This window comes from Pezoporus occidentalis, unplaced genomic scaffold, assembly GCF_034315485.1.
Source record: "Pezoporus occidentalis ecotype Australia unplaced genomic scaffold, CSIRO_AGI_Poc_V1 ctg56, whole genome shotgun sequence".
Classification (NCBI taxonomy): domain Eukaryota; kingdom Metazoa; phylum Chordata; class Aves; order Psittaciformes; family Psittacidae; genus Pezoporus; species Pezoporus occidentalis.
This window is the reverse complement of record NW_026915899.1, coordinates 2,578,297-2,866,654: the sequence shown is the minus strand read 5'-3', so window position 1 is coordinate 2,866,654 and position 288,358 is coordinate 2,578,297. Positions and strand designations below refer to the sequence as shown.

The window sequence follows — 288,358 nt, the reverse complement described above, 5'->3', positions numbered from 1 at the left end:
TCCGGCTAACTCCCAGTTACATCCTGGGCATGACGTGCTGTGGTATGGAATACCTCTTTGGTCAGTTTGGGTCAGGTGTCCTGTCTCTGCTTCCTCCCGGCTTCCCCTCCTCCCTGGCAGAGCATGAGGCTCACAAAGTCCTTGGCCAAACCAAAACATCCTTGTTATCAGCTCTGTTCCCGAGCTGAAAGTCAAAGCATTGCACTGCACCAGCTACCAAGAAGGGAAAAAATGACTGCTACTGCTGAACCCAGGACAAATAACTAGTTCAGTTCCTGGTAGTCACACTATCAACTCAGACAGTTATTAAGGACCAATTTGTTGCAATGTAGTTCTGAAAGAAGTTCTTCAAAACACATACATGAATAGAACTTAAATTCTACCAGTAATAAGCAGAAAGAATTTTATATAGTAACCATGATTCTATTTTTAGAAATTTATGTAAAACATGCTTGTCCTTGAATCTGACAGGTTTGAACAACATATGTATGAAAATCACATTTTAATTCAGCAACCAAGGAACAGCACTCAAGATTAATGCAATAACTCAGAAATATACATGATTATCCTCAGTAATCATCAAAATCAATACCTTAGTGCATGAGCTACAGTATCTGTTCCTGGGAGAATAATAAATTAAATCTACTTGGAAACAGTGGTGAATAGCACCCTAAACTTTCCTAGAACTCCATTTGTCATGTATGATTTACCACTATCTTTTCATTTCATGGTGCAAACACCACTTGTTAGTCTCATCTTCCTGTAAAAAGCAAACTGTTTTGATGAAGGTCAACTGTTTAAGTTGGGAAAAAAAGGCAAACTGATCATGATATTTCAATTAAATTGAAAATAATCCTACATAAATGTCACAAACAGTATCTTTCTGTTCACAGAGTATATTAATGCAGTGACCCCAGAAGGGATTTCTAATCTCTTTTACCTTAGAGATATTAAAATGTAAGTCAGAGTGGAGAACACTGAATAGAAAGCATGTTTCAGCTCTCCTTGCACGGACAAATAGACTTTAAAGAAGACAGCTTTTTATTTATATTGCTAATTACATTACTACGATAACACCTAGAATTTTCCTTTATCCTTACCCCTGTCTTACCCCATTAAGAACTCATTGTGTTAAATGCTGGAGAAATCAAAAGGAAACAGCCCCCATGACTTACAGCTCCATTGAAACAAAATGCAAACAGTAACAAGGAATGGAGTAAGAAGGCTGGAAAAAAATCCCGCAGTTATTGTTTTAAGACTACAAGCATTACAGAATTTGTTGTTTGTAAAAAAAGGTAAGGAAAGGGCAATGTATAAATGACCTAGCTTTGGGAACTTGTTCTATATAGAATTGATGACATGGGAAAAAGAGCACCATTGTCTGCAGAAGGCTTAGGCAAGTAGTGGAAATTGATGCTGTTGTCAGGAATGAGTAGCATTCACAAGAGAAATTATGAAGGAGAGGCTATGACATCTCTTGAGGACACGAACCTGTGATGTATCTTGAGCAGGGTTTAAGATTTAGTTTTCTGGGTGCTGAAATGACAAGCTCCTTTAAAAGGAACAAACATACAACCTCCTCACCAAATTTCTAGATTTTGTAGTAGGAAAAATAAAAGTAAATGTTTCCTAAAAAAATAATGCTGTGGAATCTGTTTGCTTCATGGACAGCTCAGAGAGATTTGAACTCCACCACAAGTATCACACGCTCCCTCAAAATCCCATTGGGTAACACCAGCTTCTGTAAATACAGTGTTCTGGGTGAGCCTAGCAGGGATCTGTATTATTCACATATGTCTGGTGTGTAGAGCTGCCACATGTGATGTAAATCATCACATTTAATAAGAAGTCTAACAAACCCTGCTCCCCCTCAACCCCAAAATTCTCTTGAATAGAAAAATTAGATGTGCTCTAAAATGTCAACCTGTTGTGATAGTATGGTGTTAAATCAGTATCTCTAACGCCTTATGATACTCAGTTTGTTTAGGGCTTGTTGTTTTCCCCCCGTTTTCCTATACAAGTTAATATTTTATTAAAATGGTTTGATCACACTATAACAATCTCTGTCTGAAGTTGAACCACTACCAATTCAACCACAGATCTCTAGTCCTTTCATGTCCTTTAAAAGTGAGCTAAGGTGTCTCATCAGGGCACACAGAATTTTCAAGATAAATTTGAGTGTCCATGTAAAAAAAAGGTAGCAGTAAAATGGACAGCTGATGCATTTAAAAAAAAGATTGAAGCAGCTACTGGTTTGGTTTTTACTTCAATACTTAAATCTCTTCTGTACTGAAAAAAATGCTATATCTTTTCCTTAGATCTTAAATTGTGAACATTTCACTTATAAATTGCATAGGTATTTTTAAGAGTTCCAGAGAAAACAGAATTGCCCTTATGCTATGGTCACGCTGCAGTCTTTTGAGCTGCAATTTATTTTCTTTATATTCATGATATCCTTCTGTGTAACTGTCAGGAAGAAACGAGGGCTGGGGGCTCAGTTATGAGCTTGAATGCATCCCTAGGTCTCTAGGCAAGGTGTTCAGGTGAGGTCCTCTGTGAGGTCACTGGTACTTGGGGCCCTCATACTAATAATTTCAAAGGCTTTTCTCCCCTCAGGAGTAGGATATTATCTGTCACAAGAATGCAGGTGAAACTTGCTTTGTGTCCCTGAGTCATCTTTCATCCTAAAGGACATTGTCTCCTGGTCACTCCCTGGGAAAATTAAAATTCATGAAGCTATCTAAGGCGTTCTGTTAATGGATTTTGTATTTCTCTTTTTCTGTCTCATTTCTTTCCTCTTGTTTTCCTCCCAGCACACATTTCCTAGACATACAGTATTCAGACGAGCTTGGTAGAAGCTGAAATATTAAATTAGCTTTGAACTATTGAAAGAAACAGGAAAGATTAAAACCACTTACACCTCCAGGTCAACTGCTCAACTGCTTAACTTGTGCTTGAAAAAGGGAAGAGCAGACAGTTCTGTGAGAACCAAAATGGTGCATGGAGACACAGTGACCCATTTCAGCTTTCAGGCAACCACTTGGGCTCTGGTTTCAGTGATGGTTGCTGTGGGGAAGACAGGAGAGGAGCATCACAGCATAATTGCTGACGCAATGTGACAAACCTGTTAGGAAACAAACAGTGACTGGCTGGCAGAATTAGCTTGAATCAATCACACAGTAAGTTCGTTGAAAAAAGAAAATTAGAGTAACAAGGGATGAGCTAAACAGTAACTAAATAATGTGGAAAGGAGGAGTCTCAACAGGCTGGTGAGAAGCGGTTGATGGAGGCAACTTGTCACTCTTCAAGGCAATCGGGTCTGGTGCAGGCACTTTCCACAGTGGAGCAGGTCATCGTGGCATATGGCAGGTTCCTGGGCAGTGGAAAGCCCAAGGGAGCATCCAGACCTACCAGGATTTGTCAGCTCTTGCTCGAGTGGGTAATGCGATGTGGGAAGTGCCAGGAGCTACCTAGAGAACCATGAACAGAGTGGGCAAACAGGGTGTGGAGAAATTTGCATGGTAGTTCATGCAGGGAAGGCACCTCTTCAAAGGAGGGAGATTCCACTGAACAAATGGAGACTTGAAGTACACATAACCCACCAAACAGGCACCACTCTGTGATCCTCTGCGCAGGTCAAGGGCACTCATCCTACCTGACCCTCAAGGCAGGATGTGGGTGCTTGTTTGAGAGTAAAGGCTGCAGCTCTGCCTGGCACAGTCTGCACCACCTGAGGTCAAAGCCTCCACCCAGGCAGAGCTGCTGAAGGGAGAGGCTGCAGTGCAGACCTGGGGCTGCAGGAAGTGCCCAGATATTTCTCCCAGGGCAGGGACAGGCAGCAGCCCTACCTGCAGACTTCGTGCCCAGGTACATCCAGATTAGATATTAGGAAGACCTTCTTTACTATGAGGGTGGTGATGCACTGGAACAGGTTGCCCAAAGAAGCTGTGGTTGCCCCATCCCTGGCAGTGTTTAAGGCCAGGCTAGATGGGACTTTGAGCAACATGGCCTAGTGGAAGCTGTCTCTGCCCATGGCAGCAGGGTTGGAACATGATAACCTTTAAGGTTCTTTCCAAATCAAACCATTCTATGAAGCTATGATTCTATTATGATCTTATAGCCTCTGAGGCAAAATTATAGCAAGTTTAAGCATACATGCATCTTCAAAAGGAGGGAAAACACTGCTTCTTGAGCAGCTCTGGTCAGTGCTTGTTCCAGTGCAGATCAGCAAGGGCTTGGTCATAGCTGTCTGGGTGCAAGAAAAAAATCTGATTAACCCCTGGATGGATAGATTAATATTTTTTAGCTACTGTGTCATATACACACCCACTGCCTTGCAATAAAACATAGGTCAATAGAGCTTACAACCTTCAAGGGTAGAAGGACTTTCATATCTGTATTTCTGTGGCTTGACATGAAAACTTATTACTACCTGCTTTATACAACATAGTTGCGCCATCTGTTGTGATGTTTATCCCAGTTATTTCACCCACAATATTCTCACCTGGTTTGAGTGACAGTAATCATGAAATTCTTAAAAGTATATATCCTAAGGATAACTTAGCCCATTTATTAGTAAGTAAACAAAGGAAAGACAACATATAACCTAATGACAAAACACAGACTGCAAGTTCTGTTCACTTGCATTAAAAATGTTTAATCGTTCTAATAACAGGCTCACTAGCAAACTTCTCATTTGGATCCATTATCTCTCTCATTAGAATTCTAGTGGCAGGGTGACCATACAGGCTGCTTATTATACAGGAGTTCATTATCAAAATCTACCATAGATTGATTATCAATAAAGTGTTTTTCATTTCCTTAGAATCCTCATCAGAGGGCTCCTTTATTTATTATCCTTCTACTCTTTTTTATCTAATAAGCCTGTGTTGAATAAGCTTCTAAGCATTCAAGAGCAAATGCTTTATTCAGCCTTGTAACTGTTAAAAGTCCATAGGAGCTATCATTAAGACCAAATGTGTTATTGTTTGGCTAAAGATCCAGCTCTTTTTTCATTTTTAAATACCTGGCATCAAGAGTGTAACAATACCAAATGAGGACCAATACGTTTTCAGACAGTGATAGAAAACGTGCTTCAAATACAGAGTTTATGCTACTGACCTAGGAAGTTGGAATGTATACATGCACATTAGAACCCTCCTCCTCACTAGCCCTGGAAAGCAAGTATTGCTCATGCTGAATTTCTGTTGGGAGAAAACAGGGCTTGAGAAGCAACACAAGCAAGCTGAAAACACTAACTAGATGGCTCAGGTTCAGTTGCATGCAGCTGGTCTCTCTGGGTGCCCCTCTGATTAACAAGGGTGTGTTAGAAAACAACACATGACACCTGAAGCTCGGGCTCATTTGCAATCAGTGAAACTGAATTACTCAAACCTCCTCCAGGGCTGTGGTTGATAGAAAACAAGTGAAAAACATGGGTAATGTTTAAACACCACCTTTTGTACATGAAAATTGTCAAAGTTCATATAAATAAACTGTAGAAAGAGGCAGCTCTGGGCACTCTTTTCAGTGGAAAAGAAGGAATATAATTCTGGAGGTTTAAAGGAAGACCGCAGAGCATCCTGTTATACTAATCATAGTAAACACTATGTGCATCGCCTATTTGGGTTGAACATACCAGAGGGAAGAGATGACTGAAAACTTTTACTAGATCTGACAAAGTTCATTTATATGACAAGCTGGTTAGATCCTTTGAGTCTTAGTTCTAGTAGGTGGAGTTAGGATAGAAAATACCTACCTCCCTCTACAAGCTAAAGAGATAAAAAAAAAATAATTTCTGGTCTATGATTTACATCCCAGCTATTTTTATTTGCCTAAAGTGTAGTACAGCATGCAGTACAATGTTACTTGGAGCTTTTGTATTTTGCTTTCACAACTGATGAGAGTTTAATAACTCAACTGATTTAACTGAGCATGGTGCATAAACTGGTCAAAGCACACCACGGTAAAAGTCAGAAACTGACTGTGGGTCCTCAACCATTTTGGGAAGATTTCAAAGGGGTCTGAGATGAACTCTCTGAAGTTCCCAACTGGTTCATATACAGAGAAGTCTCCCCTGTGCCTTAGTCTCCAGCCAGCAGAGCCGTATGCTTCCACCAGCCAAGGATGGCCCACACAGCACAGCACGGTGCCAGAAAACCAGCCATCACAGCACCCTGTGGGGCAGCTGATGTTGTTCAATTTCAACTCATAAGTGAAGTTTCAAAGTGGATTGAACAGCAGTACAATCAGACAGCAGAGCTCTGGCTCCAAATAGGACAGCCACCTCACCACTGAAACAGCATGGCCATACATCTGATGCCCTGCTGAAGTTTTACTCATCTGTTTGAAAACAATAGTTTATGTGTTCTACTCCCCAAAAATGCATCTAAATATCAAATTCTGAAACATTTTTAATGACTGGCACACAGAAAAACATCTAAAAATTATAGAGTACCTAAAAATGTGAGAGAAATATGTTTGGAAGTAGTACTGTATCTATTGATGATATTTATTTAAAAAAAAGAGTGCCCTGGAAAGAGGTATCTTGCTGATTCACACACTCTAAAGGCAGGAAATTTAAGGAAACAAAACTACTGTCTGAGTCTGACTAAAATATGTCTGTAACTTTTCTATGTCTCCTGAAGGCTGTCTTTCTAAAGGGACTTTCTCAGTCCCTGCCTTACAATTGAGTTTTGCTGGAATTGACCCTTTCAATGCTGTCTTGTGTGTTTTCCTGCTGTAGATCTAAAGAAATAACTTTCCTATCCATCTGGGAAGCTGTTTTTGTTTTTCTTTTATCTTGGACCACAAATCCAGACAGAGTGGGTGAGAGCCTCAAATTATTTAATGTTCTTAAGAAAAATGTGAGAGTCACATATAAAAATAAACAACAGAGAGGAAATGTCCTGTTTCAGAGAAGGCGTATAAAATGAAATGCTTTTATTTTTCAGTGTTTTGTTTATATTTAAGTAAGCCAGGGAGGTTTTTTGCAGATATTTTCTCAGCATTGAAAAAGTCTTCTCATAGAACACACATATAATCTACACAATATTTTTTAGCAAAAACATTAGTAAAATTTCACCAGCATTAAATATACCTGCACAAAAAGATCCTGTTTATACGAGTTGAAATAGGAACTGTATATAAACTATATATAGAACTGTATATAAATATAAATATATATATATATAAACTGTATATAATAACTATACATAAACTAAAGCCAGAGGGCTCACTCAAACTGATCAATGCTGGAAGCCAAGGGAAGGATTTATATCCCCTTATATAATACAGTTTTCTTGCCTAGGTATCTTGTGAGCTTTTCTACCCTCTTTGACAAGCTAGTAAGCTTGACGAATCATTGTTTTCTGACTTGGCAATTTCCATTTTCTTATAAAGAAAATAGCATATGACAAGGTCAAGAATATGAACGCAATTATAAAGAAGCTTGACAGATCAGATGAAACTTCTTGGGTATAAAGGGAGAAAAGTAAATAAGGAGTTTGAGAATGGACATTAGTATGGAAAGTAGGAAAGCAAGCAGAAATTGACAGCTCCAACCCTGGAAAAGCACAGCAGTCATTTATTTGTCAACAATGGAAAAAAAAAAGGAAAAAAAAAGAGAGAAGTAGGTATTGTTACCTAGTAGCAACCTAAGCCATGAATGGGAAGGCATAAGATGTTTTCTTCAAAAAAGACTAAATTTAAATGAAATTAAGAAAAAGGACCCAAATTCTGAGCTGGCATTGGTGAAAAGAAAGCAGCATTGCTATCAGCCCACCTACAGAGTGTGCCCCCTGCAAGGATCTTCTCTGGATACACCTCAATTGGTGTTCAAAACTGTGTTCAAGTTCAGGTCAAAGGGCTCATCAGAAAGAGGAAAACTGGGATGACTGAGAAGAATAGTCAGAAACAGCATATCAGGTTTCAGGTAAACAGAGAAAAGTAAGTAAGTCTCCTTAAATGAAAATCACATTACAAGTGAGCGAAAATATAAAGATGTTCTAAGGAACATCAAGTCGCTGGAAGAAGAGGGAAAAAATTAAATAAAAATTAAACACTTTTGATATAGATTACAAAAACTATGAAAGCATTTGGGCTGACAGTGAGAGATGGGCATACAGGAACAAGATGTAGAAGAGAGAGAAGAGCTGAAGTAAAAAGAGATGGTATTGCAGTCCAGGTGCCGGGGTGGGACTGTGATGAATAACATCTGTTTAATTTTTTTCTGGTTTACAGTTAGTGTTTTTTTTATGTTCCTTTGAAAAACCAGTGGCTGGGCAGCAGGTAGGAAAACTGCTTCTTTGTCCTGCCTTGACCACTGGGCTTTGGCAAAAAAGCAGTGTTTTACAGATGGGGCATGTCCTGGGTTCAGCAGTAGCAGTCATTTTTCCCCTTCTTGGTAGCTGGTGCAGTGCAGTGTTTTGACTTTCAGCTCGGGAACAGAGCTGATAACAAGCGATGTTTTGGTTTGGCCAAGGACTTTGTGAGCCTCATGCTCTGCCAGGGAGGAGGGGGAGCCAGGAGGAAGCAGAGACAGGACACCTGACCCAAGTTAGCCAAAGAGGTATTCCATACCACAGCACGTCATGCCCAGGATGTGACTGGGAGTTAGCCGGAAGGGCTGGGAGACGGCAGGGTTGGAGGAGGTATCGGTCGGAGCTTGGTCGGGCTTGGGGGGCGAGTTATCGGTCGGCTGGTGGTGAGATGATGTATTCTCTTCCCTTGTTATTTCCTTTATCATTATTATCATTGGTGGTAGCAGTAGTGATCTGTGTTATACCTTAGTTACTAAACTGTTCTTATCTCAACCTGTGGGAGTTGCATTCTTTTCGATTCTCCTCTCCGTCCCTCCGAGAGCAGGGGGAGGGCAAGAAAAGGGGGGGAAGTGAGTGAACGAGTTACCTGACTGGGTTTAAACCACGACAGGGCAATTGCTCCTTTTCTGACAGCAACTGAACTTGTTCAGTGGGAAGAAGGTGCAGAAGGACAGAGCTGGGTAGTGGGAAGGGACAGGCTTGGTGGGCAGGGAGCTGCTAAGGCACAGAAACTGGCAGAGGGGAGCAGAAAACAGCCGTGTAGTCCAGAGCTAAAGAAAAGAGAAATTTCCAAGGTAGCTGGTGGGATGGTGGAAGCTGGAAACTGATCCAAACCAGAAAGTTACTGAAATTTGCTAGACTGAGAACAAGGTTGCAGAGAGAAAACAGCCCAGCCTTTCATTTCACTTCACTTTCACAGGAAGTGAAAGGTTTACAGTCTCATTTTCAGGAGTTTTTTGAGTTGCACACTTAAAAAAAAACACAACAAAACAAAACATCTAATTTGTGCTAATAAAAAATAGTGTTAGAAGTTCAATGTACTCTGGTAATTTTTGCAGTAGCTGCTTTAAAAAACAGAGGTAGACAGCAGTTTCTCTTATTTCTGGATACTGTTCTCCTAGAGTGAGGACATTTTCAGTTTGACTTCTAAATTAAGCACAGACTTTTTAGGTGATCTTGCAGAATGGCTTTTGAATTTCTGCTTCTGTCCCAAGTTTCTGATATATAGATGACATGTAGTTAGTTTATTATAATAAAACTTTGCTTAAATCTGGAAGTTGTACATATCCAGATAAGTAATAAGAAACCACCCTGCATGTCCCTGAAGAATTTGTCCAGTTTGTCTCATTTGACACTGCTGGACAATGCTAGGAAAGATGTCCTAACATTAGGTAGTATATGTATATTGTGTATTGCAGCATAGTACAATATTAGGACTAGTTTAAAGTATGCAATAGAGAACAGATTCAAGAAATTTTAAAAAAGAAAGGAAGATATCAGGGGTTTAGTAAACCTAATAGTTTAGTCAGATGTAGTTATGTATGTTTATACCCTACAGCAACAGTGTGAAAAACACCAAGAGGCTGCAACTCTTTAGTCAGGCAGTTTTGAATTCAGTCCAAAATACAGCAATAAGTGTTTGTAACACACCACCACCAGAAACCTAGAAATCTTCAGGGAGGTTTTCAGATCAGCCAGAAGAGTTTGTCCTCAAGCGGAACTGGGTTCTAAACTTTAGCTAGGTGATCTACACTGACTTTTACCTCAGCTACTGCAGAGCAGCTTTGCAGCATTGCCTTTATCTATGTTTTCTCTAAAAAATAACAGCCTAATTTTCCACAGTAGATTCAGATGAGTAGTCCCACTCATCCACTCAGTCCACTTTCAGCAGGAATGCATGGGAAAATGAAGTGCCTCAGATACTAGGATTAAATTTTAGGAAGGCAAAGGGAGGACTGGAGATGGAGAAGCAGAGCAAAGTAATGCACTTCCTCAAAAAACATATGCACTCATGAGCTAGTGATCACAATGATACCTACAGTATCTACAGATAACTAATACTGAGGTGAGCAAAATCACAGGATGCTGACATGTTGTGGTGTGACTTAGCCAGCCATAGAGATGAAACAGCAAGAGGTTCTTTCATGTGTTGAAACACATGGACACTTCTTAATCTATATCCTTGCAGTGGAGTTCAACCTGTTCAGTAACAAAACCATTTACAGAAGGAAAGCTGATATTTATTTCATGAGATCCTCAATTATATGTCATTGCTTGGATGTCTCCAGATGTTTTGATGTGGATGTTGTTTAGGAAAGAATTCTGATAGGTAGGCAGAAGAAATACAGGATATTAGCATGTTAAGAAAAGTGGTATATTAAATTACATGTATATTGCTTTAGCAGACAGTCTTAATATTACCAGGTAGTTCCATGTCTGCTTAATGATTTTGTTAGTTGAGTAGTTATAAACACAGGGAGTAAAATTTTTAAAAGGCACACCTGTATTCCCCCAATAAAAGAAGCAATTTTGTGCCTAACAGGCCATACAAATGGCCTCTCATGTTCTTGAGGATTTTCTGAGCTCAAACATTATTATGGCCCTAACCAGGACTGAAGTAACAAATGGCACAGCCTGAAGCCACGTTTATCTATTTATACTAATAATCTTTTTTCTCTTGAAAGCTATGTCCAACCTGTAACGTGATTTCAAGGTAAAATTAAAGAAATGTGTTTCTTCAAATGGAGTTTGGGTTGATGCAGTCAGAGTAAGCTGGATGAAGGCTAGTCTACATCCTTTACTGAAGCCTGAATTTCCGAGGAAACACTGTCCTTTGAATCCCAGACCTGTGTGACTGGGTAATGGAATAAAGAGGCTATAATTAAAACTCTATTACAAGCCAAAAATCTATCAAGAAGATGCAGTAAGAGTCTTACTTTTAAATTATGTAAGATACCATCTTCAAACATAGAGAAAAACTTTGCCTTTGACTTGTCTTTCTGCCATAAAAATGTGCAGTACTGCTGGAATTCTGTGGCACATCGTTCTTTATGACCCATTTCAGGCCACAAGTTCACAAGTGTTTTAAGATGGCATTTGCCAATATTGCTACCAACAAAAAAGTCCTGCTGGCTTCCTCCACTTCTCCTGCCTGCTGTTGAGCTTCTCTACTCTGGCACAAAGCTACATGCAGTTGAGTGGCAGACTGAGACAGGGAGCTAATACAAGCTAAATCTGAACTGGGAGTGGGAGAGGGGACAAAAAGCTCACTGCACTACTGCAGAAGAACTTTAAGCACAAGGGTGAAGGCAATGAACCAGCAAGGTCAGGTAGAAGCTTCTGGTGAAGAATGTACTGCAAGGCTGCTGCTTTGAACACCAATGCCAACTCATGGCATCATAGCATGCAATTATACTGTTCTCCCCAAGAGACACTCAGCACCCTCCTCCTTTCCTTCACCTCCAAGAAATCTTCAAAAGCTGAGAGGAGCAGGCTGGCCACAGCCTTAACTATGTAAATGTATGCCTCAAGCATTTCTTAAATCACTTATGGATACTTCCAAAGCTACAGAGAAACTGCAACATCCATCCTCCAAAGTTTTCTTTTGCACATTGGAAATGAGCTTATTTCTTTTAGAGCTGTCCAAGAAAAATGTCAGTTGTTTGGTGTTAGATTCATGTTAACACTGTTCTGGGAACTTATTTTCTGTTCCCCTGCAAGGGCAATTGGGAAATGATGAAGAACTTTGGTCTAGTCTATGAGCTGAGTGCAGTGTGGTCATGGCCTATGTTGCATCCTATGCTTCCATACTGAAGGTGATTCTGTATCCTGAATTATCTGCTCAGCATTCTGAACAAACTGTTCAGAAAAGGTATCACGTGAATGCTCTGCGGGCAATATTCATCACTCTGTTTCCCGATAGCTCTGCTAAGGACTTGTGTATCTGTGGAGGCAAAGCAGTATATCTGTTTACTGTTTTGATACATGTTCTGTTTTACATTATTTTTTTAATGGAGATGAGTTCAGAAAAGAGCGTCTCATTCTTCTATGAGATGAAATAAGAGTGGGTGGAAATATCCATTAAAAGCTGATAGGTGATGACATGCCTGTTTTGTAGTGGGCATTACTTAAGGAGAAAGGCCTTTGTTTCTCTGGGAGGCAAGGGGAAAAAATGTTCAGTGAAATAGAAAACCTGCACGATGATTTCATTATGTCAGGTCAGTGATCCAGTTAGAGGGACTAGGACAGTTAGTGCCAGCAAATCTTCTGGCTAACAATGTAAAGGAGGAGGTTACTCACCCTTCCAGACCTTTTAAAACATGACTACAGGCATCATGGATCCTTTTAGGCACAGTTTAAAGATGGCATATGTCCTTGCTGGTCACATCATCTTGTTGGTTTAAGCCTCTTGTTGCCTGGAAACACATCCCAGTGGTTTTAGCACTCTAAAGAGTCAATTAAAAAGCTGTCTTTGTTCCAAATTTGAAGTATTCTCCTGTTTTCAGCTTTTCCCTTCTTTAAGACAACTGTTCTATATTTTGTAAATTAGCCATAATAGGCATTGAACTGATGAAATCCCTTAATGCTTCCCTCAGTAAAGGTAAACAACTTTAGGAATGGGTACTTGAAACAGGGCAGCTAACTCAGCAGAGGTGTAAATGAGTGAGCATCCTTTTGTCCATTCCTTCCTGATTGACTGACTAGCAGAAAGATGTGAAATAAAGGAAAGATCACTTTAAAGTGCCCGAGAGGTAAAAGTGAGGAAAATAAAATAGCAGTGGAAAGCTGTTAAGGGATCTGGCTGCATGCATCTCACTTGTGTTTGCATAAGGGCTGTCCTTCAGACACTATCGTCAGCATGCTTGGCCCTTTATAGAACATCAGAGACTCCGAGGCTCAATTTAAAATAAAACCTGATCAAACACTGTATGTAATCTATGCCTACCCTGAAGTGAAGGGAAATACTCCTGAGGAATGAGCTATATGTTGCTTCTGGATTACAAACACCTCAGCCCAGATCACAAAAAGGCAACATGCTCAGTCTCACAGCCCCATTTTTAAGAACTTGGCTCCCTGTCTGAAGAGATGCCTCAGGAAAGGATCACAAAAAAAAGCCTGCTGAAGGGGAAGCTGCTTATCTAGCCAAGAGGAGACAGAACAGGTTTTTCCTTTGCTCACCCTCTTCCCCCTCCTTTCTATCTCCTCCCATCTGGAGGAGCCTGCATGAGATATGCTCTGCCCAGGGATAAATCTTACTTCCCTGAAAGCGACTAACTTCATCCAGCCCTTTCATGCAGTTGCTCAGTGTTTAACTCGCCTAGGATGCAGACAGTTTTATTACCTTCATTGCTGCATATTTTGAAACACTGCAATTTCAGAACTATCTCCCTAGAGAAGCCTAAACTGCTGGACAGGATGAGCAGAGTCTGTCGCCCTTGTTGAAGATGGGTCATGGTGCTGCCATGGTTGCAAAGCAAACCAAGGCACAAAGAAACCTCAAAGCAGTGAACCTGGATTGCTAAACTGCAAGGGAATATGTTGGGGGGGGGGGGGGGGGGGGGGGGGCAAACGGCATTTCAGATCCCACTGTAAGTATTTTACAGCCCAGTTAGCATTTTATTCAGACACTGCATAATATATCAATAGTCCTCGGAAAAGGACTGAAACTCAGGATTTTCTTTTCCCCTTTTTCAAATGAGGATCCCAATTTCTGATCCAGGAATGAGGCTGAAAGCATATCTAATGCAGCAAATATCCGTGCTGAGACAGGTGGCACAGCATCTACTTTGTGAAACCTGAAAGCACTCAGGTGTAACACAGATGCCAAAATGCTCAATATTGTCGAATATAAGGCATCTGTGAGCATGCACAGAGGCAAAGTTTCATGTTCCTACAGTATATAGGTTATGCAGCAGCTGAACAAAATGCTTTGGAGTTTTCCATCTAATTGTGCTTGTATCCTTTGGAGGGATATGGAATTTGATCTTCAAACCCATCAGTGGGATTATTGTTTGATACTTTGTCACTGCCCCATCTGGAGCCTGCCATTATAGCTCCCTCTGGGAATTCCCATTTTTAACATGTGGAATCTGCCACTATAAAGGAATTAAACCGATCTAATTTTCAGGATTAGAGATCAGTCACACAGGACAGTAGATTGTGGGGAACAGGTAGGTCTAGTACAGCTTCCAAAGTATCAGAAAAGCCTACAGACCAGTTGCAATATAGAGAAATTAATTAGTAGCTATTAGCTTATTATCTGGCTTATTACACACTCCACACTGGAGTCCCGAAAGGATTTGGGTATTCTCTCACTCATTAGTGCCACATTTTATGCCCCAGACATGGATTCCCTCTTCTGCACACAGGAAGAAATGGGTACTCAGGCTGGAACTGCTGCAGCAATACTGGGAGTGCTGAGGACAGGTCAGCTAGTGAGCAAAAAGGAGATGTTGAAGTGAAGCCTGTACCTGAAATATTTCATGCTGTTAAAGGGGGCTCCAATGTCTGACAATTTAGGGTTAGGTACTTACATCAGCCTTGACATACAGACAATTGTTTCATCTGTGTTTTTTATTTATGTGTATTTAATAAGACAAATTCAGGTGGGAAGCCACCTCTAGACCAACCTCCTTCTCAAAGAAAGATCAGCTCTTAGGTCAGACCAGGTTACTCAGGGCTTTATCTAGTTAAGTCTTGAAAACCTAGAAGGATGAAGACTGCACAAACTGCTTGGGCAACCCACCCCGCTGCTTCACTGTCCTTGTGGAGAGAAAGGTTTTCCTTATATCCCATCCAAATGTTGCTTATTTCAGCTCATGCCTGTTTTTCACCCTCCTTCCATACTGCACTGTTCAGAGCCTGGCTCCACCTCCCCAGTGCCTCCCTGTAGGCACCTGGGGTGGCTGTTCAGCATATCAGAAGCTGTCCCTGCTCCAGGCTGGATGTCCCCAGCTCCCTCTGCCTCTCCTCACAGGGCAAGTGCTCCAGCTCCCCAACATTGTGATAGACTTTAGCTGAAGTCATTCACAATTATGAGTACCTGACTGGGACTGGAGACCCAAAACCATTTCCCCTCTTTTCTACAATACCCCCACTGGACAATGCAAATGAATGGGAAATGGAATATGCTTCAGTGCCGCCTTGCCTTTGTGGAGTCCGAAGCCACATCTCAGTGTTCCTAAAAGGGTTCCTAGGTAGCCAGTGCAGTAGGATGGGAAGGTGTGTGCTCTGCAGTTACACTTGGCCCATACAGCTCTGGATGGAAGGACAATTGAGCAGCTGTGACTGATTTCTATCTCCCAATTTTTTTTGAAAGAAGGAAAAAGGGTGATTTTTTTCTTGCTGTATTTCTTTGTTTCAGTTCAAATACCTGCTTCATCCAGTTGAGCTTTTTAGCATTTCTCATCCAGTATGATTTTGAAAGTCACAGCTTCTCAGCTGTTTTGCATGGCTCTGAGCCATGAGTTTTCTTGTTAAGATGAATTTCATTTTTCCAGCTATTGATATTACCTTCTAAATTTTTCATTCCCTCTTTGAAGTTGCAGCCAAATAGAAATGTTCCTGCCACTGACTGATTTTCTCACATGAAAATTAAGTTCAGTGTATACCGGTATGTAAAGGTAGTGAAATCAGATCATCGTCTGAGAAAAATCAAAGCCTTTACCAAGTAACTTTTATGAAATTATTCTCTGCTTTCCTGTACAATGGAGGGCCATAATCTCTATTCCTGGCCTAGGTATGGCACTACCCAGTTGATAAAGATATTCAGATTTCATATCGCTTCTCAGTGATTCTGTTTAGTCTCACAGATTCATTTTCAGCACATTAATGTTTCCTTTCTAGAGAAGATAATTCAGTCATAATCCTTTTGGATCAAAAAGAAAAACTTACCAGATAGAATTGCTAATGTTTAGATGAAATATTGCACAGCTCAAAATTATAAATTAATGCCACATATCTGAAATACCTAAAATTCAGCTGAGAGAGTTGTTTGTACATTTATTCTGCTGTGAAGATGGAGAAAGTGTTTAAAGTCAGGTGATGATCATTAGTCAGCTATTAGATTAAGAGGTAGGAAATGTTGACTTCATGGACCTGCAGGACATTGTAATTAAGTTTTCTCTTATTTTCAATCAGTGTAACCCTAATTACAGATTTGAGAACAAGCTTGCTGACCAAACTACTCCAGACAAGTCGGTTCTGTGCATTTGTGCCTCAGTTGCAGGGTAGTTGTTTGTCATAGAACTGAAGGGATGAGCAAGAGTAAAAACATTTTTTTAGAAAATATTTTTTTCAGAGTTCCAACTTGCTGTAGTTAGGACAATTCTTACTCATTGAAGGAAAGCTGTAGTCAGCCAGACTTTCTAGGCTGTCTTCAGAGCTAGCCTAAGCTCTGACGCCCAATCCAGTACACCCTGGATCCATCCTGATGTGGGTAATTTAGTCTCTACGTAGTTAGTGGGGAGCCCAAGAGATCCCAATGCCCTTCCCAGGGAGCAGCTCAGGCCAAGAGTAGCCCAAAGGTAGTGAATGGACTAGGCACAGTAAATGGGATGCCACTTGGAGCCTGCCAATATCAAATCACGGGCATTGTGATATCTAGAGAGTATGTGGCTAGAGGATACACTCAGAACTTGCCAGATCTGGTCCATTTTGTGGATGGATGTGCAGTCACCTCATGTTTCCAGAGCTTGGGAAGCAGGATTAGTGGCTGCCAGTGAAGCCAAGTGTCAGAGGCGTGACAGTTCTGCTCCAACTCCCCCGATAGGTGTCCCCACAAGTACAGGGCAAGGAAGAGACAGGCTGTCATGCGACTGCACAGTGAGACCATGAAGCTCCTGTGATTGGGGGGGAGATAAATCAGGCTCTGGTCCCCAAAGTCAGACGGGTGCAGGAGCCATATGGATGGCAGCAGATAAAATTTCTCTGTGTACTCCCAACTAGCAGGACTTTGTATGAGGAATGCTGGCTATCCATTAGCACTCACCAAATTTCAGTTTTCAGGTATCAGTTTTATATGGAAGTCACTCAGATTCCCCAGCGATGAAAAACAGTATAAACCAAACAAATAATTATACATCCTCTTCACCTGCTCCTAAGCATGCTAATCACTGTAAATGTTAATACAGCCGTTAATCCTCCATTTAATAATGAAAATTCCCGTCTCAAAACCTGTCTGAATTTTATCTGTAAGCTATGATACTACAATGCTCTGGCTATCCTTTGATCTTAGACACAATGGGACTTTGAAAAGCAGCAGACTGTCCATTTGAGCCTTGGAAATCTCTTCTCTAATCACAGTGTTTCTGTCTGAACAACCCCACTTTTATGCTGCACTTGCAAACAGAGGTCCTGCCTTCTTCCCTCACCTCTTCACATCTTTCGTGACCTGTTTCCCACCAAAACTTTGTTCTTTTCAGAAAGGTAACTAAGAAAAATTTGCAATATTCCTTCTTTTCCCTTTTTTTTTCTTTCCCTTTTGATGCCATTGTGGTGCCATGCTGAACTCGGGACTCTGCTCTCAGCACTTCCTTTCTCCCTTCAGCTCAGTTCGTGCCACCCCTCCCCACCTTCCTGTGTTCCCTCATCTTTATGCTATTTGGTTTATGATTTCAATGAATATAACTGTTCTGTTTAGGAAAAAAAGATCACTTTTTCTTTTGATCTACTTCCAGTACTCATTGTACTACCTCTTATTTCATTCCTTCTATAAAAGCCATTGTTAAACCCTTTTTCTTCAAAGTATATGCTTTTTTTTGATTCAAAATCACTACTTCAGTGCCTTTTGAGAACTCTTTTATCAGTGCTGGTATCTTTTGTCAACTCCCACCACATTTTCAATCTTCCTTGCCCTCAGTATGATCCTTGAAGAGGTATGTTTTATTTTTCTTACTTGTCTTCTCAGTGGTCACTTCAGCCAGGTTCCCATGTTACAAACAGAGCAGTTGCTGTAATCCTTCATATTTTTGGACAAAATACACATTTTCTGAATGTTAGTACATTGAAATTTGTGTCATGTCTCCTGTTCCAGTTCATAAATGTCATGATTTTTCACTCTGCAGAAATGAGCGATCCAGCAGGTAGCTGAATTCATTCGCAACTTACCTTTAGACACAGTTTACAGTTTTCCCCTCTTAAAAAATGACCATGTTGTGTTTTTTCTTATATTTGCAAGGTATTTATTCTCCAGACTGAAGATTCAGCAACTTTCTGACCCATAACTTATATTTGTACCATTTAGAGCCATTTAGAGCTCAGCTCTGCAGGATACTAAACATAATGGTGCATTGGAGCACTTCAACTTATTGTTCAGCACATGTGCAGTCCACTCCAGCTGTAAACACCTGCTCACATATTTAAATTTAAGTATGAAATTAAGCCCTCAGGTGGATCAGGGTACATGGGCTCAGATGCAGAGTCCAGAGGTACTGCTTGGTGCAGAACTGCATCCATATGGCATTGAGCTCTCCAGAGCAGGATCTGAAACACAGAATTCAGTTAACACCAGTGCGTGGGTATTCTGTGCCCTCAAGTTCTGACATTTCATTCCAGTAAAACTGAAGATAATACTGACAGAAATACCCATCCACCAATCAGCACATTAAAAAGTAGCTGTCTGTAGATATATCGTCACTTTAGCTTTCTTCTGTTGAAAAATTTCACCATGCTATTCAGCCACCAACCCAGACACTCCCCAAATTAAACCAGATTTCTTACACTACTGTTGCAATAATTTTCACATACATCTAAGACTACTTTTCAGTACAATGGTCTGTTCTTTGTAATACAGGAGGAAATACAGCCTGAAATATAAATTTGGAAATTAATATAGTCCAAGTAATTATAAAACCTGATATTGGAATATATTATAGTTATGAAAAGCATGCCAGAGAAATTGGAATAAATTGAAAACTGGAAGGAGAGAGGATATTAAAAGCACAAAGTACAGAGCAGGAATCAAATTTACTGATGTGAATATCTGAACAAACTCAAAAGTGATATTGCTACACATACTAAATGGTTAAAAGAATTTTAACAGGAAATAAATATAATGTGTCTCTTCTACAAAGCTGTTTCATTTTCTTTTTACAAAAGAAAATGATTAGGGTCCCTTGAATATCAACTCTTTGAGATGCGAATTTGACAAGGATTGATTGAGTTTCAGTAAGTTATCCTTAAACCAGGCTTTCTTGCACATTTATCTTATCTAGTTGCATTTCCTAGCTAGACTATTTCTGCAAATTTCATGTGGACTGTATATTTTTACTCTGGGTCAAGTTATTAATTTAAGCCTTCTGAAGTACCATCCCTTACTGAAAATATAAAATGAAAAAGAGAAACTCACAAATTCTAAAAGCATTCTCTCTGTCTTTTAAATAATCCACTGTCTCACAAAGAATAAGCACCAAAAGCTAAACGTAATCTTTAGAAATATAGTCTCTGTTTTACAGCACTTCCAAAATTCCAAAGCAACTGAAGATTGACTAATACATTCAAAAAAAAAAAAAACAAACAAATAAATTCTGGAAACTGACTGCTCTTGTACAATCAGTTTTGTCTAGCATTAGCTTTAATTCTTTTTACATTTCTAAAGGGAATGGAAACTGAAGCATATATTGCACATTTAAATAATTAAGGTACAGACAGGCTAAGGGGCTGGATTACTAACCACTGGTGCTCGAGACACCCAAGTTAATGTAAACCTGATAGCCATGCACAGTTGCCCCTGATCCTGGAGCTGCTGAAGTTACACAGGTTTCCAGCAGTAAAATATCCCAGGCATCTGGTGGGTTCATACATTGGCAAGTTAGAAGCTTGGCTTCAGCATCTGACTCCCAAAAACCAAGGAACAACTTCAGTGTTGCAAGAGTCTGTGTTGGCTTTCCCAGGGTCAGCTCCCAAGCAGCAGAAAGAGTGGCTGTGGCTGAGAGCTACTTTATTGGTTCCTTAAAATTCAGCTGAGAGCTTGGGCACAGAGCTCACAGCCGAGTTAGGAGTGATAAGGCCCTGGAAGTCTCTTTTGAGGTCTTTTTGGACATGCTCCAATGGCATGTGGCTTCAGTAAGGCTCACAAGTTTAAAGCTAAACAGCTGCTGAGAAATCTGTGGGCCCAGGGCCTGCAACAGTTTAGGAAAGAGCTGTGGATGTTTAATCAAATAGCAGCAGTGGCCCTGCCTGCCGGGCTGCAGAGATTGCAAGGCAAGCTGAAGCAGCTTGTTAATAAATGCTTCAAGCAAAACTAAACAGAGAAAATCATTGTAAGGAGAAAAGGGGAACACTTCAAACACAGCCTAAATTGATTATTCTGCAAATAAGTGCTGCTTTCAGACTCAGTAAAAATACGTGTTTGCATAAAGCCAGATGCCGAAAAAAAGCAGTGCATACTTTAACATGTAAAGCACATTTTTGCCACACACCAGAGAAGCACAGCCAGGGAGGAACCTGCTTCCCTGCTCCATGTCCCTTGTGCTGTCCCCATGAACGTCATTCTCTGCAGTTTCAGGCGACAGCTCAGCCTCGCCGGAGCTCACTGTGGAGAGAAGGATGCTCAATCTGCTCCTGGGGGCTTTCCTCTGCCGTCACCCCCAAGTTGCTGCCTTGTGAGGCAGCCACTACCACAGCTGCAGCAACGCATGAGGTGCAGGCACAGGACCCCCTGCCTGACATCCCTCCCTGGCCACGGTCACCTTCTTCAGCACACAGTTCCAGCAATAAAGCTGGGAACTCAGCTCTTCCCAATTGAGAGAAGTTTAGAGAACATTTTGTCAAGTTTCTTCTAAAACAAAACTGAGCTGAAATAATGATGTAAACGTCCACCAGCCAGCCGGTATAACCGATGCCTCCTTCCCCTACAGACACTTTCATTCCTCAATTCAGGATGAAAACAGCCAGTGGTCCTCTAAAAGGAGCAAGGCTTTGAGTTCTGCAGTATCTTTGAACACCGTGTTATTTCCAGCTTCTCCCCTCTGGAAACCCAGGAGTGGTAGAGGCAATGGTCCTGCCCTGGCTTGCAGGCAATATTACCAAGGAGTGTTGCAGGGCTAGAGCCCCCCAAATCTGGGCTATGTAACCCCCTCTGGTCTGTCCAAAGGAAGGGGGCTTAGGCTTGTCAGCCTTCCCACAGAGGCTGTGGTGCTTCACCACTGCCATCACAAAGGCTCTTTCTTCTCCTGAGTACTGCCCACCAAGGGAAGAGCTTTAGTGCTACTCACCACTCTTTTATGAGACTGGGATTGCATCTATGTCATATTTCCTCTCCTTGAATGTTTTTCTTTGTGAAACTGCCAGGAATAGAGGCTGAACATTGTTCAGAGTTACTGAATCCTGTAGCCTGGTAAGGGTTCCCTGTTCTTAGGATCATCCCGAAGGGACCCAAGGGTCAATTCTGCATATTGGGGGAAACATGGGGCTCCAGGAGCCATTTACAGCAGACCTTCTGCCCATCTCAAGAGGGGAGGAGGCTGCTTCTTTGACTAGGTTACTGGGGCTCCTCTTCCTGAATTCCCTTGTGCACCCATGTTCATTCATGTGTGTGTGGAGATGGGATTTAATGCCCATAATTTAAAAACTTGAGTTAGTATCTGCACTTTGTGCTGAAATGAGAATTTTGACTATGGAAACTATAATATTGGTGGGTATTTAAATTTTGCTGTTATTCATGTGATCAGTAAAAATATGTATCTTTTAGGAATATCTTCATATTTCCACATTGTAATCATAACTTGCTTCACATGGGCTGAGATTCATCAGAAAAGATTAAGGAAAAGATCATGCTGGTTCTACAGCTGCTGCCTTATGTCTCTGTTTTCTCTGATGCCTGGCCATGTATCCCCGAACTAGAAAGAGCTTCTCTTGTAGAAAAACTGAAAATATTGGAAGTGAGATATATAAGACACAGTGCACTGAGGTTTATATCTGAGACATGTCTAGATGGTTTTTCTATATCCATTTAGTAAGTCACTTACAAAGAAAAGAACATAAATTATTAATGGAAAACAATAGGGTTTTTGTGGTTTGGGTTTCTTTTAGAATCATTCCCTCTGGTCTGTGATCAGTGAAGATACACCAGAGATGAACTGTACCACAAGCAGGTTTTTTTACAATCTACTTAGTACTAATCAAAATGCATAAACAAAACGTTAATCAAATTATTTCAGAAGTTGTATCCTAGTGTTCAGTGGCTGTTTTAACTCATTACTGCAAGACCAGAATCTACTTTCAGGCTCTTGTTTTACTTGTTAGTCCAAAAGCATATGTACTTCTAAAATATGAGGGGAAAAAAATAACATTCATGTATTCGTAATAGAGATTTTGTGTCATCAGGTGTAACTTGTTCACAATGACACGTAATTGTCCTTAAGGAGTCATATCTTCAATTGTATTGGTTAAAGCTATCATGATTGTTGGGGAAACATTTTTTGGAGCTAAAAACTACCTATTGTAGCTGTCATCTTACTGAACTCAATGGGGCTTAACATAGGTCAAGAAAAGCAGCAACAAAATTTCTGGCAAATTCAGGGGAAAGAGGGTCTGTCTTTTTGAAATTACACATTTCCTTTTCTCTCTCATCTGTACAGTTGAAAATACTAAGTTTGCTTCCAGTTAGCTTTTATTAAGCTTATATAATAAATTGGGCTTTTTAATTACAGAAATAGAAATATGAAAATCAATTTCAAACACAGAATGATTCTTTCTGCCATAGAGGTGGAAGATAATTATTACCAAAGTATTGTTGTAAGAGATGCCAGGAGATAAAGAGCTTTCCAGAGTCACGAGTGGCAATTACACACAAATCTCGCCAGGAATCTCCATTGCCACTGAATGCTATCAATGTTCAAATGAAAAATCTCCTGTTAAGGTATATTAGCATCTGCCGTTCACACTACAGTAGGTAGTTTGGGGTTTTTTTTCCTGCAAAATAAAACACTAGAACACTGGCAAATACATAGGTTTGTGAAAGTTTAATGACTAAAAAACACCACCACTGTACCACAGTAATTTAAAGCGTATCCTTGGACTCCTGTCTACTGCCTTTTGTAGAAGAAGATGATACTTGCAATGTGAAGTGGCATTAAAAACTACTCTGGTGTAGACACAGATTTTAGATGCTACCCAGTGAGAAGACATGTGTGGTTCAGAAGTGCAGGGATATATTAGATTACAAGAGTTAGTGCAGGCTAAGTAATGAAAAACATGCAGAAGCACATTCTGCAGTTATGAATCATTTTTTGATCACAACTATAATTTTTATTAGCTACAATACTAATTGAGTTTCTTTGCAGTTACTTCAGTTCATCTCATTATTAGCAGAAAATATATTAAATTGTGAATCAGAGCCTGTGGTGATCTCATGGAGGTAGGTTCATATTGAAACACTAAAAGCACCCATTTCTGCAGCTGTTTCATGCATAGAAAATTTACTGGTATCTTGCTACATCTTCAGCAGGTTTGCCAATGGCACCAAGCTGTGTGGTTCAGTTGATACACTGGAGGGAAAGAATGCCATCCAGAGGGACCTTGACATGCTTGTGAGGTGGGCTGATGCCAACCTTATGAAGTTTAACCATGCCAAGTGCAAGGTCCTACACCTGGGTGGGAGCAATCCCAGGCACAGCTACAGGGTGGGCAAAGAAGAGATTCAGAGCAGCCCTGCAGAGAAGGACTTGGGGGTGCTGGTCGATGAGAAAATGAACATGAGCCGGCTTCAGTGTGTGCTTGCAGCCCAGAAAGCCAACTGTATCCTGGGCTGCATCAAAAGGAGCGTGACCAGCAGGTCGAAGGAGGTGATCCTGCCCCTTTACTCTGCTCTTGTGAGACCACATCCTGAGTATTGTGTGCAGTTCTGGTGTCCTCAGCATAAAAAGGACATGGAACTGTTGGAACAAGTCCAGAGAAGGGCCACAAGGATGATCAGGGGACTGGAGCACCTCCCGTATGAAGACAGGCTGAGAAAGTTGGGGCTGTTCAGCCTGGAGAAGAGAAGGCTGCGTGGAGACCTCATAGCAGCCTTCCAGTATCTGAAGGGGGCCTATAGGGATGCTGGGGAGGGACTCTTCATTAGGGACTGCAGTGATAGGACAAGGGGAAACAGGTTCAAACTTAAACAGAGGAAGTTTAGATTGGATATAAGGAAGGGTGGTGAGGCACTGGAATGGGTTGCCCAGGGAAGTTGTGAATGCTCCATCCCTGGCAGTGTTCAAGGCCAGGTTGGACAGAGCCTTGGGTGAGATGGTTTAGTGTGAGGTGTCCCTGCCCATGGCAGGGGGGTTGGAACTTGATGATCTTAAGGTCCTTTCCAACCTGAACCATTCTGTGGTTCTATGATTCTATGATTCTGTGATTCTGAAGCTGACAGGTAAATTTTTACATGCCACAGTAAAATGGGAACCAGTGATGGTTCCCATACTGCCATAAGCTTTATAGACATTTCTTAGGCAGGAGCAGTGCTACAGCCCACTCACCTGTCTTTTGTGACTTACAGTCATGCTAGCTGATTGCATCCTCTGACTGCAGCGCTTATGAGCGGAGTTCCCTCCAAACCTGCTGTCATCCCACAAAGGTGGCTCAGATCCTGAGCTTAGTCAGAATAATAGGTCAGCATTAGTTTTTCTTTTCCATGTAACACAGGGGTAAAGCTGTGCATGAATTCTGAGCAAAACAGTCTCCAAATTGTGGGGTTTTTCATAGAACCATAGAATGGTTTAGTTTTTAAGGGACAGTAAAGATCACCTAGATCTAACACCCACACCATGGGCAGGGACACCTTCCACTAGTCCAGGCTGCTCAAAGCCCCATTCAACCTTGAACCTTCCAGGGATGGGGTAGCCTTATGAAAACCACACAAAAACCAGTCCAGCAAATTTGACTTGTGCCAAGTCACACAGTAATTCAATTGCCTGTCAAATTGATCAGTTTTCAAATAAAAAGTTCTGTAATAAAGATCTGGATTATATTTTTTTCTTTTTACTGGAAAATATATTCTATGCATTTGGGTATATTTAGTTATTATATTTCTAATTCAGAAAGGTTGCCAGGAAATGCTGTTAGTAACTGACTTTGGGGCAAGGAAGAGGGACAAGACATACAATGTTAACACTGGGATATCCCCTGCTATCTGGAAGGACTTTGCATGCAGTGAGATAGATGTACTGCTTGGTGTGTCTGATCTCCAGACTCAAGATTACGTGCTTGTAGGTCTTTCCATCATGGTCACAGCCAAGGTGTTCACAAACTTGGTTCATGCTGGTGAGGAGGAAAAGGGATTATAAACTCCAGTAACACAAAGTGGTGAAGGAACCAAAGAAGGTGACTTAGAGCTGTAAAAAGGGACAGATTGGGCACTAACAATTTTGTAAGCAGCAGGATAGTGAAAGCCTGGCAATGAGTTAGCTCAGGAACAGGAAAGTCTCTATGGGTGAAGCAAACAGCCAGAATCGATAAACTAAATGTATTCAGAAGAAGAGGAGAAAGTCTATATGTAAGCCTTTGATTTTCTCACCCGCGTTTTTCTCCCTGCAGAGCCATATGTTCTGTGTTTTGCTGTAGGATATGTTCTCAGACCTCAAAGTCACAACAGACCTTAACTTTCATTCTGTGCAATCTCATTTAACGTCCATTTCTTTGGGGCAATAACTGTTTTGGGCTAAATCTGTGTCTTCCAGATAAATATCGGGAGCTGAACCATTCAGCACTCTGATAGTTTGCTCTAGGAGAGAAACCCTGAAGACTTGAGATCTGTTTCTTGTCTAAACTTCTCCAGCTTTGATTCAAGGTTACTCACCATTTTTCTGTGATACTTGAGAGAGCTCTTAGGTACCGAATCAATTTTTCCTGGGAGGTGCTTACACACCTTGCTGAGCACAAGGCATCTCTCCGTCCTTTTTGATAAAGCTAACTTCAGCTATCTCTCTAAACTTGAAATTATTAGACCTGTTCTCCAACCTTTAATCATATTTGAAGTTCTTTTTGGCAGGCATTTCAATGTTTGTGATTTGTTCAACGTTTACCCTAGGACTATTCATATGTACTTGATGAATCTACAGAGAGAAAAACCCTTCTCATCTCCCCTTCTCCTAGGTTAAAGAAGCCAAGCTCTCGTCTTCTAAAGCAGACTTTTCACTCCTCCATCCTACTAGCCTTTTCCTGCACACAGCCAACACAAGATCCTGTTTCTTGAACAGGGCTAGAAATACACACTCACAGTTTATTCATCACCTTTCTCCCATGACAGTGATTTTTCTTACTGCTGCTTCGGAAGTCTCTGGTTTTGCTTTGTTTTGTTTTGCAGGAGCTGTTAAATATTAACATTTGTGCCTCTGAGCCACGTAATTTTCTCGCAGTCTGAACTTTATAGTGTTCCCTCTGTCTCTGGCAGTAAATAAGTTCTGGCATATTCAAGGAAGGTTTTTTCAGTCGTTCCCTTGTTGTTCATACCTACTACCTGGTATCCACTGATAACCAGCAATCCAAACGTGCTGCCTCTGGCAGCAAGACCTGCTGGCACTTCAGATGGCTGTGCTCTAGAATGAAACAGACAGAACAGAGCTCTGCAGGGACTTCAGAAACCCCACTTCAGTTGTCATTTGTAACTAAATAGAAACACATGCCTGCCTCTGAAAGAATACCTGATAGTCAGACTCATTCTCTCTCTTAGTAATCATAAACTAATTCTTGCTGTTTAACTCTGGTTATTCACAGAAAGAGGGATCATTTGCTCAGGGACTGAAAACCTTGAGTCACCTCAGAAGTCTAAAGATCTGAGCCTCATGCTCCTCATGGACACAAACAAACTTCTGTTAGGAATCAACAATGGCACCTAAAGACTGAAAAATAACAGACGTTTACTCCTTGCAGTAGCTTTTTTCCAGCCATCTGCATTCAAAGGTGGTCAGTTTGCTATGCAGGGAATTGGTGCCATGGGATGTGGCTGTTAGATGGTCAAAGCCATTTTTTGAAATGCATTTGTCCCCAGTAGCGGGCATTCTAACATCCGTGGTGCAAAGTTGAGATCGTTTAGTGTGACTTCCCAGAGTACACAAAGGGATTAGTTTGGCTTTGGGACTCCCTTCTTTTAACTGACTGGTAGGTATGTACACAAAATATAAGAGCATCAGGCATCAAAAAGATTTCATTGGACTGAAATTGAAAATCTTGCTAAAGAAAAGAGAGACAAGATCTTGTTTTACCATTTCTGTTGTCCTCTTCTAAACAAAGAGAATAAAACATGATTACTATAATAAATACATTTTTAAGTGAACACCTTTTCAAGTACTAAGCATTAGCATGTTGTAAAGGACTGTCAGAACAAAAAAACTTATTAAAGAAATCGCAAGATGACATCTTTTATATGACTCAGTTTCAGACTCTTGCTGTAAATTAGCGCCTGAAGTCATGCTTAGCTACTAAAAGGGCACACTCCTGCACCTGTATTTTCAAATATCCTATAGTAGTACTTTGAAAGAACCCCTGCTGTGTAACATGTGCAAGACCAGCCACCGAGATCAATACAGACACTCAGAACCCTGCAATACTGATAGGCCATTACAGCAATTCTAAAATCAATGGAGTATTTAACAAGGTGCTAATGTAACTCCATTGAGACCAAGACAGTGAGCTTGTCCCAACATGCTTGTGGCATATTTTTGCAGAACTTCCAATTTTTTGTGTATTTTTTGAGAAAAGTGTACTCCTGATAATGGATAAATAGCAGTCATCTGTGCATGACATCATAAATAACAACCCTCCTCCACCCACAGCCTACCCCCAGTACACAGCTTTCCTGGTGCTGTACTAATGCTGATCTGCTGGAACCAGCCCGCCTTCTAAGCCAGTCCTACCTAGCAGTGGTTCAGCAAGGCAGCTTGTTCACCTGCACCCAACATCCAAAACTGTTTTAGTGCACTGAAATAAGATGTATCATAGGTAAAGAAAGCAATGCTCAAAGCAACCTCTTCAGCTGCAGCCAATTATTTAAACTCCCGTAGAGTGAGCTATATAGGATATTCTTCAAAGGTCACTTCTAACTTAACATAGGCCAGTAAAGTACACCCTTTTAACATCTAGTACACAAAGCAGATGCTACAGCAGCATTACTGATAGAAAATTCTTCCCTTACATGAAACCGTGTGACCTGCAACTGCTGCTTTTTGATCCAAAAGTGAAAAAAGGGATGAGGGAACTGGAATGACATTGCTGTAATCAATCACCTTGGTCATCCAGTATCAGGCAGTGACTAGATGCCAATTCTCTACAGCAAAGGCAGTATAAGAAGTTCCCGTTCTGTCATCCTCCTCAATTTTCTGCATTAATCAGTTGTGCAAGAATCTGTTGGGAAAATTTTCTAAACTGTATCAGTAAAACAGCTATTTTTTAAAAAAACAAAAATTAGCACTTGAAAATAATTAACCTTGTTCCCATTACACAAATAGTTTGTATCATGGTCAGCAGGGAGTTGCATTAGTGAGACTGAGGGTGCCCTACACCACAGGCTGTGTGTGAAAAGTCTTTCACCCCAAGAGAATATTTGCATGAAAATATACCCTGAAAAAGCGTGTGATGATCATCCTCTTACCCTGCAGAGCCCTCACTTCTGCAGAGCTCAGAAATTTGTCCTCTGTTTCACCCTGGTCAACTACTATAAGCAACTGTGGGAGATTGCCAAGACAGTACAAGTTAAGATGCCAGCAGTATACTGGTGGACTAGGGAAACATTTGGAAAATCAGTATCTTTATTAAATTTCCTAACCTATCGAAACTGTTCTTCCAAAGTTTTTCCGTGATGTGGCATTTCTACACATGAACTGGAGACTGCAGAAAAAAAAAATAGATGGCTTTTTAAAAAAGCAAAAATAGGAAGTCACTCAAAAAGGTAGATGCGGCTTGCAATGCTTCACGATTTTTATCTCAAGAGCTGACCATAAAGCAGTCAAGTAAAAGGATAAAGCACTTGGGCTCCCTTTTCCCCTCCCAATCAATATCTGAAGATACAGAATTTTGCACAGCTCACTAAGAGGGAGAAGTTTCACTTCTTTTTCACTCATCCATCTTCCTTTCCTCTCTGATCCTAGCCACTTTTATCTGTTTCTTGCATTCTGTGAGCTTTCATTTGAAACATTTTAAATTCACTAATCCAGTAATTTTTTAACTTTTTTTAGGGTTTAACCTTCTCCTGGGTACATTTAATTGGATCATTGGTTGGACTAGTGAATGCTAGATCCAGCACGAAATAAGCAGTGCATAGCTAAAAATCACAGTAGCGGTGGTGGATGCTATCCCATTCAAACTACTTCGTTTGGCTCACGGTGCTGCATGAAGCCATACATTGGGTACCTAAACTCAGGCTCTTTTCAGGTGTTCTCAAGCTTTTTTCATGGGATATGATGCTGTTATCAGTAGTCATTCAAGGTAATATTGAGTTGTGGTCAAATACTTTGGGTCTTAATTCCAAGAATCTACAATTATTTGGCAATAATTGGAGATGCTTCTGAAAAATGAACTTTTTTTGTTAGGCTGTGTATTCCAGGGTTTGGGGAGTCCAGGTTGAGAGAGAGGCAAGACACAATGGATAAAAAAATCCAATTAGTTTATTACTGTAGGAAAAGATAGGGAGGAAGAGCCAGCAAAGGGTAAAAGAAACAGTGATGGATATTTTTTGGTGAGTGTTTATCTTGCCAACCCTAGAGACCATGTGATGACGCTTAGGAAACCAGCTCGGAGAAACATCATTGCAATATGAGACGTCAGGCCCCACCATAACAGGCATCCCCATTGGAGGCAATGTTGACCTGAGTGGTGTGAGGCTCTGACTCCCCGTGCCACATGAGTTTCTGGCTTTTTATGTTGTCAAAATACACACTCCTTCTGCCATAGGGGGCCAACCTACATCAGAAGGAGTGGCCAGTTTTACATATACACCAACTATCCAAGAGTAGGCGGGGTTTTATGTAAATTAATGGAATGCCTTCCTGGCCCTTGCGCACTACTCCCGGGTGGTCTCTGGTGGGGGTCTTCTTGCTGAAGGCTCAAAGTCTTCTTTGTTCTGAATTTATGAACTGTTCAGCACTGCGCATGCGCAGTGGTTCTTAGCATCGGTCCAAACCATATAGCTGGTGAAAACTGGTTTGTTTCCTCTTGATCTGCTTGGTGCCTTCTGATTGGTTCATTATTTCTTATAGATTAGGCAGATATAAATGTGTTGCAAGCATCAGCAGAATAGGTTGTAACAAGTTGCAAACTTAGTCAAAATAAAAGTAACGTCTTGGCACTACCCCCCAGCAGTTTGCAGGGGATGGTCAGGGAAAGGCTACCATGGACCACATGTTTTTTTCCCTTCTCAGGCTCACCTGACACAGGCTGTTAATATAAATGTTAGCATATCTGCAAAGCTTGGAATAAGTATTTCTTTAAGACTGTTTTTTATGAAACATATCCATCTGCAATTATAAATCAAATAGCTTCACAATTAAAAGACTTACTTGGCCTTCTTTACCCTGTGAAGGTTTGCGTGAAATTGGAGCCTTGCTGTGGGTTTTTTTTTACATAATTAAACCTTTTCACAAATGACTTCTTCATACCTCTTAATTAAAATGCACAACAGCTTTTTATTTAAAGAGCACAAATTCATCAAAACAAACAACAGCCCAAATTGTCGCTGAATTGTTGCATCTGTGTTTCCTTGTCACCTGGTTAGAGATCTGGAAGGAATTGCAGAGGTGTAGATAACATTTCATTCTTCTGCACTGGTGTCACCACAGGTTCCCAGTACTCCTCACCTATTCTCCTACAGGAGAGCAGAAAGTAATCTCTTCAGAGCATTAGTGATGTTTGCAGCTCATTGATAACACCTTTCTACTAAACTTTTGGTTTACCTGCTCTGCACCATCAAAATGGTCATGCCTCCATTAATACACCCCTTCTCTTCTCCAGAGCCCTAAGAATCACCTGTCAAAGGCATTTCTACTCAAATGAAAGAATATGCAGTCCTATTCCTTGGCCATGTGTTAGTTTAAGTTATCTCTATCTGTCCTATCATAGTACTATTTAACTTCAGAGCAAATCCATTGCCATTCCATCATAGTTTCTTACCTTCTCCTATTTTGTCTGCATCTTAGCATGGTGCAGCAAGCCTATGACAAAACATGAATTATTTTACTTTTAGCTGCAGGAAAAACTGTGTTTTGTAGGCTGCAGTAATTGACTGATCCTACTGGGACACCCTCCTTGGCACTGCAGGATTTGAAGTGGCAGGTGTTTAGGTGTGATGCAGATTCATCCTCTCTTGCCTGTGCTGCCTAACAGCATGAAGGCAAATCCAAAGCTTTTAAAAGCCTGTAAAACTCTGATAATCCTGCTAAGATTTACTGCAACTGTTCAAGAAAGAGATAGGAGCAAGTCCTGAGATTAGATAAAAGAGAAACATTTTTATTTTTTAAAAAGATAAGCAAGTCCACTCGGAAGGAAATCTGTACTTCACCTTGAGCACTACCCAAGGAAACACTAATTTATTTCATATGCAGGGTCAAGTTTTATGTGAAGCCATTTTGACCTGTAATCAGTTTGCCTATGAATAAACATATGTGCTATGAGGAGCCATGGAGCGGAGACAAAAAATGATCACAAACACATCTACTCCAGGTCTCTTAGAGGTCTGTGGAAAGGCTGCTATTGATTTTGATAGTATTTAGATGTAATTGTGTCATTCAGCACAGGTGATTTTATTCAGGACATTTTGGTTCTCTGAGTGTCAGAACAAATGCAGCCCATGTTATCATCAGAAGAAACCAGAAAAGCACAGTACTTCTGAAAATTAAGCTAACAACCCTTTTCAAAAGAAGATGTGATAGCTCCAAATGAGTCCTCCTTTACTGGTGATGAACACCAGCTCAAGTGTTAGCTTAAATGGGAAAAGGGTTTTGAGTGCAGCTGGAGAAAGCAGGCAGAAATTTTGTGAAGCTGGTGGTTGCTATTTTTGTCCTTCCGTGAGTGGCGCTTTGTTTAACATACAAATTCTTGGGCACTCATTGATGACAGCTATCACTAATGAGTGGATCCAATCCCTAAAAAGGAGGGATTAAAAATACATCATTCTGGTTTGCAGTGGTCAGTGACTTAACAGAAGAGTTCAGTATTTCAGCTATTTCTGAACTAACAACACGTCACAAAGCTGTTTTTCAGACACATCACCTATAAAACTGAATTCATTTCACAGCTGACATCCATGAGCTAACTTCTTGTGCTGGTTTTGGCTGGGGTAGAGTTAATTTGCTTCATAGTAGTTAGCATGAGGCTATGGTTTGGATTTGTGCTGAAAACAGTGCTGATAACACAGGTGTGTTTTAGCTAATGCTGAGCAGTGATTACACAGAGCAAAGGCTTTTTCTTCATCTCACACACCCCTCCAGTGAGCAGCCTGGGGACACAGCCAGGACAGCTGGCCCCAACTGACCCCAGGGATACCCCACACCATATGGAGTCATGCTCAGCATGTAAAGCTGGGGGAAGAAGAAAGGAAGAGGGACAGTTGAAGTGATGGCGTTTGTGTTCCCAAGTAACTATTACATGTGCTGGAGCCCTGCTGTCCTGGAGATGGCTGAACACCTGCCTGCCCATGGGAAGTGGTGAATTAATTCCTGGTTTTGCTTTGCTTGTGTAGCTCTTGCTTTACCTGTTAAACTGCCTTTATCTCAACTCATGAGTTTTGCCCTTCTGATTCTCTTCCTTCAGCTCAGCAAGGGAGAGAGAACGAGTGGCTGCATGGGGCTCAATTGCCAAGTGGGTTGAACCATCACAGTCCTTCCTGGTGCATGACAAACAGGGTTATAAAAAAATGTAAGCCATAATTCTGATTGCTAGATCAATGGAAAAAAAAAAGAAAAGAGAGAAAAAGTTGTTATCCATGACTGAAGTATTTGAATTTTAACTTCTGTCTAGAGCAGAAGTTACAAGGAAGTTTTAAGGCCTTTGAGGCAAGGATAGAAGCTTGCTTTTAAGGCAGATCAAATAAGACAGTCATACCAATCTACTCTGACCATAACATTGTTGGACAGTAGATCAATGGTTGAGCATAATTTTGGCACTTTATAGAGCTTGTTGATAGTTTTTCATTACAAAAAAAAATGTGTCAGAAAGCATTCAGAAAATGAAAACAAAATTCCTTGTGGGAGCAAGTCAACCTCAATTATTCTTTCCACTGAGCAGAAGCAAGGACCCCATGGACCCTTGTCAGTCAGACTGGATTACACTTGAATATTTGTGGGTTTCAGTGAGTTTATACTCAGCCCTCAGCAGGATGGACTCCTGGCAACTGTACCCCATCTATCAGTCCCTATACACCATTTGAAGCATGAGACCTGGGGGCAGGAATAATGGGGATCAAGCATCCCAGGTGTCATGTCCCATCCAGGACAGTCTGTCAGCTCAGTGTGATGCCGGATCCTAGTGGCAACAACACCCTTGTGCCTTCATCCTTCCTGCTTTATTGCTGCATGTCAGATATCTTTCCTGACTAGCAATGGCCACTGAAGGGCTATTCTTTCTCTCAGACCTCTGCACTTCACTGTTGAGCACCAGTGCGGGTGTTCAGATCGGTTGAGGAGGACTCCATTCTCCTGTCCTTAGGATCACTACCTAAAAATTATGGATCCTTGCAGTTTTGACAGTTACTCTGAAACTTCTCTTAGAAAAGGATAGGAAAAGTCAAAAGCAAATCCATATACCAAATTCAAGCAGAGCAACTCTGCTGTCTGTGGAAACAGTTGGACAGAAATGAAGGGAAACGAAGCAGGTCTCACACATGGCTGCTCCATTGGCATAGTCCAACTGAGAAGTTGCTAGCCACTCCCAGCCCTTCTGTTGAGGATACTTCCATCCAATCTCATGCCCTCCATTTACTCTTGGAAGAAGATGGGGCTCAGGAGAGTCCTAGTTTCTTTTACAACCCAACTCCATCTTCGAATTAACTCAAATTCAGAACTCTCCCTGATTTATTGTTTATTGCCTCAAGCAGAAGTATCTCTACCTACCTTACATAAGATCAGTGCCTACTAGAACCACAGGTAAAGCCTAGTGCCACTCTCAGCTGCCCATTCCTGACCACAAGCAACCATGACTGGCTAAGCCTTGGTCAAGTGTTATCATAAGGACTTTTCCAGAGATATTATGCAAAGACAAGAATAAACTTTTTCACATGTAAACTTCATGCTCTACATATACATCCAACTTGTTAATCATATTTAATAGGATGTCGCAACCAGCCTGATACATGCAGTTTTTTACCAATGGTCAGTTTAGACAGGATGGCAACCACCTCTGAGAAGACAATGAATTTGGGGGTCCCCATAGCATCCTCTCTCCTACAAGCTTGACTTTAAAGGCTGATTTGAAGATAATCCATTGTAGCTTTTATAGGTGACTAAGAATACTTTGATTTGAAAACCACAAGCTTTCACATTGCTGGAATGAAATATTGCAGGTTTTGTCACAGTTCTGAACACGGGTTTTCAAAATACCAAAAAATGATAACAGGGTGGCCATTAATTTCCTGGACTTGAAAGAGGACACTCAAAGGCTGGGTTTTCTAAGAAGTACCTTTCAAACCCCGCAGGGGTATAAGTGATGAAGCTAACTTAAGGCATGGAAGACAGCAAATTTACAGCCAAGGTGTCTGAAGTAGTTGAGAGAAAAAAAAACTTTCAGTCATCCACACTGGGAAAACTGGTTTTCATGAGATAGAGAAACACCTGCATTGTTTGCCACTGAAAAATCATATTTACAGTCTGTTTGGGTGAAAAAATGTACTTTAATTCATGAAATTTGGAGGAGCTGAAGGGTTATTTTTTAAATACCATTCTCTGTTGCTTGAAAGATTTTACTGCACAGCATAAGACACAGAAGTAAATGTAGTCTGTCTCGAGGGCCTGAAAGCTAAAATGGCAGTGCTGACATACGAAATAGTGAATAATACGATGAAAGTAGTCTGCTTTTCTTCTAATATGAGCTTGGAGATGTCAGTGATTTTACTCTTCAGAGTAATAACATTGTACATTATTAAAGACAAGATCTCAACAGCTGCTTAATGTTAATATAAGACCTCTGATCATATTCTCCTTGTCAGTCCAATATAGGCACTGCAGTTTTAACTTACCTTACAGAAGGTGGTATAATCACCACTTTCTCTTACACTCTGAATTTATTTCCTGTTTTGTCAGGCAATCATTAATCTCTTCTTTAAAAAAAACAAAATTATTTGACTATTCAAAATTAACTCCTAGAAACTATCCACAGTTCTCCCTATCCTTATCTGAAGGAAAAGGAATTTATTTTAGAGTCAGCTGAATCTTTGCCCCTTCCATTTTATGCCCCATCTTCTATTTTCCTTGAGTAGAATTCCACTGTTCCTGTTTTCCAAGACCAAGCAATAATGGCAGAACTGTGAGCAGATTCATAAAGATTCTCCTGCAGGATATGAGTTTTAATTCTAGCTGCTCACACACTGTGTGTTAGCATATGTTATAAGAAACTATAAATTGTGTACAGATGTGTGCTGGAATTCCAGTGCAGCAAAGGTAACAACATTGAATAGCTTCTCGTGTGCTTTGTAATTATACATAATGCATGTGTTATCATATAAGAGAGTCCATGTTTGTGGCAGGATTTATCCACTGGCTTTGGAAGCAAGAAGTAAGAATTATGGTGTGAATTTTTAAACAAGATAATATAAGATATGCAAACTAAAGAAAACAGACTGATTTCTGGGAAACATTTTATATAACAGGCTCTGCCTAAGTGAGCACACAAGCCAGGACTTGAAAAAGATTCCTTTAGAACACATTTCAGAAGTCTAAGGACAAAAAAGTTTACATATAAGTAAAAAGAGAAAGTATGCGAACATTGTCCTAGTTGGAAAAGCAAAGTGACAGCAAACATCAAATACAGCGAAGCACAGTAAAGGGAACAGGGGGATCAGGCAGAGAAAGGCCACTCTGAAGACCAGGAAGAGCAGGGCTGACTGGCGATGAGTATCCTTAAAGTACCTTGTAAATAATCTCTGCTGTGCTTTTGCTCAGAAGTGACGATTCTCATCAAGTGAAGATTAGTATGTTGTTTTCTGTAAATTAGAGTTTGAATGCTGGGAATATTGATCATCTTTGTTCTCTGCTGAGTGGAGAGGGCAGTCTCTCATTGCCTGCATACCAGCTATGCCCTTTCCATGGCTCAAACAGAACACTGCTCTTCTGACCAGTGACAAACACCAAGCAGATGCAAACAGCCTGCCAAGAAGAAACATTTTTCTTTCAGTTGTGTGAACAAAGCAGTAGAAGAAAAGACAAGCAAAAGGCTTGAATACACTCTCAAAATGTGATCATAGGTTACCTAGAGCATGGCAGAAGATCAGACTTCTGTTGTTCCACTCAGAGTCCTCAGGAGAGGGTTTTCAACGTGTTTTAAGCTAATCTAAATCAAGGTTGGTCTTGTCCCACTTTCCTGCACATTTCTAGCTTTTTATGCCCTTGTCATCTGTAACTTTAGCACAGGCACTCATTTGATTGCATAGTGAAATGGTTCAGGGACCTGGAAAACCTGAAAACTTACCATGAAATAAAATAATTAGCTTTCAGCCAGGTAAGTTCCCTAAATGGGTTCAATGTAAAGTTAGAGACGGCAGGGCTAATGCAAGAGAGGGGAGGAGGTGTGCAGCGTTGGTCCACAGGGAAAGTGCAGGTTGCAGTTACCTAGTCCTAGATTACCTTAAACTGCCATGGAAGCACACCATGATGACTCTCAGCAGATATCACAAGCTGCTTTGTTACCTCATAGATACATATTTATCTCTTTTGGGTAGGAGAGAGAGAGACCTTTTTCAGTAACCTAAGATGTTTTGTGTTCCTTCTTCCCCAGGTTGCCATCCTGATAGAAAGAGGACTTGTAGGTTTAATGAGAGTACTCTCCAATAGACTGTAGCAGCATTAGTGAACAGCATCAGCTCTGAGAAAGACACAGCTTTCAAGATTCATCCTGCGTTTGAAGGTGATTTGCTACATCAAAGCTGAGAAAATACATTAATAAGAGAAAGGAAAAAAAATCCATTGAAGTTTGATTATATCTTGCATTTCTTGTTATTCAGCTTACCTTTTGGTATAGATCTTCTTTCTACTTGTATTACACATTCCAGTGCATTTCTCTATACAAATAGTATTTGCATCATTTGGCAGAAAACATAAAAACCTAAATGATGATCAGACTTCCTAGACTGTGCTCGAAAGAATATGTTAAGGGATAACACTTGCAGTTAAATCACATCATATTAAATCAGCAACATTCTTAACCCTGAAGCACAGCATCTTGTTATTTATTGACTGCTTACTCTTGACTCTTTGCACTCCTTATATCTCACGAGCCTGATTAGCTACATATCTGATGGTTATGTTTTCTCCTGTCTTAACATCCTTGGCTTAATCTGTGCAGGTTATTTTGCTGACCCACTTTGTCCAAACTTGTGATACTGCTCAATACCTTCAGAGTCTACCTTAGAAGCTGATGTAGCTTAACACTGGCTAGTGTCCAGCCTTTCTTTACTGCAAACAAAAAGCTGAATACTCCCATCCCTTATCTGGGAGGGACAGCTGCAGCTGTACTTCCTACCTCAATTTTAACTGAACATTTCTGAAAGATTAAGTGCTTTATACATATTCAAAGTGGATCTTTTGAAAAAAATATCTATGGAAAACATAAAAGCACAGAACTGACACTAGGAAGGGCAGTGGGTGAAAGAAAAATCCCAGGTAACATTAGCTTGTCTGCCTATGGACTGTACCTGTTGACGAGCAGCATAGTTTTCTACTATTTTATTGTCCCACTGTCCTTTCTTGCATTAGATACTATACTACTTTCTCATGAGGCAGATTACATTTAACCATGCATTGCAGCAATGTTTCCTGATATTCTAACAGAACTGGTCTGAATTTCTTAGCATATGTATATATATATATATATATATATAAGTATATAAGTATATAATGATGGCAAGAGGTAGCAAACTGCCACCACTTCAGCACTTTCTAGACCAGGATAAATGCAGCAGAGGAAGAGGACTCATTGGCAAGTTATGTTACTGTTTCTAGCCATTTTAATATCTTTTTGAACAAAACAACCTAAGAGGAGCTGCTCCATCCCAGAGGATATGTGTTGCTACACTAAAGCACAACTAACTACATTGTTAGGACTTTGTCTGTAAGACTTCACATGCTCCACTGCATTCCCAACCGACATTCCCTACTCAACAGATAAGGAATTAGTCTGGTGATTAAATTATTTCCATCAAATGCTCTCCTCTTTCAGCTATGCTGGTTGTCCTTTTGTTGTTTTATTGACCTCCATTTTCCAGGCCATTGCATTTCCAAACAGCAGTCTTCAGAAGTATTATCCCATTAAGAAAACAATCAGTTTTCAGATTTTAAAGTATCTGGGGCCTTACTGGTATCCAGTTGCATTTCTTCATCTGTCAGTTTGTTTCAGGAGGTTTTGCATGTTTTGCTGCCATTTTAATCAATTGCTCTGGGGTAGTAGAAGCACACAGTTGCTAGGAGGAATGCCCAAGTGCTACACCACATAGCACTGATGTGCAATAAAGCAGCTCCAGGGTCCCCTGTATTTCAGAGGCTGACAGAGAACTGCTTGGAAATTTTTGCTATAGGAGGTGATTGTCTTAAGAACAAGTGAGTTCAAACTCAGAAAGGTGACATAAGCACAGTTGAACTTCCAGGGGTCGATTGTATCTCTGTAAGGATGTTGGCATGGTGTCCCACTGCAGCAGGGAGACAGGGTTGCCTTGTGCAAAAAATGAGTTGGAGGCTTTATTTTTGCTTTCTTCCTTCATGACATCATTGTCCAATATTGTAACCAAGAAACCACAGGAACTTTAATTGGGATTCGCTATGCACTATGTACTATTCACCTGCACTGTGCATGTGCTCGTTTTGTTTCCTTCCGTTTCAATATTGAACCAAGTTGCAGAGATGAAATCTGGCCCTGTGGTATTTGTCAAGGTGAACAGCTGAAGGATTCAGATAGTCACTCTCCAAATGAGCTTGCAGAGGCTAAGTAGCTAGATTAGGAGAGTACAGATGGGAAAGTGATAAATCCCATGATCAGAGGCATTTACAACAAGCTATGAGACTCTGCTTTGTGCTATTTGTTGCTTTAGGCTGGGATTTTTAAATCCCAGTCTTTGTTGTTTTCTCAGCTTTGTTTGCTCAAGGCAGAGTGATTGTCAAATACCGCACACAGAGGCCCCTAATTCTGACTGGGACATCCAGTAATATGGAACTTAAATGAGACACAGTAGTAATATGCAGAATTAAGTCATTCTGGTCTTAATGCTGCTGGTATTTCACTAATTTTACCATATGGTAGATGTTTTCAGTATGCTGTTTTCCTCTACAGAGTTTCAGCCCATATGCCAAAGCACAGCATGATGCACACTAAAGGCCACAATTTGCCAGATCTGCTTCCCTGCAGTTCTGTCCAGAACTGACCAGTCCCCAGACAGCAACAGAAACAATACCCTGGATTTTCCTGGTTCTGAAAACTGCATCATGGCAGGTTAAGCAAATTTCTTTTGACTGACCCTTATGCTGGAGGAAAGCAAGTGATTTCTGATGACTGGCTTGTAATGTAACAGTTCTGGTATGGCATACGCTTTTGGACAGCAGTTATTTTCAATATTCTTATGTTATGGCTTGATTTCTAAAGTCTTCTTTTTTATACTCAGAACTAAAGGGTTACTGCTCAGGAGCTGACTGCGGAGTGCGGCTTCTGGCTCCTTGCAACTGTAGGATACATGCGCCCTCCCGTGTACTAGCTCTGAAGTGTTCTTACAGCTATAGCACTCGGAAACCAGAGACACTTCCAGACATTTGGAAATCATTATTCTTTTAACAAAATGTTGCAAATAGGAGCTCTGCCAAAAAATCTCTTTCAGTCATCCCAAATTTATTGATAAAATTTTTAATTTGGAAGAAGTGGAGAAGCTTAGACTTGCAAAACAGGTAGCCATAAAAATAATAGTGCTGCTTCCCCCATGGCTTTATGCAATGAAGAGACAAAGAAGCACATGCCCCAGGAGTTTTCGCTGCTCCCAAGGATGGTCTGATGAGATTTTGTACATTCATCTTTCATAAAATCAGTAAAATTCATGTTAAATAGAGCAGGGTAAAGAAAGAAACACCTCAAGGTAACAGTCACTTTGTATAAACTTCTTTGAAGGAGTATAGCGCCAGACATACATTTTAATTTCAGGGCACCACTAGAGTTAAGCTGGAAGCACTAAGAAACCTTTCATTTTTTGCATGCTTTGATTTTGACACCATCATCCCCGCATCAATTTACGAGAAAACATTGAATCAAAATAGCAGCCATCGGTATCTGTGCCCAGCAATGTAAACTACTGCATTTTTCAGGAGCCTCTGTTTCTTTCTGAAATATTAGAGCATATCAGGAAATTGTAAGGTGCCTGCATTACAGAGCTATAATACTGGTGTCTCTGATCAAAACAGTGTCTTTCTTTGTTGACAGGGAAAAGCTCCTGGAGATAATTCTAGTTCAAATGGCAGGAGAGTTTTGTCAGCTGTTTCTTCTTATTTTCCCTCAGAAATGTCATGCAGTGGGAGGGGGAGGTACTGGTATTGCCCGTTTTCATGTAGATCACTAGTCCTTCTCAGGTCTTCAGTATGTCTCTTCCCCAGAGCGACTGGAGCAGAGCATAGGTTAGAGGCACCCAACTGCCTCTGTATCTTTGTCTTTTCCTGGTCCCTTGAAGCAACCTAAAGAGATCAGTTGAGCAAGGTAGGCAGCAAATTAGCTGCACAAAGTTGGGTTTTGTGAATAATAACTTTCCAAGTAACAACATACCTGCCTCAAAATATGCTTTGCCCTCTTTCTTTGTACTGTTATACAAAGCACTACAAATGGTGCTAGTATCTTTATTTGGGTTACAGATGTATAAGACTTTTCCTTTCACCAGATTATCCAGACAGATTAATTTTTGTCTTGTTTCCATTCTTAATTCTTCTTCTTCAAAAAAAGAGTAGTATTTTCATCTTTGGATGGTTTTCACATTATTTCTCTTTATCTTCTATTGTAGGTTGGGAAATTCCAGTTGTATTTTGTTTGCATTGATCTGTTTTGCCTAGTCACCATAAATTTCAGTCTCCTTCCTCTGCTACATTTATTCCATTAGTTGTCTTAACTGGCAGTTTCTTTAATAGTCCTTGTTCACATATGAGATTTTCATAGCTTTGAGCTACTTCATTTCTCTAGAGAGGAAATTAATTTGCACTTTAAACATAAGCAACACTTAGTCTCCATTCAGTCACTGGCAGCTCTTACGCTTTGGGCTGCCTCAGATCTATCAGTACTTTTTGTGTTTTTTTTGCTTCAATTTGTTTCTTTCCTTTAATAAAAAAGAATCTTATTACTGGAATCTGATTTCAGGTCATGAAATTACACTTCCTTTCACCCAGGCCAGCTGAGAAAGAAACCTACCAATTACTTCTGAAGTTAAAATCACTTATTTTTCAATAAGCCAGAAGCTGATGCTGTATCACTACCTCATTCTGCAGCTCCTGTTAGTGTTTTTTAAAAGCCAGAATTTAAAAAAAGCATATTAAGACTCCATAAAAGTGGAGACTGAAGTCTGTGCTACTACTAAGTTCTCAAGCATATTTACTGTATATAATATAAAATTACTACACGATATGACAGACTAGGAGCATGGTTTTACAGTTCTAACACTTCAGGTCCAGAACTGGATTTGACAAAAAAAAAACAACAAAGTACACACAAATATTTTTCAGAGATATTTTTTTTTAACTGAGCTTAAAACACAGCTGGTAATATTTATTAGTCATCAAGAGATTGTCCAAGATACACATTCTCATATATGCTGGGCCTCAGGGTCCCAAAACTATGATGTTTGAAACCAAACTTCTATTAATTGTAGCTGTATTAATCCATTCTGTATAGACACTGGCTAGGTACCTTGGACAAGTTCCATGGCACATTGCCAAATATGGTGCCTACTTACGGCATTTCATGACACGGACTCAAGTTGATGCAGAGGCACAAATCCTTGTTTATTACCACCAAGCCCTTTTTATCCCCTTGTTCCATACTTTCCCAGCTGACACATACATACAACATTCAATGTCATTGGCCACTGTGAAACTCTCCAGGTAAATAGTCCAATTACAATGCTGCAGACCCTCTCACAACCCGCACATCCTGTGGCCTCCAACTGAGATTCCTGCCACAACAGCAACCTGGCCCATCCTCCCAAGGCCTGCTTTTCAACCTTCCCTGTCCTTCAATGCTCCAACTCATCGCCCCAGGGCTTGTCAAGCACCAGGGCCTCAGAGGTCATTCCCAAACTCTTTTTCACGCAAGTCTTATTGCCTTCACTCCCCACACCTATTCCCTCTAACCATTGTTTTCCTCCAACCATTTCTGGTTTCTCCTACCATTCTCTGGTTGGATGAAAGCTGGGATTATCCTATCTGTCAGAAAGGAGTCTAACAGGATCAACATAAAGAGCTTAGGGCAGTCTAATGAACTGAAACCAATAATTCAGAATCAAAAGATGCATCTTCACAATATTCCTGCTCAATAAAACTTGATGTAGTTTCCCCTAATCTATGTGATAATTTTAAATTGAGAGTACCGCTGCTGATTTACAGAATCTTTCTACACCAACAAGTCACAAGAAAGTTTATAAAATACAGTCAGCATAGACAAGTAGAAGACAAAAGATTAATGTTATTAATTTACTTGAAGAGCAACGATTTGAAGTGGGCTAGATGGGCTCTGAAACAGAGATGTGTCTAGCTAACTGAAAACAGGATGACATGGAGACTTGGCATTTCTGAAGCCTTATGTTCCAAAATTTGCTTTTTCTCTTGACATGGAAAACCAAGACAACCCCATTCATAAAGATGAATGCAAGGCTTAAAAAGTTTTGAGAACTAGTCTAACCTCAAATATGCAAACATCGTTTGTCACCCTTTATCATATGCAAGTGCTTTTCAGATAGCTGTTGGACTAATGCTAAACTCCTATAGCCTCCAACATTTAATTGCTAATACTGTTGCTTGACAGCGGTATTCTTCAACAAAGGGTTTAGTTTCACAACAATGACGTTATGCTGTTTATTCCTTAGATTGATAGTATGTAACTGGTGGGTTACTAAATTTGTGGGGTTTTGTTTGGGATTTTTTTAAAGAACACATTCAGTCAGGACACAATGAGGACATTTTGTTGCCAACATCCTATTTCTGTCTTCCAGAGAAATATGCAGGTGTATGAAGTGAACACAGTTTCACACTAATTTGTGGTCTGGGAATCCAAGCAGGACCTCCTCTGGACATTTGTCAAGTCCTCACTCTATGTTAGGTTATCATTGCCCCAGCCAGCACTTCCCTGTAGTGGTCAGCAGTTTCGTCCAGGACACTGGCAAATGCATGGCGCATTCTGTGAGGCAGGATCTTTATCTTCCTCACTGTGTGGAAAACAGATTATATAGTTTGGGTCCTACATAAGTAGGAAGCTTAAACCCTACCATTACTATTACTATTGGTTAGACAGAATGGGAAATTGTGTCCTATACATTTTACTCAGCAGCCTATATCATATTTCTTCACATAACAAGTGGTAGGAAGAAGATCTCGGGGCAGAGATGCCATTTTAAAATGAAGTAATTTGTCAACACTTCTTTTTCCACTCATTTTAATTTGCATGCAAGGAAACTGAGTTTTATGTCTGGCTGTGCTACAGCACTACAGTTTATTCACAGCAGGAAAGGTAGCAAATATAAACAGCAAGCTAATGGGCTGAACTGCTGTCTAGCTGGAGCTAAAGATGACCTAAGTATGGATGAAGATGCAGTGCAGTAACTGCAACAAAGAAGTCAGTGTGTCCTTCAGATTGTAGCTCATCTGGGCCATGTGAACATAAAATTTGAATTTCAAGCATGCATCTTAGAAATGTGTCTAAGAGAATTTGTGATTCTTTCTAATGTATGTGCAGAAATGCTGCTTCAAATTAAAGTTTCTAGCAGCCACTTCAACGTATGGAAATGGCAATGCTGACATCTAGCTATGGGCTTGTCCTCCAGGCTCCTTTAGTGAGAAACTTCTCAGGCACCAGTCCCTTGGTATAGTTCAGAGCTCTACTCAGAAGCAGGGGTGATGGCATCGGGAAGGACCTCTTTCTCTCCATCGACAAAAGGAGTGTGTGACAAGCTCAGATGTAGACATCCTTGTTTCTGACATGCTGCAAAACTGAGGAGATAATAACTTGCATTAATATAAGAAAGTGACTACCTAACCAACACTAACTCTTGTGTTGTTCACAGACATCCCACACGGGACAGTTATTTCATGATTACTAGTTTTCTTGGGAAGTGCTTGCTGGATTTGGGTACACTTTGCTGTCTACAATTGCTTTTTAACTTGAATTGATCTGACAACATATTGGATGTTATTTTCAGAGCATTTCCATAATGAATAAAAATTTCCACAACTAAACATGTGCCCTTGGATGGGGAAAGATGAGCCTTTTTCTTCTTTTGTGGGTAACAGATACAGCATCAGCTGGCATGATTTGAATTATCACAACTTTTACATCACAGAGGAGGATGGCTGTGCACCTTCAACAATAGACTCTTGCCACTGACACATTCACATGAAGTTTCTTGAGTAGGCTCTGTACTGAGAATGTAATGGCTGCTTCACCTGAAGGTGAAGATGTTCGGCCCCCCAGGATTTTGATGACAGCAATGGAGAGAAACGGACTCCTTTCCTTTTCCAAATTTACATAACATTTTCACTGATGCAATAATGGTAAAATACCTGGGAAAAAATACAACAACAAAACCCTTTCTTTACTGATACCCCAACTTCATTCATTCCTGCATGCAAAAGCTGAATTATTTATTTGCATGAGGTAATATATTCTATACGGTTGCTGCAAATACTCGCTGACGTCTTAGGATAAATTTTTATTTGATCAGGTAGGTATACAAGTAATGGTTTTTAACCCAGATATACAGCTCACTGTTAACTAACAGTGCACTTACAAGCACTGCTTTGAGCTGGAGTTACTGAATCATTTTTAGATCAAAAGTGATGGAAAATTGCCAAGTCTGTTGAGCTTCCTTAGCTGTTAAAATGACGTTTCATGAGCGAGATAGCCATCTAAGTATTGCTAACACTGGGCATCTTGTTACCAGATACATATTTATACAGAAATACAATACATTGTATTTCTGCTGCTGCTAAAAGAGTGAACAGAACTGATCAAGTGGGCTGGTAGCAGGAACTCTCCACTGGACAACTCAGTTCTTTCTGGACAAAGGTGGAAATGAAAACAAAAAACCTGAATTTCAAAAAGCTTGGTCAGAGTCTGCATCCTGAGTTTGAGGATGAAGTTGTCCAAATACCCACAAGAGGCTCATTTCTTCATCCTGCCTGTAAATCAGAAATTAATGGGAATAAAATTCTTCTATTCTCCATGTTTGTTTTGGGGTGTTTTTTTCCTATTGCTCTGAAACTCAATGTTTTTGTTCCCCTGAGGAGGATCTCTGAGTAGGCACAGGTCGGATAAGATGATGGTTGGCTAAGAATTCCTGTAATAAAGTGGATTTGGCCCCGAAATCCAGATCTCGCAGAAGTGGAATCTGTTGTGAAGGATACATAACAGGAAAATCAAAGCAAATACATACACTAAATCTGGATTAATCTGATAACAAAGGCAGACCAAGGGACACTCAGTACACTTCTGCTAGAAATTCTGACCCTTTCTGATTTATGTTACTAGATAGTTTTGTATTAGGAACAAAATGAATACCTGCACTGCAGTTCAGACTTTTAAAGTTGTGCCTGGAATCTAAGTTTCCGAGGATCTCCACAGATACTGGTGGCATATTCAGACTTTAATTTTCTATGTTGAGGAAGCTTGATCACAAGCATAAATATAGAAATGCAGTTCACAACTACGCTTTACTGACTGTGCTCATTAATTCTCATTTGGGAGCTTGTAGGATATCCTTTTTTGGCCAAAAATGTGCATAAGTTTCAGAGCACCTGTCTTTGAGAGGCTTTCTGTAGCATCACATCATTCTCATTTCTGGCATGTATCTTGACTCAAATGTAGGGTTCATAGAGAAGATTTTGAAGTGTTAAAAGGTACTTTGATATGGTGCCATAGCAATCTAATTATTTACTCTGGTGCTGCCTCAGCTACACTAAGCTTAAGGAATTAGATGGGATGCAAGATTTTAGTTTTAACTTATAAAAATGCAAATGCTCTGGAATTAAATTGCTCAAGAACTTCACTCTCCATCATACAGTGATTAGAAGCACTTGAGATGACGTTCTTTCTCATGGCACAGCATCCTGCCTGAGTGATTGCTGGACTGGGAGCTTTTCCACTTCTCCTCATGTTCCCATCTCCAAAGAATTTAAAGCACTACAAAGAACTAACCTTCCTCCCCACTCAGTTTTCAAGAGGAAGTGACCTGAAGTACAGATCAGATTTCCAGAATGTCCTTTCTGTTGCACTTTGTATCTGTGGGATATCTGTCCAAGATGTCAGATAGGTATCCAGGACTGCTCTTGTACAAGAAAATCTACAAATAGCTCTGAGCTACGTCTCCCAGCACATTTCCTGTGAGACCTTGGGGCCTTTACTTCACTTTTTTGATAATTTCTGCTTCAAAAAAATAATTTAAAAAATCTTCTCTTGCTGATTTTCTGCAGGATCTTCCAAAGATTAAAACAGATGAAGAAACCTTCATCCTGCAGGTTATAGCAGATGAAGAGAATTTCATTCAGGTGAGAAACCAGCATGATTACAATTCACCGTCACGCACATAACAGACAGATTGCCCATTGCCTCCCTGTGTCTCTTGTTCACTGAATGCTGTGTGGAGTTCTAAACAGAGAACTTATTAACTTTGCCTTCTATATAACCAGGCTTGTATATTTTCTTACCAGACTCATCTGGATTATTGGAAGTCTCCCTTCTCACTAGTTCCATTGACATAAGGGACTCAAACTTCCTATGTGTACAGGACGCTTCTCCTTGCTTGCTAATCTACTTAAATTATCTTTAAGCTTCCAGATGTCACTGACCCCATCACTACATTTTCCCATTTCCCCCCACAGAGCTGAGGCTTCCCCTTTTCTCTCACCTCCAGAGATGTCCAGAATTCTGTACCTCCTCTGTTTGCTTTGCCCTGATTTTCTCTGCCTGCCCCTTGTTTAACTCTGCTCTGGTGTCAAATTGGTCTTCATCTGCTTTTTTTGCAGAAAACGCTCAGCACCTTGTGTGCATATGGTATATACAGACATACCTTTGGAAGCTTCCTTATTAACTTGCAAAATATACAAGATACAGTGGCAGAGAGTTGCAGAAATGTAACCGAGAACAGAGGGTTTGCTACTCCATTTGCTCTTGTGATGAAGAGTTTTGAGACTGTAAAACACGAACACAAACACACCAAAAACATGCTTTGATGTAGTAGTATGCAGTGTGTTTGATGAGAACAATAAGAAAGCTTTCCAGTCTATATAGCACTTCATAAATATGCATTTATTTCCTCATCTTTCATCAGTTTTACAGTTTTAACCAGGTGCCTCGGTGGTAATATTTGTCAGGAGCATACAATGGAATTTCAGATACTTTCTTTCTGTAGTTCTGAAGTTAAAAACGAATTCATGGGCCATTCCATAAGGAGCTGAGCCAAAAAATAATGAAAGTAATTTCTTATAACATATTACAGAGTTATATAAGATTTCAACTTACATTTCTATCTACTCCATGTCCTGTATTTACATAGTTAACTAACATGTTTGTTATTTACATTTTTCAAATGCTGTAATCATATTTTTTTAAAATTGTACATTCTTGTTTTAGCTTTTTATTACAGATTTTTTTTAAACACAAATTTTAGACACTACGGTTTTAATACTTCACATGAGTTCTAGGAAATGACTGCCTCGTTTGACTAGTAATGTGTCAAGATGCCTCCTTCATAAGAAAATACATATTACAAAGGAATTTTATAATATTCAGAATCATGCATTTTGAAAAAAAGAAGTACATGGGATGTAATAACAATAATGGTACTTCATTTTCTATGTCATATTTTGTTCGGAATGACATTTTACCTGAGATGTAGAATTGTTAAATGTGAGGTGGGTTGGGTTGGGTTGGTTTTCCAATAAATGATGTATTTTATGTAAATTCTACAGTACTGAAAATTTGAATTTTTGCATAAATGTTGGCCTTCTATGTACTATTCCCGTCTGTATAGATATATAAGTGCTATTTATGGATCTATATTTTATTTTCCAGAAAACTCTATATCTACATAAATAAGCATGGTTAGTATACTAGGAAACTTCCCCTATCCTTAAAAAGCAATGTGCTCAAGTACAATATTCAACTTCTGACACAGACATAGTAGTAAATGTGACCTCTAATGTAAATAGTTTCTTCCAAGGGAAGTAAGAGGTACCTGTTGAATTTGAAGGAAGTGGCAGACAACTATGTGGACCCGACAAAGAACATTTTATATATCCAGTCCCATAAATGTTATGCAGGAGCATCTGACACAGCAGACAACTTTGGGTCAACTTTCCATGTTACATGTAACTACCTAAATAACGCCTTAATTAAAAAAAGTTAACTATAGAAAACTCTTACAACATTGTACATTTAATGCTGTGTGTCTTTTCTTGTTACAGTAATACACATTTCTATTAACAAATGATTGTAGATACTAAGTTTAAAACAAATGGTCATGAATTTCAGGTTTCTTTTATTCTGTTATTGGTAGATACTCTGTTAGGCACAATATGACATTCTTTGTAAACATAAAGATAAATTTCAATACATTAGACCATAAACTGAAGTTACAGAAAATAATATACAGACATTAAAGACACATGGATCCACTACACAGTCTAGGCACAAATGCGGCAATCCAGGAGGCCTGATCTTATATCCAATGCAACTGAAACCCCCAGCTGACACCAGTGGAACAGAAATGCATCCAAGTGACCAAACATTCCTGCTTCTGAATTAATTCTTTTTTTTTTCTCTTCTACCAAAGCTTTCATATAATTTGAAAATACACATCTCATCATCATGTGTTGGTAAAAATGTATTTTAGTCTATTTACCCTGAAACACCTTATTATTTATAAAGTCAGTGCCCAGAACTAAGAACTAAGGCCCCTAAAGAAACTAATGTAAATAACACATCTAGAAAGCTTTCTTCAAAATATGTATCTACATATTTTTAAGAACTTGAAAATAATCTTCCAAAAACCAGTCATAAGAGAAAACCTCTTACAGATCTTTTATTTCCCAAACTTAAAATTGCACTACATTTTTCAGGCAACACTGTGCAACTCGAGAACCAAAATGAGGAATAACAATTCTGAGCTTCCACCATGTTACTTATTGCAGCTGTCACCCTTAAATACCTGTATGTGTAGGGTAGGCACAAAGTAATAACAGTTATTTACATCTAATAGAGCAACATCAGAAATCTTATCTGAAAAGTTTTCTTGAAAATAAATAGCACACTTAAATTATGTGATTTTAAGAAATTATTCAGTATCCCATGATAATGTGAAGAAACACTAATTTTATGCTATAAATTCATAGAAGACTTCCAAGTGTACAGTTACTGCTGTTGTTACTGGGAACTATCTTCTCTCTTCCTCTGAATAATCAGGAAAAAAGGGTATTCAATTATTTAACAAATAAGCTTTAGAAACACTACTTTTCTAACATGCTAGAAATGGAGAATAAGGCAACAACTGAGATAAAAATGTATCTTGCTTTGTAAACCATGCTTCTTCTTAACGTTTCTTAAAAGTGAACTTTCAAGCTGAAAAACTGAAAGGCCTCAAAAGAAAAGCTTTAATTACTTTAACAAGACCACGTCTTCTATTTCATTTGATATTTTCAATACACTCTCAAATATATAGAGAGGGATTTACTTTAGTATTACAGATATCTTCAGCATTAAGTAACTCCTCTGTAGGGCTAAAAAGCTTATACAGCACTCTGCAAGACTGGGTAATGTTTAGAAAAATGCCACCAATTTCCAGTGCAACCTTCTCTACTCTTACATTATTATTCTAACCCAATTGCATGGGAAAACAACAGATGGTGTGTGAATATCAGCGTCTTCTGACTTATAACCAGGCCTCCAAACCCAGGCCTTGCTGTCTCATGTCTCATTTGATCTTTACAACACTGAAAAGTTCTTTTTTTCCCACTCAAAGGAAATAACTTTTACTGACCAAAACTGGCTGATAAAGTCATGGCAGGTGATGCTGAAGCAATGACAAAATCATTCCGTAAGTAGTTTTAAGTCTTAGGTATATACAAAAATTGTTCGACATAAATTAGACAGACTTCAATTAAAGAAAGGGAAAAAAGGAAGAAAATTATGTGACAGACTCTGAACTCTTTTTTTCATGCTGAACAAAAAAGTTCACTTTTAAGTTCATTCTATGCTCAATATCCTGCTTTGTCCATTTCTTTGGTATTCTGTTCTCATTCTGCAAATTTTAACACAATTTTAATGGTCATCTTAATTCAAATGAAAGAGCAATGAGCTGAAAGCACAACCAGAAGAGATGCCATAATACTGCAGAACACATTGGTCTTCATGATTTTTGGTTCTTTATATTCATTTCTTGTAATGATTGGGGGCATCTGCAAATGCAAACTTCAGTCTGTAGGCCTCTGCTAGGAGTACACTGATTTCTTCATTTCCCCAGTGTACTGTGGGCAAATTTTGCAAAAATATCAGCAATTCCTAAGTGGAAAGAAAACAAAAAAAAATACATTTTTTTCACACACCAGTGTATAGGACTGGGGTACTTATACAATGATTATTTGTAAGCAATCACACCTCAGTATCCCAAACAAAGCTGAGATCCCATTACATTTAGTGATTTTCCTGTAACTTTTATAGAAATACTTGCTGTTCGGTCTTTCACTTCAGAAAGCACCTATTAATTGTAACTGAACTGTAATTTTCGTCCAGTGTTAGAAAAATAAATACTACACATGAAAGAAAGCAATACTGCCCAAGTGTGCAAATTCCATGTACCTGCACTTGTATGTTTAGACCACTACTGGTATCCCGATCATGGGGCACCTGGATACATCTTACACACTTGAAAATTTCAACCAAGCTCTAGAAGCTTTCATGTACCATTTTGTGTATAGTTCTTTAAAAATTCCACATGTATCTTCCACATTTAAGATGTTCAACCTAATTTCAGTTTGTAACATCCGATGCCCATATCATTTCAGTATGCCAGTACTAGGTATGGAGAAGGGGGGAATACCCATACTTCTTTAAAGAGCTATAAAAATCTTTAATTTTCAATACCTTGAACATTTTTAGAACCTCTTTAGGAGGTGGGTTAGAGCTGCAGACAACATATAAAGCAGAGTTGCCGACTAAATTGAGAAGTGCTAAAATTCTCTTCCCTAATTAGACTTTTCACATGCAAACACGAAGAATATCTGACTTCTGGTTTGCTGCTTTCTAGGTATGCCTTTTATATAGCACAGCAAACAACAGTTCAATTTCTTTCAACATTAATTATATAGCAATACAGATAAAATTAATCAACAGAAGTAATTTTAAGTGGTGATTTGAATTTCATTTCAGAAGGCCCTAAAATGTGGGTTCCTGGTTTTGTAAGGCATACATGGGGTGTTGGAACTAGATGATCTTAAAGGTCAGTTCTGATGACAGCACTAAAATCCACCATGACCCGCAGCAGGACAAAGCTTCAAATCATCATCTGTATGCTGAAACTTGTCATCTGTGAAAGCACTCTTTGGAAGATCTACTACCACCAACTATTTCCTGAGCTCATACACATGACAGTTTCATAAGATTCCCAATTTGACCAAACTCAGGAAGTTAAACTTTGTTTTTCTTCAATAAATGGTGAGCCTAAAGGTCACAAACTCTCAAACATGATGCAAAAGGCACCCTAGGCCAAATATGAAGTTCACGTTTTAAACTTTCCAAAAAAAAAGATCCCCTGGAGATCTCCTGTCTGAGATCTCCTGAAAAAAAAAAAACATTCCTTAAAATTTCAGCTGTGGCAAAGCAGCAAAAGGCATTTTTTTTTATGAGTTCCATTACAACAATGTGGAATTTTATGATGGGTGTTATAAGGCAATCTTAGGAGTAAGCATAGTTGTTAAGCTTGCCTGCCTCTCATAGGTGCTCTATTTTTGCTGCAAAATGCAGATAATTTGTGCACATTTGTATATGTGCATATATTTGTGAGCATGTGCATATTTATTTTTTTGCATGAATATATTAAGATTTATTCTAAAGAGCAGGAATAAGTAAGCAGGAATGCAATTAAACCCACAACCATTATCTTGCTATAAATCAGAATCCTGCAACATCCCTGGCAGGTTGGATGGAGTCTTGGGTGACATGGTGTAGTGCGAGGTGTCCCTGCCCAGGTTAGAACTTGATGATCTTAAGGTCCTTTCCAACCCTTACTATGACAATATCATGTATAACTACACAGTGAAATTCTTCACCTTCATGAGGGTCTTATTTTCCTTGTCCCCCATTCTCCCTCCTCTGCATCTGCTTTCATGGAAGAAGGCTGTAGGAGCCTTTAGCAAAGATCCTGTGGTTACAGTAAAGAGCAGGGAGCAGAAATGAAAATGAAATTTTATTTTTTTTCTTCTTGGTCTGTGCATGTTAATTATTTTGGCTTCACCTGTTTCATGGTCTTGCTATTCTGGTTCTTGCAATATGAGACAAGAAAGGAGTTGTGCAGTACTATATATTTAATTATGAATAATATAATATAACAGAGCATGAGAATGCTTCTATTACACTTGAGAGAACACATTTTTAATAAACTGTTATACAGGTGTTATTTCCATCTATTTATTTGACAGTTATGCTGATAACTGTAATTAATAAATTAGCACTGCAGAGTAGGAAGGTTGTGTGGAGGGATGATAAATGCCTACCTCCACAAAAGGTGGGTTTTTTTCTTCCTCTTACAAAAGTAATTTTCAATCAGTTCTAAGACACAGCAGTTAATTCAGTGAGTTTTGTGAAATTGGCTCTTTTACTCTTTGCAGTGCCAAGACTTGCTGGGTCAGACTTATGATGTGAACTGGTACAACTGATTCATGGTGCTCAAGCAGTATTTTGGTTTTCCTTTGGGCTACTGTTCAAACAAATTTGGCCTAAACCAATCCTCTAGGCACTGGACAGACATGAACCTTCTAGCAGACCTCAGCACTTGGACTTTGTAGGATATCACCTACTAGAATCTGCAACCAGCAGTTGCCTGTACAGAAGCTACTCAACAGCTAGTGAATGAAGCTAAACTGTTCCAGCATGAGATTAGAAAGGAGTCTACATTGGTCACACATTTGGTCCACTACACTGATTTTTTCTGTTTTGTGGCAATCATGGTTTTGTGGCAATCATACATGTTTTTCAAACTAGAAAATGTTGGTACATTTATTAAATACCGATAATTCCTGTAAATGAATGAATGCTGCTTATATATTCAGTTTTGACTGTAAGGTAATAATGCTGGATATGCATATTAGAAAATTATTGCAAAAATTGAGTTTCTTTTCTTAAAACCTCCTACATAGCAGCCATTTTTACAAACATCTCACTGCTCAATGGTTAAAAAAAAGGAGGCAAAATAACAGTCACTATTAATTTTGATACATTTAACTTTCCAGAATACTGAAGTTACATTACCTTACCGAACAAACCACTTTTTCTGAAATAAATGTACAGGTTTAGAAGTATGCCTGGAAATGACCCACAAAAAATGACACAAAACACATTATTTTTCTCCCAGGATATACAGCACAACAGAAGGAGAAATCAGGTGCTCCAGGCTTAAGGCTGGAAAACTCAAACCATTCAAACTTATGCTCTTCATTGAACATGTAAAGACTAAATCTCCAATATCCACAGTACATGAAATTTAAGGTGCATCTTAAATCTGAAATAGGATTATTGGTGAAGAACTAGTTTAGTACTTCTATGATTAACAGCAAAATTATTAATAATTTTCATCAGAATCAAATATATAAATAAATGGCAGAGTAATCCATTGACCATCTAAGTCCACTTCTGTTTGAGTGGGCATATTTGCCACTGTTACTAAGGAACAGAATCATTCCTTAGCTGCTCCTCAAAGTCTAAGACTGACACTGACTAGTGCATACTTTATAAATCTAAATGAAGTAACTGGCCAAAGATACACTACTTAACTGATTTTCTAAATATAAGGCTTACCCTTCCTGTGATCTATTACAGAGCTTCAAAATTGGCTCAGATACAAATTAAATTTGTATCTTGTTAAAAATAAAGCAGAACTTGGCAAAAAACTACTAAAGAAATTTTTTTTTTGCTTTAAGTGCTAAAGAAAATCATGCTGCATTTATTGTGCCCAAATATGGGGCATTCTTTGAAAACAACAGAACAACAACAACCAAACTCAAAAGAAACTCCAGAAAACAGTTTTTGGATTTGAAGAAATATAGAAACCTATGCTATGCTACTCAATATTTTTAAGACCACATGAAAAGTTTATCTAAAACTGCTTAATTTAGCATTTTGCACTTACGAAAAAGAAAAGGTGACAAGTGGCTCAATAATTTAATTACTATTCTTATTTTTTCTCCAACAGGTAAAGGAGTAACCACTAGAATACATCTGCAAATAAGGCATCCACATTAACTGCTTCAATTAATTTTCCTATCCACACTCATAATTAAAATATAAGACACTTTGAAATACGATGAATCATTAACTTGAAATCATATTTACCATAAAAAGCTCAGTGGTGAGAAACTGCCTGGAATATTTTGAAACAAGAAAACTGAGTATGAAAAGCATTATTTGTAAACTATTCCTGCAAGAATTTTATTTTCTGCTTAATTCAAATGATATTGTGATGTCACCTGGCTGAGGAACCAGGGCAGCCAATAGACCATCATCAGATGGGGTTTCCAGAATCCCAGTCCAATGTTTGTTTGTATTTTGGCAGCATCTACAACAAATATACTCAAAATTACATTTGACAAACAGAATGCCCTGGTTTCACTGGCCTCCTACTGCACTGAATAGACATATTAATCTCTTGAATTAGGCTTAGCTGCCTGACTGAGCTCACAAGCACAACTTCAGTTTGGTCAGTGTGTGGCATTTGCCCTGACATGGCACACTATGGAAAGGCATTTACAATCTCCCTTCCCCCTTGCCATTCAAGTAGTGGTAGATTTCCTCCTGTCTGGGGAACAGTAATAGGTATCTGAGGTATGTACAACCAGCAGCTAATTCATCGTCTATGGAATAACTCTGGTAAATTAAAACCAACCAAGCAAAATAACCTCACCAAAAAGACAAACAGACGGCAGCAACTCCTTCCCCCGCCCCCCCCCCCGGAGAAATTAATCCCTGTTTACTTTTACTTCTGCTTAAAAAAGACATATAGGAGTACTTTCAAAGCCATAAAACCCTGAACACTGTAGGGAATGAAATAATAGTCTGATGACTTTCTATTGCTCAGGGTTGTCTGACCAAATCTGCTCTGAGAAATCACAAGTCTCTCTATGCAGCAGCAACAGCTGGGCAAAGAGATACTATCCATAACAGAGGAAGATCAAGGAACTACTTAGATTTGCTTCCCCCTCTCCCTGTACAACAAAAACGTGAAGAGATTTTAGCACAGGTCCCCTAACATGGTTAGAGGTTTGCAGCAGATGTTGTACCAGGAAAGTGTAAGAGATGTGGGACTTTTTTTATCTAAGACCTAAGAGCAGTTTCCCACTACATACAGTGAAGGTTACAAAGAAATAAAAATAGTAACACTACTTTAACAGAGTTTGGATTTACATAATACCTTACATGTTTTTCTAAGATATACTAAAATATACTATAGCACTTTACATAGCACGCTCAACTATGCTACAATTTATAAAGTATGTTTCAACACTTAAAAACAGCTGTATAGAATATAATTATTAAAGTACAAGTACTTTCAAAATGCCGTTTTCCTTAGGTAAATCCACATTTATTCTAGAACTATGTAATCACCATGTAATCAAGATAAGACTGATAAATCTGTTGTAAGTGCATGGTATAAAAGCACCTGCACAAGTACGAAAAGTATGAAGTCTATGTTTTAAACACCACAGCAGTAAGATCTGGGAGTAATACTGGCTGTTAAGCGATGGCTGTTGTCAGATAAAAAAATATTCTTGAGGAAAAAAAAAAACCTTACAAGAGCCAATACATATATCTAAAAGAAAATGCCACACTACCAGACAGGTATCTCAAAAACAAGATGCTCTCCAAAGCAGTTTCCTCCAAAATCAAAATGATCAAAATGATCAAAAAATGATCAAAAATCAAAACTGAATACTAATAAAACTTAATTAAAACACATTTTTAATAACTATTACAAAGCTCTCCTCATTGAGACTGTAACCCAATGAAATCTCAGCTCATTAAAACAATCTTAAAAACCAAAACCAAACAAACAAAAAAAGGAAACAAAAGACAGTAAATTTTATCATGTTTTGAAATCTGGTTCATTAGCAAATCCCCCTATATTATGAAGCCCACTATAATCCTTTCAATCAATACAGCTTTTAGCATACCATTTGGCAATAGTCATGGTTATTTTGTAATGGCTATCTATAGTTGTGCTATTTATTGTCACCCTGACTCTGACTCCGTTTGTGGAACATCAAAACCAATTATACAACAAATAACATGCTGATAGTTAATAAAACAAAGAGTCTATGCTAATGAATAGAGCGTAAATGTCTCTTCTGTGATAATCAAAGCAATTTATTTACTCCATTTATTTATCCAGTTCAGACTTTTTTCTCTGTATGAATTATTGACAAAGTTCAACTGCAGTGTTTTTTTTTAACGAAAGAAACTTAACAGAACATAAACCCCAGTAATAGAATAGTGGGTTTATTTCTAGTTAATATAAAAATAGCAATAACTAGGGTTAAAATTAAACTTGAACATACTGAGGACATTAATACAGTTGGTTTTTAATGTCAAAACAGAGAACCGGTCTATTAATTTAACAAATAAAGGCAGTCCTAAAATGCAGTATTTTTCTATGAGAGTTGTTAATCCTTCCTGCTGCTAACTGCAATGTAATTATGGTCTTAGTACTTCTGGTCTACCACAGCTCTATTTTGTGATAGGCAGAACCTACAATCTTACCATATTTTCTGATCATGAACTTTTTAATATTATATTTCAGGGCTGCTAAAGGTAAATAAACTTCACAGATAAATTTGCACTATTTAGTAAAGAATTGCGAATATTTTGAACCAGAGCTCTACCTATTACACATTATGCACACAAATAAAATACCACAAAATTTATACTGGCAATTTGATCAAACAGCTTCTTTATGAGAGTCATTTGGACTTTATATTTTAGAACATAGTACCTATTTTTAAAGAACTAATGAAGTGCAATACTACTAAAATTTAATTAGAAGAATCATTGAGACAAGCTAAGGAGGAAAGCAATTATTGCCAGAGAAAATAACCATTTATCTTTTTAGATAATATAAACCGCAAATAAACCACACATATACACAAAGAATACCAAACGTTTTTATTTAATGGGAAAATATATAATGTGGTGTCAGAGAGAGCCAGAACTGGACAATGATTCAAGCATTGTTTTCCAACCAGATGTAACCACTATGCAAGCAAAGGAAATACTTAGTATAGGAATGATTTAATTCCTTTTTCCTTTACAACATTCTTTTCCACTTGCATGTGGGACTTCCAAGTGTGAAAGGATGGCATGGATGGCTTGTTCTAAGAGGGCATCCTGCCCATGGACTCAGTCCCTCCCCTGAATTGCACAGCGAAGCAGACAGAGCTATTGCCTCGCTGCAACCCTGTAATTGCTGCAGGGGCCAGGCTGGTACTGTACTGTGCAATCCTAACTTCAAATCCTCTTCCCACATACTTAGGATGAAGGATACCCGTTTGCTTGGGGACTTGGCCAAGCTCAGTCCAAATCCCACCCCTTTCAGCCTGCTATCAAAGTAGTGACAAACACACTGGCTGGTAACTTTAAAGCAGAGGTCCAGCACTTGCTGAGAGCCCAGCTGACCTTGTTCTGTTCCCTTAGAGCTACTTTTCCCTTCTTTTTACCTCTTGCTGTTGATAAGTAGTGCAGCAATAGGGCTTTAGCTCTGAGACAAGTTCTCTTTTCCTTCCTGAGCACTGTTTTCCTTCTTTCAATGCACACAGCAATATTCCCTACACTGCTGCCACATCTTATTTCTCCAGCTGTCCTAACCTGCTACACGGAGTTGCAAATAATGAGCTGTATTTCTGGAGTGCTGTGCATCTTATTAATTACCTATGTCTCTGAGTCCGAGAAAACATTTACTTCCTATTGGGCACAGCTGGAATTGAGAAAACTAAGATTTCAAAATCTAATATTAAAGAGATAGCAGGAATAGGTCACCTACTGCAGCTTAAGAAATATTTGCTGCAGATGCAGGTTAAGAGGCATAGGTGGATCTGGATCTTTCAGTGGTACATCTGACCACCTGCAGTGCTTCCTAAGCATGGAAAGCTACATGCCACAGTGCACATGTAGTGTGGTCAGCTATGGCTGAAATAGCATCCAACAGTCTGGTTTGGATACTGGATGCAGCAATGCCCTCCTTGTTCTTGTAATATCAAAGATTATGGGTGAACTTAAACTTTGATAAGCAGAAGATGGGGGAAACACTGGTTTATCCATGCTAAGTGGCAGGGATATTTAAGCTTGCACTGGCATAGTCTGAAAGATTTAGGAGAGATAAGTTCTTGGCAAGTCATAAATCAGTTTCACTCAAGAATTCCCACCTTGAATATGAAAGTTCACGCCCTATCCTGTAACAGTTTAGAGGAAAAAAAACAAACAAACAAACAAACAAACAAAACCTCAAAACCCAAACACAATATTTGCTGAAATAGTGAATATTCAACTTTGCAAATTCTTTTTTCTTCTACTTTTCTCTTGATCATTACCTAAGTTATGCATCTAGACTTTCTTAAAAGGGTTATCAATTCTTTCCAAAGAATTGCCTCTTAATCAATCATCTTTATCTTTTATACACCATGACATCTTAACCATTGGACCATGCCATACAGAACTCTGACCAGTATTAAACTAACTGCAGAAAAAAAGGTTATTCAGAGTTCTAACTAGACTTGATGCATCTTAAAAATGGATACTTGAAGAAAAAAATCTAAATAGGTTAAAGGTTAATTTATTCTGCTATCAGCTTCCATTCAGCAGCTCAAGTGTATAGTGGTTTTCAGCAAGTATATATATTATTCTTTTATATAATATATATTATTTGATTCAAATATATATTTTTATTCTTCTTTCAAGTGCAAAATCTCCCATTAATCTTCTGCAAACATACAGAAATATGCTATTCTTATCATGAATTCCTAATAAGAACTCCATAGAAACACACCTTAGTATTCTGAAAATGAAAGCTTATGAAAAGTTGATGGCCTTATCATTTCCCTTTCATGTTTTTCTTTTCATGACTACTGAAAAGGATTGCTGGACTCAGCATATTAAAACCACTAAACCAGCAATTAAAGTCCTGTTTCATCCAGTATGGAACTCTTACACAAGTCATTAGCAATCTTAATTGCTAATCATAAAATATGTGGTTCTAAAGAACTATGTCAGAGAAGCTGTGCTTACTTAGCTGAAGAAAAGATTTACATCTTCATTTACACAGATATGAAAATATATGAATTAATTTAGTAAAAAGGAACTAAGGGAACACATTTTAGCTGTTATCGCAGGTAGCCCTATACCCTTGTTCTCAAACAAAACCAAAAACCAAAACCACAAGCAATACATATCCCTAAAGCTTAAAATGGGAAATAAATTTGCATGTTAGATATTCTTGTTAACAAACTTACTAAATACATGTTATTATCTACAGGTTTATATGACAAGGTTAAGCACACAGACATAAAAACAAAGCAAACATTCCCACAGGACACAAAAGATGTTCAACTCCATAAAAAGCCATCTGATTTTTGTAATACCTTTTATTCTGAACTGTCTCAAAATGCTTCAAAATTACATGCATGTGAAACCGAAGATACTTACACAGAATATTCAGTGCTCAAGAAAGAAGAAGTAAACTTACTCCAACACTGGTGTAAATTAATGCTTAAATCAGACAAACAAAAAAATTCTTGAATTCTTTCTTACATTTAAACTAGTAAAAACAGAACTTCCATTTTAAAAATCTCATATGAAAATTGACTACCCGGGAAAGGTCCAGGAAGCATCTGTGCTTCAATTGCTACAGCACAGAGCAGAATGCTTCTGAACCACTCTATGCTTTTTGTCATATTGTTTGATGAAATATTGCTACATGGCTGGTATTTGGAGATATGTGTACTTCTTATGCATCAAAATATAATCATAGCAAATACATTTAAGGAGAAGCCCAGATAAATCGTTTGTCACTAGCTCTGTGCAAAAGAAGCAAATAAAGAATGGATGCAAATTTCCAGAGTATACAAAGTCATGAAGATCAGAAGTCATCCTATTAAAAAAAAAACAATAAACAAACACAGAACCTGCTGAACAAATTAAGACTGCAGCAATTATGGCTGAATTTCATTTCTGAAATGAATTGCCAATGAGTGAGTTACTACATTCTTTTTTTCTGTAGTCAAGCAAGATCAAAATATTTGTACAGCAGATTCCAATAGAAAATTTACAGTTCTGCTTCTCCATAAAGTCCATATGCTACCCACTTGGTTTGGTTTTCCTGACCATAATTTGGCAAGGCATTTTAAGCGGAAGAGTTTTATACAGCTCCAAATTCATACATATTCACCCCTCTCAGCGACTTAAATTTTAAGACCATAGTATGAATAGCTAAAAGCTCATCAAAAAAAAAAAAGAAGGAAGAAAATCATAAAATATCAATTGAACATAATGAACCACAGGGACAAGAGTGCATCAAGACTTCTGTATTTTCCACTTAAAGCAATTAGTATGCTTTGACAAAAAGGTACTTCACATTGTAAATCGTTCTGAGTAAAATCTCATCTTGTTTTAGAGAAAACATATTAAGGATCACTGACATAAAATTGCCTGTATTCAGATCTTAAGTAGAACTACCTGAGATATATAATTCTAACATGCAAAAAATATGTCACAATGTAGCAGCTATTCAGTGTATTTTCATAACTAAAAAAAGGAAAAATATCCTAAGGATAATTCAAATGGAATATTGTCAGTATCTTAGGGATATAGGACTGAAAGAGGCCATTCCCATTCCATTGTTCAATCACCCACACCACATGAAGCCATAAATAGGTGTTTTCCTCTAAATTTTAAATAAATGTTCCCCACTTGCAATGTCAAAATCCACAAAGCATTTGTTCACCTCTAACAAACTTCAGGACATCAATACAGAGAACCAAGGACTTGGTGGTGGAAGGGAAGAACCAAACCACCTTCATGAAGATATTAAAGGATGGATAAAGAACCTGTAAAAAGTCCCATCTCTACATTGGCATGGAATCTGATAACTGAAAATTTCTAAGTTAGCCTGAGAAATCTTACAAAAATCAATAACAACTAAGCCAAAAGTCCCTTTAACTCTGAGGAGAACATCACTGTTCACACTAAGAAAACATTTAAGTTTCCTTGGTGAGCAAAGCATGCAGGCAAAATCACAAGACGGAACCATTCAAGCTGCATGGATTCTCTCAATGTAGAAAACCAATAATATCACCTCAAATTTTCAGTCATTCCTTGATGCCTTAAAGAGAAAAATATATGAAATTGCATTTCCTTTGTACATCTTAGAACAAACGATGCTTCAGCTGAAGTTCTCTCTCATGAGACCTCACTTGGAGGATTGTGTACAGTTCTGGTGTACTCAGCATAAAAAGGACATGGAACTGTTGGAACAAGTGCAGAGGAGGGCCATGAGGATGATCAGGGGACTGGAGCACCTCCCATATGAAGACAGGATGAGAAAGTTGGGGCTGTTGAGCCTGGAGAAGAGAAGGATGCGTGGAGACCTCATAGCAGCCTTCCAGTATCTGAAGGGGGCCTATAGGGATGCCAGGGAGGGACTCTTCTTTAGGGACTGTAGTGATAGCACAAGGGGTAATGGGTTAAAACTTAAACAGGGGAAGTTTAGATTGGATATAAGGAGGAAATTCTTTCCTGTTAGGGTGGTGAGGCACTGGGATGGGTTGCCCAGGGAGGTTGTGAATGCTCCATCCCTGGCAGTGTTCACGGCCAGGTTGGACAGAGCCTTGGGTGAGATGGTTTAGTGTGAGGTGTCCTTGCCCATGGCAGGGGGGTTGGAACTTGATGATCTTAAGGTCCCTTCCAAACCTAAGTATTCTATGATTCTAAGCTCCAAAAGTGCTTCCATAGACAATCAGACTGAAGCATTAACTCAAATTAACACAGTATAATTCAATTGTATACTATAAACTAAATAATTAAAATATCCTAAACCAGTATAAGTACTATGTTGGAAACACGATAAACATCTGTGCTTAACACATCATTCAATCTGTCTGTGGACAACAAGAAATCCAAACCAGGATGAATCTTACTGTACCACACAGTAACATAAAGCTTTGTCAGAAAATACATACCACTCTTTACGTCCTGATATTTTTACATTGGAGATGCTTCACTTTATCTAATGGTTTATAAATCAAAATGGAACAATTTATATCCTTTTGATCTTTCACTAAAATTATGTTACGAATTACATCTTTACCCACATTACAAAGTGATCCAATTGCATTCTAGAAGATAAACATACTCCCTTTCAAGCTTTGTTTTACGAAGTTAAATATGCAACATTCTTTTAATACTCTTTGCCATGGCCAGTTCTTAATTCCCCAGTCTACTGTTGTTGATAAACATAATTCTGAAGAGATTACATAAAACCCAAACAGAATTCTCATGCAAGTCCCAGAGAGATGCAATTTTTCAAAAGCAAATAGACAAAGAATATACAGAGACGATGGAAAAATGACAATTCTAAATGGAGCATTTGGAAGTCTTAAGGTACATACAAATGCCTAAGGCCCCAGTATTCTAAGACAATTAAAATACTAACAAATTTTATTTATATAATATTTAATCGCCTTTCTTTCTTATCACTATACTAATAAAAACAGAAATCTACAACTTCAGCTTTGGCCAGCCAGAATTTGAGATCAAATTTTTATATAAGATGATGAATGCTTCAACTTTCACAGAAAACATGAGCTTGCAAACCAGCAGCCAAATTCAGGATTTATTCTTTGCTTATCTAGCAAAGAACAGCTTCCAGACACAAACATGAGAGAAGAACTGAATGTCTTTCAGTACAGTGGGTGATAATGGGCTAGGTTAATCCTTTCTGACTCCTGATTTTTAAGATTTCCAAGATTCAAGTCCTGAAAGCGCTTAGGCCATGAGTACCTTCTCTTGGTAATCCTAGTTCATACATGTAAGGAAATAAACAAGTTTATACTCTAAAACTTCACAAAAATCTGCACGTTGAAAGCAGTGGCCACTGTCACAGTAGCAGTACTAACAGAGCAGTTGGCAGAGGAGCACTCTGACAGCTGCAAAGCAGCTCCAGATCAAGCATGGCAAAATCCTTAATTTTCCACCATGTAAGGACAAATCTCACTAAAAGCATGGAAAATCAATATGGAGAAATACTGTTTTCATAACTGCTATTCTAGCATGTGACAGATGCTAGTATTACATAAACTAAGTATTAATAATAGTTTGCAGTGTTTCTCCCAGGCATAAGGTTCTCACACCCGTGTGGTTTTGTAAACTTTATATTAGGAAAAGATTTGTGGCCTTGTGCCTTCAGAGATACAGAAAAAAGCTTTGAAAACTCTGTCTGAAGTGCTCATCTTAAAGACTCAAAACCACACATAAACTGAGTATGTTCTAAGGAAAACATTATTCCTGAATTTATTTTCTTTGGAGATCTGAGACTTTTGACAAAATTCTTTCTTCTAGAAGACCATACCTTGCGAATAAAATGCCATTTTGTTTAAATAAATGAATATGACCAAAATGTGTTTAAGGGTTTGGCCAAAACTGTAATAACAGTTCCAATGGAAAAATACTTCAGTGGTGCATTATATGATATAATCTAAGTGTTTGATGGGCTGATTTACCCACAGTGACTACATCTCTCATCTGTTCCTTAGCAGGCAGAAATTCCTGTATTTATCACAATAATCTCCAAGAGAGGAAACTATAGCACAGCTTGCAAGATGTAGCCTTTTCTCACAGAAGAGAATAAAGACGTCAGCTACATGAAATATAACTTTCAGAGGTATATTCCTGGTGGCAATTTCTGTTCTCTTTAATAGGCTTGCCTGAGAGCTGGCAATTCAGAGGCCCCTGCTATGCTCTGTCATCTTTTCTCGGCGGCAGCAATCTTTAAGAGAGGATGTGGTAGAGAACAACAGCTATTAAGGATTTCAGCTGTCCCTGTTTAACCTGTTGTTGTATGCAGATCAGTACCTGAAACTAAGCACATGTCCAAGAACTGTGATGAAAAAAATATTAACACAAAACTTTAGTGAATCATTTCCTGAGGAGTGGATGCAAATATTGCTATTCACTCAGCTAACAGCAAGCAAATGCTATTGTGCAGAAAATGAATTAGAACAGGATAAATGGGAGCTCTTACTATATTTGCAAAGGGATGTCTAATGTAAAAAACACTACAGAGAGCAAATGAATTGTCATGTGTAAAGATCTTGCTCTTGATGGCAGCTGAAAGAGCTAACTAGGAGTACGATGGCAGTAGTAAATCTGCTAAAATGGCATTTCTGAAAGAATTTTAAATCCAATTTGTTTACAAGTAGATGACAAAACAATACAGATTTTAATTCTTGTTATTTTTACTGTATTGTAGTTGCAATGAGACAATTTTGTTGTAAGACAGCAAAATCTACACACACCAGCATTTAGGGAACCACAGAAGAGAACAGAATTGGAAGAAAGAAAATTAATCCTCCTCCATTTGCTTGTCTCAAAGAAAAGCATATGTCACTTCATCCTATTATTCAGCTCATACTCAAAAAGCTTTTAATTTCTCTTTGTTCTCTTATCAGTAGTTTTGATTGAGTTTGGTAGTCAAGTGTACAGGTGCCTGTGATTTTAGTCTTCTCCAGGGTTACACACTGATAAGGCCAATAATTGACATTGTTATGCAGCAGTTTCTGCTGAAGAAATAAACACGGAAAGAAAACAGTTTTCTTTGTAGAGAGATATCTCCAGTGACAGCTGTGAACTACTAACTGAATGGAAGCTCTGCCAGTGCATTTAGTTTAGCAGGTGACTTAAATTACTCAGGAAGAACAAGAGTTTTTGCTTTGTTCAAGAAAATCCTTTTTATATTGAAATGGAGAAAACGCAGAGTTCCTTTTTGTGGTATTTACTGAAAACAAATACAAACCTTAGTTGATGAGAGAAAAATACCTTATAGCCATCAGAAAGTGCTTCTCTCCAAGCTTACGGGACAATAAAATCAGATTTTCATTGTTTGGAAGATTTGATTTAGAACTTGGATAGTAACAGCATCTCTGTAAAATACAAGCCATAAAGCAAGGCTTACAAGAAATCTCTCCAGATTACACACACCCTGCATCACATCCTTCCCTTTCTTTAGCAGGAGTCAGACCAAATACAACTCTTGACAAAGCATGCAGATTAGAGGGGACCCCAACTTTGCAAGGTGTTCCTCACAGCCCGCAAAATGCATTGCTGAACCTGTTATGGAGTGGTCTCAGCATCCTTAGAGCTGTAAAGCTCTGAACAGAAAACACAGATATATTTCCTGTTACTTCAGACTTTCAAGATAAGGAAGGACAGAACTTACTGGCAGAATAGAATTAATATGTTTCTAGAATTTCATTATTTTACTGGACACGGTGACAATAAACTAAAAAATAATAATGAAAAAAAGCATTGATCACTCAACAACTAATGAAGCCTTTTTAAACAAAATAGTGCTTTTTCTCCGCAACTAGGCTTTACGGAGATCCACAGTTTTAGACTTCTATTTTATATCTGCAATGTGGTTCTAACACTGTGTGCTTCTTAGTAAGTATAACTAAAAATTCTAGATATTAAAATGGTTAAGAGGTAATTGTGTGAAGGCAAAAAACATATATGCTTTAGCAATGACAACTGCCATTTCAAAACTGTACTCTCATATGTTAAGCAATCAACCTATTGGTTTTCTTTTTGACAAATTAAACATTTTGAACACTTCAGCCATCCATTCTAAGCCCTCACTATGTCTTTGACTGCAGATATCAGAACTGATTGCAGTACTACCAAAACCTCCCCCCCACCGAAAGGCAAAACTAGCTGTTATGTTCTCTGGTTTCAGGATGTAATTACTCCCAAGTGCCACAGCATCATTCTGTTAGCTCACACTGAGAGAGCTGTTAGCAATTCCCCCTAGGATCATTTCAGAAGCCATGCATCCCAGGCTACAGTCTCTCACTCCGGAGACACGACCTATTCTACTTATCCTGTATTTGCAAAAATTTTTCATTTGGCTGTATCAACACACAGCTTGCCTGAAGAGGTCAACTGAACGAGTGATTCAAGATTGGTTTATGTAACTGCTGTGCTCTCCTCACTTTGTCAGAATGGTAAATCTGTATCACCCACAGATTATTATTATCTGCTATTTTATTAGTGGAAATGCTGACTAGCGTCATGCCAATTACTGACTCTCACAGAAGTTCATTGAACAAATTGCCTCTTGAACACGATTAACTAAAAACATCCTTTTAGGATGTTATATGTGTTAGTACAATCCCTGTAATATATTCTTTGTCTATTTGCTTTTGAAAAATTGCATCTATCAACCAAATATATATCACCAAAGAATGAAATCAAGTTTCATTGTCTTGTCTGTTACCTAATGCAGGTTCACTTTTCAGGAATAAAGATAGAAATGAAGCTGTCAGGAATAACACTGGGGGAAAAAATTATTCGTATGTTCTTCTTAATTGATAGTAAGAAAATTGGATCTGTAACTAGATAAACAATAATTATAAGAAAAGTAATGACTTAGTAAAGCTGACAGAATTTAATACTTATAATTAAAATGATACCTTTATTATCTTTAACAACATAACAATATTACTTTCTTCTCACAGAGTCGTCTGAGATAGATAAACAAAAAATTGTCACAGATACAGGAGGAACTTATATGTTATAATCTTGCCATTAAAATCCATAAAGGAAAATAAAGACAAAGCCATTTCTGCATAAAATATTAATAATTCTTCTTATTATTGTTAGCTGGACACACCATGGTCACAAGAAAACTACAGTGTCTTTACAGTACTATCCTCTGATACCTTGGAGCTTCCCTATTTGCAGTCTTCCTGAAAATTAGGAAAAGCCTTTGAAGAGCACTCTCAAGGGTACAATGATGTCTACACACGAAGATAATAAACCCACCACTGAGAAGAGTTCTGATAAGCTTTAAGTGGTAGATCCATTAACAAAAAGTAACTCAGTATTCAAAATCTTCATGGAAGCAAAAATAAATACCTAAGACCATCCAAAGAGCTAAAAATATCCAAAATTATTTTAACTGGAGCAGATTCTTTTCTGAAAAGTAAAGAAAACATAAATAAATGCAATAAAATAACACATTTTTTCATTACAGTTTCACATTCATGACCTACTCTGTACCACTTATTGGTGAGTGGTCATGCTGCCACAAGGGAAACGATAGCATGTTCAGCAAGACTGAAATAGGACTGAAGGCTGAAATAGCATCCTTGCACCCCAGCAAAGCATGACGTCAGTCTACTTATGACAGCTGGAACCACTCCAACACTAATGTTACCTCATTTACTTTCTAACAATCTGTTGAAATAGCGAAGCTGCAGTACAGATTTGGAAAGCCACAATAGTCCACTGCTGATTCATGCTGTTAAATCATGCTGTTATTACATTATATTTATGCTGTTCTCACACTGCTTTATGATGGGAGACTTCATTATGGTCAGAGCCAGAGCAGGTGATGAACTACATGTCAAGAAGAAACAACACTTGTTTGCCTGCCTTAAAATTTATAAACTCTGTACATCAGGTGAAATTAACTCTAGTGATAAAGAAACATTACAAGTTTCAGATTACTTGTATAATCACTGAAACACAACTTTGTGTTTCAATGATTACACAAACACACAGGCATGTTTTGCCAGATAACAGATTTAGCTGTTAATGACATGAGGACAGCAGTTAAAGTTGTGACTGTAACAAGAGTTTTTATGTTTTTTTTTTATACAAAAAAAATCTGTATTTTGCTCTGTGTGTTCTTTCCATCTTCAGGAATTCTGTGCATTAAATTCTCCTGTGCTTATTACAGTTTTTCACCAGCAACTCTATTTATAAACTATAATCAAATTATTTGAAAAGATTCCTAAAACCTGAAGAGCAGGAAAAGAGAATTAATCATCCCCTTCTATAATTTCACCCTCTGGATTACTGACAAGATTTTATCTGAAAAGCCAAAACTTGGAAGCCTCTGGATTTTAATACCTGATCTGATGTCAAATGGGTGGATGGAAACATTTCTAAAGAAAATAGTCATAGACGAAAGACATAAATGCTACAACATATAACTTGAAAGACTAAAGAAAGGTAAAAGTAGAAACCACTTTAAAACCGGTACATCTTAGTACAGTACCCATTTTGACTTACAGCAAAACATCAAAATCCTTAACTTGGGTATGATTATGCTTTTAATTCAGAGTGAATGTGCCAAGAAATAAAATACATTAAAGCTCATGGGAGCAACAGCTGCAAACTTGTCACATCTGCGTTCAGACATGCAGCTACAGCTACTTTTAGTTACTAAGTAGCAGCTGCTCTTTCAATGATTTTGACAATCAGACTGTCCCTTCTCCCCTCCCCTCCTTGCATCTGTGGTAAAAATGCTCTTACCACACACTATGAAAAATTACTACAAAAATTAGAATAAATTCCAGCAATATTGCTGAAATAAACAAGTGAATATAGCAGTAATGTGGAATGCTTTATTATACTGCCACTGCTTTTCTTCAAAACAGACTGAAACATGCATCCTTTAGGTAGGTATCTGTGTGAAATTCATGCACGTAATGTAAATCTTATTTTTTCACTAAACTTTATCATTTTTTTTAAAGGACTGGGCAGTTATCTAGCAGGAAGTTCTCTGACATTCACAGCACGAGTGAATTTTAGTAACCAACTGTACATTAAAACATACCTAACAAAAGCAAGTCAAACCACTATGGACTGAGGGTTTAGAATTTTTCTTGCACTTTAGGTTTCACAGATAAAAGCTAGTCAAGAGATGGAAGAAACACTGTCTTCAGTGTAAGGTCCTATAGCTATCCTTGGAAACCCTTATGCTCTTCCATAGGTTTTCAGTGGAGTAAGTGATGTCAGTAACGAGAAAGCACAGAATACAACTGAGTTCTTAGATATTCTGAGTCAGAGACATCTTCTGTGAAAATAAGGATTGGCTATATCTGAATAAAAGTTGTCATGAATACATGGTCACCTTTCAAAACAGAACTGAAACTTAAGAGATTTGCCTATAAAAATACTACGAATTAAAATCGGAGATCAGATCTCACTTTTTAATTGGTCTTTACTCTGACCACTAAACAATACTGCGCATTGATCATCTGAAGATCAAAAACTTTATTTCATTTTCTAATTTTGATCAAATCTTCAAATAAATTCAGTCATTTCATTAGAAGGTATAATTTGGATACTGGATTTCTTTGCTGAATATCTGGACTTCAGTTGCTCTGAAATAAACTGGGATATTTTCCAACCTCTTCAGTTTTATGATATCCATTGAATCACTTAGCATATTTTTAATCATGTAATTATTCCTTAAGTTAAATTTACATTTATTCTATTTCTGATTCTCTCCCCGTAAGCCTGTAGAAATGGGCATTACAAGCTAAATGTTCAAGCACTTTCTCATTTCATGTTTCCATCATTAGTAATTTTCTCTTGGTCAACTTCCTCAATTCCATTGGTATTCATCACATCACTTATAGCTGAATTAGTTTCAGTATAATTTGTTGACACACTGATAGTCTGGCATTGCTTTTCTACAGCAAATGTCCTCTATTACGTAGATATTTTTATCCTAAGGCTCAAATTATTACGACAGGCAACTTTACTGAAGAGAAAATATGATAATTCTGCAATTAAGACAAAATCAATGTTTCCACTGAGAAAAAGAAATAATTATGATGAAACCATTCAAGATATAGCACAACTGTAGGAAAAATGAAATCTGGACTGATAAGAACATCCAATGGAATTTGCAAGAATCAAAAACCCCTTCCAGTACCAAGAAGTGCACTGCTCTTTTAAAACGCAATAATTCAAAGGTCATGTAAAGTTACACATTATGTGCTGTTTCAATGGACAACGTCATTGGAAGATTTATAGATTAACTTATTGAAAAGTACAGGATTTTGTGTTTTTTTTTTACCAAACAGACAGCATAGACAACCTTTTCTGCTTTGGATGATTTTAGCTGGGGTTTGTTGGTGTGGGTTTTTTTTTTTGTTTTTTTTTTTTTTAACATGAAAATTTGCCTTTTTTTAACATGGAAATTTGATACCTTTGAAGTTTTGCCAGTCCTAAAATTCCTGGTTGTAATTTCATTTTCTATTGGTAGAAAGTCTTATCTGATTTTGGTACTCACTTAAGATCATCTAAGAAAAGCATATCCAGAATGAAACAGCACTTTTTCAAAAACAAATACCAGAACACAGATGTAAAAAACTCAGCTCAGCTCTTTCATCTCATTTTCTGCCAGGATCTTATTATGCAGTATTAACAATTACGTGTTAGTCTCAATTATAAAATAGGAAGTAAAACCTTCACCTCTTGCACCCTCAGCAAGTTTGCCGATGACACCAAGCTGTGTGGTTCGGTTGATACACTGGAGGGAAGGAATGCCGTCCAGAGGGACCTTGACACCCTTGTGAGGTGGGCTGATGCCAACCTTATGAAGTTTAACCATGACAAGTGCAAGGTCCTACACCTGGGTGGGAGCAATCCCAGGCACAGCTACAGGTTGGGCAGAGAAGAGATTCAGAGCAGCCCTGGGGAGAAGAGCTTGGGGGTGCTGGTCAATGAGAAAATGAACATGAGCTGGCTTCAGTGTGCACTCGCAGCCCAGAAAGCCAACCGTATCCTGGGCTGTATCAAAAGCAGTGTGACCAGCAGGTCGAAGAAGGTGATCCTGCCCCTCTGCTCTGCTCTTATGAGACCTCACCTGGAGTATTGTGTGCAGTTCTGGTGTCCTCAACATAAAAAGGACATGGAACTGTTGGAACAAGTCCAGAGGAGGGCCACGAGGATGATCAGGGGACTGGAGCACCTCCCGTATGAAGACAGGATGAGAAAGTTGGGGCTGTTGAGCCTGGAGAAGAGAAGGATGCATGGAGACCTCATAGCAGCCTTCCAGTATCTGGAGGGGGCCTATAGGGATGATGGGGAGGGACTCTTCATTAGGGACTGTAGTGATAGGACAAGGGGTAATGGGTTAAAACTTAAAGAGGGGAAATTTAGACTGGATATAAGGAGGAAATTCTTTCCTGTTAGGGTGGTGAGGCACTGGGATGGGTTGTCCAGGGAGGCTGTGAATGCTATGTCCCTGGCAGTGTTCAAGACCAGGTTGGACGAAGCCTTGGGTGACATGGTTTAGTGTGAGGTGTCCCTGCCTATGGCAGGGGGGCTGGATCTAGATGATCTAAAGGTCCTTTCCAACCCTAACCATTCTATGATTCTATGATTCTTGGTATAATGCTCCACAAATTATACTTGAATTGCTAATCATATTTGCAAAACAGTTTTGATTTTGAAGCCTATTTACTGAACTTGTATTTTATTGATTCTTAATGTGCCCAAGTCAAAATGCTTTGAAAAGAAGTATTACTCTATTTATGTCACAACAGTGTGTCTCCAGATCCCTGAGGTCTGACCCAAAATATGAGGTTTTCTCCCCATGTACAGTTTAACCTTTCAAGAGTAGCATTTACAAATAGTGGTGAGCTGAATTTGTCAAATAACTCAACTGAAGCCGAAACTGAATTATTACTCTGGTTCACTTAAAGCCATACAAAGACCCAGAGGATTATTAAGGACTACTTTATGGGTAAGTGCACAAAATATTGTCCTTACTCTTGCATCTTAGACAAATTATATTCTTCATACCCGTTGTATTTTATGCACATTATTTTAATCTCATTCTTTTTTCTAGAATAAGTAAAATAGACTTCTATTTCAATTATGACATACAATGCGATTTTTAGCTGCAATCAGAACCACTTAACCATTCCAGCTTGTCACTTAAATGTAACCACAAAACTGTGCCAAACCCATAATTTCAAAAGTTTAGCAAAAGTTATTTAAGTAAACTTATTGACAACATGACAAAATTTGTTAGAGACTGTCAAGAGTCCTCTGTCCCCAAACAGCTTTTTTTTTCTTTGTGTATGACTATCTACCGACTTGATTCTGATTCAGCTACTGATTTATGTACTCTAGGACAACATTACATTTTCAAACCTTTCATCACGCTGCTTGCATACTAGTAGCAGTAATGATATGTGTGTTATGAACTCTACAGAGTTGTTGTAGCATTTTGCCCTGTCTGTTCTGTAGTTCAACATAACAGAAGTGTAGATCCTCTACTGTGCAAAAAACTTTATCAGCTTAAGGTTTCTTTTAAAAAACTATCACCCTGTGTTATAACCTGATATTGTGGAAAGCATAAAATTCATACGGGTGCCATCATTGTAAGAATACATTTACAGTTGTGTTTAAAAAAAAAAACAACCAACAATAAAACACATAACCCAGATTAGAAACAGCACTGTAACATTATTATCCGATCTCAAACAGTTCAATACAATAAGTCACATGCAGTATCTATTACACTGTGGTAAAATAGCTTTTATAGAATTTCATCTTACTTTTTTGCAATCACTGCTGAGTCTTTTATTGAGAAGTATAATTTAGCCTAGATTAAACTTAGATACAGTGACCAAGACAGAAACTTACAGTTTCTCACTATAAATACTGATTAAGTAACTGGAGGAATCATTTTATATGATTGCCATAGGTCCAGTGCATGACACTTGCATTACTTCTGATTTGTAGTTTACTTCAACAACAGCAGCACAATATGCTATGAAATCCAGCATCAGTTAACCACGGCAACATTTTGTCCTTCCTAGATTTTCAGAATATACAGACTTGGAAAATAAAGTAAAACAATACAAGTACTGCTCTTCACCTCAGAAAAATATTATCCATCATTAAATATCTTATGAGTGAATGCTCTAGGAACTCATCACAGTATAAGTATTCCAAACCTAGAGTTTCTATGAAACTGTTTATAAGGAAACCCCCTTTAAGACAGCAGTGATTCCACTGCATTTAGTCCAGGCCAGTCTCATGCACTCTAAAAGTCACATTTGCTACTAATTCTTGTTGCTACATCTGGGCCTATTTATTGGGCGTCAGTTCATTCTGCAAGGGCAACTTCAACAAAAACAATCAAGTAAGGGACACAAAACCATATTAAACATTTTCCTGCAACTAAAACAACAACATTAATAAAAACAATAGAGAAAAATGCTTTATCTAGTGCTAATTTCACCAAGCAATTTCCATTAAAAATGAGAATTCCTGAGGCAAATAGGAAAAGCTGACCAATGACACTGTAAGGTTAATGGGATCAATCTAATCACATTTGAAATAAACAATTTTCAAGTACAGCAAAAAGAAGATTTTGATAAACTGCAGAACTTTGCAGATATATAACAGGAGTCGGTAATCAGTTTTACCAGATTAAAGTGTTAGGATCCTACAGTTTTTACAGTAGCCAGAGTCTAAGAAAGAAATTATTACTATGCCATTGTTACTGGAATGATCTCTAAAGTTCTACATTCAGGTAACTCACCATGCCTTTGTGGTTTTTGTAATCCTTAATATTTCCTTCTTCAAGAGCCTTTGATTCTGGAGAGACTTACAGTAAATAGTCAGAGGCCAAGTGATTTCTTAGTAATATTCCTTTTTTAGGCTGCCCTCCTAATTAGTGACTATGCAAAATGGGTAGAAATGGGAAGGTTTAAAACAAACCAATAAAATATATTAAATCAATTATTGGGAAGCGTATACAGAACACATAGTATAATTTTACAGAATAACTAGAAGTAAACTAAAACTCACTCTAGTGTTCACTCAGTTACAGTAAAGAGATAAAACTGGTTACTAAAGAAGAGTTACAATTAGCATGTTCAGAAGTAGAAACTAGGCATCTTATAGTTTGCACATTTGAAAAATCATGTTCATATTACAACCACATGGATGTGTTTTCCACCAAAACCATAGTGTATTCAAAGCTATATTAATGAATTCCTTAAACTCAAATAATAATAATTTAATAGAAAATAATATTAATTATAATAATTAAAAAAAAAAGAGCTGCACACAAATGGGGATGATTTGGTACTCTCTCATAGTCAAGCGCCCAGAAGAATACAAAGAAATGTATACCTTTTCTTGCCCATGAAAGCATTCAGAATTTAAAGGTATCTTGCAAGCAACATGAATTGTATAAACGCTATGTCCCACAGTTTTTCTTCACCCAATAGCAGGTTTTACAAGTGGATTTATGTTCCACAGCTCTTTCCCTCTATTCAGCAGCTTCCACAGAATTTGCTCCCGGATGCTTAAAAGCTTCCCACCCTCTTCCTACTGAACGACATCTCTGGTGACAGTCAGTACAGGAAATGATATTTGGGTTTGCAAAGGGACATTCAAACCTTCAAGGACTTCTTCAAAGCATATTCAATATCCAGACCACTAAATGTAGGCATTTAACAGATTAATTCTAATTTCTGCTGATGCCATAATCCTTTGTAATTAATAGAGTGAAATAAATATTTGCAGAGGATAGGCTGAGATCAGAACTGACTGATTCACACTTACATCTTTCCACTGACTACAAATGTAATTTAAAGTTACTTTATTTCTAATTTAGACATGGCTTACAGGATTGGTTTTATTAAAGCTTAAGCCTAACTAAATAATGTAACCCATTTTCAATCTAACTGGTCTCTGTAACATGAATCATATCTACAAACAATATTTGTACTGAACTATTGCACCTGGTTAACATACTTTTGTTACTTAAAATATTAATATTTGAAAAATAAGGGAGAGAAATATTAGCTAATATCACATATAATTGATTTAGCAAATACAAATTACTGCTCATTTTGTCATATAGTTGCTTTGGTCTTTTTGAAGAACACAGAAAAACATCAGAATTACAACGCAGTTCTACTAATATATGGTACTCTGACCTCAGCTGTCAAGTACACTAACTGATGTCAAAAATTTTGTTCTGCATGAAACAATGGGTAGAAGTTAATGAACTGCTGTATATTGCACATGAAATCCAAGCACAGAACTGCACTTTGAGTGTTCACATTTGAACTTTTTAATTTGATGCATCATCTAAAACTGCAACATATTCCCTATCAGAAAAGCAAACCATTCAAATTAGTAACTTAAATTGGCACTAACTGAAGAAAAACACTGTTTAAATGGATTTTTTTTCAAATGGCGTGAACATTTACACAGAGTTAAAAACAGTGTTCAGAATTATAACTTACCATATACCTTCTTGGAAACATATTTTAAATAGTAAACATGCAAAAATAATGCTAGTGATTTTAGTAATGTAAGTTAGTTAGCTCTTCTGGAACAGGTTGCCCAAAGAATTGGTAAATAGTCCACACCTGGCAGTGTTCAAGGCTAGTCTGGACAGAGCCTTGGGCGACATGGTCTAGTGTGTGGTGTCCCTGCACATGGCAGGGGGGTTTGTCCTTTCCGACCCTAACTCTTCTGTGATTCCATGATTCAAGAATGCTAACTCCCAGTTGCCTACTGCTTGTACTCTGAGATTAAGGAGCAACTTCTTTAGATTGCTAGCTATGATGTTCAAAGTCTAAAACAGCAGAGCTTCCAATTTCTGGCAACACATGACAATATATTAATATCTTCCAAAAGCGTTCACCGCAGGAAGTAAAATCACAGCAATGTTAGTAGCCAGGCTCTTTAAGTCAGAAAGATTTCCACGTTCCCTGTCCTTAACTCTTTATAGGGTTTAGTACATTCTCAGAAAAGACCCTTTTAGCTTCCACATACTGAAGAGCGAGAGCGCAGGATCAGAACCACAATACCTCTAATCACAGAGCTTACATAGAAGAGGGGTGAACACTCCTCTGATCAGAAAGCTAAACTGTTCAGAAACATCACTTTTTTTTTAAATTAAGAAACATTTATTTTACTGCAGTAGTAATGAGAACTAAATTTCCAGCACAGTACACACCAAGAAGCTAAATTAAAAATATATTTATTAGTTACGCCTCATAACATCTGAAGTGAGAACTGCTGCACTTTAATGAAGAAAAGTAACTCTTTAAAAACTCACATCATAAGCTAGGAACAAGATAACAAAAGATTAAGGAAAACTGTTACTGTAGTTGAGCATAAACAGATGGTATAAAGGCATGTTTCTGATATATGATGTTTCTATAATAGATAATTACTAGGAAGGATATTAATATTAAACTTTCTAAACTAAAGTCTGTTACCTATGCAGTCAGCAGTGTGAATTGAATTTGTCTTCCAAGCACCTTCCTATTCAATCACTTCTGTAACTATCTACCAATCCCATTTTTAGGGTGCAAACTTGTACTTTTTAACTTGTGTAGCTGTAGTAAATACACATTCTGGCAGGTGTACAGAATCAGATTTGTCTGTCTTTAAAACCTTCTCTTTCAAGTGATTTTAGCTCACAAGCAAGAATCCACTTTAAAAGAAATGCTAGTTCATGTGAGAAGTGAAATAAAGATATACCTGTAATAAATGTAACAGTCTGAACAGCGATAAATGCAAGCTACAGACTTGGTCTTTGATTGCACATAAAGTCTGTTATATTTCAATGAAGATAACTGGCAGACAAGTTCAAGAATGAAATAAGGAGACAATATGCTCATCATCTATATATTCTAGAAAATAGGGATCAAACTCAAGCATTTTCAATAGCTCTGATTTTAGATTTTTCCGATTAATTCAGACGTTCCTGTTGAATATTGATATCATTTAATATAGGTGTGAAATCCTCTGCAAGAAATACACCTTTTTTCTCTTTTTTTTTTTAAATTTGAGATTATGCCTGAAGCAACATAAGCCATTAACCTTCAGACGCCAAGGGTTCACTCATAAAAAGAGAGCACTATTCCTCTATTTCATGGAGTAACATAATGCTTTAGGAACTTTGAAATCTAATAAATCTAATGGGCAGAAAACAGACCACCCATTTTTTGGGTGTCTTTGCACCCAAAAAATGCTGACAAACATAAGGAAAAAGACTAAAAGGGCAAGCTCAAGTGCTAAATGAGGGTTGAAAAACCGGTAGTGTATTCTTACCGATATCAGAAGACACTAACCTGGACCATCTCTAATTTTATTTCAAAGAAGGGGCAAAGTATTTAAGTGAGCTGGGACTTAAATCTCAGGAATTAGGAAGAGTGGTAGGTAGCACTGAGTCTTTGAACCTTGTGCGGATTCTAATTAAGTGGTTATTAAAGACGGAAGGAAAGGCAAAACAAACCAAAGGTACTGACAATGCTCACTCCATCACTGAGCTGAAGATGCACTTCAAAGTCAACCTGTAGCTGACTTTCAGACGTTTCCACTGTGAAACATGTCACTATCCCATGAAACAGGCATCCCTCTTGAAACTACCACATGCAAAACCTAAGATTAAATCTAAGAATAAAGCTGACAACAACTTCACAAGGCATAAACATTCACATAAGTAATAACAACCCTCATTTCCTTTAAATTTTATTGGTCATATGATGTAGAAAGATGATGGTTCACATTATTATTTCAACTAACATTAGCTTGTAATACTTCACCATAGTTAAACGTTTGGCAAAAATCAAGAGCACTTATCTAAATTTTAATAAGACAAGCAATTGGGCACACATTCCTTTTAGTCATGAGGGCATTATGGCTTACTCCTTAGTATTTCTATAAAATAGAATTACAAAATCATTATTTTAAAGAATGTATAAATCAGAATAAAGGACAGTCACTACCCTGAAGATTTTATGGCTCAAGTATAAACCAAGAGACAATAAATTCACAGAAAAGTAAAAAGAAGCAACCCCAAACTAGTCAATGTGCTTCCAAGTGCTATTAACAGGCTGAAGCCTACCTGTCAGGTCTATTCTAGGTATTGCAGAAAAACAGAACTTACATAAGATTTAGAAGAAAGTAACAGAGTATCTGCATTAGGTGCTCCATTTAAATGAGACAGTCTATCTGGGAGATAGCACAGATACTTTCTTGCAAGCTTAAGCGCGTGATGAGGCTGTCATCACCAGCTGATATACTGGCAGTCAGCATCTCAACACTGAATATGAGATGACATGTAAGGTGTCAGTATTAGTCCATTAAAGGCCTTGGGAGAGAAAATGTCTAAGTTTTCCTTGGTGCTATAAAGGAAAGGGAGCTAAAGGAAATGCAAAGCAAGAAAAAATGATGGACTGAAAAGTGATCTTTATAGCTTCTTTGCAGTCCGTGTGAATTTAAATGAAGCAAAAATGCATTTGTCAAAGCCAAAGAAAAGGACATTGCAGTAATAAAGATGTGAGCTGATGACAGCATGGGTGAAAATGTCTGTTAAACAGAGAGAAAAGCTTGTATCTTCAAATCACGAAGTAAAAATCTGCAAGACAGATTCCTTACTACAACATATTGAATATATCTTTATAGCTCAGTTATGTCAATAAAATGATGACTTACTTAAACTGAAAATTTGGACTATATCTTTAGTATCTAACAGATAAACCAGTATCAGTCCAACATTACTATTAGCTTACATTCAGTTTGACAGCTGATCTAGTTCCCGAAGTCTTGTTTCCTTACAAAACTTTCAGATATCTGGTAACATTAAACTCAATAGTCATGTTTTCTATTAATATTTTAATTCTAAATGTGCTTAAAACCATGCTTGAATATTTTAGCATTAACCATTCACAACACAAGATTTCAGAAAAAATTTAGAATTACGGCTGTTTTTAGGAAAATGAATGACAATAAGTCAAAGTCTAAAACATGCTGATGAATAGAAAGGTCTTCATTACTTGTATCTTTAATTACTTAAGCTTAGATAGTAAAAACTGAATTAATTTCATATGCTTCATTCACACAGCAAGACATGTTTTATCACATTAAAAAATATTGTATTTGTATCCATATTAAACTTAGTGCTTCTCTTTTTTATAATCTGACACTAGTATGAAATCAGTGAATTAACACAGAATATTTATACCATCAACAGAAGTGTCATAAGGCAAGAATGACCCATTTGATCATATCAAACATCACATGGGTTACAAAGGAACATGTAATCCAGCGTTAAAAGGTCTTCCATTTACTGTCTGCCCATTCTGTTCTCTGTTTCCCCACATATCAAGTAAAAACTGTTAAGCTGAAGTATGATTAGAGCTACATCGCTACACAAATGAGCTTCCTGCACCTGGGTTTGTGAGGCATCCTATGTAGGTAAAGCAGACTGTCTCTCTCAAGAAGTGATAACTATGGGAGATTAACAAGCTCTAATTAGAACTAAACCACTATCATTCTTTTCTATAGAATTAATCTTTATATTGTACGTGGGCATGAAATATTTAAAATGTCTACCTGGAAGCATATCAGCATAGTTTCACTGCTATCAAAAAGTGACCCTGTAAAACCTGAAAATAGCATGTAATAATTTTTGCCCTTGTTACATAGCATTGCATCACATACCTGATGGCATCAAATAGCAAAGTTCAAAACAGGATCAAAGTTTACTAAAGAGGTTACCAATACCTATATTAAGCAGGACAAAATACAAGCAACTATAAACTCACAGCAAAACAAAAGCATTTGTCATTTCTCCTCTGCTCAGCTTCCTAAAATCAAATATTTTCTCTTGGGACACTGCAGTTTGAAATAGTTATCCTCATTCTCCAGTGTACTCTATTTTACAGTAGTCAGGCAGGACCAATTTATAAAGACATGGCATAGAGAACTGGCTTAACCTGTGGGAAGTCAAAAGACTTACCTCTATCATATGCATAAGCAGAGAAATGATGATGCATGTTTCCATGATTCTTGATACAGCTTACAGAACAAAAAATGCAGCAGAAAATGTACTATAGCTATGACTTCTTAATAATGTGAATTCAATGCAATTAGAGTACCCCAACAACACAAACTGAACTTCCCAATTTTCCAGTGTAAATACCTATTGCTTGTGCTACCACTTTGAAGCCAAGGCAACAGTCTACAGCTACTGTTAACAAACCAGAAGAATAATGAATTTTATTCTTGCCTGTGGGAGAGAAGCATCATTTGGAGAACTAATAACACTTTAGTGTAGTAATTTTAAAAGGTCATGTTACACAATAAAGAAGGGCAAGTCTTCTAGTGATAACATCCGATTGTGATAAAACTAGTGCTACGGATCCTCAAAATTACTAATTATGTTTCTAAGTTGTAAGCAAGCTAAAGCAGTCTGATAAATGTGTTCCAGATTTATGTACTTCATAGTCTAGTTTCCATAGCCTATAAAGAAATTAAACCACAAATAAATACCTTAATTATTAAATAAGTAAAAAAAATAAATCTCAAAATATGTAAGGAGAACAAAACAAATCTTCATAGTATTACACCCCAGATTATTATTTATTTTAAACATACTTGCAATAGACTTTGAAAAAGTGGAGAATTATTAAATTGGTTCAGGAAATCAACAAGAAAAATTTAATAGGAAGGATTAACATTGTGAACATTGGTAGTTGAGAGGCATGGCTGCCAACATTAAAGTTGTTTTTGACAAAATACTATAAATTGAGAAAATCTGACAGTGTTAACAAGTAGGATAAATTATAGTTAGTTGTGCCCTTAGGCACTTCTTTATTGCAAAGATAGGCAACTGCAGTTAAAGTGCTCTGAATAAATCATTTTATGATGAAAGATAAAATAGATTGAAGTGATACACAAATTTATACAATGGTTCATTTGTACAGGGCAACAGAGTTCAGTCAGATGGAGAGAAAACAAGCTGGTAACAGACAATTTCCCAGAGGCAGGCAATGGTGGTGGCTGTGCAGCATGGTTTGCTTACAGTCAGCCTGTAAGCAGGACGTAAATGCCTTTCAGGCATTGCATGCGTATCATAGGGTAAAATGCAATATATGGTGTTTCTATGAAAGTGAACTGTCACCACTTCACAATCACAATTGAACTTCTACAGGCATATGCAAATTATTTGCCCATTTATCATATTCAAATTCCATTCCAAACAATTCCCTGATATGCTCTTTGCTGAAAAAATGTAAGGTTTTGAAATGCAGGGACCTGAAGTGAATAGTCTTACAATCCTTTTATTTCCTACTGAAAAACAGGCTCCTAATTTTAAAAGACCGCTTGCCTAGGTTTTTTTGAAAGAATGAAAATCACGTTGTTAGAGTGTGCTGTTATTTATACAAATGAAAAACTATAAATACATTTAAAAATATCCAATTACCTTATCAGAAAATCTCTTTGTGAAATACCAAGGCTCTGCTTGCAACAGCATCTTCAGAAATCATTTTCTCAAAGCTTCTCTCAGTTAAAACAGCATTTTTTTTTTTCCAGAGCAGACAAAGAAAATGCATCTCCTATTCCTTATAGTCCATCACTTCAGGTCTAACAGTTCTGGAGCAACTCTAACACATATCGTCAGTCTTGCTGCAACTGCTGGTATTTTGTCATAAATCCATCTCCAAGTAACACTAGGAAGCTAAATTTAATAAATACCACCATGTCCTTGAAAAATATCCCCTTTCACTTACTTGAAAATCTTTCTCTTCCAGGATCTCTTTCCTCCACCTGACAAGGAAGGCAGCACAGACGTACAAGTGGAAGTGAGAAAAACCCTCTGGTTCAGACTGGAAAAGATAAAAACATATCATTCTTTCAATACACAAAACTTACTTTTGATCACCATATACCCCAAGTGTATTTTTATGGCATTCACTTCTAACTACAAATGTCAAATCTCTCTCTGTATTATAAACACGTTTGCATTTCACCTATGCCAAACCTATTCATAGCTATTGTCCACCAAAAAAATCAAGGTGAAGTGTACATCCATTTCTTATATTTAAATTAATTCTTTCCAGATGTGTTTCCCATTTCTGATGTTATCCATTAACTTACATCTGGCATGAAATACAGTACTGTCCAGTTTAACAATGCGGCGTGAGCATATGCTTTATCTCCATTATTAAGAGCAAACTCTTACTACTACTAGCTTTTCCATTATAAATTTTGCTATCGGACCTTATTAAGTATTTCAAAAATACATAACTGACTGAACCAAAGGGTTTTAGTAAAGGAAAAAAATCTATTAATTCTAACATAAAATATTTACAACTCAGATTTGTATTCAGATCTGCAAGTTTCTGTTCTAGTTCAAGTGAGCAGATTCTGTCACTTTGTAAAACTCCCCCCCGAAATTAAGATTTTATAAGTATACCTAAGAGTTTAGGAGAATCTGCGATCCTATTTTTAAGTTTTCCAGTGTTACCAAATTAATCTTAGATTTTATTTTCTACACCACTGAGAACTGAAAAAATAATTATGATATTTAATTATCAATGTGATGACTGTGAATGAAAGCTATGTAAAATCTAATTAAAATAACATTTAAAAATAACAATTACAAAATTAAGCTACATAATCTGACAAATGTAGGGATACCTAAATGCTGATATCTAAATAATTTTTAATATCAAATTGCAGTGCTTTGAAAGTAGAGCAAATTTGTTTTCCTATTTCTCTACTGGTAATTTCAAAACTGCAGTTTACTTCTTAGAAAAACAATGTGTTCTGCTAAGTAAAATGAACTGAAACAACTTCTTATTAAAACATAACATGAGAAAATATGTATTTTAGTGCTGTTCACGCAGAAGAGCATGGGATTTAAAATAACCACATAAGACAGTGCAATAGAGTAACCTTGCCATTATCACAAGTGGAGAAGGAAAAATATTCTCCTACTACTACTTTTCCTTCTCCCATACCCTTGACTGATGGAAGTACACAGTATATTACAAGGGGTTGATACAAACACCATGGTAGCAGCAACAGAAACAAAAGATCATCTTGTCCACCAAACTGGTAAGAACCAAGAAAACAGATAAGCCAATTATTTGCAGAGGAGTTTTAATTTTAAAAGTGTTGGAACCGAAAATAGAAATTAGTTAATTCTGGAAGTAGAAAAGGAAGACTGATTATAGAATTGTCCTGGGTTCAGCTGCAGCAGTTATTTTTCTCCTTCTTAGTAGTTGGTGCAGTGCTGTGTTTTCGACTTTAGTCTGAGAACAATGCTGATAACACACTGATGCTTTCAGTTGTTGCTAAGTAATGTTTAACCTGATCAAGGACTTCTCAAGTCTCATGCTCCGCCAATGAGGAGAGAGGGCACAAGAAGGCAGGAGGACGCAGAGACAGGATACATGAACCAAACTATCTAAAGTGTTATTCCATATCACAGCACGTCATGCTCAGTATATAAACTGGGGGAAGTTACCTGGAAGGGGCAAATTGCTGCTCAGGTCAGGCTGGGTATTGGTTGGCAGGTGGTGAGCAATTGTATTGTGCATCACTTGTGTTTGTTGGGGTTTTTTGCCTTTCCATTTTTAGTTTTATATTCTCTTCCCTTGTTATTTCCCTTAACATTATTATTATTATTGGTGGTAGTTGTAGTGGTTTTGTATAATACTTTATTTATTGGACTGTTCTTATGTCCACCTGTGAGGTTTGCATTTTTTTTGATTCTCCTCCCCATCCCACCCAGAGGGCAGGTGGAAAGGGGAGAGTGAGCGCATGGCTGTGTGGTTCTAAGCTACAGGCTGGGCTTATCTAGAAAAATGCTGGACTTGAATAACATGACTTGAATAACATTGTAAAATCCAAGGACAGACAAAGCATATGGTAATTTTAACTAGACTTCTCTCTAGAGGTTGTCTTAATCAGAAAACAGACCGAAGTCCAACTTACAATATTAGAGTTTTACAGAATCATGTACTCACTACAGTCCTCCTGAAAAATCCACGTCTTTCACTTTAGTGTTGGCATTTCTCTTGGGTGGGAAGCTAACATATATAAAAGCATGAAATGGTATCTCAAGAGGACACACTTGTAAGCAAAGTGCTGTTACCATTTAACATATCAGATACTATCGTGGAACATTTAAATAATCAAACACAACTCTAAAAAATACAGAAAGCCAATTCTAAGAAAACAACCCTCTTCCTACTTTATTGTATAAGTAAATGTACAGAACATGCGATATTTTAAAAAGTCAGCCTTTGATAATACTTTACTTTGATAGAACATTCATCTCTAAAATGAGAAAAAATATTTAATTTTTTTTTAAATTAAGTATAGAAAGAGTACTTGTGGTCTACTTTTTCTCAGCACTGAACTGCAACCAATTTCTCACTTTTAACCTGTCAACAGTCTGTACAAGAAAACATCAACACATTTTCCAGAAGCCAACATTGAAGGATGCACTGTCACGGTGAAGACTTTCTGGCATAGTGAGAACTGGCTCAGTTCACTGTTACCTGGTGAATTTTGAACTGTGTTTAGCGCCACTTCAAAGAATGGGGAGCTGAAGAGCGTGGCAGCTGCCTGAGCATTAGAAATCAAACAGGAAAACAGGGAAGAAAAAAAAATGACAGCTACAAGATGGAGGAAAAGTATAGAAATACTGCTGACAGTAGCTTAAGAAAGAGTAAGATTATTTTTGCAGCTGAAGAAGTAGAAAGACTGAATAGTCTTTAAGGACTAAAATTTCATTAAAAATATTAATTATTGGTCAGGATATTTTATGTATTGGATTATTACATTTCTTTAACTACATTACATAAGAAAGAGGGTAGATTTAGGTTAGATATAAGGAAGAAACTCTTCATGGTGAGGGTGGTGAGACACTAGAACAGATTTCCCAAAGAAGCTGTGGCTGCCCCATCCCTGGCAGTGTTCAAGGCTACGTTGGCTTGGCTTGGAGCAACCTGGTGTGGTGGAAGGTGTCCTTGCCATGGCAGTGGGGTTGGAACTGGATGAGTTTTAAGGTTCCTTCCAACCCAAACCATTCTATGATATGATGAACTGAAAGGAACTTGGTTTGATATTAATACCTACTGATCTTCCTTTCTTCTCCTCACTCCTCCAACATTATACAAATCCTTTACAAGCATGGGAGAGAAGGAAGCAGGATTAAAGAAATCTGCCTCAAAGCAGCATTTTCACTTTAAAAGTCAATTTGCAGAACTGTTGGCAAAATTGTTTATTTTGATCTCAACAATGTTACATAGGCAGTCAAATTAGATCATCAGAGTGTTCATTCTTCTGATATTAACCTAAGATCCTGATTTTACACCCAAGAATTTATTCTATTATCACATAATCAAGAAAATTCATAGCCAGAAAGTCAAGATAACCAGCTTAAAAAAAAATAAAATATTAAAATTAAAATCAAAAAAGCCCAGAACTGCAACATTGTAAATTGAAAATATTTTGAGAAATTGCAGAAAAAATATTTGCAAGTATGTAACAACCCATACTTTTTCTTGGTATTTTTCTGTTCAACCCTTTTTTTTTCCAATACAATTTTCCTCATCTCTTTTAAATGAAACCAAATAGGCTTAAATATGCAATTCATTAGAGAAAAAATACATAACCCCCTAAAGATTTAAGAATTCATTGTGCTTCAGAGATAAGTCTAGGCTACAAAGTATTTCCAATGGATAGTTTTAGACAGTTTTAGAAATTGAGTAAAACAGCTAATGCATAATTGCCTTTTCTAACACCTGCTACCTATTATACCTTTCCATTTGTAGCTTTTGAAGTTGCAAACAGTTTGATCTCTAAATGTAAAGAAATGTAGACTACCAGCTAAAAGCTATTTAAAATAAAATATAAACAATGACCTTGATTTAAATATTTTAACAAAAGATCTCAAGACAGATGTACAACCTTCCAGAAGACTTATTCTGAACATATTACAAACGACTCAGAGCGCATTATCTAAGAACCATCTGTCGTTATCTATAAAAATCATTTAGATTGTTAACATCACAAATATCTCGTTGCCCTGCAAATGCTGGATCTCCTCTGTAGCTGAAATGAAAGGCATTCTGTACACTACACTTCCCCAATTTCTTGAATTAGACAGTCACTGAAAGAATGCAAATTTTGTTGTATGACTAGACCGATTATTGTCTAGTCTAACCTGCTTCACATACCCTGGATACTTCAGTATTTAAGGAGAATAATATCTCATGGCATTATATTTGTTGATAAAAGAAATGCATGATTATTTTTTAAGTACTTACAATGATTAAAACTATGAAATTGTGCCAAGGTTAGGTATTAAACCACCATATTTCACATGCAAATAATGGCTCAGACACAAGGACTTCTTTATAGGTGAATAAAGCAACTTTAAGCAACTCTGTTTTTATTACAATACAAAGAGGAGATAGCTTAGCTGTAAAAAGATTTAAGTATTTTTTTTCCAACATTATCTAAGCAATCTACGGCAGAAAAAGAAGCCAGTGAAGGATCATTATGGAATGTGGAATGTGTTGGCTGCTTGTCCATGATTTGCCTTTTCCATTAGCCAGGTGCTCTGACCTCCTAGGCACAGACTCAATCCACTGTCAAAACTGTGGCTCAGAGTTCCAGTCTGAGAAGAAACACAGCACGAGCACACTACGGAGAGATCCATCAGGGTAGCTATCTTCCAATAGCAATGACCAACAGCATTGGTCTAAGACAACTAAGCCTATCAGAGTGCAAGCATATAGCAGTACCTCCCCAGAATATCCTGTCAACTTTCAATGATCCCATGTTTAAAAATGTCCTTACACATGCTGTAGAATAGGTCTATTTTCTTTACTAATATGTCCAAAGCTTTTTGCAACTGTAAGCTTTTTTGGTAATCATAAAGTCTTATAGTAAAGAATTCCACAAGGCAAGTGCATGCTCTATAGCATGTCTGTTTTAAACCAGCTGTTTTTAAACCCAGCACCTGCTAGTTTCATGCAAAGCTGCTCAGTTATCACATTGAAAGAGAGTAATAATAATCACTTCCCATTCACCTTCTTCAGTCCATTCATCTTTCCTTCTATTTTACAGACTAGATTTTTTTTGGTCTATTCCACCATTGCTCATATACCAGCTCCACCATCTTTGCTCAGCCTTCTTAAGCATCTTTTCGTGTACTTTTCTGATTTTGAAATAAGGTTGACACTGTATACAGCATGTAAAATGCAAAAAGACCATAATTATCATAGCTGCATAATATTTTGTTCTCCTTTCCTTTTCCAGCTATTCCTAGATTTTGATTTTTTTTCTTTTTGGACTGCTACTGAGCTTCTACTTTCCTCTCGCGCTGGAGTGCAGAAAGCTAACCTGAAGCCCGCAGTTACACCGGTTAATTTAGGATTGTGGCAAACACACACACAATATCACTTTATATTTGTCCACATGGAATTTCAGCTGTTATTTACTGCCTGGTTGTTTACAGCAACATGAAGCCTTACTACTCCTTGCTATCACTTTACCACTCTCCATAGGATGGTGTTGTCAGCAAACTTTGCTGTCTCACTCCTGTTTTGTGTTCCAAATCACTTCAGCAGAAACAGCTAATGTATCATCACAGATTTTAAAAGAATTACATGTGATTTCCTTTAATTTTGAAACCTGCCTGCTTATTCCTACCACATCTTTTTAATCTCTGGACAGTTATTATCCATTAAATTTCACAGGCATGCTTTTTCTTTAATAACCTTTAGCAAAGAACCTTCTCTACAGTTTTCAGTGAGCTCAACAGGCTACAGCAACCAGGTGCGTATGTCCACTGGCTCTTAAAACTTTGCAAGGTGTGATTTCTCACTACAAAAGTAATGACAACATTTTCTTAAAATGTCATATTTACTAATTGTGAAACAATATTAAGTTTAGAGAACACTCTCATATGTTCTCATGATGACACTAAATCTCTTCATTCTAAAATATGTTGGAATACTGCAAGAACTACAACTACCTTCATGGTACACAGCAGCCTACCAACTCATGTAAGATCATAACGTTCATTCGCCTATCAGTTTTAGTCACTTATATAATGAAATTTTGATTATTCTGTGGTGCTACAAAATCAAATTTTAGTCATGACACATTTAAAAGTATTTTACAATTGTAGATAAAAATACCTATTAAAAATATTTATTTTTGGTGAGTTAGCACATTTTGGATTGTCTTCTATCATTGTCTCTGTTTCACCATGACTATTCCCAAGGGGATGATCCTAAAAGCAAGAAGTGACCAACACAACAGAACTTGGCTAAACTAAATCTAATCTGATAATAAACACAGCAACTAAGTTGGATCATTTATTCTTATGAAAAACCCAAACAAACAAGAAAAAAAACACCTTACTATAGGTAAGGCTTATAGGTAGCTGTTTCTAATGCAAACATTCATCAGTTAATATGAAAATTTAGGACTGGTTTAACCTTTGCATTAAAAGAAAATCTGATCAAAACACATTTCATAGCACTTTAAAATCTGTAATGGCCCTGAGATAGAAACCTCTGCCATGAAATTCCAGCCACAAGGAACATTGACCATTGCTGAAATTATTTTTTTGGATCAATGTCTTGCCCTGTTAGAATGCTCCATGCGGCCTGCAAAAATTCAGGATAAGATTATTAATCAATATCAAATATAAATGGATGCTACTGTTAATTACTATTCACTTGATTTACCCAGTCTCCCACTAATCATTTAGTTTTAAGAAGCATCTTTCATACAATTTCCGTATTAGCTTGCATTCTGAGAACAGTGCTTAAATTACTCTCCTCTTCACTTGCTAATATATTCAATTCAAATGGAATGAAAAATAACTTCAAGAGTGTGTTTGACTTTTTTGTCTTGGTTTATCCAGAATAAACTATGGTGAAAAAAAGTCAGTGTTTCTCATTTGGTTCATTTCAAGAACTCATCATGAAGTTTTTTAAGAGTTCGTCATGACCAGAATGTCAAGTGACTTACTGTCCTGGTTTCAGCTGGGAGAGAGTTAATTTTCAACAAGTAGCCGGTATAGTGTTGTGCCTTGGATTTAGGATGAGAATAATGCTGGTAACACACTGATGTTTTTGATTTTGTTTTGTTACTCCTCACACCACCCCACCAGCGAGCAGGCTGGGGGGTGGGGGGGCACAGGGAGCTGGGAGGGGACACAGCCAGGACAGCTGACCCCAACTGACCCAAAGGATATCCCACACCATATGATGTCATGCTCAAGAATAAATCTGGGGGGAATTGGCTGGGAGGAGCTGATCACTGCTCAGGGACTGGCTGGGCATTGGTCAGTGAATGGTGATCAATCGCATTGTGCATCACTTGTTTTGTATATTCTCTTACCGTTATTAGTTTCCCTTCCTTTTCTGTCCAATTAAATAGACTTTATATCAACCCACAATTTTTACCTTTTTCCCAGGTCTTTTCCACAGGGTATGACTGTGTGAGTAGCTGTGTGGTGCTTAGCTGCCTGCCAGTTTAAACTACAACAGGTACCTTCATATCCAGTATGAAATGTGGTTTCCTTTTATAGTTATTTTTCTCCTCATGGGTGGTGGTCTGTTATCTTCATATACAGGAACCTTGCTAGACCTTAGCAAAGGCATAGAACTTCTTATGCAACTCCTTTATAGTCCTGTGTTGCTGAATTAGGTATTTACAGAAAAAAATTAGAGTAGGGCAGTTTTCTTGAAGAATGCCATCGATACAAACACAGGTTACACTGAACTCTACCCAATTACATTTTGCAACACTTATTTCCAACATTACTTTGAAAAGAATCTAGCTATACATGGAAGAATTATGCATAGTGAAATATCAGAAGCTTATTGATTTCTTTTCTCTAATTTCCCATGTTAATAAGCCTCCTCTCACCTGCAGTGAAGAGTTCTTTGTTAATTCTTTGTAGTTACAAGAGAAAATATTACTTAATTTGCCACTTTGAATTCCTACAAAGCAAAAGGCAAACAACTTCCATTCCACCTACTAGTTACAGCTAGGAAGAACATGAAAGACGGGGAATATGGCAATGTAAGCATGAATTCTACCAGTGATAATCAGTCACTGCCATTTTAGCCAACAAAAAAAACAACATAATGGTAAGGGATGAAATATAAGCCCCAAATCTAATATACATATTTATTTAATAACTTTCTGCAAGTTTTTCTTCTGTGTAAGATCAAAAAATTTTAACTTGTTTGGAGATGATAACATCAGAACCAGTAGCAAAACTAATGGAACTACTCCAGGCTGATTTCAGTGGCTTAACAAGGAACAGTCATATAACATAGCAAGTGTACATCAATAAGGGTGGATAATTTACACTGTTTACGTTTTAGAAAGTGGTTGACTACTTACAGCTATATTATCTTTTGTTCATCCTGGTTAACGTATTATAAACCAAAGTATTTCAATCAGAGCCATTAATATGGTTCCTAATTATGTCACCAAGCTCCAGCACTGAGTAATGACTTAAAAAAAAGAGAATTTCTATGTAAACAGGTCTTTTACTTCCTGTTTCAGCATGAAACTCAAGCTTACAATATATTTTGTTTCATTCATGAGTATAAAGCTGAAGGATACATTTCCCTACACTCCTTAGGCAGATGACGGAAGTTGTAAGACGCTATGAGAAGATGACATCACCAACAGTTTTTTCAAAAGCGTACACACACTTGGAAAGTCTAACTCAACAGGTATTTCCCAGAAAATTAATTTTGCATCTTTAATTATTCAGATGCTCCACACCAGTAGAGAGCCCTTCTTCCATTAGAGAAGTTATAGAAGTATCAACTGCATTGTTATGGAACGATTGAGGAGCAGAAAGGTGAAGATAAATCCAAAAGTGACAGACTAGATGCCCACACAATAGGTGAAGTTGAAGAAAACGCTTTCAAAAAGTTGCAGGGTATTTTTTAATAGGTCGCATGGCAGATTTGAGTGAAAACCTCCTCAGAAAATATTCTCAAAGGTATTCACATTTGGGATACCAAAATTAAAATCTCATCTTTGTTTTACCTTCATTCAATGACAGAGAAAACATTTACTTTGAAGATTACTTTTATTTTAATCTAGGCTTAAAGTTGGGCTTCAGCTGTTCAGACATGGTTGTCCAGTTGGAAAGAAATTTGTTTTGAAGTTTCCTTTTTATCAAGACCTTATTCTTTCTATCTGAAATCACTGATTTAATTTAAACTTAAACATTGAAATTCTTTCTCAAGAAATGACTTGACACCAATTAGTTAGCCAAAAAATATGGTGGAAAGAAGCAAAGCTGTGGTACAATAAAATCGCTATTATTCACAGAATTTTACTTAAAGATAAGATTCACCTTACAATGCAAAAACTAAACCCAGATCATTAGGAAAAATATGCCACAACTGATTTAATTCTGAAGAATTTTGTTGTAAGGAAAAATATTTTTACATAAAATGTTAACCTGCTTTAAGCAGACTACTGATTTCAAACAAGAACAAGGCACGATTAAAAAAGAATACGGCAACTTTTCCACCTGTGAGCAGAACTTCAGCAGATCATACGAATCAAAACTGAATCATACTTCTGCAATAACTTGATTTAAAAAATGAACACAAATAAGCAGTATGACAAATATTTACTAATCTAATTCCCTATTTTGCCTTTTGAATTTCTAAACTATTTACCTCAAGTATCATTCTAATTATTTTTGCAGTTCATTCCCAGAGAACCTTGATACTGGGAAATTAATTAATGGACACAACGGAAGAACTGTCAGCATTATTTAAATAAAATTTCAGCACTGGCCTCATTTACATGTATCCCTTTCTTCTAAACAATAGGACTGCTGAGGTTTTTGTATGAAACTGTTAGTTCATTAAAGGAAGCACAATGATATCTTTTTCTGCAGATACTCATCTGTTATCACACTTTGCTGAAATACATAATCCATGCTCAAGACACCACTAGAGCTTTTAGCCCCCATATTTCAAAGATACTGAAATAGTTGTATAATAGTAGTATAAATGTTTTATTAATTTGCTTTAACTTTATCATATTATAAGCTTTAATAAAAGTTATTAAATTAATTCTTCAAAGCAGACCTATAAAAAGTGTTCGCTTAACACTTCACAACTGAAAAAAATATTTTGAATAACTGTACAAATAGATATCACATATTTATGCTGAAAGACAAAACCAACCTCTAAAAGTATTAAAGACCAATAGTTGCTTATTTGAACTTCTCAGCAAATAACAAGGAAATCCTTACTGACACACTGCCAACATGCAAGCAAAAAACATCGTCACAATACGTCACTTCCAGATAGGGTGGCTCATATATGTGCCTTGTTGGACAAAATTGGGCACTTTGATTGCAATAAAAGTTACTTTTCATTTGAGTAAAGAGTCATACAATAAAGATGCTATTGAGTTCTTGACCAGTGAATAGAAAGTCTACAGTCCTCAAACTCCCTCTTCTGCAAATTGAGGGGATGATTACATCAATGAATTATGTATTGCATTCAAGTTTTTGGAATATTTCTTATTAGATGTCCTCAACATAAAAAGGACATGGAACTGTTGGAACAAGTCCAGAGAAGGGCCATGAGGATGATCAAGGGACTGGAGCACCTCCCATATGAAGACAGGATGAGAAAGTTGGGGCTGTTCAGCCTGGAGAAGAGAAGGCTGCGTGGAGACCTCATAGCAGCCTTCCAGTATCTGAAGGGGGCCTATAGGGATGCTGGAGAGGGACCCTTCATTAGAGACTGTTGTGACAGGACAAGGGGTAACAGACTAAAATTTAAACAGGGGAAGTTTAGATTGGATATAAGGAGGAAGCTCTTTACTGTAAGGGTGGTGAGGCACTGGAATAGGTTGCCCAGGGAAGCTGTGAATGCTCCATCCCTGGCAGTGCTCAAGATCAGGTTGGACAAGGCCTTGAGTGATATGGTTTAGAGTGAGGTGTCCCTGCCCATGGCAGACGGGTTGGAACTTGATGATCTTTAGGTCCTTTCCAACCCTAACTATTCTATGATTCTATGATTCTGAACATAAAATGACTTTCATAAAAAAACCTTGTGCATTCTAAGACTGATTTTCTTCTTAGTAATAACTAAATTTTCAAGAAAAGCAGTCCAGTGACAAACACCATAAGAACTCAGAATGAACAAACGTGTATTGTATTGAGTCACACATTTTCTAACAAGTAGTCTTGTTGGCTAAGAAGATAAGTGGATAAGATAGTAGAAACAGAGATACCAAAAAGGTATTTAGTAATAACCATGAACTATTGCTTTTCTTTCTTGTCCATAATGATCTTTGCAAGCTTAGTCATAACAGAGTCAAGTCGTCAGTCAAGAGCACCACCCAAGTTTCTAACACAACCATTATAAAGATACCCAAGATATACCATTAGCTTTTTTCACCTCCTTCTCTCATCACTAAACCACGCTACAGTCTACAAACTGGCAACAAAATCCTTAGTTTCTGATGACCAGTATTCCTCTAGAGACTAAGAAATAGTTGGAACTTGTATTTTCTACCACTTGCAGGTCTGCAGATATCTTAACACTTACTCATGAAAATACTGTGCCCTTGCACAGTAACACTATCTGAATCAGTTTCTATGTAGGGATGGCAGTATGGCTGAATGTTCAATCTTGTCTCATGATGACAATCTAATTGCACCAAGCTTTTTGTGGCCATATGACTGCTTAACAACATTCCATAGCCTGCATGCTTTACATTTCATTCAGCTTCTATTAAAACTAACATATTAATAATGCCACAGAAACTAAAGATGGCAGTTCTGAATGCAACAGCATCTTCACCGATTAAAGAGAAGAAAAAGCACATCTGAAAACACTACTTAGCTGCTTTTCATCTACATCCAGCACACAGCCGTGATTCTGCAAAACTGCAGGTTTATGAAAGGGCTCATGTCAAAAGCAACTGAAAAGCCACACCATTACTCATTCCAAGTATCTGAAAATTGCTAGGCACTCAGTATCACAGCTGGAAATGTTAATAATGCATGTATTTTAATTGAATTCATTAGATACTTGATAGCTATCACTAGGAGCTTTATCTTGTCTGGATGAATAAAATAAGCTGCTTCTTACCTAAACACTTCACACAAAAGACTCACAGCTAATCCAAAAAAATACTTTTCATACCACTTCTGTTCCCATTCACCAACTGGTTAGTGCAGAAATAGAATAATAGTGATGATCGGGTGCAGGTTTGCCAAACTCTGATCAGAATGGGAATTTACGTCCACTAAACATAATTGGTTTTATTAGCTTTAGCCAAAATATATTCTGGGAATAACACTATGGTTCTGAAGATGCTAATGTGTCAATGGATGCCCTAGACTGATTAGTGCTTAAATATCTCTCAGGACACTGAATCAAGGTAAGCTCTTTGATTTCAATCTTCAATGCTGAAAATCAAAAACTGGTGGACAGCAGAACAATCAAGTGAAAGTCTGCACTAATAATGAGTCTTCACACCAGATTACTGATTGAAGACAGCAGCATGAAACAAAAGCCTTAGGTTGGAATGGCAACACCTGTGGAGTTGTTGCAATTTGCCTTATCAAGGTTCTCTGGAGGCTAACTCTGATAGAACTGAAAGATCTGTCTTGACCCTGAAGAGCCCTGAGCAATTACAAGACAGTAATACTCTCATACTTTTCTCCAGCTGAGCTGTATCATACACTGACCATCAATGCTTTCCTTATATAGACTGCAAGCACTTTGTTGAGAAAAGCTTCTACAAGAACACCCTACAGCAGTTTAAATAAAGAAAATAATGGCAGATAGTGAGCCAAATTTGAAGATACTACCACCTGCATACAGTTTTATTAATTGTATTACAAATACTATATTGTTTTTTTTTTCTGAATAACCTTACTCCATCATAGACACAACACAGATGAGTTGCTTGAAAAGCCCTTGCTCTACAACAGCTTCTTCTATACTGACAGCTTGAGGTGAATAGTAATTTTTTTCTCATTTGACATGACATCACCAGAGTGTGATGTCCAAATCTTACAGATCTCCGTGAACATGGCTTCCTTTTCATTTTACACCAGCTTTTGTGAGCATCTCTCCATTAATCCACATTGACATTTAAAGGAATGAATCTTCAGTACCAGTATCTTGAGACGCTTCCAACAGAAGACAAAACAGAGTGCCCTAACCATCACCTTCATGGCCTTAAGCAGCTCAAAACGGGAGGACAACTTTGATTAAAATAATAGCTTTCTAGATGATTTTTTTTGGCTGAACACAGTATTTTCCCCTGAAATTCAGAGTTAACATCTAGTACAGTACTTCACAATCTCCTTAATCAAGAACTATTGACTAAATAATTTAAAAGCACAACACTAGTCCTACTGAAACAAGCTGGGCACTGCACGCTGCATTAGATTCCTAAACATCGCTCCAAATCTTCAGAAGAGTTTTACAATTTATTTTATTCAAGCCTTCAAAAGAGCTCCTACTGAGGTTATAAATGACTCTTACTGGATTTGTTTTTTAGTATTAAAAAAAGAAAAACAAATATGCTTCCATGTAATTTTCCTCAAATCTCTTTTATTATGCTGTAACAAGCAACAATAAGACAATCATAAAAAGTCATGCTGCCAGGCTTCAGGACAAGTTTTATCAACAAAATGAATGTGAAATGTACAAATATTTAGCAAAACAACAATTCAGCCTGTAGAAAATTACAACAGAAACCAAACAATGTAGTATGTACCCAAATAAGAAATTAAAATAATAGGTTTATCTATTAGTGGATGTATCATCAAAATGCAATTTTTTTACTGAATCTGCTCTTTAGCTTTATAATGTTTTTCAAATGATTTACATAGATTTTTCCCACATGATTTTTCTTACAACAATGCAGACTGAAGACTCTGAATTTTGGGGCTTTAAAATCTGACTACCATATATACTGAAATGTTGGAAACAAGGATGTCAAGCTGTGTGTTCAAAGATAAATTTAACATTTAAGATAGCATTTAAGCTGCAAATACAGCTTCATTTGGCATGTAGCTGAAAGATTTTTGACACAGTTTACTCATCCCCAGTTACTTTGTGTACCGTATTATTTCTTGATTCCCAAACCCTAAATTCATATCAATATAAATAAATATAAATAATACATAAATTCATATCAAAATGGTAAAATATGTAGAAAAAATAAGTAAAAAATAAACCATATTTACTGCAATTAGATTTTCTGTACCTTAAAAAAAAATAAAAAATGCATAGAGATTTTTTGATTGCCAACACCAATCATCTAATGCCATTTTGGAAAACTCTGTACATGTTATTTTTCAGGGTTGTATTAAAGATTGTATATAAGATCACTGCTATCACAAAAGGGCTCTGTAGAAAGATGGAGCTCAGCACAGACTGACAATGTCTGTAGCTCATTCCAGTCAAAATGGAGGCAGTACAGTACTATTAGTTGGAAGAAACATGCTCTAACTATCCAGCCAACATGCTCAGGCAGAGTTCCACTGAAGATTTACACCCTGAAGACTCCCAGAACCATGCAGAAACTGCTTGGCCAGGTGCAGGGATAGAAACAGTGGTGTCAAACAAGTGACTGATTCCAGAAGTTTTACAATTCTCAGGACTAACGATTCACTACTGACTATGGATCCTGAACACCTTTCAAGAATCTGCACTTGCCATATAACTTTCAGAAAGCAAGGACTATCATAAACATTTTTAGGGCTCTTTATTTTTCATGTTACCTCAATAAAGCGTGCCTAGTCTTAGAAGGCTGTGAAAAGCCTCTGCATCCCTGAGGTCTTAAACTATAAACCAAATTAAGACTCATTTCTAAGAAACGACAAGGTGCTGCTACTATGGAAACAGGCGGGAAGTAAAGGTTGTCACGCACTGCTGACTGAGAGCCTACAGGGATCCCAGCAGCGGTGTTTTGCTTCCATAGAGGATACAGGACCAGAGACAAAGAGAGTTCAAAACAAAGGAAGGGGGAAAAAAAAAAAGAAAAAGAAGAAAAGAAAAAGAAGAAAAAGAAGTCATAGCCCAGATAGAATAAAAGAAATGCAGAATGCATGTGTAATGAAACAGGACTCAATACCATAGGGGAAGGCAATCTCCAAGTCAGAAAAGTGGAAAACTGAAAACCTCTTTAACATATCTCTGATTTACATAGCAGGTATTCAGGAATGATATTGACAATCACTCTTAAAACTAAAACAAATTAAAAAAAAAAAATATATATATATATATACTGCCATCATACAAGCATTTAGTCTACACCTAAATATCTGACTTCAGGAAGTGATATGGTATCATACAACAATATGCATTTAAAATTTTATCTTACGGAAACATCAAGAAAATCAAAGTTTTTAATTATGAAAATATTTTATTAAAAAATGGATGTTGGATTATTTCAAAATAAAACAACAGTACATCACCCTCATAAAAGCAATTTTCCCTGAAATATTAAAATGAAATTAAAACATACGTAAGAGAGAACTATCCTCTATCTGCAATCTAAGCTTTAAGAAGCATCATTAATGAAAGTTGTTTATACCTTTCAGAAAGGACAGATTGATTTGTTTTCCCACTAACACACTGCTTTTCTGCAGGTTTGATAAATTACTACAAACAAAGAAAGAATCTAGTTAGAAAGAAGAAAAACCTGCTTATTAACAAACAGGAAGACTATTAGGACTTAAAGCCTCAATCATGCAAAAGCTACTGTTAATTTTGTGAAAAGGTATTTGAAGACAATGTGTAAAAATTTATTAAAGGATAAGTAGAAGATACAGGTTTTTTTGAGCTGATTTGTTTTTCAAAATCTATATAAAACTTTAAAAATATCCATATTAAAATATGGTTGCCATTATATAGACATTTTAACTAAAAAAAATTAAGTAAAAGAGAAAAAAAAAGAATTGACAGTATTTAAACAAAAAAGAAAAAAAGTAAAGCCCTTTCAACTGTTATTTCTATTGTCCTATTTACTAGATCATGTGTTCCCTCCAAAATAATCTATGTATTTTTGCCTAGAATGCAAAAAAAAAACATGCTGCATAGCTTTTCTATTTATTTCGCTTATTCAAGGTATTATTACTATTTCCTAAGTCACTACATAAAACTTGCATTTCCCATACTATTTACTGTGTTTCATAAAAGTTCCATTAGAAACAAATTCAGAGCAAATATAAGTTGGAAGCATCATTTCCATTTATTACTTTTCATAATACCTTTTTCATTCAGAGGTATCAACACAATCCACAGAATTATTGCCATTGTTTTCAAAGACAGATAAAGGACAAAAATCACAGCATAGTGTCTAATTATTGTCATCTATCAAACACAGCAGAATACATATTGAGTTATACAACACAGAGTACAGTAATCATATGGATATTTATGATGATCCAATTTAAGACTTTTGTGAAAGATTGCACTTTGATACACACTTTTCATATGTGTGTGGGTTTTATTCCTTTTCATATGTGTGTAGGTTTTATTCCTTTTCATAAACAGACACCACCAGGAGGTCAGGATGAAGCCTCCAGAGGAAAAGTGAGATCCCTTGTGAGCTTCCCTTCAGAAGAATAGAGGACACTTAGGAAGGGAAGTTCCAGTGACCACAGTGAAGACTAGAAGAAAAATGACAGAAAAAAAAATGGGGGCCTCCACCAACCAGAGCCAGAAAGACTGATGAAACAAATCTTGTAGAGGCAAAGACAGCTTCAAGGAGCTTGCCAAGATTCAGAAAGTCTTTAAGGGCACAGCTACAGCAGCGATTTGGTTTGGATCCAAGCATTCTTTTGAAATACATTCTCATGTACATTCATGTACTAAATCATGGCTTGCATAGTAGAGTTTCTCTCAGCAGATCCATTCCTATTGAACTGTACTATTTGCCAACATGGACACACAAAGTGTGTAGAAATTTCTACACAAATGTGTAGAAATTAACATAGAAGCAACCCCCTATAAAGATGCACTGAATAGACATAAGTGCTGCCTACAAATTCCATTTCTGCTTCTTCATAAATACAATTTTGTGACTAGTAAAGAAATGAATTATTCTAACTTAATAAAAACCAGCCTTTAAACAATTCAAAAAGATTGGTTTTTTGCAATGCTTTCAAGCAGAAAGAGGAAGAGCTGTGTTAACCCACCTCCAAGCTCAGGCCAATATGAAATTTTGTTGAGCATCCAGGGTCCTGTCAGAGGTAGTACAGGTAGTTAAGAACTTGCACATGAAAGACTTTCTGCAAAGTTTTTCTATTTTCTATTTCCATCATCACTTACAAGCATAACAGAAAAAAAAATGAGTCAGACTGTGAATTTGACATGTTTTCCCATGTACTCTCTCTCTTCAGGAAAACACAGTAAGGCACAAAGTATTTTAGTTTCAAAAACGTTCAGCCAAACTAAACCACAGAAGAGTCTGTGATTTTATCTCAGCCATCTGCTTTGTTTATAAGCAAAGAATGTTCAATATACTGTGATAAATTCAAAGCCTTCAATCTGTCTCCCATCAGAAGAAAAATGTGAATGTTTCAGTGCAAAAGATGGGAAAAACACTGAATTTCCATTAATTCCTGAAGTGGCCAAACAACTTTAACCACAGACTAAAACAGAGTATCATGCCCAGTTTTCTTTTTTCTTAGAACTAGAGAAATTGTACAGCCACAGCTCCTATTACCACTTAAAAATGAAGGTTTCTCAGAATTTGGTAAACATTTATCATATAATTCTTAGCAGTCTGAAGTCAAACGCACACCACCATCTTCTCTCCAGAAAAGGAAAGCATAGCTAATACATTATTACTAGCACGCACTCTCTTTCATTATTCACTGTCTATAAGAAAGCATGGACATGTACAATTGCTAGTCCAACCTCCAGCAGTAATGGTATTCATCAGTAATCTTCTTGTGAGCCTTTACAATGGCCCTACTACTTGACTTCAATCAGCTGTAAAGCTCCTTTATTCTGTTATCACATCAGTGTGAGGGAATGAATGCCATGGATTGAATGCCCTCCTAAAGGAGCGCAGTCATGCTGTTAGAATAGCAATGAGCTTCATCTGACACTGCTCAACACACTCTTTCACACTCCCTCACTCTTGCAGAGGAATGCTTGCATGACGAAAATAAATATCTGTTGAGTGCAAATGCTAAGAAACATATCTACAGAATGATATACTAAATAGAGCATATCACAGTTTAATAGGAAGAGTTGGAAGTTGATATAAAGGATGCAATTAATAGACTTAACTGGCAGCAGTTGTGTTCCATTTGTCAGAAGAAAGGGATAGACAGAATAATTATTCTACTAGTGAGAAAGATACTCAGAATTTCAATGCAGAATGTCTCATCTTCTCCTTAAGTTCTTTTTATTTGCGCTGATGCAAGTACCTAAGCATAGACTTGGTCTTTCACATTTTAATAAAGAGAAGAAAACAAGAAAAAAGGGTAACTGTTGATACTCTAAGTACAATATTCTGTAGTTCAGCCTGTCTTTTCCCTATTTACTGTCATGCATATTAGCTTCAGCCAAAATAAGTGGTTTAGTCCAATAAGAAATACCTATTAGTATGCTTCCAGAATCCAGATGACCATATTGACAAAGTTATCAAACAACTCCGGAAGGAAACTGAATTATCATTCATAATTGCTTTTAGGACTCACTCAGAGTTTAATTTGCTTTTATTTCTGCAATTTTGAATACATCATCACCACTCCACCATGAAAGCAAGCTAAGAATAATGAAAGCGCATCTCAAGTATATTGGTGAATTTTCAGTAATAAACACCTTATTAAATGCTTTTCAAAAAATTGTATTTCCACAGTTAGTTATAATAAATTTGTCTTTCTGACCAGCTATGAAACAGTTTATTCTCTAGAAAGGTTATTTCTACTATTTTTAAAACATTTCAATCAAAATTATACTGAAAAATAAAAGAAAGTGTCTGAAAGGAAGAAAGATAACAGAATGCAGCAACTATCCTCACTCTTCTTTGGGACAGTATCTTTTAAATTAACACTAAGCTGCAAATCCATTCATTCTGAAAATTTTATAATTCATAATCGCAAAACTAATGTATTTATGCTTCTCTTTCCTTACCAAGATACAGTGATTTTTCCCCCTCCATTAATTATTTTGTATTAAAAATATATAATCTTCCCTGCATGTGAGTTTATTTAAACTCCTGTGCTGTTTTGTTAAGGATGAAGAGAAAGGATGGTGCTGTGGACTGTGAAATGCCTTTGTGTTACCAGAAGCAAATTATTTCAAAAGTGTGCTACACTCTAAAGTCCATTTTAGAGTGAACAGGAATACAGTGAAATCTTTTGCTGTGAACTATCTGTCAGCATCAACTCCTGCTTGGAGAAGCACAGAAAAACTTCTGTGCCTGTGCTCAGGAATGAGGCATTGACGTGGCAAGTGAATGAGGCTTCTGAACACTGTTTTGAGAACATGAACTGGTATCTCGGAATACTGGATTTACATTAAAACATGAGTGTGACTCAGCTGATGATGTTTTCTTGAGGAACGACAATGATCCAGTGATATAAGCAGCAACTTTTCCAGTAGGAATTTTAAATATTGTCTCCTGCACCTCAATCATGTGTGCGAAAAGTTCAAAACTCAGGATGGAACTCCTCAAAACACATTCCTCAGTGAAAGTATATAGCTAAAATTGCATCTGCAGTGGTGCTATAATTTAGTACATTGTAGTTTGGTGACACCCTTTCCCACTAATGCGAGGAAGAGAAAGTATCAATAGAAATCAGCAAAGAGGTGTTTTTCTTTTTAGTATAGCAGAGAAATAAAACTTACAATTTGGTCAGCCCTGAAGTGGTCAGGCAGTTGGACTAGATGATCACTTCAGGTCCCTTCCAACTGAAATATTCTATGCTATTATACTAATTATACCCTAAAAAATAGTTATTAGCACATGCGGGCAGTAAAACTGAATCAGATCACACTTAGAAAGGAGCAAGAAATGACTGCTTTAAACAAGGCCAGACAGCCATTCTCTGCCCCTTCTCACAACTGCAACACATACCTGCCCAGCTCTCCATGCCTTGCTTAAGCTTAAGTATGTCCAATAAGCAGTAAAGTTAAATTAAAACAAGGTCCTCCTCAAAGACATGGCAGAAGGAAGCAAATGAATGGCAGTTGAGATAACACAAGTCCAAATCCTGCACTGACAAGAACAAGAAAGCACTCATAACTCACACTTGGTTTCAGTAAATAACATTCAAAAGAACTAGGCTGTGCCAAAGGTAGACTGCAAGAAGACAAGTGCTTGAAGAGCTGAAGACCTCTCAGGGTTGTTAACACACTGATTACAGAACAATAATGAACTCCTGGGCATGGGTTTCAGGGTTACAGTGTGAGATTAAGCTTGTAGTTAACACCATATGCTTAGCACAGGCATGCATAGTTCCACGTGTGCTCCTCTTCAAATCTTCAAAAACTCTTTCTAAATATGGAGTTTTCTGAATCAGGATTTATTTATTATCCCAAAACCAATGAAGCAGAATAAAGGCCAAACAAACAAACGAACAAAATAGGAAAAAAAACCCTGCACTGGTGAGTACAACAAACATTTCATGAAGATGTAACTCCATAAAATATACTTTTCTATTGATACTAGCAGAACTTCTGGAAATGACATTAGGAAAAAACATTTATAGCAACAAGCTGATTAACTTAAAAAAAAAAAAAGCTAAGGTGATAAAATACACAGTAGTTTAAATCATACACATATAAATTCAAACACATCTATAAGAAAACAGATGCACATTACATTTTAATACTGAAATGAGCAATTGGTAAATTCCTCATTAAAAAGTCCTTTGCAGAGACTAAAATTTACGGCAATAAAAGCACCTGCAACATTACTCTGACTTTGCATAATCTTCTGTTAATGACCTAGACTTAGCAATATGATGGAAAACCTAATAATGTGGTTTTAGTGCTTCCATAAAGGATCAAAATGGAAGAAAAAACAATTCAGAATGGTTTTAAATGCCTCAAAAAGATAATTTCCTTATTTTGCCTTGATTTTACAACCAGTTCTTTAAGGGATCAAGCATGTTAACACAACTTTTATTTAGAAATGTTAAATAAAAGACAACTCATATCTCCTACACTTTGCTCCCCCTGCTCCCTCCCTGGTCCCTTGCTGTAGGAATAACAGTTTTTGCTAATGCTGTTAAACAACGTAAATGTCTTGTTCACAGGGGAAAGCTATCATGTTTACTCACACAAAAAGGTCTATGTATCGCAATCCCATTAAAAAGTACAGTTTTGATGAATAATTGTTTAGCTAATTAAGGGATTAAATTCTTGGCCTAACTAGAAAACAAAGACATCACTTGCCTATAATACAAATCAGATGTTATTTAAAATATTTCTATCAATTTTTTTCTTGACACTTCACTTTGCTCATTTACTTGTCAGCAAATTGAGCAACCTGCTGAACCAGACTGAATGAGGAGGCCAGCTATCCTTATGCTTTTGGAGGTATAAAATACAATGTAACCCTACTGGGTTACACTGCCAAGTATTCAATCAAGTGTAGATGGAAAGAGCAGGAAAAAATCTATTTGAAAAGCAAATGATGGCACAATTCAAAGTAATATTTTTAAAGTGAAACAAGATTTACAAGGAAAATGCAGGTGTCAATATCTAGGAAATCAACATTTTACATTTTTCTACTTAAATAAAATTAAATTTAATTTAATTGTAAATTAGCAAAAATAGTAAAATGTAAAAGCATAGTAAATTACCAGGAAGTCTTCATTATTAATACTATAAGTTAATAAATATGGTGAAGGAAAAAGTACTGTCTAATTTTGCATGTCCACTTTACCTTTCTTGGAATTATTTTAGACCCTGAATATAACATGAATCATCCCAGCCACAATGTGGGTGTGAAAAAACAGAGTGCATTGCAGAAAACAAACATCCTGTCATAGAAGCCTTCTAATATCTGAAGGGGGTCTACAAGGACCATAGAATCATAGAATAGTTAGGGTTGGAAAGGACCTTAAGATCATCAAGTTCCAACACCCCTGCCATGGGCAGGGACACCTCACACTAAATCATATCACCCAAGGCCTCGTCCAACCTGGTCCTGAACACTGCCAGGGATGGAGCATTCACAACCTCCCTGGGCAATCAACCTCTTATAATGAACTTCTGTTTTAAAACCTTGTGTTTACAGTCATCAGTAGTCAGGGATAACATGTAAGCTTTAGGTAACTTCTTATCATCCTCTGGTACCTTGGCACAGAGATTTCTCAAGACAGATGTTGGACTCTGTTTCAATACCTAATGATAGATTTTTCTCTCACAAATTTGCTTGATCACGCTTTGAATCCCTATAAAATTCAGGACACAGTCTTGTGGTGAAGTGCTCCACAATTAAACTGTGTGCTGTGCAAAGAAGTACCTTCTTCAGCTTGAACACAACACCTCTTTTTAAATGCGACTAAATTTTTTCTTTGTCACGTGTACTTTGTACACCTGCACTGTATTTCTATCTTAACCTTCCCCCTCTTCCTCAGGATAAGGAGTCTTCAGAAGAAGCAATTCTTCATCATTATGCATTCCTGACCTCCTCTAACCTCGCCTCACTCCACAGGAACACCATGGGTTTACATAATGGCAAAATTCGGTTCTCTTATATTCTCCATTCTAAAATCTTCACAGAAGTATTTTGACCTTGAGTTCTTGTTCCTAAGTAGCAACACACACTTCACGGTTAATGATCATGTACAAAAAATATAATTTCCTTTTTCTCCCCAAATCTTTCCATGTCACTTTACACTTACATGAACAGGAACTTCAAGAGCCATTTTATCGCTGTCACTCTGTCTCAGAAGGTCTTTCTGCTTTTCTTGGTTCATAAATTTGCTTCCATGCTTATTCTGAATGAGCTGTTATCAGCTGCAGGCTTTCTTACCCTGTTAGTCACCTTTTTCTGATCGCTTGTGAAGATGTTAAACGACATGTTCAAATCTAAATATGTAACATTTACGTAATGTAGGAAAAGTACACATCTGTCTGCAATACTTTATCACCTTAAAAACTGTATTTTAATCTTAAAGCTTTCTATGTGTTATGCTACCAGATAATACTCTTTTGTTCTGATATGAAAAATAACAATCTGGTTTATTTCAACTTCATCTACTGTGCATTTGAAAATAACTGAATGGCTTTTTCTACAATTTAGAATCAACAGAGTAAGTTCCTTCACAGTGAAAAAGGGAGAAATAATGTTATATCAAAATATATCATCCCATTAATATTTCCCAAGGGCTTACGCTGTCTTCTCTGAATTGATAACTCTTCAACAGCTGTATTATGTCAATATTAATAGCAAAGAAAAAGGTTCTCCAAAGATACTTTATCTGCACTTCACTATCCTGAAACGTGTTTAGCATTTAAAAGAACCCAAACCTGCAATCTTCTCCCCTACAGTAATATTTCTGTGCAACTTTTCTCCAATTTCACATTTTAAGTCACCACAACTATGTTTCCTCTCTGCTCACTGTCTCTGAAGTAATGTAATTCAACAGAAAGTAACAACAAATAAAGTAACTAAGTATATCTAAAGTAGACTACAATAAAATGACATTTAGACATGCTGCCTTCTTTTATCTCTTAGTTTTCCCCGCCACTGAAATCCTCAGTACAGCTGAGAAACATTTTTTTAATTTGATTTATCAATTAAAAATAAAGCCAATCACACTTGACTGAATTTTAATTACAAAAAAAATCTAATAAAAGATGATACAAGACTCAAGGACTTCCAAGGCCACAGTTTAAAAAAGATGTTTTCTAAAGCCCACAGATAGTTCTGAGATAGAATCTGTAAAGAGAACGATCTCAAACAATGTTACAGGTGCTGTTACTTTCTAGTTAATGCCAAATGATAATAAATTTGTCTGGAATTCTTAACAACTCCCTCTAAAAAAAATCTCCATTTTAGTCAGTACTTAAACCACCACACAACAAAATCATAGAATCATAGAATAGTTAGGGTTGGAAAGGACCTTAAGATCATCAAGTTCCAACACCCCTGCCGTGGGCATGGACACCTCACACTAAACCATATCACCCACAGCCTCGTCCAACCTGGTCTTGAACACTGCCAGGGATGGAGCATTCACAACCTCCCTGGGCAATCAACTTCTTATAATGAACTTCTGTTTTAAAAATGGCTCAATCTGTGGTCTGAAAGATCACTGCACATTAAGATAATGTGGACTTTGTATGAATCGTTGCTAATCACATATCCTCACAACCAAAACTATATTTGATTGAAATGCTACCTTAAAAAGTCTAGGAAATAGGTACCTGAGTTCTTTTTTAAAGTATCAGCTGTAAATTTATTTTAATTATTGTTAATGAGCAACTCGCATGATATGAGTTTTCCTGTTTATTTCTCAGAGTTAACATATCAGCTTGCAGGTTAAATCTTTCTGAATGTTCTAATTTCTAAATCTTTTCTCTTTGACTGTGATCGATGTTTCCTTTCTGCTGAGGAAAAGGCATAAAAGGCATAAAACGCTTACAAGCTCAAACGTTTAATGGGTTTATGAAGAAGAATGTTGTAAGAAGGATTGCTTTGACAGTTTGATTAGATTAACACAATCAATCAGTTTCAACAATATACACCACCCTTTAAAATACAGGTACTGCAGCTTTCTTAGTGCATGCTACCGCATTTAAATTGAAAGCGCCAATATCACATCTTTTCAATGCAAAATGGGCCCCTCACTACAAGAAAGATATTGAGGTGCAATGACGAAGGGAACCAAAGCTGGTGAAAGGTCTGGAGAACAAGTCTTATGAGGAACAGATGAGAGGACTGGGGTTGTTTAGCCTGGAGAAAAGAGATTCAGGGGAAACCTTAATGCTCTCTGCAACTACCCGAAAGGAGGTTTCAGTGAGGCAATTGTCAAGTCTGTCAGTCTCTCCTCCCAAGTAACAAGCAATAGGACACGAGGAAATGGTCTCCACCAGAAGAGGTTTTGATTGGCTATCAGGAAAGATTTCTTCACTGAAAGGATTGTCAGGCATTGGAACAGACTGCCCAGGGAAGTGGTTGAGTCACCATCCCTGGAGGTATTTAAAAGGCCTTTAGATAAGGTGCTTAGGGACATGGTTTAATGGCGGATTTGGCAGTGACAGGTTTATGGTGGGACTCGATCTTAAAAGTCTTTTTCAACCTAAATGATCCTATTATTCTATAAATACAGTATGATCTACATTTTATAGCAGCATACTGTGCCGTAAATAAGAATATATAATGCTGTAGTTCTGTCTTCTATCAGAAATATCCAGAGAGTTCAAAAGCATGTCTGCCAATTGTTAACAGGTCTGATTCAAAGAACTGAAGAAAAGGAACCGTTCTATTTTTTCCTTCTTGAATTTTTTGTTCTGACAGTCATAACATTAACAAACTTTTCTTTATTTCTCAGTCTCCTTTTACTAAATCTTATATTTTACAAGATAATTTGTAATCCATTCATGAATAAAACTAACAAGCAAACTGATTGTGCAGCTATAGTATAAGCCTCCCAGGTTTATAACAGTCCTGTCATAAACAATCTCACCTTGGTGTAGAGATCAGAATATGAGTTTAGTAGCAGGATAGACATGTCCTATGCATTTGAGTTGGAATAAGTCCTTTTCAATTGTGGAGCCTGTGAAGGACAGGTTATCCTTGCTTTCAACTCCATTATCAACAAGGCAATATTCTATATTGTGACAAAACTTAAAAATTAAACACTACTTTCCTTAATAAAGACAACACACAGTGGACTAGGTTCTGATTTATGGTTGCACAACTACATAACAAATTTTATCTTGAACAATGATACCCAATATCATGATACAGCAATGACAGTAAAACTAGATATATTTGAACTTTTATTAACCAAGCACAAATAGTCTGTAAATACTATAGGAAAAATGCATACATCTTTTACATCTTTTCAGCAGTTGTTGAAGATGCACTGAGTAACAAGTAGATACAGAATAAGAGCCATCTGAGAGACTGAAGTGATCTCTGTATAGCAACAAGATCCACTCCTGGCCTTGAGATAGTGCTTGTTTAATCCAGGACTATGTGAGATGGACCAACAGGGTTATCTGAAAATTCATTAGCAAGTAACTCAAGGCAACAGGAGATTGTGAGATCAGAGCAGTCTGGGCTGAGGCTTTTACAGCTACAGTAAATGCAATTTGTATTTGCATCTTATTTCACACTCAATTTAGTCTTGGATTTTCCTTCAGACTAGATTTAGCCTCGAGTCCCCAAGTGCAATGTTCCCACTATCTTGTGGTCCAAAGCTGTCCAAGTGATTGGCTTGAGACATGTATGACCCATTAGGGAATGTTACGTGTTAGAGCCTCTTGAGTGTGTAGCTGGAAAATAGGTTACCATCACATTTCCTTAGAAAGGAATTAACACCAAAAACATTCCATGAACCAAACCAACAGAAGGCAAAGAGAACTAAAGGGGAATTTGCTTCAGAATTGCACTACTATTCCAGACCAAACCGCAGACTTACATTTGCTGCATGTATATGCAAACTTGAATCTAAAACTTGCTTCTCAAGACAAGAATTTGGGGGAAAGTGCCTTATAAATACAGAATTCAAATAACCTAGAAGGTGTCAGCATTTCGAAATGGAAATTGAAGAATTCATGAGCTGTACATGCTGATTTATATAATCAAGGTCATCTCACATGACGGCAGGGATACTGCCTGTAAGCATCTACAAGAACAAAGCTGCAAACTATCAGCATGCTATTAAGACAAGATTGTTAAAAAAAGTTCAGAGTGCTCATTTGCACATGGCTGTAAAAAATGCCTTCCAAATGAGAGCTTAATGGTTCTAGAAAGAGAAAACATCTTTAATTTCAAGGGGAAGGGGAAAAAAAAAAAAAAAAAGAAAAAATTATGAAGGCTGCACTCAGAAGAAAACTAAGATAGAAAGATTGGTGAATTGTCGGTGCTGATTAAGAAAGAGGAGAAACAAAAGCTAGACGGGGTGAAGTTAAAGCTTTGTGAACCCCTGCAACTGTTATGAAATCTCAGTAGTTAACTAAATACAAGTCTACTTTGCTACTCTACTAAAGCAGGCTGAAGTATCCTTAGTGTAATAATATTCAGCCATTGAAAATAATAGTAGCTAAATTCAGCATTCTGCCCACTATAAACTTTGGAGAATAGAGTATTGTTCAACTTTACAAGCTACCAGTTTGGGAGTGTTCAATGTGAGGCACTTATAAGAAAAAAATAAAAGGTATGATTTTTAAAGACATTTCATAAGCTACCTTTAAATAAAGCTCCCAAAGGCATTTTTGGCAACCTCTGTCAGTACATGTGAATGACAAACCTGTGCCATTGGCAACATACAATTCAACTTCTATCTGATTGCATGAACTCTGTATTACTCATCACGGTTAACACAAACTGAGAAAGCTATATAAAGAACACTATTCTTTATCACAATAAACTTTTTTAATAAATAGAAATAAAGAACTGTTTTTCATTATATTTTTCCCTCTCTACTATGGAAAAACACAGTTCCAGCATTTAACCCAAGTACCTCCAGCTTGCACTAAAATGTATCTTCCTTCAGTTACCACCAGTCACGGCCTTCAAAACCTGCAACAGCAGATGTGGAGTCACCACCTCCAAAAGGTATGTTTTTCACAACAGCTATTTTCATTTTATCTATAAACTCCATTGTTTACAAATTCATGACAGTATCATAGCACAATAATGATGCTCAAATTGTGATTCAGACATTATACTTAGTTTTGAGTGCATACTTTATTTTGATTCTTAATTTCACTGGAAGATAATCACTACTCTATGGAATGCTGCTGAAGACATCCGAGTTATGTGAAATCAATCATTGACTCCCATATACAAGTTTTGTCAACTAGTTTATTAAACACACAGTGATAATGGATTAAAGGGTGGCCAAAATGTTGAATATAGAAATAAATGTTCTTTCAGAGAGACACCTTTTCAAACAGGTTAATAGACTAGGCAAGATTAAAAAAAAAAAAATTAAGAGATAGTAGTCTCCAATTAATTCATTTAAAATGTTCTATTATTAATAACTGTATATTTCATCAGAATAACCACTACAACAACCTGCTATGTCACAGGTTGCACTTTATAGTGTATGTTCTATACTCTGAGATATGAATAATCCTAAGGACAATGTAATATTTGAACCAGTGTGAAACGACTTTCCATAACTGATGTCACATTAGGCATCAATTTAGAACCTCTTCATATTCACTTACATACTGCAGCTTATGCAACATCATACCAGTTTCATACTATTAAAACTTTAATTCCAGCTAAGCACAAAATTTAGCACAGAATTATATACACTTTGAAATAATTGGGGTTTTGATCAGTGATTCAACCACTGGGAGAAAAAAAAAAAAAAACACCAACACAACCTAAACTGGGATAACAACAAGAATACTTACAAAAATGGCAAGAAAATGAAGGAACTGAATGATGGAAACTCAGAGCATTGAAAGAAGCAACAAATTACATACCCCATCTGATTTAAATAGATTCATATTATTCATATTGTACAAAAAATTCAAAACAAGAATTAGGCTTTTTGAAATCCTATGAGGAAAAAGTAGAGTACAGAGAGTCTAGAAAATGTAAGAGAAAAATATGTTGAACAAAAAAAAAAATCCTATGCAGGATTTACTACAGAAAGTTATGAAATAAAGAGAACCAAGAGCTTTTGGGAGAAAAAAGAAGAATCCTTGGTATCAGTAATTGTCATCAGCTATCTGGGGAGAACTGTCATACAGATGCTCTAAAATGTGCATCTTAACTAAGAGAATCAGGCCAGAAAAAAAAGAGCAGATATGCAAATCATCAGCATAAGCTGACAGTGAAGTTGTAGGAAAGCCTCAGATCACCCACGAATAGGATGGAGAAGGAAAAGTAAAAAAGAACGAAGAAAAAGTACTTTCCATGAGACTGGAAGAAAGGGCAGAATAGCTCTCAAAATAGACAGTCAAGGGCAATGCAAAAAAGCAGAGCAAAGCACAAGACTGTCATGTATCAGGAAAACAAAAAGGCCAGAATATTAAGGAAGAAGTGACCATTACTAGGAGCTAAAGCACTGGAAAGACAAAAGAAGATAAAGTTCTTAATATTTCATGTAGTTCTAATGATGATGTGCATTCCTGAAACAAATAGTAACTATGCCAATTTCATAATCCCCCTACAATATCTATGCTATTATAAAAAAGCTATTTTTACTGGATTTTACAGGAATAATAGCTTGTCCTTCCTTTGCCCCTCCAAGGTTATGTTTGAATTCAGGTACTATGTCATACACACTGGAAAAGAGCTAAAAATTACTTTGAAAGCTTAACAGATTTTCTGTGCAGGTTGCTTAAAAACTATCCCACTAAAATTCTCTGCTTCAAAGCAAATCAGGTTAATCTATGCACTTCAACCTACTAATCTTCAGTGTAGCAGAATGTTCTGCAGTACACAGCCAAATTTGCCATGAATATGTACTCATTATTTTACATGTGGTAGTGAGTATGCCCAGTTTGGTAAAGTGGCATCAAACATAGATTTCTGAATTTCAAGTCTATTTTATGGCAATTTGTGTTGTTTCTTACCTGGATAAGGTTCTGCTATTCAGACATTTATTAAGCACAACAATATAAACCATATATGCAGTATTATTTCCAATTCTGTTGTTCATTTACAGTAGTAACAAAATGCTTTTATTTTCATTCGACTCTTCATCTTACATCTACTATAAACACTTCTGATTTTAAATTGGTACTGTTCAAAGAAGGAAACCATGCATTCTCACATTAAAGTAATCTATATCAATTCTGTGTTAGCTATGGATATTTTAATAAATTTGAAACGGAGAACTGTACAATGTTAGAATTATTTTATATTTGTTCAGGTTCTAACAACAGTAAAACATCAGAAACAAAAGTTAAAAGAACAAATGGCAGTCATGGTTTTCTTGTTAGTGTTAGCTTCTAAAAACACCAATAACCAGTGCAACTAGCAACAGGTGCTGAGAAGAGAAGTAGACTCCGGTTTTAAAATACTAAACTGAACACCTTGAACTTGCAGCTTTGTCTCTTAAGACACATAAGTGAAGCTCTGTGAGGAAGGGCTCCGAGGGAAGGAGGAGCAGCCCTTTCTTGCTTTGCAGAGATGTCCTGGAAAATTTGTGCTAGGCTCTGGCTCCTTCTCCTGGGAATTGTGAATTACACAGACTCCACACCCCTGCTCCTTTGAGATTACCAAAAAGTGCTACAAAAGTCTGATGTGTACGGAATCTAAAAGGTGCACAAAATGAAAGAACATACGGATATGAGAAACTTCCCTTTTTCTCTTCTTGTATAGCATCATGATCCTCTTTCAGACTTTAGACTTTAAGAATAATATTAACTTTAATAAACCCTTCTTTTAGAAAAACTGACTACTTCAAAGAAGTGAAGAAGCAGAACAAACCATTTTCTAGATTATCTAACATTCTATTATCCTACAGAATAATGCATCAAGATCCTGATCAATAAAGCATTTTACAGGACATGCTTAATTTACTGAATTCATGAGTTGCTCCAGTGAAGCCAATGGGATTATTCACATTCTTTGAGTTAAGCATAAGAGAAAGTACTTCATCTCATCCCCTCTATATTCACAATCGACTTCCATTTAGCTACAGAAAAATTACCATCTATTTCAGCAGTATTGGAAACTGTCTTAAGAACTTGAACCTAGAAAAACCCACAGGCTTCCCTATGCATATCACTGAGTTTTGATTTTGTCTGGGCTTTGCATGTCTAAATACCTACCTCATAAAATAGCACAGCTTCTTTTATTTCCCACATATAGAATTCTCCCTCATATCCATGAAAGCTACCAGAAACAAAAAAAAGGACTAAAATTGGCAATATGCAAACATATTTGAAATCCACTTACTTTAAAAAATTGATCTAGCAGCCCAGAATTTCACAAAAGTCCTTTTAAACACTATGAAAGGAATTTCAATTCACTTTTTATAGAAACTTGCAGAGCTTCCATTTTGAGATTAAGATTTCTAAATCTGTGTGTCTATGAGCATTCTGTGTACTTAAACTACATAGGTAATGAAGATATAGTCAATATGGTCAATGAAGCCTAAAAAGGTCCTCAGTTCACAGCTGACTTTAAACTACACTTAATCTCTCTCTAGGCTCCTCTATTTCCCAAGTCTCTGCCAGCTATCATGGAAGCTTAGAAAACTGACACAGCAATACATACACACAAACCTACAGTAAGACATTTATATTATTTCATTTTTATCTCAAACTAAATCCCACCTCCACTGTTCACAGTAAGTGCATAGGTAGGAAGGGCAGAAACTAGAAACTGTGGAGTTACAGATCCAACAAACTTCTAAACCCAGAAACTCCCACGTACTGGTGAGTAATAAGGAAAACCATTCAAAGGCATGCATTTGTGACAGATGGTAACTTCAGCTTTTATAGGGAGTCATAGTTAAGCATCTCATACAGGCAGCTTCTGTCAGTTTTATATCTGCTATTGCGTATTTCTTGAAGTTCAGGTAACCACTACAACAGCATTTACTCCCAAGAAGTAACCCGACATGCATCTCTCATGGCCAACAACCTGCTATTCTGTACCACAGAATTTGAGGAGAGATACAGAAAGTGCCAAGTTTGACTTTTCCTGCAAGGCCAGGACTAAATGTGAAAATAAATATGGCTAAGATCCCTATTAGGGCTGGCATAGGAGTAAAGCTGATTTTATTTGATGGATGATGGAACTATTAATTTTTTTAAGCTTTTCAAGGCAAAAAATATAAGGATGGGGGAGATGAGGATATGTTACTGCAGACAACAGCTTGGCATCTGAATGTGCATACTGCTCTGTTTAAGACTGTGGTCCACCTCAAAATCAGGAGCTGTTTACTCTGCTTTCACTGGGACTTTGGGAACCCTGCCTCTCAATAAGAAACTGTAAAATAAATAAGAAAACTAACAAACTAGAGCTGGACGATCAGCAAAATAGTACTAATCATATACAAACATTGTTATTATTCTACAAAGAGCATTTGGAGTTCTTCTTTTCCAGAAGAAAACCTCAGAGCTTATATAAATGTGAATGAGTATATTTTAAGATTTGACTGAAATGCTGAATTACTATTAAAGAAACCCGTTTTTTCTCCATTGTGCACACAATACTTATGCACATTAAAGTCTGTACATAATATTAGATATATAGTTCAACAGAAATCAGTCTAGTTCTTGTTCTATCATCTTTTCTTTCAGCTCTCTGGTTATTTCAGATATTGCGGTTAGCACAAGATAAACAATAAGAGGTCACTGGCTTCAGTGCTATACCACTGAAATATAATTGCCTGCCACAATAAAGTCCTAATGAGCGCAACTCTTGTCAATGGGAGGTTGCCTTGGCAACAAAGTTATCCCAGAAGATAACTATCCATGTGGTAGGAGGTGATGACAGTCAGTTGCCTGACAAAGATTCGAAAAAATATAAACTTTTTGATTGCTCAAGTTGAAGAGAAGCTTTATGTACCAGGAATCTACTGACATAAGGGAAAATACTGACTTGCTGAACACAATAGGATCTAGAAACTTCCAAAGAAAGGCAGAGTTAGAATAAGGATGTTTTATGTTAATAGGAATATGCTTAGATTGCCAGTCTTGCAAGTAAAAGTCCTTCTCTCATGTGTTCACATCTTCCTAAGGTCCAAGAACTAAATCTGATTTAAATCATACTTTTAGATTTACTTTTAAAGAAAACAATGGAAAAGGTGTTCCTGAATAACAGTGAAAGTGGGCGAGATCAAGGCTGGGCTCAGTAGACAGCAGGATGGTGAATTCCAGCTCTCAGGTAGGAAGCTAAAATAAAAATCCCCAAGAGAAAACAAGAAGTGACAGAATCAAAGGGAGAGGCATGACCTGACTACAGGCTCCAGAGGCAGATGCTAATTTTAAATCCAGGAGCTCGTTTCTCACATGGTATAGGGCAGGTGGACAAGAAGAGTAACCACCAAGTCACACAGTATTTTTACCTTTATTTCCTACAAAAAATAAACTTTCACATTTTATGTCTGGGCAGGAAAGGTTATATCCCACTATGACTGTCTCCCCTCTTCCAGAAACACTGGCCAGTTTCTATCAAATTGACAAATGCCTAGATAGCTTAAAGACATGCTCCTACCCACATGTAACTGGATATAAAATATTCAGTGCCCAGATATATTAACAAGGTGGCTAAGCAAGACTCTAAAATTAAGTTGCTGTTGAAAAAAAAGAGAAAGTGTTAATGAATTAAAAGGACAAAACCAACAATAGAATCTGTGTTGCTCGCTAAATTACTAAGCAGTCTTGAAAGGAATAGTTTGGTAGGGATGCAAAATTATTCAGGATAGGTTTTGCTGATGAAAAATTGGGCTGGCTGCAAAAAGTTGCAGAAAGCTGTAGTGTCACTGAATAATAAGATGGCAAATGAAATTCAGTCTGGTTATATACACAGAGGGAAAAACACTGCAAAGCATACACACCTGATGCTGTCCTTGACATTGACCACCAAGACAGCTAGACTAACTATGAACAGTTACCTGAAAGCACTCATTTAACAGAATAGGCATGAAAAATTATAAATACAGAAATAAAGAAACAGAAAATAATTTCACCTCACTCTATGAATCTATGGCATGCTCATCTCTTGAAGTTTCCATTTAGTATATGGCAGCAATAAAATGTAGAGTAAAACTATACAGATTACAGAGAAGAAAGATAAACACAAAAAGTGCACGAAATGGTTTCCCTAAGTACAGATACTTTCAGCTTGGAAACGGAGTGACTGCATACAGAGACAGAACACAGTTTTGAAACAGGTGATGTTTCAAAAGAGTGAATAAAGAATGATTTGACGCAATTTCTCATAATCAAAGAAAGAAGATGATGTGACTTCAGAAGAATCTTTTGCTAAAGGAGAATTTCTTTTCACACAGCATAAAGAAACTGCAAAAAATCACTGCCACAGGATGTTATACACAGTATATTTTAAAACAATTAGATACATATTTAATAATACTCAATGGACATTTAAAAGCAAAAGTATAGAAATACAATAAGGCTTCTGAGTAATAGAAGATGGGACAGTATACATCTTCCCCACTCTGCTTTCACTCTAAATGTCTGTTGTTGTCCACTTACCCCAACCTGTTTCAAGGAACTTTATAGTCAAAAAAAAAAAAAAAAAAAGACGAGACCACTGGGACAGTGAGAGGTTTATGCTCCTGCTGGAGAAAAGGATGAGAATTGTCTACTTAATACCATGGACTCAATATGGAAAAGAGATATTAGAGCTGACATAAAAGGTATTCTTGACCATGAAAAATTAAATCTGCTTTCAGTAGACGTATTTTGAGTCTTTTGTCCCAGGTGGCTTAAAGCTTTGATTGAGACCAGAGTAGTAATAATATCTTTTTTGTATACATTTTCCAGTGTCTGTTGAGAAATGCACTCCTGTTTCAAATTTAATTGTTTGGGGTTTTTTTTAATAAATACAATATAACTCTACAGAAAAACTGAAATACTGCCCTAGTTTGGCTGGGACAGAGACTTAAATCATTCTCCTGTTCAGGGAATCAAAATCTCTGAGTCTATGCAAAAAGTGGAAACACACAAAAAAAACCTCTGTAACTGCATGTTTTAACATTTCCTAAATTTCAGCAACTGCTGGTCAGACAAATAATATTATTACATGTAACCTTCTTTCCTGTCTTTACTTTTTTTGTCTTTTTTTGGCAGGAAGTAGCGGTGTTACAATTCTTGTAACCAACATTTTGTTTTAGTATGTCACTAGAGCTAGACCTCTGGTTTTCCATTGGTATAGAGAGAAAAACTCTGCTTGTGCTGTTCTTCATGAGCTTTAATAAGGTTTCTTCATTCTCAGCATTTCTGGAAAATCATATCAATATTATTTATTAAAATATAATAGTAGATGTCTACTTTTAAACAAAATCCACTTGATTAAAAAGTAGTAATGGGCTACGTAAATTATACCAACCAATAAATGGGAAACAAAGATGTCTGTTACCACATTGGTCAATTGAGTACATGAGGTCAAACATGAGCTACCTTAAAATAAAAATGAACACTAAGTCAAAGAAAGGGAAAAGAAACTTCATCTCTTCTTGAAGAAGGAAAAGATATATATGGCTGATCAAGTACATGTGATAAAACTCAGTCTAATGAAGACACACTTACATTCTCCAGAAAAATAAAATAATGTTTAGTTTGAGCAAAAGAAGCCTCAGTCTCCTGGATGAAAAATTAAATTTTAAGGAGGAAAAACATATTTTTCTGGACCCACCTGGAGGACTTCAGGAAGCAATTCCACCAGCAGTGGGTGCTTTCTGTTGAAGTTTGTCTAACAGATGCAACCTGAGAAATGTACTATATAGCAAGAAAGAAATTCTTCTTTAAAAAAGATGGCAAATAAGCTATCATCATTCTGATTTAACACTAGGGTTCAATTCACAGCTCTGCTATCCCATCCTCTCTCCCTTGCACTGGCTGTGGTACTCATCAACCCCCTCACTGGGCTAATCTGAAGAAAACTGTGCCAAAGAGCAGGGAATAACAGGAACAAGTAGAAACACCTATTTCAACAGTGAGACAGTAAATCAACTCAACAGTATCGTCAAATTCTAACATTGTTTTTATTTGCTTTTTCCTATACCTTTGTAACTCTTTTGCATTTTGTATGGTAGGATTATATGCTTTAATTTGCATTTATTTTCCATGGTAAGCCCTAAGATATCCTGGTAAAGTTTTTCTCACACAAGAACAGGGTAAAGCTGTAAAGTAGGAGCACCAGGGGACTGCAAACAGTACCTATCTCACCTGCCTGTTTGGCAGTGTATACAAGAAGTCCGAGTATGTGACTCATTTCAACCATACCAGTTTATGGTGAGCTGGCAATACAGCACTCAGCTAAGTGGTACTTAAACAAAAAGGCTTCCTGGCAGGAGAACATATTAGGCTGAACACTTGAAAAATTCATGTGGCACTTGCTACCGTGTACTTAAAACTGAAAACTAATACACATAGGGGCTCTTATTTTTTTTTCATTTTTCATTTTCTTTTTTTCCCTGAGCAAGTTTTTAGCTAAGGAACTGTGTCAGTGTCTCTTCTGCAAATTATGTACTACAAGCGAGTTACTTACACAGAGAGATCATTGCACAAAAGACAGCACAAAAATGTAATTTATGTAAGAACATCAGATCAGCAGGAAAACACTGTAATGAAAAATACATGCAGTCCATTCTACAGGAAAAGTAAACAAAACTAACTACTGATGTGCCAATGAAAATAATTCTTCTATTTAAAACGGCAGTCAGTATACCACCATGTTATGATTTGATGGCATCGTTGAAGATTTCCTTCCAACTCCAAACTCCCCAGAAATCCAATGTAGTTTTGTACTCAGTATTTAAGCAGTTTAAAACTACTGATAGTTAAAATGAAACACTAGAAGAAATACAAAACTAACTTGCATTTCATAAGTCTGTAGAAATACGTTAAACATTATGTATCCTGAATAATTCAGCCATCATGCTACCTCCTTTTACCAATACATTATGCCAAAAAAACATGACAAAATATAAGATAAAAAGGCAAGAGATAATAAAAAGATAAACCTGAGGGTTTATGTTGCACGATTTTTTGGTTTGTGGAATCTTTCACATTTGAACATTCGTATTAATCAGTTCTACAGATTTAAAATTTGACTGTCTTGGGCATGACTTAACAGCGATTTCTATTTTGAAAGAATTTACAAGGTATTTACAGCATTTATCTTTTTTTAGAAAAACAAAACCTAACGAAAGCAAAGCCCGAATAAGGTGAAAAAGTGGGATAATTTGATCTCATTAAAATGCAATTAAAGTTAAAGAATAAACCAAACTAAATATTTATGTTTAAGAAACTCTCACAACATATCCTTTGTAAGCATGATGCATAATGTCTGCAATTTTTCTACTTTACAAAATCCTGCCACAGAAGACAGTGATATATTTTAGTGGATTTCATAGATACAGTTACAGAATACCAGAGTATTTACTGAAGTGAGGATTTGGGAATCCTTCCAAGTTTCTCATCCCCTCAACTCTGACTAGCTCAAGTGCAGGTATTTCGGATTATACGTCCAATGATGTACTTCACAGAGCCTAACAAATGACTGATGAATCCTAAATTAATCTAGACAGAAAAGAGGACAACAGCCAGAGTACCTTTGCTATCTTGCATGCAGAGACAGAGGTGGATGTCATTTAAGTGTCCAATCCTATTCTCAGTGAAGGCAATGGAAGAACTGCAACAAATTTTGAGAGACAGAATGCAGTTCTAACAACTCCAGAGAACAAACAGTTACCTATCACACTAGGAAACGTATAACAGCAGAATATTTAAGTGTGCTGTCATTCCCTTGAAAACTCCCTGTTGCGGTTCGTGAGAAAGTGGGGCCTGTTCTGAGAATGACCAATCGGGAATTTAAGCTGGAGACAGCACAGTATTTATCTTTCCACTGCAAACAGAGGAAAATATGCAGCTCAGCAAGACCAGGCATTATTTCAGCTTTGATGGGGAGAGAGGAAGACAAAGGAGACAAAAAACATTTTTTTCTGCGAAAACATCAGCAGCAGGGTCTTCTCTTCAAAGAGAGGCCACTGCACTCTAATCCTTGGATGGGGAGGGAAGCCATCCACCATCACCCTGGATTTCTTCAGGAAATGGGGGAGCCAGAATGCACCCTTGGCGCAGACATGAAGGAATCTGACAGTCCTGCCTGTCTTCCCATTCCTTCCACATAAAGAAATCTGACTGTCCTTCCTACCCTCTCTTCTGGCATTGCCAAATCATGCTGTGTACTGGGCTTAGAGCTGCCTGTATCAGTGCTTTGCAAAATGTCCCATTCCTTCCCAAGAGCCAGAAGGTAAAGCCTGAGCAAAACCCCTCGTATCAGCAGTGTACGGATACCTGTAGTCCCTGCCATGGATAACGTTACATTGCAACATGATTAGTTCACCTTCTTTGTGAACTTATACAGCAGTTAAAGATATTTCTGTTTACAGTAGTGTGAGAACTCCCGAGTCTGCTGAGTAACTGAACCAAGAAAACAGTACAGAACTGCTGCACCTGCTGAGTCAAAACAGAGAACTACTCCTTAAGCATGTTTAATATACAAAAATAATCCCACTCTAGCTATAAGAATCCCCGTCATGTATTTAGGTATAAGAAACCTTCATTGAAAACATACATGGAAATCCCATGTGAATAAGTAAGTTTTAAGCTTTTAAATACTACAGACAACTATTGTAATATAGCAAAATTTGCTAAAAATCAGAATGAAACATTCAGAACCACTTATTATGGTGAAAAAGATCAGACTGAACTTGAAGGACTCTTTTCAGCATGACAACAGTTAGCTTGAGAAAGTATCCACGTGCTTGGTCTTCAAAAGAAGTTTTTCAACATTATCATCAACATTATTATATTATCAACATTATCAACATTATATTATCAACATTAACATCATAGCTCACTGAAGCATTCCAAGTGAAGTTTTGGCAAAGCCAGCTATTTCTTGGGCATATAAAGATGGTTACCTGTACCAAGGAAGAGCTTTCACACAATTTTAGCACTTTGGTGAGACTAATGATCAAGTACCAAATGCAGTGCTAGTGTTAGCATGATAAAAAACCTTCAGGAGTTAGAAATGTTGCACCAACAGCAACAAAAATTATTCAAAATGAAAGAAACTAGCTACACTAAAACATCTTAAATAGCTCATTTTTTTCAGTTTCTCGGAAAAATCATATAAAGAATAAATATTTTCCACTGGAAAAAAATGCAAGGTAATAACAGATATTAAAATGAATAACAGATATTAAAATGAAACAAAGGAGGTAAAAGGACTCCAGATGGAAGCAATATTCAAATTCAGTTCAGAAATTTGTTGAAGATGAACAACCAAATAAAACATGCAAGAATACCACCTCCTAGGACACACTAACAGTAGAAGTGGTAGATCATTCTTAACATTTCTGAACATTTTCTTATCAGGTTTGGATACCATTCTACAAAACACACACCAAAACAACCAACTGGATTCATCAAATGAATAGCAAGCAAATTCTTAACCCTCTGAGAGGTCTGTATAGAATGTCTAAGTGAACAATCTGGGATTAAAGTGTATGCAACTTACTAAACTTTGCTACATAATGAATAGATGTGAAGACACTTATATTTAAAGATGTTACACGTCTTTACAAGACAAATAATGAATTATTCTCATATTTACTAAACTAATTCAGTTGAAAATTTTTATGGAATTTAAAATATTTTTATTTTTCTTCATTTATTTATTTTTCATTAACTTCAATGTTAAAGGCAGCAGAAGATATATTGTTTAAATACATAGTCAAAAATTCCAACCAGAAGCTAGTGGAGTGTCAAGTCACAGAAAAAAGAATGGGTATAGTTTTTTCTGATATCAATTCCTTAACTTGACAGTCAAGCAAGGAATTATTGAGGAAAAATAATTACCTCAACTAGAGGTCAGTAACATAACAAGCTTAGTCTAGACAGACAATAAGACAGAAGACATGATGGGAGGATGAATGTTGGGAACTGGAGACTGGAAGCTAGTATTGGATTGAGTAGTTAAGCAGACAGGCAGTAAGAAGACTGGAACTCAGAATCAATGAAGGGCATCGATTAAGCACAATTCAATGTTTTACTTCTCTGAAGAGACAAAAGAGACTATCAACATTAACCCATGCTTTGAGTGAGCATTCATTTTAGTAATATAAACTATCACAACATCAAGTGTTTGGTTTTGAAGGACAAAAAGTGAAGACATTATATATTTCTAATTATTAACGATCACTGAAGGCTTTTTCACTTCTTATGATGATTCTCAGATGATACCAAAACTAAAGGTTCAAGAAAAAACACACACAAGCATACTGGCATGTCCAGAACTCATTACCAGAGTTATGGAGGTTTGAAATAGTACTTACTTGGTATGTGTCCCATAACCTGATGGTACACCGTAAAGGGACTTCTCTCATCAGCAAGTTATTCATCCAACGGAATGCAAATTGCAAGTATTTCACCTCATGCTGATCCAAGTGCCTATGAACTTGTTCTGAAGAAAGAATAAACAGATATTTTACTGCAACTTTTCTGTAGTCCGTAACTATCAAAGGCACTGCCTGAAAAAATAAAACACTCTTCCATTCTCAAGCAAATCAAATGTGCTGGTGCATGCAAACTCTTACAACTGTATGAAAATCCACAAAATATAAGCAAGTAATTAAACACTACATTGGATTTATTTTTCTGCCTCTTGATAGCTTAAACAACTGCTCTCAGTGGTGCTATCTTAAGAAAAGATTAAACTAAGAGCTTTAAAACATAGTACAAAGAATAAACAAAGTTTAAAAGTGAAATGATTTGGTACATATATCCTCACTTAATTTCTTAGGCTACAAATTATTTGGGGCAAGTCTACAAGAAACAAGGTTTGCAAGTAACATAATAGCTTCCAAAAATAAACTGCTGGTAATAAAAAGAAGACAATATTAAATAACAAGGCAAAGAAATACAAGGGAAGTGCATGTAAAGGTTGCATTCACTTGAGACAAAAATAGGTGAGAATAATGTGAACAAATTTAAGTAATTTGTAATTTACATAATTTCTATTCTGCTCTCATGAGACCTCACTTGGAGTATTGTGTGCAGTTCTAGTGTCCTCAACGTAAAAAGGACATGGAACTGTTGGAACAAGTCCAGAGGAGGGCCACAAGGATGATCAGGGGACTGGAGCACCTCCCGTATGAGTACAGGCTGAGAAAGTTGAGCCTGTTCAGCCTGGAGAAGAGAAGGCTGCGTGGAGACCTCATAGCAGCCTTCCAGTATCTGAAGGGGGCCTACAAGGGTGCTAAGGAGGGAGTCTTCATTAGGGACTGTAGTGATAGGACAAGGGGTAATGGGTTAAAACTTAAAGAGGGGAAGTTTAGATTGGATATAAGGAAGAAATTCTTTACTGTAAGGGTGGTGAGGCACTGGAATGGGTTGCCCAGGGAAGTTGTGAATGCTCCATCCCTGGCGGCGTTTAAGCCCAGGTTGGGCAGAGTCTTGGGTGACATGGTTTAGTGCGACATGTCCCTGCCCACGGCAGTGGGGTGGAACTAGATGATCTTAAGGTCCTTTCCAACCCTAACTATTCTATGATTCCGTGATTCTTAGTCTAACAAATAAATAGAAATAAAAAAACAGTACAAATCAATGGTTTCTAAAGCAATACTCCTACACACTGTATTTATTGAAGCGCGTTTACTATTTGAAGGCTGTGATAATCACTTGCATGGGTTACTACTAGAGCTAACAGAACTAATCCCCTCATTTCTCTTATGTATTTAGCAGAATTTCCTCTATAACGGATCACAGACATTCTGCTAACATGTTTTAGCTAACAGGCTTGAGTATGATGTTAGCATGGTGTAAATGACAAATACTACAGACAAGATAGTGCCTTATTTTATATATATTTTTGACAAGAAGTCTGGTTAAAGCCTAAGAAAGATATTCCTAATGTCTTTCTTTATACAGATACAATCTTGGGAGATTTTGCTACTGTTGTGGTTTAAACCCAGTCAAATAACTCGTTCACTCACTCCCCCCCTTCTTTCCCTCCCCCTACTCCCAGAGGGACGGAGAGGAGAATCGAAAAGAATGCAACTCCCACGGGTTGAGTTAAGAACAGTTTAGCAACTAAGGTATAACACAAATCACTGCTGCTACCACCAATGATAACAATGATAAAGGAAATAACAAGGGAAGAGAATACGACATCTCACCACCAGCCGACCGATAACTCGCCCCCCCCAGCCTGACCAAGCACCAACCGATACCTCCTCCAACCCTGCAGTCTCCCAGCCCTTCCGGGTAACTCCCAGTTACCTCCTGGGCATGACGTGCTGTGGTATGGAATACCTCTTTGGCTAGCTTGGGTCAGGTGTCCTGTCTCTGCTTCCTCCTGGCTTCCCCTCCTCCCTGGCAGAGCATGAGGCTCACAAAGTCCTTGGCCAAACCAAAACATCGCTATCAGCTCTGTTCCCAGGCTGAAAGTCAAAACACTGCACTGCACCAGCTACCAAGAAAGAGAAACATGACTGCTACTGCTGAACCCAGGACAGCTACCCAAGCTATTTTTTATCCACATCGACAGAGGTGGATTATCAGCTAAATCAATGCATAAATGCTGATCTTGAAAAATTCACATTTCTCAGAAAGATCTAAAAAGGCACTAAAATACTAAGTGAACAAAAAAATTAATCCCAAGAGTATGGTTGCACTGTTATAGGAAACATGACCTAAAGATTCAGGCAGTAGAAGTTAAATTGTACTAAATTATAATATAGACTGAAGTTACTCAAATCACTTTTTACTCAAGATGTATTTTGTGGCCATATGAAAGTGTCAGCCAATATGATACACTTGGTTCAATATGGAAGCAAGAAGTAGAAATTTTTTAGATTTTAAAAACAATGAACAGCGAGCTTTTTAAAAAGAAAGACCAGTCACAACACTTTATACTGAAAGCCCGCCTATCACAACATTCCATCTGCGTCGTGTCTGCAAACAAATACTCATGGGAAAGTATAAAGCATTGGCATTTCTTCATGGCACTTCTCAGCCTCTAGCAATTTGTGGCTAAAGCCCTCTTCAGGAGACCTGGTATTTATGCTCCTAAAGTCATAGCCTTCTGTAATATCAATATAGCCAACCATATAAAACTATGTGCATATCTTAAAACTATCTGTTACCTCTCTTGGGAACTCTTTAAAGTTGTAACTATATATAAAGATATGTGAATCATTAAATGATTCATTTCTATGTATAATACCAGCTGATTTGATACTTCTGCTATACAGTAGACTGAACTGCTACTATGGGATATGAAAAGGCAGAGAATGAGGGTGGAGAGGTAATGATCTTGTGCTATTTGAAGTGATCTCATCAAGCCCTGGATAATCCCTCTCCTCTGTCATTATGTGTACAAGAGCAGTACTACAGCATTACCACTGTATATTGTGTGTACCCATTGTCAGTATTTCTAAAATTACATGAGGACTTTGTGATGAATTTTCCACTACCCATAATAGCCTCAGCCTTCCAGTCTTAACAACCTACGACTAATCTTCTTCCTTCCTCTACAAACCTAACATCCTCCCATCACCTTCATACCCTTCTTTCCCGGGCTTTCTGCAAAACTCATCAGCTGCCCCAGCTGGGACAGAGACAACAGATAATATGAAGGCTAGTTCTGAGCCCTTCCTCAGCAGCATTGCTAATCTGGGTACCTTTTCTTTTTTTCTTACTAATCAGCAAATAAGCTTTAGAAGAGTCATAGAATTCTGCACAGTGGAGACTTTTCTCCCTCTGTGTAATGCTGATGAAGCAAGCCCTCAGCTTGAAAAGTTACTGGAAAGAAGACAGATGTGGTAATCATGCTTTAAGGTTTGCAACCTTAAACAAATAGGCTTAAAAATGAAACAGGGCAGTTTATATGTTAAAGACCACATTTTGAAGACAGTATACGCTTCAGAAACCTCTGTATTTTCATTTTCCACACAGAGACCTTGCATGTTTCTACTTCTAAGCAGTTAGAATACAACAGAACAGTTGCAATTGGAAGGGACCTACCATGATCACATAGCACAACTGCATGACCACTCCAGGCCTGACCAAAAGCTAAAGCTAATGTTAAGGGCATTGTTCAAATGCCTCTGAAACACTGACATGCATGGGGCATTGACAAGCTCTCTAGGAAGCCTCTTCTGCAGTTTGACCACTCTCTCAGTAAATAAATGCTTCCTAATGTCCAGTTTGAACCTCCCTGGCCAGCTTTGAACCATTCTCATGTGATTTATCACTGGATGCCACAGAGAACAGCTCAGCATTTTCCTCTCCATTTCCCCTCCTCAATTAGCTGCAGAGAGCAATGAGGTCACCCTCTCAGCCTCCTTTTCTCCGAACTAGACAGGCCCAGTTTCCTCAGCCACTCTTCACAGGACATGCTTTCCAGGCCTTTCGCCAGCTTCACTGCCCTCTAAATACTTTCAGAGACCTTCACATCCTTCTTAAATGATGGGAACCAGACCTGTACACAGTACTCAAGGGGAGGCTGAACCGCTAAATACAGCGGCATAATCATCTCTTTTGACCAGCTGGTTATGCTGCGTTTAATGCACCCCTGTATGTTTGATGCCCTTGTGGCTGCCAGGGCACACTGCTGACTCGTACTGAGCCTGCTGTTGACCAACACCCCCAGATCTCTTTCTGCAGGGCTGCTCTCCAGCCACTCCTCTTCCATTTCACACTTGTGCCCAGTGTTACTCCGTCCCAGGTACAGAATCTGGCATTTGTTCTTGTTAAATTTTCAAATGTTAAATAAACCACTGATGACTGCCTAATGTTCCAATCTATCTAGATCCCTCTGCAAGGCCTCCTGTCCCACAAGAGTCAACTGCACTTACCATTTTCATATCACCAGCAACCTTGTTAATGGGGCATTCAAGTTGTGCATCCAGATCACTGATAATAATATTGAACAGGACAGGCTAGGCCTTGAAGGACAACACTAGTGACCAGTCACCAGATGGATGTAGCTCCATTCACTACAACTTGAGCTTTCCCTTTCAGCCAGCTCTTCATCCAGAGCACCATTATTAGATTAGATATTCAGAACAAATACAGACTGCCTTTGCTCTGGGTGAATTCAGCTGCAAGTTAAATATACTGATCTGAGATACTATGTTAGATTTCTTTTGTGTCACATTTAGATACCTATATTGCAGACTACTATAATTAGATAATCCACCACATCAGGATGCAAAAAAGTTTTATTTCTAACTGAAGTTACTAACTCACAAACATTTTTGTTCTTCATGCAGAAAAACCAAATTTCATTTCATTGCTTGCAGTCACTGAAAGTAAGCAATGAAAAACTATAAATTGTGCCAGCTGTGATATTTCAACTACTGTTGTTAAGAGGCACAATGAATTTCTTGAAAGTTGCTTTCTAGTCTAAACAAGTTGAAAAATAGGCTACTAAGTTCTGTGCATTATAAACGATGCAAGACTGACATAGAAGATGCATTGAGTAAAAAAGCTAATTCTTCCTACTTTGTAAGTAATGGTGAGTACAGGCTATTTTGCTGATAAAGGTAATTTGGACAGTCATAATCTAAATTTAATTTTTCCATTTCAATGAAAATAAGTACATGTGTGCAACGAACAAGCGAGATATATAATTACTGTCAGCTTTCAGACTTCAAGTATTTTATAAAAAAATCTTCTACTGCAGTCTGTGATAGTAAAATAGTATTACAGTTAAAAAAATAGCTCTTTTATCAAAATTCAAAAGAAAGACATTATAAGTTTCTCACCACTTTCAATAAATCTATATATAAAAGTTTTGGTGAAGCAAGTCTTCTGATTAAAAAATAAAATTCATTATATTTATGCATTCCAAAGTAATATACCACCAAAAACCTGTCTTTTGTACATTAAAGGCATTTATAACTACTGATAATTTCAGTAAGTACACTTATTAGATATATTAGTATTAATGACCACAATCAGCAACCTTAAACAGATGCTTCTCATGGCAGAAAGACTAGCATACATAAAATGTTTATAGCTAATATTTAAAGTCAGCTTCTCAACTGTTTTACTGATTTCAAATCTGAAATACCTCCAGGGATGGTGACTCAACCACTTCCCTGGGAAGCTTGTTTCAACGCCTGACAGCCCTTTTGGTAAAGAAGTTTCTCCTAATACCCAGTCTAAACCTCTCCTGGTGCAACTGAGGCAGTTTCCTCTTGTCCCATCACTTGTTATATGGGAGAAGAGACTGACACCTACCTTGCTACAACCTCCTTTCAGGTAGTTGTGGAGAGCAGCAAGGTTTCCCCTCAGCCAGCTTCTTTGTTCTTTGTTGTACTCCAATGTCTCTCTTGTAGAGAAGGGCCCAGAACTGAACACAATATTCATGGCATGGCCTCAACAGTGCCGAGCACAGGGGAAGAATCGCTCCCCTTGTCCTGCTGGCCGCATTACCGCTGATACAAGCCAGAATGCTGTTGGCCTTCTTGGCTGAGTATGGGCCGTGTGTCCATACTCAGCCAGGTGTTCACTAACACCCTCAGGTCCTTTTCCGCTGAGCAGCTTTCCAGGCACTCTTCCTCAAGCCTGTAGCTTTGCATGGAGTTGTTGTGACCCAAGTGCAGGACCCAGCAATGAGCCTTGTTGAACCTGTGACTTGATACTTGACTGACAGTTTCCAAGTACTAAGTTTCCACCTACAATATTTCAGTACTGTTTTCTTGACTAAAAAGCAAGCAACCAACTAGATTTTATTCTATTTACTGCAATACTATAGTAGGCACTTATTCGTACTTAGCTGAACTTTCTAAAACGTGGGCAGCTATTAAAAAAAAACAACAGTATTGTAACACAAATAAACGACATAATCTAAAGGCACACTGCTTACTAGAAATGGTGGTATCCACAAGGGCTGCCCCTGAAAGCTTGTGTTCATGAGACGAAAACCTCCTGAAAAGCAGTGACTGCTTAAGTTTCACCATTGAGCTACCACGCAAATTTGATAAAACTGGTTTTCCTAAGTACTACCTACAAGCCTCCAGATAACCTTAGGAAACAAGAATCTCTTTGACTGCACCAGCCCCATATTGGATACAGTCATCCATGCTTGTTTTCCTTCACTTTGCAGCACATTTTGCTCCAGTCTAGACTCAGAGACAGGTGATTACCATGGAGCAGTTCATGCAACTTCATTCATTCAGACGGGGAGTCCACAACCACCAACACATCCACCACCACCGTGCTGTACTACTCATTCAGTCAATACAGCAACAAAATACTGAAATCTTTCCTACTTCACCTTTAGACATTGTTATTTGCATAAAATTATAACTCCCACATACTAAACCTTGCTGTTCAAACAAGATGGAACTTTGTCATCAGTAAATGACTACTTTCTTTCTGAGTAACCTACCTACCTAAAGCAAATTTTGGTTGTCATTCTCTCTCTTCCAGAAACATTTCTACACTGTTGAAAGCCAGTATGTTTATGGAAGACAAAGCTATGAGTTTGGAGAAAAATCTCAACACCAGATTTTACTAGATGCAGATTACTGCTTACAGCCTCCCAACCTGAATTAATGAAAGTCTGAACAAAGTAATTCTGTCAAGACTACAGCTTAGTATATTAATTTCTGTTAATATACATTAATAACAAAAGAAGTTCCTGATGACTAAAAAAGACATTCAAAAGATCATAAATGCGCACTTGAAGACAAGATCTCATTACGATACACAATTCAGCTTCAAGTAATAGTAGGGATCTGAGTAAAAGATTGACATGCTGATTATATCTTGTTCCAGAATTAGTTTGCTTTTTATAACTGGCTAAAATCATCCATTGTAAGAATAAAAGCATTTATAAAAAATAAATGGAAAAGTCTTCTACAAAATGAAAAGAAGACTAGCAGAAAACCAGAAATATTACCAATTTATATTTTCTTCATGACCTACAATTTAGAGATAATGGCCTATTTGAATTTAGCTTACTAAACATACAGCCAATACCTATGACTGAGAAATACCTTCTTCATAAACAAAAAGATATGGCTGATACTCCAAGTAGTAAAAAGCCCAAGACACTGATCCCAAAGCAAAAGAAGATAATTTAGAGGAGGGGTGGCAGAAGGGAGGGAAGACCTAGTTGGCTTAGAGAATCAAATGTGAGTAACAATTCTGTGGTATTCAATGCAAAATGGAGGAAAGCGTATTAGCAGGAAAAACAGCAGCAACTGAGAAAGATCTACTGTTCTAGCTAAAAGTTAAAAATATATCCCTTATTTCCAGATGGAACTCAATATCCAAAGTGCAAAAAATAACAGTGAGAAATATGTTTGATGAGACAATTCTACTTCCAGGTAGCATACAGTGGCCTTTGGTAGCCTCTTCTTTTAAATCATAACTGTATGCATTCATAACAAGGTTTATGCCTAACACTTTTTAAATTCTCCAGCATGTTAAACTTTTTTCTTTCCTTTTTTTTTTTTAATTTGCTATGAAAATTGTAACTTTTGCCTATTGAAAAGTTAAAGTGCTTACAGAAGTCAGGAATTTACAAATGATTTTATAGTCAGTCTCAACTCCTGCTAGGATCTCTGAACTCTGTAACAGCATACAAACAATCTCCATGGCAAAACATAAAAATATGATTTAAAAGACATATTAAATAATTATACTGGCCAGTGACCAGCACTTAAGAGTGGATTAAAGTATAATATAGAATTATAATTACAAAACCAGATAAAAAAGTCATACTGGTGAAATACGTAAGATGGCTTTGTTAAAATGAAAGAGAGCTTTATGGCACAAATTAACTTAAACAATTATGAAATGCTTCCAAGATTTTTAATCACTTCAGCAGCAAGCTGACATATAAAAATGGTCCAGCAGAGAAGGTCCTTACTAATCACTAATTTTCAACAGCAGCAGTAAGGTCTAAATAGAAATCAGTTCTATATCCATTTCCCTTTGAAAACGGTTCTGCATGGTTAAAGAATATCATTCTTTTTAAATATTACAATTAGAGCTCTTTTTTCCAGACACTTCAACACAATGTTAGTTCCATGTTTTACAATATAATTAAACATGAACATAATTTTGCCCATACAATTAAGTATTCTTTAACCATAATTTAAAAAAATCATTAGCATGGTTAAGTACTTCATGAAGATTGATCACGTCACATCTTACCACAGTTTTATCATCAGTTCACTGTATGAACTCTAAAAGAATCAGATTAAAAAAAACAAATTAGTGAATCTATACCTATCACAGTATATTGAACAGTTCACTTATTCATGAGTTCTTATTAAACAACAGCAGTTGTTTAATGAGAAAACATATTAGTCTTGGTTGATATTTTGCCTTTTGGAGATTCAGATTTTCCTAAGCAAAAGAGTAAGCGATTTTTCCCTGCAGTTTAAGACATTTAATCAGCACAGAAATTGAATGTCCTTTGGAAACTATGAAAGGATCAAAACTACTCAATAGGTATCTCTATGTACATTTTGGGCTTAAATCATTGAATCATAGAGCAGTTAGGGTTGGAAAGGACCTTAAGATCATCTAGTTCCAATCCCCCTGCCATGGGCAGGAACACCTCACACTAAACCATGTCACCCAAGGCTCTGCCCAACCTGGCCTTGAACACCGCCAGGGATGCAGCATTCACAGCTTCCTTGGGCAACCCATTCCAGTGCCTCACCACTCTCACAGTAGAGAATTTCACCCTTGTATCTAACCTAAACTTCCCTTGCTTAAGTTTGAACCCATTACCCCTTGTTGTACCACTACAGTCCCTAATGAAGACTCCCTCCTTAGCACCCTTGTAGGCCCCCTTCAGATACTGGAAGGCTGCTATGAGGTCTCCACGCAGCCTTCTCCAGACTGAACAGCCCCAATTTTCTCAGCCTGTCTTCATACAAAAGGTGCTCCAGAAATTAAGCTCTGAGCAGCACGATGAAACATTTGTGTTTGAAGCACTGCACAATACTATGGGAACAGGGACCTTTATCACCTGGGACAAGAACCTTCTGAATGCCAAACATCAATGCAACCTTCAGAAGAGCAACTGTAGGAATCCCAAGTGAAGTCTGGACATTTAAAACTTTGGCAGCCCAGAAAGAACACACAGCTTTTGCACTGGAAAGGATAATTCCACCAGTACTAATTCTACCTTTTAGATACATCTCATTCCAAAGATGAGAAACACACAGAATGGTGCAATTAAGTAAGCTATTTCACTGTGGGTAAGCAAAAATATGTATAAAAATTAAAATTTTTAGTTGACTATGTTTCGTTAAGAACTTGACCTGGATATATACACATAAACCACATAGAAATTTAAAATATGGAACTCATCTTTTTATGCGCATAGATAGCAAAAAAACGTGCAAAGTATAAATTTAAGGCCATGACATGAAAGAACTTTATCACAAGTCCTTACTTGTGGCACTATCTACAGAACTGCAGACAAGTGGCCAAGACATTTGTAACACAAGACAGAAATATGTAAATGAAGTATGATTAGTGGAGCTATGATTAATTTGTTTAAAACATTAAAATAAAATGTACTATTGAATTTGTATTTCATTTGCAGGGGATGAAACAAACACATTTACCATATGGCAGCAATAAAAAAAGATAATTATATAATTTCTAAAATAACATGGTTTTAAAGGTGAAAAAAACATTTTAACTGCATCAAAGCCTAAGTAATAAATATTTTCCCAAATAACACTATGTGGTATTTATTAACTCATTCCTTAGAATATTTTGCATGTAGTAGCTTAAAAAATACTTTCCTGTCCCTTGACAAAACTGCAGGTTTTTTACAATATTCAAATGGAAATAAATCAGAAATTATCCCAATTAAAATATCATATTTAAGAATACCTATTAATATTCCTCAAAACAGATGGCCAAAGACGTGTTTACAGTGGACACAGCAGAAATACTGAAAAATTACTGAACCTTAGAAAAATGTAGCTGGATTCTAAATGAACTTCCTTAAGGAAATGTTAAAATGCAGCAATCTTTTTATTTTCTTAGGAATTTTTCCACTACTGCCATTCTCAAAAGAAGAGAAAATTCTAAATAGCAACAGGGGTTTTGGCTGTTTTGGGGGGTTTGAAGGTGTTTTTTTTTTATTTTTCCATTTCTTGTTATTAAGATTCAAGGGCCAATTCTATAATAAGATTAGGAATTACTAGTGAAAGAATCTGGAACACTAATAACACAGAATTTATTTAACTACAAGAAAACATAAACACGGATCACGCTGTGAAGAACACAGATGCAAACCCTGTCAGTTGTTCTATGAAAGATGTAGAAAAAAAAACTTCCCAAACTTACCCTCACAGAAGATTCAGAACATTTATGCTGAGTCATCAATACTGCCTTTATAGTTTATTGTAAGGCTAACAAGAAGCCAACATAAACACAAACTAAATTTAACATTAGAAAATAGGCTATTTTTTTAGAACTGCCTTCTTGCTAATTTAGAGAGGATGCTATACAGTTTTAACATCTTTTATCAATGCTTATGGAAACCCAAGACTACTTTTGTCTACAAATGCTCAGCCTTCTCCAGATGGCTACCTCAAAAGCTAATGTAATTACCAGATGTCTTACAGTAAACCAAAGAAGCTGAGACTCTCCCAAGCATGAAACCAGCCAAATGCTAAATACTGCTAAATTTTGGAAACGCAAATCCCAAATCAAATCTGGCATTTCTACACTAAATCTCTTTGCTTTCCAGCCTAAATGAAGCAAAAGTGGAAGACAGCATGCCACATGAGTGTGACCTTTTACAAACATGAAAAATGGTTCTTGACTTAGAGCAGAAAAGCTCTCCTGACATTACAGGAAACAGAAAATACAGTTATAACAAATTCCTTATATTATTAAGCAATCTATTGAGGGTCCCTCTCGATATTTTTGTATAATTCCTAGAGCAATGTGAAGGATGATGAGCAGATAAATGAGATTGAATAACATGTTATCTTTAGATTCCATCTCATCTGTAACAACATTCTATTAACAAACTCAAAAATTCCATTAAGCATGATTCAGTCAAAATTATTTTCTGAAGTTTAAACAGACTGAGATTATGATTAAATTAACAGAGTAGCTTGGCTGTTTGAAGTCTACTGCAATGTTCTACAGTGTGCACACAAGGACAGTTACTTAGAGAGCAGTTGTGATACACAAGGCTGGGCTACTGAAGGTGACTTGAATTGCTAACACAATGCATTAACACTCTCCAAAGGGTGGGCATCACTTTGTACACTGCTAATCCATTACTGTTAGCATACAATCTGCACAAGCTTCTCCTCTCACACAGCTACTTACTATGTTAAGACACAGTAGCAACAGGAATATTATTTTCTTCCACAATCACTTTAATTAGCACAAAGGATATTTACAATATATATAGATTGTAAGATTTCCTTTTTAAAAATAAAGCGTTCACACTGGCTGAATTCATACATAGCACAATTCATATTGGCCATTCATTTCCCCTTAGCTACAGTATAACAGACCCAGTAAATATAAGAAGACAAAACCAAAGATAAATGGAGTAAAGCACAATAATGTATAATATAATCAAACTATGTCACAATTCCAGCAAAGCACGAACCAGAATCACTTACCTGAGGAATCCAAAAGTTTGTGAAATGACAGCAGTACACATCCACCATCACCTATCATTGAAATAGCCACCATTGCTATTTGAAAAGGAAGGCACTAAGAACTGTCTGTAATTGACTACAATTACAGTAGCCAAAGCCTTAAAGAGTCTTCATAACCCAAAGAGGCTTCATAATCTTCATCCCTGGAGTTGCTCAAAGATGAACAGGAAATACTCTACACAGCCTGATCTGTTGCTCCTGCTCCCTTACTTCAAGAAAGACATGAGTGGAAGTTTGGAGCACTGACTTCCAGAGTCTCCACATAACCTAAATATTTCTAGGTTTCCATAATGAAAATTACATACTAATCTTATTGTATTCCTTTTCAAACAGCAATGATAACTTCCTTTAACACATCATAGGTTCTACAATGAAACAAAATGTGCAATGAAACTTCCCTCACTCTGAAGAATTATAATCCTTCTTTCTTAGAAACTGAACAATAATATAGTGTATTGCATTTAATATTTTTATTAAAACTGACCATAAGGCTGATTATCAGAATGGTATTTTTCATTCTAAGAACTTGGCAACCAAGATTTTGTTGAAATAAATTTTCATTGACCAAATTCAGGAAATCTATTTACAGGCAATATAATTAGACATTTCATTTAATATAGAAAAAATAAATTAGAAAAGAATAACTGAATATATAATTGATTATATATATATAATATATTTATAAAATTATATTATTATATAATAATAATAATAAGAAGAAGAATTGAACAATAACTGAATTTCGAGAAGAGATTCAGAGCAGTCCTGCAGAGAAGGACTTGGGGGTGCTGGTCAATGAGAAACTGAACATGATCCAGCAGTGTGCGCTCGCAGCCCAGAAAGCCAACCGTATCCTGGGCTGCATCAAAAGGAACGCGACCAGCAGGTCGAAGGAGCTGATCCTGCCCCTCTACTCTGCTCTCGTGAGACCTCACTTGGAGTATTGTGTGTAGTTCTGGTGTCCTCAACATAAAAAGGACATGGAACTGTTGGAACAAGTCCAGAGAAGGGCCACAAGGATGATCAGGGGACTGGAGCACCTCCTGTATGAAGACAGGCTGAGAGAGTTGGGGCTGTTCAGCCTGGAGAAGAGAAGGCTGCGTGGAGACCTCATAGCAGCCTTCCAGTATCGGAAGGGGGTTGTCCTGGGTTCAGCTGCAGCAGTCATTTTTCTCCTTCTTAGTAGCTGGTGCAGTGCTGTGGTTTGACTTTCGACCTGGGAACAGCGCTGATAACACCGATGTTTTCAGTTGCTGCTCAGTAATGTTTACTCTGACCAAGGACTTTGTGAGTCTCATGCTCTGCCAGGGAGGAGGGGAAGCCAGGAGGAAGCAGAGACAGGACACCTGACACAAACTGACCAATGAGGCATTCCATACCACAGCACGTCATGCCCACTATATAAACTGGGGGCAGTTACCCAGAAGGGTTAAATCACTGCCAGGGTCAGGCTGGGTATTGGTTGGCGGGTGGTGAGCAGTTGCATTCTCTTCCCTTGTTATTTCCCTTATTATTATTATTATTATTGATGGTAGCAGCAGTGGTTTGTGTTATACCTTAGTTACTGGACTGTTCTTATCTCAGCCCGTGGGAGTTACATTCTTTCAATTCTCCTCCCCATCCCTCCGGGACCAGGGGGAGAAAAGGTGGGGAGTGAGCGAGCGGCTGCAGGGTTCTTGTTGCCGGCTGGGTTTAAACCACAACAGAGGCCTAGAAGGATGCTGGGGAGGGAGTCTTCATTAGGGACTGTAGTGATAGGAACAAGGAGTAATGCGTTAAAGTCTAGACTGAAAGTTTAGATTGGATATAAGGAAAAAGTTCTTTACTGTAAAGGTGGTGAGGCACTGGAATGGGTTGCCCAAAGAAGCTGTGAATGCTCCGTTCCTGGTGGTGTTCAAGGCCAGGTTGGACAGTGCCTTGGGTGACATGGTTTAGTGTGAGATGTCTGGGCCCATGGCAGGGGGGCTGGAACGTGATGATCTTAAGGTCCTTTCCAACCCTAACTATTCTATGATTCTATGAAATATAAATACCAAAATTGATATAAGCATAAAATGACATTAAAATTCACACCACAAGCAGTTAATCTTTGAAGTAAAATAGACTGTTTTAGAACTATTTTATGCACATATTTTGCTACCTGATATACAAAAGTATCCCCTTATATTTTTCATATTCATTTACATTTTAAAAAATACATTTACAGCAAGTTTCACATACATTTACATATATAGAGCAATATTACACAAATATTATAATGTTTACATTGTAACCTTCCTGTAATATTATATAAACAATGTAATGTCTCCTGCCTTTAGTTTTTGTTCATTAAAAACACTTTAACAACCTAAAAATGCACAAAGAGCATATTATCAAATATATTAACAAATATATTATCAAATATGTTATCAAATATTCAGGCAGTGAATATGCACAGGCTAACCCAAAATCTACTATGGTAAGCACTGGGACAAAAAAAAAAAACACATTAGTTTGTGTAATGAAAAGATGGAATTAATCTTTCCAAGCAGATTATCAAATATACAAGAAATATTTTTTTCTATCTCACCACTGACAGGCTAATGTTGCAAATATATGCCTGGTTCTGCTTGGCAACATTTTGTTAATACTCTGTTCATTAATTTAACAAACTATCAAGAGAGTATGTTTAGAATGGGCAAGCATTATCTCTTGCATTTCATTTAATTAAACTTTGTTCTAGCAATATGACAGTCAGCATTTCATGAAGGGAATTATTTTAAAGATGAAGGTAGAAAGTATTTCAAAATGCCCTACTAAAACATGAAAGCATAATCTAAAATTACCCCTGCACACACAGTAATTTATCTATAATATTAAAGATGTTATTTCCAGAGTTCATAATTAATTGGATTCCACAGAGAAATTATTCAGGCATTCCAGATAGCAAAATGATGCACAAAGGCACAAAACATAGTGCCGAAGGACAACCATAAACAACCACTGTGACTTGCCTGAATTACAACAATCATTGAGCTTAATGTGAAATGAATACTGGCTGCCTTTTGTATGTGGTCATTACTCTGCTGCAAAGAAATCACCACTGAATTTTGATTATATTGCCTTAATAAAAGGTAATGAAAGTGGCTCATGCTCTAGTGGCTTTCTTTTAAACGATACACTACAATGATCTTGCAAAGGCCAGTGTGCCACAAATTGATTATGACACCTCATCTGAGGAAGGCGGTATTACCCCACCACTGTAGGTAAATGCAATGATGACTTGACTTCTTGCAAACATTTTAACAAAACTCTTTCAGTGAAAAAATTAGAAATTAGATTTTAATACTTACCATCGATCCGACTAACAAGTTCTTCCAACATTTTCACTTTCTTCTGAATTCCTGGCTGTGCAAATGTGTAGTTATCCTGAAGAAGAGACCATATACAAGTTTGTAGAGAGAAAAAAAAACAAACAAAACTAAATAAACCTTCTTTTCCTTCAATTATGTGTCTCAATCCATGTATGTTTCTATGTTTTCTTAAGGTGTTTGTGTCTTGTTTCTATGTTTCCTAGAACTGCTGCTACAGATAAGTAGTAAATCATCACACTGTATAGTCCTACTTCAAGACCCCATCCCTAACAGTATACTCTATGGCTATTACTGCATCAATCGCTCTCTACATGCTAATTTAGTGGCTCTGGATTTACAGCTTTCTTGCAAAAGTCCAAGTAGTTTTAAATGGCTGTCATATTCAATACCAAATATGCCATGCTAGAGATCTTTTTAAGGTAAACTTTTTTTCATAAATTTACTATTCTATGACAAATAATGTAGGAAATATGAAAATTTAGACCCTAATCAGTTTCAGAGTAAGAAACTGATCTTTAGAAGCTCAGAACTGTAACTCCCAGCAGCCCAGGAAATCAAAAGACTATTTTAATGGAATCATGACTGTTCTGAACCCAAGGTTACAGCTAATATCATGAACCAAAATCTAACACACAAGCCATATAGCTAAAATGGCAGGGTATTTGCATGTATTTGTTTGAATGTATTGACTCTAACTGGATTTTTTATTTCTGGATTGCAACTCCACAGTACACCCTAGAGTTTGCAATAATGAGAAGGAGAAAGATATCTCCACTTGAACCCCAAAGTGAACAATCTTTTCAAATATGATATTTTTTTAAAATGCACAGCGATGCTTCCAAGTATTTGACAATATCTCAACAACTCCTTTGTTATGGTTTTCTACACAGGATGATTCAAGAAAAGAAACTTACCAATCTATATTTTAAAAGAAAGTTTTGACATAAAATTGGTTTCTTTGTAACTGCTGCTTACACAGAAAAACAGGGGAAATGATTTTTTGTCTCAACTGCTATTACTTGAATATGAAAGCCAATCGGTCAACTGAGTAACTATCCAAAACCTAATCCTTAAAAAAATTCACTGATGTTGGAAAATTTTCTTTTGATTTCAAATTTTAACTTGTCCATAAGAGTAAAAGGGGTGAATATCAAGTTCATTTTTATATATCTGGAGAAATGTTTGGTTGGTTGTATTTTGGTTGGTTTTTTTTTTTAAAGGTCATACTGACTTTCTTAACTATGTTTACATGTTTGTTTTGTTGGGGTTTTTACTTGCTTTTCTTATTTTATTTGCTATTTAATGTTAAAATCTCTTTGGGAAATAACATATCCATTTTCCTACACTAAGTACTCTAACAATGAAAACTATTGCAAATGCTTATATACTGTTCTATTAATTTATTTAAAGTTAACTGGCATTTCTAGAAGTACTGTACTCAAATTACAGCAATATGATACTCAAATATTTAATCTATAACAAATCCACTGAAAGTCAACACAAAATTAAAATACTACTACTTGGATCATTAGTCTCTCCCTAGGTAGTGCAACTCCAAACAGTGATCTATGAATCTGAAAGTGTTTTCTTTCTCAAAGTATCATTTACTCCATGCAAAAACAGAAATGCAACCCAAAACTTTGGGGTTTGGGTCTGAAAACACAGGTAAGTTTGCTCTCTTCAGTACATTTGATATTTTGTCTATTCATTTCATAGAATCATAGAATAGTTAGGGATGGAAAGTACCTTAAGATCATCTAGTTCCAACCCCCCTGACATGGGCAGAGACACCTCACACTAAACCATCTCACCCAAGGCTCTGTTCAACCTGGCCTTGAACACCGCCAGGGATGGAGCATTCACAACCTCCCTGGGCAACCCATTCCAGTGCCTCACCACCCTTACAGTAAAGAACTTCTTCCTTATATCCAATCTAAACTGCCCCTGTTTAAGTTTTAACCCATTACCCCTTGTCCTACCACTACAGTCCCTATTTCTCTGCTCATTATTTCAGCTGCAAATGAGCACAGCTGGGATTCACTCTTCTACTGGTGCTGACTCATTTACCTGAAAGGTTCTTTGCCGGCTCCCCCAGTCCTCTCTTCTAACTAAGCTATACTTTACACATTCCCTCCTATGATACTTGTAATGGACTTTCTGGAGTTTCCAAAACTGTGAGAAGGACGCTGTAAACACAAAAAGTATTCTGTTATCTACTATTCTTGCTCCTTATGTGCTTCTAGGTGGGGGAAAAAGCTAGTAACAGTTAAATAAGAAAACTTGTCAACCTTGGGAAATTCATGAATTATTGCTCAGGCCAATACAGAAGCACAGTGGTTAAGAATTTAATTCCTATATCATACAATTTAATTGACAATATCAGCTTCAAAATTTGACTCAACGTTAATTCCAACTCCTCTACCTCCTCCCCAGCAAGAGGCACAGGGAGACAGGAATTGAGAGGTGTGGTCAGTTCATCACACTTCATCTATGCTGTTCCCCATGGGCCATACATCTTGCAATAAAGCCTGCTCCTGTGCAGGCTCTTCTCCATGGGCTGCAGTTTCCATCAAGGCATCTCCACCTGCTCCAATGTGAGGTTCTCCCCAGGCTGCAGGTGGAGATCTGCTCCATCAGGAAACTCCATGGCAGGGGCACAGCCTGCCTCATCATCGTCTGCACCATGGGTCCAGGGGAACCTCAGTGCTTGGAGCTCCTCCTCCCCTCCTTCTTCATGACCTTGGTGTCTGCAGAGTTTTCTCACTCCTCTCTCACAGCTGCTTCACAGTGGCTTTTTACCCTTTCTTAAATATGTTACCACAGGGGCACCACCAGCATTGCCAACAGGCTCAGTTTTGGCCAGCAACAGATCTGTCTCACTCCTGGCTGGAACTGGCTCTATCTTGACACTAGGCCTCTTCTCACAGAATACACTCATCCATCTCCCCTGCTACCAAAACTTGCCGTGTAAACCCAATAACAAGTTCTTCACTGACTTCTGAAGAAAAAAGTATTCCAGTATTCAGCTCCCCACCTATTCCCCCACGCAGCTGGGGTCCTCATAGGAGCATTTCATTATTCATCCTGCAAATTTTTGTTGTTTCCTCATTTATTCCTTGTGTGACTTTGGCCATCAATCTTAACCAAAATACAAACTCTGAAAGTCATAAGTAGTTGAGAACAGGCATTGTTTTGCCTCAAGAGACCTGCACCAAACTGTTAATATAAAACACCTTATATTTCTAACCACTGTACTTGAGACTTTCTAGCAAGCATTCATATATGACAAAGTATGCATAAGTACAAGACAGAATCCATGATAAACATAAAATATTCATGCATTGGTGTGCATTATCTAAGTTCCTTGACGCTCTGCTCAGATAGCTTCCAACATACTTTCAGTGAACTATGCTAACCTACTTCACAGCTGAATGGTTATAATAACTAGTTCAGAATGCAGACACATAATTAGTTTCACCTTATGCAGAAGGTTAAGACTTGATAATGTCACAAGGGCTCGAAACTTGCTTCAGCCTCAAATTTCTGCATTATTAGTCTGTACTTATTCTGTAGAGGCTAGTACAACCACCTCACCACCCTGCAATTACAACTAGGTCTGCAGGACTTCTCAAAAACATAATCATTATAATTTAAAATAAAATAATTCAATTATAGCCTTCACTAAACTTGGAAAAACGTACAAGATAATTCCTTTTTTTTGTTGTTGTTTTTTAAGGTTAGAGAAATTCTAAATGGAAGAAACTTGATTAGAAAGTGAAAACAAACAAAAAAATGCACTGAACAAATTTAACTGGGACTACCCTCCCACACTCACATAATGAAAGTAAGTTGGGGCACAGACGGGAGAGGGAGACTTTGCAGACTTTACCTAAACAATATCCCCCATCTTTTGTCTTTAAATAGACAATGATAGGATAATTTTAAGAGAAAAAGGAAGATGAAAAGGGAAGGGAACCAACCTTTCATGTCACCAGGGCAAGAGAAGTAAAACCACACAAATGGAAAAAAAAATACTGCCAATAATCCGACGACTGCAGCCAAAACACAAGTATATGCACAGTGTTGCTCATCTTCTCAGGTCATATATGCTGTTCACTAACAATGTACTGATCAAAATATCAGAACCATTTACAGAGCAAATAGAAAGTTTTGACACAAAGTCTTCTTCCCATATTGTTTGGTTGGGTTTAGCAAGATTTTATCAGTCAGATCAGAGCTTTTAAACATAAAGGATACATTAAGCAATATGTATACAGCATACCTAGATGTCTGTTTTCTCTACTGATATATATTTAAGCATTCCTATAAATCAGTTTAAGTATGTTCAAGTGTATTATCACATGAATGAAATACAAACAAAAGGAAAAAAAGCTTTCAGAAGTTGTATATTTATCACATCAGAAAGCAGTCTTCTACATTTTATTTTTTAAACTCATTTAAATACTTCCTTCACATATTTTTGAATCTTCTAAGCAAACTCCTATCAGAAATCTTGGTCCACCTTGTTCTCCAAGTTATGCAAAAAGGTGGGGGCAGATGAGAGAGAAGCATGACACTTAGATAATGATAACCAACATGTATAATAACACAATCAATGGTAGGCTCAGTTTACCCAATATGATTTTGAAGCTGGAGATTACAACATAAACTCAGTCTTAAATAGAGTATAGGAGACAGAGTGTACACATGCCCAAGAACAAACACACAAGTGTGCTGGAATGTGCTGGAGTATTCTGTGTGCACATATCCCATACCATGTTCTATAATTACTCCAAGATATTTTAAAAGATCTTTCAACCTCTGTAATTGTTAAGCCTGACTTTTGAAAACTTAAAATTTCCTAAGCAGTAGGAAAGAGATTTACAAATTGTTGTAGTCCAAAATTTTCTATACAGAAAACAGCATCTTATTTATTCCTACAGTAACAGGATGGAAAGAGCCACATCTTATTAAAAAGTAGGTACCAACTCTCATGTTAAAATAGTATCCTTAGTTTCAGAATCAAAGACCCAATCTTCTACTGAGCTATGTAATCAAAACCTCAGTTTACACAAGTGGATATATTATAAATTACAGAAACCTCTAAAGCAGCAATAAAAGAAGTGCTCAGGGTATAGTTCTGGATTACAGTGTATGCCAATAAAAACTGAAAGAGCTAGAAATCATAAATCATGAGAACTTAAGTTCCCAAAAGCTGATGCTGTATATTTTAGGTATAGGATATTTTTATTCTGAGGCATACTTATAACATAGTATATTTAATCTAAGCCCCAGAAAACAATGCCCCTTATATAAGTGTTCAGAAGCGATTACAAACAGACTTGTTCTCTTCCTGAAAATTTTACTCTCAAAGATAGGCTAGAAAACTCTGTTACTGGCTTTCAAAGAGACACAGGCTCCTTAAGAGCTTCTGAAGATGTGGGTGCTGAAGCAAAACTACAGCCCTCAGGGTAAAACTACAGCCCTCAGGGTAAAACTTCAGCCCTCAATTTTTTATTACCTGAAGTCCCAAGAAAAGCTTATTGTTACAAACTTAAAATCGGTTACTGGGCCAAAAAGAAGAACTACCTTGTTTTTTCCCTTTTACGAGCAGTCAGCAGCAAATGACTACAAGGGATAATAAGAGTAAAACAAGCCGGCAGTGGTATGCTTACAGCATTCATTCAGTTTCCAGTCTGAAGTATTGAGACTTCCCTAACTCAAGGTGGTATCTCGGTAGTTAAGGTTGTTTAAAGATTTTCCTTCAACCAAATTCAAACAGTTTGTGTTCTAAACCCATGTAAAATCTTTTAATCTTTGATAAGTAGCCCCTCATCTTAGTTACCCAACCACTCTTTTTTTTTAAGCCTTTCACTCAGCAGTATTACAAGATATTATCTAGGTCTTGCATCAGAAGAGGCAGAAAGCAACTACTCCCTATTCACCTTCTTTGTGCAGCTCATAATTTTAAAGACTTGCATTATATTCCTTCACTTAGCTAACTAGTCCAAGCTGAAGAATATAATCCATCATTTAGAAACTGTTCCACACATTTGATCACACTTATCTTGTTCTGTTTTGTTGTGGGTTTGTTTTTTTTTGTCTGTTTAACTTTCAATCCATCATTTCAAAATGAGATGGACAGAAGGGATTAGAACAGCACACAGCACACCTAGCACAAGCTCATTTTAGGTTTTAAAAGTAGCAAAGTGTTGGATTCTCTTTTGAGGAACACTTGCATAAATCCTTCTCCTCCTTATGTGGTAACAGGCAATGCTTCCAACATGGATACTTAGCTTCTTTACGAATTTCTGGTAAAGGACTTTATCCAAGTGCATTTTGCAAATGCAGCTAAACTGTAGAGGTGTTCACAGGCCCACTGACTCCTTCCAAAAGCTTCCAGATTTCTGCTGCTTTACAGGAGTTATAGAAAATATTAAATAATGTGTGGTTTTATCCTTTAACCATTTATTCTGTTTATTTTTGCACTTCCTACAAACTTTCCTGATGTGTATGCCTAATTGTCTGTACTCTCCTGAATCCTCTTGAAATCATTCTCAAAATCTGATGCCATACCCACTCCATTCCATTCTTCTCATACCAAAGCAGTTCTGAGCATTGATCTTGTTTACCCATTACCAGAGACCTTCATAGGACACAATCAAAGATACATTTCTAAATGAGCAGAGTTAGCAATTGCCTCTGAAATTCTTACTGGGCATCCTGACACATAGTATCCTAATGATGTATTCAATCTTCTCAAACTGATGGGCAGGAACTTAAGCCTTACAGTGACTGATTAAGCCACTAGAAATTTCAGGAGGATCCCAAAAGATTGACAGACATGGATAGACACTAGTCCAAACTCAGCAATTTCCATGTAAAGCTTATTGTTGTAGCATACTTCTACTATAAAGTTAGTGATACCACAAACAATAGATTTAATTGCAGTTCTTCTAAACCAATTTACAATTTTTAGTTGCAAAGTAGATACTTTGCAAAGTATGACTCAGGCTCATTATTAATGATAGTCTCAGTGGAGACCGGTTTGAAGGAACATTTATTCAAAAAGACTCAGATGTTGGCACATCAAGAGTTTCAGGATCCACTCTGAAACAATTTGGCTAAGGCCAGAACATCAACAACCATGATAACAGTCATTGGCTGCTCAGACTACTTCTACTCAGAGCCATACAGGAAGACTACAGTAGATATGCTTTTTCAGCATTTTCACTATTCAGAGTTTTGAACAGATGATAGTAGATATGCTTTAATTACTGTCACACCAAAACAGCAGGCCTAACTTAACAGCTGTGTTAATTACACTCAAACAGCTCACAGTTACAAGTCTACTCTCTGAGTTTATCAACTTTCTAGCATTCTTCAATAAAATGTTTTTGCTTGTTTTTTTTTTTTCTTCAGGTATTAATAAAGTATTCAAAGAGCTCTATGCAGAGGAGCTTCAAACAAGAGTTTGAAGATCTGAAGGTCCTTTGGAAAAGGAAAAAAATCACAGAGAATGACACAATACTGCATGCGTTTTGCCCTCAAAGTCTTCCCTTAATGGTATTCTTAACAATAATTTATGTGTATTCTAACAACATTCTACTGAATTGAGAAAGATAAAACCTACTTACAGGAAAATTTCTAGACACTTGCTCTAGTTTTTCTTCTTTTCCTTCACTCAGTTTAAAGCACTATAAAAACAGTATTTGCTCCAACAGATTATGTAAGAAAACGAGAAGCAGATATCTGAGCATGAAAACAGAAAAGATTCTGGCACCTGCTATGGCCATGCTTATGTTTCACAAGATTTGAGTCTCACATATGATACATTGAGTAACAGAAACATACCATTTAGGGTATCATTAGATAAGTGCTTGCTAGAAATGCTGAGCTTGTCCATTTCTGATTGGAAGGAAAGCCCTTCTAGAACCCTGAAGAAGCACAAATGCCTGCCCTAATTGCAGAGCCTATTTCTCATTAAATTTCTCATGTTTATGATTTTAAAATTAGTATCTAAACTTGAGAAACTGGAAGTTTAAATTAAACTTTTTCATAATTTAGAAATAGCTTTATGGAAGCTACTGATAATGAAAAGAGTAATCCCAAGATATTGTTTATTCATTAGAAGTCTCCATTCAACAACAGTCACTTCCAGCAACGCAGAGCAATCTGCTTGCAATCATCCCTGTAATTTTTATATATATATATAATATATATACATATATACACATAAATACATATACATGTATATATTAGCATTCATAAAGTTTTACAACACAACTTGCACTTTAATTCCGCCCTGCCCCCCCCCCCCCCCCCCAACCCAGCTATTACTTTTACAAGTGTTTTAAAACACAATTCTGATCAAGCAAATCCGGTGGTTTTCCTTAGAATAGTTGTAGCTTCAAGGCAAAAAAACAAACACCATGTTTTGTCATTCCCAGGATACAACTTGGACAAGACACTAGCATAAAATGAACAATCTGGATTTCTGGAAATTACTAAACATGGTTATTACCATATAGAAGTTCTCTCTCACAGATGGAGCTACAGCAATAACAGCTGCAGGAAGAGTCACAAAGAATGAATATGCAGCTCAAATATTAAGAGAACTATGTACAGAAATAATTACTGTTAGGGTTTCTGACAATTTCTGACAGGACTCCCACATTTCTAAAACATACATTTCTGACTGGCATTATGATCTATTTATGTAGAAATTGAAGCACTACTGTAGTAGTGTCTTTCAGTATCAGCTATATGATTTTAGCTGAGATTCTGAAGCCTGCTTATGAAACAGAACCATATATCACATTTCCCCTGAACACACCACAATTGAAGTGCTGTGTTCAGCTGAGGGGAGGAAAGCCTACTTCCTCCATTTATCTAAGATTACAGAAGTGCTGGGCTGATGCACACCCAGAAATCCTAGACGAAATATCACCACATTAGCATTGGTAGACCTCGCAGTGCCTGTGATACAGAAACTTGACCCATGGCATGAAATCACATATGCAACAGACAGGTGGTTCACATGGCAAGAGGGAGATAACAGCTAGACGCAGACACAGTGAATATTCCTCTTATCCGTGAATCTTGACTAACGAACCTATATTCTCAGACAACAGATGTGCAATTTATCATACCCCTAAACTACCTGCCAAAAATAATTGCAGACATAATCAGAAAGCCTGTCTTGCAGGAGTTTAACAAAAATGTTCAAAGAAAGCTATCTTCAACCTTAGAAATAAAACTTTGGAATGTCCCATAAAGAATTTTCAGAAGAACCAGGGTCATTTATCTCAACATTTGAACTGCATATTCATGCTATTTATCTTTTACCACAGACCCCTGAAAGGCTTTCAAAGCAGCATTCGATCCATCCATCCCTCCATGCATCTGACTTGAGGCACACATTAGCAACAACTTTCAGTAACTGAGGAAAAAGAAAGAACTTCGCTGGAATCCCTCTGTAGATCATAAATCTTGCTATATAATCAGCCATAGAAACAGTTAGCACCTACATCAGCATACATTAGCCCCTGTAAATTAATTATCTCCCTTTTATTCTAAAAATTTCCAGGCCCTAATAAATAATTATATTAATATTTTATTGCTATTTTTAATACATCTGGTTAGATCACTATAAAATGCATATATTTCCCCTTTGGTTATTTTATTACCATTACAGTTGAACTTAAAATGAAGAGTTATACTCTATTTTACACATGAACATTACGTTTTCAGATGGCACAGATCAGCATGCGCTTTCTACTGAATGTTAACGGGACTCTGTTGAGGAAAGTATTCTAAAGGACGCTTTTGTAATAAGAAAGCTAATTGTGATGGATATATAGGAATGTCTACTTAATTAAATGGAAGAAATGCTTGTGGAGTAAGTTCTAGTTTTCCCATATGTACAGCCATTATTACTACAGGTGAAAATGCAAGAATACTCATTCAACATCTACAATTTAGAACTGGGTTAAAGACAACCGGCTTTATTATGAGCATGGTAAACTGACATCTGAAACGTTTTACCTTTTGATGGTTCAACTTGAAATGCAAGATAAAATCTAGAATACCACATCCAGTTTTAGGAACCCCGATACAAGGAAAAATATGAATAAACTGGAGCGAGGGCACAAGGTCACCAAGATCCTCCAAGGTATGGAGCAAATGCCCTGCGAGAGGACAAGAGAACTAAGGCCACTGAGAAAAGAAGGCTTCAGATGCACCTAATAGCAGCCTGCTAAAACCTACGTTACCAAGACAGCAGTTGGTTTTTAATAGTGGTGTGTATTAGCAGGATGAGAGACAAGCAGCAAAAACAAACAAGAAGTGCTTCATCCGGCTACAGGAAGAAACTTTTTCAACATGAGGACAATCAAGCTTTGGAACAGGTTAATCCTCCAAGATTGTGCAGTCTCCATCCTTGAAGGTTTCAAGACCCAACTTGACAAAGCCCTGAGCGACCTGATCTGACCTCAGAGATGACCCTACAGGATGGCCTGTAGAGGCCCCTTCCTCCCAGACTTATTTTATGTTTTATCCTATGATCCATCTTATGATTTTAGAAGTTTTTGTTTTCCTGAAATAAGTGAGGTATAGTCTTTCTGTGACAAGAGCTAAGGAAAAAAATTTCAGCATGTATAGCCACTTGGGAGCCTATAACTAGAAAGAACAAACTGAGAAAGAAGATGCAAAGTAATCTAAGAAAATATAATAGACTAAACTATTGTGCAATACAAAACATTAACTAGTGGAAAAGTTCTGCAAAACTCTCTAATTGGAGCCAAAGACATACTTGAATAAACCGCCTCAGATCACAAAAAAATATTACTGGATCTGCTAAAGCAACAGATCATTTGACCACTGGTTTTATTTCTCCTCAAGGCTAATGGCTGTAAGCATGTCAGGAAGTGACTGTCATGCTGCTCAATGCCAACACGGTCTCTCATTCAAGAATGAATATGTGTTGTTATATTAGAAATAAACAGACACATTAAATAAAGAGGGGAGGGTGTAAGATGGGTGAGGAAAGAAGAAGTAATAGATATTATGTGTCACAAAACCCAAAAAGAAATACATGTTTCTTAATAATATCTTTGACAATTTTGGAACCAAGAAAATGATACAGCCGGGATGAGTTTGTTTTCTCTTAAGAATAATATAGGGATACAAATACAATCATTCTTCCATTGCACTCTTGTGCATTTGAAAGACACACACACACCTAACAAAAACAAAGCAAAACAAAACAACCTATTTAGCTCATATGAATAAAGAATTTCACAACAGGACCCTAACTGTTATCAAAGTACACTCTTTTAACTTATCCAGTACTGGTAGACCAGTACTTGCACCAAATGTAAGCCTATGCTGATGCATAAATCAAGAGAAATATTCGGCAGAGATTCTTCAACTGCACTTATCACCACATCACATATTCCTCTTCTTTAAAATCCCTGTACAGTTTATTCAGACATCTCAAAGTATCAGTAGTCATACATGAGCCTCTTGTGACACACCTTCACAAAGTAAATGTAATAGGGCTGCTCCCAATCTGTTCATCCCCAGTCTGCACTGACATTGGGGATTGCCCCAGCCCAGGTGCAGGACCTTGCACTTGGCCTTATTGAATTTCATAATGTTCGCATGGCCCCACCTCAGAGTTGTCAAAGTCCCTCTGGATGGCATCCCTTTGGCAAAACAATCTTTATTCTGTTTTTTAACCTCTTCCTTTTAATTATAAGATTCCTTATCGGGTTAGTTCTCCCAGCCAACTCAACCTGCAACTACATGACCATTCTATCTTGATAAGTAAAGTGTTATCAACGCAGAAGGGGACCAAAACAAGAGAATGGGAATAAAAAAAAACAAGTAAACCATTTCATTTCAGCAGTACCTGTCAGTTGCACTGAATTAACTGTAACATCATTAGTCACACCACTGGCATAAACTTTCAAGCCTGCTTTTGATAGATGAGCGCATCCTTTTTGATAGATGAATACATCTAATTCATAACCATTCCATTTATATAACAGCTTAAATTTTCATCAATGCAGTTTAATTCCATTACAATTAATTTCAGGATTCTGCTTATCAGTACTTGACAGTTTTGTACCAAAACACAGTTTTAAGGGTAAAATATGCAATCTCTGAACCTCTTTTTCTAGGAAAAAAAAATAAAAATAGCAAACAGAGCAGCAGGCCTGTGACAAAAGATGTTCCAGAAACAGGTAAGACAGCTGGAGGGCTTGCATTTCTTTACCTGGCTTTCTTCCTTTAAAGTGGATTTCAAGTTCTTACTTTTGTCTTCATACGTTTTTACATATTTTGGGTATGTGGTCAAATATTTTAAAATGTAGTAGTTCTAAGAGACTGAAATAAGAAAACCGTCATTTTTTACAGGAACCAACATTAGAAGATGACTATGCTTTTCAACACTGCTACACAAAACATTGAGCTACTTATTTGATCTTTAACCAGGAGACATACACGTAAAATAACTTAAAAGAAGTTAGACTTATGTTTTTTTACACAATTTTATACCAATTTTGTTACAAGTTTATGCCTTAGTCAACCTGCCTTAGCCAATGCAACATTTGTATTAAAACTTAAGTCATAGGTAAGAATATGTTAAAGCACTTTTAAAAATACTAAGTACCGTAAGGAAAGAAATAACAGGCAACAAAATGCAATCAAAATAAAGAATCTGGAAACCATTAATTTAGTTTCACTGAAAAGTACAGCAGTACAGCTTCAATCCATAGGAATTTTTTTATGGTTATTCATATTTTATGATGATTTATTAATGATGGGAGGATAGCCATTTTTGACACAATCTCCAGAGTCTTTGCTACATGAAAGCCACTTGGAAAACAAAACCTCAAATTTTCAAGCATTTCTCCAAAGCACTTCAAAACAAATGAATTTACATGAGACCTATCTAAACGACTGAATATAAGAAGTACAGTAGAAGCATTTGTCCATCACCTCATCTTGTAATAGAATGTTAGGAATAAACTAAAGTTTCGCTATCCCTGCAACCATTGCTATTGTCATGGGAAAAAAAAAAAAACAAAACACAAAACCCTGAAACAATTTCACAGAAAAGATCCTCTACACTATACAAGTAACTTGTTTGAATAGCAGAGAATAACCACAAAGAGAAGGTACAAACACAGAAAAAAAATAAAAGAAGCAGCAGCAATCTGCTAAATATTTGTAACTGTAATTTATTTTCTAATCAGCTCACTGAAAGCAGCAAACGAACCCTGACTGCAAACATGTGCCTCCCAAATACTGCTAACAAAAAAAAAAAAAAAAAAGTCTTTGTTGCCAATGCAAAATACAAGTCATCATGTTTCAGAAACTTTCCATTTCTAGCAAATGGTCAATTTTGGTCCCATCAGAACCCAGGAATTCACAACAACTATCATTTTAGTGCATATATTCTGTGGTTACGAAATCAGATTTTTACTTTCTATGGCACAGATCTTAATGACACAGATCTGAAAAACAAATATTAGATAAATATTATTTGATGCCTAATGCGACACAAAGCCTATAAAATTCAATTCAGGTAATTTTTTTACAAATTGAGAGGTTTCTGTTTTACAGTGTGTCAGCGCTGCAGCACAAAGTGTTTAAATCTGCTAAATATCAAATGCAGATATTTGGACTCTCACTTAATCCATGGTAGATTGTATGGATTCCTCACATAAATGCAAGATGTTCAGCTACATATTTACTATTCCTTGTAGATCTTTCTAATCTTCATAAACTTACATGCCAGTGATTGCAAATGTGTACATACAAATCCATCATTATTAGTTGCAACTTGTTGTATTGGACAGAAAATGGTTCTCCCATTTATAGCTTCTCCACATGGAAGAAATTCAAACACATGGTGAAGTAGCATCAGTATCAAGCTTTAAATAAATGTTTTACAAATATGATCATATTTTCAGAACTATTGTTTAGAGTTTGCTATATTAAGGACTTTAAAATGAAGAAATAAGCCAGCTTTTCATCAGCTCAGTGAGGCCATTTTACTTTGAGACTTGAGCAAATGTTCTCCATGCTTGGTGACGGAGATGTCCAACATGCCTCTAGAATTGGAGATTTCAACTCTGCTCTCAAACACCATACTTCCATGAAACATCTGGCTATTTTAATGAAAAGAAGTTGCACAATTTTTTCCTTCCTTTTCCTTTCTTAATACTATGCCAAACTTCCAGCAGATTTCTCCAATGTGAAAATCTACTTCTCCCCTGTTTTTCATAGATGCACTCTATCTCAACAGCCTTAAAATATTCCAAGGCCATGACATTAATCAGTTAACTCTACTACTTACAGACAGGAAAAATCAATTTACCTGAATGCCATCAAGCAACTTGCTCATGCACCAGTAACTGTCAGCTTCTATGTTCTGCAGCACTTCTTCAGGCAGACTGGAAACATCAAAATTTTCCACTTCTTCCTCTTCTGTTTCAGGAAAACAGAAAGAGAATCAAGTCAATGAAGTGCACAGAATAAATAAAGCAAGGATGATGAAAATATGTGAAAACAAAGACAACCACTACTTATCTTCTAGTCAAAAACTTCAATGCACATTTACTTTAACAGGGACTAAATGAATCATTTATTGCTCAACTGTGTCACCTAATGGCTTTAAATGTTAATGAATACTCAATTTCTTGCAGACTGTGAAAAACCCAAACCATGCCCGGTTAACCAGAATTAATATATAATAAATTATTTCATTCTAAACATTTCACACCTGAAGGAGGATCATCAGAAGCACTTTGAGAGCCCTCAAGCTATGTATGAGCAATCTGCAGAACATGGCTGTGTTTGCATCACGTACAGCAAAATATGTTGCCAGTCTTGGCAGAAGAAAAAGCCTTGAAAAATGCTTTTTTAGAAAACCAGTGAAATTTATTTAGAAACCTGACTACAGCTTTTTAAGGAGGGTTTGTTTTTCAGGCAAACATTTGGAACCAGAAGGAAATCAGATAAAAGGAAACATGATTCCTACCCGTCACTCCCAAAAATACCATGATTCTCAATACTGGAAAAGCACAGAATGACACCTATTTAATTCAACACACGAGTATGTTAACAGAAATTTGCATTTTGCTATGAACTGAAATTTACCACCTAAGCCACACCATCTTACTTTTAAACCATGGCATCTGAATAAATCCATCTTGAACACTAAATGTGCTGCCTTGCCAGCTAAAACATAAAGCCCCCGTACAGCCCTAGAAGAGAGTTTAACACAAGTTGGGAATGCTCCAAGTAAATGCTGTAGCTTTCCTCTTGCAGCAGCAGCTCAGAGTGTTTTACTGTATCAAGATAAAAACCAAAGATGTCTTTCCCAGCCCTGGTTTCTTCTCAAGGAGGGGAAGGTGCAGAAGAAAGAGGTGTTTGATTCAACTTAAATCAAAGAAAGAACTTCTTCCATTACACAACTGCAAGTAAACGGTAACAGAAAACAAGGATATGTGATGCCTTAAAACTCCTCTAATCATCTGTCTCATAGGCTTCTGTAATGACATATTGCAAAGCTAAGTACACCTTTAGATTGTCATGCTTGATTATGCTGCCTTAAAGCACTTATTTGTCAACTGGTAATAATCACGAGAATTACACGTTATAAAATAATTTTAACATAACAGTGATTTTACCACCACTAGTAGACACTGGTGGCAAGATGTCTACTTACCAAAGGCATTCTTGTTTGAACTGGTGTCTATATGTGGATGTGCATCTTAGTTTTGCATTATAAAGTATTATTCAGCTGCAGGACAAGGAGATTAGGCTGTGCTAATAAAAAACTATTGAAGATATTGGGAAACCTGGTAACTAAAACAGGGGATTGCAGCAGAGACCCCATAAAATAAAAGCATGCAATGCTCTCAGACATAGCAGGACCGTAAGCAATGCACCTGAAGTCACTTAGTGGGTAAAGAAATATCACCTTTGCCACCTTTGCCTTGGAGTTCAGTTTCAAAAAGCAGTTTCTAAAATGAAATTACCAAACAAGTACCCCACATATTTTAAAACATCCTATACAATAAACTCAGCTATAACACTGCCTTGCAGAAGAATGAAGAAAAAGTTAGTAGCAGACTGCAACAACACATTTTTTTAACAGCTGATACTTCTGTGAGCCGGAAGAAACTCCTTATCCAATGTCAGCAGCATACTCCTCCCAGCAAAAAGCGACAGACCTACCCCCCCAGAAGTAAGTATCATACTCCTCCCTCTGCAATGGACAGCAGATTCTCACAATTCTCTGTGGAAAACAGAGGCAATATAGGCAGTAACTAGGAGGCAACACCCCTCCAACATCTTTCTGTTGAGTTCACTTACTTTATTAGACTTTCCTCATGAAAGACTGCTTCTAGCACAAACTTGGTTTCCTTTCACTCTGCAAATCCAACCCCTTCAGAAAAATCATGTTAAGAGAAAAGCCTAGCATCATATAAAAGACAAAAGTTTTTTCAAAGTAAAGATGCTTAAATACAATGGTGATGACAAGAGAGGATTGAAGGCAAACAGACCAACTCAACAAAAAACCCAAAACATGCAGCAATAAAAAAACTTAACTCAGGCTACACAAGTAGTTAAGGTGATATACATTTGGCAAAACCAAGCCAAACTGAACTGCCACTTCCACAGTTCAAAAAGAAGACAGCAGAAAGGTCCCTCAAAGTCTAGAAAAAAACAGCAAATTTTTATGAATGTTAACATGTCCTTTACTAAGTCCACTAACAGAAAAGTTTACTAAGTGTACTCACAAGGCTTACTCCCAGAAAGACTAAAAATTATTAGACTTAACATGGACCCAAAAAAAAAAGGCAATTTAAGATGGCAAGTTTCATACCAGCCTGTGAAAAACTCAATATTATCTACCTACTTCCAATCTCATGTGCCCTGAGATTTCACAAAATAAACAAGAAAACCCCACCATTTTCAGAAGCCCTTTTTAACAGTTCAGAAATTAAAATTAAGCATGAATATTCCCATTAGTTTATAAGAGACTTTTCCAGACAGAAGATGACTTATGTAACCTCTACAGCAGGAACATTATTTTTGTCATATCCTATTCATGTTAATTCATAAATGCCTTACAGTTATGCAGTTTATGTTTGCTATATATTCATAAACCAGAGTCCCAGTGGAAAAGCATCTAGCTATTTTTTTTTCATTTTAACAGGTAAAAAAAGTGAGTAACCCATTCTCCCTAAACCTCACAATATCTACAGAAAAATCAATAAATGAACCAAACTTACTCATATTTATATAAAACATAAACATATATTGAACTTTATTCAGCTTGAAAGAAGCAGTCTTCAGGCCTTCGTTCACAAAACATTTGCTGAAAGAATAAGATTATGACTACTTAGATAATGTTCCTTTGCAAATTTCCTGCCTTTGAGCAACTTTTCATGATACTGCTATTGCATTTCTGAACAAAAAGGAAGTTATAAATTGTAGCACAACACAATAACTCCTCTACAGGTGGGCATGAAAAGATAACGAATGAGCCTTTTTATCTTCTCTTTCTCATCTTTCTTATCTTACCTCTTTTTTGTCCTCTTTCAAAATCTACCATTTCATACCATATGCTCGTACTAGCATTTAAACCAACAAAAAAGCTGAAGACACACCTAACCATTGGAAGTGGGTGTCTTCACCTCCCTCCACAGCCAATGCAGAAAAACAAGTAGGGACCGTGTCTTGTTCTAAAGCAGAAATCTAAAATAAATCAGATGAATCACATACAAAGAAAATCCTGGGTTTGTCAATATTAGCTATAACTTGAACTGAAAAGGAATGCCTTTTAATACAGACCTCTAAACTTTGGAAGTCTGTAAGGACCCATCAAAAGTATTCCCATCCTGTGACTGAACTATCTGCAACAAGTGAAAACAGAAGGCTGCAAGAAAACAACAGCAGTTTGAGAAACAAGGCTGAAGCAGCTTGGACAGCAAAGATACTCAAGCATTAGTATTTTGGGGAAAAAAGTAGATTCTAATTGTTCTAGTAACAGAGGACTAGCAAATTGGAAAGACTTTTTTTTTATTCCCAGCCCATCCTCCAAAAATACACTTTTTAAGAAAAAATTTCTAATGATTCCAACTACTTTTCATCATGGGTATGTTCACCAAACACAAAGGATGTCAGGACAGGCCCTTCTGGAAAGAACATAGGTCTGACGTATATTCACCATTCTAAGTAGAGTTCTCCTTTTTCCACAGGAAAAAGAAAAATGGGTTAGAGACAAAAAGGCAACTATTATCAAGTTCTTTCTGCTCTAGTTTAGGTGACCCTATAAATCAAAATATACAGATAGCATTCAAGAACCATTCAATTCTTTCACCAAAGGAATCCATAGTCCCAAAATATAATACCACAGACTCACAAGCTCAACCATTAGAGACATAAAAATAGCACTTCTGGGAAGCACTCATCTAGTTTTCTTGTTCTGTCTCTCCCTTTGGAAGAGGCGTTCAAGAACACTATACTTTTACATGGCTTGTACTGACTTATCTTTAGTGTTTTCATAAGCCTCAAACATAAAACAGATATGCAGGATTTTTTATATGCTCTTTAAATATATAAGCTGCTTCCCATCCAATTTTCATTCCCATTGTGTTTCTCGTGCATCAAGTCATCTCTACTAATGTCAGATAATAAAGCTTTGACATAAAAAAAAAAGTAAATGTGTTAGACATTCAATTGTATTTCAGTAACACTCTAGAAGTATTTATCCTATGTAAAACAACTGTCTCAAACTTTTGCTTAAAACTGTGCAACTAAGTATTTCAAAGAGTCTGTCAAATTACTTTAATAACTAAAATACATTTTTCATTAGATCAGCTATGTAGCATGTTTTTGTATATGCTATATTACCTGGTACTTTTTTATTTAAATGAGGTATATGCTGAACAAGGAGAAAAGTCCAGACACTAAATCTACTGAAGAAGACACAACATTGCAAAAGCCACCAACCAACCAAGTGGTCAGTGACATGCCATGGTTTCTGCTGCATCAATTCACCTTAACTTGCTTAAGTTTTTTGAAGAAGTTCAAAACTGACTCCTAACGTGAACAACCTGTTTCAGGGAGAGCTGAAATAAAAAAGGCCATCATTTTCATGACAAGCTTCAATTAAGGAACACTTGATTGGCAGACTAATACACAAAATACAGTCTACATGACGTTTATTCATTTATTTGTGTGGGCACATAGTGCAAAGTGCTGCTTCTTATTTCAATTTAACACTTGTGCTGGAAAACGATTGCAAATTCTTGTTTTAGATAAATTTAAATTTCTTTTCAACGAGTGAAATCTGAGAGAACAGTAATATAAAGATTAAATAACAAGAATATGGAGGCAAATAGCAGGCCAATGTGTACATGTATCAATATCCAGGGAGAAAAAGATCACTGCAAAATTTCACAATTAAAAATCTCACAGCAACATTTCTTATTTTCTTCAGTTTCCTGCAGAGATCTTTATTGTGTTATCTATGTTATTGTAGAAGACAGTAAAACAGTTGCCCTGAGGAAAACTTCTGTAGAATGGAGTCAATAACATGCTGATCTGAATATGTGCATTGCCGTAAGCACAGTATTAGCCGTTTTTCACTCATTCCTAGCTTATGCTTCCAAAACTTCCCACAGTGCAAAAAAGAAAGAGCACCTTTTTCTAAACAGCTTTAACTGGATCCATTCCCAAAGGCAGAGACAGAAGGATGAAATGAAAAATTTATATAAAGTATTAATTACAAATACTTCCAAATGTATTTTTCCAATGACAACAGAAAATACACACACGCTAAACATAATACTGCTTTGTCTCCATTGAAAATAGATTTTTAGCCTAATTGCTGATTTTGGTGGAAGTTGTTAAAAATGTTAAAATCAAGTTCATGTCTCATCTGTGTCTTTAAGAAGTATTTGATTTCTTAAAAAAAAAAAACAAAAAACCAAAACACACTAAAATAAAAAAGTGCTTAAATTCACCATTTCAGCACAGATCATAGGTAAAGCAGCTGTCATTACAGGCAGATCAAGTCAAACAATATACATTTTTGCATTACAGAACTGGAAATTTTTAATTTCAGAGAGGATTTTATTTATGAAAAAAATCATATCCTGAAATAACACTAAAATACTGAAAACTGATATGATTTAAATGGGTTAATGATATTGCTACAGTAACTAGCCACCCTCTTAATGCATCCAAATGGCCGGCTGTGTCCAACCATGTTCAAATGCAACAAACAAAAAAGCAACCTGCATTCAGAATTTCTTCTAAACCAATACTCAAGTCTTCACAAAATGGGAAAGAAATTAATGTAATGTGACAGTTTTACTACTTCATTACACTAAGCAAGCTCATATAAAAAATGTCTCTATTAAATAAAGCATACATTCTTTCAAAGGGAACTATTTTTTAGTGAAAGAGGCATTTAATTGGGTTATTAAAATTTTAATTTTAGCTCTTTATCTTGAAATGGTGTCTCAGCACTCAGAATAAGGCAAAACTCAGATGAATGCACTGAAGTGGAGGCAGGGGATGAGACGGATGGTGATATGAGAAAGAATCAGTACACCTGCATCCCAGAAAGCCAACTGTCCCCTGGGCTGCATCAAAAGGAACATGGTCAGCAGGTTGAGGGAGAGGATTCTCCCCTGCTACTCCACTTTCATGACACCCTGCCTGGAGTATCACATCCACCTTTGGGGCCCCCAACACAAATGGGCTGTGGAGCTGCCCTAGCTGGTTCAGAGAAGGGATAAAAGATGATGAGAGGTCTCAAGCACCTCTCCTATGAAGACAGGCTAAGTGAGTTGTGCTTGTTCAGCCTGAAGAAAAGACTCTGGGGAGACCCTATAACAGTCTTCTAATACCTCAAGGGGGCTTACAAAAAATCTGGAGAGGGACTTCAGGGGAAAACAGTGATAGGACAAGGGGTTACAGCATTAAACTGAAAGAGGGGAGATTTAGATTAGGAAACAATTCTTTACTATGAGGGTGGTGAGACACTGGAACTGGTTTCCCAAAGAAGTTGTGCCTGTCCCACCCCAGAAGTGTTCAAGACCAGGTTGGACAAGGTTTTGAGCAATCTGATTTGGCGGAAGGTGTCCCTGCAGAGGTACTTGTGTGTAAGAACTTTGCTTTGTTGTAATCTACTTTAGATGTTTTATTTTCAGAAAGATCTAACCTGAAAGTTACCAGCAAAATATACAAACTACAAAACTATACACATACATATATACGCAAAACTATATTGCATGCAGAGATGCACAGTAACATCTACAGAATCTTTCAAACTCGGTTTTCAAAAAGCCTTCTGAAACAGCTATTCAGTCACTGCTGCATTAGTGCAATGTTTTCCAAGGAGATCAGGACATAATAGAGCATTTAAATGTAAATTTTTTTCAGTAACAATTACCTAATTAAATATGTACATAACCACATCAGTATCTCTCATTGAAAACAATCCTAATTACCTATTTATCTGATAGAAATAGCTTTTGAGCTATTAAGGATTAATCACCAAAGCAAAAAGTTCCCTTTCTTTATAATACTGTAGTCACAAAGGTAAAATTAAAACTAAAAAAATAAACTTAACTATCTCATCAGTCCAGGCTTAGGTAAACATGACCTTAATGCATTTCAAATATTCCCCTCTTCTGAATCATGTTCTCCCATATGCAATGTATTGTTGACTTGTCTGGTTTAAGACTGTTAATAATATTACACTTGCTTTCAATTGCTCTGCAACAATTTCCTTAAGATGCAAATGGAAGAAAAATAAATATCCTTTCTACATCAGTATAAGAATGTTGTTTCAAACATTAATCATTTACTTTATCAATATATTAATTCTTTAAATATGAGAAATGTTATAAAATCCCCTGACCTAGAAAACAAGGTCAATCACCAGCTTCAAAAACATTGTAAGCTTGATTACTTTGACCTAATTTTTAGGCTCATAAAAATTAATATATGACCCTGAAAGTACTCTCAATTTATTCTATCACAAAACAGTAAATACTTCATACACTTATTCTCTAATTTCAGACTTTCCATAACAGTAATCAGTGAATCACTGAGAGTCTTTCTTTAGTGGGCCTACATGCTTGCAAATGAGATTTTTCTACTTAGGCTTTTTCCAGACTAGATTTTAATGCTAATCTTTCCCCACACACACACTAGGTAGTCCATAACTTGTCCTTAATTCCTACTGTACGTACCATGTGGAAATAGGCCTGGTTTTAAAAATCATCAATTTATTTGAAAAATAGGGAAATTCTCACCTCATGTTGCATGTTAAATGATTCCTCATAGGCTGCAGACACAGATTACTGCTCAACAATTCAGATATGAGAAAGATTAAAAATATATTTACTACTTCAACAACTCTACCACCAAAACAGGATACAAAAGAGAACTAAGTAAATCAGGTGGCACCAACAGGTCTTTGATACATAGAACTTACATAATGCTAAGTATGAGACTGGCAGCTGAGATATCTGCCTGGTAAAAGCAGCTTACATTGAAAAAGAAAGGTATAAGCCACATCCTTGAGTATGACATTATTGTGAAAGAAGAGCCTTCAAAGCTTGTAAGATAACAGCTCTTCTTAAAAATGTATTTTAGCAACAATGAAAAACACAACATTCAGCACAAATGATTCTCAGAGAAATCACTTCAATAGATTTACTGCTGTCAACCAAAACAGGTTGCCAGGGATAAGTGGTGCATGTGATATCAAATTATGGGACTAGTAATTAGCATCCAGTATGCATGATGAGCACAGGATGCTGATGAGCATTTTCTTAGAATGCCTGATAACGGAGTTTCCTGAGAAATCCAAAAGGTGCTTGGAGAATAGGAAATGAAAGATTAAAGGTTGAACATGTCTCCCAAATCATATCTGTTAATTACCTAGTTTTTGCTTATCACTTAGTTTTTTTTAAAGCATCAAGCTTATGTATGCTCATATGCACAAACACACAGAGCACAGAACTGCAAGAATGGGTAAGAGTAAATCATAGCGTGGTCAAACAAGTCTAAAGGAAGTCTCAGTAACACAGGCATTACTTGTATTACACAGTCAGATTGGTTACAAGGCTATTTTAGAGACAATCACTGTAGGATTGTATTTTCTTAAATAGAAGAACCTTCAAAAAGAATCCATAAGTTAATGTAAATTTAACAAACTGGGGGCAATATCAACTACATTAAATGCAAATTTAAAAGATTAAGAAAACAGTCTATGCATCTACATATGCAAGGGTGAATTTGAAGTATTGAAAATTGATACTTCTTACATGATAGTACTATTACAAAAAAAAAAAACAACAAATGGTCTTGCACATAATTACTTAATATTATAAGGTAGGCAATGTGAACTCATTTGAACAATCTCATAAACAGAAGTATCTTTAATAAATTACCTGGATAACCTAACCAGGCTGAATGTTCAACTTGGGTAAATTGAAAAATAATTAAAACAATCCAAGAAATGGTATGTAAATATAAAACCTTTCTAAAATGCATAAGTTTAATTTTTTCAGTGATGAAAGACTGAAAAATTTACAATTGTCAAGTAAGCTCAGCAACCATTTACACGACAGTAACTCCATATAAATATAAATGCACCCAGTCATGAAAAAAAAAAATAACTTGTTATTGTCACTGAATTGAGCAACTAAATATATTCTCAAAGAAAAATAGGTGGCAGGGGAAATAACTGTTTTTCAGTGACATCAAATGCACAGCTCTGACAGCGGCAGTTAGCTGCAAATCCAATCTGTGCAATATTGGTCAAATTTCTTAAATATAGTGACTAGCTTCCTTATATTCTGATCCCCATGTCATTCACAATGAATAAGACAGACTTCTTGACTTATTTGCAACAGAACGTAAGTAACGTGTATTATTTGCACTTTTTAGTACAGATTGTATATACTGAATTAAAAGAAGCATATTTGTAGAGAATGAATTCTTGACTGCACAGGCAGCACTATTTGTTATATTACTTGTCAAGTGCATTCCTTGAAAGCCAACCATATCCTGAGCTGCATCAAAAGGAGCGTGACCAGCAGGTCGAAGGAGGTGATCCTGCCCCTCTACTCTGCTCTCGTGAGACCTCACCTGGAGTATTGTGTGCAGTTCTGGTGTCCTCAACATAAAAAGGACATGGATCTGCTGGAACAAGTCCAGAGGAGGGCCACAAGGACGATCAGGGGACTGGAGCACCTCCCGTATGAAGATAGGCTGAGAAAGTTGGGGCTGTTCAGCCTGGAGAAGAGAAGGCTGCGTGGAGACCTCATAGCAGCCTTCCAGTATCTGAAGGGGGCCTATAGGGATACTGGGGAGGGACTCTTCATTAGGGACTGTAGTGATAGGACAAGGGGTAACGGGTTCAAACTTAAACAGGGGAAGTTTAGATTGGATATAAGGAAGAAGTTCTTTCCTGTAACGGTGGTGAGGCTCTGGAATGGGTTGCCCAGGAAAGCTGTGAATGCTCCATCCCTGGCGGTGTTCAAGACCAGGTTGGACGAAGCCTTGGGTGAGATGGCTTAGTGTGAGGTGTCCCTGCCCATGGCAGGGGGGTTGGAACTAGATGATCTTCAGGTCCTTTCCAACCCTAACTATTCTATGATTCTTCTATTCTATGTTAATCTGCTGTGATTTACAATTTCCCAGTTAAGCTGCTACATACACATCTATGGCAAAAAAGCCACAAGGCTTGCTTTATTCAGCAGATTCAATAGCATTTTTACATGCTCTACAGGTACTTATCATTAAGAAATAATCCCACATGGTACAACCTCTAGGAAAAAAGAAAACTGCTCCATCTATTCAAAAATAAGAGTATGATTTTTTACTTTCCTTCCTCTATGTTACCGTAAGAAAGAAGTGTCTTTAAATTAATTAGGGTTACTGTAACAAAATGCTGTAATAAAGTGACTTTTTACCTCCTAATTAACTGAAGATGGAACAAGCAAAAGAACATTTTTGAACTCAGATATGTCTTTGATGAGAATACAATTCATAAGGCAGTATATGTAATAAGTATTGGCTTTTATCAAAACTAATTGCTATAAAATCATGAAGTATTTTCTGTTTCTATGAAATAAGGCAATAAAAGCATATGGAAGAAAAACTTTTGTAAAAAAACTGTTCTTCCCCCCCCCCCTTTTTTTTTGTGCTAAATTACTGAATTTTTCACTTTTGCTTTACAATTTCAGATTTATAAAATTTCAGATTTTCCAAATTAAAAACAATCAAAAAATTCCCACAATGATGAAGCCCAATTACTTTATGATGACTATGATTTAAAAAGGTTTGCATTTAAACTTCAAGCGAAGCCCAAATTAAAATGTTTCAGCATACAAACTTCTGACAACTGTATTTCTGTATTTGAATTGATTTGAAATCTATAAAACATTAACTAACCATATATATCAGTGAAAATAAAAGCTGTTTACAACTGTTTAAAGCACTGATTCACCTACTTTAAAAGCCTCTTAGATCTTGATATGCTACTCATCTATGAAACAGTATTTGAATGTTACATTCCTGACATTTGTATAGCCTGCTATCATTGCCTAAGCAATTCTTTCTCTTTTAGCTTTCTTCCTGTGAGTTACTTCATAACAAACACACAAAGTTGTGATATTTGGATGCCAAGAGCCACTGAAGACATATCCCAGTCTGCTGGAAAGCGTGCTTGAGAAGATTTAGATCTGAAAGTGTAACCACCTCTGTGCTGCTTCATTATAAAAAGATGATTGTCAATTATAACTATAGGGAGACCATGGGGAGAGTAAACGGACGCACCAGCCAGAACTAAAATACACTGCTCCCTTTGGAATACATGTCTCTCCCATAGTTATATTAAATGTATTAACTTTCTCCTTCTTCACTATTCTTTCATTTTTACATCTGCAGAAATCTTCTGGTTTCTCTTCATTTTACTGATTCTACCATTATTCCAGATCATATTTTCCATCTATTCCCACGACCAAACATTTCCAATTTGTAGTTTCAAATAAAACAGTTTTAACTAACCTCTTGTGACTTTCTCACAGTACAAGTCTATTACTTTCTTAATTTCTTTAAAAAATGAGACAATGTAAACCACAAAAGATATTTCAAACTTGACAGAAATGCATTGTTTTTAAGGCAACAATCATATTATCAAATTCATTTAGTTTTTAAAATTCTATAAGTGTACTTTAAACATCATGAAATAACGTCTTCTTTAGACAGATGCAGATAGAAAAAATGCAGAAATACACAGACATGCAAAACAAACTTAGATAATTAAAATCCACATCAGTAATCAGATTGATACATTTAAACACATCATCCTATGCACTAAACCAGGACTTTTGTTAACAGATTTTTTTTTTATTTTTTTTTAATACACAGGGAAGAGAAAGCCTTTCTCCTCAAGCACTCTTTAGCATACCTTGCAGGGAAAAAACAAAGAAAATCCCACCAAACAGAAGAACTAGAAGTATGTACTTGGCTAATACAGACTTTCATTTGACAGATCTGAGAGTTAGCTGAAAACCTCAAATACTTAAAAGACTTACTTATTCTGATTACTAATGACAGAAGTTTTGAGGGTTTTTTTTTTCATGAAAATGTAAAATGGTATTTAATATGGAGTAAAGATATTGAGCAAGAACAAAACCCATTTTAAGCTCTAAACTACCAAAGGCACTTGAAGCAGAAGACTTCAAGTAGGCACTTGAGGTAGATAGACAGCAAGACCATGGCTCTCCATCTGAAAACCAGTATAGAATCACAGAATGTTTTGGGTTGGAAGGGACCTTAAAGATCATGCAGTTCCAACCTCCCTACCACAGGCAGAGCCACCTCCCACTAGACCAGGTTGCTCAGACCCACATTCAGCTGGGCCTTAAACACTTGCAGTGATGGGGCATACACAACTTCTCTGTCCCAGTGTCTCACCACCTTCATGGTAACCATTGGTTTAAAAGAACAAACAAAACAAATTGGAAATCACATAACCAATGCAGCAATTGTTACAACCTCATACACTTTCTTGGACAGAATGGAAGTGCCTGGTAGTAGTAAAATGGTGCAGAATAAACTTTCAGGATGAACAGAGACAGTAGAGATAACCTGCAGTATAAGAAGCAATTCTGCTCACCTGTCAGCAGAAACAGAAGACAAACTAGTATAATTATGGTACCTCAACATTTTTGCAACTCATTCATTGAATCACAATATAAAACTAATGACACTTAAAGGTCTTGAAGGCTTCCTCTAGTAAAAAATAGGCAGCACACTGAGTAACTCAAACTGCATGAATATTGCAGTGAGCTGAAACCAGTTACTATCAAAAATTTTCATTTAATTCTCTATTTAACAAGAAATCTGGTCATATACAGCAGCATCTTTAAGATAAAAGCAATTAATTCAAATAGTGGTACCTGGAAGTAGCTACTACCAATCATCTGATAAATCCTCTGCTCAACACCTAGTCTAATCTTTGAGATAGTACGTTTGCTTCTTCCATAGTTGCTCTTAACAGCTATTCCCTGCTGCCAATCTATCTTAACTCCTTTAGACATTTTTTTAAAGCTTGTCAACCAAACACAGATCAAAAATACAGCAACCGGTGCTTGCTATGCTTTCAATGAAAATACTGCAGTATGATAATTAGTTATATCAGTGCTCTGAAATACTTATTTAGTATAGGTTAAAGTGACAGCTTTGGGACTCAGCACACCAACTTAGTATGCTGATGCCACTTGGAAATTGGAAAAGCATTTTCTAACATGACAAGCCTGAATGACATGGATATTTTCTTCTGAAGCACATGAAAGTTCCTTTTTACTCAAACCCTTATAAAAATAATGCTGACAAAAAAAAAAAGAAAAAAAAAGGAAATTTGGGGGTTTTTCTTTTTTCTTTATCAAACACATTTCCCCCCTCTCTTCTCCTAAAGAAAAAGTTACTTTCTAATATAGCATAGTTTTCCTGTGAAGCTATATTCATAAGAAATCATATATCCACCACTTTGCATTTTGTCTAACTTTTATATTTCTCTTATTACCATCTTTAATTTGACTCAAAAAAAAAAACAAAACTTAGGAATAGCTTTTAAAACAGGGGAAAGCATTTTTCATTTTAAACTACTTTATTCATATAAACTGCATCAAACTGAATCAGATAAACATATCAGGGCTGATATGAAGAACCGGTCTTCGACAAATACATAATTTCAGTTTGGTTTAGAACATCACTCAATTAGCACAAGCATAAGGGAATAAAGAAAATACTTTCCCAAGTAAAAAGAAAATCAACTTAAACATGTACTTCCCTTATTTTCAAACAGAAGCTTTTATTTTTAAATGAGAAAAAATTTGAACTGAACTGTCATATTGAATTATATTTTGATAATTGCCCACAGAAGTATGTCGAATAGAGAACAGTTCAGAATTCAGAGAGCATTATCTAGTTTGATAATCAAAAAATACCATGAATATCTAGACTGTAAATAGTAATGTTATAAAGAAATTCAACATTCCTATTAATATTCAGCAAAGCCTACTCTTTGAAAATGACAAACTGTTTCAAATTAGACAAAAACAGTGACAGTTAGAGAAGCTTCATAAACTCTAGTAGACGAATACAAGTATGACAGCTGTTCTTTCTCTCTTGTCATTCAAACTTTAATTTAGCTTGATAACTGGAGTATAAAGTTAATGCAACAGAGAAGCTCATTTAATAATAAAACTGAAGTACTATTACTTTATTTTTCAATGTGTTTGTTTGTGGTTTTTTCCCTTCTGTTTCTTTTACGACGTAAAACACTTTCAGTGTTCTGGTTTCATGAGTTGAATTCAGACACCCAGAGTAATTCTATTACCATAAAAACTTGACATATTTTAAGTTTTGCATCAACATGGCTTCCTATTAACAACCCTTTTTGGTTTTCTTCCAAAGGCATCCTTCATATATGCTTTACGTACTGTCCTTTTTTCATTCAGCAAAAATTTATGCTTTAGTTATGTAGATTACTCTTACACCTTAGAATTTCAGGGTTTAGAGGGTGCTAAGTTTTGTTGTTTGGTTTTGGTACTTTTCTAAACAGAAATTTGCAACAGAGCAAGAAATACAATGACTCAAAATATTAATTTTCTCTGAGAGAACAAAAAAATAACAGGCAATGAAGCAGTTGGATATACTTACTAGGATAATCCTAATGCTTCTTTTTCACTTCTGACAGTAACTGTTAACCACAGCCTGAGAGTTTGAACTTTAATTAGTTTTTTTCACTTCAAATAGATAGAAACCTTTTAAAAAGTATCCACAAAAAAAGTTGTAGTTTAAATATGTTAATTTCTCCCTGACAGTGAAGCCTACTTCATCAACTAACAAACCCTTATGAACTAAGTAATCAGCACTCTTACTACTATGCATCTGTAATCAAACTATTTTAATACAGTCCACACTTGATTGAAACTTGCAATATGTACCAGCTCATGAGAATAAGAATTTTGATTCTGCAGTTTGTGTGGTTAACCAAATGGACTTTCAAGAACTTAAGTTTGTTTCAAGGGAAACATGAAGATGACTGGAGTTATTTTCTCCATCCCATCAGTATGATATGACTTCAGACACTTTGGTTCTAATGATCTGTGACGCTACTTAAAAAAAATTGAGATTATAGGAAAATATGACAGAAGTAATATGAAAAATAATTCTACATACAATAAGCAAAAGACAGCAAAGCCTAAGCTTTGTCACCTTTCAGGGCAACCTTCAGAGGTGGGGAAAAAAAAATTAATGCATCTATTTTTCTTTTATTAGCCTTGAAGTTAAAACTGGTACCTAGAAAACGTAGATTCATAGCATTTGCTTATCACAGTTACTGCTAAAATTTTGATCAGTCAGTCTCGAATCTCTCCCCATACGACTACTGGATGCACCCATGCATCCGACATTTCAGATGAACTGTTACGATTAGTTTGGAAATCTGACAGTATACTGAAGAGACTGAAATCAAAACTGAAATACAGAGGTAGAGAAGGATTGATTCTGTAAAACAGTATTGCCTAATTATAATAGATCATGGCCATTCAAAACAGTACTAGAAAATAAAAACTGCAGAAAAGCAGGTTGCCATACCCTACATGGATTTTGAGATGCTTTTATGAGTACTCTCTAACTTGCTAAGAAAAAAATAGGTGTAATTCACTAAGACTTATCATGACCACTCAGTTTAATAATACAGCTAAAGCACCCTAAAAGCTACCTGGCATTAAACAGAGATCTTACTTCTCCCTTCTTCCCTAACATGCTCCTATCCCCACATCAACACTGACATCCATCTCTGATCCCTAAGATAAGAGCAGAAAGTTAAATTATTCATTTTATTATGGGGCTAGTTTCCTGCCAGTGTAACTGAACTGATCCACCATGCCAGAGAAAACCCAATGCTGACCAACAAGAGAAGGCAGGAATGCATGTCTGGAGTTAGAAAACTGAAAGCAAAGCTACTGATTTTGACAGTAGCAAGCCCCAATTCAGCTGTGTAATCTAAGCACTTGGCAAACAAACCCTTTTCTGTCCAACTAAACCCAATTTGGAAATACTCAAATATGTAGCTCCACTGTGAAGTTTAAAGAACAGTGAAATGAAACTAGAATAGGCAGGGTACACTGACCTCTGTTAACAGCAAATGGGATCTGGAGTAAGATTAATTCTACAGAATATAAGAATCTAGTTCACACATTTCCAAGCCTTTTCTGGAAATCAAATACATTAATGAGTAAAACATACATAGCAATATATTACCACCCAACTACACCAAAGAGTTACTTGTCAATGTGTGCACAGCTGCTCTTTATAAACACCTTAAGGTTACTATACTCCAAGAAATGCCAGAAGCGCTAATTGGGTTGGCACAATTAGCTAAAAATCCACTAGTTAAATAAGTAAATCACCTCATTTTGACCAAAGCAGATTAAGAGAGCGCTTATGCGGAGAGATTCACATGTATATTTGATACCGAATGCCACTGACTTCCAGTAGGGTAAGCAACTAAGGAAATAGAGTAGGGAATAAACTAGTCACTAGCAAGACACACACAAAGTGCTTACCTGGGTAAAGCTCAACTACATTCTTTAGGGCCTTTAATATTACAATTACATGAAAAAATAGTCCTCAATTGAAATAGTTGTATAACTCCAAGACACAGCAAAGTGCTCACTGAAGAATTAGTGAAACTGCAGCTAAAAAAATTAGCATTCTAACAAGCTGAAAAATAAAAATAAATTTGTCTAAGTAAATAACCAAAATAAATATCCAAACAGACACACACAAAAGGATCAAAAGATTAAATGCAATTTATAGCTAATTTACCCATTAACCTATTCTTGCCATTCCACAAGTCCTACAGACATATTTGCCCTCCTTCATGCTCTCTCATTCTCTAACCTTCCAAAAACTAAGCAGATGTCCTCTTAATATTACCTACATTTTCCTTACAGTTCTGTTTGCAGTGCCTCCAAATATACAGCTTTATTAACCAGCCCTAGGCACAGCAGTATATTATGGCAAGCACTGCTAGTTGACAAACAATTCAAACAATTCAATGCTCACTATTTTCAAAGTTCTCCTCCTTGATTAAAGTCCATGGAAGGATGTAAAATTGATTTCTTCTCCCAATTAGGCCTGAAAAGCTATATTATATATTAGTAAAGAAAATTGATCAGATATTGTGAATGACTTATTTTTAAGTAAGACATATGTAAAAAATGAACAATTTAAAAATATAATCTAGCCAAGGCTTTTTTAAAGCACTAAAATTTAAGTCTATATTTTTACCTCCTTTGATGCAATGTAAATCATCTGGAGGAATTTAGGGTTTTTCACTATAACTCAAATATCTAAATGAATAAAAAACTGCTGACAACCTTCTGAATTACAGAAGAATATTCATGCATTTTAAAAGCGACTACAAATTCTGAGGATACACAGCTTCTTTACAAGGATCAATTATATCAGGACTGTAAACTTCAGAATCTAAAAATTGCAGTGACTTAAAAATGGGGCAATTAGTACTTTCTGCACAAAAAGAATGGTTGAATTCCAACTGAGGACTCTGATAGGTGGCATAAAAGAGAAGATGTAAGGAGGAAATAAGATCTATAAAAGGGTCTCAAGAAGCTCCTAAATAAAGTAGAACAAGCCAAACCATAAGAAACAGGATAAAACACAATTTAGCTCCACAAGTCAATTTAATAATGAGTTAAGACACATGCTGTCAGGACTGCCTTTCAGCACCTATCATTTCTAGCTTCTTTCCCACTGCAGTCACAACCAGTGCTGCCACACAGCACAGGAGACTGGTACAGAAGAACCATGCCCTCTGCACTGCGGACAGGCGCTAAACGGGTCTTTTGATTACTTGTGGACCTTTTTCACTTTTTCCATGTGGCAAAAGCAGGAATCATCAATGCATAAAATCAAATTCAGATGCTGTTTATCTTACTCATCACAGTCTTCTCTCTCTTCACCTACTCTGCACAAAAAAATATTTTCACTGGACAATAGATGGGCTCATCAACAGTGTAGAGTGGGGGAAAGTCAAAAAGTGAATGGCAATTATCTCAAAGCCAGCTAAGGCAATGCTGAACAATTGCTGCATCATGTTTCTATATACATATGTGTGCATATACTATATGTTTTGTAACATGTGAAAGCAAAGAGTGTTTCAAAGAGAATCGACAGTTAATTTGAAAGTTTCAGAAAACAGAGCGGCTTGTGTTTGTTGCCAGTCTTTTACAGAGGAATACATAGGATGTTTTCTGGACTTAGGCAGAAGATGTAATTGGGTTTTCAGTATATTCAATACTTGAATTCAAGAGTTTTATGTCAGCTTTCTTCGTTCCTTGGCAACTCAAATCACACAAGTAACAATATCTCATTCAATTATCAAAGAATACTGCATAGAATATTGTTAATGTTTATGAGAATTTCAGTCAACCTCACTGGTATCATGATTATTACTATAAAAAAATCCTGGAAATTATTAAGAAGCAGCACTGAAACACACCTTTGTATGTGGATAACTACACTACTGGTGATTAGCATTAAGGAGAGAAAATATAATGTGATCAAATGGAACTTGTGACATTGAATTTTCATATGACAGAAGAGTGATTTAAATTATTTTGAATAGTTTTTCAGACAAGTTTTACAATGTTTTAAAAAAATGAAGAAACATTTTCTTAATACTTGCAAGAAAATGTTAAAATGTCAGTTACGCATCATGTCAGTGCTTTCACGAAAATTTAATTTGTGTAAGTTTTATAAATCATTTCAAACAAATGTGTAAATAAAAACATTTTTATACAGTATTGCTCGAAAAATGTATTTATTTAAACAAAGAAAAGTAAAAAGGTAGAAGTTTGTTACAAAGTGTAATGCCAAAGTTTTCAGAACAGCTCAAGAGCATACAAAGATAGCAAATAAAAAAAAAAAAAAATCTTTTCAGCTTTCAAACTGCAGAAACCCCTCATATTCTTCAGCACTCCATCCTGGGAGGCTTTCCAGTATTTCTCTCATGGTAAACGAGAAGACAGCAAGGATGATTCTACCAGTCTCTAACCACTTGAAGGGCCTGAGAAAGAGAAGCATCCAGTTAGTCCAGTTATAGCTCCTTGTTCAACTTCCACATTAACAATTTGTCATTCCTTCAGTTTTGCTCAGTCTTTTCTAAGTAGAATAACTACATATATGTTACATCTTTTCCACCGTATCTCCTCAAAACCCCAATGCATGAGCCCTATTCACAATTCTCCACGGACTAGTGCATTGAAGGAACTGATTAAGAAGGTCTAGGTTTTTAGGTAGAAGGATTCAGTATCTCAGATTAATTTATATACTGCAGCAAATCATGGTTTCAAGCTTGGTCTTGTAAAGGAAATAATGCACGTTAGACAAAATTTTACCTTCTAACACTGTAAATATAAGAAAACACCTAGCAGCTCTCTGGAGTCAGTGGGTTAATACTCTTTCCTCTCTGGCTTACTGCCTCACCATTCAGAAATCCAGTTTTATGTACATTCTAAACAGATGTACTTATTGCATAAAAATTACAAATCTCTTAAAAAAATCTGATAAACTGACAACTTTTTCATATTTTATGAACAAACACTGAAGAATTACCTCAGACAGAGCCATGATACAATGCTCTGAAACATTCCAATTATACTATGAAAATAACATTTTTAAATACAGCATTCAACAGTTGGAAAAAAAATAGTTTTATATTATTTGCAGTAAATATGCTGAAAAGGAAGGAACAAAAGGTAATAACTAGTATGAAACCTCATTTTAAGGACAGGAAGCCGCCTGTGACATATGAGAGGTAATGGAAAGCTAAGCAAGACAGCTACAGACAGATAAGTGCTTTTCGAGGACCAAAGAAATTTTATGTTCTCATAGTAACACTGGTCTGGGACTAAATCCTATCCCAATTCCGTTAGGATTTCAGCCTGGATTAATTATTCCATAAAGTCATGCCAGTATCAACTTAAAAACACTAGGTAACAGTGTTACGAAAGGATCTAAGATCACAAGAAAAATACTTACAAGAGTAACACCTTCCTTTTCAAAGTTTTCAGTTCATGAGTTCTTGTAGACATCCTGAAATTGTCTTCAGCTCCTCTATTGCAAGAAGATTGCAGACAGTATCTGAATCGCCATTCCAGTCTTCAGCAGCCTCATTTTCCTTCACATTCTTTATCCAACATAAAATGATGGAATGCTAACAACAGTATTTGTTTTCTGCCACTGATTTCCCACTAACTGCTAATTTTCTCTTGACTCAGCACTACTAGGGGTCTCAAAGTGATTTCACACAGCCATTCCACTTAGCAATGGCATGGCATGCATCCTTATTATGATGGTGTTTCTCTTGAGCTCTCATCTCCCTGGATGGTGAATAAATCCAGGTCCTCTCTGTGGTTCTAGATATACACACAAGGCCCAGTGAGTTAATGAAATGCAGATATACAACTGAAATGTCAAATGTATTGAAGTGTAGCTAACTCCATGAGCAAGAAGCCTCAAGAAACTGCAGCACAACTTAATGACTGGAAACAATCTAGATCAACAGGAACTCAGGGCAACAGTATGGTGTACAAAGACAGCAACACATGTACAACTTGAAATAGGACTTGCAAGCCAATGCAAAATTTCCTTGTCTACATTTAGTCAAACACTGAGCAGTCATATAGTATATCTTACCTCATTAACAAAAACATCTCTGGAATTGCATCCATATTGACAAGATTACTTTTGACGCAAACTAATATGCAACAAAGTCACAAAGCTTTCAGGAAAACTGCCCTCACAGGTAATCAGCATTCCTTCTGACAACATACGTTGTAACACTGCTACATCATGTAAGAGATTAGAAGTAAGCACAAAATAGTTTTCCCATACCACTAATTTTGAAATTCCAAGGAAGCTGTTATGTTATGGTGGAATAAGCTTATAGAACTCTAGTATTTTTCATGGGTTCAAATTCCTCCTTCTCCTCATTTAGACCAGAAATCCTAATCTGAATCTACTATATTCCAGCAAGTCTGGTTATCAACTCCTCTAAAATTTTCTTTAATTGCAGCTGTGCCTCTCCTGGCTTGCTTTGACAACCAAGTTCTATCTTGCTGAAAATATTACAGTATTCCACTTTCATTGCAAAGTAGGGAACTAATGAGACATTCACAAATTACACTTTCATCATTCTTACACTACTGGAAAGGTTGACAGAATGCTCTCAACATTTAACATATTCAATTCCTACCTTCAGTCACTTAACCTATTCTAAATGTGGGAACTTATGTGCTAAAATTAGGTACCGCAATCCACACTAATTCATCAAAACGTCTATGACTTCAGTCCTTATAAACAAACCCACAAACCTACTTTGTGCCATTCAGATTTGAATGAAAAGGCAAGTAAATTATCACTCCCATACATGCCATTTCTATCTTCAAAAGTTCTTTAACAACACTTTTCCAAATAGTTTCTGGATGTCTTTAGCAGACCAGAAAGACTCCCATCACTAGAATAAACACGTCACATACTTGTCATTCAGGATTAAGGATTTAGGGCTCTCTCAGTTGTCATAAAGCTAAAATAAACATGGCTTTCCTCCCACCAAAATATTTGATAAAACTGCAATTGCATGTAAATGTTATCAGGATTTACTATCAGATGATCTAATCAGCACAGATTTATTATAATGGTGTTAATAAGAATTTATTAATCTTTAATAATCCTTTAGGACATCTTTCTCTTAATTATAGAAAGGACCTAAATTAAAAGGCATTATCATCACTTTCAATGGCATGAATTATGACCCAAGTGACTCAGAGCTGCAACACAAACACTCCAGTTATACTGAAAAAAATCCACAAAAAATCAATAGTTAAAACAATAAATAAAGCACCTTAAGGTACAAACCAATATTGACTTAAAAACAGAGTAAGAAATAAGATCCAAAATAAAATCTGAGGTAAATACAGACTCTTACTAGAGTAAATGTTAAATACACTAGTAGCTTCAACATTTTTGCTAGGAAACCTCTGTTTCTCTGCATTTATTTCTACATATATTACTTAAGCATAATTCATAGTATGAGTTTTGAGTCCATCTATAATTTTACTACAAATCTCAAGATTTTTTAGGTACTTTGCAAATTTAATGTCCCCATTTCAAGTTTAAGTGACATGCACATTCTTATTCATTCTAACCTGAAGGCATCACTCAGTGTAACTACAAAGACTCAAATCAAAAAGCTATTTAAAGACATATCTTAGACAGTTTTATGTCACTGGGGGAAGTAACTGCTATTAGCACTAAGCCAGGACCACTAATATATTGAAGAAAATACCCTAATTTCAGTATTTTTCTTATTATATAGAAATCCGCTTTTAAATAAGCTTTCACAATGCAGTTTTCTAAGTTTCATACATTTTCTGTGGCAAAATATCTTTTACGGTTGCTAGGTTTTGAGTTTTGTCTTTCTTCAATGGACACTTGTGGACCAGTTATGCTTTCTGATATGAAAATACTGCCAACTGGCAAATACATTAAAATCAGCAGGGTCTCCAAATGTAAGTTGGTGGTAAAGGCAAACTTATTTACCATATTAATTAAATGGTCTATTTAACATGGAATATCAATTCTCTAATCACATCTCATTTGAACTTCTTATTTCAATTAACAACCCCAAGTCTACTAGAGACCCTACTGTTCTAGGATCATTAAGAACATTTTCATTATCTGTCAAATGAGGGAGTAAAAGGCAGAAACTGCAAGTACTCTCAGGAGTAGGCCTCTACCCTACTTAAGAGATGATTAGGGAGAAAGCAGCAGTAGTTCTCATTAGTTGCTTAGCAATGAAATGTCCCTCTATGAAACAAGAAATGAACAAAGCACCAGAGGTGTTGCCATGCAAATGAGTAAATGGGTAGTCTATCATCTACTCAAGGATGATCTGTCCTTCATCAAATTTAATCAATCCAGATTAAGACACCAATGGGTATCTTGCATAGAGAAGGTAAGAAGAATTCAGTATCTACAGCCTCACTGATGTAGCCAGGCAAAGCGTTGCTCAAGTTTACATATAAGCATTGTGCATTTTCATTCTATGTCGGTATGACAAATAGAAATACAAGGAAAAGAGTTTTAATTCAAGACAGATTAGCACTGTCATTTTTACTGTTTAACCTTACTCTTTATATCCATGGTTATGTGGATATAGTTATACCCAAGCTATAATGAACTGTTGTTAATGATTAGCCAAACTCTTAATATTTATAAAGACATAAATACCAATCTATAAATTTCAGATAAGGGTGGTGTTCTTGCAAGAGGTGAGCATTTAACCAATATCTGAGTTTGTTAAACAAGTTTTCAAAAAGTACACACACATATATAAGGTCACAAACTCAAGAGAAATACAGCTGTTTACTGTTGTTACTAGTGCTGTAAGCCCCAGAATGGCAGAGCTCTCAACCAGAGAAATTTGATTACTGCTGCCTTAATTTTCAGACCCTAATTCCAGACTGCTATTCTTTCAGTCACAGATCCACTTTAACCGGTTCCCTCCAGTTTCCCTGACATTCATTTGAAAGGTTTCCTTGTTTCCTATGTTGTTTTTTCTTGTTTTGTTTCGGTGCCTTGTTTTGGGGAGTTTTTCATTGTTGTTGCCTGATTCTGGTTGCATTTTTTAAACCCCTGCTCATTTCATAGATACAATTTAGAGTTTCACAAGCAGTGTGAAACAGAAGAGAAAGAGAAAAAGGGAGAATAAAACCACCTATGAAGAAAAAAAAGCATCAGGAGTCATGAACACTTCTTAACTACAGAGCAAGATAAAAGCAAATCCTAGATTGTGCTTTCAGATCTGACCAACGAGAACACTGTCTGCAACTTCCACAGAGGATTATTTGGTTGGGTTTTGTTGAGGGGGAGGTTTTCTGGAATAAAAACCTGAAGGAATCCTGAACTCTAGGGACTTAGATGAAATCTGACTGCTTCTCAGTATATATTCAAAGGGAACTATATAGAATTAAAAGTATAAAAATATATGATAAATTATGTATAAAATTATGCTTTGATTAGCTTGTCCAAATCGTTATTCAGATTAAAACTAAGATACAGTTCCAAAACCAGTAGCAATTCATAATTCAGTATTAAGACAAATCTTACCTATATATTCACAAACGAAGACTACAAAAAAAGGAGTAACAAGATCATTTATGCCCTGAACATATCCACTGGCTGGATGACGTATTGCCCAGATAAACAAAATTCTTTCAAAGATCTGAAAAAGAGTTAAAGAAACTATCAGATAATTTATCAAGTGATGAGCACATTTTAAGCACAACACTTGAAAATTATACAAGGACAAAATTCAACAACACAGAACTACTACTACAGAAACGTGCATACGAAAGCATAAATAAGCATCAGTATTTATAATTAACTTCCAGTGCTAAGTAAGCTTCTCAGATCTTCAAAAGGAAGCATTTTTACTGTATTAGTACATTAAAACCAACCTAGTACATAATTAATTTATAGTAGTTACAACTAAGTAGCAATTACTCATTGAAACTTTTCTGAAAATGTAAAATACTTCTTTCCCAAAGAAACAGAAATATTAGATCATTTTCTTATGACTTTTCACCTCTTTGAGAGAAGTATTTTATCAATATATCATTGTATCTATCCCTAAGTAACAGAAAGAAGTACTTCATTTAGCTTAGTATTTTTTAATAATATACCCATAAAAAGAGATTCCACCATAGTTTGGCTTGTCTAGCACTGCAATGTGGGGTCCTAGACTTGAGAAGCAAGTATACTGGTTAACAGCAACAACAAAAAAAAAAAACTATCTGAAAAAATTCAGGAAACACAGAAATAAGGCAACTACCTGCCTGAGGGTATTGCATAACATCACCTCAACTGTAAACTGTACCTTGCCCAAGATCTGCAAAAGCTCCTAAGGCCACAACATACCTCACCACGGGAAGGACAGCATGAGAAGAGTACAGAGCAGGGAAATCACACAATTTATCTCTAACCCAATTTAGGTCTGTGATAACCTCTAGTTTTCCTCAATTATTTGATTCTGAACATGCTACATGTCTTAAATGCTTCAAATAAGCAGCAGAGTGAAAGCTGTTGTGTTCTTTGCCCTAACTACAGGTACTCAATCAGGTATAATCTTGCTGAAGCAAAAGAACGTTTGCTTTTCCCTGGAACGTCTGCCCAAGAAGCCAAAATGCAGAGGCAGCTAAGAGGAGCAGAGAAAGGAGAGCTCAAACCAAATGACTGTGTCAGTCTTAAGATCAGGCCTCCAACACTAACAGAAAAATGAGAGACTTTATAAGGACCCAAAGGAGATTGCATAGTTTGCTGCAAGCCCAGAAGTCAATGAATGCTCATGCTTCAAGAAAGCTAGTAAAAGACCTGACCTCAAGGACACAACGGGGAGAAAAAGCTGGCATTATTTCTATTCAATCTCACTTCAAGTTTTTGCTACATTAAGAAGTTGACTATTTTAATTCAATTTTAAATAAAAACTTAATCTTTAGTTTAAAAGCCCTCTTGCAGTCATTTTCAAGTACAGAAGGATCTAGGCATATATGACTGCATCCAGGTGCATAAGAATTCTATCACAGGCTTCTCTATGAACTACCTGAAGCTGAAACACATTTGCACTTTTTGCTTTGAAAGCAAATATCAACATTCACCCTTCTCCCACAGGCTTTCTTTTAACAACCAGATTTCCTTAATCTCCAGGTTTTACATTTCCCTGGCATGCTGAAAATCCACAGAACAAGGGAAATAGTCAAGAACAATAAATATGAAAAGCTTTGGTGGGCACTGAAACACAAGAAGCATTAACTCAGCTCATGTTTGATCCATTCCAGCTACAATTAAGATTGAGGTTTTGTGATTTCAGTTTCTGGGGCAAAGACTAGGCAGAAAGGGAGGTATTCAGCTAGCAAAAGCTCCACAAAAACCTCATATTCATTAGCTAAGGTGCTTATCCCTTTAGCTATAAATTCTCTGTGATAGTCCCTGTCACCTCATGCTTTTTAATATGTGCTGCATATTAAACTGAAAAAATACTAACCTGTGCAAACCAAGCAATAGCCAATGGGGTTTCATCATCTATCAACAACTGTATAAAGACCCTAAGTTCTGCCATGTACTTTTACATGTACATCACATTTTACATAATTATGCCTTTATGAAATTGGTTATATCACATTTTTACTATTATTGAAAAACTGCAAATCAAGTTAGCTCACAGCCATCCTTCCTGCTTCTGTCAGTTACTGTTTCAGTTTCAGTAACATTAGATTATCAGTATTACCAGCGTTATCATCCTGTGTTTCACTTCAAATAAAGGACACATTTATCATATTGTAAACACAAATAACTTTTTTGAAAACAAATTTTAGACAGAAGTGACTAGAAAACCCTATTTAAGTAGCAATTATGTTATGCAGTAGGCTAGATTAAAAAAATCCTTGTGTGATGGGGTTACAAAATATGCACAGTGAGAAACAAACAAAAAAAAAGTAATACAGTAAGTAACAGATGTCAAAACACCCATTCTAAAAAAATCACAAAAACAGTGCTTTTCATCATGGCATGCCTCAAATCAAACAATGCTCAAATTTGTACCACCAACATTCCCTTTCCTGAGAACCTGAAAATATACATAGTGTGCATTGTAAATTGAGCTGCCTATGGATTTCAATGCATTTTTAAAATCCTGGTATGAAAACTAAGGGGATGTGGGGGTGGTATTTGGTTGGGTTTTTTTTGTTTGGGTTTGTTGGGGGGTTTATTTAATATTATTGAGCAGGAGGGATCACTTTGTGATTGGCACATCATCTTTAATATCCCCAAATGCATCTAATCACAAATTCCATAAATACACACTAAAATAGTGTTTTCAGTTTCTAATCGTTTTCGTAAAGTTTCATTTACTGTTCTGAATTGAAAAAAATGAGCACTGAAAACCTGAAAGGCAGACTGATTTAAGTTTCTATACAGCACTCATCACTGTGTTCAAATAGGACTCATTAAAAAGGTCACTTTCCCTAAAGGTTTCCTTCTTGATTCCAAACCAGCAGCAGAAACTGGAATTAATTTTCTACTAGAAACCACTACATCTCATGAGATGTCATTACTGATCAATTATTCTCTTTTGAATTTAACTCTCATTCATGATAACAGAAAGAACTATATTTATATACATAAAGAGAAGAATCCATTAGCTTAACTTATTGCACCTAAACTCTAAACTTACAGCCACTAGTCTTCAAAAGAAACCTGACTGTACTATACGGGGGAAGACCTCCAACTACACTCTCCCACTCTCTGAGGGCCACACTTCCTTCCTCTGACCCAGAATACACAACTCCCATGAAAAACACTTCAAACAGATTTTAAAAGGAAGTTATTCCCACACGTAAGACTCAAAAGACCTTCTTCTAAACTAAAATGTTTTATTACAGGAACCAAATTCCAAGTTCAGAGAAGAAATTAAAACAGCTTCATTAATTCTAATGAAAAGCTCTTTGGGAACAGAGACTCAAATACCAGCAAGAACAAAAATCTTGGAATAGCAGCATTTGGAAATTGATGTCAGAAGACACTGTGAAGTTTCTAGATGCATTATGTTTCTGGTCTTTTCACTAGAGCTCTTCCTCGGTCTTTGTCAGCTACAGTTTTTTTACCTCATCCTAAGTGACATTCTTCCTAGTAGCTGTATCATCATCCTACATCCCTGTAGCATCAAAAATTGCTATATAAAAAAAAACAGTTGTAATACCCACAGTCAATTGCACCGCCCTTTGAAACCTGTCTTTGACTTACACTTCAATTCCCTTCTTTATGGCTCTTGACATCACACCTTAAAAAAGAGGGAGTAACTGTTGCTCATCTCGGCCCAGCAACACCTTCCCCCTCTCTTGAAGGGAGTCAGGTCTGGGAACAATGCAAGGCCCCTGTCCACATTGAGCCCTTGGGCACAGAAATTGTTTCCCTGTGATAAATGATTAGGCTATGCTAGCATAAGGCTCCAAAAACCCAGAAAGGGAGAGGAAGAAACAAGGGAGAAGTTGGATGTTACAACCCTTCCAGCGTCATTTGCACTAGTCATTGTAAGATGACATCAAGCCAGTTAGGCTTGGCCGTCTTGGATCAGAGAGTGAAGGCAAAGATATATGCAAGCCTACCCCCTCAGCAGCCCACACATATAGTCAGGAGATCAGAGATCAGTGGAGCTCTGAAAACACCTAACACATGAAGACCCTGAGACCCTGTAAAGTTCAGGATACTGATGGGTCACTAGAAATTAAATTGGAGATTTTCTTTATTGTTCAAATGCTTCCTAGATTTCCCATTATCCCACTTGACTGCTGCCATCGACCCTTTTCACGTTCTTATTCTTCTGTACCAGCAACATCACTTCCTGCCAACTAACAAAATATTACTAAAAGACACCTTTACCAATCCTTTACTGTGAACTAGGGGAAAAAAAAAAAAAAAAAGGTGTTAGAGAAGAAGTATGGATGACATAGGTTACGAACAGGGATTTTTCTTTTTTGGGGAAAAAGGAGTTGTTGTGGTTTCTTTTTCAACAAGAAAGCAGCAGCACTCTTGTACAACGCATGCATCACACTGATGACAAGTATGTCTTTCTATTTTATGTGGCTCAATTAGGCTTGTTAAGTGACTCAATTTACTAAACATTCAAACTAAAAAACTGTAAGTATGATCAGCAGCAGGCAGGAATACTGGGCTGTATTCAGGAGCCTGAATTCAAGGACCTGTATACATGAAATAGAATTCTTCATATTGGGGGATAATTCAATGTCACTTGCAAGGGCAACCAGAGTTTTTAAAAAGTATGGATGTAAAATATGTTTATTTTATGGCAATGCTAAAGATGCACCTGTTCAATGAAACACCAGGAAAGCATACATTTGGACAGGTTCAACAAATAACTACAAATGAAAATAATGCTAATTTTAACAAAAAAACATATTTGCAAATGAGATGCCAGTAAATCACATTAAATGACTATGCAACCTGAAAATTGGTGTTACCTGAAAACAGACAACTAAAACCAAAAAATACCTAATAATTTCAAGTGTTTAATGATGCCACAAAGTGAGCCAGAACTGCGTGCCAGACTCAAACTTTGCTGAATAATATTTGCTGTTGAAGTTCTATTGACATACTGGAAGTTACTTAGCAAGAAGTTACCTAGACACAGTATTTCTTTTTTATTTCAATTACTCCCAAGCAATAAAAGAAGTGTTTTATTCTGGGAGGATCTACTAGTTCTGAAGCTGACAGTCAGCATTTTCATTAAACTAGCCTCTTTTCAGATTAACTATAGTTCAGCTATAAAAAGAAAGAAAATCTTCTTTCAACTGTGACTGCTTGTAACAAATACTGCACTAATATTTTTATCACATTACCATACTCTCCAATGCCCAAATAAATCCTTTAGCTCTAAGTTACTCATTCAACCAAAAAACGATTGTAACTATCCTGTAACTAATTATTTTCAATTATTTATTATGGGATACTTCTCCCAACACACTAAGTATTTAACAAAATTACTCACTGCAAATGTTGGAAAACCTTGACCAAATCTTCTCTGATTATCAGCATAAGTTTACTCTAACATTTCTAACTGTACTATTAAAAAAGCAGATATCCACGGTAAATACAAAGCTGTGTCCATACAAACTATTATCAAGTCTGTATGCAGTCTAAAGAAACACATTAACTGTCCAAGATCCTACAGATTTCTATTTCTATCTGACAATCTCATCATTTTATTAAATATCATTTTACTTCAAAATAATCTCCCGTAAGAATATTTTATCTGTCTTAGTATCATTTTAAAGCCACTTGAGGTCTCATCCAAATAATTTGGTTAAAAGAAAGGACATTAAATATATTCTTCAGAAGACATTTACCTGAAATTCTAGTTTAAAGTCCTTTTTCTTTTTTTTGATTGTTCAGCTAATTTAGAAGTAAATAGTCATTCCTGAGGAAGTGTTTTGTACTTTTCAATCTTCCTTTAAAAAACAAGAATGCACAGATTCTTACACCAGGCAAGTTAAACAGCTTCTAGTTTTTCTTTCACTAAAACATGAGGGAGAAGAAAACCCAACGTAATTTTGGGGCATTTTCATCTAAACTGAAAGCTACAAAACCACGATCATTGTACCTCTGAACCACAGTCACACACAATTTGAGACACAGATGATCTTCATGGAAACCTTAAGAACAGTTTCATCTTGCAACACAGGGAAGTAAAAAGCCCATCCCAAGAAAGCCACCACTTTGTGTTGAATGCAAATACATCTTTAGAATAATTTAAAAGACTATGGCTGATACAATACAAGTAGTTCTTTCCTCCTAGAAGTGTTAGAGCATTCTTCTTTCTGTAGCCCTTTCTGCATGACAAAATAATCACGTCCAATTTCATTCATTGGCTCATTTCTAGATACAACACTGACACTGATCTTATTAATTTCTTTAATAGTATATTTCTTGCTGGTATTGTTTCCCTTTTTGTCCCCTATTTTTCTTACTTTAATCTTTGTAATCATCCCTAGAATAGCCAAGGCAAAACACCACTGTGTAGAAAACAGAAAAAGAAGTATTTTTATAACATTTTCTTTTAAGAAACTGTAATTGGCTATTTCTTCAAACTGATTTCTCCAACATATGCGGAGGAGTGCTTCCATTAGACAAATAACTGCAAGAGCAGAAAAACAGACGAAAGCTAGTTCTGCATTTAACTTCTGTATCATCTAATGAACTATCCAAAGATGTTCTATATGGCTCTATAATGATACTAACAGAATTTACATGGAAGTACATATGAAGATCTAACTAGATCTCCCATTAGAAGGAGAAGGAATTGAAGAAGAAGAAATAATTGAAAGAGGGTAATTCACACCATCTACACTATTTATGACCTATATACTTTATAAAGTCACCCTGGTATTCAATTTCCAAACAAAATAGACCAATTTGATTAACATATTTACCATTAATTGATGTACGTTTATTATAGCAGTAAAAGAGCTTAAATAGTGTGCTCAACATATAAAACTTAAGGAAGCAAAATGAAATAAGGAACACAAAACCAGTCATGCTACAAATTCACAAAAAGAGAATTTCCTAAGAGGAAAACTGTGATAAGAACTTTCAGACTTGAATGATTTTGACAAATATATAGAACCATGGGGACTATCATCTGCCTTTACTTCAAAACACATTATTACCAAAATACAGACAGAAAAAAAGTAAAAGGAAAAAAATAAAACTCAAAGGCACAATGCCAAAGGAAAAAAACCTGACAGATTCAATGCAAAAGATTAATGAGATGCCTTTCTTTTTACTACTCATATTTACACTATCCTTAGCCTATACTCGTATACTCTTATTTTTTTACTCTAAGCTAGTTCTGAAGTTAAAATTGCAAGTGTTGTCAAATTAATTGTTAACCAGTGCTGTTACATCAGATTCATTAATAAACTGATATCTAAAAAAATAAATAAATAAAAATCTTTAGATATCATTCTTACCTCTGTTACTTTGGGCTGAAGCCTTAAAACTTCAGGACTCATGCGTGGGATATCTATATGGATCTAATTAAACAGAAAGAAGAATACTGTAAAAGGAACCAACCACAAATCTTTTAAACAACCCAACAGTTAAAACATTTTTTTTTAATTTTACAGTATTAGCTATAATGTCACTGAATCACTTTTTTTTAAATAATATGGATTTACTGTATTTCAAAACATACAGCCACATCTTTAAGTCATTATTAATCAATGAGGTAAAATAAAGAATGAAACAGCCATATATTTTGTTTTCACATTTTAGGATTCTTATATCACATTTTGATCATTTGGAAAATACATTCATTTTGGTAATACTTGTAACCTGGGGTATTTATGAGTAAATATAGACTACTACTGCTGTAAAGACATGTTCAAATCATAGAATCACTTAGGTTGGAAAAGACCTTTACAATAAGGACTAACCATTAAAAGGTGAAAATAGAGTTTAGCACCTATTTTAATGTATTTGACAATTGCTTGAGAGCCCAAATATACAACTTCACAAAGGAGTTTTATGCAACAGAATACTAACCTGATTATTCTGGGCTAGATACACAAGTACCTTGTATTAGTCATGCTATATACTTCTTGCCAACAAAGATAAGACTTGAAGCTGAAAATCTCTGCTTCTTCTGTCTTAAAGAAGGCTAGGTACTATTGCTTACTCCATACTTAATAATACAAAATAAGTATGGAGTGTTCCTTAACTTGAAGAAAAGTTATCTGCTTATCTGGGCAGGCAAGAAAGTTTGATACAGCTATTTATTTTTATTGCACATCATAAATAGTTTCAACTTCTTAAGCAGAAGTATGAAGCCAGTAAAAAACAGTCACTGTTACACTCCCTGTCCATTTTCACTCAATTCAAGGAAGGTCTGAGCAGGAGATGAAACATTTGAAAACCCTATTATTCTTAAATAAAATAATGACAGCACTGAACAGCAGTGCCACATGGCCTGACTAAAGCCGAAATTAAAAGAAATCCACTGTTTTGAATTTCAGACCAAAATAGTTAATATTTTTGCTTCAAAAATGTAGAGAAACAATTCATTAGAGAGCTATCAAGTATTATTAAAGAAATAGAGGAAAACAGTGGTAAACATCAAAAATAATCTCTAAGTTCTTTATAAGATGTCCTGTAAGTAAAAGTCACTTCAGTAGGTGTTCTACCTGTCTATAGGTATCCTGGTGATTTTCATCATTTCTGGAATCATAATATTGTTCAACAAATGCAAAATACTCTTTGCGTTTTCTTTGTAAAGTGCTTTCTCTTCTGTCCACATTCGCAGGAAGATAGCCCTGAAGGAAAAACAGTGAAAAGAAAAGGATATTATTCTTTGCCTTACAAAAAGCACCACTGGTATTTGATTACATATGACAGGAAAGCTAATAAAATCACGCAGTGCCATGCAGTCCTACCTGGATCTGAATAATCCTTTAGTAAAGCAGTTTTCTAATCATCACAACTGATGCAAAAGTACAAACATCTTATTAAAATCAGGTTTGGTTGTTGTTGTTTTTTTTTTTTTGGGGGGGAGGGGGGTTGGTTGGTTGGGGGTTTGTTTTGTTGTTTGTTTTTTTTTGTTAAGGGAAAAGTTTCAAGTTTTTCCAGCTTTAAAAAGCAATTTCTCATCAAGAATTCTAAGATTATGTTTACTTTCTGAAGACAAAAGCTCAAAACAAATAACCTGAGATAAATGCAATGCTATACGAGTTCACTTATTTCTGCATTTCTATGTGGCTGTTATTAGAGTAATTTTAATAATTTTTTAACAAAATGCATATTATCTCAGTAGGCTTCAAGTAAGAATGATATACATTAGCAAATATGCTTAAATTATTGTTAAATCTGTAATACAATGGAGTATTAATTCAAAAGCTTTAAAACATTCTAGCTACTTTATTTCACTGTTTCAGAGGAGAAAAAAAAAAAAATTATCTCAAGCTTTCATTTCATCTCAGGAGGTTATTAAGTTTCATCACAAAAAATGACTCAACAGCACCAGCGACTGGGCTCTTAGATGTAAGAGCACAAGCCGTACCTTTCTGAAAGCAATTTATAAATACTATCATATTTTGTGTAAAGTATGGACACACTAAGGCAGTTGTGTCAGATAATGCAACAGTGTATAATCCTGCCTAAGTACAGAATATATCTGAATGGTTCATCATTGAACTCAGATATATCTGAAAAAAAACAACCTTTCAGAAACAAAAACAATCCATTCTAATTTTCCTCTTTTGTCAAGTCTGATCACCATTTCTGGCATCACAGACAACTTGCCATTTAAAATAAACCAAGCAACTCAGCTTGCCATTTTAGCATTTTACAAAAGGAAGTATCATGAACGCTATTAAATAGTCAGTTAAATATAAAATTCACTTACTAGAAACACCATTATTCATGTAACTGCCTACCAAAAAGATTTCTGAATATTCAGATACATTAAATGCTTTCTTGCAAGCAGCTTGATTTCAAGCAATATCAATATCCTCGAACACTGCAATAAAGAAAGCTAGTTGATATTTTACATAGATGGCAGTCCTTTAAAAATACTTTGAAGAATCATTCTAAGGATAGATGGCTTTGAAAGAGATCTGAACATCCAAGACCATATTAAAAAAAAAAACCTAATAATCATATTAATCAATATTCAAGTCAAATTAAAAGATTTTACCAATATTAGAAACATTCTCTTGCCACAGTAACAGCTATCACCATACTAATGGTAATTGATAAAACAGAGAAACTAAATTTATGCAAAATTTAAGTTCCCTTTACAAAATAATCCTCATAACATCAAAAAAAATCTGTAAAGAAATACAGCATATATATTTGCACTTACACAATGAGCCATAGAGCCGCATAGCCACTGCAAGTAACTAGCAAAATGCTGTGCATTTAACTACAAAAACAGCTATCTTATTCAGTCCTAAACAAAAATGGAAGTGGTAAACCCAACATACTATAATTGCTAATTATACAATAAAATTAAACAATCCAAGTATACACGTTCCATTACTCTCCTGTATCTATCCCATTTCTATAACTTCTCTTTTGCTCAACATTTAGAGAAAAATAAAAATTACACTCCATACGAAAACACAGATTTTTGAAAGTATCTCTGTATAAAGCCCTCATAATCCAATGGGAAATCATCAGCAATCTGCTACACCACTTAGATACACACAAGTCCGTGGGGCCACATGGATCGGCCCAACAGTACATAGGGAGCTGGTGAAAGTGCTCACTGAGCCACATTCCATTATTCATCAGCAGCCTTAGCTAACTGGCAAGGTCCCAGTTGACTGGAGGTTAGCAAACGTAACACCCATCCACAAGGAAAGATGGAAGGAGCATCAGGGGAACTACAGGCCAGTCAGTCTGACCTCTGTGCCAGGGAAGGTTATAAAACAGATCATCTTGAGTGCCTTCACACAGCATGTAGAGGACAACCTGGTGATCAAGCCCCATCATCGTGGGTTTATGAAAGGCAGGTCCTGCTTGACTAACCCCATCTGCATCTACGACAAGGTGACCTGTTTAGTGAACAAGGGAAAAGTTGTGGATGTGTCTACCTAGGCTTTAGTAAAGCCTTTGATACCGTTTCCCACAGCATTCCCTTGAAGAAACTGGCTGCTCAGGCCTGGGACAGTCATACCTTTTGCTGGGTATAGAACTGGCTGGATGGCCAAGCTGAATGGAGCTAAATCCAGTTCGTGGCTGGTCCCAGGTGGTGCTTCCCATTCAGTATTGAGGCCACTTCTGTTTAACATCTTTATCAATAACCTGGATGAGGGGATCAAGTGAACCCTCAGTATGTTTGCAGATGACACCAAGTTGGGTGGGAGTGTTGATCTGCTGGAGCATAGGAAGGCTCGAGAGAGAGATCTGGACAGGCTGGATAGATGGGCAAAGGCCAATTGTATGAGGTTCAAGAAGGCTCAGTGCCAGGTCCTGCACTTGGTCTATGACAACCCCATGCAATGCTACAGACTTAGAGAAGAATGGCTGGAAAGCTGCTTGGTGGAAAAGGACCTGGGGATGTTGGTCAACAAATGGCTGAACATGAGCCAGCTTGTGCCCTGGCAGCCAGCAGCATCCTGGCCTTTATCAGCAATAGTGTGGCCAGAAGGACTAGGGAAGCAATTGTCCCCCTGTACTCAGCAGTGGTGACACACCTCGAATAGTGTGTTCAGTTTTGGGCCCCAAGAAAGACATTTTGGTGCTGAAGCATGTCCAAAGGGCAATAAAACTGGTGAAGGGTCTAGCGAACAAGTCCTGTGAGGAATGGCTGAGGGAACTGAGGTTATTTAGCCTGGAGAGATGGAAGCTCAGAGGAGACATTATCATTCTCTTACAACTACCTGAAAGAAGATTGTAGCGAGGCAGGGGTAGGTCTCTTCTCCAAGTAACAACTGACAGAACAAAAGGAAATGGCCTGAAGTTGCACCAAGGAAGGTTTAGATTAGGTATTAGGAAAGCGATGTCAAGCACTAGAACAGGCTGCCCAAGGAAGTGGTGGAGTCATCATCCCTGGAGGTACTTATAAAACATGAAGTTGTAGCACTTATGGACATGGTTTAACTGGCAGTGCTAGGTTAACGGCTGGATTTAAGATTAAGGGTCTTCTTCAACCTAAACAATTTATGATTCTATATTAAAAACATTTTAAAATGTTATTCCCATATACTTTAATTCCTTAGTTTAAGATGACAACAGAGTAAATACAAATCATATTATACTCCAGATACCTTAAGTGGTATTTGCTTTTGCAAAACCATATCTTTTAGAACTTACATCTGGTACCTTACATCATACGAGCTTAACTTTTGCCTCAAGGCTAATCCTAGCATTTAATATCCTGTCCCAGTGTTTTGTATTAAGTTAAATATTGAATTCTGACTCCCATTTATTCTCAATAGTGGTGGTTTTTTTCCCCCCTTTAGGATATCTTAGTTCCATTAGAAAAGAATTCATTTGTGAGATCAGAAGTGATTGCTCGAAGGATATCAATACTTTCTCAGCAAGCCTTTTTGCTATTATTCAGTTTCAAAGACTGAAGTAATCTTTCAGTTGGACATGTCCTATTTCCTGTTCACTTTACAAATTAGGTTTTATTTTTAAAAGTAGGAAAGACTTGCAACATATCAAGGAATAAATTGGTGGAGACTTTAATCCGCTTATTCAATAATTTCCTCCAAAGGCTGTTGCAACCATATCTTAAGTTTGGTTAATCAAAAGAAAAGTGAGCCTGAATAGTTCTGCTTGCTGTTTAAGTACAGCATACCTAACATTTTTGCTATATTTTATAGCTAAATCATGTAATTTTTTTCTATGCTGTGACCAATATACATGCATAACACCCACAGCCCCTAAGCATTACATTGATTTTCATATGATTTCCCTCCAAAAAACTATTCATCTAACATGTTAGTATTATTTACCTTCTATATAATAAGTATCTCAACTGTCCAATTTGTTGAATCATATTCAAAAAATTCCAACTTCAATTCTGATTTTACAAAGAAGGTTATCACCTTCTGCCTTAGATACTACCAACTGTACACAGTTCCCCAGACATGTCATAGTCTGGGCATGACTGGCTAAGACTTCTGAATAATTCCAAGGCAAACATATCAAGCCTTAATTTAGTTCTAAACTGTGCTTTAGTTTCTTTGGTTTCCCAGTCTTTTTTGGTTTTGCAACTGATATTTAACCAAAAGTTTTGCTTTCGTATGCTTATTTCCCAAGGCACCTCATAGCACAAAAGATTATCATAGAATCATAAAATTGTTAGGGTTGGAAAGGACCTTAAGATCATCTAGTTCCAACCCCCCTGCCATGGGCAGGGATAGCTCACACTAAACCATCTCACCCAAGGCTCTGTCGAACCTGGCCTTGAACACCACCAGCAATGGAGCATTCACAGCTTCCCTGGGCAACCCATTCCAGTGCCTCGCCACCCTCACAAGAAAGAACTTCTTCCTTATATCCAATCTAAACTTCCCCTGTTTAAGTTTTAACCCGTTACCCCTTGTCTTATCACTGCAGTCCCTAATGTAAAGTCCCTCCCCAGCATCCCTATAGGCCCCCTTCAGATACTGGAAGGCTGCTATGAGGTCTCCACACAGCCTTCTCTTCTCCAGGCTGAACAGCCCCAACTTCCTCAGCCTGTCTTCATACAGGAGGTGCTCCAGTCCCCTGATTATCCTCGTGGCCCTTCTCTGGACTTGTTCCAACAGTTCCATGTCCTTTTTATGTTGAGGACACCAGAACTGCACACAATACTCCAGGTGAGGTCTCACGAGAGCAGAGTAGAGGGGCAGGATCACCTCCTTCATGCTGATCACGCTCCTTTTGATGCAGCCCAGGATATGGTTGGCTTTCTGGGCTGCGAATGCACACTGAAGCCAGCTCATGGTAAGTTTCTCATCGAGCTAAAGACTAAAGAATTAGAACTAAAGAATTTTACTAAAGAACATTACTCCCTCTTACCTGGGACATACGTTAGCAACAGGTAAACAGCTAATGTGACTTAAAAATTAATCACCATTAGAAAAAAGCCTTATGGAGTTTATGGCCACAAATACCCAAAACACTTTTTCTTCCCCACTTCAGGAAGAAGATGAATCCAGCTGCTGCGTTACAGTATAGAAAAGTTAATGATTCCTAAATGACTCATCTTTGGGTTTCCAAAACATACTAAATAAGGAACACTTAGTAGATAAGAAATCATCGTGAGAATTACATAAAAAAAGCTGAGACCTTTCAAAATATTGCTATTTGGTGACAAGGGGAAAAAAAAAAAAGGAAAAAAAAATCACGTAATTCTTAAAGTAAAATCCAAAAGTCCTGAAGACAGTTTCTTTGCAGTGGTATGGCAAGACAGATGAAGGTAAGAATTGAACCAGAATGGATCCTGGAGCGGTTAAAACAACAGAACAAGGGAACTCTACTCTTAGGAATTTCTCTAGACTGGGAATCTCAGAAACACTAAGTTAAAATCAGCTTATGGAATGAAGCTGCATCTCACAGAAAGCCCATGCTCTTACTTGAAAGCAAGAAAGTGACTGCAGTTAGCTTATGCATAATTTCAGTTTTCTAAACCTCAGTGACAGTCTCTGATTCAAAACTTAACCTATCTTTATGAATTAGCTTAACTGTATTTCAAAATCAATTTTGAGTTAGCCATATTCTTTTTTTATGCTTTGAGTGTTTGCAAAGAGGCATCCTAAAACTTCACGGAAAAAAAAAGGAAAAAAAAATGTCCTTTTCATTACCAAATTCTCAGTTAACTTTGGAAACACAACAAAAATAACTTGTACAGTGCAAGTTTAATTTCAATTACAGCAGGATATTTGAATATCCACCATTAAGAAGCTGCATCTGCATTTAGCATTAGAAGGAACTAAGCTGCAAATTTAGTAGAACTCATCAGCAAGAGAGACTCTTTCAGTCATTGGAAATCAGTGTCAATCTGAAGTAAATACTTTGCATTCCCCGCTGAATTATTCTATAAAAAGCAAAGCTATTTAAGTCTACTCTCTGAAAAATTCAATAGTGTTAAACTGTTGTGTGTATAACTCAGAATTTTAAACAGTACTTAAATGCATAAAGACTTGCTGAGGAAGTGTCTTTCCTAGCCTCTGGAGAGTAGACAGCAGTAGATTTTTGCTTCTTTTTAATACAAACATCTTCACAAGTTCTTCTCCCAACCACAAGCAGACAAACAACTGCTAAAACACACAACTGTTTGCCATCTGAAGTATCATAGCTGAAAAGATTGACATGAAAAATACTCCTCTGAGGAATACATTGTATTTTTGCAGAGGAACATTTTTAAATATAGTGTAAATACTGAGATTTGGAAAAAAAAAAAAAAAAAAAAAATCAGTTCTATAACACCAAACCCAGCGAATCCCAGATTCCTGCAAGCTTGTCTCTGATGCCCGACTGCAACTGCTGTGTGGTATTTCAGTCAGCCTACTCCCAAAGCTACTGCCATTGTAAAATCATGTGACCACTGGGCAAAGTTCAGTGAGCTCAGCCAGCCAAAACCTCACACTGCAAAAAGGTGATTAGTTTTTTAATTAGCTGTCTCCCTGAACTGTCTCACAGGTCTGACATCGGGACAGCCAATGCCGCAATATAACTGACCACTGCGGTGCGGATTTGTTCATTTTAAACCACTACAGAAAAATCAGCCTTAAACCCCATGAGATCCTATCACAGATTTTCCTTAGTACACTGTTAATCCTTTCTCATAGTTACTTTAATGTGAAGTCAGAATGAAGCCTTTCACAGGACGCCAATAGGCTTCATTTCCTCTACTGTGTGCCTATTTTAGGGAAAACTGTAAGCAAGTACTTGTATTTGAACTCTTCACCATTCCATCAAAATTGGTTGCGAGAGGCCACTGTTATCACCTAAGCCTCTCTCTCATAGAAAGCCACTTTGAAAAATAAAGATGTACAGCTGACATGATTTACTGCTACCTCTCATTCCCCTCCTTTCAGTTTGACAAATTAATCTTGAAATCAAGTAAAAGAACAGAACTTTCATTACAATTCAGCAACAGGACACAGTGTTTTCAAGTATCACTGATGCATTACAACTCAAGCAAAATTATCTGCAATATTTGGAAAAAAAAAAAAAACAAATCAAAGCAACAAAAACTATTACTACTAAATGCAAAGGAAGAAAGAAAATTAAAAACAACTAAACAAAACCAAAACCAAACAACTTACTGAAAGAAGCTTCCATGCAATTGGACGAACCCGTTTGGGAATGCCAGACCAACTCAATTTCCGTAATTCTTCTATTAAAAGAGAAGTATTTCATGAGAACTAAGGAAATGACTATCAAATATTATACACAGATACATTCAAGTTAGCGCAAAGTTGTTTACAACAATGATCATGTCCTCATATAAAATCTAATGAAATCAGAATTATGTGGCAATTCTAATGAATCGATAAAATATTGAAAAATCACTATCTCTAGGGATACTATGATAGGTACTGAGTGTGATAAGGTAACTTTCTGAAGTGTTTCTCAACATTAGTTTTCAGTATACATGTCTTATATTAATATGCAAGATAACCTGAGTCTTATTGTATAATATGTTTACACAGATCCTAATTAAAAATAAGATTTGCAGTTACAGAAATAGAATGATAATTGGTCTGAACACTGGAATTTAATCCAATGTTATATGTTCATTCTTTATGTCGTACTCCTTTCTTTTGTCAGATACCAAACCAGCTAAACTTATCCTTTGCACATTTTTTGTGAGAACTGTTTAACACAGAAAAATCAGAGAAAATTCATATGCTTATAACAGTGTCCCTTAGAAACAGTATTTTTATGAGATATCTATTTGTAGCTCTTTCTCCTCTTACTCCAAGTCGAAATTACAGGTTAATACTGCACAAGTTCAAATCACCAACATGCTAAGGAAGACAGAAAAAAATTCTACATTTTACCTTGTATATACTTATTCCAATTAATTATATATTTGAATTAACTATGTATATTCCAGCAAATTTGGTCTCTATCATATGCCTGTGTTTTCCAAATTCTACACTCCAACAAGGCATTTAAAAGCATTTTGTCTATCTATTACCCCAAGAAAACAAAGCACAGAAGAAAGTAATTAGAGTAAGAACATCCCGAGTGAATATGATGACTAACTTTGGCCATTTATAAATTAATACTGCCTTTATTTTTTGTTAAGACAAAGACTCTTATAGGCAATGTCCATCATCATAATCTTACTCTCACCCTCCTTCTATTACTCCAAAAGAAATACGGATCTATAATACAAAGAAATGTAAAATATCATGTCAGGTGTGGTATGTTACCATGAAGCAAGTTATTTCTAGGAACATCTATAACTATTTTTAACCAGGAATGAAAACACAGTCCACTGAAACAAGTGCAATACTTAAAATACATATAATATATTCCAAGACAAAAGAAACTGATTTTAAAAGTGTACTGAGGCTAAATAGTTAATAATAATAATAAAAAGATTAATTAACAATTCAGGTTTTTCAAAAAAGCATCAACTAAAGCAAACAAAAAGCTCCAGTAAGTTGGATTTTGTAATATTAAGTTACCAAAATCCAAGAAAAAAAAGCGACCAGATGCTGCACTGGGACCAAAACAGAGCAGAAACTCAGAACAACAGAGGAAAAGAACAGATACTAAGAAAGAAGATGTTAAACGGTCATCACATCAGTGAATGCATCTACCACAAGTCTTGAATCTAGTCTAAAGAAAAAGGATTACTTTCTTATAACATCAACAAAACTGTTTGCTGCCTCTAAGCTTTAAAATACTATTGTATTTGACAAAAATAAGTTTCATTAACAGAAGTTTGTCTTCAACAGTTCAAACCCTTGAAAAAGTCAACATTTACTGACACAGAGAAAAAAAGAAAAAAATTAAGATGTTTTTGACTTGAAGTCATGGTTCATTTTGTAGTTTTGTTTTTAAATGAACTCTTTTATTTCTTGACTATACAAGAAGAAATACAAGGACATCAAAATGACACCCTGTTAAAGGGAGAGTAGATAAATAAGTCAAGGTTATTTCCTACCACTACAGGTTACATTTAGGCATGTATTTCTGTGCAAGTGTACCAAAACAGCAGAATATATAACTATTTAGGAATATCATACTGAGTATGACCAAAGATAAAGTCGGTCATATACCTTGGGCAATCCAAAGACTAGACTACCAAATACCAAAGGAAAAAGGTACACCACCACATAAAATGTGAACCGACTTGATTTCCAGCAAACAAATTATTCCCCAGCCTTGAATTTCCTTGTACTTGAGGCTTATCCACATCTATGGCAACAGTAAGATTAAATATACTACAGAGTTAATAACATAACTACACTTACTGTAACTGATTGCATTTTATTTTATTTACAGTCCATCCTTATCAAACATGCTGATCATTTACAGCAAGTAATCTTTGCCATTCTTCCTGTACTTCTTTAATAATCATCATAGGCAGATTACTGCCTGGTCTTTAATCTGTAAAGTAAAACATACACTATCAAGCAGTACACAAATTTAAGCTCATTTTACTGGTTCCAACTCCAAAACAGAAAACACAAGGTATTTGTGGTCAAGGAAATCCAAACCCAAGACTGAGAGCTATTTTAAGTTCAGAGAAGATACAGATATGGCAAGGCACTGACAACTAATTCCCCTTCTCCAAGCATAGAGGTACCTCAGAAGAAGCACTGACTGAAGTACATCAAAATGTAAGAACAATGACAAAGTTCAATTATATCAAGGCTCCTTAATGCATGACAACATAAGCAAAAGAAAACCTTCATCCCTTCTAACACTAATTTCCTAACCTCTACTTCCTATTTACATATCACTTCTGAGTACCATTTATCCATTCCACCTCTTCTCAAGACTTCCTTTTTCCTTTATTTTCCTCCTTTTTGGTCCTCATCCCTATATATTTCAGCTTTATCTTTCCTCAAATCATCAACTGAGATTCCACACCCGTCTTCATTGCTGACCAGCAGAATTCACTGTATAGTTAAGAAAACCTTAAATTCTTAATAAAAAAAAAGTGGTGCCATCATTAAAACAGAACTGTATCTTAAAAAAAAAAAAAAATCTAAATAATTTCTTATGATATTTTTCAAAGGAACCTGGTTTTGTTCTTTATCTTGGAATAATCCCAGAAATTGATGCTCTCTTGCTTTCCTGCTTATACTAAACTGTAACAATAAATTTAACTGCAACTATTCACATCACAGATGTTTTAAATTAAACACATAAGAAAGAGCATTAGAAATGAAAAAATACTTGAAGTCCAAATATTCATGACCCTTCTATAAGCTAAAGCCTGTAAAAGAACTGTCAGAATAACAACGTTCTATTCACTTTCACAGAGACTAGCTATTGTGGAGGATCAGTGTACCACCAAAGTACATTTAAATACAAGAATCATTAAAGACAAAGTATATGCTTTGATACAATTATTCCTGATGTCATGCTCCCTACAGCTTGGGTTATTTTCCATTGTTAATTTAGAAACACCAGACTGCTGATAGAGCTTCTAAAAATGAAGTCCAGAGAGCAAATTCTGCAGGTTTTTTTTTTCATATGGTCTTCATTATTTTCAGTTTGCATTTGCAAACATGATCATTCTTTCACGATATTTTTTTTTTAAAGATTTGTCCTACTTTAGGAAAGTATTTTATGAAACAAGTGGAAATCATATGTAACATTGCAGCAGTTTTCTCATTCTGTAATATAAAACCCATGTTGTTTTAACCATCATCTTGAAAGTTATGGAATAGAGCTATTATTTCTATTACTCTCTCCGTATTGTAAAAATAAGATTTTTTTTTTGTCTCACTTGGCAACTTACTACAGAAATATATTATCCTTCCATAGCTTTTTGAGATACTTCATACCCTTCACACGTATATAAAAATCAGGAAAAGCACTTGTAATATATTAGAGTCTAAGCAGAACAGAAGCAACAGCAGCATATGCTTTCAAAACCTATTAAGAAACTCACAGTACACGCACACTAAATATGCATGGATGGAGGAAGCATAAAAGCATGCTTATAAGCATAACTGCAAATCCTCCCTTATTCTTCATCTCAAGGAGTTGATAGGCACTGGAAGAATATAGGATGACCAAAAGACAAGTAACATTAAAAAAATATGATACTGTTGGAGTGTGAACTGAAGTCTCAAAGAAACAATGAGAGCAGAACTTGTGCAGACTATACACACAGAGAGAGGGTGAAGTTTAAACTGAGCTACGTATCAAAGGCTAGCACAAAAAATATACTCCATTATGAGTATTCTGTCACTGCAAACACAAGGGATTCAATGGGAAAAAATTAACAAAAAACTCCTAAATTTCACTGATACTCAATAGGGGATGGCACCCAGGATTGTCTATTCATAATAAAACCCTAGGCTTGGGCACAGAGATGCATTAAGTACAGCAGCAAAGAGATTGGTGGCTCTCAGAAAACAAAATGCAGTTATGAAGTCAAGAGCTATGGGATGTCACGAGCAATGGAAAAAAGGCACCAATGGATTCTGAAGAAAACCAAGAATGCACATGACAAAGAAAACCATGCTAATAGCTCTGCCATGTCACACAGCAATGTTGGAGTACAGAACATAGCTGGACAGGGACAGCCTTCATCAAGGAGTTTCAGATAACAGCAGATGGACACCACTGACACGAAAAACTAGATTTTTTTTTTCTTATATCAGGACAAGGTGAAAAACTCTGCCACTTCAAACAGAGCAAAAGTTTGAGTACAATACTATTTGGAATTGCCTATTTGGCTCTCAGGGATTCAGTCTTTACAATGACAGCTTTAAGGGACTAGTTTTTTGAATGGGGAGAGGAGAGATGGTAAGGAGCAGAATTAATAACAAAGCCTAATAGAAAAATTACTAGGTTATTGTGGTATTAAGTGATCACCTTTAGAAAATCTTCATATTTGGCCTTAAACAGACTTCTATCCAAGAAATTCAAGCTAAATCAAAACCTCTGCATTCAAAAGAATGGAAACAGCCAGCTTCATAACAGAAGTTTGAGATCAAGAACAGTGCTGCAATTAAAAGGCATTTGTAGACATTCTACAGTTTTAGGTCATATGAACTTCAGCAATATTCTCAGAGCAAGCAGAAAATAGATCCATTAATCCAGTTTATATGCAATTCCAATTTTCTAGTCTACAAAAGCAGACAAGACAATTCTAATGTTACAAGTTCTCAGTGACTATCAAAAGTAAGAACTACCACCCAATCTAACAGTATTAGCAATGACTGACCAGAGGCACCCTAACTCAGGTATTTTGATATCCATTTGTTATAGAGTAGCAGCTCCACAACAGACCTGGAAGCACTGAGGCAGTGATAACAGGATTCTTAATGCACCCAACCCAGGTGCCCCTTGCCAGCCAAAGAAGCCCTTCTCCCCTAAGCCCTCCTGGCAGGCAAAACAGGTTTGATTTGTTTCATGTGGTATCAACAGGTTTAGTTTGTCAGACTCAAACTGTGATAATCCAGCACAAGCTGCCCAATAGGCACCCCCAGTACCAAGTCACATACCTTACTCTTTTTTCCCATTACTTGGTATTCTTTTTCCACCACCCTTCTATCTCCTCTTCTCTATCCCAAATTATCAAACCACTCCAATTACTTCTTCCCTTACTGGTCCCAGTTTCACTATAGCTAAACCAAAATTTGGCATTTCTGAAATTATTACCCAGGCACTGTTGGACTTCTCACACTGCACCTTCCAAAGTAGCTCCAGTGCTCCTCCTCCCCATGAAATGGCACTGTTTGGACATTTCTCACACAATTCCCCTTTTAACACTTGTGAAATCCAGGCATCTTGTTAGGTGCTATCTATAACTTCTGTTAGTTTCTTACACTGTAGTTTGTTATGTTCAGCAATTTCTCATGTTGCCTCCAGTAGTTCTCCATGCCCTAGGGAGTTAGCTCAGCCTCCGAGCAGGGCAGTCAGCAGCTTAAATATTTGCCTGCAGACCTAACTTCCCTGAAACAAGTTTCAATTACACACATAATCCAATGTCAAATAAATTCCCAAGCTATCAAGCACTAAATCATAAGTAACTGTATCGCTGGTTATATTCTTCTAAAACCCAAAAAGGCAGGAATCAGTCAGAACAAGTAAAGGCAAAGCAACCATATAGTATAATATAGTTTATGGACTAAAAAAGAGAATATCTGCCTTAACTAAACATCTACAAACTACATATGCATAACTCCTCCACTCAAGAACATGATCATAAGCTCCAGTGATGAATTAATAACAATGAAGGCCCCAAGTCTTCAAACGCAAGTGATCTCCAGCTGTGCATCATACTGTTCCATTAATCTGTATTTAAGAACAAGTATGCTTTCCCAGGTCTGATCTATCTCTGTCACTCATAGTTTGGCTGAAAGGAAAGGGATCATATGTGTTAGTTTATTACTTCCTTACACAATCATTTTGCTTTAAGTTTTGGCTACTGTTACACACAGCACACCATTTACAAATTATGTAATAAGCATAGTAAATGCATAAAACAGAAAATAAGTTGCAACCCAAACTACATTTGTTACTTTCAAGTAACATCAATTGCTCCTTGTCAACTCTATACCCATTAAATACTAATCTTTCACCTTACTGTATTTTTTAATCCTCCCTTAACTCATCTCAAATAGGAATCTATGCACAAACATGGCTACTGACCTCTAAAACCAACCTATGCAAAGTAAAAAAACCACCCAAGCGTAAACCCAAGAAAAGATGCAAATCCACTGTCAGAATCAGAAATGCGGAACATATGATTGAATCAGCGACAAACCACCCAGGACAAAAGTTCCACATATTCTTAAGTAACTTATTTCTTAATGCAAGCAAACTGGAATATAGTATATTCTAGTCCAACTTTCTATCCTGTGATGCAGCTGAGCTTTCCTTCTACATTCAGGATGAGGCAAAGATAGTTTTGCCAAAGAATTTAAATTACAACACTATTTGAAATGAAACCTCAGTTTCTAGGCTAAATATAAACAACACCTATAGAACTCACTGAACTAAGGAGTCATGTTTTGAAAATTAAAGAGAAAGGAGGAGTAATGTTTTATTTCAGCAAGTTTCAAAAGAAATACTTTTTCATTCCTGACATTAGTCTCCTAGTCCTTTTAACTAGGAATAGACTGGGTTGTCCCAAAATTCCAGACAATACCATACATATCCTGTAGGACTGGGTTTCAAAGGACTGCTCTTTCTGGAAAAAAATAAAAATCTCAGCACCAGACATGGGAGGTAAAAATGTAAACCAAAGATGTTTCTCCTTTGTGTATAACACAACACTTATTTGAAACAGATCCTCTGACCAGCTTCCCATGATGTAGGCCTTGGGGATTAATATGTGCCTGCATTCTTCCATGCTGAGAGCCTGGATTGTCTGGATTGTTTGAGAAAATGCATTTAACACTAGTTTTTATACCTTTTGCAAGTTTTTTCTCGAACTCTCTTTTAAAAACACTTCCATACATTTAGCCTGATAGGATTTAAATTCTGTTCTACTCTCCTTATTTGATACAGAACTTTGTATTTAATATTGCATTTAATATTGTATTTAATGACCTATTATACTTAAAATATATAAGTATATATAAACCTACTCTACTGTCATGTCACAGAGTATCTTGAATTTTCTCAGTGCTTTTGGTTTTGCTTTCTGAGTTGTAGGGCAACTACTTTCAGGATGGAAACTGTTTGATAGATGATTTCACATTTGAGAGTTAAGCCAATTCCATCGAAAACCATTAGCCTGGATATGTGATAATTCCATCTCTGCGCCATCACTGACTGCTGTCCTCTGTCAAGGGACTCCAAAGTTCCAGGATCTCACACTACTCCAAAAACAACATAAAATTCTGGACCTACCTTTTCACTACAGTGAGGTCAGCTAGCATTTTGCCAGCGACAAACAGCACACATTACAACTGAAAGAGGCTATGCAAGAATTCGTCAGATGCGATAGCAAGCTTTCATAATTATCACCCCAGAAGCACAGTCTGACCCTTATGCAGTGCTGCTGTTAAAGCATCAGTTCACATTATGCTTTCCTTTGATGATTCAAAACCAAAACAAGTGGAAGGAAAAAGAACCCTGCCCTTCCCAACAACAACTATAAAAGCAGGACAAAAATTACCCCTAGAAGACTTAGTCTAACACTACTAGAGCATAAAATAAAAATGCTTCTGGTGACAAGGCAGGCAAGTATCTAAGTTCGCATGTTATCTTAAGACACTAAAGTCTTAATTTAAAAAAGAGCTGAAGGGGGAATTAAATCATTCTGATATTTTTATCTCAAAGTTAAAATACTAAGGTCATAGAATCATAGAACAGTTTGGGTTGGAAGCACCTTAAAAGGCCATCTAGCCCAACCCCTTTGCAACAAGCAGGGACAACTTCCAACCTGACCATGAACAATTCAAGGGATGCAGAACAACCTCCCCGGGAAAACTGTTCCGGTGTCTCACTACCCTCACAGTAAAGAGCTTCTTCCTATTATCTAATCTTAATCTATCCCCTTTCAAAGGCATCCACTTTGTCCCATCACTACACACCCTTGTAAAAAGTCCCTCTCCAGATTTCTTGTAGATCCCCTTTAGATACTGGAAGGCCAACCTAAGGTCTCCCCCCAGCCTTCTCTTCTCCAAGCTGAACAAGCCCAATTCTCCAGCCTGTCTTCACAGGAAGGGTGCTCCAACTCTGACAAATTTTATGGCCTTCCTCTGGACCCACTCCAACAGGTCCATGTCTTTCCTGTGCTGAGGATTCCTACATCCACAGATGCAACATCTTCACAAAGAGGATGAGGGGGGAGGGGGCGGAGGGGTGGAGAGAGGGGAAAAAGAATGGGGGAGGCTGTGGAATAGGAAGTACTACTTTGCTAACTTCTGTCAGATTTCTACATGGGGAATCTGGTATCTCTTCAACCTGTCCACCAGCAGAAGTTTTCAGTTCTTTTCTTTCCAGAAATTTCTTGCCTTTCCTCCCCAACATGGGTCATTATTCCAATGGAGTCACAAAACAAAAGGACAAATGCCAGCTAATGGAAAGACATGCCAAAAATAACTTGCTAAGGTGAACCACGTAAACTGAAATACAGACAGTCCTATGACACAGCTGGAACTGCATGTATACCAAAATACCCTTGCTGTTTGACTCAGCCCTTGAAGTTTGAGTTCTTTGAGTTTTGTATAACATCCAAAAGAAGGGAAATAATATTAAGTACTATATATTACAATGCTTAGTATAAACCTAATATATATTACTTGCATTGATACACAATGTACAAGCCTTCTCTGATAAATTTCCAACAAGATAATAACAGTTGAGCACTCTACTCTTACTCTAGGTCATTTTTAGTAAGGAAGATCCATAGAAAGTAAAAGAGTCATCAAATAACCTTGTCTATACACCATCAAATGCAGAAAAAGCATTCAATGGTAAAATTAAGGTGCAGGTTATATTTAATCATGTAAGCAGTTTGGGCTGGAAGGGACCTTCAAAGCTCATCTAGCCCAACACCCCCTGAATTTCTGAAACCTTTTTACTCATCTATTATTGTATAATTAAGGCAAAGGATGGTTACAAAACCCAATTACTTGATACTATGTCTTTGAGAGGTACATTCCTAGAGCACATATCCAAATGAAACTATAACTGGGGAGAACAGAAGGATTTTTCTTAACTACCCATTTCCTCCAAACTGATTTCTATAAATGTTTACACAACAGTGGGAACAGCTAATATTTCACACCAAAGAAAAGCTGAATTTTAGCTTTTCTTCCAAAGAAATGTTCCTCTCAACTTTACTGCTTTGTTACCCCCTTGTTTTCAATAGCAACAATCTCTTAAGCCAAGCTGATACCCCTTCACAATACTTCTGACGACCTGCATTATTAAAGTGCTGGGGGCTTCTCATTGGTTGATTGGGTTTTGTTTTGCTGTTTTTTGTTTTGTTGGGTTAGTTGGGGGTTTGGGTAAGTTTGTCTGGGGGTTTGTTTGTTTGGTTTTTTTTTTAATGTTTCGGATGGGGTTGGGGTTTTTTGGGGGGGGGGATTATTTTTTTTATATTTACTCACAGCTTTTCCATACCTGTGATGTCTTTTTTCCTAGATTAGTCCTTGTCTATTAGAGTGTTCTTGATTCTGTTTTTAATAAAAGCAAACAGGAAAGAACAAAATTGGTGGCAAATAAAAAATAAATCTAAAGCTATCATATTCCTGCTGTGGTAGTGTACAAATACACTCCAACCACACAGTATATTTATTATTTTTTATTGCACAGATTGTAGTTTAGAAATACAGGTATGAAGGATTCGATCTTGGAAATTTCTGTGTTGTAAAAACCCCTTGACTAAATATGCCTATGCTATAGTTTGCAATACTTTAAATCAAGGCATTGCATGTACTTGCACTTATATTTGAAACTTGTCCTCTATTTAATATCTCATTAAACATTAAACTATTTGGCATTGGTTGAAATGTTACATTCTCCATAGTCAAAGCATAATTTCAATTTACTGTCATTATACCAACTCTTTCCCCTTGTAGATTTCCCAAGGAATTAGATGTCCTACTTATGAGGTGAAGAACATGCTCCGCAGCACAGGATTTCTACAAAGGAGTTTTAATGCCACCTACAAATCAGACACACATTCTCACCCAAGACAGTACTGAAAAAATATCATTGCTTCAATGCAATTAATGTTTTCTTAAAATTCCAGCACAATTATTTTGAAAATGAGCAGTTATAAAACATTCTTACCCAGACAAGACCACTTGTTAAAAACGCCAGCACAGAATTAAGTTTAACTTACTGCTTTGGAGCTGAAATTAGCCAGATCCAAAAGCAGTATTTGTAAAACCCTGTCTATAAGCTCTGTCCCAGATTGAACAGATACCTTCTGAAGCACCACTTTGAACCCTAACGCTACTCCGTCTTTCAGTTGTCTCCTTATTTTATATACTTCTATGAATAATAAATATCAAAATATTTATAAACCCCTCTGGGTTTTACACCAAAAATATCTCCATTTGCTAACACTAGCTAACTGTCACTTCCGCTTAGGAGGCAGCATTTATTTTTTGCAGAAACATTGTTGATTTAGGCTATCTTATTACGAAGAGATAATGTGGCATGCAAATACTTCAAATTGATATAACTCAAGTAATTTTGGAAAATTTTGTTTCATCTACCTTACTACAACACAATCAGATATGCATTTTTTCCTCTCTGAAGAGGGAACAGTTTAAAGCAATTATTCTAAAAGAAATCTTGAAACAGTGCCCTTTTACTGCAGTAGATTTAAAGAGTCTTTATATTCCATAAATATTTCAGGGAGCATTCTACAAAGAAAACACGCCATTAAATTGCCAACTTTCTAACCCCACGAGCTATTACCCATTAAGCCTGAAACACACGAGGGTAAACAGTCAAGACTACAAGTATTTTTCTTGGAACTACAAGCTCATCATTCTATCAGTTACAAATAAATAAAAAATAAGCCAAGAAATATTAAAGGAGTTCAAAATTTCTCAGTATGTATTATTCACTCTTGATACAGCTGTTATATCATTGAGATTACTGTAAATGGCTACATGAAGTGATGGCCTGCATGAACAACTCCATGACAGATATGATAAACTAGATTTACATGTTTTATGTTCCTATAACATAAATTCCTTAGAGAATTTAACTATACAAAGCTGGAAAATTCTGTCAAGAGCACAGATGCACAGAACCGCAGCTCCCCCAACAGCATGTTATAATACAGGCAGTACATATAGAAAATAGCTTTAATAAAGGGCTTGTTATTACTATGGCAACTGCAGCAACTGGATTCCAAAATGAGTAATAGCTCTGTTGGGCAATTCATTAATTTTTTTAACCAAATACTGTCCTTAATCATCTCAATGGAGCAAAGTTGTCTGAATATATGCAGAAAAGAGGAAATAAAACCTAATCTAGTGTCCTAACTACAGGGTAAGACACTTTTCAGGACCTTTGGTAGAAAAGAACAGGAAAGAGCATCTTGTTTGCTATTTCATGGAGAAAGTCTGAGAAGCAAATGTAGATGAGGTTGGTTTTAGAAGTTACAAAAAAAAAAAAAGGCAAGTGAACAGAAGATTAGGAAAACTAAGGCAAAAGATTAAAAAAAACACCAAGAACTGCAAAAGTGAAGACAATAATGTAAATTATGAAAACAAGGAATAGAGAACAGCTATGCCAGCATAAGATTTTAAACGGCATTATAGTGTTTCATAGCCCTCCTATAACGTTCAATTTTTTGTGCATCCTAAACTGGTTTTATTTTTACATTAAAGCCACTCAGTCTCTAACAAACTTTCCAAGTAGAACTAAGGTATCTCTCTATACAGTAATGGACAATATAGGAAATACCACTTACAGTACCAGTTAATTAAAGGAGACAATTTTCCCACTTATTTAGAAATGACAGTATTTATTTCTCCTGTTTGGAAAGAAATTGTATGATTTATTACATATAATATTAAAGCTCCCTGTCATTAAGACTCCTACAAAACAGACTATTAAAAAATCTACATTCAAAATGTAATCCAACACTGGTTCTTGCACAATTAAAATAATCAGGATTAACAGATAGATGTCTAGATTACCAAGCCACAAAATTAATGCAGTTATTCACAAGAAATAGTAATAGACAGCTTCCCCCACTAACAAAAAGCCCAGTCCATGAGCTCTAATCCACATAAGGCTTTTTCAGTCAACTGTGAACATGAATTACATCTCTAGAGCATTTGTCCCTTATTGATAAAAAACATGTGGGGGAATATCTAATCAATAATCAGTATCAGGAAGGTAGCATAGCACAAACATACACAGTGAAGCATCCTCCACTGTGATCACCTTCCCAGGCAGTCACTGCTTTACATACATTTTTCTATATAAATCTTCCATTTCTGGATTTCCTGCTATGGAAGTAACTATAATTTTCTATTTTATTAAAAGTGAAAGAGATGGTGGCAAGAAAATAAACAGGATTAGTTATACTTCCTTGAGCTTTGCTAAACTGATTTACCAGCAGGATATGCCACTCATTGCAACATGTAAATTACTAATCTTGATGTTCAAAAGCCACAGGGCCCATAGAAAGGTCAAAGTTCTGAATAGCCTTGTTGGTGACATTCCTAGTAAGTTCGTTTCCTGCTGTGTCATCTGCATGATGGTGTGGAAAGCAAGGGAGAGGCTGCTCCTTTGAAAGGCCTATAACTATTAACTACCACAGGGAGCACTGAACTTCTCACCCAAGTCTCTTTTACTATGATAATGCAGATTTCACACAGTATCTGCCTAAATTCATGATACTAGCTGCAAAGAAAGGGAGATAGCACACTGAAGAAAAATACATTAAAAAGCAAACATAAAGGAATAACTCATCATATAGTATCTTTCTTTCTCCTATTTCATCCAGAATAAAATATTCCTCCGAATCCTATTGTCTGCCACGTGGCTCAAGCTTAACAATGAGTCTTGAACATCTGATCACAAATCAATACAGTGAAGGGTATATGAGCCCTTAAAAACACTGCTAAAACTAAAACTGGCATGAAAAAAATTTAATTAAATAATCTTGAAATTTGTAGTAGAATGCTGTCTAATTCCTTTTTTTTTTCTTTTTTTCCAATGTCAGTTAGTGGTAACTAACAAGGTTATCCTGTGTGTACACAGGAATTTGGGGATTTTTTTTATAATCCCTTCGCATCAGCTGAATTTACAGTCCCACTGTAATGCTCTAGGTCCAAACCCATTCGGAAACAGAATTATTACGGAGCTCCGCTCTTACTCAAGGAGACCTACTGCCATGAATATGACATAGGACTTTTAAAGGCTGTGCTACAGCACATTTCTTTGAGTGGTGTGCAAATCAAAGGTTTTAATTTAATGATCTCTGTGTGCCTCAGTACAAAAATGAAGTTTTATTCTCTATGCCATACTGCTGCAATTGGTATTAACAAAGATCAGATAAGAGATCACTGATTTATAGGTAAATATTTCCTGAAAGAAGTCCAGAAGAGCTAGGGCTAGAGCCCTAGTCCCTCAGAAGTAGGCCTCTTCTGTGTAGTCCACTACTTCCCATAACAGTTCATTAAATCATACTTGAATACCAAAGTTCCTGACTGAAAAAAAAAAAAAAAAGGCAAAGATTTAGGGTACAGACTCCTTTTTCAGAGCTGAGAAAAGGAGAATATTATTTTGCTTGTTAATAAATCTGCAGCTGTAGAATCTTAAAGTCTCTTTTTTTTCAGTAGAAACTTAATTCAATGATAGTTTGTGCTTGAAACCTGGAACAGGAAGGAGTCTTTGTTCAAGTCAAAATTAACAAACCCTTGTTAAGACAACAGTGAAAGACTGAAAGACAAGAAGAAAACAATACAAATGAAAGTTTCTTCTCTTGAAAGTATTGATTCCAACTACAGCTCTTCCATAAGGCCTTTGATACAGTCCTCCACAACATTCCTGCCATTAAATTGAAGACATATGGGTTTGGTAGATGGACTATTAGATGAAAAAAAGCAGCAAAAATACTAACCCTGCAAAAAGCAAACATAAGGAATCATTTATGGATATTTAGCACCAAGTTCCAAAACCTACTGGTAGAATACTGACTTTTTTTTATTAGTCTTGTTTATTAACTATATTAACAAAAAAGCAAGCATGTTTTGCAAGTAACAAGTTAACTAGAACACAACAGGAATCAGTAAGGACACCTTTCAGTGATACTAGTTTAAAAAGATAGATATGACTAACGGCATGTCATATGAAGCAGTAGTAGGACACATGTTCGTTTTGTACTATATAACAACAAACTGGCAGAAGAATAAGCACTAACAGGATCAATTGCAGATAACTGGAAACTGCAGGGGGCAATAAAATTCTAAATGACATGGATGGACTAGAAGCACAGAGATAAATCACTATGCAGTTCAGTGCAGCAAAATTAATGAAGCTGGGTACAAAATTAATCAAGTTCATTTCAATTAATGCATTTTATAAAGTTATTGAAAATTTTCAATGACATCAGTTTGACAGTTTTAAAGGACATAATATACTGCTGTTACAGACTACTATATTTATGAACCATAAATAAACAAGATTACAATTACTGTTAAATCAGGTTTAATATACATCTAGAATGTATAAACAACTGTAAGCACAAACAGGAAAATACTACTTTTCATGCTGTTGCAACATTATAGATGACTACTGTGATGAGACAACACATATAAGTTTTCTTTCTAAATTTCATTTCTAGAGAACCACCCTAAAATTCTTTTCTTATAGTACACAGAGAAAACCTCTATTGTTATGAGATAATCTGAGATTACACCATTTGTAATTTGTGCAAAATTATGTAATTAACTTTTGCTATCAGATCAAAGGTTCAGCTATTCTTCATATATTCTGTAAGACTTCACATTACATACTACTTCTATAGTTAGTAAAGGACTTGCTAAGAGACAGCACCCCACTTAGCAGCTTGTGGTGCTCTCTGCAAAGGTTTTCTTTTTAAGAGATTTTATCAGAATGAGAGAGATAAATAAATGAATTTTTACAACGTTCAATGAAATAGAGCTTTGTAATTTGAATACAGGATACAGCAATATGAGTAGATTTATGATAGGAATGCTTTACCATTCTCATTGGTGCTTCTACAGGGCCTTCCATTGTTTTTACCAAGGCAGTATTCTAAAACATCAATCTGTTATTTTGTTCAACTTGGAATACACTGTGACTAAGTAAAAAAGTCAACTTAACATGCAGAACAACTTTACATCTTAAGAAATAAGTTGTTTTAACTTCGAAAAATTATATCTATGTGCTATGCTGCATAACAGCAGCATGGCAATGTTATGAAGCTTCATTAAATCAAGACAACACACTATACCAAGCTTATTGTTGGTTGTTGTTTATTTAAATAAACATGTTTGACACCCAATTACATACCCACTAGCTATATGTGTGGAAAAAAAAAGGGCAGAAAATTACTTGATTTTAAGATAAACAGGGAGTTAACAAACTGTTTTAACAGCCTATTCTTTAAATTGATGTTACAAAACCTATTGTACATCTACTATGTTGAGGTTACAAGATGACTTTGTTGCTATAAGTCAGCCCAATTTTATCAACAATTTGCTTACATTGTCTTTGCACAGCAAACAGCTTCCTAAAAACACAAGTCTAACAAATTTAATAGCATTAAAGTATCTTGTACAGTGTTTTACCTGTAGCAGTAGTGTCCCTCTTAAATATGTAAAAAATGGCCCGTTGAAGGAAAGAAATTTCTTCACAGAGACCCACTTTGTTAAAGCCCCCTACAGTCCCCTCCCATCCTCTTAAAGCAACCAGCTATTTACAGAAGATTATGCAAGAACATAGCCCATCTCATTCAGTAAAGCAAGGTCCATTACAAGGAAAGACAAGGCTCAAAATGAAGTAAATGTACACCAAATTGACTGCGAGGCAAGCATAAGCACAGGTTGATTGCACAAAACAACTAATGTAAATTGTTCCCTCTGAATAAGTTGGCATACAGCACCAGGAGTAAGGAAGCTACACAGACACACAGGCCCTTACAGTCTACTCTTCAGCTGTCTACTAAACACATCTGTACTGCTATCTCTAGTCCTATCCTGCCTCCTGAATGTGCACCCAGTATGCCTCTATATGATCTCTCTACAGGGGTCAGTCCTAAAGTCCAAACTGCTTCTTGCAACGGGCTCCTTCTACCAGCCCGCATTTCTTGCTATAACACAGCTCAGCCAGTTTAGCAGCTTTCATTCCATAATTTTAATTTTAAGATTATTCTTCCCATTCTTTGCACTATATTACTACTTGAGAGTATATCAGCAGGGCTCTTGTATATCTCCCTCCTGCGGCACAAATCATATACCTAGAAGTAACATTTCTATAAGAGCTACACGAGGAGTTCATATAGCTAACTAATCTTGACATTCAATTAATATTATACTTTCCCTATTTATAGTAGAGGTAATAACATACCAATAGTCAAATAAAAAAATGCCAAATGGAAATAAGGCATATTATTTGCATCTATTTATCATGCAAACAACAAAAATGCCTACAGGAAAGAGAAGCAAAGTGTATTAGGAGGACTTAAGGGAAGACTCGGAACAACTACAAGGGCAATTATAAATTACAACAGTAAGTTTATTAGTTCAGCTCTACAAAAATGTTAGAAATTAGTTAAGGGCACTTTTGAGACATGGAAATAGGCTTTTATTTACAGTTTATTTATTCATAAATAAGTGTTAATTATCCTAAAAGAATTAGTTCTTTCATGTTCTTAGAATTCTGGGGTGGGGTTTTTTCCTTCCTTTCCTAGTTCATGTTCTCAGATTGCGCCTTGACTTAATACCTGTTAAATCAAGTGTATGTAAGCATCTGCTGGATAAAGCATACACAAGTGTATGTAAACATCTGCTGGATAAAACTGTACAGAGAAACTTTGAAAATGCTTCTATTATTACATATTTATGTAATATTTACATGGGGATGGGGATTCAAATCCCAATTACAGTCTATACCTGGTATATTTTTTTGCTCAATGTATAATTTTATGGGGTTGATGAAATCTACCTATTTCCACAACTTCGTAAGATCCAACTTGCGGAGCAAACCCAACTCCAAAATCTGTTGGTGGACTTCAACGACTAAAATAATCTTCACTTCCAAATCTATATGCCCAATTCATCTTTTTGAGATTTTTCTTGTAAAAGAACACACTCTTTCACAACCTTTTGTTGACATAGAAGACTAACAATGCATTTTATGGTGTCTTTATAGGATAATGATTATTCAAGTGTGACTGAAAGGATTTCAAGGTTGTTTTATTATTTTGTTCTTAGTCCATGTTGATTTCTCATGTTATGATAAGAGAAAAACCCCAGCTGAAAATGTGCATGACACTGTTTCAGTTCCACAGATTAACCTATTTTTATATCGCTTTGAAAGGATGCAGAAAAAGGACTAGTCGCACAATCTCTTTCAATAATACGCAAAATTATGCCAAGAAAACAAAGTCAATAGAAATACTTCTGCTTCTACTACTTCCAAGCAAAACCAATACTACTACATGCAGAAATGAACAGAAACACTTGCTAAAATGTCTCCAAGACAACTACTTACTAATTCAATTCATCATGAGAAACAAAACCAAACTATCTGTGGATCTAACACAAAACAAAGACTCACACATACCATGTCACACACACCACAACATCACACATACAGAGAATGAGCCAGCTGCAAAGCTGCAGCAGAGCAGCTACCTGTCCCTTCATTACTCACCACAAATCTCAGTTTTGAGCCTGTTATCTAGTTCTACCTTTAGTCCACCTTCAGTATAACTATGAAGGGACAAAAAAAACAAAACAAAAAAAATCCTAACAAAACCAGAAACAAACCAACCCACAAAGGAAGAAAAAAACTGAAACAAACCACCACAGAGCACACGACAGTTTCACACTCTAGTACTGTCATTGTACATGAAGAAACCTTTCTAAACATAGTCTTCATTGTAACACAGAGAACTAAACCAAACATCTCTCAAAAATGCATACACACATGCACACACCAGATTCTGATGAACCATACATATGGTCACATGCATATACATGTTTGCACACACATATATATATGCATACACACACTTTCCCTAATAGGTCCATAGAATGTAGTCCAAGAACTACCACCGCATATGACCTACTATTACAAATTTGATGATCATTACGAGTTTGCTTGTCATCAATAAAGAGTTCATCCCTTCCATTAAGAAAGTTCCTGTATTATTGATAGATATATTAGGGAATGCTATTGGATATATCCCAGATACAAAAGTCAATACATTTATATCAAAAAATAAAAACTGGGCTTAAAATTCTTATTCACACAGCTTCAAATTCTGTACTCATTACAGATTGCACAGCAAGAGAAAAAAAAAAACAAGCTTCCTATAAACTAAGACAGAAAAGGCATTATTAGTAATATATATAGTAATAGGGAAAGAATATTGAAAGCTTATGAGCAACATCCTCAAATTTTGTATTCCTATGCACATTTCCATTTGAAATTTACAAAGTTCAATGCAGAAAAAAAACAAACATGGTTTGTTTAAATAACATTGCCTAAACTCTCACCACAGTCAGGATGACTGCACTCCTAATAAAGTGGAAATTTTCTTGCATTCCCTTCAAAATGTTTTACTTTAATCGCTAAATTTGATTTACTGAGGAAGTATTCACATCGAATAGGACAGCAAAAGCAAAATGGATAGGTTTAAAAATCAAACTTTATCTTCCTTCTGACTTTCCAACTTTATGTAACAAAGATTTCTGCTATTAAGACATTCTGAAAAGTTATGAGTTTTCATGTCAGTCACAATCACATAGCTCATAACATGTTAGATCAAAGGGGAAAAAAGCGATACTTGAGTATCATTTTGAAGCTTATATAAAATGTTTTTATATAAAACAAATTACACATGTAATTTATTCTAAAAACTCAGTTTGTTCACAGCTGCAATTTATAAGAACGTCTAACTCACTGAAGTGATATGTCTCATCTAGTTAGTATTATTTCCATAGTTCTACTTCGCTAGCATCAATCTCACAATAAGACACAGCACACGGTGGGGGCACGGAAAGGAAGATACAACTTGGACTATATTATACTGAAGTCTCAGATTGATTTTCTCATGACCACTACTGAGCAGGAAACCTTCAATTCAAGAACAGCAAACATGCAATTTCCACTTCCTTCCTTAAGAGTGTGGGAGACAAAGCCACGAGATTCTGTGATATTCTCTCAGCACTTGTATTTGCTATTCAGCAGTGAAAATCCAGTGCACAAAGGGAACAGTCAAGTTATCTGACAAAACATTTGTTTTCACATTAACATGTTGTCACCATACACAGATGAGACACAGAACTACTGCTGTATCAGTCTGTGAACATGAATGCCGAGTAGACAAGCAACAATACTTCCACGCCTCATCATTTTTCATATCCATATTTCTAAGTGTGAGAATCATTCCTGTACTACATGCTGTTCCATTAACAGGTATTAACACTAAACACAGCTAATTATAGTTTGGTTTTCCTCCAGAGGTTAGCCCAGTAGGAAAAAATAACGTGAGAAAGAAAAGAACAAAAAGGCAACTAACACCTTACATATTAGTAGGATGTACACAAATTGCGTATCACAAGCCTGAATACAACAAGCATTCAATTTTATTCTGCCTTTTGCAAGATCAATTCTAAATGCTGAAAGGATTAGATACTCAACAAACCATCAGGCAGAACAGCACATGAAACAGAAAAAAATATAGTTAAATAATAATTTACATGTAATTCATAGCTCCTATGAGAAATACTCACCAAGATCTGTATTGGGGCCAGCAAGTAGCAGCTTAAATTTGTCTAATCGGGATGCTTCCCTTTCAGTTAATGCAGGAGTAACTGAGGTATTACAGTCTGCCATTCCACTCACCAAGGGAGGGGTGGAAGTTTGTGGAAGGGACTGTGATCTCTGCATGGAAGTATTTTCACTAGCATTATCTGAAGAGAAAAAGATTCACAACAGTTAGCCTCAGCTACTGAGAAGGCTACTCATAACTTGAATTTAATTTGTAAATTTAAAATAGAATTAGGTAAACTCAAGTATAGCACAAGTTAGGACTTCAAATTATTTGGATTTAGCAGGAGGAGCATTCCTCTTCCAAGTAGTGTTCCACAATTAAACCACACCGATTAGAGAGCAGACCAACAGCTTTGATTTCTAAAATCTTACTTTAAAGTTTATACATAAACCACAGAACAGATCACATAAAGGATGAACTTCCCAATTCACATGCATGTTTTTCTCCAATTTTTGAATATGCTTTATACAGTAGTATTTTAATAAGAAATTTTCACAGCGGTAGGAATACTATTAACTACACACAACTTGGTGCAGTTAACCATTAAAATGTATTCAGTAGTGCAGCTTCCTTCCAAAACTGAGGATGTAATAATGCTGAAAACACAAAAGTTTAATTGTTCTTCCCTCACCCCTGTATTTCTCACACACATACTTTAAAGTTCAGTAAGGCATACAGTGCCTCCCTCAAATCAATATTGATTACTACTATTTTCCTGTGGTACTATGAAAAGGTGGGGAAGGGGTTAATGTCTTAAAGGGCAAATAGTAGTCCCCTCATTTGATTTTCAACATCTTTTCCATTTTTTAAACATACCTGATGAGCTCGATGTATGACCTTCACTGATTGATTTAACAAGCCTATTATCACCACATGCAGTCGAAGTCAATTCTGCAGATTCTACTTGTTTTTCTTCCTGTAGATGTTCTTCCTGAAATTTATGCTGCTCTTGTAGCTTGCTATGATTCTCAATTACTTTGTGAGCCGTTTCCATGACCACTTCTGTATTTAAGTTTTCAGCAGCTATTGCTAAGAGTTCATCATCGTCATCCCCAAGATCCCAAGCATCACTCGTGTTACTTTCAAATTCTTGGAAGGTGCTGACTTTCTTTAGTTTCACTGGAGTTGTAGGTGGCTTTGAACCTGGTTTTACCAAGCTGTTCAAAAACAAGTAAACAATATTTAAAGAACTAGTAATGGAGTACGAAAAACACCATGGAGAAGGCCAAAAAAAAAAGCCCATGCCTGACATTATATAGGTAGCAAAATTTAAGCTCCCTCCAGTCATGTTACTGTTAAAAAAAAAACAGCAAAATCCACACCAAACAACAACAAAAAAATAGACCAACCCAAAAGCCAAATAAACAGAATACTGCTGCAATAGTTTAAAAGACAGACAGGAGGTGTTGCACTTCTCTTGCTTCACAAATTTCTGTAGACTGCAATTGCTGCATAACAACACAGCAGCAGTAATCAAGTCATCAGGTCTACTCATGTCATCATAACCAATCATGTAATCATGCCATAAACAAAGTCTCACCTTAAAACTCATTACATCTACCATTCCTCCCTATACAGGCGATTCAGCTCAATTTGCCTCGGAACTTTGCTCTGCTTATAGGCAGGATATTTCCTCTAGTTGCTAGTCTAGAGTGTACCCTGATCAGCTCCTAACCTTTCATCCCTCTGTCAACACACAGTATAACAGAAAAGAATTAAGCATTCCTCTCCAGCTTGGCACTTGCTCTCACTTACAATACCAAGCAGTCACATATCTCTTCAGATTTCAGCTAAACAAGGTATAAAGTTGAGAGAGCATCCCAGTCTGCTCCCAAGAAAAAAGTTAATGCCATTAACTCCATTGCTTTTCCTGCCCATTCCTGTCTTTCCACCTGTGCTCATTTACTTTTTTTTCCTGTAAAGACAAGGCAGCCAGAATTGGAAATCAGAAAAAGTTCTTACACAGTCCTCATACAATGTCAGTAATGTTTCTGTTATGTATTACAAGGAATATCTTTCCTAACAGGTGTTACAAAACTAACACTTTCATCCAGGTTATCATTATCTAAAATAGCAAGGTCTTTCTCCTGTCATCATTTCAAGCAGTTAGCTTCTAGTTTTTGTTACTGGGTCTCTCCACATTTAACTCCCATTAAGTGGAAGTGTAAGTTAAAGTTCTTTAACATACTTAATAACTCCACATTTTGAATCAATTCATCCCGTTCCTTTTTCTTCAGTCCTCAAGGTTACACATTTCAACTGCCTTCAATTCTGTATCATCTGAAAATTAACTAGCATGTGTTTATCTCTTGTGCCACTTCAAATCAGCTTTTGGGAGAAGAAAAAAAAAAAAAAAAAATCACCTCCTTCCCTTATGTTTTGTCCTTGCCACTTTGGACAGTTCATTTCATTGGTCATACACTTTTCCCAAAATTCTCACACACACCAACATTTCAACAGCAATGCTGGTTTCCAAGGAGATGAGGACTCTACCAACAAACCAGAAACAATTCTGTCCTTGACAAAACTTAAACTGTCTTTCAAAAGACAAACAAACAAAATACAATAAAGCAAAATGTAATGCACAGAGAAGTAGGAGCTGTCAGAACGCAGCATTTTTCTGTAGCCCTCAGGCAAAAGGAGATGAAAATCATTTTGGCTTATCAGCATGAAATATATTTGGTTACTAATGATGTTTAGCATAATGCTACCATTTTCATGTACATTGTGTTCTGATACCAAGTAGTCATGATCTATGGCAATCAACTTTCAAAGCACTAAAATGTATTCTACCTACTGACTCCTCGCAAGTCAAAATGCCCACCTTTGCCTCAAAATGATCTACATCACAACCTGACTCTTTTCTCTTACAGGCAAAGAAAGCCAATCCATCCACATAAAGTTGCATGCAGGAAAGCTGCTTACACCCAAATATTTACCCTACGATTTTCAATGTGTAAGACACTGCAAACAGATTATAAATGCTGGCAATCTAGGCTACTTAAGAACTGAACAGCTGTTTGTTGCTTGCAATATGATAAGCATGAGGAAGTCATAAGACAAGACAGAACAGAGAAGTCAAGATGATGACAAAAATTGAAAAAGGAAGACTAACAAAAAACTTTACAGCCAACAGGGAAGAAAAAGGGGAGAGAAGGCAGAGGAGATATAAGCTACCTGGAATATTTAAATATTAGGTTGACTTACGTTCCATGCAACAACGGATCAAAAGGCGGATGCTGAGCTCCATACACATGTTGAATACTAAAGGAAAAGAAAGAGTTATCACAAAAATAGTAAAACATTTGGTTTTTTTTCTGTGTATCAAATAAACAGCCTATAATAAGCTGAATTGAAATGTTCCAAGTTTTCTGTTTCAAAGAATCCCTCATGACATTAAAAATAATGAAGCTAAAATTAAAGTATCTTATAAAAAAATCATAGATTTGCCTAACAGAAGGAGTTAACTGTTACTAAAGTACAAGACTGATGTATTTAAATAAAAACACAAAATATGTCATATTAGAGAATAAAAGCCATGAGTATTAAAACAAATGTTTTGAGGAGCGGCTGCCCAAGACAGACTTATTTACAATTATCTTTAACATTGCAAAACAGCATGTTACTTCATGAATAATAAAACTCTCTATAAACTAAAAGTTCATTTGCTCAGTTTTCAGCTACAAAATTATTTTATACATAGAAAAACTCCACAGAAGGCACATCAAGATTTACATCTGGTTTCATAACAGAAATTACTACTACAAAACTCTGATTGTCAGAGAAGCAAATCATATACAACGTTAACATCTACCTAAACCTGCACTAAAAACCACATAAAAGAAAACAAACATGCCCTCCTGACAAATCAAAACCAATCTTCAGATCATAAACATAAATAAGTCTGACCTTAGTAAACCTGAGATAGAACCAAGCCAGGAAGATGGCAGTCACAAATTTTGACAGACTTAAATTTATACTACACAAGCAGTATTAATATTAGTGAAATTAGCCCTAGAGATGACTGAGTGGTGGTTTATAAAGGCTATCAATTTTCACGTGATTCCATGCAAATGAAAGAGTCAGTCCACCACCAGCCTTCCTACATGACTGTATGCATACCCCGCACATCAAGCCCCTGCAGTCTTCTCCTCTTAGCTCACATGAGAGTCAGGTGTCCCCTTCCATTTTGGCGTTCACACAAAATCTGTCTTTTCCTTCAGACACTATGAATGGCCATGATAGGAATCCACCCAAATATAAAGCAACATCAACCTTCTCCGCACCATTAAAAAAAAAAAAAAAAAGAAAAAGCAGAATGCTTATTTTTCCACATGCCTGCAGTTGCCTTCAAGTTAATTAAATGCATCTATTCATAGACCCCACCCAATGGAGGAGGGTCAGGTGTATTTACTCCTAAAGGACTCAGCAAAGTTACAAAATAACAAGTTCAGCACAAGAACAGTCAGACTCAAAGGGTTAGTTTGTAACTAGAAAAACAAAACTGCTACAAGTTATTGCTTATAGGTAACTAAGAACGGAAGGAGCTAAAAGGACGAGCAGGTTTTGTTGAATTCCGGAAAACGGTACAGAGTTACAGTTCTCCGAGAACCAAGAGCACGCATCGCTCTTATAAAAATAATATAGGAAACAGAATTACTCTACTTACAAAAGTAGCTCAGGGATGGGAGCAGAGTTACTGTTAAATAATCACCTGAACATGCGGTCCCAGCCTGACGTAATGGTCAAAAGAGTTAATGTGACTTTGGGGATGTATTTCCCAGAAAAATGTGAATAGCAGAACGTGTTTGTAGCTCTTTGCAACGATACCACGACTGGGTCTGCTGTCTATACTTCAGGAAGAGAACTGTGAAATCGATGCTATTTTGAAACATTAAGCAGGAGCTAAAATACAGCTCTATGCCTCTAAAGTGCAGTTTCCTGCGCACTATTCCAAAATACCATAGCTTGCATCAAGTCACAATTGCAACACTCCGGGCACTGAGCTAACAGAAAAGAAGAACCAAGGCAGGGAGGAGAGGCCCCGCACCAGCCACAGCGACCGGCCGGCCACAGAGAGCACAGATCTACGAGCATCCGGTGAACTCAGCGGCCAAGGAGCCCGGCGTTGGAGACCACGAAGCGGAGCTAGGCAGACCCGCGCCGACACCCTATACTCCAGCTGGCGGCGGGACGAACAGCGACAAGCCTCCGCCAGCCGGCCGCTCCCGACCTTCCCGCCGCCCCCTCACCTGCCCGGCACCTTCGCGCCGCTCCGCTTCCAGAACTGCTTCTTGCCGCCCTCACTCGCCATGGCGGCCGTCACCTCATCCCCCTCCCTGCGGCGCGGCTCACGGCCCCGACCCGCTCCCTCAGACTTCACTCCCTCCCACCCCTTTCCACACAAACGGGACAGAGCGCAGCCATTTTGGGACCGTAAAACAACCCTGCTTCTCATTCGCCCCACAATGCGGCCCAGAGCTTTTAGCCAACCAAAAGTGAGAGTGCTGCCGGGTGGGTCAGGTTGAGCCAATCGCACCAGGGGAGTGTGTTGGGCGGAGAAAAGCCTGGTGGTGGGGCTGCTGCGGAGGTGGTGGGTCAGTCGGTGTGGGGCCGCCCGCTCCTCCCGTGGTGGAGGTGGTGTCGCAGCGGGATGGATGATGGCAGAGCGGTGGATGTGGTCTACCTTGACTTCAGCAAAGCATTTGACACAGTCTCCCACAGCATCCTCACAGCTAAATTGAGGAAGTGTGGTCTGGATGATCAGGTAGTGAGGTGAACGGCGAACTGGCTGAAGGAGAGAAGCCAGAGAGTTGTAGTCTATGGGGCGGAGTCTAGTTGGAGGCCTGTAACTAGTGGAGTGCCTCAAGGGTCAGTACTGGGACCGGTATTATTTAATATATTCATCAACGATTTAGATGAGGGAATTGAGTGTACTATCAGCAAGTTTGCTGATGACGCTAAGCTGGGAGGAGTGGCTGACACGCCAGAAGACTGTGCTGCCATCCAGCGAGACCTGGACAGGCTGGAGAGTTGGGCAGGGAATAACTTGATGAAATATAACAAGGGAAAGTGTGTAGAGTCCTGCATCTGGGCAGGAACAACCCCAGGTTCCAGTATAGCTTGGGGAACGACCTGCTAGAGAGCAGTGTAGGGGAGAGGGACCTGGGGGTCCTAGTGGACGACAGGATGACCATGAGCCAACACTGGCCCTTGTGGCCAAGAAGGCCAATGGCATCCTGGGGTGTATTAGAAGGGGGGTGGTTAGTAGGTCGAGAGAGGTCCTCCTTCCCCTCTACTCTGCCCTGGTGAGACCGCATCTGGAATATTGTGTCCAGTTCTGGGCCCCTCAGTTCAAGAAGGACAGGGAGCTGCTGGAGAGAGTCCAGCGCAGGGCAACTAAGATGATTAAGGGAGTGGAGCATCTCCCTTATGAGGAAAGACTGAGGGAGCTGGGTCTCTATAGTTTGGAGAAGAGGAGACTGAGGGGTGACCTTATTAGTGTATATAAATATATAAAGGGGGAGTGTCACGAGGATGGAGCCAGGCTCTACTCAGTGGCAAACAATGATAGGACAAGGGGTAATGGGTACAAACTGGAACACAAGAGGTTCCACTTAAACTTGAGAAGAAACTTCTTCTCAGTGAGGGTGACGGAACACTGGAACAGGCTGCCCAGGGAGGTTGTGGAGTCTCCTTCCCTGGAGACATTCAAAACTCACCTGGACACATTCCTGTGTAACCTTATCTAGGTGTTCCTGCTCCAGCAGGGGGATTGGACTAGATGATCTTTCGAGGTCCCTTCTAATCTCTAGCATACTGTGATACTGTGTAATCACAGAATGGTTTAGGTTGGAAAGGACTTTAAGATCATCTAGTTCTAGCTGCCTCACCATGGGCACCTCACTCTAGACCATGTTGCCCAAGGCTCTGTCCAACCTGGCCTTGAACACTGACAGGGATGGAGCATTTTCCACTTCCTTGGGCAACCTGTTCCAGTGCCTCACCATCCACCCAGAAAAGAACTTCTTCCTTCTGTCTAACCTGAGCTTCCCCTGTTTAAGTTTAAACCTATTACCCTTTGTTCTGTTGCTACAATCCCTGGTGAACAGTCCCTCTCCAGCATCCTTGTAGGTCCCCTACAGATATTGGAAGGCTGCTATGAGGTCTCCATGCAGCCTTCTCTTCTCCAGGCTGAACAGCCCCAACTTTCTCAGCCTGTCTTCCTATGGGAGGTGCTCCAGTCCCCTGATCATCCTTGTGGCCTCCTCTGGACTTGTTCCAACATCTCCATCTTTCTATACTTTAAAGTTTTCCTGAAGATTGGGCTCACCCAATCATTGTATCCACTTTATTTATTTGGTTTGGAATGGTGCAAGATTGAGGGTCTTTATCTATGGAGTTCTCGGCACTCTGATCGAAGGATACATCACTTCTGCAAACTAAATAAGTATGATTTTACATTATTCTTTGGGGTGTGGCTCCTGAGAAAATAATGCTGACTTACAGAGGTTTTACGCTGCATCCTAATGCAAGGCTGACTTAATGTATCAAAGATAATTCAGGGAACATTCCACCATAATTAACTTAAAAACCACCATGTAGTATAAGACCTGACCTGTAGCGTGACATTTATTCTTTAGTATATATTTCACATGTAAGTTATTATTAAGAATAAAAAGTAATGAGTTTTTCTGCCTGCTTTGGGGTTTGCTTTAGGAGATCTTGCTAGATCATTATCCATAAGTGAAAGCTGCATGTCCCAGTAATTTTAAAGCTACTTAAAGAGAAATATGATAAGGGTAGCATCATCTTCCCTACTTGTGTCCTTTAAATAGGATCCCTCTTACAGATTCTGGACCTGTAAGCTTTTTGTAATGCATTATGACCTTGACTATCAGCAAGTTTAATAGAATATACAAGAAGCATAACGTAACATGAACTACACCTGTTAGCTAAAGTGAAAATAAAACCTGTAAGGTCATGAGTGAAACTTTGCATGGTCTTAGCTAGATAAATTTAAATCAGACCTGTTGCTGTTAGAGTACAAAAATGAGGTACTTTTGGTTTTGACAGTCAAAAAAGTAATAAATCCATAAAAGATACGTTCTATCATTAGCATTAGTATGGATGTTGAAACTCTATTTGTGTTCTTTTCTTTATTGTTGATATTTGTGCAAAGGAAACTTAATTAGATTCAGCCTAGATAGCCTAAATCATCTGTCATCCTTGACCTGAATGATGATGAAACACTGTTTAACTTTTTTGTCAGTCTGGTGCAGCCATGTGGAACTGGTGAGTTTTAGAAGTGGAAGTTTTATTGCATTACATAATAAAGTAAGTACAAAGTTAACTGCATTATTTAGTTTTCATTGTATTCAGTATATGTTGTGTGGTGCTTAAAGTTTTTGTGTGGTGCAGAATTTGATACTGGAAACAAATAACAGCTGCACTGATTTGTTCATGTGAATGGGTCTGACCTGCAAATGGGGCTACATCTGTAACAAGTACAATCACAAAATCTCTGAAACTGTGTGCAGCTGCTGCCAGTTTAGACCCTTAGACTGAAGTCATCCAGAGCTGGACAGACCCTTTCTTCTTGACTTTCAAGAAGTCAGGGATACTATTTTAATTCTCTTTCCATTCACTGTTACATTTTTTCCTTGTTCTGTGTTTTATGCCTCACCTAAACCTGTGTTGCCAAGGTTCTGGAGATGCAAGGGATTTGGAAGGAGGAACCTTTCAAGGCCCCATCAGGTAATTTAGGTGCAATTCCTTATGCCCATCACTTAAGCTGATACAACCACAAAGTGTATGTCCTTGAAAAGGACTTTACAAAACAGTATTAATGGAGTATCATAATGAGATAACTTCATAGCTATATAGTACTTGGAAGGAGATGGTGGTCTAAGCATGTATTTTAGCAGTGTTAATGCTTAATGTTTTTGGTTACATAAATGTAACATGGGCAGCTGAAGGTGTACAGAGTTTTCAATGACAACCTCTTTACTCATTTGAGGAGGTCTGCTGGGGGTCAGGTACTGTCATTCAAGCAGTATAACAACACTGCAGTCACTGCTGGGACTCACCCACTGCTGTTATCAGTGTAGTTTTCAAACATTCTCAAGAATCTAGACAAGCACTTTGGAAATTGATTAACATTGAATTGTGCTTAGCTGCAGTTGCACTGCTTCTGGCATCCAAACAAGCCACATTCTTGGCTGATTAATATTCTTGCACTAGCAATGTTTTGAACAAAGTAGATGCTGAGATGTTTATTAGTGTAAGAGCTGGTGAACTATATATGCAGGTGTTTCAGTGGACATTCAGTTTTATTGTTTTGTTTTTCAGCTAATCTGTTATCGAGAGCTTCTGCTAATACAGCTGTGTTGGTATGGTTACACAGGTAGACTTTTCTGTGGAGGTGCAGTGTATTTTTGGAAAAGAAGCTTTCCTGATGACAGGAAAGTATAGATTGATAATAAACATAATTAACTTAGCTGACAACAGCATTCCCCTGCTGACTTAGGTACACTCACACCAGGAGGATTTGCTGATAAAGTTGTGCAAGCTAGGGAGTGTGCTTTTTCATGCTTATCCTCACATTGCTTTGTCAGCAACATGCTGTAATGTAGATGCAGCTGTGAGTTGTATTTTAAACTTAGTTGTTCTACAAGCTTACAAGACTACATTTTGCTGTATGTATGGTTTTGTTTGCTTTAATTAATACAGAAAAAGAAAACCCAAACTGAATTCATATGGGCCACTACACATTGAAGTATTAGTTTTTGCACGTTTTTAACGCTTAAGCAAACTGGTATAAGTGCTTCTGCATGTAATACTCAGGGCTTTTTATGGTGGCTGATCACTGTTTGGTCCATCCATATGCCTTCCTACTGAGCTATTATATCCATCAACTTTACTGTAAATACAATGGAAGAAGCAGTTCTTTAATATAAAATTGGGCAAAGGCAGTGAAGTTGCCAAGCAAGCTAACCCAAAGCCAGCATTCTGCACAAAAAGAATAGTAGAAGCAGAGATAGCCACTTATACACTAGGAAGGACAACAGTTCTGGAGGGTTCAGTACTTGGTGACAAAAAGATATAAGGCAAGGTAAGATAAATAAGTAGACATGTAGTACTATGGAAGAAAGAATAAAGGGATGTTAAAGAATAGAGATAGCCAACAGCTAGACTGAAAGGGGTTAGATATGGGCCAGCAAATCACATAGTCTCAACAGCTCTTCCAGTGCAGTACAATTTTTCTCCAGAAAATTGGAGAGGAAAAAAGGAGGAAGGAATCAAAATGAGAGAGCAATGACCAGGAGGAGTAGTCATTGCAGACAAGCAGTCACCATAGCATTTTGTAGCTTTTTCTCTGTAAGTGGCCTTCCCTATTGCGCATGAATTGAACAGGGGTTTGAAAATGTGAGCAGACTTGCCAAAATATACTTACTGTGGTGGTGCACATGTATGGAATTGTGCACACTTGCACTCTGTATTCAGTAACAGTGAAAGAATACTGTGAAACAGGAAAGAGCATAAATATGTGCTGTCTCTGGGTAAATGTCTGTTTCTTTTTTCTGCTTCTAGAAGACTGATTGATGTGGGCAGTTTTCAAAGGCTGTTATTCACTAAAATATTAGTAACGGTCCCCATATTTACATTCCATGTGGGTTTAGGTGAAGGGTTTTAGTTTTATTTCTGTCTGTCACAGCATCAACTGATAATCCGACATTGTTGGGCATAGTCTGGAATAGCACTCTGTGTCCAAGGAGTACTTGCTTAGCAGCAGTCTGGTGGATGAAACTGCTCTTTCCCCAAGTCTGATGCAATATGCAGTTGAGACTTAAATGACTCAGAGGAGGAAGGACGCTTCTAAGTGGAAGTCTTGGGTAGGGAAGTTGGCAAAAGCAACAGGTTCTCTTTCCAGCATACTTCTAGTTCCTTGAAATTCCATCTTATTATGCTTCCAGTACATACAGTGAATTGCAGCATGACAGAACTTCGAACAGAGGAATAAATCAATGCATATTTGTCTCTGAGCCATGATAGTTCTGTTCATTGCCAATAGAAATTTCTTTAAATTACACTACACATATCAGTTTCTAAACTCCACATTTAACTTGTTATCTATTAGAACAAGGTGAAAGGTAAAATCATTGGAGCATTAGCTAACTTTTCCTGCAGCTAAAACATCTTGACTTGCTGAGAGAACTTTAAAGGTGCCAGAAGACCTGCTTAGTGCTATTGATGAGGAAGTAGGCAATAGCATTTCTCTAAATTCAGTAAGAGCATGAATCCCTTGGGACAGACACAGAACCACTTTTTTACCAAAGTCATAATAAATAGCAAAACTGTCTACTTTTGCTTTATTCTAAAAGCTGGAAGTGAAATGCAGCAGAATGTGAAAGATGGGTATCTGGACCTGTTCCCCTAAATCTACAGACTGGCTTTTTGGATTGGTTTGTTTTTTTTAAAGTACCATCTGTAATTAACTGGAGTACAAAACTGTGCAAAACTAGATTTTGGCATGTAATACGAGAGTGAGTAGGGCTCTCAGATCCCTCAGGTTTCTTTTTAGAATATCCATACTCATTTTGCTAAGTGGCCTCACTTTTTTTCTTCATGTCAGTTTGTATTATTGAATTTTTGAGAGAAAACCTGAAACAAGTTACAGGTTAAGTGCCTTGTAACTCTAGGAAGGAATTTAACAGCAGATTTAGGTGTTTGGCTCAGCTTCTCAGTTTTGGTCATTTTGGTTCTGACGGACAACTTAGTTTCAAATTTCAGGAAATGTACCAGGTGTGGAGAGAAGTATTTCTCAGCATTATTGACTTCTTGGTTATCCAGCTGCTTCTGTGACTGCTGATACTAAACTGCTCTGACCTGTGGTTTGTAACAACTCTGATGAATGTTTATGTTGATCTTTGAGCCTCCAGACCTGTAAAGGTCTATAAAAGATATGTTCCTTTTAGTTCATTCTCTGGCTAGCCTGTGTTTTCCATTGTTCTCAGAAAACTTATTCAGCACGAAGACAGTGCATATGGCTCCTTATATTTTTCAAAAAAAAAGGGTATTTAGAAATGAATCTTTAAGTCTCCCCATGCATGTAAGAAGAATGGCAACATGATACTACACAGACGTTTTTATGGATTATCTTCAGCAGATATTTTCAGGTGCTCGAATGCATCAAGCTGTATGTTAATTGGCATCTACAGTTTATCTTGAGAACATACATTTGTCCTCTGACAATATTATGACTGAATGCTGCAAGATTTAGTTGGTTTGGTTTTTTTCTTTAGTCTTGTCTGTGACCATCCAGCTCCATCACCAGCATTTTTTGAATTTTTTTTTTTTTGTGGTTTCTCCTTGGATCTCTGTCTTATTTAAGCCTACCACTGAGTTCTCTTTGTGCCTCAAAGACACTGTTACTTCCTTTTTCATGTCATTTGCGTCTGTGTGAGGGATTAGTTTTCCTTGGTGTTCTGGAGGATAGCAAAGCCTTTACTATGCTATTCAACCCCATTTCACTCTCAATTAATTTCTCTTTGATCCAAATATATATTAGAAGGTAATTGAGTTTCACTGTTTGCTTTACAATCCATTTCTGAGTTACTCTGCATAGCAGTTGAAAAGTACACTTAAACTGAAAACAGCCTTCTTCCCTTCTTTTTTTAGCGTTCCACCTGTTTTCAGTATTGAAATCCTATTAATACAATTTCTGTAGAAAAGGATTAGTGGTAGAGTGAGTTCAGGTAGTGTAAGGTGAATGACAAATACAGGATAGAATATGAATTCACAGTTGGCCTTGCAGTGTGTTGCATAGATAGCATTTCCAAAAATATCTTCAGTATAATACATCGTAGTTATCATTCAAGTCAAGTGAGTTGTATCAAAGTCATGTTTTGTTTTTCTTGAAGAGGAATGGAATTTGCTAATTTAGAGGCATGTCTGTATCAGGTCTCATTAACTGTTCTTTATTACTTGTATTTTTATTGCTGGTTTTGTGTTTTGTGTATGCTCTTGTTTGAATATGAGCAGATGTAAACATGAGTGATGAGTATAATTAAGATATTGCAGTTGGAGTTCTTGTAACAGGATCCTTCCAGCATGACTTTTGGTAGGAAGAAGTTATTGAGTGCTCCTGCAGTAATGCTGTTGGCTGAGCAACTTGTTTTACTAGTGAGAGTGTTGGAAGGGTTTATGATTTAGCAACACAGGGGCTGAGAGGTTGCAGAACAAGATATAAGCAAAATTATATTGCAAAGAAAATGGGAGTAACTGCAAATATTTGGATGAAAAGATATGATATAAATGACAAAGCATTTTACATATTCGCTTTAAAGCATTGTTGCTCATTATCCAAGAGGTATACTGTGTTAGAGAATTAAAGTAATTGAAAGTAGTCATTAGCTGAAGATGGTAAATGTTTTCTCAAATATAAGAACATTGGTAGAATTGGAAAACCTGCATATTTTTTTTCTATTTAGACCTTGTTACTTTTGAAACAAAGGTAGAAATAGTACAAGTTTTTCAGCTAAGGGGAGAAAACTCAGACTCCAAAGTAAGAATAAAATATTTTGCTATTCATATCACTTTCTTATATAACACAGCATGTAGCATCATGTTGTAAAGTAATAAAAGAAAGAACAGCTTAGCTTCTAAACCTCAGAATGAAAATTTGCCATTTCTATTGAATAGTCTTGACAGTTGTTTCAGGACTGGCAATCTTAGTGCAAGGAATGAACTAAGAATACTGATGTAAAAGCACCAGAGAGTCCCTGGCTTTTGAAAAGAAAATGATAAGGCAATCACAGGCAGCTCCTCAGAAGTTAAAACCATTTTAAATGGAAAGAGCTCAGAGGATTCATCTCTTCTACTGAAATTGTGAAGTATAGTGGTAATAATTCTAGTATGCATGGTCATTAAAATAAGACTTCACAAGTAGCCAGAGGAAATAAATATGTTATGCATCATTTTTCAAAAATCTCTCTAACTGAAAATCAGCCATGGGCTGGAGAACAGGAGCAATACTGAAATACTAATGAAGCTTGAAAACTTTTGTGTTTTATCTTTTTTGGCTTTGTTTTGTGAGAGGAGATACCTGCTCAGGGAGATAGTGTTTTATACTGGACTAATGGAACTGAGGGAAGAACAGGTAGGTTTCTACCAGACGAACCTTTTTCTATTTTTTTTACACACTTTGATACTGAAAGTTTTATAAGTACTTCATGACAAAAACTTTAAATTCATAGTTCATATTATATTCTTGTTTCCACAGTAATAATACTGTAATTGTTAATATTATTAATATCGATCTGATCCCATTCCACCTTTGTTGTCTATGATTTATATTAATTTGTACATTGTACCCTTCTGTTTGTATCAGTTCTCAGATAATGCTAGCCAACATTCTTAATAACGCTCTACAAATTCAAAATCGCTGGTGCTCTGCATTTGTATGTGGTAAAAATTAAAAGTTACAAATAATAATAATTGCAGTCATTAAAGAGTGTAGGAGAGTTGTAACATGATTTAATGGTTGGAAGTTAATACTAGAAAAACCTAAGCAGAAATACTGTCTAAAGAGTGAAGATAAGCAATGGTTCGGTAGGGGATGTCGGAGCTTCCTCATAAATTTAGTTCTTTAGATTAAGACAGGATGTATTGCTGAAAATTTGCTGTACTTCAGCTACAGTTCATTGAGCTTGATTGAGGCTTTTACTGTGTGAAAAATCTATGTTCTTTGTGTAGAAAATCAGAGAAGATGATCATAACAGTCCCTTGGGCTGCACAACCTATGAATTGCTCTCAAAGCTATTCCTTTTCTAATTTCTTACTATTATTTATCTGTTAAACTCTCTGCAACAGTGAAACAGTTACATTACATTGATTTATACATGGCATATATATATGTGAATGCACATTAGATACAGATGTTTAATCTTATATAAAAAGCCAATTAAAATGTGGTTTTGTTGGAGTATCACAAAGAATAGTGAGCCTTTCTTTGTGGTAAAAGGAAATTTAGTGAAGCAAGTTTATTTAAACTGATGTGTTTAAAAATGAGCTTTCTTGTGTTTGTGTAGGTGAAGGAGGAGGCCACCTCTACATAGTCTTTGGTTCATTTAAGATGTAAACTCCTGTCTAGGAGTGTGGTCTGTCTCTCTTCACTGAGAAGCCAGGAGAGTTGGGTCCTTCTGTAACATGGTTCATGAGAGGGGGTCTGTATCAGAGTCTTGTTCCGAAGGAAAAAGTAACTCAGGAAATTTCTTCATAGTACATATAATTAGCCAGTTGAAGTGTGAACATATGGGAGTAGTGAAGGAATAAATCACGCAGCAGCAGCTATATGAGTTTTTTAGAGTATTCCAATTTTCTGTCTGTTACACACTGCACAATAGAAGAAAATGCCCTTTATTTCATTGCTAATTATTGGCAGTATGCTCAAAACCAGTAAAAGTTAATGAGAAAATTATTATAGTAGAGAAATAGCAGTCAGTAACATTTCAGTATCTAACTTAGCTAAGGAAATCTGTTGTGTTTTATAAGCCAGATTGCAGCTTGAAGCTCATGCGTGTTTGTTTTCACTGATTTCAAAATGTGAAAGAAGCATTTATGTTAATAAATCCTTGTTTGCATTCAGGTTCTCCTTTGTTGAAGGCAAAGGACCATTCATCAGCACTCTGCATCTCATTGCTCTTTTCAGTCTGCTCAAGCATGTCTGGAGCGGGGCTGGGGTGCCTTTGGCTCCACTGGAAACATTATGTCATTATCTCAACAAGATGTTGTCATGCCAGGAAGGGATCAATACTTTGATGAGGAGCTGCTGGCTCAAAACTGTGTTGTTATTTTATAAAAGACAACTTGGAACACTTTCCAAGGCATTTCCCATGGTATAAATCTCCAGGGACTTGATTTGTCTCTCCGCCTAGTAAACTGAGTTGATTCATCTGAAAATACGTGTCTGCCAACCTCAGATAACAAGAAAAATTGCACCTTCTGCCCACTTTAGACTTCAGCCTTTCAACTATTTCAATAGTATGCTGTCTTTGTGCAGGAAGTACTTCACATATCACTGATTAATCAATGGGGAAGGGAGGAGAAGGCTTTAGTCCTTTTCCTGCTGCTGACACCAGTCAAGTCTAGCCTTTAGTCTGCGTGACCACACAGCCCCGAGAACACTGCATCGCGCGGGGTGCAAGGGCTGGCAGCCCCACAGGAACTCACCTGACTTTGAAAGGGCATTGTGCTGCAATCCTTCCATCCATCCTAGCCTACTTCCCTGCCGGGCTCCGGTGACAGTGCTGTCAAATGTATCCTCCTCGGGGTCTCCAGCACAGACAAACCAGAACAGCCGCATGCCTCTGGGTCAATGTGTTTGAATTGACAAAATTATTAGATTTATAATAATAATATGTCAATAAGAATTATTGACAAAAGGCAGGACAGCTAGAGCTAAAGGGCTCTCTGTAGAAACAAGTTCACCTCTCTGCTGAGGAGTAAGTCTCAGAAGAGATTAAGAGTTGTTCAGGGTGCTAATCCAACATTGCTTTGGATAATATCACTGGTATACAGCAATCAAGGATTGTGCAATGGTGAGTGAAATGGATTAAAAAATCTGTTGGTGGAATTTTGTATCCTCTTCACACTGTCAGAGATGGCTTTAGCAAAAAGGCTGTATGGAAGTCCTGTAGCTCTGCATGAGCAGCCTGTTATCTGAGGGGCAAACACTACTTGGCTATCTATTGCGCTTCATTTAACCCTCCTGTTGGCTCAAGTCCTAAGTAACCCAATTTAAGGATTTAGATGCTCAAAGACAAGGAATTATTTTGTGATGGCTTTTTGTTTGTTTTAATTGAAAAGCAAAACAATTACTCCAATAACCTTAAGAAATATGGAAAAGGAAAATGGGAAGACTCAGCATCTTTTCATGATATATAGATGTACGTATTACTTTTTATGTTAATAGGCTGTTTATACTATGGGTGATAAAAACTCAGCACAGTTTTGAATGAATTTGAATTGTCTTTATAGAAGTTGATCATTGATTTTATTATAGTAAACAGATGTTTCCCTTAACAGAAGGCAAGTTTAACAATGTCAAATCACTTCTATCTTATTAGTTCAGGTCTAATTTGTCAAAAATGCTCCCTGGTTCTTCCTTGTGTTCTGGGGTGCTGAAAATCTTGAAGAATTCATGTCCATTCTAGGCAAATTTAACTGTTATATGTCACTATTGAAACTTTGATTTCATTTGGATTGTAAGAGCTTCAGAATTATTGACAAAAACATTGCTTCATCTTATTTTCTTCAAACCTAAACAATGCAGAACCTGCTTTTCATACAAAAACAATGGGATTCTTTACATCTGGAGGAAAGAGCAGCCCGAATACTTATTTCACGTTAAAAGAATTGCTCAGTGTTTGTTTGCTGTTTTGTTTCTTTCAACAGTGAAGCTATACAATCCTTTCCTCTGGCAGAAGAAACAGGCAGGCAACTTTGCCAGTGCTGTTGTGAAAAGCCTTTCATAGCATCCATCAGCTCCCACAGACTTCAGTGCACTTGTTTATCTCTTTGATACCAAGGAAAAGGATCAATATCTGAAAGGTCTTTTGTAGGCCTAAGAATCCTGAAGAAATCAGCCAGCAATAGGCATCTGTGGTTCTCTGAATTTTTATTCTTCCATGCAGCCTTTTTTCTGTTACCACCTGCTCATCTAACCTGCATTGCTATAGATTTTTCCAGTGGCAGGTAGGCTTCAATATACACGTACACAGTGCCTGGGAGAAACCGAACCTAGGTGGTAAGTTTTCACACTGCTCTGAGAAACACTGATTTTTATAAAGAGTCCAGATGCAGATATTACAGATTTTAAGAGCTGTAACCTTGAACAAAGACATGTTTTTTTCTCGGAAATATTCTAAGGACTTCTGTAGCAGACACGAGAAAGAATAGCCTTGTGTGCTTTTGAGAGAGGACTGGGATTCATGACTTGATCTCATTCTGTTACAATTAGTGTACTTCATTTGTCCTCTGTTATGCAATAAAATGAACTCATTGCAGCATCACTGAGTAAGTGGCTCTCACTATCATTTCATACAGGATCAATGCTTTTTCTCATCTAAGCTTGCAAAAATAAAAATTCCTCTTAATATCCCTCATATAAAAGTATTATCAAAGCCCAGTGTCTTGGTTTCAGCTTTCTGTTGACCAATTATTGGACTTTCAACGTCTGATTTTTTCTATGGAAGAAAGCATGTAGTGCAGGAGTGACTTTCCACTTGCAGAGGAGGATCCAGGGAATTCTTTCCTTGTCACCAATGTTTCCATCCTGTACAAAACCACAAACAGAGTTTTGCAGTTACTGATAATTCCTCTTCAAGAAAGAGCAAGCAGTTTCCTCTGAGATTGCTATTAATACCTTATTATAAGATAATGATAAAAGCTATCCCTGGAGTCTGCCAGCGAAACAGCTGCTGAAGTAGATGTCTTGGTACTGCTTAGCACTGTAATGTTTTGGTAATCCCATTCCTGAAGATCAAGTTAATTATCATTTGCAACATGGCCAGGTGTCAAAGACCAAAATGTTCTGGCATGTTGAACCTGGCCTTTTTCACATCAGCGTGACCTCCAGGCTGCTAATGTGAATCTGCATTTTTGAACCTAACTACTTTGAGGCAAAGACTGTTTATTACAGTAACTGCAACATTGACAACATTATCACTGAAAAATGTTAATATGGAAAAGGAGAAAAACAGTCACTGAAGAGCACATCCTACTCTATCCCACACTCAGAAGTGTTGCCCTTACATAAATGGATGACTGGAGTGGGGATTTCTGCTTGAAACAAAAAAAAAAAAATCTTCATGTTTATCTATTTTAAGGGGTTTTTTGTCAATTCATATCTTCCCTATACATGCTTTCCAGAGATTTATCAAAAGAATATTGACTTACATAAAAAGGAATTCTTCCTAATTCCAGTGCTATGATGGCTTTGCCCATACAAAACCCTTACAAAAACTCCTTGAGCAGCAGTAGTATATATGCTGTGCCAAATATATTCAGCTGTTTACTTTCAAGCTGAGCAGTGCTGCAGGGATCTTGGCATATGGCCCCCACTATTTGAAATCTGAGGAAATTCCCACTAGGCCTGAGACCAAACACCTTCTTGCAGGTATTTGATGGGCTTTTACTACTGTGGTGTTTTAAAAGGCTGGTGGTTAGCAGCCTCTCACTGCCCAGGGATCCAGCTGAGTTGCTTCACAGAGTGCTGTTCAGCCTGCCTTGGTTGCAGACACAATTCAGCCACTCCCAGCTGTGTTCTCCCCACTTAGAGCAATGATTAATTTCTTCCCATGATTTCAATATAAAAGTCGTCTGCACTGAGTGATGGGCACTGCTTCTGTTCTGCTTTGCTACGTTTTTTAATATCAAGTGGTGAATGATTGTTTTTTTCACATTAGAATTTTCAGAAATACCGTCTCATACATTCCTGGTTTTATTCTAGTGGCCCTACAGAAGCAGGCTGAAAACAAATCTGTAACTGAACATTGTATTTTTATGTAAGAGGCAGCTTTTAATCTCTTTAAACAGTACATACTACATGTTGATTAATACATATCAATAAAAACTGTTCATGAAGTCTTGAGTAAAAACTGGCTTCCTTCCTGATTATTCATTTTTCACCAGTTTGGTGTTTCTGATGTGTGTTTATTCTAAGCAGGGCTCAGAGCTCTGGAGGAGTTAACACATGATAATGCCAGTAAAGGGTAGAAAAGCTGACTGCAGACTGCAAAGTTGGTAGGCCCAGCACTTCCTACGTTTGTTGCCAAAGGTAGCATCCCCATTGCTTCTCATGGCAACTGCACTGCTGCAGTTCAGACTAGTGCCCAGCCACATAGGGAGGTTGAATGCATTGCAGCCTGAGAAATTAAGAATGATTAAAAAACATTCCTGTTGAATGCCCTAGAATACTGTAATAAAGAAAGCTTCTGTATTTGAAACATGTTCCAACAAGCCATGAAACTATTCTTAAAGTTGCATCATTTTGCATCCAGGAGAAAACTCTAAAGATTTGTTGAACATCCCTTGATTTGATGAAAGCTTTTGGCCACTCAGAAATGAGATGAATTTTGAAGCATGATAGAGGGACCTGGCTGTCTGAAAAAGCTTCCTTTGGGTGCTGAAAAGTTCAGCAGAATTCCAAGCCAATCATTTCCCCAAAGCAATCAGTAGCAAATGAGATTGCATCTTAGGGACTTCATTGTTCATGCTATTTTGTGCATTTGTGCTATACAATGCACTAAAACAATCAGTGTTTACTCCTGAACTATTCAAGGCTACAAAAACTCTTGCAGGATTTGAGCATTCACTAGTACCCTGTTCTAAACAAGATATTTAGTTTACAGGCTGATTTTCTTCTTACGTTGTCAGGCTTCAAGTATTGCTGACTCCAAGGAAAACAAAAGATTATGTGCTAAAGAAGAAAACGCATTATGCCTTCCACATTCATCGGTAGAAATAAACTTGAAATTTGATATGCTTTTGCAGTTTAGCTATTGCATCAGCATGAAAGTATCTTCTTCACCAAATTAAAGTGACACAGCACTCCCATGCTTACAGTGCTCCTATATAAATAAGTCAGAGATTCTGCATAGAAAATGCAACCAGCCATAGATTTCCACTTATGGAAAACTGCCATGACAGGATTCTGTGTACCTGCTCATAATGAAATAGTATACCTTCTTGGCTTTAGTCAGATGGATTGAATGCGACTAAATGCGTCATCAATAATGATGTCCCAGCAGCATGTGTAGTAGGTGTGGTTTGGGTAGACCATACGTAAGTGACCAAACAGTTCTCATACACTGAGCTGGAACATTTGAAAAGGAGGATGGATGGTGAGACATTATTCAAAGGTACCCTAGAAGGACTGAACACACCCTGCCAGCTAATGCTTCTGGATTCCTAAACCAAAAAGAGGAGTCCTCTGCATGGGCTTAAAAGTAGCTGCAGGCGTCAGCATGTTAGCACGTACCTCCTTATGGCAACAGCATCTTTGACTCTGAGACCATGATAACAATGAACATGATTCTAATTTCACAGGGCATTTCACTAGCTGTCTATTGCCTCTTTCAATGAAAAATAGATATGAAAGGAGTAAGAGATTCTATACTATTCATATAATGTACTGTAGAAGATCATAGAATCATAGAATCGTTAGGGTTGGAAAGGACCTTAAGATCATCTAGTTCCAACCCCCCTGCCATGGGCAGGGACACCTAACGCTAAATCGTATCACCCAAGGCCTCGTCCAACCTGGCCTTGAGCACTGCCAGGGATGGAGCATTCACAGCCTCCCTGGGCAACCCATTCCAGTGCCTCACCACCCTAACAGGAAAGAATTTCCTTCTTATATCCAACCTAAAGTTCCCCTGTTTAAATTTTAAGCCATTACCCCTTGTCCTGTCACTACAGTCTCTAATGAAGAGTCCCTCTCCAGCATCCCTATCGGCCCCCTTCAGATACTGGAAGGCTGCTATGAGGTCTCCACGCAGCCTTCTCTTCTCCAGCCTGAACAGCCCCAACTTCCTCATCCTGTCTTCATACAGGAGGTGCTCCAGTCCCCTGATCATCCTCATGGTCCTTCTCTGGACTTGTTCCAACAGTTCCATGCCCTTTTTATGCTGAGGACACCAGAACTGCACACAATACTCCAGGTGAGGTCTCACAAGAGCAGAGTAGAGGGGCAGGATCACCTCCTTCGACCTGCTGGTCACACTCCTTTTGATGCAGCCCAGGATACGGTTGGCTTTCTGGGCTGCAAGCACACACCTGAAGCCAGCTCATGTTCATTTTCTCATCAGCCAGCACCCCCAAGTCCTTCTCCGCAGGGCTGCTCTGAATCTCTTCTCTGCCCACCCTGTAGCTGTGCCTGGGATTGCTCCCACCCAGGTGCAGGACCTTGCACTTGTCATGGTTAAACTTCATAAGGTTGGCATCAGCCCACCTCACAAGTGTGTTAAGGTCCCTCTGGATGGCATTCCTTCCCTCCAGTGTACCAACCAAACCACACAGCTTGGTGTCATCGGCAAACTTGCTGAGGGCACACTCAATCCCACTGTCCATGTCAGCGATGAAGATGTTGAACAAGACCGGTCCCAACACCGATCCCTGAGGGACACCACTCGTTACTGGTCTCCAGCCGGACACTGAGCCATTGACCACAACTCTTTGTGTGCGGCCATCCAGCCAGTTCTTTATCCACAGAGTGGTCCATCCATCAAATTGATGTCGCTCCAGTTTAGAGACAAGGATGTCGTGTGGGACAGTGTCGAACGCTTTACACAAGTCCAGGTCGATGATATCAACCGCTCTACCCCTGTCCATCAGTTCTGTAGCCCCATCATAGAAGGCCACCAAATTGGTCAGGCAGGATTTCCCCTTAGTGAAGCCATGCTGGCTGTCACCAAGCACCTTGTTGTTTTTCATGTGCCTTAGCATGCTTGCCAGGAGAATCTGCTCCAAGATTTTGCCAGGCGCAGAGGTGAGACTGACTGGTCTGTAATTCCCCAGGTCATCCATTTTCCCCTTCTTGAAATGGGGGTTATATTTCCCTTTTTCCAGTCATCGGGAACTTCATCTGACTGCCACGATTTCTCAAATATGATGGCCAGCTGCTTCACAACTTCATTCGCCAGCTCCTTCAGTACCCACGGATGGATCTCATCAGGACCCATGGACTTGTGCACGTTCAGATTTTTAAGATGGTCTCGAACCAGTTCCTCTCCTACAGTGGGCCCAAGGTCTTCATTCTCACAGTCCCTGCATCTGCCTTCCAAGACTTGGGTGGTTTGGTCGCAGCCTTTGGCAGTGAAGACCGAGGCAAAGAAGTCATTCAGAACCTCAGCCTTCTCCAAATCCTGTGTAGCCAGTTCTCCTGAGAGCTTCTGGAGGGGGCCTACATTCTCCCTAGTCTGTTTTTTATTTGCTATGTACCTGTAGAATCCCTTCCTGTTATCTTTAATACCTCTAGCTAATTTTAATTCTAACTGAGCCTTAGCTTTCCTAACCTGTTCCCTAGCTTCTCTGACAATATCCCTGTACTCTTCCCATGCCACCTGTCCTTGCTTCCACTTATTATAAGCCTCTTTTTTCAATTGAATTTTCCTCAGGAGCTCCTTATCCATCCAAGGAGGTCTCCTGGCCCTCCTGCTGCACTTCCTTCTGGTTGGGATGCAACACTCCCGAGCTTGTAGCAGGTGATCCTTGACTATCAACCAACAGTCTTGGGCCCCTCTGCCCTCTAGGGCTGTATCCCATGGAACCTTCCAAAGCAGGTTCCTGAAGAGGCCAAAGTCTGCTCTTTTGAAGTCCAGGGCAGTGAGCTTGCTGCACGCTCTTCTCACTGTCTGAGGATCTCAAATTCGAGCATCTCATGATCGCTGCATCCAAGGCTGCCCTGGAGCATCACATTTCCAACGAGCCCTTCCCTGTTGGTGAGTACGAGGTCAAGCACGGCACCTCTCTTGGTCGGCTCCTCTATTACTTGCAGAAGGAAGTTGTCAGTTGTAGAAGAGGGCAGATTTGCATTATGTGTTGTATTATAACTGGATTGGGGAAGAACAAATCGTAAGATAAGTTGCACAGTTGCTGTAGAGGATGTCTCTGTAGATTCAGTCCAAGATGGGTAAATACAAGATTTACTCAGGCCTGATAATAGCTTCACAATTGAAAACTGTTAAAAAACAGGGTATTTTAATTTGAAGGTTAACAGAAGGTTTGTACATGAGCTGCTGCCTCTTGAAGGTACTGAGATATCAGCTTAAGGCCATTATAACTCAACCATCATTTTGCTTGAAATATGTTTGGTTTTGGTTTGGCTAAACTTTTAATTTCTTTAGGATTAACAAATTATATTTCAAAGCTAGAGAAGCCTATCTGCATTGTACTTTCATTACTCTGGAGTGTAAAGTAGCAGGTGAAGTGTTGACATCATTATTACCCAGTGAATTTGGGGATGCAGGTAAATCATTTTTCACCTGTCTGTACATGCATACCTGCACATATACCCGTACGCTTTGCAGTCATAGCATCTTCAGAAAGCAAAAGGAATTAATGTCTTCAGTTTTATTTTGTAGATTTCTCATGTTGGGTTTTATCTGATCATTTTCAGAGAGATGTGTTGCCATTGATTAAGTTCTGTAGAAACAGTTTATGTGTTTTAACCCAACTTCAAGCTATGTTGCTGTCAACCCTGTTAATGTGTGTTTGTCTAATCAAACACATGCAACATTGTGTGTCTTCTGAAACACTGGATTGTGAGTAAGGGAGTTCGTGCTGGTGAAAAAGGGAAGATGTAGGGTTTTTTTTCCTACTCTTGTCCTGTTTGTATTTGGGCACTGTCTATTTCCCTTAAGCCTATAGTTGCGTTTCTGTTTTTTAACGAGACAGTCTATAGCACACTTCTCTATTTTTCTCTCTCCACTTCATGTTCTATCCCACAGTGTTTCAAAATGCTTCTTTCCAAAACCAGAATGATTTGTGATGTTGATATCATCAGCCATATGGTCTATTGAGTAAATCACACATGATTTCTTGGTAGCCAGTAGCTGCTAGCTGTGAATGACATGACACACATAGCATTACATTAATTTCTGTCCTAAGAATTCTAGTCACAGCCTCAAAATTTGCTAAAAAAAAAAGAAGGAAGAGGAATGAAATATTGTACAAGTCCATTTTAGACTGAATTTTTATTTCAACTCAGTATACTTCTCTGTTTTCTATTCTATTTGTGGTTCTGGCCATTCATAGGTTTATTGTATGCCCATCCTACTGTTACAGAGAAGGAAATTTCTCCCAGCTAAATCTAGAATAAATGTGTTATTAGTTCAAGTTTTGTTATTACATTTCCTTTTCTAATCAAGACAAAGAATCTGCAGTTAACAATGTAATCTTTTTTCCTGTTGACTTGCTCCTATAGATACAACCATAAAAGCAATTGGTTTGAATGGTTTCTTTGCACTCAGGTTCTTTTTTGAAATACTGATTACTCCTAATTGTCATTTCTTAGCCACAGTGATTTAGAATTATGTCTTTCAGAGTCATGATTTTCTCAGAACTATTCACATTAAACCGTCTGGTGATAGTTTTGTGGTGATTGATTTTTCAAAGCATTGAAGTGAAGTTTGATTCATAGTTCTAAGTGAGCTGGTTGACTAAATCCCTGTGCAATCTTTTGAAAATGTATAACTTCCATCAAAACCTACAATATCTATAAATTGTATTTAGAATGACATCTAGGCTAGCCAACTCTAAATATGTTCCCAATAAAATGGTGTGCTCCAGATTAGTCAGTCATTGCCACCTGGCATGACAAACAGATTACAAATGTTTATCAGGTTACTCCTCAGTCTTTGAATTCATTTTTCAGTGTATTCAGCACCGTCCCCAGGGTGACTGGCATCCCTTTGAACAACTATGAAGTCAGGCACAACAAATTTCCTTTAATATTTTTTTGCTAGAATTAAATATTTAACTTCAGTTACGAACAGATCCTCTTTTTTCACCATTGCCCTTTTTTTTTTTTGCTGTGGCTGATTTTGTATTCTTTTCTTAGCTTTCCATTTAATTTTGATGACAGAAAATCAAAGAGAGAAGATGCCAATTCAAGTCAACATGCATGCAGAGATGTCAAAAGGCATCTGCTCTGCTTTGTGGATTTTATGCAAAGTATTGGCATGTATTTGCATTCTCATATCACTGATTCAGACAGCTTCATATCAGCTATCATCATCTCTACTACAGTAGCCAGCTGAAAAACAATCATAGTGAAAATTACTCTATTCAGAGAAATAGCTTCAATCTATATTTGATCTGATCTTTCAGAATCTTCATTTTTGAAAGAGAATTTCACCTGCATTTCTAAGCATGTACTTTAGGTTTATAATGCATTTTTAAAATATTGTATCAACCACAGAAAGTAACACTGCTAATTAAATCACATTAATTAATTAAACCTGTTTCAAGGAGACAATTCACTGGCATTTAAAGACGAAAAAACCCTTCTTTCTTCTATTTTAAATCCACAAACATGACTTTAAAAGACTCTACAACCAGCATCTTTGACTTTGCAAAGATAGATGTTATTAAAATATACATTTATGCATCAGTGAACATTCCAATCATACAACCAAAATGAGGCTATGTCTAAAGACTTATAAGATTGAGAAAACTTTTTTTTTCTGTATTTCATATACTCTTATATTTTCTGAATTAATTCTGTTCTGATCAAGGTTTTGTGCAGGATTGCTTTTTTTGCACTGAAACTGAAGTGTTGGGATAGTTTGAATAAAAATATGAAACTACAACTTTTGACTACAAGTCATGATTTTTTTCAACATGAGCTATCAGGAAAGTCAAGTGTGTGATCTAATGCTACTTGGCTTCAAAGTGACAGTAAAGAGAGAGTTTTATGTGTTATTTTTTACTTTAGCCAAATGTCTGCCCTTCTGAGCATCCTTCTTCCTCATATAGTAACTCTGCTATCTTGTAAATAGTAGCTATGCCTTAGAACATCTCTTGGTTTTGTAAGAAAACAGATCTCAAGATCCGTCTTTAACTGCAATTATTTGTAGTCTTGTAGTGGTACTGAAAAAAGCACGAGCTCATGAATATCAAGTCAGAAGTAGAGGTATTCCAAAGAGACTGGTGTGAATGCTTGTGTTTCAGGGTACATTTGATAGGTGATAAGTTCCCTGGGACAAAAATTGATGAAGAACCTACGAAATGTCAAGAAGAGAGCAAGAGGACTTTTTGATCACTGGTGATTAGTCATTTCACTAGCTTCTCAGTGAGCTCAATCTAACTGTGATCACAGGTATGATTATCTTTTAGGCATAAATGGCACATCAGTGTCATTTTCTCAGTAATAAGGAAAAAAGAAAGAAATTTTTTTAAGATAATATGAATTAGGTTTATATTTCATCTCATTCACTGTGTATCACCTAGAGTTTTTATTCTGACAGCTATACAGAGTCAACTACTTTCTTAAAGAATGTAGATTCTTCTCATATATCCACAACTGAAGGAAGTAAATCATATTTTTCAGTGTAATTGTTTCTATAATGAGATTGTTTTATTTTCAAATTATTTCATTAGTTGATGACATTAAGTCTTATAAATATGCTGCCCAGACCTTCCTCTTCTCTTTCAGAAGAACTTGCTTCTGGTTTGGTTTACTTTCTCTTTGGAAAGGGACTGTTTCTACTGCTTCCATAGTCTGTGTGTTTTTTATATTTAGGCCACATTGCCTGGTATAAGTCAGAGAAGCCATGATACGGATTAGAGCCCTGCCTGCTAAATCAGAGTGTTTAGAGAAGTACTTTGGGAGTGAAAGGTCCAGTTAAAATGGCTCATATTAGAAGTCTAAAAATTAATTAGGAGGAAAAATACTGTTTTGATGATTTTTTTTTTTTAATAACAATATTTTCATCCTGAAGCTCTTTTATTTCATAGAATGGAGCCCACACTTGAAAGTTGTCAATAGTGCCATGCTGATGGCACACACATGCCCTATAATTGTATAAAACCACCTTCAGGCAGATTTATAAACCATCAGAAAATCTTAAGTGTAAGAGTTAGTATATGTGATGAAGGTTACTATTGAACATGAGACATCTCATCAGGTCCCACAGTCTTATACACCTTCAGGTACCTTATATGGTCTCAAACATGAGTTCTGCCTCTTCAGTTATCCTTGCCTATGATGACTGCAGGGTAAGACCTACTTTACCTATTCAGTCATTCTCACCAAAGCAGAGCAAATACTTCTTATACACCCCCTTACACACCCTGTACCCTGCAAGGCCATCAAGAAGATAACTAATCTCAGATTCCTATATTGGTCTCTTAAAACAAGATGAAATATCAGTGGCTCCTAGCTCTTTCAACTAATTACAACAATTTCTCGACTTAAGAGCAAAGCTGCACACTGCCAGAGAGCATTATCATTCTGTCAGACAGTAAACTAGTAATTTCATTGTTTCTTAAAAGATTGCAGGTAGATGAGAGGAAGGTCTTACAGCTCCTCAGGGAGTCCAGTTGAGGATAATAATTAAAATAGGAATAAGCATCTAAACAAAGAAATACAAATCAGTACTTCTGTGTATATCTGTAAGTGGTAGTCACAGTGATAGGTATTTGAGACAGAGAATACGGAGATAGGTTGGAGCTTTGGAAGAAAGGAAGGATTGTGCAAACTTTCATGGTTCAGGAACAGCATGCAACATTTCACTTTACATTAAAATAAAGTATCTTCTGGATTTGTTCCCACACTCTCCAGTATATCAACAACTTTCTCTCAATTACCTTTTGGCTCAAGTGAATAAAAAGCTGCAATCATCCTTTTTGACAAGCCTTCAAAACTGTTTTCCAGATCATTTCCAATAATAAATGTAATTTAAACTTTTATGATAAAAGCATGCAAGTGCTTTAAAATAGCCCAGGTATTTTTCTAGAGAACATGATGTCATTCTTTCCATCAGCAGCAGCTCATGCTTTAGTCTTTGTTTGCTGATAAGCAGAAAAAGAATTAGAACATTAGTCAGTATTTTGGTATTTAAAATTAATTATTTTCCTCTGTTCTAATCTCTTTGTTGGTTAGTTTCCATTTTCCAAAAGTATTGCCGAATTTGGCTTTTGGGTGTATTTACACTGTGCTAATGGAGTTGTGTGTCTGTGTACTTGAGAACCGAATTTGATTAATGTGTAAGTACTTCAATTTGCCTGAGATGCACTGAGATAACAATTTTTTATAATTCCCAAGCTCTCTAAAAAAACCTTTCTTGTGACATTTTTTTTGTGGAAGAAAATAAATACAGTTATCTGTGGGCAGTAAAAACATCTTCATAAAAATCTGTGATTCCCTCTAAACTTCCAATGAAGAACTCAGTGGCAAAAATATGGTGGAATATTCTTCTTTGGTCTCTGGCACACCTAGGTGAGTATTATCCAGCTATGACTTTGAAGAAGATATTTTACATTTTTTCACTTCATTCACTCTTTCAGGTAAGGTTGGATACAAGTACTTTCTGCTTCTGCCAAGGCATTGCAAGGGAATGCTTGATTTTCACTGTGGAAATAATCAGTTGCAGTGTCCTAATGATGAATTGCACCTCCAAAAATTTTAGAAGAAAGATAACTCAAGTTGGTAATGAATAAAATCTGCACTTTGTTAATGCAGGTCATGCTGAAGATTACCTGTCTGTGTCTGTTGATTCAAAAGATGTACCTACTAAGCAGTGTCCTTAATTGATTGCTTACATTATCATTTAATGAACCTGTTAAGTACAACATGAAGTTGCAAGGAGTAAGTACTTTTTACAGAGATCAGAGACTCACAGAATGGTTTGGGTTGGAAGGGACCTGTAAAGATAATCTAGTCCAATGCCCCTGCCATGGGCATGGACACCTTCTACTAAATCAGGTTGCTCAAAACCCCATCCAACCTGGTCTTCAACACTTCCTTGAATGTAGCCACAGCTTCTCTAGACAACTTGTTCCAATGTCTCACAACCCTCACAGTGAAGAACTTCTTCCTGACATCTAATATAAATCTAACCTCTTTCAGTTTAAAGCCATTGCAAATTGTCCTATCGCAACAGATCCTACTAAAAGGTCTCTCTCTGTCTTTCTTGTTGGCCCCTTTAGGTACTGGAAGGCTGATCTAAATTCTCCCCAGAGTCTTCTCTTCTCCAGGCTGAACAATTTTCATTCTCTTAGCCTGTCCCCTTAGGAGAAATGCTCCAGCCCTCTGATCATCTTCATAGCACTCCTCTGGATCTGCTGTATCATATCCGTGTCCTTCTTGTTCTGGTGGCTCCAGAGTGGAAGTCAGTACTCCAGGTGGGATCTCACCAGAGTGGAGTAGAGGGAGAGAATCACTTTCCTCGACCTGCTGGCCATACTCCTTTTGATGCAGCCCAGAATATGTCTGTCTTTCTGGGCTGCAAGTGCACATTGCCAGGTCACATCAAATTCTTCATCCATCAGCATCCCCAAGTCCTTCCCCTCAGGGCTGCTGTCCATCCTTTCATCCCCTAGCCTGTGATTGCCCCCACCCAGGTGTGGGACCTTTCACTTGGCTATGTTGAACTTTATGAGGTTCATGTGGGCCCACTCTTCAAGCCTGTCAAGGCCCCTCAGGATGGTGTCCCTGCCCTCAAGAGTATCAACTGCACCACTTGGCCTGGTGTCATTCAAGATCATTGAGCTATCATAAACTCTGACACTGGGGAGAGAAAGTTGGGTTTAGAAGTTATGTTTTTTGCTACACAGGTAGTAAATGGATCATAGAGATAAACCTTGGAAGTTGTGTTACCTTCCTGCATTCTTCCCATCTGACATTGTGAATTGTACTTGTTGCACAACATATTGTTCCTAAGTTGGGAATCAACTTGTTCCTGACAAGTGCAACCCTTCCTGTGGCCTCTCTGGACCTGTGAGCAAAGTGAGGTACTTTTACAGCCATGCCATTTCTCAGGGTGGAGTCCTGTGATCAGCTGTCTTTAGCACCAAGATTTTAGGTTTTAAAACCTGAAGTTTTATAAACCTGGCATCACTGGCATCTGCAGTTCTGGCCCCTCAGTGGTAATTAAAGACTTACGTAATAAGCAGTAAAACAATAATTGACATGTGTGAGCTTTAGTCTGCCAAGTCAATCATCCTTTAGAAGTTGCTTTTTGTTAGATTAAGGGGAAAAAATCATAAAGTACTAAAACCAATTGGAAAAAAAAACAACCAACATTGTATTGGCTGAAATTTGACCTTTACTTCCTGGGCACATGTTCAAGGTACTAACAGGGAGTGCCAGAGCAGACCAAGCACATCACTGGTAAGAAGTGCAAGACATTCCTGTACTAGCATGGAGGATCCCAAATCATGGACCAAAGCACTGTTACAGTAAAATGATGTAGAAGGAAGAAATAAGTGGCTTCTCATTATCTAAAGAACTAAGAAATGTGGATGGTAAATGCCATTCCTGCTAGTGGTTCTAATACACCTTTGTAGGCTTCTAACAGACCAGAGATTACTTTATCACAACTGAAGGCTTCAGGCCTGTCTAGGTCAAAAAGAGTTGTCAAATTAATAATAAAAGGAAATAATCATAAGCAACAGTGATAGAACAAGCTTTTTACTTCTTCAGCTAGCATGGATCACAGCATTTTATTGATTTGGGTGACTACAGGCTATAAAAGGTTAGATTTACTTTTCCCAGTGCAGAAATATAAATGGGTCCCCCTGTGTAGTATTTATTTGAATAAAAATTTATCCATTAGCTCCTGGAGCATGTCTGAGAGGGTCAACAGAACAGCGAAAGCCTCAGCTGCATCCATAGTACCAGCACTGGGCTGGGGTTTTCACACAGCTGCTCTGGCTTGCAGAAGTGATTACAAATAATGGAAATGAAATGTACTAGATATGGTGCAAACAAACAAAAAGGACATTCCTGGCCCAGGGATCTTACCATCCAAGTGTAAGAGGGATGATAACAGAGGAGGGAGCTGGCAAAATGCAAAGAACCAGTGAGACACCAGTAACTGCTCAGAAATGGATTTGGCAGACTGATGTTCACAACAGGCTTTTGCAACAAACAGACTTTATCGTAGTGTAAAGAGCTTTATAGGTGTTTGTGGAGGGAAGGATTAAAAAATGTGAAGGGCAATACAACTGCCAGAAATAACTGTTCCTTGGAATGCTGAAAGTGCAGCATACCTATTTTTAACATTAAAGGTAGCAACATCGTGTCTGTCAAAGCCAGTGGAACGGATGTTGCACTGATGGACAGGCAATGACAAGTATTCATGGCACAGGAAGGCTATCTTGAACACATGCCTGGGGTGACAGTGCCAAGCTCATTCCTTTCCAGAAAATGAAGTGTGAGTGCATTGCAAGGTTCGGAGCAGAGCTCAGTGCAGAAGCTTTTTGAACCTGCAGTGGCTCTGCACAAAGCCAGCTGGAGCTGCTCTGGATCATCCAGATGAAGCAGAGACCTGGCCCCAGGCTGGGCCCACGTGAGAACAGAGCAGTGACATTCTTATCTAAACTCTAGGGGAAATAATCAGAACCAATAGGTTGGGAGGAAGGTCAGAGGTGGAGCAACTGCTGTGCACTCTGGGTGGCATTTTGGATCGGATGCTGATGATTACAGCGATAAAATTCAGGAACACAATGGAGGGAAGATGGCAAAGAATGAAGGGTTTAATTATAGTAAATCTGAGTTTAATTATAGTTAGAATCCTTAAGGCAAACCCCAAAATGTTTGTATGTAACAGAAGGCAAGGTTAGATCGAGTGGCACTGTTTGTGGTGTGATGTATCCATTACATTGGCACTGTCTTGATAAGGGAAGAGCTCGTCGTCACGGTGATGGGCGCTTGGTCCTTCTGAAGAAAAGCCACGAAAGACACCCAGACACGTTACGGTGCAAGCCCGAGTGTCCCCGCACGGAGCCCGTGTCACCCGCCAGAGGGACGAGCACACACAGAGCGGGCCGAAGGGCTGGCCCCCGCCGCCTCCGTCGCGCCGGGCAAGGGCAGGGGCAGGGGCAGCCCACCGCTGGATCACCGCCCGGCCCCGCCCCGCCCCGCCCAGCCCCGCCCCGCCCCGCCCAGACCGAGGAGCCGCGGCCCCGCAGGCCCCGCCCCGCGGCGCTGTCGTAGGTTCTGACGCCGCTCCCCGCCCCGCCCCGCCCCGCCCGCGGGCCAGGCCGGGTAGCGGCGGGTGGGGGGCGCCGTTAGCTGATGGGTGCCCCTCGCTGGGCCGTGCGGTAGCGGGGTGCGGCGGGCCCGCGCTCTCGGAGGCCATGGAACAGCTCCCGGGCGGGCGGCGGCTCCGGCTCGTGTCCTCGCTGGGGCTGGGGCAGCGCGCCTGGGAGGTCACCTTAGACGTGGAGTGGGGCCGGCTGGCCTGGCGCGACCCCCGCCCACCGCGCCGCGGCGATGGTGAGTGGAGCGGCGGGGCGGGCTGCGGCGCCGGCCGGCATTAGCGCACCTGCCGGGGCCGGCGGAGGGGCCGCCTCCCCTCGGCGGTGCGGGACGGGCCTTCCTCGCGTCCTTTGCAGCGCGGGGCAGCTCGCAGCGCGGCGCGGGTGCCGGCGGGGACGGCCTGCAGTGGCCGGGTCGCACGGCGGCGGCTTAGGGTGCGCTCAGCCGGCGCCGTGTATTTCCTGTACTTGGGCGCCTTTTCGCCCTACAAAAGAAGCGCGGCAGCCGGCGGCACCGGCGTCCTTTCGCGGTCGGCTCCGGGGTTCGGAGTCCGGCGGTGGCAGACGGAGAGTGCGTTAATCACACGCGGGCCCGGCCGGGCGGCGGTGTAGCCGCGGACGGGCTGTCAGCAGCCGGCTGTAGTGAACCTGTCAGCCGGTTCCCTGCGAGAGGTAGCTGGAAGCTCCCCCTCTTTGAGCCGCAGGGACCGCGTGGAGTGCAGCGAGCTCCCCGTTCTGCGGAAGAGGAGCGTCTGTCTGAGAGTGTGCCCCTGGTTACCGAGGGGTGAGAAAACTTCCCTGCAGCTGAATGAGGAAAGCACGGGTTTTGTAGTTGAAGCCCGTTGTTTCTTGGCACTGGGAGCAGGTAGCAGCATGTAGTTTGTAATCCTAGAACGACAGAATGGTTTGGGTTGGAAGGGACCTTAAAGCTCATCCAGTTCCAACCCGCCGCCACGGGCAGGGCCACCTTCCACTGGACCAAGTTACTGAAAGCTCTGTTCAACCTGGCTTTGCACGCTGCCAGGGATGGGGCAGACACAACTTCTTCGGGCAACAAAAGGACATAATAGACTTACAGAACTTTTAAAGCAACATTTATTTTTGGTACATGACTTCTGCTTAAAAAATAATACTGAAAAATACTGAAGCACTATTTCAGGCTTCCCCCCCCAAAAAAAGAAAAAAAAAAAGAAAAAAAAAAGAAAAAAAAGGTGTGGGTTTTTTTAAACTCTTTATTTTCTAAAGAGCTTCATAGGAATTTCCAAAGAAAGTTTAACTTCTGTGAGTTACTTTTTAGGAAGTGTTAAATATAGGCTAATAAAGTGTATTGGTGTAACAAAGCTGTTCACCTTTTGTGCAGGTAGAATAGTGTTGACTTATAAAACTGCAAGTGTGAGAGGTTGCTGTGGAAAATACCTGACAGAATTGCAGGATAACTGCTGAAAATGTGTGTACATGTATATCGAGCTTTCTGCTACACTGTAGGTGGTATTTCATCAGTCTCTGACCTGGGCATTTTTAATCTAGTAATTATTCACATTAATAATATAACCCGATTAGCAGGGTATGTGAGCATCCTGAAGTGTGTAATGTTCCTTTCACAGCAGCTGCTGTAGGGTGGAAAACTGCTGTCATTCTCCTCTAAGAGGTTGTAGGTACCGAAACAGAAAGAAACTAATAATAGAAAGGTCAACTAGAAGCTTTTCTGAGAAGAGTTTGAGTATAGATGTCTCCAGTCTCAGGCAAGTTCCCAAACTTAAGTAGTTAAATAGTTCTTCCTTTCTTACCATGTATCCTTCTTAAATATTTCACTGATTTTGTCATAATGTCTTATTGGCCTGAGGCTTTTTTGAATAAAGTTGAAGGAGAAGGAGGACTCGAGAAGAAAATGTTGTAGTTTACGTAATTGAGAATTGGTCATGTTTTAAGTACATCTCTTCTTATTCATAGTAACATAAAACCAGTCTGCTTTCCTTCTGTTCTGTAAATACAATTTGACTTCATCCAGTTTTTATCAGCAGTGCTGCTGAAAAGAGTGTTTGAAAATCCCTGGACTTAGTTCAGCATCTGAATGAAATTAAGACTTTAAAAATGAGTTCTTTAATTCTGCCAAGCTCTGATATATTGCTGTGAAAAGTAAGCTCCATACTTTAAAAAAAAAAAAAAAATTGTCCAGAGAAAGGTGTCTGGATCTTAAATTTAAAATAGAGTTTCAGAGCTTTTTGGGACAGTTGCGCCTTCTGTGTGATGACTTCCTTTAGACCTTGCAAGTTATAAGTTTCATTGACTTGGCCAAACCAAGTATGAACCTGTGCTGAATCCTGTTCCATAGCAAATGTAGTGGGACACAATAACTAGATTCTTTCTGAGGCAGTTTCTGAAGTAGTAGCCAGCAGATTTCTTAGGGGGCAAGTCTCGTTACTGAGGGTGGCTGCTGTCCTGTGCCATAGCTATTAACAACATTTTGGAAACTATGACATGTTATCCAGAGAGAAAAGGGAGGGTGGGAGAAGAAAAACAAATGCCCAGGTCTTCTGGAGGCACATGTATAATTTCTGTAGAGAGCAATATAATACTTGATGTATCACTTCCTCTTAACACCGTGATTAATTCATGTGTTCCTTGCACTTGTGCTTTAGTATGATCACAGTTTGCTGCCGTGTTGTCTTTAAGCTCTTCTAAGACCTGGGATGGCTCATTGTGTGCCCTGCAATTATTTTGGAAATCCAAGCAGCATATGTGACAGTATATATAAATAAACTATACTATGGAAGGTGGTTAGTTAGAAGCATATTATTATAGAGGAGTTCTTTGACCAAGATTGGTATCTTTCTACCATTTAGCCTTTGACTACGTGACTACTGTGTATTCTGCCTAAATATAGACTTGATTATGCAGTATACAGCTGCTGTATTTTTTGTTTAATAGGTAGTTATTACAGCGAAACAGTTGTCTTTAAACTGAAAAAAATACCCTCAGTGAGGGCTGCTTATTTTCTGAGTATTTATTACTGTCTTGGTTTTAGCTACATATGTAAAATGGTTTGGTACATGTTTTGTCAAGGTTTTCAGATGTTGACAGGTAAGGAGCTAGAGCTATAGTTAGGTGTCAGGAAGACATAGGAAACAATAGAGATTTTGTCCTATTGTCCTTTACAGAATATGGCAAGGTTCTTGTGTTTTCTTATCTTTGTACAATGATGCTAACATAGAATAGTTAGGGTTAGAAAGGACCTTAAGATGATCTAATTCCAAGCCCCTGCCATGGGTGGGGATGCCTCACACTAGACCATGTCACCCAAGGCTCTGTCCAACCTGGCCTTGAACACTGCTAGGGATGGAGCATTTACCACTTCTTTGGGTAACCTGTTCCAGTGCCTCACCACCCTCACAGTAAAGAATTCCTTGTATCTAACCTGAACTTCATCTATTTAAGTTTAAACCCATTCCTCCTTGTCCTATCGCTACAGTCCCTTAATGAAGAGCCCCTCTCCAGTATCCTTGTAGGCCCAGGCCCCCTTCAGATACTGGAAGGCTGCTAGGAGGTCTCCACGCAACTTCTTTTCTCCAGGCTGAACAGCCCCAGCTTTCTTAGCCTGTCCTGACCCAGGTGTAGGACCTTGCACTTTGCATTATTGTACTTGAAGTTGGCACTGGCTCACCTCTCGAGTGTGTCAACATATAGATATATAAATTTAAAGCCAATTCTGTTAAAATGCATTTTATGAAGAAAGAAGTATTGATTCTGGAGAATTTAATGCTATTGTTGAGGAGATACCAACAATAACAAAACCAAAAATGTTTGTTCAGGACATGGCTTGTTTTTAAACAAGCTTGTTAACTTTCTTTCCTACTGTTAGACCTTGTTTAACAGCATCATATTTTCAAGTTCTGTCTTCAGTGTAATGAGGTTCCCATTTTCCGTTCTTTGGTTGGACTTTTTTAAACTTAAAGGGCAAAGTTTCATCTGAATGTGTTTCTTTGTTACTGTTAGCTATACATCTTTTTCACACCTTCATCTTCAAATGTTCTGAAGAATATTATTTTTTTCAACCTTATAACATTTCTCCATTAGATTTAGTTGTTAATCGTTAATAGCCTATGCAAAGCTGGACAGATCAATTGTTTTATTATTTCCTTATGTTGGTGGCACAGTTAGGGTTTTTATCAAGTGGTAGAAGTGGTGATAAAACTTCATGTACCAAATTTCATAGCAGATTATATATTGTACACATGTACTTACAGGTATTTTACAAGTATTGGCTAAGATTGTAATGTGCCTCATACTAAGGCATTACAAACACAGAATGAGATTCCCTTGTTACTTCTGTGTTTTGGGATTTTATACTTGTAAGGTACAAGCATAAAGGGGATGATCAAACTAGACGCCGAACTGTATGATTTCACTTCCTGTGTGCACCTTCTTTTCTATCTTTTAACCCTTTCTCTGTCTCTCCCAGGGAATTCTTGTCCCTCTAAGTGTCTTTTCTACTTTTCTCCCCAAAACACTCATGGAAGCCTCAGAACTCATATTCACAAGACTGATGCCATCCCGATGTTGTGGATTCCAGAGGGTGTTTAGTTTGATAAACACAGTACTGAGACAGCAGAAGTGGGCCTGCTTGGAATGAAGGCCTGTACTGCACCTGTAGTGTGTTAGCACATCCTTAGTCAAGGTCATTTGTCATCAATCATTCCCAGTTGGCAGTGGGCACAAGTAGAAATCTGAGCCATGTTTTTCTCTAGACAGTTCCCCTGACTACATTGAACCAGTAGGATGTGGGGAATAATAGGTTTAGAATGCATTGTTTCTTTGGAATATGTTGTCTTCTGGAAGATATGTTATTCAAATATAGATGCACCCTACATTAAAAAATACATGCTTTTCAGCATACATCTCTTTGGTGGTGTTTTTTTTTCCCTTGTTACAGTGAAAAAGTGCATCTTATTTCTTGTTTTACCAGTAAAGTATTCATGGTTGAGTTGGAAAGATTTTATTTGGAAAACATTCAATGGAATGGAATCAATTTGGGAAAATACTCAATGATACAATTTAAATATGCAAATTGATGCAAGTGCAAATTGCTGTGATTTGATTCAAATTCAGATATGTGACATGAAGCCCCAGCTGTGTGTCTGATCATACTAAGGAACTGTTCTGTTGTCTATTGGTTTACAAAGTACTGGAAGATTTACTTAAAAAAAAAATCCTATAAATGGCTGTATATTGTGAGATCATGGACTTCATATGTTTCTGTGACTTTTCCACAGTTTGGAATTAAATAATTTAGTTATGATTCCTTTCCCCTTCCCCCTCTTGTAGGATGTGAATTCTCTGTAATTCTGCTCTATATCCCATCCACCATCTTTTGTTCTGGTCTTTATTAGACACAGCTTTCTGTAGTGCATGGTCAATATAATGCAGTGTACCTTCTGACAGAAAATGTTCTTGTTTTCTTGCTTTTGGGTGAAGGCAAAGCTTAAACTTAGGGCAAGGTAACTTAATGTTCATGTGTTCCCTAACAGTAAATTAGTTTCCAAAGTGACTGAAAAAAAACTTTTTATTTAAATCTGCACCCCAGCTTTTTAGCTGTTAATACTTCTATGTCACAGGAGTATACTAATAATTTAAATTAGTTCTGAATGTCACTGCATCGCTGGGACTGAGCTGAATTTTAATAATAAACCAAATGTTGTGATCAGCAACGTCTTTGTGCTTTTGCACATGTCTGTGTTGCTTTGAGCTAACATATTTCTGAGGGAGGAATTTGGCCTGTAGGGTATGAAGCTGGCAGTGATGACTGAACAAGTCTTTACTGAGGTTCTGAGTGAGTTTGCTTATAAACTCAGGACGTATTCTACAGAAGTAGCAGACAGCAATGGCATATTAAAATGCCTTTCATAGCACACAACACCACACTTCACAACTTCTAGCTAGTTTTTTTTGCAAAGAAAGCCCACTGTTAGTGTGCTTAACTTGAGGTTTTTGGTTTTGTTTGTTATTTTTTTTCTCCCACTTGCTTAATGTGGGAAAAAGTAGTATGCATCTAACACACTGTTTGCCAGTTTGCAGTTAGAGAAGACTGTCTGTTAAGACTGTAAAAGCGCTGGGACATGGAATAACTGATAACTGGCACAGCCAATGTGCAGGGAAGACTGTCACCTGTCTAGTGTGTCTTTTGGGGTTTTAATTATTTTATCTTTTTGCCATGCTTCTTCATCCATCTGCTTTGGTTGGACAAATCATCATCTTTAGTGCATTGCGTATGTTAGATACTGGGCAAGGTGAGACATTGAAACATAAAAATGTCTTAAGATCTTTGAGATAGTTTAAGAAAATTAATATGTACTTCAGTATTTCTGAGTATGAAATTCAGTCTCTTGAATCTAGATGTGTATGTTGAAAATGGCATGGTATTTCATCTGGAATCTTATCTAGCAACTTTTGTATCTGCTTGGTTGAATATATTGTTCTGAGCTGAGTGAAATTCTTTATGTGGTATGGTTCTGAGCCCACTTTTCAACTTTTTTTGTTAATGTTGTTCTAGTAGTTCTGGTCTAAGTACCATTTTTTTGTTACTGTTAATGTGGCAATAAGATTTTCCGTGTTTTGGGAGAAACTTGTCAAGGTGAAGTGAGCGTTTTTATACTACATCAGTGAAAGAAGTAGCTTATGCTACCTGATAATAGGGTAAATGCTGCAAGAGTAGGTATGTGAAAGGACATCAGTACATATGTGAAACTTGTTGACCTTTCAAAAGAGGGTGGGAGAGACCTACTTTTTTACGGGGCATGTTTTGGTAATTAAATGGCAGAAGGGGGCATTGTGTTCGTAGAAGCAGGATTTCTTGTATTCAAGGCTTCTATTTGATTTCTTTGCAATGGAAACTTTTCCTGTCTGGAGGAGAAAAGGGGAGGGGGCAGCTAAGTAGTTGATTTGCTTTTTGATTAAACGATGTGTTTTGACTTACTGCGTAAGTCAAATAGTGATAGTCATATTTGGACTGATAGGAATTCTTGAGCTCTATCCAAACACAAATGCCACTGCATTCAGATTTGTTTTTATAAGCTGTAGGGAATGTTCTGAATAACATGTTTGTATTTGAGAAAGCCTTGCATCTTTTGGTCCTCTGTGATTACTCTGTTAAGTAGTGTGTGGTTTTGACTGCCTGAAGATTGTAGTATGCTGGTAGGGGCAGTGAAGTTGCTTGATACTTGTGCAGTGCTAAGTAGTAGAGGGCCACAACTGACACAGCCGATATTCATAGAACAGAAACATCTTGAACTTCTACCAAGCCCAAAGATTTAGAGGGGGAAGGTGGGATCACTCTGTGCTTTGCTTTTGTTTTGTTCCTTTTTTGTTTCTTTTTCCTTGTTTTGGTGTGTCACTGCTCCCACCCCCAGTCTGGGGTTTATTTTTTTCAGATATGTACCTCCTGTGGCTTATAATAATAATAATAAAAAAAGGCACATATTTAACTTAAATTTTTTTTCTTTGCTTTTTTTGCTGCATCTGTGGAGAGATTTACTGGAAAAGCAGAACTTCCAGTCATGCGACTGTCAGAGGGAGAACACATCTGACAAATTAGGAGAACTTAGTATTAGTAGAAGCGGTTTCAAGGTCTACGGTTGTTAATATAAGCTGTGTGATATGTGCTAAAATATGTACTGCAAAAAAATGCTTTTAGTGATACAGATTTGGAAGTGCTTTTTAATCTATTTGCTATCTGTACAGTTGGACAGCTTTCTCTATTGTACAGAAACTGCCTAATAAAACAATGACTTTTGTAGCTGCTTCTAACACACGTGCTACTGAGTGTCCAATACATAGTCCTATTTACCAAGTTGGTCATTAGAGCATTGTTATTTAAATTTAATATAAATCTAGTTTCGGTTTTGTAGCAATCTGTGAGCAACAACAAAATGAATTATCACCTAAGAGCAATCTTTATAAATGCAACAAGCTTTCTTTTGTCTTGTAACATATGGATAGCCAGTGTAGCCAGTAGAAAAATGAGAACTAAAAGCAGTTCTGGGAAAGAAAGGTTAAAGAATGTGTTCCCTTCCCTTAATTTATTGTTCCATCCCTGTTCTGTACTTTTTAACTCTGATAAATGGCTAGGTGGGTAATGACATTGAGATCCCACAGCAGACCTTCACTCTGAATGTTAGGAAGAGAAATTAACTGTTACTATCCAGTATTAAATACTTGATACTGTCTTACATGTGTATATGTATGATACCGATATCTGAATACAAGTTAAATGTTTTTATTAAGTTCATCTCTGCTGTTGGATCTTTATAAAGACATTCTGTGACTGCTGCATTTCCCCATCATGCTATAAATACGGTAAATGTAATTATAAGCCATAACTAATTTTGTGAGTAGTTAAAACATTTGACTACAGTCAGATTCCTAAAAGACCCTAGTGCAAAGTTCGGAGGCTACATTTATGAATCAAACTAAAACCCTGTGGGAAGATAAAATCCCTACAGGAATACAAATCAAGTCAAGTATTGAAACACCTGTAAAGAAAAAGAAAACACAACCTTGCATGTGAAATCTGTGACATGTCAACAGACATTATAATAGGTAACAACTGTGTTGACTAAAATAAATAGGGCAGGAAAAAATTGAACTAGTGGCAAATGAATTGTGGTCAGCACTGTGAAGAGCTTAGGAGGTTTTTCTCTTTGTTTTATATTTCTCACCACCACTGGGGTGCTTCTGCAAAATAGGGAGGAAGATGAAATGTAGGATAAAACTTGGTAACGGCAGTATTAGTGCTGTATTTTATGTGTTTAATATCTCTTTATATCTGTGATTCTCTGTACTTGTTTTTCTCATATACAGGTAGATAAATTGTTAATATATAAGACATATTATTATAGTAATATAATCTTATGTAACTAAGTTTTATACATGTGTATATATACACAGAGTGCTCATTTGTACATAAATGCAAAGCATGTATTTTCAGTTCTGCTTTTTTTTTTTATTTTTCTGAGTTAAGGAAAAAGCAGAGAAATTTTGAAATTGATAATGAAAATGAGACAAAATCCTCAATTTGTCAGGAGTTAAGAAGACTGAGAAGGTATGAAGGACTATTAGAAGAAAAAAGAGTGAGGGTAGAGGAAATTCTTTCATAGTGTAAGAGCAAGAGGCCTGTAATTCTGAAAAACAATAGTTTCGAATTTTTTTAAGAGAAATACACTTAACAGTACCTAAATATAATACCTAGGACTTGCTTCTTAGGAGGCCTTGAAGTTTAAAAGCTTAGTGGGACTTAAAGTCTTATGAAAGAAGGGCATTCACATATGAATTCTTAAGACAACTAGTTACTTGAGAATAACAAACAGTCCCTGTAGTATCTCTGCACTAGATTTAGTTCACAGTCTTTGAAACCTCTTGTGCTATTTGCTGTCAGATATCTGGACTAGGTGTCATTGAAGGGTCAATTTCATTAGTTGCTGGATTTTGGCTTCATGCAAAAAGTTTTTATACTCAGAAAGCTTGATTTTCTGAGAAATCATAGACATTTGAAATATTAGTTGCTGTAGTTCATAGGTGCTTATGAATTATGTGCTTTGACAAAAGGCAGAAGGAAATTGAAAATATTCAGCAAATTACTGCTTTTGCTCTTGGTTTTGCTTATTGAGCAACTACTCTAATTTTATGTCTATATCATATTGCCTGTAGGAATAATCTGCTGCTGGTTTAAGATGTTAATGTATGAGGTCTTGTGTTTGTACAGAAAACTGTTTCGTACCAATCTCGGAGATCATTGCTGTAGAAGAAACAGAGCTTAACAAGAAACAACGAAATAGTGGCAAATGGCAAAAAATGGGAAAGCCACATGCTTTCACAGGTAAGGCAAATAGATAAATACATCCCTCCCCCTCCCCCCCCAAAAAAAACCCAAACCCAAACAATTAACACCCCAGAAAAAAACTGAAACAACGCCAAAAACCCCACCCAAACCAAACAGAAAACATAAAAAAAAAACAAAAAACAACCAAAACCCTCACAAACAAACAAAACCACGTCTGCCTGTTTACATCTAAAGCTTCTTATTTTGGAGAATAAACCCCTTCCTTTAAGAGCACTTGCTGGGTTTAGTTCTTTAGCAAAGTCCAAACATCTTACATTTTAGCTGCTGAATGACTCTGCAGCAACATACTCGCTTTATGTTACTTGACTAGAAAATCAAGAGAGGCTGGAAAAATGAGTCCTACATGTTTGTGGTTTTAATGTTTGGGTTCAGAATGCGTGCATGAGAAGGTTCGCTGTATTATTGACTACATTCTTAAAATCAAGTGCCAGAAATAGATTCCTGTTTGGTTTGGGGAAAGAGTGGTGACTTCTGTGCTGCAAAGCTGGGGCAAATGTGGTTGCTCCCATGCCAAAACTTTATGTTGTGGAATACTTTGATCACACTTAGTAGTTCAGTAACAATGATTGCTGATACTGTAGATGGAGAGATAAGGGTACTTCTTGTCTCACCAACCTAGTTCTTAATGCACGAGAAAACTCTAAATATTTTTTTTTCCCCTTAAATTTCAGCTGTATAAAATTAAATTCATCCTGTTGGTTACATGGGAGTGGATGTGACTGTTTTGGCTTATTCTCTTAAGCTTATGGCAATTTATATTATGTAGACATTTATATTATGTAGACATAATATGGATAAAATAATACATAAACTCAGTGAACTTTTATGTTATGTCTATAATTAGTTTGTGGAAAGTGGATCGTATTTGGTTTAAAAAAAGAAGTTTATGTTTGAGATTCTGCTGCAAGGTAATGACCTAGAGCAGTCTTTTCATCATGACTTTTTACAGACATCCTGTTCACACTCTAAATGCTTTTGTCATTAGCAGAAATGTGTGGTGGGGGGTTAATTATCACTTCTTTCCAAAGGCTTTCCAAAGGTAGGTATTTTGGCTGTTTCTCAGAAATGCATTGGTCATTTCACAGAACTGCCTCATTGTACCAATTTATTTTTTTTTTCTTTTTTTAATTTAAACAGTGTATTATGTGAAGAAAGCTCGAAATCACCGCTGGCGGTGCAGTGATGTGACATTTTGGTGTGCTGATGAGCACTTGTGTAATCAGTGGATACAGGCACTGAAAGAATTACTTGAAATGCAGAGTAAGTTTGACTAAAATACTAACATTTTCAGCATCATTTTACAGGCTTGTATCTCAGTTCCTATTATTCTGATGTATCTGCAGCTTATGTTTAAAAGTTGAGGGAGCTGAGAGTTGAAGTGTCTCATTCTTCTCATCACTGCTTTTGTATCTCACATATTTGCCAAGTTGTGCAGCGTTTTACTCTAATCAGTCAGGACTACAGGTATCTTACAGTTTTGCTCAGATGAAAGTTATTGTCACAAAATAAGGACACATTGGAGGCTTACCAGAGGCTTTAAATAAGAGAAGTAAAGGGCAGATGTAAGCTTAGACATGTGAGGTACTCCAGAGATATGAGGAGAAGGATTGTAACAACTGTAAGATTTATGGGTGGCTTTTTGTGTGTCTGTCTAACCTTTCCAGTCTCTCTCATCAACAATGTGCTGCAGTAAGAGCTCCCATTAATCATTTCTGGGACTCTTGGACAACTACTTCTCGTAAAGCTAAAAGGAGTTTTGCAGGAGTTATTCCTGAGAGATACCTTGATAGATGTCAGAGAGTGGCAGGATAGAATGAAGATCAAGGATGACCATACCACAGGCAGTGCCCTCACCATCCAGCATGCAGTACCACTGTATCTATGCAGGGTGGAGTAGCAGTGGGTCAGATTTACTGTTCAGATGAGATAATCGGGTCCACCCAGGGAGGCCAGATGGGAGCAGCAGGAGGTGGAGGTGGGACTATAGGTAAGCTACCTACAGCATAGGCCTGAGGTCCATCTGAGACACAGAGGTGGAGAAGGGACTGGGTACAAGTACACCTACGATGTGACTCAAGCAAGTACTTGAGGCTCACATATGAAAAATGTATATTTAAAAATAGATGTTCTTTTGAACAGGTATTGTAAGCCTGCATCTTACCGCATGTAATGTATGCAAATCAAGAACATTAGTATCTCTCTTATAATAAAATATTATTAAAAATGGGGTTTATGCACCAATTTAGTACATCTGTGAGAGATGTGGCCTGGGCAGTCATCTTTGTTTAAGTGCAAGTGTTAGTTCTATTGGTATCAAACTATTTCAGAGAAGGTAACAGGTTCCCAGAGAGGGTGAATGATGCTTTGGATGTGTGGCAGCTTTAAGCTTTTCAAACATTCTGGATTTATTATGTAGGTGTGCTGGCTTAACTCAGTTATTCTTTCCTTTTAAAATAATTATTTGAATTCTACCTGAGGAAATGTGAATGTGTTAACAGGTCTTTGTGCTCTATCAAAAAAAAAATGAAGGCTCCCTAGGTGCAGGAAGCATTACAATTTTGTGTATCTGTTAATAAAGAGGTGTAGTAATTGTTTTCATTGCTACCACCAATGTAAATCCATCACTACTTGGACAAACTTGGCATAACAGTATCAAAGGTGGTTTCTGGAGGGAAGGGCTTACACACTATAAGGCAAGCACTTGCTGTGCAGTATGTAGTTAGTGAGATATTTCCTTTCTGTGATAAGGACACTATCTATATTACAAAAGCCAAGAATGTTGTTTAAATAAATTAATGTAAAATCATTTCTATGTGCGCTTCACTCACCAGTGCTAAAAAGTACTATTGCTGCCTTTGGTTTGCCTTTTGTCTTGTATGCCTGTGATACTAATGTAATTTAATGAGAAAGTTCTGCAAGAATAACATAATTAAGAATGCAAGACATGGTCAGATGAAATTATTCTGAATTTCACCTTCTGTCTTCTTACCAATTTGTTTAATGCTGTCAATATCCTCAATATAATAAAGAGGATAGATGAAGCAGGTTTTTATAGCACTTTGATAAAGATTTATAGAGTTGCAATTGTTAATAAAGAGTTATAAAAGGTTAGTGTGCTGTGTTCACTCTGATGTTTACAGGTTTGGTTTTGTATAGCTTCTTAAATTTGTTTTGTGAACAGAAGTAGTATATTGTAATATTTTTTCCATACTGCAGAATCTAGACCAAAGCAGTTGCTTGTGTATATTAATCCTTATGGAGGAAAACGACAAGGGAAGAGGATTTATGAACAGAAAGTGGCTCCACTCTTCAGTCTGGCTTCTGTCTCCACTGATGTTGTTAGTGAGTGATGAATATTTTAATTTATTAATAAACACAATATGAACTCTTCAAAACACGTATGGGTACCTGAAGTTCTTCCTGTTTCTTACGTTTTCTTACTAAGAAAATGAAGCTAAGTGTTGGGGGGGAACTGTTTTCTAATTAAAACATAGCTAGCCAGAAAATGTCAGCCTTATATCAATTTTCTGCTTACCAAACTAAAATTTCTGGGACTTCTGAGCTATTTGAGCTCTTCATTTATATGATGCTGCCTTTCTTCTCTCTTCCAGTTTCACTGTTAAAACCAGTTTTCATTTGTACAGTATTGTAATGAAATACTCACATGTACTGCAGTGAGTGTGTCTTTCAAATCTTTACTTGGCACACAGTCCTTTGAAATACATTTTATGGGCAAGCTGTTAGTCACATTGGTAATAGAATCATTATGAATAGAATTGTAATTCATAATAAAATTTCTATAACTATATTATATATCAATGTATTTATATATAATTTTTAATGTGTTTATTTCTTCATAGTAACTGAACATGCTAACCATGCTAAGGACAATCTATTTGAAGTTAATATTAATAAATATGATGGGTAAGTAACCTCACTTGCCTTTTTTTCTAGTTGATATATTCTGTGATCTGTTCTTACCCTTCATTGCTGATGGTTTATTGCAACAGCTGAAAATTCTGAGGCATGTATCTTTCCATAGGAGATCCACATTAAGGAGTATCAAAGGAAAACTAACCTGTTTCAGTAAACCTGTTGAACACACAGTAGTTTCAAGTGTAGTATCACAATGTTTTCATGAGATCTGTGTTCAGAAAATGAATGTAAGATTAATTCTGCTTGTCCAGAAGTTGAGCATTTGCTGATAGCCCTAAAACTACCCTGAAATGTTTTGTGGTAAAAGTGATCTTGATACAGACATGGGTCCAGAACACTGCATTAGTAGCATTCAGCTTGTGTATGAAAAACAGGAACCATTTATAAAAGCTTCAGATAGTTCCTCTTGCTATATAGGACTGTTCAAATAACGGCTATGTAGTTTGGCTTTATTTGTGTTTGTTCTGTTGTGGAATTACTGTTTTAAAGAAGACCTAATTGAATTGTGAAATTGCATTCCATTATTAAATCTGCTGTAGAAAGAGAGTATTTTAATAAATAAGCTAGTCATTCAGCTTCGAGTTCATGACATGAAGCAAGTTACATAGCTGGAAAATCATGCAAATGTATGGAGAACCTATGTAGATAAGCTGTTATAACTAGAGAATATAAAAATAGTATTTTGTTGTGCTTGTTGACAGGTACATTTAAACTGGTAAGTTGCAAAAATGAAACACATTGTATCTTTTTGGAGTACTTTTACTGGGGGAGCAGATCTATCTGCATTATAGAAGACAGGTGAGGTCATGATGTTGATAAACTGTGGAAGTAAGAAACTACATTTACAGGCTTTGTTCCTAGACTGCTCCCCCTCCCCTTTCTGAGGGGTGGGGTTTGGTCTTTCTCTAACATGACTGAGCTTAACAATTGGCCAGGGCACTGCATCGTTTTAGGATCTCATTATTCTTCCATCCTCAGTTTAGGCCTTAGTGGCAGTCAGCCTGGGAACTACAGCCTGTCTTTCCAAGCCTAGTTTTTGTCCATCACATACAAGTGTGTTTCTGTGGTGAACAGTGATGTTGGGAAGGAGTTCTTGTATTAATACTATTTTTTTAAATAACAGATCACATAGCTATATGGAAGGTTTTAAAAATGGCTGAACTGCATAAATACACGTTTCTCCAAGTTTGACTGACTCCTTACATGTGCAGGAAAAGCTTCTTTGGATTCCTACATCTAATTGTTGTTCACCTATTTTCTTAGATTAGCTCTTTCTTGTCATTCAGTGATGAGTTTCTTCATTTAATCTCCAAAGAAATCTCCAAAGAATTTCTTATGGCAAGTGTACCGATCTAACAGCTCAGTGGCAGAACAGCTTCTCTTCAAAGACAGTTACTTCAAATATTCATTCAGTTGCAATATAGCAGGTTTTCATACATTGCTGTGTAGAGCTGCAGCATGCTGTAATATTATGCAGGTATTGTCCATGTTTAGAATAAGTCTGGCTTGTATGAATCACTTCCTTGCCCATATACGTACTGCACAAGCCTTTCTAAAACTGTTTCAGGTTGTTTTGGTTTTTTTTCCTAGCTTTTGAATAGTTCACAGAATGGTTGAGATTAGAAGGGATCATAGATCTTTTAAAACTCGTTTTTCTTGTGGGCTCTCCTGAAGTCTTTTGGCATATGTAGTTTACTGTTACCATCTGTCTAAACATTGAAATGCTAGTCCATTAGAAAAATAAAACCAGAACGTAAGAATTGCTCTAAGAAGCTCTCTCTTACAGTAGCTCTTTGCTAGGGGCTTTCATGTGCGTGCTTTTCACATCTGATTTTTGCTTTGAGTTTGGTCATGCTGATATTGTGTATGTGAACTTCTTTATCTGATAGGTCTAGACATTAATATTGTTGTCATCTCTCAGCCTGGATATGGTATTTGTTATAGATAATTCAAGGTCAATGTTGTCTCAGTAGTGTTCTGACATGGAAATTTTTGTCCACTCAACCTCTTTCTTAGAGTCTGCAGAGAAAGATGAGACTGTCTAAAGCTGAGGAATAATGTAGTTAAGCTATGAGATGATAAATTCATTATAAAAATGAAAAACAAACATCCTTTCTTCCTTCTCTCCCAGTCTCTTAGGTCTTGACTCAGAATTGGACAGTGTGTATTTTTAAGACTGTCCTCCCCATTCATGAAAAAATGACTGGGTTTTTTCAAGCTTCTGCTGAAAATACAATAAAGTAGACTTAAATCATCAATACTTACAAACTAAATAAATTAACTTGTCCTATGAACAAGTGCTCATTCTGCAATGTCTGTTGCTGACTATGTGGAAGAGTAAGTATTAGCTTATGCACTGAAAATGATTTCTGTAGATAACAGTAAGCATTCCTAAACGTGTGCTGGGGACTACCTGCATAGCTTTGAATTTGTCATGTGTGCCTTTCAAATGTATTTGAAATAGTTTATGTTTTTGGAGTTCATGGTGTCCATTTGATTATTGTGCATGAAACATATATTGCTGTAAAATAGTCTTTTACTTCCTAGCATTTGCTTGGCTGTGGACTCTGCTGAGCTTTAACATATTGTGGAACTGTGTAGCTGCTGCATCAGCTCTGACCTGAATTAAGTTTGCAAAACGAAGTTTTGCATTTGGTAGCATCTAGAACACTGCATTTCACTATGGGTAGTTATGTAGATATACATGACTTCTGTCTGTTTGGGCTCTCAGCATGTTCAAAAGAGAATGCAAGCATGCACTTTTCTGGTTTTTGACTTTTATATAATATATATCCTATTAAATTAATAGTGTAAAGTATACTTCTGCCTGAAGCCACAAATATTAGCTTAATTTTGCACTATTAGTAAAGGTATGCTCTTTCCATTTTATTTACTTGGAAAGCTGTATGTACAGTCCTGTTCAGTGTTTCCCATGTATAGTGAATTTCCACCGATCCTTGTCTGTCTGCACACAGCAATAGAGGATAAAGATATTAGGTTGCATTCCAACATTTTTTTCTATCATTACAGACATGTGTAGGTGCCTTTGCAGTTGTGTAGCTTGATTGTAACTGCCAAGTTGACTGTAGGCAACTATATCACATTAAAAAGGAAGAGAAGAATAGACCAGCTATTTTTGATGTGCCCAGTGCATGCCCTAAGTAGAACACTTGCTGTGTTGTTTATTGACTGTTAGTGTGCATTCTAATTTGTGTTTCCTGGCAGTGTTGTTTGTGTTGGTGGGGACGGCATGTTCAGTGAAGTGATGCATGGTCTCATTGGAAGAATGCAGAAGGACTCTGGCATAGATCAAAATAATCCCAAAGCACCATTAGTCCAGTGCAATATAAGGATTGGCATAATTCCTGCTGGTAAGAAAGGGTTAACTTTCAGTTTACTTTATTCATTTATTCTTGAAATTTCTTCTTATTCATAACTTCTTGAATTTAGGTGTAAGATATGAGCAATGATATTCCATAAAGACACATAGCTAAACTGTTTGTATCCTGGTATAATTATTGATCACATGCCATTTTATTTGGGAGGGGTATTTTGTAAAGGAAATAATCTTAATGTGCAACTTTAGAATTTAATTGCTACTTCTTTTGAGTGTGTGTGGCTTATTGTGTGTTAATACAAGATAAGTTGTTGAAAATAGTACCTTTGCTCATCTGAACATAGTGAGTGAAATCTACTGAACAGAGACTTACCTGATAAGTATTTCTCCAGTTCCAAGTGCTCCACAGATTTAGTTAGAATTGTACTGAGAACCTCCCACTAGTCTGGCAAACTCCAAAAACTGCTAACGTTTCCTCTCTCTCTCTTCCCCGCTTCCCGTTGTCATCACAGAATTCAAAGGGCAGCTATGTCTGAGGAAGAGTCCTCAAGTTCCAAACCAAGTTGCAGTTTCTGCCCCTTTTTAGAGGTGCTATATCTTCACAGTTCTCCGTGTCCATGTCAGCTGATTTTTCAGATGGTCCTGACTATTGTCATTGAGAGGCATTTGAGGAAACTCATCCTTGAAATTTGGATCTCTGGAGATAAACTTACAATTTTATTGACCATAGGCACTCTTTGTATCAGTCTTGTTAAATTTGGTGTCTCAGGCATTACTTCACCCTGCCCAATTGGTCCCTAAAGATTCCTCAAAGAATGAACTTACAAGATGACTCTTTCCCATGACTAGATTCATTGTTGCAGCTCATTAGTAGCATCTGCAATTCTGAGTACTCTGTGAAGACAAATGGACAGTTCAGTGTCTTTTCTATGCTGTTCTCTTTCTTGTCAGATGCTTGGGATTTGAATTAAAAAACTGTGATATGAAATAAACATTATGAGCTTCTGACTAGAACTATAACACAGACTTTATGAGAAAATTTAGCACAGGTTATAAAAATACACCAAGTGAAATAGTATATTTGTACCCTCAGGCTTTAGGTGACTAATTTTATACTTGTATCTTTGTGAAGAATGTATCCAAACCCAAATAGTCTGAATTGTTGCTTGGAAGAAGCTTAACCCTTTCTGCTTGCAGTATAACAAGAGTTAGATATCTATAAGTTCCAATGTGGATATCCCCTTACAGTTTTTCATTCTGCTTTTAAGGTAGCACACTAAGGGTTCTTTATGGCATTTATTATATATAAGTATATTCTGATTTTGTTTTTTAAAGCTTTGGATTAAAATCAGTTTGTATAGTAAGCTTAACAAGCATAGAATTTGAAGTGCTTTATCCTTTGTTTCCATTATTTGGGCAAAGTTCTTGGACTAATGTTTTTTGCTTACATGGTTGATTTCAGAAGATTTTGCCTACTTGTGATATTAGAGACCATAATTGGAGACCAATTGAAAAAACAGAACCTCAATATTAAGATCTGTTTCCTTGAGTTTAAGAAATTAACTATAAGCATGTTAAAATTGGAAGATTAACCTTGTTTTTTCAACAATTTCTTAATGCATTTTTTCCAGACCCAACCAAAATGTATGATCTTCACTGATATTTTAGTATGACTGACATACATTAAGTCACTTTCTTCTCTTACATACTTCAGCATTTGTCTGCTTTGTCCACTGTAGCTGTTTGCTATTGAGTGTATACTGCATGCTTCATTCCTTGAACTAACATGAGGTGCAGCCTTGTAATCAGTGCTGTGTTTCAAGTATTTTCTCCATGCTGAAGTTCTGTTAATTAAGTTTCTGGAGGTACAGAGGATAATACATATCTTGATCTGTTTGTATATTGTACAATATTTAAAATGATCTGTTACTGAAAATATGGGAAAATGTTTATTTACTGAAAAAGGGAGTCAAATCACTGAACAAATAAATCTTAACTCTTTCTTAACACATGTAGTCATCACAGGGACCTTAATTGTATATGAAATAGCCACACCCATGCATTGCAGATGGTCAGGAAGGCAGCAAGAGGGTTTTTTTTCCAGTCCTTGGTGAAGCTGTTCTCAGTTCATATTTGCTTGATGTAATGGAGCTCTGACTGTGTTGACCCCAACACATCCTGTAGTTCCCTGACTAGTGTAAGAAGTCTGTTCCAAAGTAAGTGAGATCCTTAAAAACTTTTTTTTTTTTTAAACTAAACTGACAGTCCTAAAATACAGCAAGTCAAAAGGAATAATGAAATATAAACCATGCTTTTAGAAAAATTTCATCCATGATGCTCTTTTTAGTCCTTTATAACCAACCTTTTTCTAAAAATCCTAAGATCTCATTAATAGATATTGAAAACAAACCCATAGTTCAGAGAGTAAGTTCAGTGAGGACAGGAGCCTCAGGTAAGGTGGCACTGAATTGGTGTTTTTCCCTTTTTTTTTTTTTCATTTATTTCCTAATGTCAGGCTGTGTTAACAGACATGGCAGGTTGTGGTTTGCGGTTGTGATTAAACAGTGTCTGTATTCAAACTAACAGTTCAGCAGACTTAATCTTTGCTCAGAAATTGTCAATTTACTTACACAAAGGCTTGAAATTACAAATGAAAGAGATTTAATGTTAAAAAGCTCTCTTCTGTATAACCATTTCTGAGTAATTGGCTCTATTTCATAAGCAGAATCCCATTGTGCAGGCTCTTTTTTCCATATTAATGTTGGATGCTACTTCTAAATCATGACTGACTTTCTGGAGCAAACCCTGCTTGGCCCTCTTTTCTTTTCCTTGAACAAATGTGTATCTTTAGTGTGTTTTCTGGTTAAAAAGTATCATTTATTCTTGTGGTTTATGGTACATTTTTATGAAATAACTTGTGTTTTTATTGGCATGAATAAAGCTTTTACTCAAATAGTAGTTTTAAATTCTGAATTTCTCTTAGTTGCAGCCAGTCTTCTAATCTGCCAGTGTAAGTTGACTGAGTGCTGTTGTAAACAGCCTTACTGTTAAAAGTACTTAGAGACTGTAGCAACCTAACAAAATTTTGCATTGCGATGTGGTAACCACAAGTCAGCGCAGCTACAAAAACTTCTGTTTAGTTATTACTTCCTCTTAGTGTCATCTAGCCTTAAAAGCACATTCAGCCACGGTTTCTTACTGCATTCAGAGTGGTAGAGTGCCTCTATAGAATTTAAAAACAGAAAATCATTTCTGTTATGACACGTGGTACTGTGGTTTCATCCACACTTTTTAGTTTTAAAATTATACTCTCTGGAGCAAGCGGAAGTAATTTGTTGTTCTCACTGAACTCAGCACAGAACAGGAGGACAAAGCTGTCAACTGCTGCTGGAGGACTGTTTAGTAAAAGAGCCTGGGTTGGATTAAATACTCTTGTGATCTCAGTAGGCAGGACAAAGAAATCTCACTTCAGTCTGTGCTGTGGCATATTATTAATGCATTTGTTCTTCAAAAAACAAATAAGTTTGCAAGTCTACCCTAGGGATAGGGGGAAGATCTTCCTTGCACTAGGGAAGATGGAATGAAGTGTAGATACAAAGTGTGAATTGATATACTGAATTAGGTATGTAGTGTATCCAGATCACTCTCGTTTTCATTGTGGTCAAGGTATAAACTAATGGATTGAAGCATGCAATGTAGTTATAATCAGCACGTTGCTGTGTGGCTGTAGAAGTTGAGAATACTAAAGACAGCACAGGAAGGTGTACAAACTCTTGAGTAGGGCGATGACTGTATGCCCAGGCCATTCATCTCTCCCTGTAACAGCAGCTTCCTCACTTACTTTTGAATGTGTCAGATCCTTGCCATTTGAAAGTCACTTCCTGGAAAAGTCATGGTATGGATTTTTTCAAAATTCTCAATGCTGCTTTCCCAAGAGCATGCGGTTACTCAGTCATTAGCGTGACTCAGCTGGTATTTTATCTATGAGGTGACGGCGTGGATTGTGACTTCACAAAAATACTTCAGATGTATGGGATCCCCACCGAAGTAATTTTACGTGTTTGCAGTACAGAATCCTGTTGCCATACTAATTTATCTCTGAGGATTCTGTTTGTGCTGTGGAAGCACCTGCCCTTGTCAACGGTATCTCATATGGAGCACTAAAAGTGTTTATTTCTTTACTAAATTTACTCTTTTCTATAGCATCAACATCTAGCTGAATTGCTTCTGTCATATGCTCAGTTTAGGACTTCCGGTTCTTTGAAATCTATGCAGTTTTCCATCAGTAAAAGCACAAAAAAAGAGTCCTTGAAGCCCACAGCATGTGTGTGTTCTGGTTGAATAATTTTTCAGATGAGTAATTCCAGCACTTTGGGGATTCCGTTTTTGTTTGGTGGTTTTGTTTCTACGTTTGTTTTTTTGGTTGGTTGGTTTTGGGTGTGTTTGTTTTTTTCTGGGTGGGGGAGAGGGTTGTCTGCAGCATCAACAGCATGAACTCTTTGTACAACCAGTAAATCATCAGATTTTGTTTATTGCTTTGGTGGTTCTATGACTAAAGCTAGTGAGGTGGTATCTGAGCACCTGTCTGTGTAACTTGCCTACTCACAAATAACTAGCAATATTTGCATGCAAAGGGGAAATCTGGGGATTTAGCTGTGCTGTATTCTATATAGTGCAGTCCATCACTTTGCTTTCTTTAATCTTGCAAAAATGGTTTGTGGGGAGTACATACTCTTTAATATTTTAAATACATATCTCGATCATTTCTCCTTATGATTAAAAAGAAGGACTTCCTTGATAATTTTTTAATTACTAAATTGATTTGTTTAAAAAAAATAGTGTTTAAGTTTGGGGAGGGAAAAGATGTAGAAGAGCTTGCCTATAAAGAACTATGTGGCTCTGTGATAACTCCTAATAACAGACAGACTTTGGCTAAAATGGGTAATGAAACTGGGCTCTAGTATACATAATACATGGTAAAGATTCAAAGTAATTATACGTATTTTAACAAAGACTAGTCAGTTTGCCCTCTACACACTTCATATTTTCAGTAAGCTCTTAATACCAAAATACCTGGGATGAGAGCTTTCTTTAGGTGGGAGAGTTTGGACATTTAGTTCGGGATTCAGCTATCCACATGTGGTGGTATGGTGCCACTATCATTGCAATGCACTAGCCCTATGCAAGACAACTGTTGTGCTAGAGTAGCAGCTGGAAGCCAAGCAGAGTAGTCTGCAGCACTCCCTTTAGGGTGAGTTACAATTTGAAATTGATAATCAAATTTTCTTGCTTATGTTTAGGTGTCTGCAGGTAAGATGAGCACCTAAATCCATGTTGTAGCAGGGGGAATCTGGTCAGTACAGGTATTAGAGCCTGTAGAGTATTCAAGACCCACCTATTGGTCTAGAATTCCTGTTTGGTTATGAAGTATTCAAAGAGATACAAATCTTTAGTCATAATGAACATTTTAGTGACCTTTAAACTAGTGCTGCTAGATTCATGCTTGGTGTGGTGTTATGACCAGTTATATTCTATTAGAATGTACGTAAGGAATGATGCTGGTTTTGTTGCTGCATGCTACCAGCCCTGAGAGAGAAAAAAAACCCGGTATTTTATTGTTTGTGCTTGGTACTCCAACTGTCACGTCTGGGAAAGAGGAATGATTTGGCAATTGTTAAACACTGTTGGTGTCTTCCCCAGCCTCCTATTTAGAATCTCAGAATTAATTTCAGACTTCAGATCTAACTTTAACCCTCCCTTGCTAGTTAACAAATGGAAATGAAAATAAGTTCTATAAAATTGCCCAACAGATAAATCAGCTTTTAATTGACTGCAGAATACTACAGGGAGGTAAGCCTTCAGTCTAAAATGTAGCTTGAGTGAACCCCCCTCTTCTTCTACCTGGGCAGGGTGTCCCTGCCCATGGGAGGAGGGTTGGAACTAGATAATCTTAAGGTCATTTCCAACCCAAACTATTCTACAATTCTGTACTGTAAGACTGCGGAAAATCTGCTTACATCAAGACAAATGTGATTTAAGGTAATTCTAGAAGCAGAATGCAAACAGATCTTGAAGAAATGAGAAAAGTTGGATGAAATGTTGTAAAAGTTCAGGTCAGACCTTTTAGTGGCTACTTCTAGTGGCTATTTTAGAATCATAGAATAGTTAGGGTTGGAAAGGACCTTAAGATCATCTAGTTCCAACCCCCCTGCCATGGGCAGGGACACCTCACACTAAACCATCTCACCCAAGGCTTTGTCCAGCCTGGCCTTGAATACTGCCAGGGATGGAGCATTCACAGCCTCCCTGGGGAAACCATTCCAATGCCTCACCACCCTAACAGGAAAGAATGTCCTCCTTATATCCAATCTAAACTTCCCCTGTTTAAGTTTGAACCCGTTACCCCTTGTCCTATCACTACAGTCTCTAATGAAGAGTCCCTCTCCAGCATCCCTATAGGCCCCCTTCAGATACTGGAAGGCTGCTATGAGATCTCCATGCAGCCTTCTCTTCTCCAGGCTGAACAGCCCCAACTTCCTCAGCCTGTCTTCATGCGGGAGGTGCTCCAGTCCCCTGATTATCCTCGTGGCCCTTCTCTGTGCTTGTTCCAACAGTTCCATGTCCTTTTTATGTTGAGGACACCAGAACTGCACACAATACTCCAGGTGAGGTCTCACAAGAGCAGAGTAGAGGGGCAGGATCACCTCCTTTGACCTGCTGGTCACGCTCCTTTTGATGCAGCCCAGGATACGGTTGGCTTTCTGGGCTGCAAGTGCACACTGAAGCCGGCTCATGTTCATTTTCTCATCAGCCAGCACCCCCAAGTCCTCCACAGGGCTGCTCTGAATCTCTTCTCTGTCCAACCTGTAGCTGTGCCTGGGATTGCTCCAACCCAGGTGTGGGACCTTGCACTTGGCACGGTTAAACTTTATGAGGTTGGCATCAGCCCACCTCACAAGCGTGTCAAGGTCCCTCTGGATGGCATTCCTTCCCTCCAGCGTATCAACCGAACCACACAGCTTGGTGTCATCGGCAAACTTGCTGAGGGCGCACTCAATCCCACTGTCCATGTCACCGACAAAGATGTTGGACAGGACCGGTCCCAATACCGATCCCTGAGGGACACCACTCGTATATTTATTTATTTTTCTTTTCAAAAGTAGTGAGAATTTTTTTTCTGCTTAATGGAAATTCACAAGTGTAGAAGGCAAAATGAAACTGAAAAAAATGGCAGTAAAGCATCGCTTCAGTATCTGAACTCTACTGAATATTTTTGGCTATAAAACTCCAAATGTGGCATAATAACATCATCTGAGTACCTTTTCTGTTGCAATACTGAGAGAAATTGGAGTCCCATTTCCTGTGCACCAGCTTATACTTTTAGTGGTCCACTTGCACCATTTTGAACCTCAGCCTTGTAGAGAGCATACATTTGATTGATAGAAGCTTCCCTCAATGCCCTTCTCTGGTAGGGGAAGTGGTGTCTGTTTCCTGGGAGTTGGAGGGGGAAGGATTTTCTTTGCTTCTGTTGACAGCTGTATATGCCCTGACTGTTTTCAAAGCGAGAAAGAACTAAAAGTATCGTTTTAAATAGTGGTTGTTCATTCCTCCACTTTTAGTTTTCTATTTCAATTTGATTAGGCCTCAGAAATGAAGTATGCTGTATCTGAGCTGCTCTTCAGCTAGTATATTAGTAGCAAATCTGAGAACCTATATGTGGACAAAGTAACTTTGTTTTCTGATATCCAGCCTTGGCTTTAAAGAAATTCAATTTCAGGGAAGGGATGGGAGAAGCTACAAGATGAATTTGGAGTTAGGTATTGCAACGAGTGTGCTTTGGTATGTCTGGCCCCGACTTGCAAGTCCCTGCTGCAGAACAGAAATCAGAACCCTACATTAGGCTCTTAGACTGCTTTTTATAGGGATCAGGGAGAATTTCCTGTCTCTAACCAGCACCTAAAATACTGAATGGATGTACTGACTGCAGAGTTGCCTGCAGGTAGTTATTTACAAAGACAGAATATAGGTGAAATCTAACGCTTCCCCTCTTTCTTCTTGTAGATCTTTTGTTCAAGACTGTAAAGGCATATCTCTATCCACTTTGCTCACCTATCTATAAACTAATTACTGAATGCAAGGATTTACTAATTTTCAAATAATGGAACTAAGCAGGAGTTTCTGGTTTAAGATGCAGCTGGAGGAGGAGAGGATGTTGGCAGCCTGGAATTTAAATCTGTCCCCCCAAAACCAGGATATCATTTAATTTCTTTTAATGAGATCTCAATGACTAAAAAATTTTGAGAAAAGGAGAATCAGCATCTGCCTTCCTTCCCCTCCACCCTTAAACGCTATAAAAGCTGTAATGTAATCCTGATTTTTTTTTTTTTTTTTCATGTGAATTAACTTATTTCCCTTCACTAACTGCTATATATTTATTGGTTATATAGTGAAAATATTTTTACTTTCTATGGAGAGAAACAGCTCTACTTATTGCAGGGGAGGAGGGGGAGAAGGAAAGGTACCTTTTAATTCATAATATTGGTATCCTTGTATTCACTTTGTTCCATAAAATAGAAAGGGGCAAGCCAAAGGAACATAGTGCTTTAGTTTGGAGAACTGTGCCAATAATAACTTGTTTTGAAAGGGTATTAATTAATCTCTAGTTGTTTATTTTTCAGGATCAACAGACTGCATATGCTATTCAACTATTGGCATTTCTGATCCAGTGACATCAGCTCTTCATATTATTGTAGGTGGGTGATCATAGTTCACTGTTTTGTTATGAAAATGGTGAACATAGCCTAACCCCCTAATTCATTTAGGTCTTTCTGTATGTCTGTGAAATACAATTTGAACATAATGGCTGAGTTGAAATATAAAATTTTTGTCTGCAATTTAAGCGATTTGGAATACAGGAGGTTAAAAATAAATTGCTTTCTCCACTGTAATTCATTGTTTTCATGGGATCATAATATTTTGAAGCTTTATATCTGGTGCTGAAGTTTTCGACATTCTCGCATGCTTTTGAAAATAACAGTAAAATACAATAAGCAGTCTAAGTTATTGCACACTTTTTCTTTCTTTCTTTCTCTCTCTTTCTCTTAAAGAAAGCTATGACAAGTGCATGCACACTTGAATAGTTGCATTTTGTATTAGTTCCCCAATTGTCCTGTGCAATTCAGTGCTTCCATGCCAAGTTTCTGCTTGCCTGGAATTAGCTGATAATTTCCCATTTTTACCATCTGTAAGTCATATATTTGAGGAGGAACTAGGGAGGAAAACAATTACTCTTCAGTAAATGTATTTTGACACATCGTCATCATTAGAAATGCTAACATTGCCACTTTTCGAAGTCCTCTAGTAATGGAGGACCTGAACTGCACGAGGGCTGAAGAAGGCAGCTTGGCTTATTCAGTCCATCCTATCTGCCACATGCTGAAGAGCCACAGTCACCCAGTTGTTAATACTGAATTTGAAAAGTTGTGCAAGGTAGTCTTCAGTTCAGATGGTGATGTGTAAGCGTTAATGACCATTATTTCATTATCACTTGTACGCTTAACAATTACAGGTTTAGGAACTGGTGTTGCACAAGTTTACACATGTGCTTCTCTATTACTTACTTATGGTTAACTCTGTTCAGCGTATGTAGAGTTTAGGCCATTGGGCTAAATTTAGAGGGATGGATAGACTTTAGTTGGATTATTAAACATAAATATACACACCCACCTACCCCACCCAAAACCACTACCACTCCAAAGCTTACCTTATGAGGACATCGAGAGGCAATATACGTTTTGTTCTTAGGGATTTTCAGGACTTGACTGGGTAAGCCCTGCCTAACCTGATCTGATGTCATAGCTGAACCTGCTTGGAGTGAGAGGTTTGATGAGGAACCTCCTAAGGCCCCTTCCAGATTGAATTATCCTCTGATAGCATGACATATTATCTCATAGAATGACATACAGGATTAAGTAGTATCCGGTAAATGTATAGCTCACTTTGATCCCTTCCATAACATCCCCACTTACTGCTACATGGTAAATGAATGTATATTCTTCATTATAATTTTTTAGCATTTTGACCTCTTCTCACTTAGTGTTTAATGCTTTTTAAATATTAGTGAAATTAGTATTAAAAATTACTTTCCCTTTCTGCATGTGTAAGCAAGATATGTGACATATATGACATACGTCATATATACATATATATGTATATACGACATAAATACAATGTTTTTTAATTTTTTTAGATTTTGTAGCATTAAAGTTACTATCATGTTTGCAGCTGCAAACATAAGAAGTCTTAATACAGCCTTGCACTTCTCACTTTCATAGGTGACTGTCAGCCTCTGGATGTCTGTTCTGTACATCATAACAACACGTTTTTGAAGTACTGTGTGTCATTGCTGGGTTATGGTTTTTATGGAGATGTATTAAAAGACAGTGAAAAGAAACGGTGGATGGGTCCAATGAGATATGACTACTCAGGTAACTTGTGTCATTATTGCATTTTTTGTCAGCACATAAACGTATCAGAACAGTTGATGTTCTCTCCAAACCAACCTTCTCTGAAGCCTTTAAACACCAGAAACAGACTGAACCCGATTTTAAACTCCTTGTAGTACCACGTACATTGGATCACATTATGTAGAGGTTCATAACTTTGGGGACAATGTTTATAGTGCACTCCTTGAAGTTGTGTTGAATATATGTGACCTAGTGATATCTACCTAAGAAGTAGTATCTCTTCGGTGCTAATCATTTTGTCATTCTTTTCTGTCAGTTAAAGTTAAGAACACCTCTGTCTTGGACATTCAGGTGATGGAATGAATTGTTAATTTTGTTCGTCTTCCAGCACTAATCATAGAGATGAGCGGTTTAGCCTAGTTAGCCAATATTTGGATAAATTCTATACTACTAGAGAGTATGATTTGTCTTGTGTTAGGAAAAGAAGGTGCGGAAGCAGAATTTTAGTAGTATTAGGGCAATTTTAAGACTTGATAGTGATATATAGCTAAAAGGTTAGTTGGCTTTTGAAGATGTTGAGTAGTAATGGCACTGTAGGCAAATTTTAGAAAGTTGAGGGGGCTGCATCAAAAGGAGTGTGACCAGCAGGTTGAGGGAGGTGATTCTGCCCCTCTGCTCTGCTCTCATGAAGGTCCCTTTGAACCCAAACCATTCTATGATTCTGTGTACGCAGAGGTGTTTGCAATGTGGATTTATAATGATGTAATGCTGCTTAATATTTTTTTATAGGCTTCAAGACTTTTCTTACTCATCATTACTATGAAGGAACAATTTCATTTCAACCAGCAAAACACACACTGGGATCTCCACGAGATAAATATACCTGCAGAACAGGGTAGGCTAATGTTTAACTCTGAATATCTGACATGCAGCCTGTACATAAATAGATGTCACAGAAATGTTGTTTGTAATATCAGAGCACTTACTCTGAAAGACACAAGCTAGTAAAAAAGGTTTATTGACATTATTAAAGAGAGCACCATATTATTAGGTAAACAGAAATGTAAAATGTAGTAAGACTTTGTTAGCTGTTCCCTCTCCTCCCCCAGTTTTAAATGAGGAGCAGTGACCAGTATAACAGCATGGTACCCAGTTACAAGGTACTGAGGGTACTGTGCTGTGTTAGTGTTGATAAATTTAATGTCTGGATGCCTCATGGCTTCTACAAATAGAAATAATTATTCAGAAGTTCTCAAATGTTCACACTGTAATTGGATCTAGCAATTTTGGTGGTTGTTTTGGTGCCACGACAACAGCTGGCATGGCTTGTTCTGAGGATATGTCCTCAGTAATCACCCTATTTAGCACTCTTTTTATAGACAGCTACAATGCTGTATAAATTCTGTGTGTTATTCTTCACTTGTTTCTTCAACCAGGGAACCTACCTGAATCTCCCAGTGTTCCTTCCTTTCTCTTTGCTTTCACCTGCTTGAAATTATGCAGCAGCATTTATTATTCCTCTTTATATATGAATGTATCTATCAGAGATATAGTAGTTGTTACAGCAGCAAATGCTACAGCAGGATACCAAGGAGCCAGAGTCTTTGTCCAGAAACTACATGGAAGTTGTTGAGATTCTGCTGTGTTAGTGCTATGACATACTGCAGATCAAGGTCTCCAGTACTAGCTGAATGAACTATTCTGACCCATCTAGTGCCTTGATGCAGGAGAAACTCCAGAGGGAGAAAGCTGTATCCAGGTCTCGGTCAGAGAGTAAAGAGTGCCTGCTGCCTCTTGTGGGATTTTATACATCCTGATAATTGTTGGAAGGGAAATAGGGCTGGGTACAAGCCATTTAGGAGTATTCTGGAGTGTGGTGATGGCAGTGATGGTGCAAGTGATTGACAAGTTGACCAGGACAAGTGCTCTGCTGGTCTTGTTACAGAAAAGTGGGGGATGTGAAAATTGAGAGCAGCAGTGACTGGGAGATTACAGAGTCTAAAATCCTGAGACAAGTAAGCAAGAAAAAAGAAGAGTTGCAGCTCTGAACTTTCAGAGAGCAGATTTTGGTTTATTCAGGAATCGTGGCAAGATTCCATGGGAGACTGCCCCAGAGGACAAAGAGGCCCAAGAGAGTTGGTAATTTCTCAAAGCAAAAGAGCAGCCCATTTTGATATGCAGAAACTTGAACAAGAATGATTGATGGAAAACCAGTATGAATGAGCAAGTATCTGAGAAGTAAAGGGGAGGTGCAAGTGGAATGGGTTACTTTGGAAGAAGCCAGAGACATAGCCTAAACACACAGGGATGGAGCTGACAAAGCCAAAGCTCAGGTGGAATTGAAATCAGTGAGTCATGTGAAGGGTGTTACTTCTTACAAAGGGATTATATAAGTATAGCAATCAAAGCTAAAGGCTAAAGGACCTGTGGGCCTGCTGGGGTATGTAGTATGGGGTACGTAGTGATAAAAGATAGGGAAAAGTAATAGAAAATTACTCCTTTGCCCCACTTTCCACTGATGTTGTCTTCTCCGAGGCTTTACCGGTACTTACGGGTACCAAAGGCCTATGGATGAGTGGGAAATGGTGGGTGTTACATACCTTAACTTTATCAAGGCCTTTGGTGTTGTTTCCTGTAGTATTCTTAAAACTAAAATGTTGAGGTGTGGTCTAGATTAGTGGATGGGTAGAGAACTGGGAAGATTGTTAGAATGGTTGTGAGGACCAAGACCAGTTGGCAGCTGATTATTAATGGTGCTCCTCTGGGACCAGTACTGGCACTAATACTGTGCAATATCACTATCAGGGATTGGGATGGTGGCAGAGAGTGCACACTCAGCAGTTTTATGGATGGTACCAGATTGGGAAGAGTGGTTGACATGTTGAAATACTGCTATTCTGAGGCCCCTTGGCTGAAGAAATGGCCAGTAGGAACCTGCTGAAGCTCAGAAGAGGTAAACATCATGGGTGAATAGTCTGATGCAATAGTACTGACTGGCAAGGAAGGCAGCTCTGCCGAAAAGAACTTTGGGATCCTGGTGGACAACAGGTGTATCTGAGTAAGCTGTACCTTTTGTGTCCATGCTGCAAGGAAGGCCAGCCTCCTAGGTTGGCCAGTTGGCCATGCTGCATCTTGGGTTAGGGAGATCTTGTAATGATTGGGTAAAACAAAGAAGTTGAACTGAATAATAGTTCTGTTTTCAGGAACTGAATGGTATTTTTGTTTTCAGATGTTACATTTGCAAGAAAAGTGAGCAACAGCTGGCACAACAGCAGAAGCAGTGTGGATTAAAACATGAAGGTAATTTGCCAGAAAAAGCATAATAGTGTAATATTATACAAATTGTTGTTTTTCAGAATATATCAGTTCAAGTGTGTGTGTGGTTTAGGTTTTTCAACAGTTGTGAGTTACATTCTTTTCTTTAAGAAAAATACATGTAAATATGTGGAAAATATATAAGGTGTCTTCTCCATCCAAACCTCAGAAAATTCTGATAAATTGTACTGGTCACTTGTATATTTCAATGGGTTTGGTCTCTCTTCCTCAGGTAAGATATATTTTGTGAGCTAGGACTCTGTGTTCTTTTTGTGAGAAGGGCTCAGCTGTAAACCGTGAGGCAGTACACAAGGAAGCAGTTCATGAAGACAGCTTTTAGAATAGATCAGGTTTAAAAATTTGTGTTTTCCAGTGCAAAAGTCATCCTATGGAAAGCTGTTTAATAAGAAAATGGGAGGCAGTGAACTTAGACAATAACAATCTAGTGGTCTGAAGTATTTCTGTACTATACCCCACCAATTCTCAGTATAAATGATAAATGGGATTTCTCTCCTCTTTCTCTTGTTGTGTTATCTTTACTCTCTTTTTTTCCTTCTGTTCCTACCTCTGCCTACACTTCCAGGGATTTTTTTTTTATAAGCAGAACTCTTCGTTCCTTTCGTTAAAACAACTGTCAATGTACTGGATTCTGTGCTGTTATCTTCCTGGTTGTATGTTTGTCTGACTACTGTGTCCTAATGGGGAGAACTTGTGGCCTTGCTGGAGTAAGAGATACAGATTCAGTTGGCTCAGTTTTGCTTCTGATCTGAGTTTATCATCTTGGATAAACCCTTCATTAAACAGCAGGAAGCTTCCCATGGGTGTTTGCTTCTGCCTTTACTCTATTTTTTCTTTTCTTGTAAAGCCTGGTGCCTAAACACATAATTTTCTTGACACAACCATTGGCCGTTACGACCTGGATTCTTATAATTACAGTTATTTTGCACAGTGTCTTTGCCAGGTTCTAGACTGTTAGCAAAAAAAGTATCATCATAGTATAGAGATTCATTGGTACCATAAAGACAGTATATAGGTTTCTATGCCAACTTGAATTCCTGTTACACATGCTTCTATCTATATAGTGCTCCTATCCCAGCTACTGCTTTTAGATCTTTTATGTAGTCAGCAGATGGGCAGATTGCAGTCTTGAGTTGTTTTAATTTATGCCTAGATTTAGCTAAAGAAATTGCTTTACATAATGTTTTCGTAAGAGCTAAATGTGATAGTAGGGGTTTTGGTAAGGGAAAAAAAAAAACCTACCTTTTTGAGAAATAAATGTAGTTCAGAATTACCAAGCTTTTTCCTTTTGTTTGTGGAGGGTTTTTTGTTGTTGTTTTGGGGGAGGGAGGGTTGTTTGGCTTGGTTTTTAAATCTGCCATTTTGTTAGCTTTGATGGAGTACAGGCAGGAGAAAGCCACAGATTATCAAGCCATCAAGACTGCTTTAGCCAGCATTGCCCAAGACATTAAGCAAATAATTATGTAGGATATTGTTTACTTAAATCCATTTTACTTCTGCTGACTGGCTTTCTTTGCAGTCCAGTCTCTTCTCTGTTTAGTACTGGTAAGCAAACAATGACAATCAGTTACTCTTGATTTGCAATGAAAAGGATTTTAAATCACCACCTCAGACAAGCTTTTTACTCAGCAGGGTGTGTTGGCTTTCTCATTGTGTACTTGGTTTGTGTACAATTTAGGCAAGTTTAGAAGGATGCTTGCATTGGCTGTCAGTGAGCATATTTCTTCGTATTGTGCCTGAAGTCTATGAGTATGTGCTGAGTAAACACTGAGTGTTAGTACTTGATGCTGATTTCAGCAACTTGCCATGTATTTATACACAGTAGACAGTTGAAACGAGCTTGTGATTGCTCTATTGTATGAAGGATTTTTTTTGGTGAGTTATTTGTGCTATTACAGTGATGCATCCCACTGAATGCTTATGAAAGCAGTTGGTCATTTAAAATGTGATAAATATCCTGACTTGATTCTTACTGGAATGGTAAAGCTTTTTTTTTTTTTTTTTTATTAACATACTAAAATTTATACTGTATGGTACTCTTCCCACCAGGTGAAAACAAACTATTACAGTAGCATTCATAAACATTCTCCCTTAGGTGATTTGAGGCTTATTTATTACAGTGCGCATAACTTAAAAGTTAACTTGTAGCACACTGTAGACTAAGTTCATACTGTTTCTCAGATAAACAACAAAAGGATTTATCAGTAAAGGGTGTTGTTTTATTTTGTTGTTTGTATATCAGAGAACTTGTAAATAAGCACTTGTGTAGTTCTGGACATAGATGTTTCCAGTTGTAATAGTTTCTTCTGTTCAGTTACCTTCATCTCCGAGCAGGGCCTCGTCATTTGCCTACAGCCTGAACAAAGTCGTTCTGTAGTTTGACATTTAAGTTTTTCTCATCTCTCTTAAGATACACCTTTTGAATATGATTTAAATTATTTCTTTCTGTATTTTACTGTTTGAAAGCAACATAAAAAGAACAGCAGTAAAGCAAGCAATTCTAAAATCACTCTGGCTATTGATGTGAAAATGTTGAACTCAAGAGCTGCTTTTTCTCTTGCTATTACTGTTTGGTTTCTCAGGAGATAGAGAGGATAGTGTAGATGGAAGTTTTTGGTTTCCTTTAAGTCTTTTGTTACATTATAATCCTGCTCTATTTTTCCCGGAGTTCTGTTTTTCTTGGTTTTGTTGCTGAAGTGTATATAGTAAGAAGTTCCAGTGAATAAAAATTCAAGGAAGCAAGTAAAGTTCAAAGAGCAAAGAACAAATGCAGCATACTTTTCAAACTTCTTTTTCTTCTTATTTTTTTCTTCTTTTTCTGGTGCATAAAGCTTGGAAGAGATCAGTTCAAAATGAATGCATCATAGGCTTTAGGTTCAATTACCTTGACAGTTGTAAAAAATGATTCTTTAAAGTACATGTAAAGTTCCTAAGACTAAGACAGTAAAGAACAGCAGAATTTCAGTGCGTGGAATATATAGCATAAATGTCATCTATAGTCTCATCAGAGAAGCACCTTGAAAATAACTGTAAGGTAACCCAGACGTGGGGAACTGAATAACATTACAATACTAAGTCCATACCAGTTAATATGCCTCAAAACCTCAATCTTGCTATTTTTTCATGGTTAAACTTTAATAAGCTTATATAAACAACTTTAGTTCAGTCCTGAATTTTACCCCCATCATCAGCAATGGCACTTCATTCCTGAACTCCAGTCTTAGAACTGCGCGTAGCTTCATAGGCTATTCTGCAGTCATGACTGTTGTGGAATTGTTTGTTTGAAGTATCTACATCCGCTCATACTGAGAGGGGAATAGGGGTGTTATGGCTGCTTCATGGCTTTTTCTTTTTGCAGTGAGGAAGATGATTATGTGTAATATAAAAATGCAAAGGCATTTTTAAATCTATTTTTATCCATATTCAAGAAAATACAGGTTAGATGCAACTCTGTGCAGTGCCTGACACTGTTTCTTTGTTCTAGAAAATTCCTCTGCCTCCTGGTTTAAGTCTGATCTGTAACAGAACACTGTCATGTTGAAAACAGACTTTTTGTACTGGTTTCCAGAAATTTGTAAAGATTTATGCACAGGAAAGTTTAACTCTGTTAATAGTATTAATCTTCAGACATTTGGGATTAGGGTGGAAACAGACTACCCAAATAGCACTGATTCTGAATCCGATGTGCATATGTCGGGAATGGTGATCAGTTTTAGCAGATAATCAATCTGTGAAGGGAGAAAGAATCTTGCTCTGTTAGTATATGAAAATAAATTTATTTTTTAAAAATGCAATTTTAGATATTTATTGACAGTACATGAATATGGGCAATATAAACTTGTAAGCTGCCAACAATAGTTGCTTCTTAGCGTTCTTCTGAGTAGATCAAATCATAACCTATCTCCATGCCTTTATTGATGTGTTTCAGAAGAAGAAGAATGGAAGATTATTAAAGGGAAATTTCTAGCCATTAATGCAGTAAACATGAGCTGTGCCTGTCCACGAAGTCCGAAAGGTCTTTCACCAGCAGCTCATTTGGCAGATGGTTCAGCTGACCTCATTCTAGTTCGTAAATGCTCAAGATTTGATTTTCTACGGTATCTTGTCAGGCATACAAACCAGGATGATCAGGTGTGTATTCCCTTTGGCAGTGAATTCTCCAGTGTCAGTCTAAGTTGTAAATATTGATATTCTTATATGAAAAAAAAATTTACAAAGCAGGTCTGTTGGTTTTTCTTTGTTTTTTAAGAGTTTCTGCATTTTGGGTGACAAAATCTCATCATGTGTACCATTAAAAAAAATCATTCTAGCTAAGTCAAACCTTTGGCTGTAGCGTTCTAATAAAAGTCCATTTTTTCTAATTGAATTCTGTTTTATAACATTTTCCATATATTTGCTGTTTGGACAATATTTACAGTGATTTGTCATGAAAAACTATTCACAGCAGTACAACATAAGTGAGGTAGAAGTTGTAGTGAAGAATAATAAATCACTTTTTGGAAACTGCATGAAAATGTGGTTTAGAAGAAAGCTACCAGAACTGTAGTTTGGTTGTAAAGTGCTAACTTTTAGCAGAATTTTACTGCATATATGTGATCAGGATATGAGCTTTATTCATTTGGCTTTAAAATTATTCTTTGTGTATGTTGTAGCTGTCAGGATAGACTATAAGGAAAGATTCATCACTGCTTTTTATTGTAGTATCTGTTGAAACCAGAGCTGTGGCTGTGAGCACACACATTTAGTATTTGTCACAACCTGATGATATTAACGTGTTCTGGAAATTATCTGAACAATGGGTTAGTGTCATAGTCAGTTATAAAAGCAATAATAAATCTCATTTATGATGCTATTCTTCCTCCTCTGTAGAAAAATTAGTATAGATTCTCTTTATTGTCACATTACCATTCCCTGGGACATTTTGTGTCTGTTTTCCTCCTTCCTGCTATTCTCAGTCTCCTGCTCTTCCCTTCACTCCTTCCCAATCACCCTCACTGCTCCCTTCATATTTTTGATTATTTGAAGCCTTCGTTGTCTGCCTTTCAAACTGACTTCAACATTTATCAAGCAAGTTCATTCTGCTTAGACTTGAGACATTCTGCTTAGACTTGAGACATTCTGCTTAGACTTGAGACATTCTGCTTAGACTTGAGACATTCTGCTTAGACTTGAGACATGAGAGCATTCATTGTGCAGCTGTGGAAACCAGTTTTTGCAACTAAGCTGTTTGGACTAGCAAACTGCTTAGCGAGCCTCATTGTACCCATGAGCCACTACTTACAAGAGTGGATTTTGACAATTTGACAGCTTTTTTATGGCTAAAAGCTGAGGGAACTTAAGACCTAGGAGGTCCCTTCAAATCTGATGCTTTTTGTGATTCGTTACTGTGGCCGTTCCCCTTCCAGTGCTTCCTACCTGTTTCTCTCTGGCGTATGCTGGTCTTGCAGTGCAGATTAAATGCAGGGTTGTCCTCACTTCGGGTTAGTGTCTACCATAACAGTGGGAAACCCCTTTTTGAAAACTTAAAAAATTGCGAGGGACACCCTCTAATTTGATTGCTCCTTTAATTATGAAGCCTGTTTTAAAGCATTTTTATGATATTATAGTCTGCATCTTCTAAGAGTGATCTTTTAACTGTCCCACTTTTTCTAGCTGAATTAACTAGTTAAAAATACATTCATTTTGTTAGAATGCAATAATATTGCTCTCTATTCTTTTTATCCTATACACCCAGCTCTGGGATGCGATCACACTGCCATGGAATTCTCACCTTCAGGATATTGTTCCAAATGCAGAAGCAGAAGGCTTTCAAAAAAGCCCATGTGTCTTAAGGGCTGTAGTTGAAGAGGTCCTGAGGATGGTACAAAGATCCAATCCAGACCTTTCTGACTTCAATTCCATGCTATATTAGTTTTTATAGGGCATGATTTATACCCCATTGGCTCATAATCACAAAACCTGTTACCTGATTATCTATAACATGGCCACTTGAAGAGGACCCTTAAAAAGTAATGTTCCAATTTGGCTTTATTGTTTCTGACTTGTGCTGCTTTTTAAAAGCAAAAATCACTCTCTGCCTCAGATAAGCTTCTCCAGAAAATTGGAGTGGACAGACTTGAATACAGAATGCTGCACGCTGACTTGCTTTACACATCAAATGTATTTAACTAATTGTAATTGCCTGTTTTGATTTGTTTTTTTCTGTGTAGTTTGACTTCTCATTTGTAGATGTTCATCGGGTGAAGAGTTTTCAATTTACTTCAAAGCTTTCAGAAGACAATGAAAGCAATGTCACTGACATGGGAAAGAAACGGTTTGGCCAGTTCTGCCGAGATCACCCAGCCTGTTGCTGTAACATTGCTAATAGCACCTGGAATTGTGATGGAGAAACTCTGGAGAGTTCAGGAATTGAAGTGAGGTAAGCATTGATTATTTTTCTCCATAAACATCAGGCCTTTTCACTGATTTTAAAGATGCTCACAAAGACATCCCCAAAAGGTGCCTCTGCATAGTAAATTTGGGTCTTCTGATAATAAACTTTTTTATATATCCTTTTTTGAGTCTTTTCCAGAGGATAAGTGTAAGTGATCACTCTGAGAAAGGTGGATGGCTCTACCTTTGGAGTCATACTTACTTCTTAGGAACTGCTACATGCTTGTGTTGGGAGGATTCTTTTTAAAAGTGCAGAGTACCTTATTACTCTGAGTAACAGCCTTTCCTGTTAAACATAAACTTAAGTAAGCATCATTGTCTTACAGATGAGTGTGTCCCATACTTTGTAATTTTTGACACAGCACTGAGTCTTATCTCCAGCCTTTGCACATGGAGGAAGACGTTTGCAGTTGTGCAAATAATCGAATTAGAAAGGAATAGAGGTTTGTGAAATTTGAAGGAGTTTTTTGATTGAATTGTTTGGGGTTTTTTTGGTTGATTTTGTTTGTTGTTTTTAGAACAAAGGGAGCAAAAATACCTAATATTTACGTGCAAGTGTGTCTATTAAACGTGATCCAAAAGTGATTTCTATAGATATTGTGTATTGTATAAAATCAACTCGTCTAAGTTCCCCATACAACTCTATGTATGGAAAAGAAGAATAACCTGAGTGATGGATATGTGAAAGCATCCAACCTTCTTTTCAGGAAAGGACTGTATCAAAAATGAGAGTGCATTTTATGTAGTCTGGAGCAAGGAACTTTGTCCAACTGCTTAAAATTAATGGATTATTTGAATTAAATGTGTAGTATACATTTGTTTCTTATTAGTTGATCTCTATATTTTCCAGGGTTCACTGCCAGTTAATGAAACTATTTGCAAGGGGAATCGAGGAAACCTGTAAAGATGAAGCTGCCTACAGCCAGAGTAGTGTTGAGCAATTACTATAGACATTGTTCCTCCAGTGGGGAGAAGAAAAAATGAAAGCTCAAGGAACTTGAGTAAATATGCATTTTAGTCAAATTGACAAGTATTTTAAACTTTTAGGTTTGAGGTTTTGGTTTTTTATGGCTTCAGTTTAGTTTTAGACATCATTGCATTGTGTCATTTTTTAAAGAACATTGTAATCATTAAAATGTACCTTGGAACAATGTAATCTAAGTTATGTTAGAAAAGAGAGAATTGGCATATATATATGTGTGTGTGTGTGTGTGTGTGTAATCATGAAGACTGATAAATTCTCTGTGCTTTTCTGGAGAGCTAATGTAGCGGTTGTGTTGCAATAATATCCAAATGTTACAAAACATTGGACTTTCCACTGTCATCAAACCAAGAGATCAAGACAAGATATTTTTCAGAGTCTTAGATGTTTTTTGCTGGGGTTATTCGATAGTTACATGTGGCTTAAATGCTGGACAACAGTGTTGTCATTCACATCTTTGTTTAGTAAAACTTTTCATTTTGTAGTTCTGACTATACCTTGCAACTTATCAATGCAATTCAAACACACATTCCTGGCTTTAAGTAATTAATATAAGAGTTTAGAAATACTTTGGAAGATAAAAGCACATCTGCACACAGATCATACCTTGTCGTATACATTCTATTTGTAAAGGCTTCCTTGCATGATGCTTTTTGGGATGATGAAGGGTTTTATGACTGTTTGGATGATACCAAATACTGCACACTGCAACTGAAATGTCTTGCAAGCATCTTGCAAGGATACTTATGTAATACCAGAAAGGCACAGGCAAAGGAAAATATAAATATCTTCTGAAACACCAGCAAGTTTAGATTTTTCTTTTAAATCTAAAATTAACGTATGAAAAGCTTCCCTCTTCAGTACACAGTTCCTCAGAGATTCTACTACAGATGTTAAAATTTCTTTGTGAAATAAGATGCTGGAATGTTAAGTTTAAAAATATTTGATTGGAAGGGTTTTTGATTTTGTTGTGTTTTTTTTTTTAGTAATGTTCATTTAACTAAATATGAAACAAAATAATTTGTATTGTGAAATGAAGGGAAGAAACTAGCATTTGGTAAATCATGAAATCACTGTGCTGATTTGTTTTTTATAGCAAAAACCAGACTATCGTCTATAGTTCTGGAGTGATTTTTTACGTTGTGTATGGATTTGTGTATTGTGACACATACATGTTCTGTGTCTGGGCTTGGGGCTAAATTTTGCTGCTGTTGTACAGATTTATTCCTGTTTGAATATCATAAGTTAGCCCCTACTGTCCTCTGTCTTTTCTTAAGTTTGTAGTTATCTTGAAACCTGATTGAATCTGAGGGGTCTTTTTTTTGCATTTTAACAGTTAATGGTTCTCCACTCATGTATATTTATTGGTACTTCTGTCATTAAGCATTTATTACTTTCATGTCTCTCATTGGTCTGTGTAAGCCATGGTGATTGGTGATTTTATTACTGAAGCACTTGAAAATTGTTATAAATGGCAGATTTTTTTTTTTTTAATTGAAGTTATTTACATTCCAGTTTTGTGTAATATCAAAATGGTGTGCTATATCTTTGCTACAAAGTATTATTCATACTGCTCTATAGGACAAAAAGCACTTGCAAATGATCTTGCTTGAAGTACAGCCATACAAAGTTTAGGAACTGGGTTATTTTTATTTTTTTATAGTATTTCAGGGAAATACTTGAATACTTTTAAAAAGTAGAAGTACTGCTGTTTACTTTCCTTATTAATTCAATAAGTTGAATGTTGATTGATCCGATGTTTGTCAGACATTTGTAACACAAGTGTTGCGTATACTGTATTTTTAAAGGCACATTTAATAAGTGAAATAGCACTTTTGAACTAAGAACCCCACTGAAAATGAGATTGTGCAGTTCAAAAAATGCAGGGTTTGTTGGGTTTTTTTAAAGTGTCATTTGTTTAAGAAGTTCTACAGTTATTGTGGTTTGCCCATAAATATTGTGAGAGAACCCAGACTTCAAGTAACTAGTTCTTGTGCAGGATATGATGGCACACACTCAGTTTACCAACAAACAAGATCATTTGTGAAGCATTACAGCTATCCACATTCTCATCAGTGAAAACAGGAGTAAATACTAAACAGCTCTTTCCATTAGCTTGCTAGCAAGTCATGAGACCCTGACTTCAAAAATGGAGGCTTACTCTCATTGTGAATGTATGTAGAAATGCTTTGAATATTTTTAATACCTGAAACCGAGTGCTTGGTGTTTCAAAGTAAGCTGCAGAGAAGGCCCCTTTCTGAGAAACAAGCCACCAGAAAAGGAGAAAAGATTGTTCCATAGTATGCTAATGAAGTGTGAAGTAAATAATAGAGGTGTTGCAACATAATAAAATGAAAAGATCTTAGGTAATAGAGAAGCTGTATAGTTGCATTTGAATAATTCTGTTTGTAGCCTACTGTAGTAGCAAAGCACCATGTGAGCTGTGTAACATTGTCCAGTTTATTTTTAAGAGATCTGTGTAAGTAATGTCTGCTTCCATTTAATTATAGGTTGTTCTTTTCTCTCTGAATGTAGTCTCAGTACAGAAATTATGTATAGGAAAACCAAGTCTGATTATTATTTTTTTTCCCAATCTTGCTGGCTTCAAGATTAGAAAATGTGTTCTGTTTTATGATGCTAGGGCATTTCATTGAAAAAATAAAACTACGTCATACAGCATTGCAGTGGTTTTCTTCATTTCATAACTTGATTTGAAAAAATACCTGGCTTTGTTTGATAGAAAATTGGCAGGAGCGTGCTCAAGTGTAACCAATGTGAGCAGATTAAGCCAGGTAGAGAAATAATTCATAAGCTTCCATTTGCATGAGTACAGGTTTATAGCAAGTGTCAGTGTGGACAAACACTAAGAGTGAAGGAAAGCAACTACTGAAGCTGGACTTACACTAAAATAAGGAACTCAACAAAAGTAAACTAAAGATTGAAAGGGGGATAAGAAAGTTAGTTATTTTATAATGTAAGTATTTACAGTTATTTATTATGAAAAAAATTAAAATACAAAAAATGAGAACTACCATTCTAAGAAGTATAAAATAGGTATTATGCATTAAGTAGTA

General features: G+C 37.2%; 2 protein-coding genes and 1 long non-coding RNA gene across 5 annotated transcripts; 2 read left to right on the top strand and 1 right to left on the bottom strand.

Moving 5' to 3' along the window:
* Positions 1–50,063: 50,063 nt before the first annotated feature.
* Positions 50,064–219,572, bottom strand: TBC1D22A (TBC1 domain family member 22A). 3 transcript variants are annotated; one of them, XM_062638355.1, is made up of 13 exons: positions 219,390–219,571; positions 217,345–217,401; positions 214,954–215,294; positions 214,097–214,276; positions 193,793–193,863; positions 186,212–186,340; positions 185,000–185,062; positions 177,567–177,681; positions 153,127–153,236; positions 138,717–138,792; positions 123,040–123,167; positions 82,547–82,642; positions 50,064–51,212 (listed from the first exon to the last, which is right to left on the bottom strand). In XM_062638355.1, exons 1-13 carry the CDS (start codon positions 219,449–219,451, stop codon positions 51,084–51,086), a joined length of 1,557 nt encoding a protein of 518 aa, XP_062494339.1. In that variant the 5' UTR covers positions 219,452–219,571; the 3' UTR covers positions 50,064–51,083. The 3 variants fall into 3 exon arrangements, with proteins under 3 accessions (XP_062494339.1, XP_062494341.1, XP_062494342.1); XM_062638357.1 differs by having other exon boundaries at positions 153,127–153,233; positions 219,390–219,570; XM_062638358.1 differs by lacking the exon at positions 50,064–51,212 and adding an exon at positions 81,456–81,844 and having other exon boundaries at positions 219,390–219,572.
* An 11,013-nt stretch (positions 219,573–230,585) lies between these two features.
* On the top strand, positions 230,586–232,208 carry LOC134173890 (uncharacterized). The gene is made up of 2 exons (XR_009968435.1): positions 230,586–230,738; positions 231,595–232,208. It is a non-coding gene; the product is annotated as an uncharacterized LOC134173890 (long non-coding RNA).
* A 14,682-nt stretch (positions 232,209–246,890) lies between these two features.
* Positions 246,891–287,963, top strand: CERK (ceramide kinase). Its single transcript, XM_062638354.1, has 13 exons — positions 246,891–247,144; positions 256,661–256,774; positions 257,936–258,058; positions 260,015–260,140; positions 260,659–260,722; positions 263,960–264,105; positions 272,750–272,824; positions 274,406–274,558; positions 275,327–275,432; positions 277,767–277,837; positions 281,799–282,001; positions 284,080–284,288; positions 285,153–287,963. The coding sequence occupies exons 1-13, from the start codon at positions 247,006–247,008 to the stop codon at positions 285,250–285,252; spliced, it is 1,629 nt and encodes a 542-aa protein (XP_062494338.1). The 5' UTR covers positions 246,891–247,005; the 3' UTR covers positions 285,253–287,963.
* The last annotated feature ends 395 nt before the right edge of the window (positions 287,964–288,358 follow it).

What these genes read in the sequence shown, in the direction of transcription:
- TBC1D22A (XM_062638355.1), bottom strand. Translation starts at nt 219,451, where the DNA reads ATGGCGAGTGAGGGCGGCAAGAAGCAGTTCTGGAAGCGGAGCGGCGCG. An exon ending in CTTCGTTTGTGAATATATAG is followed by an intron (nt 153,237 to 177,566) that starts GTAAGATTTGTC and finishes TTCCTGAAACAG; the next exon opens with AAGAGGAAGAAGTGGAAAAT. An exon ending in GGTTATGGGACACATACCAA is followed by an intron (nt 82,643 to 123,039) that starts GTAAGTACTATT and finishes TATCTTTTCCAG; the next exon opens with TCTGAACCAGAGGGTTTTTC.
- CERK (XM_062638354.1), top strand. Translation starts at nt 247,006, where the DNA reads ATGGAACAGCTCCCGGGCGGGCGGCGGCTCCGGCTCGTGTCCTCGCTG. An exon ending in AGAATTACTTGAAATGCAGA is followed by an intron (nt 258,059 to 260,014) that starts GTAAGTTTGACT and finishes TCCATACTGCAG; the next exon opens with AATCTAGACCAAAGCAGTTG. An exon ending in AATGAGATATGACTACTCAG is followed by an intron (nt 274,559 to 275,326) that starts GTAACTTGTGTC and finishes ATTTTTTTATAG; the next exon opens with GCTTCAAGACTTTTCTTACT.